The 229,835-nt window shown below is 46.4% G+C and overlaps 3 protein-coding genes across 9 annotated transcripts; 2 read left to right on the top strand and 1 right to left on the bottom strand.

The window, feature by feature from the left end:
- The first annotated feature begins 1,012 nt into the window (after positions 1 to 1,012).
- On the top strand, positions 1,013 to 51,728 carry LOC144719508 (uncharacterized). 4 transcript variants are annotated; one of them, XM_078595500.1, is made up of 18 exons: positions 17,243 to 18,035; positions 29,563 to 30,658; positions 32,169 to 32,476; positions 32,594 to 32,691; positions 33,636 to 33,725; positions 34,039 to 34,184; positions 34,901 to 35,057; positions 38,008 to 38,146; positions 39,739 to 39,797; positions 40,136 to 40,282; positions 41,046 to 41,138; positions 42,813 to 42,892; positions 43,451 to 43,481; positions 44,227 to 44,316; positions 44,954 to 45,079; positions 47,170 to 47,328; positions 49,156 to 49,314; positions 49,918 to 51,728. In XM_078595500.1, the coding sequence occupies exons 1-18, from the start codon at positions 17,684 to 17,686 to the stop codon at positions 50,437 to 50,439; spliced, it is 3,852 nt and encodes a 1,283-aa protein (XP_078451626.1). In that variant the 5' UTR covers positions 17,243 to 17,683; the 3' UTR covers positions 50,440 to 51,728. The 4 variants fall into 4 exon arrangements, with proteins under 4 accessions (XP_078451627.1, XP_078451626.1, XP_078451624.1 ...); XM_078595501.1 differs by lacking the exon at positions 17,243 to 18,035 and adding an exon at positions 1,013 to 2,706 and having other exon boundaries at positions 32,169 to 32,691; XM_078595498.1 differs by having other exon boundaries at positions 32,169 to 32,691.
- A 546-nt stretch (positions 51,729 to 52,274) lies between these two features.
- LOC144719507 (RIMS-binding protein 2-like) lies at positions 52,275 to 200,848 on the bottom strand. 4 transcript variants are annotated; one of them, XM_078595495.1, is made up of 29 exons: positions 200,783 to 200,848; positions 193,279 to 193,329; positions 191,646 to 191,759; positions 178,533 to 178,649; positions 171,120 to 171,248; positions 168,124 to 168,303; positions 167,238 to 167,369; positions 120,170 to 120,307; positions 112,612 to 112,695; positions 93,713 to 93,802; positions 91,059 to 91,163; positions 89,979 to 90,029; positions 86,665 to 87,010; positions 81,650 to 81,777; positions 81,312 to 81,421; positions 78,022 to 78,131; positions 75,449 to 76,555; positions 73,475 to 73,626; positions 71,766 to 72,105; positions 70,968 to 71,206; positions 70,041 to 70,184; positions 69,469 to 69,618; positions 63,576 to 63,684; positions 62,588 to 62,751; positions 61,531 to 61,699; positions 60,381 to 60,658; positions 58,586 to 58,657; positions 57,827 to 57,943; positions 52,275 to 57,625 (listed from the first exon to the last, which is right to left on the bottom strand). In XM_078595495.1, exons 3-29 carry the CDS (start codon positions 191,697 to 191,699, stop codon positions 57,239 to 57,241), a joined length of 5,202 nt encoding a protein of 1,733 aa, XP_078451621.1. In that variant the 5' UTR covers positions 191,700 to 191,759; positions 193,279 to 193,329; positions 200,783 to 200,848; the 3' UTR covers positions 52,275 to 57,238. The 4 variants fall into 4 exon arrangements, with proteins under 4 accessions (XP_078451621.1, XP_078451623.1, XP_078451622.1 ...); XM_078595497.1 differs by lacking the exons at positions 191,646 to 191,759; positions 193,279 to 193,329; positions 200,783 to 200,848 and adding exons at positions 66,204 to 67,283; positions 181,869 to 182,185 and having other exon boundaries at positions 60,381 to 60,484; positions 60,620 to 60,658; XM_078595496.1 differs by lacking the exons at positions 191,646 to 191,759; positions 193,279 to 193,329; positions 200,783 to 200,848 and adding an exon at positions 181,869 to 182,185 and having other exon boundaries at positions 60,381 to 60,484; positions 60,620 to 60,658.
- A 21,341-nt stretch (positions 200,849 to 222,189) lies between these two features.
- LOC144719505 (uncharacterized) lies at positions 222,190 to 226,352 on the top strand. Its single transcript, XM_078595492.1, has 3 exons — positions 222,190 to 222,344; positions 223,752 to 223,879; positions 225,052 to 226,352. The coding sequence occupies exons 1-3, from the start codon at positions 222,302 to 222,304 to the stop codon at positions 225,568 to 225,570; spliced, it is 690 nt and encodes a 229-aa protein (XP_078451618.1). The 5' UTR covers positions 222,190 to 222,301; the 3' UTR covers positions 225,571 to 226,352.
- Positions 226,353 to 229,835: the final 3,483 nt, after the last annotated feature.

The following is a 229,835-nucleotide window of genomic DNA, read 5'->3' as shown; positions in this document are numbered from 1 at the left end:
AAACGGCGTTGTGAACTTTGTCGAAAATAATATTCGTATTTATGGAATTGAATTTGTTATGGCTGCAACCTGCCAGTGGCGCATGAAGCTGCGTTTGTTGTGAAGTTTCTGTTCAAGACCGTTAGACTCCTCTTGATTGTGGAAATGAAAAGTGGAGCAACGTTAATGAACTGTATGGATTTAGACCCGTATAATTGCACAAGGTTATTTACTAAATTGAGGCAGTGCTCATCTCCTGTTTACAGCCCTTGAGCCAGTCGTGGAAATTCCACCTTTCTATGGTGGGGCAGAGTTTATCCATAGGACAAACCACCTGCACACTGGGGCAAACTATCCGTGCTAAGAAATATAACATGCGTTCCATTGTGATTTTGCGTAGAAGTAATGGTTAGTTGTTTGCCATTGCGTTACGAACCCGGTGACCTAAGTTCAATTTACCATCCAACTATCACATCAGTTGCGAGTTATATGCGAACCAGTCCTGGGTCCCCCCTTCACACCATTCGCCACTGGCTATCGTGGTGAAGTATTTTGAAACAGCCCCTATGGCCGATACAGCATCAGGAGGCATTCAGCTATTGGTGGATATGCAAAGGGCTGTACGTGATTCAGGTGATCTGGAGTAAACGTGCATATTGTATAGATACAAAGCTTCAACCCTTCTTGAAATAAACTCAAAACATGTTTTCTACATTGATATGTGAAACATACCACACAGGGAATGTATAGATTTTCCATGTAATTAATGCTTATCACCAGTATAGTACACTCACTGGCGGAGCCAGTGGGGGGTGGCACGTGCCCCCCTAATGATCCGATCGAAATCCCTCATTTCGATCGGATCATTGGGGTTTATCTCCATATATATAAAAGGCAAAGTTGTGAATATGTGTCTGTTCACAATATTTAGCGTACTTCCCGACATGCAACAAACTGGAAATTTTGCATGTGGGTACTTTCCAAACTGGACACCATGCAAACATAAAAATACACTTTTTGGGGGGGGGGGGGGGGCTCGATAATGCATTCATTTTTTGCACGGCAAGTGAGTTGTGACGTCACACCTGTCACGTGACCCGCGCACGTGGAAGCGTAACGCATTGTAGTGTAGCGGGTAGCGCGCCGCGCTACGAACCCACGACCCAAGTTAGATTCCCGCTCACGGCCACCACCGGTGACGATTATTTGAACCGGTCCTGGGCCTCCCCTAGGTCGACTCGGCCTCAAACGAGTAACTGGTGTGGTGTGTGAACATCGCCACTGGGGAGACAAAGGTACATCCAAGTCCCGGGTAGTAAAGCTAGTTAGTAATAAATCGGCATTTTGCGACCCCCACTGCCACTGTGTAGCATGAGATGATATGACAATAGTCTGAGTCCATAATTGGCCATAAGTAACGGCAAACCAGTTATAAGTGACTCAGAATTGTGCCCAGTTGCGTATACAGGACACGACTTCCCTGAAGGCATTCACCTTCAGTGAGCGCGATGCCGATCACACAACGCGTTTCGAATTCGACCCTCGATCGATGGCTGCGCCATCTCCGCACACGCGTCGAATAAAAAGCAAGGGACGCGTCCTTACTAACAACTCCTCTATCATGTTTCATTGCTGGAGGGGTTGCCCCCCCCCCCACCTGAAAATCCTGGCTCTGCCTTTGAGGACACTTAATGACATGAATAACTTTGCATGTCACCGTGAAAGATCCCACCAAGAGACACTGGCAGAGCACCCCCACTCATAAGTGGAAGGTCGTGCTTTCAACTCCTCATCGGACATCGACTCACCCCATCATCTCTCGATCCGACTAAATGAGAACCCCCTTTGTAGGAAAGCAGCAGTGGCTATCACGTGACACGGCAACTTGTCGCCGTACGAATTGCCATCGATTAGCATTGCCAAGTGCTTGTCCAAGTACTGTACGTGGACATTTCTTTTGTTGACTTTATCCACACACACACACTGGTAACCAGTAGCTGGCTTCACCCGCTATATCTATTGACATTAGCATTGCACTGCACGGGAGAAATATTAATTTGTTTACTGATGATGGGGATCCCTTGCCTCCGATTAGTACGGTGCGAAAGAAGTTCAACATGCATAAATACACATCATGTAGTTGAATGTGTGTTTTTCACAAGACTTCAAACAAAGAAAACACTTTAGGCTGACCCTGCCCTATGAGTAAAACCAATCGGTCCCTTTGGTCTTACTTTGGGGATCTCAAATTAGACATTTTCGATTTTTGGATATTTCTTGTTCAAAAAGTAGTCGACTCGACTGGACTTTTGCCGAATTTTAGCTCTCTGTCGCCTACAGTCCTTCTAGAAAATCGTTACAATTTAAATCACTCGATCAGCATCGTGCGTATGTAGTTCTATGCAGAAACGTAAGAATACTTGTAGTGTTTGAATGGCATGTATGCCATGCATGCTTAAGCTCAGCAAGTGACACCAAAACACAGGCGGGGGGCCCACGTGCCGCGGGGTTGGTGAAGGCAGTGGTTGGGTTTCAGGGGAAGAGGGAGGCAGGGAATGGAGCGTTCGTGCAGCTAAGGGCAACTTGCGGGGGCGGTGGGAGTGAGAGCGGGGTCTGAACACTGCACAAAAGCGCGGTTCTAATCGAGGCGGGAGCACATGACCTGCCGTGGTCGCTTGGGTGAGCGAGAGATTTTCTGCCATCACTCCACACTCAAAAAACACCCACGTGAGTTCTGAACGTGTGCCTGCAGTTCCAGTTCGTAATGACAACATAATATGTAAAAGAAAAAATCGATGTCTAAGTTAAACCATTTTGAGTCATTGTTATTGCTTCGCTGTTAATGTTTTGCTGTGAGCAGATATGATTTTTGCAGCTTTGTGGATGGCTTGCACTCTGTCTGGACGTGTTGCTTAGCGGCACATCGTGTTTGTAAGTTGTACAAATTATTTTTAGCAGTGCATGTAATGTCACTATACTAGCGTGAAATTGGAATTTAGTTGGGTTTTTTTATTATGTGCCTTACGAACAGCTTTTTAAAACCAACAGCTTTACGGGCACAACGCAACTAATTAAAACTGCGTTATTTGATATATGTGCCAATATGTTTGGGGGGGGGAGTCTGAAGCGTAAGTGAACTTGAGAAAGGTATTCAAGAGTAGCCTGTGGAATAGCGCTTCTTTGTTGAGTTAGAAGAGTTGTCTGCTGGTGGCATCGCTCGGCCAGCTTCAACAACTGTCTCCTATAAACTCCTGTCTCCTTGCTGCTGCTGTCTGCCACTAAGACATAAGTCCTTGGTAACAATGTGGACCTTATTCTTGGTTCTTTCGGTAAAGTCACGTAGAAGGGAAATAATAAAATAATAAAAGCACACCTGATTATGCTTGCTTGTGTTGCATTCGAAACGTCGTGAGAATGTTATTGTTTTATTTTTATTATTTTATTATTTCCCTTCTACGTGACTTTACCGAAAGAACCACGAATATGAATCCCTGCAGTCACGAAAGTTTTAAGTCGAAATGTGTACCTTGTCTCCACATGACGAATCGGACATGTCTGCGTAACTGCTCTGCCTACAGCGGAATATTCATAATAAAGGTTTTTGGGTTAGATCGCCTAAGTATAAATGTGTCGATAACCACCTATTCGAGGTCGTAACTATTTGGCATTTTGTTTACGCCACAACTCCTTTACTGATTGGGCGTGTCGGGAGGTGGAGGGTTTCGACACATTTATACTTATGCGATCTAAACCAAAAACCTTTATTATGAATAATGTCATGGTGTGCAACTGCAGGATGTTAAGCATTGTAGAGAAAGCCATTCTTCACTTAGCATGTTAACAATGCAGGACTGTCCGATCTGCTTTTCCACATTTAAATGTTCCAAAAGGCATTAATTCCATGTATTGGTTGGTTTGCCTGTTGTTGTTTTTTTAAGTCAAAAGCAAGGAATTGTGGTTATGTATATGTAACCACATGTATGCAGGTTTTCTCGCTTTGTGCGATACATGCTTTCCAACAAAACTGCGTACAAAGCGAAACCGCACGACACACAATGTTGTTCCGCCTCCGATCGCAAAGATGCATACGAGTGCATTTTAACCGCATTTCGCAAATTTTGGGTAGTAATAGATTAGCTGCATATACGCAGAATCGCACAAACGAACCAGCATAAAACGAGGTAAACATGTGTCCATAATAGAAGCCTTTCCATGAGTTATGATAGGGAATGGTTTTTGTATGTTTGAAAGTTTCTTATTTTTAAAAAGTCCATGGCAGGAACACCTAACGATGTCTGTGATAAATGCGCAGCTGTGCTGTTAACACCAGCATCGCTGTGAAGTTGACCGTGACCCTTTCCAGCTGTGGTTGCATGTGACAGCACAGCATAGCACACATCGACATTGCACGGAAAAGAATGAATGATACGTTTGTTGGCCAACAGGTTTCCATCTCTCCCCGAGCAGTTGTTGTGTTGGTCCTTTGATAATGAATCACGTGTTGCTCTGGCATAACATTCTTAATGCTGGCCTATACTATACATGAAAATAAGAGGTGGTTTTATCTGGATGTGTTCGAATGGGGTTGTTACATTCTGTCAAAGGTGCCTACAGACTAAATGAAGATATTCAGGAAAATAAATATTTAATATCCACAGGAATGTACACACGTGGGTATTGGGTGAAGCCAGACGTTTGTTTTTGAGTTTCGTGTTGACCGCACATGTGTGCCCAAAGCAACCATCGCACGCATGGCTTAATGGATACCGTGTGTTGCCGTGTGCTGTGGGGATGGTGTGCGAGCTATTGGTGAGCAAGACAGGTCTGGAATGATTATTAATTCCACACGTACTTTGTTGTTGTTGTTGTGGGTGGTGGTGCGCTGTTGTAGCTTTGTGTTATCTCTGTGGTTCTGAGCGAGCTTACTTGAGCATCTTTTGCTGTCACTCACCACCCGGTCACGCGGTACGAAATGTTCACACGGACTGACATTTGCACAGGTGTATGCGTGTATATAATCCCTTTGGTGAATGGGATGTTGATTTTATTTTGTTATCACGTTTCGAACGCCTCCTCTTAGCCTTGCGGCTTCATTCAAAGGGCAACCTGCCATATAAATAGTAATGAGACGTAGCATTTACCTTTTACTTTCACTTCAACACAAAGTATAGTTCGCATGGGGTGGAGCAGTGGTTAGCCCACTACATTGTGAACCCGATGACCTGAGTTTGATTTCCAGCCACGGCTGATGAAGGCAAAGCCAAGGGATAAAGATTCCCTTTTACCGGCACCATACAGCATGGGTTGAGTCAGGAAAGTTTCTTCAAAGTAAAGTGTCAATGGGCTTAGTGTAAGCAGGATTGTTTCTACACAAGAAAAGTTTTAGCCAAAAATTACATTAAAAAATATTTCCAAGAAAAATCAAATACTGTAGCTTGTTTATTCAAATTTACTTTACAAATCTCAAAACATCAAGGGGGGGGGGGGGGCGGTTGGTTGATGAGAATAATACAATGTCAGAACATTGTGATCCAGAGTTTAAAGTTTGGAAGCCACTTGTGTTAAGCGGGGTTTTTCAAGTGGAGCTCGTTGATGACTTCAGTCTGATCACTAATAACTGCTCGACACATCAAATAAGATGGATTTTTCCTCTTAATTTGGTTAAATTTAATCCCATAGGAATAAACATTTTCAGTTTGACATGAGATGGATGCTCTTTGCAGGGTCTTTGAGAAGTGTACCCACTGTGGATAAAGTGGTCAATTGAAGTGACTCTCAGGTGATGTCCTCCCCCAGGGTGATGCACTGCTAGCTGCTAGAATTGTTTTCAGATAATGACGTGACACCATATTCACAATTGTAATATTATTTGAACATTTACATAAATATATGTTCATATCAATAGATGCCATACATCGTGTTGATATCAAATCTATTCAAACATGTTTTGGAATGTCTTGCTTTAAGAGCAACTTGTTTTTCGGTTTAACTCAACCTTTTTTCTTTTAACAACAAATATTTTGACACATTTCACTTAACATTTTTTTTCCCAACATTTCGCCAAAAAATATAACTCTATCTTTGCTGTTTGATATTTGAATACATATATACTGATTGGAAAATGTGCTCAAGGCACATGGCATATTGCTTTTCAGTATAAAATCCTATTTTCTAAAAGCACTCCAACCGTCTTGTGCTGACTTCTTTATATCGTAGTTTAAACCCTGGCCCACATTCAGTCGGTGTGCTCGGTATTCCGTGCTTACCAGTTTAATCCCTCCAACAATGTTTTTTTAAAAATAAAATCTATTTTTTGGGTAATTCATCTTGTGCCATTGATTGTGATTCTCTGCCTGACTCTTCTGACTTGTATCTTGTTACTTTATGTAATCTTAATGGAAATGTTCCGTCGATTTAAATGGTTTTGATAAATTGTATACATTTTACTCGTGTCATGTTTTTGTGAGACCTTAGATGACTTGTCAGTTGCCACTTTCATTATGTGATACTATAATATCACATCCATTTTTAGTCTGAACAACACATGCATTATTATCATTATTATTGTTTGTCTTATTCTCAGGTTTTTTCGGTAAAGTCACGTAGGTAAAACATTAAAAGTAATGAAAGTAAAATAAAAACAAAACAAAAATAAAAATAAAATTCACGACGTTTCGGAGGCAACACAAGTCTCCGTCATCAGGTGGGACCGTCACAGCCAGATTAGCTGCATCAAGTGAAGCAATGATTCAAAATGTAATCCCTTATAACTTGCTTGTGTTGCCTCCGAAACGTCGTGAATTTTATTTTTATTTTTGTTTTGTTTTTATTTTACTTTCATTACTTTTAATGTTTTACCTACGTGACTTTACCGAAAAAACCTGAGAATATGAATCATTGCAGTCACGAAAGCTTCAAATCTAGAATTGTTTGTCTTCTTCTAATAAAAGAGACTGTGTGTGTAAGAATGTCAGCCACTGGAAAGTGTTTGTGAAGAGACTGCATTTGTAACGTTGGAAATAGTTTCCAAGGGGAAACAAATAAAAGGCCAAGTAGGAAATGAAATTCCGAGAAGGTCAAACCTCAGATTTATTTTAAAGTTCATACACAGCGATGTGAGTTAGAAACATGCATTTAGCGTATTTGAATGTGATACATTTCCACATGATTAAGCCACTTCGTCGAGCCATCATTTGTGGCCAGTCGTTTCTGTAAAATATCTGTATAGCTCAGTGGGCCTTATCTAGTAAAACATTTTTAAACTAAACTGTTGTTGCAACCCTACTTACCTTTCTATTCCAACTGAACCCTCTGCCTTTGTGAACGCAACTGCACTGACCGATGATAATTGGGCAAATGTGTAACTAGTTTAAACATCGCACTTTAATGCTAACCAAGGGGCACGTAACGATCCCACTGCCCAGTGTTGCGTTGATTTGCATTGGATTGCATTGGATTAATTCGTGATTCATTTGAGGAACTTAACTTTCTCATGCTGTTGCAGGGGCGGTTTCTTCATTAGGGCGATTGGGCGACGCACCACCAATGTCATTCAACCACAGAGTTTCGCGAGCCGTTACTGTGCCTCTGGATATAGTCAAATCAGCGTCATGCTACGTTCTGTGGAGTACCGCCTCTTTTTGGGCGATTTCACTCCGGCTGAGAATCGCCCAGAGTGTTCCCATAGACTTACATTCAAAGATGTTTTTTTTCGAACGGCGGGCGCTGCAATGCATTCTCTATGGCTTCCGGGAGGGCTCGCACTAACGTGCTTACGTCATCATACGTAAGCACGTTTCATCCAACAATATTTGTCGCCACCTAGTGGAATCTTTAATAAAAGAAACTGAGTGGATTGTAATAATAGTGAGTATAGAAACAAACAAGATGTATTGTAAGAGTCACTTTATTTTTCATTAATATTAAAGAAGTGAAGTTGCCTTTACATGCTTAAGCTGTTAATTTATCCATTGCATGGGTGGACCTTATCCTTATCAATCATCCAGACATTTGCCCCCCCTGAGAGATTTTGCAGGAGCCGCCACTGTGCTGTTGTATTGCTTCTCGTAGTTTTCTACCACGTTCGCATTGTTTAATAGTTCCATTAGCCTAAATTCAGTGGCACGTCGTTTGAAAAAGACACGGCTTATAAAACGTGATACAAATAGAACCTCCAGCCAGCGTTTCCCCTATGCAAAGGCGTCTTGCAGTGATATTTTTATCAGCATATTATTTGCATAATTCCAAAATTATCATTTCTAACAAATGAATGATTCGATCTATGTATCATGAATGTAAACGTCTTATTTTAATCAATGAATTGATGCATCGCTCTCCGCCTGCTAGGCAAGAGATAGCTGCCGGCAATGGTTGGATGGGACGTAATCTTTGCAGAAGTACCAGATTCTATAGGAAACATATAAAAGCTTGGTAATCTGCTTAAGATGTGTAGTTTGAAAATGCAATCCCACTGGCGTTTACAGTCCACTCATTGAGATGGTACGTACCGTGAAAAGTACAACAAAAACAAGTTATCTTGTTCATCCACGTTATGTTCTTACACACGGATGGCTTTTTTGACCACTTTCTCACCAAGTAAAAAAAATAGAAACTGCATGAGGACCCTGTGAAGTTTTGATCTCCAGTGTGTAGGAAGTGCATTCTTATAATGCAGGGCAGAAACAACAAGCCTCTTGTGATGGCACAGTGAATCAGAGAAAAACACGACAAAGACTTTTTCTTGTAGCCACACACTGAATGCCATCCTTTTTATGACATAATTATGTTCACAATTTACAGCATTGACTTTAAAGCCGAGCTCATGCGTGGCGGTTTGCAACTCAAACACAGAGTAGGAGGGTGGCCATTGCTAAATGACGCATTCACTTGCGAATAGATTGATAGAATTAAACTCAGTCATTATTTTTTTTTATTAACGGAGTCGTCTGCCAATCTTGGAAATCTGCAGAATATTCTGGCAAGGTTAGCAGATGTATGGGGTAGAGTCAGCGTATTATGAAGTGGAGTAAGCAATAAAACAACATATATAAACATTCAAAATGGGGACCTCAAAATAAAGGAACAATAACTGAGTATTCTGCAGAAAAAAAAATGTCTGCAAAGCTCAAGGAAACCACAAAAGCCAATAACTTGTGAAACCTTTAACTCCCTGAAATAGTTAATATATAATGACTACCTATTTATATATTTTACGTGCAATGGTTTATATGCGTAGTTATTTTGCGACCAGCAACGTACCCGTTGCATGTACAGCCCTTTTGTCAATCCACGACTGGACGAGGACCTCCCCATGCCATGTTGGTCATGGGGGTGATTTGACCATACTTCCCCACATTGGTAAGTTGTGGGCTGGGGAAGGCGATGCATAAGGCTCAAGATACACCCATCAAATCACGTGCTACGTTTGGCGTTTTTCACTTCATGCAAACCATTTGCAAAACAAATGTTGACATTACGCTTAGTCTAATGAAGCGTATTGACCTGTACAAACGAGACGGTGATAGTGAGGCAAAAGAGAATACATTATTGACGCAAGTCCCCGTGGAGGTGAACCGTTACACCCCTAACAGAAGAGACTGCACAAGAGGGCGCTCTGGAGAGCCCCTCTAGATGGTATTTGGCCTACTCTTCCAGAATGTCCATGCGTTTTGTATAGAGGTGGGAGTACCCACACTTTACCCCTCCACACGCAACCTGCCGATCGACCAACTATGATGTACCAATTTCTACTGCTGGGTGGACAATGGCTGGTGGATTTAAGAAAGTTTGTACACTCTTCGCAATACTTTAATCAATGAAAGGTGATGGCATCACGGGACAATGTTGAATAGTGATCGACATAGGAAGGCCTTCATCCAGCAGTGGACTGACCTTGGTAAATGATGATGTGGAGGATGATACGTTCATGAGTCACGGTGTTTTTGCATCTTCCAGGCAAAGCAGGGATATTTTGCCAACGGGAGTCAGGGAGGTTGCACTGTATGTCTTGCTGGTGGCTGCATGGGGCGCAAGTGGTTTGAGATGTTTAGCTGTGGCACAAGCAAAAATTGAGTTTTTTTTCTTTACTGCCCGTTAAATTCCTGTGCTCTGACGCACTGAAACGCCACCGTGAATTTCAGGATTGACTCTGTCGGAAAGCATTTATAAGTTGCATAATGCGATAAGTGTTCGCTGGGAGTGTATGGTGGGAGGCGGAACCTAATCAGTGTCTCAGAAGTGTGGGTGGGGGAATTCAGCGTGCGGACAGATTGGAACTCTCTGCTAACCATTAACGCAAGGTCAATATAATCTTCATGAGAATTTGTGCCAAATCGTTTTCTTGGTTTTCTTACACACACGGTTACCTACCTATACGGGAGCTCCATGTATTCCACAATGTTATTGCCACCACCCCCACCCCTTCCTGCCCTACTGACAATTGACAGTAAGGCAACAAAGGCAACTTCGAGTGCTTAACGTGGATTTTTGTTTTCATCGTCAGTCATGATCAATCCACTTTCTGGGTGAAGGGCTCCCCACCCCATTGCAATCACTCATGATCTCGTGCAGCATCTAGCTCCTGCAGAAGAACTGCTTTCATCTTCTTGGTTCTTTCGGTAAAGTCACGTAGAAGGGAAATAATAAAAAATAAAACATAATAAAATAATTCTCACGACGTTTCGGCCACAACGCAAGCAGTCGTCATCAGGTGAAGAACAGGTCTGTCGGAAAGACAGACCTGTTCGGAAAGACAGACCTGTTCTTCACCTGAGGACGGCTGCTTGTGTTGTGGCCGAAACGTCGTGAGAATTGTATTTTATTATGTTTGATTTTTATTATTTTATTAGTTCCCTTCTACGTGACTTTACCGAAAGAACCAAGAAGTTGAATCCCTGCAGTCACGAAAGCTTTAAATCGAAAAAAGAACTGCTTTCATTACTCCATCTCCATTGCAGAAGTCCTACTGGGGATGTTCCCTCTTTTGGCTGCCACTGGCTGCCACTCCATTGTAAGTTTCGACCACGAACTACCTTCCTGTCTAGCGATGTGTCTTTGTCTCTGTTTCATCCAAACAAGAACCTCTCCATGCCTCTGTAAGCTTTTCAGTTTTTGTTCCATTTCCTTTGTCAATGTCCGTGTGCATAAATCATTAAAAGAAAGGTGTTTTTTTATCAGTGTGTACGACCTGCTATGGTCATTAACAAAAAAAATAGATATAGAACTAAAACTGAAAAATGTGCAAAGAAGCATGGGGGAACACATGGATGAGAGAACATACGGAGGTAAATCACATCATCCAACCTGATGATGATTGCTTGTGTTGCAGTCGAAACGTCGTGAGAATTGTATTGTTTTATATTTGTATTATTTCATTATTTCCCTTCTACGTGACTTTACCGAAAGAACCAAGAATATAATACCATCCAACCTGTTAATAAAAGTGGGTTTATAAGGACACGTTGCAAGAAGGGATGAAAGACAATGGTCAAGAATAATAATGGAGTGGCAGCCAACGAATGGAATGCGTTCGAGAGGAGACGGAGCGATTGAATAAACTCACGTGCAGGTGCTGGACTTGTGGCATAGCAAGACCGTGAGAAGTGGCGACAGATTGGGGAGGCCTTCATCCAGCCTCGGATGGATCATGGCTGATGATGATCTCATAGTAGGTAATATACTTCGCTTCAAAACTGTCCCCTTGAGATCCATTGATTTGTTGCCTTTTAATATCAAGTTCATTTTTCCAAAAAGCATTACAACTTGTTTTTATCTGTTTTTAATTCAAAAATATGGACATCATGCACACATGTTTAAGGCCTACAAGCCTTTCTTATGAAGATGTGGATGTTTTCTAGCACATTTTGGCACCCAGTAGAGTTTCACTGTGTGACCACATTGTGGTGCTCATTGGTATCCATGCCGTTAGTTTTAAATTCACAGACTGAGGTGGCCGGATGATGACTCAGAGATCAGAAGACTGAGCTGGCACCGCTAAGAACTTGGGTTTGAAATCAGGCAGCTGCTTGTGCTTAAACAGTGTTTTAAAGTGTAGTGAGTTGATAATCTCAGCCCAGTCTCCAACGACTGCACGCAAAATTATCACATTAAATTACGTTTCAGCTCTGAGAATTAAAATCTAGGTTTTATTGTCACGCAACGAAAATAACTTTGATATATAGTGGGTTGGACAGTGCTGCCATTTACTGTCGACCAGAGGTCACTTTTAAGGATCTCAGAGGTAGTTCTGTGGTATCCTGTTCTGTGGGCTGTTATGTCATACGAAGTGTTGTGCTCCTCCGTGAGCTATCAGAATCAGGATAAAATTCGAGAAAATGTAAAGATAAATTTCACATTGTTAAGCCAGATTTTCAGGCTGTCAGAGAAACATGGTGACTTTATGGATAGAACATGATGGTTGAGAAACATTGCAGTCGATATAAATGTGATGCTATGTATATCACTGGTTTAATTCAAATGTTTTAACCCTACGTTTTGGTGACGCCTAGTGGGAAATAATCCACATACAAAATACACTGCAGTCATTTGAGTTTAGTGGTTTTGTGCAAGCATCGTTAGGTTAATGGAACTCCAAAGCAATGCCACCATATACTATGTTGAATTAAAATACTATATATACACTGCACTAAGCATGCAAGAGATGCAGTATTGAACCTCAGCCAAAGTGTGCTTAGCATTAGTGATGCTAGGACATTCCTCTACACTTACGCAACGTTTTTGAATAACTGTATTAAAGCAAAAAGGTATAAAGTGTAATGATTCACACCCCCCCCCCCCCTACGGTGACTCAATAAATTGTCATGATTCATGGTCAAGATTTGATTCAAGAAATCTAGATTTTATTTCGATTTAAAGATTTCGTGACTGCAGGGATTCATTTGCTTGGTTCTTTCGGTAAAGTCACGTAGAAGGGAAGTAATAAAATAATAAAAAAAAAACATAATAAAATAATTCTCACGACGTTTCGGCCACAACGCAAGCAGCCGTCCTCAGGTGAAAACCAGGTCTGTCGAGGCGACAGCGTCTGAATGAAACAGCACCATGCTTGGAGCATATATTTAAGCTGGGTTGGAAGGGGGGGAAAGGGCGCCTTGACAAAATAATTTGCATATCAAGAGGAATTTAGCATATTTATGGGAAATGCAGGTATGTGATTAGTACTACTTATGCCCGTGCATTATGCAGGATTAGCAGCATCAAAGGGAGGGGATATGTGACTTTACCGAAAGAACCAAGAAGATAAATCTAGATTTTGTTTAATATATGTGAATGTAGTGGCCACTGGTGGATATGCAAGGGTAACATGAACCCGTACCATATAATACATATCAATTTAAAACGTGTTTTTTACTCACATTAGTCAACGCATGCATCATGAGATTAGTAATTGATATGAGGAGATTAATAAAATAATGCAGTATTATAACTATCAAATACAACGTAAAAGAAACCGAGTAATTATTTACAAAAAAGTGACAATACTTGCGTCGTCTGACTTAGCAGATGACACTTTCAGGCAAGGCCCTCCAGACTATAGGCCACATTTACTCCCAATCCCAGTCTCTTCTACCTAGGCATTTATTGTCAAACGGTAATAGTTATAAAATATGTAATACAAATTTAATAATTTACAAATATAATGCAGCTGGTTTTTCTGTGCTCCACGATGTTGTCATTAAGTAATTTGTTTTAACTCAAAAGCAAATCATTGAATCTACGATAGATTTGATGAACAGAGTCTTAAACACTTGCTGCTGGATAATTTTGCCCTGGAGAGCCAATCGACAAAAACATTTGTATTCATCTTTGGAGACAAAGTACAGAGTTCTGCGTGTACTATATATTTTTACCCATAATGCTCTACAACAACACATCATGCAGCATATTGCTTGTTTCGCTTTAAACGGGGATTCATAGTTTAGATGGAGTGCTCTTGCCAATAACATATGGTAACCCACCAGCATTTGTATAAGCCTGACTGCTCATGTGACCCAGAAGGTCGAAACGAGCGTTTGCTTGCTTATAAAGCAAATCCTGCAGGATAATATATTCTGAAAAACAAGTGGGCAGATTGAATTAAACATACTTTTATTTGCATATGTATGTGCAGGCGCAAAATAGAGTTCTGCTTATATACTTTTTACACATTTGGTATTTTATTTTTATTTTACTTTTATTAATTTAAAAAAAAATTACCTACGTGACTTTACCGAAAAAACCTAAGAATATGATATTAAAAACTTTCCCCATCTCGTGTCATAAACGTATGTTTTTTAAAAATGACGTTTGCGTAGCGACCACTGCCCCCTTGTGTTAGTGTCTAGTTTATGAGTTTCCCCAGCGCACTACTGTGATTGCTACCGAGTAAATTCAGTCAGACTACCCCCGCATTGATCAGGATGACTTAACCGCACATTGCCACTGAGGCACAAAGGCAGCAATGGGCAATCATGGCTCTACTCTACTGATCATTCATACACCTATGTATGCGGAACTTCTTTCGCATCGTACGGAGCTCACTGTGCTAACCGGAGGTACGGGGAAGGGCAACTAAACACAAGAAGCAGTTCGAGAGAAATGGATTTCCAAAACTCGTATTAAACTGGAATACTGTCGTCTCCTTGTCCTACTGATGAATAAAATAATACGGCCACAATTACGACTATATTGAGATGGTGTTCTGCAATAAAGCGATGTGCCTATACACGTGGTACGGTGATGTGAAGTGACATACAAGGCACGATGGGAGCACTGATCCCGTGGTTACAATCGCACCTGTTTGCTTTCTGATATATCACCCTGCGTGTGTATTCTACAGCCCTTTGTCATCAATCTAATGATGGGTGCAAATCAAGCCACTATGGCACGCTCCTGGCCATTGGGCGTTGTAGTCAGGTGGCATATGTGGGGAGGGTTCGTCAGGGCCGCAATTTGAGAAGCACGGCATTATCCTCAACCAATGTTAGCCATACTCTTTGGTTTTTTCGGTAAAGTCACGTAGGTAAAAAATAAAAGAAATGAAAATAACTAAATTTAGATTTTAGTTGTTTTCATTTATTTAATTTAACTTTTTACCTACGTGACTTTACCGAAAAAAAGCAAAGAGTATGAATCAATTGCAGTCACGAAAGCTTCAAATCTAGAATCAATGTTAACCAATTAATTCGCCCCAAGCAATCCTCGCATTGTATCTCATTAGCCGTGCACTGTGTGCCGTGTGGCCATGATTCATGCCCCGACCTGCTGCAGTTGCTCTTCCCACAGGGCTCGTAATAAACACATAGCATGCGACTGAGCCAGCGTGAGCAGTGGTGATGGAACAGGTGCAGTGACCAAAGTGATCAAGGTGTTGTCGCATCACGTGGGGTGGTGGCTATGGTGCTAACCCAAAGCAGTGTCCAATGTTTCTAAGGGTCACAGTGGTGTTGTATGACACAATAACAATAATGCCCCTACTCAGTGTCTAGGTTGTTATTTTTATTACACGCTTTTATTTAACTCACTCTGTCTGTTGTTGTCTTTGTCGTATCCTCAAATCTTGTAACTCAATTTTAACCCACTTCCCAATGTGGTATCGACTGCAAACTTGGTATACTTATGTCATACCGATGACAATACTATATTCTATCAAACAAAAATATTTTTAAACCATCTTTTTTCATATGTTATGTTTCGCCTTGGGTCTAACTAACGTTGGCTGTAGATCACCACGTTATGGCAAGCTTCGGGGCCACTTCCTGGAGTCGTGGAGTGCTACCATTTCTTGTACGGTACGTTTCATTAAATCGTGTTTTTAAAAAAGCATTTTTAAATATTACTTATTTTCAGGAGTCATGTACCGCACTGGGATGTATGGCCAATTCCGTTGATGGGTGTTTGGGATGAAGGTGGAATCGGGTGTGCTCAGAGAAAACCCACGCTTATAACGGGTTATCACTCAAAGTTCTTCACAGATAGGTTCAAGATTGTATTGCGGTATGATAATCGAGCTAGCTCGCAGCCCAAACCTACAATTCTTGATTCTCCCAGGTAGTCTCCCATAAATGTACTTACCAGGCTCAACCCCATTTTAGGTTCTGAAATATGACATCGAGGCTGTACAAAGTTATTTGTGTCGCAATTTTTTTTTCTGGGAAGCAAATGGTTTATTGAGCTACTGTATTTTCAATCATAGGAACATCTACCTAACCCCGAGCTGCACCTCTATGGTTTCGTGAAAGAAAATTAGTTCAGCTCTTAGTGACACTTTATATCTTGGCGAGAGGGCATGACTGGCAGAGAATGATACATCTTGGGTTACGACAGGAGTGCATCGCTTCTCTAATGACACTGGGCTGAGTTCACTTCTCTACAAATTGCTCATCCCAACTCCAGATGGCGTAGACGGCCACTGGAATCCATCCGCCTTGATTAAAACGGAGGTTGATGTCGTCGGCAGGTTGACTTCATGCGGGAGGTGGCCGGGTTGTTCAGCAGAGGCGGGAGCACTGCGCTGACACTGATTAGAACCTCGGTTTACCTGCAGCCGTCTGTGATTAAACCGGGTTTTCCAGTGCAGTGAGTTGATGGTTTCAGTTCAGTCACCCATGACTACAACTCCAAAAAAAAAAATCTGCACGTTAACATTTATTTACTACTTAATTGGGCTAAATTCCAGCTCTGGTAATCCAAATGATCGTTTTGACCGCAATGTGAAGAGCTTTTCCTGTCCCTAGCAGCGTGGGTGGTAGAGTGCTGATCCATGCTCCTTACTGCGTGGACCCGAAAGCACTTTGAATTATTTCAGAAGTACTGTACTGTAGCTCTGTAATATCTGCTTCCGTGAGCCGTTCTCTGACACGTTGGCTCTTTTGCACTGCCGTGTGAGAAGTGGATCCTTAATCGCAAATAAGAACGTTGGAGTGAACCGTGTTCGTAACAGCGCACGTAGCGAACAAAAAAAAAAACCCCGCGCTAAATAACCACGCAATGCAAGAAACGGGAGCAAAACCAAATTAGAAATCAACCCAACAATGGCGTGAGTGAGTGGCCTCGAGGTGATTCAGGGCCACGGTCGTGTTAACAAGACAGCCGTGACCTCACCTGGTTTGACGGTCAAGGTGACAGAGAGGGCCCTTTGATGTTGCTGCTGTTGTTGTACACGTACCTGTCCCCTTGCGTTAGGTGGGGTGGGAGGTAGCCACGGTCGACTGCACCTCCCTACCCTCCCACTCTACCCACGCCTCCCGTACCACCTCCCCCCCTCCACTCCACTCCAACATCCACACACCGCAGTCGCCACGGTAACTTGGGGGACATTTGCGAGTGCGTCGCACGGGGGAGACGGCGGTGGGTACAAAGGTTACAATTCCTGAAAACGTTGGCGCGATCGACAGCCCTCGATTGAGTGATGGATTCGAGTGGCGTGGGGGGGGGTGGTTGCGGGTGGGTGGTATCAGTGATGGCGAGCTGACGTGGAAAGCCATCTGACGGCGAGATAACGAAACGGACATCGAGTTTTCACGGCTCCAAATCAGCTGTTGCTGCTGCTGTTCCTGGCCGTACGCGCTCGTCCGTGGGTGGCTGGCAGGGGAAGACCTCGGCAGAGGCGGGGAGCCCACGGGGTGGTCGCGTTGGCCACGAGGAATTGAGAAAGAGAGGGCCCTCTACCCCCCCCCCCCGTGGGGTGACCGCCTCCGGTCGCGAAATGTTCGCGGTCAAGGCGGTGGTGTCGCAAAGCCACGGCTCTCTGGGAGGAGAGGGGCAGCAGCAGCAGCAGGCGGTCGTGCGGGTGTACGTGAACTCTGAATGTCGGGGTGTTGGCAACGGGGATGGACACGTCAAAGAGCAGCGGGGACCAGAGATGTGGTTCTGTTTGGTCGGCACGGGATCATCGCCTGCGGGGTCTGCGTCGGAATCGTGGTCACCCACCACCACCACCCCTACGGCAGAGAGGTGGAGCAGGCAGCAGGGAGAGGGGAAGGTGGATTCTGTTGTTAAGCTGCTTGTGCTGAGCGTACCACCATCATCACCATCACCACCACCATCATCATCATCAGGTCAGTGAGTGAGCGCGGACGCCTGTTACTGAAAGTGAAGCGAATAGCTGAGTGGGCATGAGCTGGTAAGATTAATAAAAAGGTAGTTTATCTTCTTGGTTCTTTCGGTAAAGTCAAGTAGAAGGGAAGCAATAAAATAATAAAAATAAAACATAATAAAATAATTCTCACGACGTTTCGGCCACAACGCAAGCAGCCGTCCTCAGGTGAAGAGACAGGTCTGTCGAGAAGACAGCTGTTTTATTATTTCCCTTCTACGTGACTTTACCGAAAGAACCAAGAAGATTAATCCCTGCAGTCACGAAAGCTTTAAATCGAAAGGTAGTTTATTTTGTATATTTTAAGTGGTTTATTTACCTGCCCTATACATTGCACTCCCGTTGTGTTTTTGTATTGTTTGTTGTAACGTACTGACCTGTCCCGACTGGACATGTGTGCAAAAGAGCTTTACATATAATCGGATTCCTCCAGTATAAGTAAATATTCTCATTGTGTTTCTGGTTCAGTGGATTGCGACGTTTAGTCACCCACACCACTTTCACGTTCGGCGAAGTTTTGCTGTAAAAATGCACGAAAAAATGCCCCCCCCTCCTCTTGAAAATTGTATTCACTCCATAATAAGCCACGGAAAGTAATGATACACGTCAATACGCGCGGCTTGTTTACCATACGTGGGAGTGTTGTTGTTGTGTATTGTTGTTGTTGTGTTGTTGGTGATGTTGCCTTGCGCAGCTGCCTGAATTCGCATCCGTCCGGTTGGACTTTAACTTCTGTTCGAGATGCGTGGGGAATGGTTGATGTGTGAGAGTTGGTTGTTTGAAAAATTGCTTGTGGTGTATTTTTTGGTTTCATGACATTCGGGTAGAGTTTTTTTTAATATTGCGATGCTTTGCGAACTTTTGTTGTCCTGGAAATACATCGAACACATTATTGTTATTATGACGGTGACGATGTGATATTATTGTATCAGTGCTTAATAACAGTACATGTGGCATATCTCGGTGGGTGTGTTATCAACAGGATGTCTGTCAACGTGACCCTCGTGCACGGAGGTTATAACCTTCGTGTGATTCGTATGTTTACAAGCTGGTACAGACCACACCAAGCCCAGAGATGTTTCTGCGTGATAACAGCCGAGTCGCAATGGGAAAATAACAAAGATACTTATTTTTAGAGCCTTTTATTTCCTTTACATTTCTCAAAAATGCATTATTATTTTTAGACCCCACGCAAAAAAAAACATTTTTTGTTAGTGCTCTCACAGAAGAGTGTCTGTGACAATATAATTTCTCGTTAGTATGTACTTTATGCTAAACTTCTTTCGCACCGTACGTAGCCAATCGTGCTAATCGGAGCTGCGGGGGGGGGGCAGCAAACTCAACACAAAAAGCATGAATTCTGTTTCAGGTCACACCGCATGATGTCCGAAATAGTACCGCAGTAACAGCACCCATATCTATCTGCGTAACGTGAGATGACGGTGGTGACCACTGGCAGGCCACGATACATTTGATTAAATTAAAGAAAGTCCACTTAAGTACGGATCATCATGTTTCCATGTAAAGCCCCAGGGGTGTACAGTTGTGTACACGATAGCAGCGAGACGGGATTAATGTGAAGCACAGTGGTTTTGGACCACCAGCATTAGGATTGAATGTCACAGTTGTGAGCACAAGACCAGAACTGACATGGGCAAAACGTGGACCTCATGGCGGGACAACGGGGTCCCAGGTAAACGGAAGTCAAAATCGTAATTTTGTTTCTGTTGTCATGTCATCCAAGCACAGCAGCGAGGACGAATGCGCAGAAGAAACAAAACTTTGATCAGCGCATCGTGTAGAGCTCGTCGAGAGGAATAGATTGCCGCATCGTTCGCCTTCAAAGACATACAATGACGTCGCAAAGCAGTTTGTACGAGAGCCGGGGGCTGATGGGGACCCCGGGTCCCGCCACAAGGTTTACATTATAAATTGTCCTCAAGCTGGCCTCAAAGTCACCGCTTGACATTGTTGATCAATTAAAATCAGTCTCGTTAGCAGCAGTCATGGCTAATAGAGAGCTGGATCCTGCGATGTCGTAAGCCTCCTCGACCTGCGCTAGAAGATTCCATCGATCCATCTGCCCAGTGGCCCTGCACTTGGGTGGATTCTCTCTCCTGGTTGTCCCTCTGCTAGTATTTAAGTTTTTACGCAAATATGTGTCTCTGCATTCATATACAAAGCTCATAATGTAGTTATTTGAACATGTTGCGTGTGTTGTCAGAAACAATTGAATAGACACATTCTTGTTAAGGTATGAATGTTTTGTTTGACTGCAGCTGTTTTATCCACATTTACATTTTTATTTTCGCAAATTATATTATTTGTATCGTACTTGCTTCTTCCGTATCTCACGTAACATTTGTGTGCAAATATATAAAGGTGCTGGATGTATGTGACGAAGCGATCCGTTTGTACAGCCTCTGATCACCGTACAAGTATCGTGGCTGTGAAACCTCCTGGAGACAGCACTACCATAGCCTGAACGGACCCGTGCAATGTACAGACCGCAAATGTTGTTGTGGCTAGGTGAGCGAACATACATCGAGACTCCCAAGTTTTATTTCGAAACAGGTACATAGGCATGATACCAGCTTCAAAAAACAGAAATGCCAAGCCCACGTACCGTGAAAGCTGCAAGAAGATGAGAATTACAAATGAGCATCTCAGATGTCTAGGCGATATCCATGGAAACGATAGCACTCTAATAAAAGAATAATAAGAGGCTCAGTGAGGTCTAGATTAGAGTCGACACAGCAATGTGATCATGCATTGGCAGTGGTGTATAATCACACACAACAAAAACTCAACAAATGAATGAGTAAACAGTACCCTCCAGAGGAAAAACAATATATTATGGATGGCTTTTAGGACCACTGCCCAAAATAAAATACAATTCTATAATAGGTGATGTTTTGCGCATAGATATTTTTTTCCTCTTTAAGGACAGTGCCTCTTGATGAACGTGTTGAGTTTTTGTAGATTAGATTCAGCCTGAAATGAGAACAAACATTTTTGTTCGAAGTCACCCCCGTTGGTGAGATAAGCGTTTTGTTTTACAAACAATAGTCAGCGTGCTGACCCCAGCTCCAGTGTTGTGTTGTGCCCTTTACAGGATCACATGATCGAGTCAGCAAGTGCACGGCTAACGTTTGCGCATTACAAGCAGGGCTAAATGTTAACTTTACAGAATGTTGTTGCTTTTGTGATACTGTAAGGGTAATAGTGATAATTACCGTACTCTGAACACACACTATTTCAACAATAACAGCTCGTACATTTCCAAACAGCAATAATGACAATTACTGCAGCAATTAATGTTTTTTTTAAAAAGTCAATAACATTATTTTATTACGGTATTATGTAAATACGATATGTCACATTTATCGTTATTTTGAATACATATTTCCATAATAGCACATTCTGAAATACAGACCAATGTAAATAATTGACTCTTGCGAGTATGTCCACGACCGAGATTGAGGGATGAAATCAGCTGGTGTTCAGGTGCTAGATGGATTGTTACATGCAAGACTGAGCGGTGGTGGTGGTGGTGGTTTAATGAGGCTTTCATTCAGCAGTGGATAGATCGTAGCTCTACCAACTAATCCTGACGTGGCCATAACCAGTGATATACTTCCGTGATAGATTAAACAGTAGTGACAGGAATTTCGATTTAAAGCTTTCGTGACTGCAGGGATTCATCTTCTTGGTTCTTTCGGTAAAGTCACGTAGAAGGGAAATAATAAAATGCTAAAAATAAAACAATACAATAATATTATAATAAAATAACAAAATAATGTTATAATATATTTAAATGATATAATACTATAATATAATATTATTTTATTTTGATTTAAAGCTTTCGTGACTGCAGGGATTCATCTTCTTGGTTCTTTCGGTAAAGTCACGTAGAAGGGAAATAATAAAATAATAAAAAATACAACAATACAATAATAAAATAAAATGATAAAATAACAAAATAATGTTATAATATATTTAAATGATATAATACTATAATATAATAATATAATATTATTTTATTTCGATTTAAAGCTTTCGTGACTGCAGGGATTCATCTTCTTGGTTCTTTCGGTAAAGTCTTTACCGAAAGAACAGGAATTAGAGTGTGGAGCCAAGCGGGACATTTCATGCGCACGTATTCATTTCACCGACTTAGCCAATGAGGTTATACAGTATCTATTGGGGAATGCCTTCCACAAATCGCCTACAGCCAAATGATCTTGCATATGCTCGATCTCGTCAGATCTGGAGCCAGGCGGGGTTAATCCTGGAAAGCACTTGGATCGGCTACCACCATGACTTGCCAGGTGTTGCAGGAGATGATAGCGTTGAGTGTCACCAGATCGTATACGTGTGGTGGGTTTCTTTCGCTTAATTCTAGATTTGAAGCTTTCGTGACTGCAAGGATTCATACTCTTAGGTTGTTCTCTTTTAGCCCCGTTCCCGAGGACCATCATCCTGGCTGCCACATTCAGACAAGCCCCTCCCCCCCTCAACTCGAGGATCACCTCCACCTTCTTGGCTCCACCCACACCACCACCCCCATCCTACACCTCGTCCTCCCTCCACCATCCGTTGCACCCGTCTTGGATCACCTTCACCCACCTGGCTTCACCCACACCCCAATACCTTCCCACCCTGCACCCGTCCTCCTTGGCTCCCTCCCCCCTCCTCTTACCCTATATAATAATGTCCCGTCACAAATACCTCTCACTACAGACATTTTGCTGTGCCTTTTTACACCTGACGAAGGAAGCTTGTGTTGCCTCCGAAACGTCGTGATTTATTATTTTAGTTCTATTATTATTTATTTTATTGTATTTTTATTTCGCTTCTTCAGTTTCTTCCCACATGCCACTCATTAAAGGTATTGGCCAACGCGTGCACGTATGTATGTTGAACTTCTTTCGCACCGTACGTAGCCAACCGTGCTAATGCCAATGCTGGGCCCTAGTGAGGTTTTCCTAGGTAAATACTTGGCATTACGGTATTATTAAATTCTCCAGTGCCCAAAACAGGTCCCATAGCTTGCTGTGGTGTAAACACAAGGCTGTTATGTGTTTCAAACTTTAACGATTTGCATGTGTTTGGCACGGGTGTGGGAGGGGGGGAAAAGGAGGCATAATTTAACACATAAGTGTATTTTAAAACGATAACAAATATGAAAGAATGTGGTTTTCGGTGGTTTCCCAAATACAGTAATACTGTGCTGTACTGCACTTTCAATTCTTACAACTGTGTTGTGACGTTTGGCTTATAAAGAAATGCTTTATGTTTTGCTGTGCCCGAGAGAAGTCAACTTAAATAATGGCACACGGGGACTTGTGCTGATATGCGTGTGGGACATGACGATGTCAACTTGAGCATGTGGGTTAGGAGTTATTGGATGTGCAGTGACATGTGTCTGGGATGTGTGATACCACATGATTTAGTCAAGCAGCAATATACGATACTATACATTCTGTGAGCATTGATATATAATTAAGGGTGACATTGGCACGTAACATTTTAAATTGATTGAGAACGTAAATACAACTTCATCAGTGGGATGCGCATCACGGGGACATGTTAGTTGAGAGTATGTGTACATATATAATGCGAAATGTATTTACTCTTTACGACAAGAGACAGGTCTAATGGGAGCAGAGCGAGTGTATGTCGCCTGGACTTGAACAGGGGTAGGGGAGTCGAGATCGCGGATGGCTCGGAAGAGGGAGTTCCAAACTACGAGGGAATTGAGGAGGAAGAGTGACCTCCCATAGAGTGAAGGTCGATTGGACGTTTCAAAAGAAAGCATTGCTTGCTTTTGTGGATAGCAACTGAAGGGATGTAGAGCAATATGTAGCCAACCGTGCTAATATGAGGTGCGGGAGAATGACAACAAACTAAACACAAGCAGCAGTTCTAAAGAAATTAGGTTTCATATTCTTGGTTCTTTCGGTAAAGTCACGTAGAAGGGAAATAATAAAATAATATAAATATAAAACAATACAAATTCTCACGACGTTTCGACTGCAACACAAGCAATCATCATCAGGTGTGAAATCCACAGCAAGAAAATATTTTTTTCTTGTTTTACATTTTTCTTATTTTATTATTTCCCTTCTACGTGACTTTACTGAAAGAACCAAGAATATGAATCCCTGCAGTCACGAAAGCTTTAAATCAAAATTAGGTTTCAGTCTAGTTTTAAAGTGCATCTCTCCAGTGGTTTCCTAAAATCGGAAGGAAGAGCGTTCCAGACGGCCACAGAAGCACATCTGAGCATGCCCGATGCTTGTAAAGGCAAGCCCATGGAGGATCCTTAAGATGGTGAGGGCAGTTAAATTGTGAGTGAGTTTTGCTATGGTCTCATTTATGAGTAGTCTAGCCCAAGTATTTTGGACCATCTGAAGTTTGGAGCTGAGTGATGTGGGTAGACCATAGAGGTGAGAGTTGCAGTTGTCAAGTATAAATAGGATGAGCGTATCAGCAGCAGCTGGGGCAAGGAAGTGCTAGATGCAGAAGGTGTATTGTCGATGAGGGAAGAAGGTCATGCATAGTTGAGAGATGTGGGTATTGAACGAGAGCTTGGCAGCATTTGACAATCCAAGGTTCTACACATTCTCAGCCAGTGTAATCTCCCGAGTTTAGGAGGTGCACAATCAAAGTTGAGTCTTTACTGAAGTGGACTTTTTGTTGATAGCAAAGACTTCAATTTATGCAATGTTTAGGGACAGAAATTTAGGATTCATCCAGGGTGAGAGTGCATTGAGGGCTTTATCCATGGCTGAGCTCCGAAAAATGTAGTTCCAGGGGAGGGAAGGAGCGGAGGTAGGGGGGGGGGGCACGTTGAGTGGGGGTATGGTGGTTTCGGGGTTAAGGGGGGCCCAGGAAATTTTCCATGATACATTTAGCGATGGTGACCGAATAAGTGGTGTCAAGGGTGGATTTTGCAGCAGTCCGACACCAAAATGCCATAGGTAGGCTTTCGCAACCAATATGATTAATAATTAGTTTATTTTGGGTTAAATCGTATATTATTGCATGATACCTACATGATCTAATCTTTGTATATGATCTCACCACAAAGAAACGTATCATGAAGCACCAAAATCATTATTTCATAGACCTTTTCACAATATGCTGAGTTTGATGCTCAATGTGTGGTTCAATGTTTTGTTATTTTGTCTACTTGTGAAGAGTAGCTGTGCTTTAGGTTAGCGTGATCACTTATCACATGCTATTCAAAGCATGGAAAAATACCTTCTTGGAACAACTTCAAGAGACGAGGGAGACCCAAGCAATACAATAATTCAGGCAACATGTTTTTATGGTGACAATTGAATACTGTAAAAAACACCGGTGGTTTGGTGCAAGCCAAGGGAGGGTAAAAACATATGACTAGGCAGTGATCGTGCTAGGGATAGGGAAACCAAGCAAAAGATTTGGTTCCCAACCAGCTCAGGAGGCCTCTGATGAATGAAAACTATCGGCGTGCATCACATATCAGCTACTTTTGGGACTGGAGTTGTCAGCAAGGTGCAATTGGTGAGGTCCTGGTTGTTGTTGTTGGGAATAAAACGTGTAAACTCCCTTGCAGTTTGTGCGATGTCTCTGCGAACATTTGGTGGCAGAATGTTCATCGGGAATACGGAGACAGGGAATCGGTGGTCAGTTTCAGAGTTTTGATGCGCATTGTCTGATTTCATTGCACATCTAGCAGTTGTGTGTATGCGTTCGCGGACCAGGCTTGGATCACAGTACTCTGCCACTGAGTAGATCGGTGATAGTGCAGCAGTTCGCAGAACAATTTCTAAATAAGGGAAATTCTTGTTTCGCTAATTTCACAGATCTTTTAGATTTGAAACTTTCGTGACTGCAGTAATCTGAAGGTAAAGCTTCTGTCCAAGATAACCCCTTAGATTTATTGGAGTAGCGTTATAGGACACTCGGCTCCCACACAATGTCACAGAGATGGTGTGTAAATGTAACCACTTGCAATGCAGTGTTTTTTATTTAAACTTTCAAATGTGGTTTGGGCAATCCAATGTTCGTGTGTGCGTTCAATAAACGGGTTTTTCCAGCTTGCCGTGTTCTATCGAGTGGAGGGAAATCATCCCGTCACTTGGAGGCCCAAAACAGATTAGCTCGTTTGTCATACTCACTGGCAAGTTTCGGTTTGGAATCTCTTAGCAAATGATACATATAAATGTTTTGATTAAATAGCTGGAAACTGGAAGTTGTTATGAACAGATCAAGTTGGTTTTGTAAAAATAAAATAGGTGAGATCGTTGGAATGTAGCTTATCTTTATAACCCAAACTGTTGGCCCGCAAGAAAATGAGCACAGCCAACACACTTACTTCCTGCACACAGTGTGCACCAGGAAGCAAACTGCATTGTTCAGAAATCCACGTTTATTTTGTGCACTTGTTTTCACGATTGTTTCGCAGTGCCACATCACTTGTGATTTTGAGTACACCCAGCAATGGGTTGACAAAGGGCTGTAAGAAAAGACATTCAGCGTTGTTAATTAAATAGGAATACTCAATTATGACCACATTTATTTCACCAGATTGGCACCCACGGAGACAACACGTGGCGTTACAGTGCATTACATAGCTACAGAGAGGGAGACGGACAAAAATACACGCGTGTCAAGAAACACATGAAAATTTTAGACATTGTGTAGGATGTGCAGATAAGTAACTGTGCTTGGGCAGGACCTATTGCGATAAGGGAAGATAGCAGATGGTCTAGACCAGGGGTCGGCAACCTGCGGCTCCGGAGCCGCATGCGGCTCTTTTGAACCTTGACCGCGGCTCCGGGGCGGATGCTAGCGAGGGGAGGAGGCGCACTGTGACACCTGCTCTGGCGTTGCCGCTGCTGACAGGTCGCCGCTCCGCTCCACACTGCCCGCCCGGTGACAGGCAATAACGTTGCCGTTGCTTTGTCACATGTTTGGAAGAAGTAAAAACCTTCCTGGGCAGCAAAGAGCTCACCTTTGCTGAGCTGGAACAGCCAGAGTGGCTGGAAAAATTACATTTTATGGTAGACATGACAGCACATCTAAACACGCTAAATACAACCCTTCAGGGGAAAGGAGGCACAGCCCTGCACATGCTGGAGGAGGTTTTGGCATTCGAGCGCAAGTTGACAGTGTTTGTCAAAGATTTACAGAGGTACACTGTCTCACTTTCCCTCTTTGAGAGAGTTCAAACAAAGTCATGATACGATAAATTTGGAATATTTCAAGTCTGCAATCACCACAATGCAAAGTTCGTTTGGGAAACGATTCTGTGAGTTCAGAGAGGAAAAAACGACATTATCCTTCCCTGTCACTTCCCTGGCGATCGATCCATCCCTATTGAATATGACTGCATTTGCAGGTGTAAGTCAACCTGATCTTGAGATGGAACTGGCCGATATAGCCGACAAAGATATATGGGTGTCCAAGTTCAAATGCTTGACCGCTACTCTTGAGGATGTTGCCCGTCAGAAGGCCATTCTGGCTCAGAATCATAAATGGAGTGATATTGAAAACCTTCCCAAACAGGACAAACTTGTATTCGAAACATGGAATGCCATCCCCAACACTTATATAAACATGAAAAAGTATGCATTTGGAGTCCTGTCGATCTTCGGCTCCACATATGTATGTGAGCAGGTCTTCTCCAACATGAACTATATTAAAAACAAACATCGATCACGCCTCACAGATGACAGCTTGCAAGCCTGTGTGAAAATGAAGGTGACGTCTTACAGCCCTGATGTGCAGACACTGTGCACTGAGGTTCAGGAGCAAAAATCCCATTAACCAGGTAATTTAGCTATTAATTTGCAAAAATATATTTTACATTGTTAAGTGAAAAAGTCCTTTTTTTATTCAGATTGACAGCTGACTGCACGATCCTGTATATAGCAATAAGGTAAGAAACAATATATGCAGTGTTATATTTGTTTTAATAGTTGCAATGGTTTTGCGGCTCCCAGTTTATTTTTTCCTTCGGAAACGGGTCCAAGTGGCTCTTTATGTCTTAAAGGTTGCAGACCCCTGGTCTAGACTGTATGCATGTATGTTGAACTTCTTTTGCACCGTACGTAGTCAACCGTGCTAATTGGAGACTGACGACGGAATGTCAGCCAAAAGAGGGAACGCCGGCACCCAAGAGAATGAGCACCACGGGAAGAGACCAGTTCATATTTATGAGCGAGGTGAATTGGGGGGGAACGGCATTGGCATGGGGAGGCGTTCATCCAGCAGTAGATAGGCAATGTTGATAACAATGATGGTTTATGGTGATGAGAAGACGTTAAATGAGTAATTTTAAAGTAAAATCTTGATTGGTTTCATATTTTCCCATGTCTATGCTTTTTTATTTACAAGAATACTCATGAAATCACCTGGTCGCTATGTTTTTTGAGTTAGCGTTATCACTTAAGTTATCACTTATCACATTTATTGTTAAGCCCTTACAGTGCTATGTTTACATCTCTCACTGTGCTGCCCCTGGTAACGATAATTTGCATGTATCACCATGTCCTTGCTCTCTCATGCCACATTTACCATCTGTTCTGGTCTTCCCAGGATCATCCTGTGTTTTTTCGTAGTTGTCCTGGGAAATGTGTTGGTCTTGCTGGGATATAAAGTTCCAGTTTTTGTCAATTTTGCTATAATACACCACAAAAGATAATGCATTCAAACATAGTCCTCACCTTTTCTGGCATTGTGAGATATTATTCTGGCCACCTGACCTTCCACCACCAAGACAGGTGGTAACCATGCCATCTACGGTATATCAACCCACACTGACCAGCGTGGTGAAGTACGGTTAAATAACCCCTTTTGACCTGCATTGCTTATGGAGACTGTCAGTTAGCAGTTGATTGACAAAAGTCTTGTCCAACTACAATGTGTAATTTGTAAACTAACATGAATCGTTCGCACATGGGTGAGTACAGATCTTTCAGCATTGCAATAAAACTGCTGAGTAGCACATGGAGGTTACGTGTGAGTTTAAGTACACTTGTGTGTGTGTTTCCAAGTTGTGTTTAACTTCTGCCCATGCTATTCTGTATTTTCATGTGTGTACACACATGCACACACGTGTGTTTCCATTTTATTAATGTCTGCGTTGCGTTTGGGCGTATGATAGAGGGATCGGTAGTTTTTCCCGCATTGCTGTATGAGCCCAGCCACCTGAGTTCAATTTCTGGCCATGGCTCACATCACTGGCACTTTCTGAAATTTTCCTGGGCCTCCCTGAGGTCGATTCAGTCTTAAATAGCGACCTGATACACTGTGCAACCATCAGCAAGGGTGAAACAACTGCAACTGGCCAAATCCACCACCTCATACGCTGTGCTAGCCGTAATAGATGTTCACTAACAGCACTTGCCCCAAAAGTCTGTTGTCTCTGTTGTTGTTATATGTGTTTTACCTACTGCCTTGCCTGTCTGTTCTGCTGTTCCTTCCATCCCCAGACCATCACCAGCAGCACAGCCCCGTTCGGCTGGAGGCCAGGTCCGGCAAAAGCTTCACTGCAGTGGACACCCACTCACCGGCGTTCACAAGAGAGCACAGCACCCCTGCAAAAATCTCGCAGTTGTCCCCCGGACTTAGTTCTGACAAGAAAATCGATGACAGTCTTGAGACCATCACCCCTGGAGACATGCGGCTTAGCTCCGAGGCCCCTCTCACACACAAAGGGCCAACGTCGTCTGCTCGCCCGCTCAGGTCCAGCTATGCCACGACCGCTCCGTCAGCTACTGCCAATGACACCTCCACGTGGAAGCATCCCGACGACAGGACAGCTCACACGGGGCGCGACTTCGTGACGATAGGAGGTGCCACTCCGGTGGGCAGTCGCGCTTTAAACGGCTATGGAGCACCGCCGGGGCGAGGATCAAGTGTGAACACATCGGCTGTGACTAAGGGCCACAGGGAAAGTTTGGCCACGAGCGCCGTGGACAAGGGACACAAATGGAATCGACAAGCTCATTCGCCGAGATCGGAATCTCCAATGGCCGGTGTCACGGCACTTACTGGGCAAAGCAAATCCAACGGCGCTATCCCAAACATCGCCGGACCACAGCAAACACAACCGAGGTCTGTGAAATTGAAATATGCCGACGACAAGCACGTGGATATGCTTCATGCAGAGCCTCCTAGCTTGGTTGGCTGCAACTCTGGCCTGAAGTCGGGCAAATGCTTAGTGACATCGAAAAGCTTGGATGACCGCAGTTGCAGCACAGCGGGTTTAGCTCGAAGTCTCAACAAAATGGGCAGCGCCAATGCTGGTGATGCCTGCACAGTGGACAGCATTCATAGGCTAGCTCCTGAGGGCACTAAAGGATTAAGGAGTAAACCACCAGCTGCAATTGGATCATCATCCTCATCGGCGTCAGCAGCAGCAGCAACAGCAGCTTCAAAAGGGCCGGAGAGCACAACAGTGGTGAAGGGACGTGGGTCGGTGATTTATGCAGGGCGCCTATCGCAGCAAAGCCTCACGAAGAGGGTCAATGTGAGGGCACTCGTGGGCAAGATCGAAGAGGACCTCAAGCGCCACTCTACTTCTGAGTGAGTGCGGCGTGGCACAGTTTTCTCTCTGTTAGGCCCGGGCAGCCTCTCAATGGGTCTGACAACTCCCCCCGGTTACAGTCACTGAGGAGCTGCACTGAAAATGTTTTTTAAAAAACCTCGCATGCTGAGAACAATCACTGCATTATAGTAGTTGGAACACCATGTTGTGAACCCAACCACTAAGAATTTCCACCTGTGCTGGTTTTTCCAGTATTGTCCTCTCTTTAATGTAGATGTCCTGGGAAATGTGTACGTTTTCCCAGGATATTAAAAGTCCCAGTTATTGTCATTGGCGTAATGCAACACTCAAAGCAATGCGTTTACACGTAGCGCTCCCCTCTTCCGGTATTGTGAGATGTTCTTCTTTCCATTGTATCTCCCAATTTTTTGAGCCACAGAGCTGGAAACCTCACCAGTGACTGATTTTAATTCCAGGCCATGTCTAGCGCCGGTGGCGAGTGATATCTAAACCAGTCCCTGGCACCCACCACCTTCACCAACCAGCACTGACCAGAGTGGTGAAGTACGGTCAGACAACCTCCCGTGACTGGCATAAAATGCGGAAGCCATCGTCCCACAGTGAATTGACAAAAGGTTGTAAAATGAAAACATAACATAGAACATACGCAACATATACAAATGCACAGAGAATCATAACGGGTTAAATTTTTTTGCCTGTTTTGAGAGTTTGTGTCTGTTGCTGATGAGCAACTAAACATCTCCTGTTGATACCTGATAGCTCTGTATGTCCGAACTGCACTGTAGCTGTGGTGATACGTTGACCCGGGTCACCCCTTGCAATACAGACGACAAGCCTTATTAGTTTATCGTCTGATGAAATCAAAGGGAATTAACTAATTAATAAATACTGTGTGCAGAGTGATAGGACAACCTTCAAAAGGCCACCTGTGTATGGATGAAATACAGCCGTAATCACTCAACTCTGCCAAAGCAGGGGCTTACTGTTCCTTGGTCTTAGGCAACATGTTATATAAGCATGAAATGTAATTACCAACTATTTTTTTAAGCATGAAACTTAACAAAGAACCGTTTAAAACTTAATCCCAACCACCACTTACTGTACCGTGAGTAGAATGTGTGCCAAACACGAATCGGTGAACACAAATACTGTATCGCAGACAAAGCACCACTAAAGGGGAACGCAACAATTTAAAATTTGGGAATTGTAAACCATGGAAGGAAATAACAACCATGTATGAATGCGACCCAAGGTTGATTCCAGACCATGGCTATCATCAGCAGTGAGTGATATCTGAATTGATCCTGAGGCCCTCACTACAGCGTTCAGTGGTGCATTGAGGCCTCTTCATCCAACAGTGGATTGACAAATGGCTGTAAATTATTGTCCTTTCAATTTTACTGCCTTCAATCAATCCAAACTTTGGGTGCTTCTGAAAGTATGGCTGCTATTTAGGTGCTTTAACGCATGCACGAAACAATGCACCTGTGGAAAAAAACTTGCTTGTGTTTGGTCCGTGTCTTTCAGGGTCGTTGAAATTCACTCTCTCGACCAGCGCAAGGATCAGCGTAGGCTCTTAGGCCAAGAAAGCACCCACGTGGCAGGATGCGGCACTTCAGTGCCGCACAAAGACAATAGGGCCTGTTTACCGGCATCAGGTGCCAGAGGCTTGGAAAACAAACGGCAAGCCAAGGGCTTTGCGAAGACTTTGCATGACTTTGAGCCAGCAACACAGCACGGGGAACCTCCTGTGGAGGAGTCTGCGGCAGTTGTCCAGAACTATCAAGAGCTGAACAGCGAGCCATTGGACTGGCCTATCTCACCTATGAGTTCAGGTGAGGACCTGGTGGACAGTCCTCTGCTAAGGCCTGTGTATCCAGAGGAAAATGTGGTGGTCAACGATGCAACCGCAGTTGGCAACCTGGGGAGCTCTCAGCTGATGTCACCCTCAGATCAGGAAGAGAGGGAGGATGGAGAGGACTGCTTGGGGTCAGAGGGAGAGAGAAACAGCGCCACTGCACATGACCACGAAACCAAAGATACAGAAAAGGTGACCGGTTACACAAACAAACACTCCATTATTATTTCTACACTGGCACTTACTGCTGGCTACAAACACACACAATAATAATTTACAATCTATGTTCATTCCATTGTTAAATAAGAGCTCATACCTTTTCATCATGCTCATACGTCACCACACTGGTCATTGCAGGTTGGTGAAGGGGGGCAGCTTAGGACCATTAATTCTAGATTTGAAGCTTTCGTGACTGCCACCACACTGGTCATTGCAGGTTGGTGAAGGGGGGCAGCTTAGGACCATTAATTCTAGATTTGAAGCTTTCGTGACTGCAAGGATTCATACTCTTAGTTCTTTCGGTAAAGTCACGTAGGTAAAAAATGAAATTAAAATGAATAAAAATAAAACAATAAAAATTACGACGTTTCGGAGGCAACACAAGCTTCCGTGACTTTACCGAAAGAACTAAGAGTATGAAGCTTAGGACCAGTTCAAATATCACTCGCCACTGACATTCACTCTGGCCAGCAATTTAACTCGGTTCGCCAGGCTCATAGTGCAGCATGATAATCGCTGTACCACCCCTCCAACCCAGACACAGTGTACCTATTTACATCCAATTCTTGACTATTCTCATATTGACTTCTAGAAACCATCTTCATATTTTTGATTTAATGAAGAAGTTTTTTTTAGTTCCAGCCAACAATTTTCAAGTTTCATTTATTAGGTATAGCCCTGTGAGCCATTCGGCTCTTGAATCGGGTGCAACCGCAACAAACAAAAAAACAAAAACATGAACAAGAAAACATCTTAAAGTGACTATGTGCAAACAGAAAATCCAAGAAATGACAGCAAAATATTGCAGAAAAAGCACCGTATACCAACACTGTGTTGCTCCCAAAACAAGGAAGTGCTTCTTTCTACAGTGTTAGTACCGTGTTCTCTCCCTTGTATTCCTGCCGCTGTCATTCCAGACGAGCTCGGAGCAGAAGCTTTTCTTCATCGCCACTGAGCTCCTGAACACCGAGCGAAACTACGTGCAACGCCTGCAGCTTCTGGACAAGGTGCAGCATGTGTGAGATCAGTACGGTCGCCACCCATCCTTGGTTGTATAAGGATTGTCCTCTTTTGCGGGCAACTTGCGCGTCCTGGCTTATCGTGTGTGGCGTAACAATGCGCCACATAAGACAATGCATTTAAGTGGTAGTTCTCACCTCTTGTGAGATGTTTTTTTCCCATGGTATGTCCTACTTTTTTGTACCTTAGATGTGATGCCTTTACACTCCACCATTTGTCTTTATTGGATATCTTAGCAGAAGACCCGGGAAAATCATTTGTAGTGGCTTTTGTTTTCTCTGGGTGTGATCATCCGAATAGGCGTTCTACGTTCGCCTGTTGGAGGAGGCCAACCGAGGCTCGTTTCCGGTCGAGACCATCAACCACATCTTCTCGAACATCTCCTCCATCCACCTGTTTCATGAGCAGTTCTTGCTGCCGCAGCTTGAAAGCCGCATGGAGGCATGGTGAGCGCAAAGTGTGCGTGCCGCACCCTCGAGGGCTTGCCCCCTTCTTGGTGGGCACTGGGCGGTGGGACACCCCGCGCGGCGATTCGTCTGTGGCGAGTTTGTTTCAGTCGGTAAAGAGCAAAGGACTCTGGACTTGCATCAAATTCAAAATAAATAAAAAAGAATTTGAGTCGAATCGCGTTAGTAAAATGTGTGTTGTGAACCCTCCTGCACCCGATACGGCCAGTTAATAAAGTTGCCACGGAGTCAAACGTAGCAATGTATCGCTGCTTCAGCACTCCGGTGTGTTTTTGGAGAGCGATCTCGCAACGTTTAGCGATTGAGTTACCGACGTTTCGCTTATAGTTACAACCAGCATCGTCGTGCAGTTGCCACGATTGTGGTAACTTTATTCATTGGCTATATCGTGTGGAGGAGGATTTTGCAATGTATTGGTGCATTGCTCATCATTGTACTATTCCTACTTGTCATCCTATTAACAATATGATGGCTCTGGCTATATTGGTGAAATAGTGACATGTGGTTACATTATTTCAGTGGCTAAGAATGGTTGGCATGAGCCCTGGTGCAAGGAGTAAAAGTGGGGCTCCTCCGTCCATAGCCCAGCCTGTAGATTCCAATTCAGTCGCACCGCCTCTGCGCTCAACACCCACAGAGCCGCATTACCATAAAGTGCACGGTCTGATTTGTTGTTTGGCCACGTGGCATCGCAGGGAAGAGACGCCCAGGATAGGAGACATCCTGCAGAAGTTGGCGCCTTTCCTCATGATGTACGGCGAGTACGTCAGGTGCTTCGACCGCGCCATGGAGCTCGTAGACACCTGGTCGCAGCGCTCGCCGCAATTCAAGAAAATCATCGCCGAAGTGCAGGTGGGCGCACCGCGGGCACCACGTTCCCATCGCACGATGCTCACGAGCTGCTCGATGGAGGCCGGTTTGCGCTTGGGGACGGTAGCCGATGAATGTGAGCCACGCTCGGAAGGCCAAACGCAGTCTTGCTTGTTTGTGTTGCATTGCCGAGTTTAGTTGCAATCGCGGTAGATCATTTGTAAACCACTGATGGTTAAAAAGTAACGCATTCGTCAATAACACTGCCTTAAAAAAGAAAACATACCTTTATTAGGTGACTTTTTGGGCAATGGTCCTTCTTCACGTGCTATGAAGAAGGGCCAATGCCTGAGACTTTGCCTATTATATATTTACTACTATAATGAGCCAAGAATGTCTGTTTGTCCCGCGCGTTATGTCACTCCACGTCGGCCAGTCCCCCTCATTAATAATCATGAACAGGTGATGTCCTCCACATGTTGCACCCCCCCCTCATTAATAATCATGAGCAGGTGACGTCACTCCACATCAAACAGCCCCCCTCATTAATAATCATGAAGAGGTGACGTCTTCCAAATGGACCGCCGCCATTAATAATAATTAGTGGGTGACGTCACTCCACATGGGGGGAGGCCCGAGGCGCCTCCTCCCCCCTCCTCGGCGTCAACTCACAACCCTCACTACAAAGGCAGAACCCTCACGTCACGCGATCTCCGTAACGCTGTTGAGACATCAAAGTAAAAAGGACGTCATGATGAACAAGGGATTATAACCTTTAAATGAAATAGGTCTGTGTCACCGCGCCCTTACAAATTGCACACGAATTGATGCAATGAATATCACGTCGTGGTCTGCTTTTCGCTTGCAAGTTTCAGATTTACTGAAATACACCCGTCCTTGGACGGGCAAAAGGCCAGTTTATATATATTTACCCCTTTTAAGGCAGTGTAATGAACAAATATGTTGTTTTTTGTCGTTGATTGTGCTTGTGCATCACTGACAATCCAGCTGCATCACCAAAATAATGTGTAAATCAATAAGGGGCTATTGTGTAAATCTTGACTTAAAGCTTTCGTGACTGCAGGAATTAATATTCTTTGGGTCTTTCGGTAAAGTCACGTAGATAGGTTCAAAGAAAATAACAAAAAACGACGACGTTTCGATCGCAAAACACAAGCGGTCGTCATCAGGCAAAGCAGTTAGCCTCTGAAGGCAACATGTTTGTAAAGGTAATGGAATTGGCGTGGCCCAAGTTGTATCAGTGTGGCGTTGTCATTGTTGCTGCATTGGCAGTGGTGCACTGCCTATGACCCTGGTTGCCGCTGATACAACTTGGGCCACGCCCATCCCAAAACCTTTACAAACATGTTGCCTTCAGAGGCTAACTCCTTTGCCTGATGACGACCGCTTGTGTTTTGCGATCGAAACGTCGTGGCTTTTGGTTATTTTCTTTGAACCTATCTACGTGATTTTACCGAAAGCCTCATAGAATGTGGGATATTGTTGTGTGTTATAAATGATGGCGATAAAATTACTTTGACGATATGGGACAGATTGAAACGGTCGGGCTTTGCTCCCTCTTTCAATTATCCTGCATCCACTTCAAAATAAATTGCTGTAATCGTATTGAAACACGAGTGGCCAAACAAGAAGAGTTGGTCAGGATCTAAACACGTCGGCAACATCACAAAAAGGTTTCCCTGCGATGCATTATTCTTAGACATGTACAAATGTTACCTCCTCCAGCTATTGTCATCATTTGGGAATTGTCATCATTTGGGAATGCAATTATATTCAACGATCAATTCGTGTTCATCTCATTTGTTACTGTTTTCTTGGTATTGCTTCTAAGTTTGTTCTTCTCATGTGTGCAAGTTTGCTCCACTCCATTTGCCTAAATGAAACGTTACCATATGATTAGCACCTCCAATTAGCACAGTTGACTACGGGACGGTGCGAAAGAAGTTCAACAGATATACTGACATTTCCCTTTTGAAGCCATTAGCCATTGCACTGCTGAATGAAGGCCTGCTCACGTCATATCGGCCATGGGGACTCTCTGACCATATTTCACCACGCTGCTTAGTATTTATTTTTGAAGGGAGGGACCCACGAGTGGTTCAGTTATCGCGCACGACTGATGTTGGCCATAGCTGGGAATTATAATCAGGTATCTTAGGCCATAGTGCAGTGCCTTAACAACTGCGTCACGGCTCCACCCAGTGCACATATTGTTGACATAAGTCATGAGTATTGGATTGACAGACAATTCAATGCCTAATTATGAGCGTTATGACCGATGAATCGACATGTCTTCTTGGTTCTTTCGGTAAAGTCAAGTAAAAGAGAAATAATAAAAATAAAACATAATAAAATACAATTCTCACGACGTTTCGGCCACAACGCAAGCAGCCGTCCTCTTCACCTGAGGACGGCTGCTTGCGTTGTGGCCGAAACGTCGTGAGAATTGTATTTTATTATGTTTAATTTTTATTATTTTATTATTTCTCTTCTACTTGACTTTACCGAAAGAACCAAGAAGATGAATCCCTGCAGTCACGAAAGATTTAAATCGGAATCGACATGTGGTTACATGTGCTCATCCCGCTGTACACACGCGTGCATGCCTGTGTGGGGAGCTGGGGGCGCAGCGGTTCGCGCACTACGCTATTAAGCCGGCGACCCGAGTTCAAATCCCGCTCACAGCCAACATTGTTGATGATTATTTGAACCGGTCCAGGGCCTCCCCTAGATCGACTCAGCCTTAAATAAGTACCTGGTGCAGTGTGTAAACATCAGCACTGGGGAGATAAATGCCTCCGCACGTGGTGTCGGCCACCCCTACCCAAGTATCCCTTGCCGCCCTTCATAGGTGCTCGCAAACAACACTTACCCCAACAATCTGCTAAAGGCTGCACGGGGGATCTTTGTCTGTGTGTGCCGTGTGCTGCTGCTGCTGCTTCTTTTGTACCCCACCTGCATGCGCGTTTAGATGCAGAAAGAGAGTGGCTGCCTGAGTCTGCAGCACCACATGCTGGAGCCCGTGCAGAGGATCCCACGATACGAGCTGCTACTCAAGGACTACCTGCGCAGGCTGCCACTCGACTCGCCCGACCGCGGGGATGCCCAGAGTACGAGCCCCCCCCCCCTCTCCTCACTCGACTTAGCCCCCATCAGCGGGCGGTAGAGTGGCGGCACAGTGGTGACACTTGTGCCTCCACAGCAAGCAGTGCCTGGGTTGGATTCCCGACCCGGTTGCCTTTCTGTGTCTATGTTCTCCCCTTGTTCTGCATGGGGTTCCTCCGGGCGCTCTGGTTTCTTCCCTTAGTTACGTTTTTATTTAACTGGTATTGTCCAGAAATTCCAACGTGAAAAATTACCTGCAAATGACTCAATTGGGATTACACGCAGCAACATTGTCCCCGACTGTAAAACACACTTGGTAGGACCCTCCTGCAAAATAGTCTTGAGACTGAGTGAGGTTTTCCTGAGTAAACAAGTGGAATAGGGTCACGTTCATGAAGCGCTCTAAGCATGATGAGCGCCATGGGTTCGTGAAAAAACAGTATAGTTAACTCTCGGTTACATGTGCATGAATTGACCATGCACTTGAAAAAACTAATATTTTTCTGATTGTGCTGGTTTAATAATTAGCTGCTCCTTACTCAGTCACTCAGCATGCATCTCACCACCGACGTGGATAAGTATATTCATTACTTTAAGAGGCAATAAAAACCGACCCAATTTACTTCTTCACCCTACATAGGTAAATGGTAATTGTGTGGCAATTGGAATTTAATGTAGGTGTATACAGAAGAAAAGAATGCACGTTGCACAAATACATATCTAAAAATAAATGTACCTTGTATTCACCTATAAAAGCCTCACTAAATATCAAGACTCTTTTTCACGAGGGTCTTGCTTGGGGATGTTTGCATAATAGAATATGGCACGTGGTAGCAAACCAGAGTAGTTAGGATATAAACCCACACATAAAAGAGAGTAACACTCAAATCTCTGCACAATTACACTGAGGGCATGATTGTTGTACTACCATCTGGCCATCTTGCAGCCCAAGCCTACAACACCTGGAATTCCCATGCAGAAACCAACCCAAATATTGAACAGGCTCAAAAAAGTAATGTTTAGTGGTTGTGGAATACGCGACTGTAATTGGGATAGAGGCCTTCTGGAGGGATTTGCGAATTGCCAGATCTAATGATGCAGCTCATGCTTAATATTCTACATCTGCAGATTATAATTTCAGACTATGTTCATGCGGTGGCTGTACCTGTGATGTCCAGTGCATACCATTCTACACTAACCTGCTGGTTTACCTGCTGAACACTATGAGCACCTTGTGATGGCGCCGCGATGGTGAATGAACTCACCTGGTACCCAGCAAGTCGTGGGTTCGATCCCGACCCTGACACCTTTATATTTGCAGTTTGCACGTTCTCCCCGTGGTCGCGTGTATTTTTCTCCAGGTCCTCCGGTTTTCCCCGCCACATTTAGAAACGTGCCTTTAGAGTATTTGGTTGCTCTAAATCTGCACATGATAAGCCACTTCGAGCTGTATCATGTGTGGCCAGGTCACTTGTGAAAAAGAGCTATGTAGCTTAGTGGGCCTTACCTGGAAAAATAAAAATAGCAGCTATAGATGCTATTTTTGCATGTAGACATTGTGTAAATACAAATTGTAATTTGTGCTTTGTCTTCCCAGAGTCCCTCGACATCATCTCGACTGCAGCCAATCACTCAAACGCTGCCATCCGCAAGATGGTAGGTGGTGTGCAGCTCACATTCTTAAGCCATAAAAGTAATTCTCTGACAGAAGGTTTGCTCTGATACAGAAGTGATGCTCTGATAGTCTATTAAGAATTTCACTGTGGGGTGACCAGGGGGTTTATGGGTCAGAGTGATGAGCCAGCATCACGAAAATCTTGCGTTCGAATCGGAATTTTTCAGCCACTTGTGATTACACTCGGTTCTCGAGTGTAGCGAGTTTTATGGTAACCAAGCCTGGTCACCAATGAATCGATAAAAAAAACATCATGAAATTTGGTTTTGTACTTAATTTTGGCTAAATTCCCACCATGACAAAGACCGTTTTGTTCCAGGAAAAAGTGAAGATACTGCTGGACATCTACGAGAAGCTGGATGGAGAGGTGGACATCGTTAACCCCAGCAATGAGCTGCTTAAAGAGGGCCCCATTCTCAAGCTGTCTGCCCGCAACGGAGCCCAGCAAGAGAGATATCTGTTCTTGGTAAGGTGCCCCTGCTAAGTAACAGCATCATCATTGAATGAAAAAAAATCACGCATCACTCGTCATTACATCTCCAATTGTAAATGGTTAGGAAGCTTTCTTAGCATATCTGTCTATATTGAGGTATTTTCAACGAAAAAACAAACCTTAATCTTAAGCCGATGCTTCAAAGTCACTTGTGAAATCGTTGCTCAGCGTGCATGTAATGGACCAAAACTAATGTGATGCCTACAACCCTAAACCTCGTAAATAATCGTGCGTGGCTGTGATATGGGTTAAATCCCAGGATATCAGCAGTGCCACTATCAGAGAATGTGTGTGCGTTTCCCCAGCACTCAATATTCGGGGAACGATTAATATTCATTTACACCCGTTCACTGCTCCAATCCCCGAGTGACCCAGCCAGCTCTTAAGTATGTCAGCTCGTATGTTAATTCACATGTCTAATAATATGCGTTTGAGTTGTATATGTGGTATGTAATGGGTTCACGGGACCTCTGCAGCTGCTAATGGTCCCTATATTGACTGCAGTGGAATAAATAAAGGTTAATTGATTTGGGACCCTGAATTGCAACAATTCATTTAATTGCAAGGGGGGAGAGGGGTGAATTGTTACACAACATAGCAGGAAATTGCATCGTCTGTAAATGTATGTCTCGTGATCGATCTGATGTTACGTTACTGAGATTCCCAATACACGGCTCAATCCGTCTGCACCCTGCTGATGCTGCAGCTCATCCTGATGGTGCTGTCTGTTTTGCAGTTCAATAGCATGCTGCTGTACTGCGCGCCCAAGATCAGGCTGATGGGACAGAAATTCAGCGTCCGCTCCAGGATTGATGTCATGGGCATGAAGGTAGGTGTTCAGTTTAATCCTTTGCTCCTTGGCACACAAACATACACCCAACCACACGAACCAAACCCAGGCCTTCCATTTGAAGACCAGATGTGCTGTCACTACACAATGGTGGCACTTACTGGCTCAAGCCTCCAAGGTTCCAATGATCATAGAAATGGGTTTGGCGGCCCAGGAACAATCGACTTGTGTTCCAGGATTAACAGCACGGTGTGGGTCGATGTCCCAACACTTCATCACACTAACTCTTCCTGCCCCATTGCACTCTGGCCCCGCCACATTCCTCTCCCTACCCTCCAGCAAGAGGACAGTGATTTTTTTAAATGCTTGGTTTGGGATAATTGAAGCCAAAATGTGTTATTTTTTAGTAGTTTTCATGAGGCTTTTTAAAATAAAAAAAACCTGACCCTGAAGTTGAACTATGTGAAGGTGTTGACCCTGTGATGTCATCACTGGTTTAGAAAGCAGCCCAGCCCAGGTAATAGCATGCGGCTACACCATTAAAGAAACCTGCCGGGCCCCCTTGGTGTGGGGTCAGCCCAGCAAGGTTGCCATGCGAACTGGGGCTCTGCCTGCGAGCTCGATTTGCAAATCGCTATGATCTTGGAAACACAGCATTGGTCACAAGTGAAACACTATGAGGCTAAGTTGATTGGACACTATTTGTCATACCGTTCGCATGGATCACAGCGACCTGGAAGAAACTGACGAGTGACAAATTAACCCCTGCACAAGATCGTATGTATGTATGTTAAACTTCTTTCGCACCGTACATAGCCGACCGTGCTAATTGGGGGTGCGGGGGAAGGACAACAAACTAAACATAAAACGAATTTCTTTAGAACCGCGTTTTATATCTCGGTTTAAAAGCGCATGACTCCAGCGGATTCCTAATATCAAAAGGAAGAGCACTCCAGACGGCCGCAGAAAGTTCGCAATGCAGTGACCATCTTTGTTTGATGGCCAGCCAAAAGCCGTTGCGAGGATGACCGCAGCTCCGCTTGATGTTTTATCTTTCTTGATGAGATCAGGAAGGTATTGTGGTTCATTTATGGCAAGCACTATATGTTTAATGAGTGGGATCGTACATGCGTGGTGCATTCATACACTCAGTCTGCACTCCACGTAATAAATAGAACACGTCATGGGACCTCCTTTACCAGTACCAAAATATACTAATAGGGTTTTTCCCCTTTTTTCTGGCAACAAAACTGACACCTTTTGCAAGGAATCATGCTTACATTAACCACAATACTTGCAGTCAAATGCAAACAAAAAACAATACTCTGATAATTTATGCATTGTCTTTGAAACTGATTGGTCCACACCAGAGACAGCTTTCTTTGGAGCCTAGTCTCAGATGACGCCTTTTGGCATCATCTGGTCGAACACCATATGAGACTAGGCTCCAAAGAAAGCTGTCTCTGGTGTGGACCAATCAGTTTCAAAGACAATGCATAAATTATCAGAGTATTGTTTTTTGTTTGCATTTGATTGCAAGTATTGTGGTTAATGTAAGCATGATTCCTTGCAAAAGGTGTCAGTTTTGTTGCCAGAAAAAAGGGGAAAACCCCTATTAGTAAATAGAACATGGTTGAATGCAGCTACCGGCACCTCCACCCTCCCCGAGCCCTCATCATGCATTCAAGGACGGTGTCGACGTGTCGCCCGCAGGTCACCGACATAAAACGGCATGAGGCGGTCCCCGTATTCCAAGTGTGCGGCACGCAGAGGGCCCTGGAGCTGCGAGCGAGGTGTGTTCAGTGTGGTCCATTCTCGGTGCATTGCACGTGCACGCCTCTTGAGATATTGGCAGGGACTGTCGATCTCGATGGAGACTAAAGACACGCACGGCACTTTTGTCAATCCACGCCGTGCGGGTCTTGGGGGTTATTTGACCATACTTCAATACGCTGGTCGGTTGTGGGGTTTGGTGAAGGTGGGCAACAGACTTTGAAGCAGAGTGCAGTGCAACAATTGATTTTCACTGTCCTCTGCTGAGAACGCGGTCCGTCAGCCTGTAACGCTTGCTATGTGCATCGTGGTTGCTCATGCAAGGGCTATGCTATGCAGGCTGGATCTTACATAGTTTCAGAGATCTGAAGATATCGGGTACATTCCAGGTACATTGGTCACAACAATGTGTGTGTAAAGAGATGGATAATGATTAAGAGATATACACCCTCTGTGCTATTGTAGATGAACTTTTGTTTGGCCATACCACCATGACATCATGCCACTGATAGTCAGCATGCAATGTTTGGAATGCAGGCTGGAATGTGAAATCATTACTTCATGTTTTTGCTTCACAGGAGCGAGAAAGAAAAACATGAATGGATTGAGGTATCTAAAAATATTTTAACTATTGAACCCTCGTTGATTTTCATTTGTCGGTCGACTGCTGGAAAAATGCTTATCGAAGCCTTTGTCAGTCATGGAGTTGTTTAACCATACTTCACCATGCTGGTGAGTGCGGGTCGGTAAAATGAGGGCCCAGGACTGGTTGCGATTTAAGCCGCAACCGATGTTAGCCGCAGAATCGAACTAAGGTCTCCGGGTTGCTAGCACAGTGTGCTCACCACTATGCCACTGCCCCGCCTCCTCAATTACTGATTATGTTCAGTAGCTCTTTAATCATGCGGTATATTTGCAAAAATCATGTCACTGATATGTGTCTCAAAATAGCCCTCGTCTCTTGGTCAAAGACGGATAAGGGTCATATCGAGGCTTTGTGCATTTACTTCTGCAGTATTTTAATATGATGAAATCGAATTCTTCATATATTTTGAAACATGTATTTTTCAATCTTCATTACACGAATGGGATTGTTTTACATGAACGATGAGATCAATTTCTTGGTTCTTTCGGTAAAGTCAAGTAGAAGGGAAACAATGAAATAATAAAATATTAAACAATAACATTCTCACGACGTTTCGACTGCAACACAAGCAATCATCATCAGGTGTGAAATCCACACCTGATGATGATGTTTAAGAATGCAGAGCAGGAGATTGCACTCGGATGGATATTGCGGGCCTGCACGACCTGTTGATCACTGACACCTGTTGTCGCTCTTGTGCACTGCCAGGCCATCGAGAAAGCCATCGTGACTTACAATGAAAAGCTGGAAACATTCAATTGCTTCAGGAAGGACAGCACACACGAGGATGACCTACCGGTTTGTCATTCAAGTAGTCATTTTAAAATGTTACTGTCGTTGCTCTCTGCTCTGAAGGCTGACCATTGGCTGAAACATCAGCCTCCTCTGCTTTTCCACTATTGTGTTAATGTCAAATATTGTGTTTGTTTTACTTGTAATTTATCATTAAGAATGCGGTATGAGAAGTGGAAGAAAAGTGCTCAGCATAAAATGCCGTTGTGCTATTTTTTGTACTCGACTTGTGAATATCGCATTGCACCGGTAGTGAGGGTTACTATTTTGAACAATAAATAAGCATGGTTATTTCGTTCTAGATTTGAAGCTTTCGTGACTGCAATGACTCATATTCTCAGGTTTTTTTCGGTAAAGTCACGTAGGTAAAAACATTAAAATTAATGCAAGTAAAATAAAACAAAACAAAATTCACGACGTGTTGCCTCCGAAACGTCGTGAATTTTATTTTGTTTTGTTTTATTTTACTTTCATTAATTTTAATGTTTTTACCTACGTGACTTTACCGAAAAAACCTGAGAATATGGTTATTTCGGTTTTCCTTGCTGTGCTGGGCTGAATATGAGCTCACTCCTAGCACACGCTCCAGCATTCTGCGTGGGGTATGCGAAGGAGCTTTTCCATTGTGCATCTTTGTCTGCAGGTCGGCCAGCTGGGTAAGCGGGCTCCCGTGTGGATTCGCGACGCCAACGTGACCATGTGCATGCGCTGTGGGGAACTCTTCCACCCCATCACGCGCCGTCGTCACCACTGCCGCGCCTGTGGCTACGTGAGTTCTCCCCCCCCCTCCCCCCGTTGTGCCACTGTCATGTGCTCTGGGTTCACCACCACTGTTAAGCGTGCTGCCTCAGTTCTCAAACTGGACGTGGACCCAGAGACTGTGTTCCCATGGCAACTCTATAAACTATGAACAATTTTTATTTTACCAGGTAAGGTCCACTGAGCTACATAGCTCTTTTTTCAGAAGAGACCTGGCCACAAATGATAGCTCAACGAAGTGGCTTATCATGTGGAAATTTATAGCAGCCAAATACTCTAAATGCACGTTTCTAAATGTGGAGGGAAAAACCGAGCCATCCCAAATCAAACTTGAGTTTGGTACCCCGATCCCCAATCTCCTCTTCCACTTTTGATTCCAAATCGCGTGCTTTTACCTGGGCTGCGTGGAAGTGACAGGCGCAAGCGGTGATGTGACTCGCTTTGTTTAAATTCAGCACCATGTTAATATAAAAAAAGTGGAAAATTACAAAAATTACAGATGTAACTTAAAATACAGAAAAAGGTGGATAAAACGACCCGTAAACAAGCAAAGTTCTTATATAAGCAATGCATCATTACGTTACACTGGTAAGGCTAAGGGCATGTTCTGATACTGACAAACTACTTCAGATAACAGGTCCCTGCGGGGTGGGCTGGTAGGAACGAACAAATACGATACGAAGGGAGAGTTTGAGGCCTAGTTCTAGGCTTTAGGCCTAGCTGTAGGCTTTAGGCCGCTGTGAGTTAATTTTTTTAATTTAAATGTTTTAATTAAAAACTATCTCAGGGAATGAGTTAATTTTTTATTTAAATGTTTTAATTAAAAACTATCTCAGGGAATTATAAGGGAATGTTACACTTGGTTAGCCAGGAAAGCCTCACTGAGTCTAAAGGTTTTTGTAGGGTCCTGCCAAGTGTTTGCAGTAGGGGGCGATGTTGCTACACCTAATCGGACATCGGACGGATGGACGATATAATCTATTGTAGGCTGGTTCACTTCGTTCGTACCAGTATAAGCAGACTCGCTCCAAAGGGGTGTGCTGATATACAACTTCTGCTCTATTCTCAACTAATCCATGCCTGCGTTAAAATGACAATAAAACCACTTTATTTTTCAATGTCCCTTCCATACCCACAGCCCCAATGGCCACAGAGAAGGGGGGAGGGGATAGGGGGGCCAGCACTGGGACACAGACCCAAGGGCTGACGCTGGGCCGGTACCTGACTGGTACTGATCCGGTAAAGTTCAGTTCCGCCTGATCACTGTGACGCCGCATCGCTCTGCCACGTGCTCTGCTCGTATTTTATTACTCGCTGAGTTTGTGCGTCTGCGCCGAGCCAGGAAGCGGCTTCATTGATTACAGAATGCAGCAGCGTCCTCTTGCACTATTGTCACTGCGTACTCTTTGCCGGCGCTGACCTTACTCTTTGGTTCTTTCGGTAAAGTCATGTATAAAGAGAAAATAATAAATTAAATACTAACATACGACGTTTCGATTGCAACACAAGCAATCATCATCAGGTATAAATTAAATAGAAACACAAATCTAGTATACTTATAAATGTAATGTAATACAATAGAGAGTCGGATAACATAACAGTCAACACTCTACCTGGTTGATTACGTTCTTCCTGAGAATGCTAAATTTGAGAGATAAAACACAGAACCAGAGACATATAGACAGACATATAAGTGGAGACAGAGATACATAGAGAGAGAGACATAGGCACACAGAGAAACCACGCCTCTGTGTCGAGGCCTTAAACAGAGAGAGGGGGCGGGGGCGGAGAGAGAGAAATTAGCATGTCAATGAGTGGCACGCTGAAAAAAGGTTGTAAAAATGAGGAGACAGGGAGAGAGGCACATTGAATTAAATAACCAAGCAAAATTTGCGCTGACCTTGTTACTCTCTCGCCAAGTCTGGCTCGGAGAGGCTTTTCTTGTTGACTCTATGGGCTGTTTGAACTCAACAGCTGGTTACAGGTTTGAGGTGGTCGAGTCTTGTCAGCTGTAGCCACCCGCTGCCTATGGTGGCGATGCACACCGAGATGCCGATGATAGTGATGAGCCCTCATCACCCACGCTGGCTGCTCCTGCAGGTGGTGTGCTGGAAATGCTCCGACTTCAAGATCGAGCTGGAGTACGAGCCCGGGAAATTCAACCGCGTGTGCATCGAGTGTAACCAAATCCTGTCCGCACGGGGGAACCGGTGCGAGGTGGACACCACCCCCAAGGAGAAGAGCAAGAATGTCCTGCAGGTGAGGCAGCTCTCTCCTCTCCTGGGCCACATTGACAACGTGAAGTGCCAGGCAACGAGGAAACGCCGAACTCCACATTGCTGCATCGCCCTCGGTCATGGTGACCGGGTGGTTCAGGGGTTTAGGCCACTGAGCAGGCAGCACTGAGATCCAGGGTTTGAATCTCCGATTAGCACGGTTGGCTGTGTACGGTGCGAAAGAGGTTCAACAGACATACGTACATATTAGCCGCTTGTGATTGAACTGGGTTCTCAAGTGTGGCGATTCATATTCTTGGTTATTTCGGTAAAGTCACGTAGAAGGGAATTAATAAAGTCATAAAAATAAAACAATAAACTTCTCACGACGTTTCGATTGCATCACAAGTAATCATCTTCAGGTGTGAAAACCACAGCAAGAACATTTTCACACATGATTATTGCTTGTGTTGCAATTCGAAACGTCGTGAGAATTTTATTGTTTTATTTTTATTATTTCATTATTTCCCTTCTACTTGACTTTACCGAAAGAACCAAGAATATGAATCCCTGCAGTCACGAAAGCTTTAAATCGAAAAGTGTGGAGATGTTTATGGTCTTGGCAAGCTCATCCAGCACTGCGCAAACATCGTCGTAAAATTTGGATTTTTTAATTAATTTGACGAAATTCCAACTCTGATGATGAAAGGAATCAGTTGTACTGCTAATTGGTGAATGCTTCTCTGTGCAGGGAAAGTTCACCCATCAGTGTACAGGATTAATTACTTGGGAGGGAACTCAGAATTTGTCGTGATATCTCCTTCCAAAGCCAGCTCTATCATACAGTACATGGAGATGCACTCTTCTGCAAAAGTTTTGAATTGACATTTTGTCTCTTAACATGATGCAGATAACAGTTGGAATAAATTGGGGGGGAAAAATATGTAAATATGTCATGTAATTGGTCCAATATGCCAATACATAACCCTCTTGTAAATTAATCTTGACACTCGTTCAAGCTTTTTATATCTAAACTAAATGGCTGTTAAATTTTGATTTAAAGCTTTCGTGACTGCAGAGATTCATTTTCTTGGTTCTGTCGGTAAAGTCATGTGACTTTACCGAAAGAACCAAGAATATAAACGGCTGTTGTAAGCACCATAACCACTGGTCTTCATTAATGTACGCATATGTCCAAAAAACATAACCTGCAGCCTTCCTATTGCCTATATTTCACCTCTGCTGAGGTAAAATGTAGACTTTAAAATAAGTATAAATAATGTGTTTAATATTTTGAGTTGTAAGGAAAAAAACAATAAGATTCTACTTTTCACAAAATATATGTAGGAATTGGAAAATCCAAACATTTACTTTCCCATAATTGGCATTATCAGCAACTGTCTCCCTGTCCGAGGGTGTAGCAGTTGCTCATGAGTTCAGAAATTGCACTATGAACCTAGCAGCATGAGATCAATTCTCCCAGCCACGGCTAAAATAAGTGGCGAGTGGTATTTGCACCGGATCTGTGCAACCTCTTCACCAACCCCTCACTGACCAGCATAGTGAAGTGCGGTCAGACAACCCCCATGACTTGACATGGCATGGGGAGACCTTCGTCCAGTAGATGATTGACAAGGGCAGTCTAAAGAAAATCTTCCTTCCCAGAAAGTGATAACATTTCTGGCAGAATCATAATTCTAATTATGTACCTCTTGGTGGTGGCTCAACAAGCAACGTGCGATGATTCCAAAGTCTGGTCATCTTCTCGTCTGCACTGAGCCAAGGCTCCATGGGTCGCTTCACTGCAAAGAATTCCCTGTTTCGTCCGTGTGGCAACTACGTGCTGAATAGTGCCCGCACTCACGCGCAGCGCCTCGCTTTTCAGCGCCAAGGAGCCGAGATGTCAGACAACAGCATCATGCGCAGCTTCCTGAACTACACAGAGAGCAGCGGACGTGGATGGAAGAAAGCCTGGTTCGTCATCCCCATGAGCGAACCCCTCGTCCTCTACCTGTACAAAGCCCCGCAGGTGAGCGCAACGGACACGTGACAATTCACCTCCCCCGGACGTTCGATGCATTGTTATGGATCGGTTTAGCAACCAATTGTTTTTTTTACCCGTTTGTGCCGTCGCATTTGTATTGTCCGTCTTTGAACGTTCAGTCCCCTATTTACTCTCATTCCTTCCATAAATGGAATCTTCACAATTCGATTCAAGTTGAAAAACGTTATTTTGGTACAAACAGTTTTGATGAACCCAGATCCCTTGGGACTTACAATGGAGCAGTGAAACATTGAAATACATATGAACAATGTGAAATATTATTTCAGTTTACATAAACTGTTGGCCCAAGGGTGGCACAGTGATTAGCACGCTGCACTGTGAACGCAGTTACCCGAGTTTGATTCCCAGCCGTGGCTAACATCAGTGTCAAGTGACATCCAACTGGTCATGGGTTCCCCTGCAGCACCAACCATCACTGAGCGGCGTGGGGAACTACCGTCAAGCACCCCCCAATACCACCGTTGCATAGCGTGTCCTTCATCTAAATGTGGATTGTGAAAGGTCTATCAAAACTGTGCAGTGGCTCAGAGCTGGCGCTAACCTCCTCTACCATCACCACCACCACAGGATGTGAAGGCGCAAGCCACATTCCCGCTGCCGGGGTACGAGGTGTGCCCCGTTGATCCGGCGGACAACATCGAGGCGCAGCATGCGTTTAAGATGGTGCAGTCGCGCCGCACCCTCTACTTTGCCGCCGAGAGCCAGAAGTTGATGCGGCATTGGCTGCAGGTGCTCATCCCGGCTGCACTCGGCAAGGAAACGCTGCTGAGCCCCACACGCTGCCTGTCCCCGATCGGTGACGGCAACTCGCAAGCGCTGGACACCGTAGACGCCACCGATTGCCTCTCACCGGGGCCTTTTTCGCCAGGGTTCCTTTCTCCGTGCCCTCTTTCTCTGGAGCCCCTTTCTCCGTGGCCCCTTTCTCCGGGGCCTCTTTCGCCTTCCTGGGACTCTCCTGGCCTGCAGCACCCTCCTCCCTTCGTTTCTGGGGACTCTGTCGACACGGTGGACTCCAGCTTGCCCGATGACGCACTTTTGGCCGATGCACAGGACGATTACGACTCGCCCGCTACCGTCTTGTGCGTGTAGATTTTGGCGGAAATGTTTCACACTCCGCATTTACGGCGTGGGATAGTCACCTCCACTGCAAACAGGTGTGATTACTACTGCTGCTGCAATGGATTTTCTGTCTGTGCTGTACGGCTATCGAATGTGCTTTCGAGTTGTGCCGTGTTGTTGTTCGGCACGATGTCTGACATTTCGCTGCATGTGCTGGGAGCTTGAATTAATTTCCCGAAAAAGCTACCGGCACCGGGAAGCAACATGGCAGACATCTCTCCGAACAACACACGGCACACCCAGAAAACACGTGCGAGAGTTGCATGCTTTGTTTTCATTTTACTCCGAGAATGTTTTTTTATGCTTCTGGGTTCGCTTGTGAAGAGGAAGGAGGCGTCACAGATTGTGGTGCCAGAATGAATGGTGATAGATTGTTGTTGTGCGTCAATGCTGACGCATGTATGTATGTATGCATGCAAATGAGTGTCAATGTATGCGTCTATGTATGTATGTTGAACTTCTTTCGCACCGTACGTATCCAACCGTGCTAATCGGATGTGCGACCGGCTTATAATCGTACTATACATCCGGCTTATAATCGTACTGTACATCGGGTGCAAGTGCTGTTAGCAAGCACCTAGTAAGGCCGGCACAGTAGAGCCTTGCTGTGTGCATGCAGGTATATGCACATGTACACACATTCGGCACACCAAAAAATATATTATTGTTATAGTAACTAGGCTTGGCACTTTGCATTGACAGCATCATAATTGTGCTTAATTATCAGTATGACCTTAAGTGATCTATAATTCCTTTCCTCATAAGTGAAATGCAATGGTCATTATCGACAGCCAAATGGCTTCTGCTTTATGTCACCCACAGCACATTTAGCAGTCAATGATCCATGTAAATACATTGAATTATGTTCACAAATACACGTGGCTTAAAAGGTACCGCAGCTGGTTCTAGGGATCCTCGTTTTATTTCAGTCTTTGAATACTGATACTGTTAATGCTGTAAAGCACAATTATTTAAACGTTTTACTGAGAGTAATAGAGTATTTTTTTGTAAAAGCCTTATTTTAAATATTGTAAACCATTTTATATCCCTGTACTGTTCTATCGTTAGCTGGAGTGCAGCTAGGGTAAGGGTGTCAAGTATTGGGCATGGGTGTCTTGTAATCTTAGCAGCAAAGGTAATGTACATAGAGCATCTCCAAACAACGTTGCTTAATGCCTCCTGTAATTTAGCTGTGGACGCAAATCTGCGCTTCGTGTAATTTATGTGCTTTGAGGGCAACAATAAAATCTTATTCTCAATTGCGCGTGCAGAATATCATCTCTTTCCATCGTCAAGAGAACCGCAAAGCCATGTATGGGGCTGCACTGATAAGAAGTTTGTTGCATGAGCAAAATCGGAAACGCACTTTACCAGCCTCACAATAACGAGGTGGGTTGGGAAGCCGGGTTACCTGTGTTCGATTCCCAGCCATGCTTCACCGTGACCCGGCGCGTGTGATCATCGTGATAAAGTAGGGTATGTATTTGTATGTATGTTGAACTTCTTTCACACTGTATGTAGCTAACCGTGCTCATCAGAGGTGGTCAAGCAACTTCCCCCCCCAATCAATTGTGGGGAGCCCTTCACCTGTAAGTGCATTGGCAAAGGGCTGTACATTATTATTTTCAGGTAACCTTAATGACAATGGTTAAGAGATTAGTAGCCCGTGTGAGAAACTGTTGTGGCAGAGTGGACTCTTAAAACTGTTATCACATAAGCGGTGATTTGGCAAAAAAAAATGCAGAAACCAGAAGCTGTGCCTCACAATACGAACAACATAACATGACAACAAATGAAAACGAACGTTTGAAAAATAAATGTAAAACTTTATTTTGGCTCAAAGCAGTCAAATGGGTGCAGTGTATGTACATGGAGACTACTGCAACTTCCAGCTGTGCGACCCATTGTCAGTTACACTGAGAACTCACAAAGGGCACACAGCAATAAAACACGCTGCCTGAACACGAAAATTTACACAAACACGTTACAAATTACTCACGCACGCACACGCCATGTAAAAAAAAACACTTACAACAATTGTACTCGATCTGAAAATATTGTGGAAAAAAACGCAACTCTCAAAACGTAACTTTTTTTTGAAAATAATCTCTCGACATAATGGCACTTGAATGGCTCATTAATTTCAATAGGTCGCTAATTGAATGTACTTATTAATTTCATTTTTCAGACTTGTACGGTTATCGATTTTTAGGTGTGTGGTCTATGATGTCTATCGGTCAATGTGGCTTCATTCCAAACCACCGGTGCTAATCCCAGACTTAAGTCACTGCAGCTCTGAGAGCTTAATTGCCGCTACACCCCACGTACGGTAGATACACTGTGAACAGAGTTTGCAAAATAAAATTCAGCATTAACTTCAGCCAAATGGCAACAATTGTTTATAAAATAGGTCCACAAAAACATCACTGCCAAAAACTACAAACTCCCCAACCAAGCGAGAGCACTTCTCCGTTTGGAAAAAAGCCACAACAATACTTTCTTCTCTTCACCTGGAACGTATGTATGGCAATATCTCATGGCAAGAAATACAAAACTGAGGATCCTCTGATACAAACAATCCTACCAAGAGAAAGCCCCCACGTCCCAAAAGCCGGCTGGGGCCCTTAGGGATTTTGGCACTTTTGGGAGCCGGACACGACTCGCCGTTTGGGGGGGCAAGCGCTTGGCACTAAGCAACCCTCACTGAACTGTGGCCTGCCCTCCCCACGGTCCTTCAACATTCGACGCAAGCTTTTCCTTCAACACCGGCTATTTCCTTCGACATCCCCTGGGAATGCCTCCAAGGCAAAGACAGCTAACCTCACCCCGCACTAAGGCAATGCCGTTGTCATGCACAAAATGTGCGCTTACTGCCACAACCAAAGCGAGAGCACGCCGCCACGGTTGCCAGCAGATGCGAACCCTGTTAATAAGTGTGCTCACCCGTGCGTACGGAGAAGCGCTGGGGGACCTTTACACAAGAGCCCCGCTACCCAGCCTCTACATCGCTACAAGCACACAAAGTATTCAGCCATAGATAGACATCAATGCTGTGCTCTTGGGAGTCACCCCCCCCATCTACCTCTGCCGCAGGAACCAAGTAAACTGCAGTACCCGCCGGGATAACAACGCAGTTATAGTCATGACCTTGTACGGAGATGGGAACCACCACAGATTGTCCGCTGACATGCAGCAGGGGATGATTCCCATCTCTGTGCCATCACTGTGCTGTGATAATATCTGCGCAGCAGAGACAAAGACAACTACAAGCGGGAACAGTTTGGTACATATTAATAACGCAGTTAGTCATGACTGGTACAGGGATTGGAACCGCCATCGATGCGTGTAAGTGCAGCGGCGGTGGCAGTTATGACTCAATGACCGAGTGCCTTTGCAAGGCAGGAGGAGAGCCCCGAGTTCAAATCCTTCCACATCCCAGGTCCAGCGTGCGGGAAACAAACACAAGCGCCCCTCTCTATAAAGAAGAAGCGATCGATGATGCATCGGTGCACTGCAAACTATGAGCACAAGCCGTGCAGCACTGCATCTCTTCAAGGGCTGAGTAGGGTAGAGGAGTTACGTTTGCGTGAATCAATCTACACTGTGCGGTCTTCATTTCTGACCAACCGACCCATTTCCCCCATTGTCTTATCCACCACCGAATAGACATGTAACCATTTTATTTTAAGAAATGAATTAAGCGCATCTAGTGGCTGTAGGGTGTCACGCGAACACATTACAAAATCATTGAGAATTTTTGTTTTTATTAATCAAATATTTTAGATTATATGCACGAGTGCATCGTGAGCGCACGGATCAATGTAGTTATCACGAGCCCCTAATTATTACACTTTGGTCAGTCGCGGGTTTGCGGGACACCCTTCTGAGCGAGAAGAAGACTGCATGGACATGTAATTAAAAAAAAACCTTCACCAGTAGTGTGTAGTGTGATTGACATGGGCCACTGGTGTAAGGAATAAAATGGAGCCCCCCTTTTAGAATTTGCCTCCTCTCTGCCTCGGCTCTCCTCAAGCCCGTGGGCCCTGGTGCAGTTGCACTGCCTGCACACTCAATAGCTCCGCCACCACTCTTCACAAGAGCAAGCAGAATGGTGGCCATCGTGCTGAAGGTCTGGTACATCTCCACGGATGAAGAAAACAATGCGTGTTTGTGTCAGACACCCGTCATCGCACAGATATTCCCATCACAGGCGGTAGGGTATGTTACGATTCGCTCCCTGAGTGAGTTGACGAATTGTCACGATTCAGGGTCGCGATTCGATTAGAAATCAATTAACCTCTGCATATTTCTACCTCCATGTTCATCCTCTTTGCTGGGTTTTTTTTTCTGTCGCGTACAGTTTTTGTTTGTCCACCCATGAACATAACTGAACCATTAGCAGGTACTTTAAAATACATTGTCAATTGTTTATTCTTACGTTAATCAAGTTGGAATCAACTTTAATTAAGGAATGGATGCAGCCTTCCACGCCTGATTGGCATACGAGGGGAATATCATGGGGCACCCCCATTATGGATGTGTAAGGGCCTATCCTTGAGCAAGTTGTCCCATAGCAAATGACAGAGTTGCTTGCTCCTTTCAGTAAATTACATGTCGGAGGTCTATACAGTATGTCTAAATCATCCGCAATGTGCCCAGACCTTCTATACAGTATTTCTAAATCATCCGCAATGTGCCCAGACCTTCGCAAGCTAAGCAGGGTATTTTAATCTGGATAATGTTTGCATGGGTAGCAATTATGGTCGACGTGGGGGAGCAACAGAGGGCGATGCAGTAGATATCCAGAGCCCTTTGAACATGGGCCGGAGGTTCTCATCCAGCAGTGGTTTGACAATGCGCTGCACATGGATACACATCTGAGGCATCTTCCGGCATTGACAATCTGTCCTGCTCTTCACAACTCTCAGCAATCATAGATCTGGGTTGTGACCACTTCCCTGCAGACCAGCTCTGACAAAGTCCTTGAATTAAATAAATAATACATGTTAAAACTTCTACGGCTACCAAAAACGCAACGCTTTTCCTCCTGGTTTTTTCCCTTCTGGGTACTTTAGTCGCATTTCGCAACCCCGACTCTATATACAGCTTATGATATAATGCGGTGTTATTTAAATTATAAACATAATGAAAAGGAATGCTCCGTAGTGCAGTGTGGTGCCAATGTAGAGAGCACCATTGTGAGTATATTTATCGCAGAACCATTGCGAGTGATGACAACGTGAGCGCGTGTATTCCACTCCCAATCTCATCCACTTCGGTGCGGTGACAGCGACAAGTGGCAAAAAAGCACGGCGTGCTGATACGTATCACATCCGATGATTCGGCACTGTTTGATACACCCTTTTAAAACTCCAGGCCTTCAACAAAGCGTGAGGACCGTGACGGTGGCTGTCTGCCGATGGCCCATCAGCCACCACATTAGAATGCACAAAACAAACACCAACGCGTTTTGTCGGCGAGGTCCACGACCGTCTTCTGTGCCATTGGGCGACGGCGAAAGTCCATTTCAGACGGTGTCCAGCCTTGAACAAATGCTCCTCTGGCTGGAGTCCACCTGCACTTAGAGACAACGGTCCACGAAGGACCACGACTTAAAACAGTGGTGGCTGGAGGAGGCGTTGGGGAAAGAATAGAATTCCCACCGGGAATTAAGTCAGACATCGTCATCGCCATCGTCATCAGTGCAGCTCAGCAGAGTCCTGGTGAAGTGGCTGAGCAGCCAAGACGTTTACCTTGCCGTGTTTGTTTTTGCCCCGAGTGAATTTCAACAAGATTCTCACGTTATTTTTGTTTTACTCTTGTAAACTGTTAAGAGCCCTGCTATCTTGGCGAGGAATGATCATTGTTGGGAGGCCACTTGGTAGTGGCCGGAGGGGGCATCTGTTTGGTGAAAGTTCTAACAGTTTGATTTTTCAGCAATCACTTCAGGTGCCGATTCATTTTACTGTCTTGTCATTTTTGCGATACTGCCATGCAAAGGGAATTGCCGACAGTTTGTTCCAAGTTGCAATGGCACCATCTCGCCATTAACACTGCGGGTGGAGTGCGTGTGTCAGGGTGAAAATAAAATCACCAACTTCAGTGAGAAAATCCATGAGTTTTGGAAGAAAACCCATCACACTAGCAGTCGTGTCCACTTGTTGTGTCACCATCAAGACGACTACTCCAACTGTTGAACCAGGAGTTTTCTTGCTCTTCTAAGCGTGGCTGGACTCAATGTCGTGTTTGGCGAGGATCGAACCATTAAAAAAAAAAGATTTGCTTTCTTTCTTTTGGCCAGAGTAAAATAACACACGAATTGGCTCGTCTTTGTTTTTCTTTCATAACACAATTTAGATCTTTGCCGCGTTACAAGATAATAATCGCATGAAAGTTTGATTCATTAAAACATCTCTTTATATTTCAATTTGATTTACTGCAGCTGAAGGGCTACATGTTGGGCAGCAAGGAACATTGCAGTAAAATACATTGTTGGACTGTTATTCTATGCTCCAACCACCTATACCCCCAGCCTTTACCAACCTCCTCTGACCCAGGTGGCAGAGCATCATAAAATAACCCCCACGACCCGCACGACCATGGGACGCCGTCATCCAGCCAATGGATTGACAGAGGAAAGTGCACGCACTGGTCGACAAGGTCCCATCGTAGGGCACCGCGCGGCGTCGAATACAAACCCGGAGCAGCATGGAGAAGCCGTGCCACCGTTCACCAACTGGGCCCTCGGTGGCATCTGCAAGCCGCGTGCTCACTGCTTCTTGCTGGGTCCCAGCTTCTTCAGGAGGTACTTGCCCTTGGAGAAGAAGCCCTTCTTCTTGCGCGGCGAGCCCTCCAGGCTGCTGGCGGGGCTGGAGGAGGAGCCGTGCGTTTTAGGGGACCCGCCGCCGGACGTGGCCGGTGATGACAGCAGGGCGGACGCTTTTTCCGCGCTCGCCTCCTCGTCACTGCGACCCCCACCCCCCTCTGCTGCCGCCGCCGCTCCCTCAGCCGGTGGTCCCTCGGCCTTCGCCGGCTGCGGCGCCGCCGGAGGCCGGGCGGCCTCGGCCGCGCACGCCGCCTTGCCGTTGAGCGGCGCGTCCTCGTGATCGCCCGCTCGGCTCTCGTCTTGCATTGCCTCTTCTGCCGCTTTCTCCGCCTATGGATGGTTGAGAATGAGCACGTGTCAAATGCAGCGGCAAGCATCCGACTGCCTCCGCCGCACGCGTGCTTGCCCGTGCATCCGATAACATAATTGTTCTTTGTTTAATGATTGGTTTGCGTTGGGTTTTTTATACGTATACATATTTTACGAGATTAATTATCCATTCGGATCTGTCACAGAGCAACCACCACTTGCCTGCTGTTCGTTGTCAGCCTCTCTCTCATCAGGAACGGACAGTGCTACCTCCAAGTCTCCCGGCACCTCCTCCAGGAAGTTGGAGGGTACGAGACCAGTCTGGCTGTTCAGTTCTCCCTGTGCAACAGGGCGCACACACACACAGTCAGTAATCCCATCATTAGCCAAAGTGATTCACAACTCCAATATAAATCATAGACTACCATGCTGTGCTCATGGCTCATAATCTCTGTCCTGGAGGATTATTTATGAAATGTCAACAATAGTCACTGACTGAGTAGTATTGACTTCACCTTGGCACTTCTGCCACGTCAGATTCACGTTGAGGCCATGTGAAGTGGTGCAGGAGGTCACGGCACACATACAGATAGATGATATAGGTTAATTTACTAACTCATTGATAAACCGAAGCCTTTGTGATGATGTATGTGCGACGATGTAGGCATAATGATGATGTATGTATGTTGTATGTATATTGAACTCTTTTTGCACCGTTCGTAACCAACCGTACTAATCGAAGGTGCGGGAGAAGGACAACAAACTAAACACAAAAAGCAGTTCTATAGAAATGAGTTTTCAATCTAGATCTAAAAGTACATAGCTACAGTGGCTTCCTGATATCGGATGGAAAAGCGTTCCAGACGGCCGTAGAAGCGCATCTCAAAGCGCGCGATGCGGTGCCCGTCTTGGTTCGATGGTTAGCATGACCGCAGTGTGCATGATGGTTTATGCTCCTCGTTGATGTCAGTGGCTTCTCACAAAGTAGAATCCATCTTCATCCATGTCTCCATAGATGGCGATGATGTCCCCGGCGGTGAAGCTCAGCTCGGCCTTGCAACGCACGGCGGGTGACAGGAAAGGGCACGGAAGATCTCGTACCGTTAGCATGGCCAATCAATCCCTGTCTTCAGTGCTAACACTCTGCTGCATTGATTATAACAAACCCTATCAGCATTTCCATTGGATAACCCATGATGAAAATTATTCCAATTGGCAACAAAAAATATTATGAGCAGAAGGTAGGACCAATTGTTTTCTAATTAATGAGTTAGTTCATCCTGTTTGCCTGTATTATCGGTGGCTGGAGTTTTATTATTTTATACTCGAAGCAACCTGTGGGACCAGGCAGTCGAAACAGAACAATTCATCGATCAAAGTCGTCTCCTGCGCCCGTGAAACGCAACTCGATTCGTCAGTGTAAAATCGATTCTTTTGATTTGCCTCTGTTAAATGTCATCGGTTCTCATTGACCTTGCGGCCTCTGTCAGGGCTGCATTTTCCCCAATGACACACATAGTCCCTTCTTGGATGAGATGGTGACCTCCTCAAATCCGAGCATTCGTCTCATTGTAAACAGAAGCCAAAGCACCATTGGAACTTCATTTGCCAGTAAAAATATGATAATTGGTTTTTTACCCTTCTATCTAGCAACAAAACTGACACCTTTTTTTTACAAGGAGTCATGTTTACATAGACCACAATAGCTGCAGTCATAATGCAAACAAAAAACATAACTCTGATAATGTGCACTGTCCTTGAAGTTGATTGGTCCACACCCGAGACAGCTTTCCTTAGAGCCTAGTCTCACATGGGTTGGACCAGATGACGCCAAAAGGCGCACAACTCAAAGACAATGCACAATCAGAGTATGAGAGCTCGGGGTAAGCATTTACACCATTGGAACCTCATTTGCCAGGTGTCAGTTTTGTTGCAAGATAGAAGGGTAACAAACCAATTATCATATTTTTACTGGCAAATGAGGTTCCAATGGTGTAAATGCTTACCCCGAGCTCTCATAATCTGATGGTGCATTGTCTTTGAGTTGTGCGCCTTTTGGCGTCATCTGGTCCGACCCATGTGAGACTAGGCTCTAAGGAAAGCTGTCTCGGGTGTGGACCAATCAACTTCAAGGACAGTGCACATTATCAGAGTTATGTTTTTTGTTTGCATTATGACTGCAGGTATTGTGGTCTATGTAAACATGACTCCTTGTAAAAAAGGTGTCAGTTTTGTTGCCAGATAGAAGGGTAAAAAAACAATTATCAGAAGCCAAAGCATTTCTTGCCTAAAAAGGACACCGCACTGTGGAGTAAGAAAATAACTCGACGGAATGACCATCACTCTTGCAATGTTTATTTCGTCAATAAGTTGCAGCTTTGAATCATCCACTGTTATTTTCATGTTTATAAATTCAGGCAGACATCTGAATGCTTTATTGGCATGTATTTAAGGAACGAAACAGGAGGATTTCTCCACACTGAGCTATTTCGCTCAATTTCAGAAGTAATCTGGCCACAGATGATAGCTCAACGAAGTGGCTTATCACGTGGACATTTATAGCGGTAGCCAAATACTCTAAACGCATGGCTATAAATGTGGAGGGAAAAACCGAAGGACCCGGAGAAAAATCCACACGACCACAGGGAGATAGAGAGACACGCAAACTCCAAATATACATGCGTCAGGGTCGGGGATCGAACCCACAAACTCCTGCATACCAGGCGAGGTAGTTAACATCTCGCCACCCTGGATGCCCTCACCGTCGACATCTTACCTCGATGTCGACGTTAGGCGAGCTCTCCCGGGGGTCGTAGTCGAACAGGGCGATCATGCGGCGAGCGGTGACCCCCGCCTGCCAGCAGCCTCGCCCGTCCAGCCCTGCGGCAGCAGAGAACACGGCACCGTCACCACCACCACCACCACTCCACCGTCGCCGTCGCCGCAGTGAAACGCAGACAATTGAGTGGGGGCGAATGAATGAATTAATCATCAATCCGCCGAACAGGTACAAACCTTCTCGATCTTTTTCCTCCCAAGTTGACTCTAACGCAACTGAAAAAAAAAACAGGGAAAATAGAAATGGGAAACGGTGATCACGCAAAAGGCCCATGGGAAGCGGATGGGAAACACAGAAAGCGGCCATGTTTCAAGCGAGGCTCTTTCAAAATTTCAGAACCAGACTGAATGAACGTCATCTCATCTGAGGGATTATTTGAAATGTCGAGTGTACATGCCAAAGCTCGAATCATAGGTGGATGCGAGACAAGGTGGTTCATGCATTGTGTAAATTCGATGACACACAGGTCAGTTGTAAAAGTGAATGCTCAAGTATTAATGGTCCTATACTTCTGGAACCACTGGGCCCTGGCACATCGCTAGAAGGAATGATGGGCAGTGGTCATCACTAACAATGGTGTGGCAGCCAGAGGAGGGAACACACTTGAGAGAGCATCGACCATGCAGATGAAGAAATTAAATCAGCTGTGTGAAGGCAGTAGATGGAGCTTCAACTCATGAGCACGAGAGATGGCGAACAGCATAGGGAGGCCTCTGTCCAGCAGCGGATAGATCAAAGCTGATGATGCAATGAAAGCAACGGCATTGACGAACATGGTGAGATGTTTTTCTCCACTCGGGACGCAGCCTGTGCCTTATGACCATATCACTCAAGTGCCAAACAATCCATTGCCGTACCGTCCCTTGGACCCTCACATCTACGCTCCCCACCTTCACCAGCCAGCACTGACCAGCGTGGCGCAGAATTGTGAAACTTATCTCCCCAAGACTGACAACGGCTTGCCGAGGCCCTCATCCGGCAGCGGACTGACAAAAGCGCTGTAACATTTAAACGATACGGCTGGTATAGATGCACAGCAGGAATCATGTCCGTCCGGCCCACCACCCGCACCCCACCCACCGCGCACCTATCTGGTCGAGCGGCGCATCGGGCGGCAGGAACCCGCGCCTCAGGATCTCCTGCAGCACGGCCTGCTCCTCCACCTGCAGCTCGGACACCATGTTGCAGGGCACGAAGCCACGCTGGCCGCCTGCCTCCCCCAGGTAGAAGCCGTCACCGTCCTTGTCCCCGTATACCTGCGTCATCGTGGAGGAGGAGGGAGAATAATCTCACGGGATTCCAGCGAGCAGGGACGAGCGTCGATAAAAGCTGATGGTAAATGGCTTCGAGCGACCTCGTCGCAGTTTAGAAGAGAAGCGGTGGCCAAACGAGGCTCGTACTTGAACGGGAGGCTGTCTGGGAATACCAGGTGATGTAGGCTTGGGTGGAGAGGTAGACAGAAGATGGTAGGGCAGCAAGTTTTTTTTTTACGATTTTTGCAGAGGTTTGAGTGTTTTCTCCTGGTACATCTATTTCCTGCAACGTACCAGACACTCATGTAATTGTCATCTTGACTAGGCCCCTCCCTCACACCTTGATGACCCTGGCCCACCTCTCACCTTGATGACCTGCCCCCCTCTCACCTTGATGACCTCCCCCCCTCTCACCTTGATGACCTGGCCCCCCCTCTCACCTTGATGACCTGGCCCCCCCTCTCACCTTGATAACTTGGCCCCCCCTCTCACCTTGATGACCTGGCCCTCCCTCTCACCTTGATGACCTGGCCCTCCCTCTCACCTCGATGACCTGGCCCCCCTCTCACCTGGATGACCTGGCCCCCCCCCCTCTCACCTTGATTACCTGGTCCTCCCTCTCACCTCGATGACCTGGCCCCCCCTCTCACCTTGATGACCTGGCCCCCCTCTCACCTTGATGACCTGGCCCCCCCCTCTCACCTTGATGACCTGGCCCCCCTCTCACCTTGATGACCTGGCCCCCCCCCTCTCACCTTGATGACCTGGCCCACCCCCCTCTCAACTTGATGACCTGGCCCTCCCCCTCACCTCGATGACCTGGCCCCCCCTCTCACCTTGATGACCTGGCCCCCCCCCTCTCACCTTGATGACCTGCCCCCCCCCTCTCACCTTGATGACCTGGCCCTCCCGGAAGGGCAGCTCCTCGTCGGCCGCATCCGGGTTGGGCGACATGGACATGGGATCGTAGTCGAAGAGCGCGACGAAGATTCTCACGGGCACGACACCCTCCTGGGGGCCTCTCTCCGCGGCGCCGGGGTTTGTCCAGAGGACCCCTGTGCACGGCGACGCGAAGCACCGTCACAACGCTGTCCGCGCCACGCGGAGCGACACCGGCCGCTTGGACCACGACTACAATCCGGTTTTAATTCCCCATCTGAAAACGCCGTTGCAATTTTTCACAAAATTATAAATGCGGTTGAAGGGTCCGGTCCATTCTAAATCTGTGGAGGAAGCAATGGGTGTTTGTTTGTCAGACTACCTGTGACAGCACAGATATGCCCATCGCAGGGTATTAGGCGCGTTCACTCCCCCCCCGGCGATGCGATGAATTGTCATGATTCAGGGTCGCAATGAAATCCAAATATCGAATTGTTTTGGCATCTGTTTACCAGCTAGTTTGTCTTCTTTGATGTTATTTACCATCTCATTTTGGACAGTTTTCTTCCATCCATTAACCTAGAGGCAACATTTACATAGAATCGCAATAGTGATTCTTGCAAGAGCAGTTTGGTACTTGCATCGCGAGCTTTCATGATTGCGGGTTAATCGACTAAAAGAAGGTTCGTTACACCCCTACTAGAGCAGCCGTTAGCAACCCATGGCCTTTCGGGGAACATCAGCGTCGCATTGCGGTGACAAACACATCGACACACAACATGAAACTAAATGCATGCCTAACACCGAATTAGCAAGAGGCATGGATATGTGACCTATCAATTAGGGGAGCAGGGGGCTGGAGGGTGAAGCGTGGGGGGGATGGGGGACCAGTGGTCTTATTGGGGGGGGGGGGGGTAGGAGCCGCAACACAAAACAGTTGGGCACCACTGCCCTAGACTAGAATACCGTGACAGAACGAGAGCAAGGCGCGTGGCTTCACCTGCATCGGCAGAAGGGCAGGCCTTGCCGGGTTTGGCTGCATCTCCACCGGGCACCGATTGGGCGACGCTCGGCGCATCGCCGCTGGGAGCCGTGTCTCCGTGCTTTGGCTGTGGGGCACGGCACACGCATGGTCACACACGGCCGTTCGCGTCTGCCAGCGCCGGTAGCGGCGTCAGCGTCTTTCATCTAAACAGCACGACGAGGATATGAAGATCCGGCCCTCCTCGCAGGATTTTACAGATTTTGTAATTCAATTGTTACTTTATCAATATATCGTTATCGTACCAAGGAGAAACAAGGGGAGATGTAGGTATAGTTCAATTGACTGTGTTGAGAATATATGATTTTTATTTGTTCATATTCTACATAAACTCTTTGAGAGTCCTTCGTAAATCCCCTGCTAGACGAGGGCCTCCCTGCGCCATGTGAATCATGGGGGTTATTTGGCCATACTTCACCACGTTGGTCAGTGTGCACTGGCGAAAGTGGGACGTATAGACACGAGAGCAGTGTAACAATGGGGTTTTGCCGGACTGGCCCTCTGCTGCCCACCATGTAGCCCCAGAGTCTACAGGAGGACCCTGGAGGTCACCCATCCAAGCACTATCTGGGCAACAGCCTCAATATGTTCAGAGATCGAATGAGATCAGGTGCATTTTGGGTGATTTGCACGGAAAATCATACGCATTTTGCACGTACAATTGTAACGTACCTGTCGCAACCATGGCAAAGGGCTCATACTTGTCAGATAATACAGAATATTGTATTACAATTGCATGGCTCACTAGGATAACTTTTTAACTCGTGCAGATAAAACAACAAAGTGAGCAATCACTGACTAATACCGTTTTTGCAATTTGTTCGTCTTTTGTCTTGAGTGAAACGATTTTACAACCTCAAATTATGAAAATAAATGGCTACATAACTGCTGTGGGTTTTAGAACAAGTGAGACAATACGTAAAAAAATTATAAAGGGTACAAATTGCTTTTAGTTGTTCTTGTTGTCGTCGTATAATCAAACATGGAGATAATTATCGTTCTTTGTAGAATACGCAAATTAAGTTAATTGTGCAAGCTTTGTGCACTTCAAGGTCAAGATGTCTATTTTCACCAAATGCCTGGAAAATCATCGGGGGAAAAAAAGTCAACCGGATAAAATGACACGTGCACTTTCTCCCTCCAAGATTTGAACAAAAGAACAACCGACTTTGTGCACAGACCAAATTCTACAGCGAGTTGAAAGTGGTCCTACTGAGCCAAACTATCACATTTACCACGGATGTTTATGAAAATGGCGGTCTTCATGGCATTGCACAATTGTCCACAAAACACCTAAATTGTCCACGGGCTGACGGGAAGGCGTTCTTCTGCAATGAAGGTCCCGCTTGCCCAGAAATTTACGAGAGAAGAGACGAGACATGGGGCCAGCCACTGGGCCACGGATTTACAGGGGCCAAACGCAAATCCTTCAGCAGCAAGTACTCTAAACGGGATCATTGCAGAGGAACGTCCCTGCGGGGGGGGGGGGACGGGGGGGCGCATGCAGATGGACAGAGGGCGGAGACGACGGCGGGCACGAGGACAGTCACAGGGACCGCAAACTAAAAGCAAATGAGATAAAAAAAAAACATGACACAGACACGGCACGTGGGACACAAGACAGACGCTGACACAGCACGTGGGTTACAGGGCGTAGAATGGGAGCCGTGTTTTCGTAGCGTCGTCGCCGGCGATTATTTAGAAAACACGAACCGTGACCGGGCGGGTGCCGGCGGTGGTGGTGGTAATGGCAGGAGGTCAGCTACGACAAGGGAAGGTTTTACCTGTTAAGTCCTTACCGCCTTTCGAAATTAAGACTTTGTATGTTAAAACCCATTGTTATTATTCGTAAGTATTTGTCCAAAGCAAAGTTTGCATTCATATTGGTAAGTGTAAAAGTAGAACATCGTACCGAGGTCACGTTGAGAACTTAACAGGCAAGTGGTGCTGGATGGGCCAGGAGGCAAAGTCTCCCCAGTCAGTTGACTCGCGTAAACTTCACCGACAAAGCTGCATATAAAATCTAACACTCGCGTTTTGCACGCCGTCAATTTCGTTCTCTCCAATTTTTATCTCTTTGTGTAATCTCTGAGGTCAAAATAACTGATATTTTTCATCTGTTTGTGGGGTTCTTTTTCCTTTAGAACCATGTCAGAAGTTGAATTTGAGCAAAATAAAGTGGCAAAAGGCTTCGACGAGTCAACTTTACGGGCCCCATCGAGGGCAGCTGATAACCTCCCAGTCCGTCCTCTCACCGAGACACAGAGACTAACTCTCATCTACCAGAAATGAGGGGGCTACTTGCACAGATAACACAGCTGCCCAGCCTGCTCCCCACCCCATTCATTTGTCCTCTTTGTCATTGTCAAAAAAATCCATTCCGTATATTCTAGAGGTAGCATCGACAATCACTATTGACACTCATTACGACTTAACGCAGGCCAATGGCTCTCACATTTGGGTATGTCAGAAGGGGTGATGGGACAGGGCATGGGGGCATGGACCAGGCAGATCGGACAGCAGTGTTCCTCCCTCCCCACCTCACCCGCCCTGCAACATTAACTCCGTCTGTCACTTTATTTACACCTGCTCCTGCCGAAAGGCAACGACGGCCCGAGTCCTTGCGGCACTACTGCGCTCCCGCTCACGAGGGTCCGCCCGGCTCGCCGGTAGCGCGGTTGCACTCGCGTCTCCCGTGCTGCTGCTGCTGCCGCCGCCACGGCCGCCACCGCCACTACTGCTGTCCCCTCCGGCCATCTCGGATCCGCGCTCCGTGTCCGAGAAGTCCTCTTCCACCGTGCTCTGCCGAGTGAGCCCTCGCTTTCTACTGCGCCAGGCAGCGGCCGCAGCCACCGGCCTCCCGTGCGCCTCCTCGACGTGCCGGCGGCCCACGGGCCGCTCCTTCTCCTCGTCAGACGTCCCCTCGTTGGTGGGGTGGCGGCATTCCGTTGCTCGAGGTCTGGCCTTGGGGCTGCGCTGATTGTGCTCGCGTGACCGCTTGCCCCCGTCGCTCGGAGTGCGGCACAGGCCGGCCTGCGTCGCCGCTGCCCCTTCTCGGCCTTGGCAGTGAAGCGCTGGAACGTTGTCGAGGGGAACGTCCTCCGTGAAGGCGTCCGCGTGGCCCCGTTCCGCCACCGCGGCCTCGGCCTGCTTCTGTGCAAAGCGGCTGCGTCTTAGGAACCTGTCTCTCTGCACCGTGCAGCCCATCTTCTCCAGCCCTGGCCACACCTCCCGGCTCTCGTGGGCGACGCTGAAGGAATTCTTTGGGCTTTCCCGGGCGACTATGCCAAGCAGCTCAGGGCTCGCTTTTCTGACTCTGCTGGAATGCTTGGGGCTTTCTCTGGGGACTTGGCCTGAACACCCAGGACTCCCACATTTGACTCTCCCGGGACGGTCGTATTTCTGCCAGAGTTTCCGACCAGGAGTAAGGGGGACATGAGGAGCAGCTAACTCCTCAAATGCATCCCTCAGGCCCCTCTCAGATTCCTCGTCCTCCTCCTTCTCATCGTCATCCTCCTCCTCGTCATCATCGTCATCCTCCTCCTCCTCCTCCTCCGTGAGCTCCGGGATGCTGAAAAGCTTTTTGCTGCATTGCTTCTGCAGTGGCAGTTCCAGCACGGCCTCCAGGCTCTCCTCGTCGCTGTCCGTGTCGCAGCCCTCTCCCACCTCCTCGCGCCCACGCCACGGCGTGCACATCGACAGCATAAGCGGCGCCCCCCCCCTCCGCAGTGATCGCAAACCCCACAACAAGCGCCCAACACACGCGAAAGACTCACAGCGGGCAGGGTGCACCGTGCGTACTGGTGGAACAACGCACCGACTTGTTAATTTGCGATTGGTGACTGCTACTCGCAATATGTGCGTCGAATTTAGCGCGCAAGAATTGACGTTCTTCTACGTGCGTGCGCCATGCGTACATGTTACCCGTGCCGCCACTAGAGGCGCTACCGTCCACAATCGTGTTAAAATAGAATCGATTTCTCGAACCGAATTACAAGCCTTAAAAGTGTCAATTCATCAAATTGCTGGCTGAAAAGAAATCGTTCCACCCCTTGGTGAGCGGCAAGCTCCCCCACACGTCGAGTGAGACGGAAGCGGAAGGTAGAGCCTCCGCTCGCTACTCACCACGTGCGCAAGTGGCTCCATCAGAATGCTCGCAAGTGGCTCGATCAGAATGCTCGCGCACGCGGGCGACGGTGCCGCTCGCAGATGGCGACCACACCACTCTCAACGCTCAAAAAGCGAATTATTCGATGGGCATGCCGGAAAGAGCCAGTGATGTGGGGGAAAAAAAATGTTGACTGCAAACAGGATCCGAACTGACCTTGTAGTGCCGCACACACAGACAGAAAGACACAAAACGACAAACAACGGCGCACACACGGCTAGGAGAACGCGAAAAAAAACACAGAGGCGTGCGCAACGTTCCGTGCGGTGCACCGTGGTCGAACGAACGGCAGAAAACTCAGACTGTAGAGACGGAAAGGGGACAGGGAACACAGAGAGAGAGGCACCCCGAAGACATCGCTGTGGACAGGGAACAAGAGCACCAACGACCGGGGTGACAACACAACGGAAGGATGAGTGCAAAATAAGTTAATAAGACATCGGTTAGTTTGTCATCACACGACGTAGCATAACGCACGGGTATATTAAAATGAGTAAGGCTACGTGAGCTGCAGAATGGTGAGGCTGGTCGCCATCGGCTCCGCCCTCACCCCGGCATTCACCGTCAAGCCACACACACGGCAGTGGGCACCGTCGAGTTCACCGTGAAGCAGCACCCACCGCAGTGGGCACCGTCGAGTTCACCGTGAAGCAGCACCCACCGCAGTGGGCACCATCGATACAGCTTTGAACTTTGTTGAGTGCACTACAATGCGCTGCGCACTATTGCATTTGTTTATTCAAGTAGTTGTTTTTTTACTTAGTCCGCCGCATTTCCTGGATATGGATGTTTTTATGTTCAATCTTTTCTCCGGTTTCGATACGTCTCTCAACCGTTTTATCGATGTATACTCTTTCACAAAACCCTTCCGTTTGTTTCCACTGGCATTCACTTATAATTAGGCATATTTTTGCCGAAAGGTCAGCTAGTATTATACACTTAAATGTATTTGATTTATTAACGTATAATTCTGGTATAGGCCAGTGTAATTAACGAATGTGCTAAGTTTACTTCAAGCTACAGTTTGAGTCTAATTGCCCGCTTACCACACTGATTGGCTGCCTCATCCACCAAGTGGTGCCGTGAGTCTGGGTGGTGCTGTGAGTCTGGGTGGTGCCGTGAGTCTGGGTGGTGCTGTGAGTCTGGGTGGTGCTGTGAGTCTGGGTGGTGCCGTGAGTCTGGGTGGTGCTGTGAGTCTGGGTGGTGGCGTGAGTCTGGGTGGTGCCGTGAGTCTGGGTGGTGCCGTGAGTCTGGGTGGTGCCGTGAGTCTGGGTGGTGCTGTGAGTCTGGATGGTGCTGTGAGTGTGGGTGGTGCTGTGAGTCTGGGTGGTGCTGTGAGTCTGGGTGGTGCCGTGAGTCTGGGTGGTGCTGTGAGTCTGGGTGGTGCTGTGAGTGTGGGTGGTGCTGTGAGTCTGGGTGGTGCTGTGAGTCTGGGTGGTGCCGTGAGTCTGGGTGGTGCTGTGAGTCTGGGTGGTGGCGTGAGTCTGGGTGGTGCCGTGAGTCTGGGTGGTGCTGTGAGTCTGGGTGGTGCTGTGAGTCTGGATGGTGTTGTGAGTGTGGGTGGTGCTGTGAGTCTGGGTGGTGCTGTGAGTCTGGGTGGTGCCGTGAGTCTGGGTGGTGCTGTGAGTCTGGGTGGTGGCGTGAGTCGTGGTGATGGTGACAGTGAGTGTGGTTGCTCCTCACCCTGAGCGGGTGGTTGAGACGTCGGCGCTGAGCCTCGCTGCGCTTCACCGACTCGGACATCAGGTCCTCCTCGTCTTCCTCCAAGATGTCGGAGAGCTCCGAGCCACGGCTGCTCTCCGTCTGGTAGCCCTCCAACCGAGGTGGCGGTACCTACGTGGGGGTTGAGTGTGGGGAGATGGGTGGGTGAATTGGTGGGTAAGTAGATAACCACGTGATTGAGTGGCTGAGTGATAGGATGAGTGAGTGGGTGGGTGAATGAATTGCTTGGTAGATGAGTGAGAATACATGGGTAAGCGAGTTAACAGGTGAATGAGTGGGTTAACGAGTGAGTGAGTGAGTGAGTTAACGGGTAAGCGAATGGACAAGTGAGCGAGCGGGTGGTTGGGCTTGTGGGTTAATGAGTGGATAAGTGAGTGAGTTGATGGGTTAACAGGTGAGTGGGAGGGATGGTAGGTTAGTGAGTGGATAGGTGGGTAGGTGAGTGAGTGGACAGGTGGGTAAATGTGTCAGTGAGCGAGTGAATCAGAATCTTTATTTATCCTGGAGGAATAAGTGGGGATGCTAGGTCTGACCAGTCGGTCCTGCTCCATCTCCCGAAGGAACTCCTCCATGGAGCTGCACAAGGGCTGCGTGGAGCCGTGCTCCTCCTCCGACTTGGCCTGCGACGTCTCGGCGCAATCGCTCTCTCCGTCTGCCGGTGGCACGAACCCCACCACCTGCGCAGGAGACAAACCCCGGTGGTGACGGCAGAACTTCCGAGACACGCACAGTGGTGGGCATCGCGATTGGCAAATGTACAAAACTGTACACTGCAGTGACCGAGCACAGGTCCAAAGGCCAAAAATGCCTAGCGACCAGCAAGACACAACACCGTTGAAGATGTGCGAAAAGAGATTTAATGTGTTAATTCAATTAAGCAAGGTTATTTTAAGAACTTGGAAAAGAGGGACGATGGGAGGCAATTACAAAATCAAGCAGTGCTAGAAAACAATCAGAAAGGTAAGTGATTTGACCTTCAGTACAGTGGTTTAACACTGCATGGATGAGTATGGGTGAGTATGGGTGAGTATGGATGAGCATGGGTGAGTATTGGTGAGTATGGGTGAGCAAGGATGAGTATGGGTGAGTAAGGGTGAGTATGGGTGAGTATGGATGAGCATGGGTGAGTATGGGTGAGTATGGGTGAGCAAGGATGAGTATGAGTGAGTATGGGTGAGTATGGGTGAATAAGGGTGAGTATGGGTATGGGTGAGTATGGGTGAGTATGGATGAGCATGGGTGAGTATGGATGAGTATGGATGAGTACAGATGAGCATGGATGAGTAAGGATGAGACGAAACAATCTGGTGGACTAATTCCTCAACATGGGTGGAGGAAATAATGAGTTGCATTCATGGCAACAGCAACCACGGTGGTAGTAGCGATAGAAGAGTGATACGGAGGAGACAAATTGTCCGGGCCCGGGGTTAGGGCAGCCACAAGCAGGGCTCGTCGCTTACCTCCGAGTTGAGCAGCCGGGGCGGCTCCGCAGGCCGGACGGCTGGCACTATGGGCGAGGGAGTGGCGTCGGCCCTCGCCGGCGATCCGGCAGCACACAGCTGCACCGTGGCGAGAGTGTCTGGGACGTCTCCCATCGACCCTGTGTCGCAGGGGATTTCCGTGGCTCTCAAGCGAGCCTCGTCCGTCGAGGTCTGGCCCGAGGAGCCAGTTGCAGGGTGGTACCACGCCTCCCCTACTGCTGTTCGCAATAAGAGGCAACATTTTTAATTGCTGGTATTTTTTGTCACGAAAACTTAACCCCCCTCCCGCCCGCCACACATTTTACGAGCTCTCGGCGCCATGTCACGCGAGCAATGGAACTCTTTGTGTTACAGGATTGCCCATTAAAGTGTATATCGAACAGAGCTACTTTTGAAATCTATTCAAGTGACTTCTAATCCACACAGTAGTGGGCGCTACTTTCCCACCCACTCTGCAACTGAGAATAATGTTCGTTACCCGACGGCCAAACCAACATTTTTTTTAACTCTCCGTGCTGGAATGCCGAAAAAAATTGAATGCGATTGGGTTTTTGTGTGTGTGTGTGTGCAGTCATTAGTGACTGGGCCGAGACCAGCGACTCTCCACACTCCCGAATCTGGGGTAAGTCACAGTCGGCTGCCTGGATTTAAACCCAGGATCTCAGGGGATGCCAGCTCAGCGCTGCTACCTGCGTGCCACCCGGCAACAATATTGCTACTTAAAGGACTTTAAAACGCCACGTTTGATCAATGTCGCGGCTTGTCACCGGCACTGACCGGCCATCGGCTCCGCGTGGGACGGGCTGCTCCACCCGGCCGCGTGGTTGCACATCTTGAGCTTGCTGACCGAGCGCGCCCGTCTCGTGGGCGTGCCGCTGCCATCCGCGCCGTCGTGGGCCCCGGCGACGGGCGACAGCGGCGGAGGCGGCGAGGGTCCCTCGGGGCTCCCCGTCGGGTCCGGCGGCGGTGGGAGGAGGAGGAGGAGGAGGCGGGCGGCGAGCGAGTGCGGGGAGCTGCCGCGCGGAGACAGCGTGCGCACCGTGAGCGAGGAGCTGCCCTCGCAGAGCGTCGAGTCGAGCACGGCGCTGCCCGCCGTCGGGCACGCCACCTCCAGCACCTGCGCCATGCGAACAGCACGGGATTCATTATTCACTCCGGTCAGAATGAGAATCTTTATTTATAGTGGAGGAATATGATGAGCTGTGAACCCCTTTTTCACAGATGTCCAGTATGGGGTTGGACAGAAATTTACAACAACAATGTGAAAACAATTCTAGATTTGAAGCTTTCGTGACTGCAAGGATTCATATTCTTAGGTTTTTTTTTTCCGGTAAAGTCACGTAGGTAAAAAATTTAAATTAATAAAAGTAAAATAAAAAATAAAAATCACGACGTTTCGGAGGCAACACAAGCTTCCGTCTTCAGGTGGAACCGTCACAGCCACGACAGCTGTATCAAGTAAATGAGAGATTACAAGAGATACCACTCCGTATATATAATGGTTGAGGGGGGGGGAAGGGCCAGGAACAAAATGTGAAAACACAATAGGAGTGAAAAAATATTGAAAATATAAGCAAATCACACAAAAAAATACACGTTTACTTTACCAGGTAAAACCCACTGAGCTATTAGCTTCATTTTCAGAAGAGACCTGGCCACAAATGATAGCTCAACAAAGTGGCTTATCACTTACCCCACCTTAGGAATGTGAAATATTCACTAATTCCCAGGACTGGTTGGAGAGTGACAAATCACCCCTCTCGCGATGAAACAAATTGTTCCAATTCAACGTCGCATTCGAATTTAATCGATAACTCTTTGGCATCATTGTGAAAGCAGTGACCTCTCGTGGCTGGAAGGGTCACATGAACTCATTAAATCCAAAGCACACGAATCAAAACGTTTCACCAGGGACCGAGAGTCACATGACTATCCAAGGTCTTAACAATTGATATTAATTGATGAATCAACATGCCGTTATACACCCAACGTGGAGAGTTTCACCGGATTGCTGACGCATGACCATTCTAAGCAAAGGCATTTTACTGGTAGGAACCTCCTGGTTACACCAGCCCACAGGGGATTATTGTGTCCGTCCGTCGGGCAGGGAGGGGCTGGGTGGGGAGGGGAGGGGCTGGGTGGGGCTGGGTGGGGAGGGGAGGGTGGGGCTGGGTGGGGAGGGGAGGGTGGGGAGGGGCTGGGTGGGGAGGGTGGGGCTGGGTGGGGGGTGGGAGGGGTGGGGCTGGGTGGGGAGGAGCTGGTCACCCCGTGGTGCCTTTATAAAACTCAACGTTAAACGTACTCACGCCGGTTTGTGCCCACCCTCACAGTCGGGCATATTTGCGGAATACACCACGCCGCCGTTGAATCTGGCCATTGAGCAACCCAACGTTCCTACCAGCTCCCTCCGCAGGAATGTTTTTCAGAGTATACTTATCGGCTTCTGTCGGGTGTGTGTGCGACGCGTGGCAAGGCCAAGCCCTCACCTTGGCTCCATCGGCAAAGATGGCGTAACCGGTGACGCAGGAGCCGTTGGAGGAGCCCATGGCGTCGATGGTGACGGGAAGCCACGAGACGAGCAGCGTCCCCGTGCTCTGTCCGGCCTCCACCTGCACGTGAAGTGGCGCATCTGGCAAACCTGGGCGAGGGGGACAGTAGAGGTGGCGAGATGATAACTACCTCGCCTGGTATGCAGGAGGTCGTAGGTGCCGTTTCGACCACGACGCCTGCTGTATATGTTGAGTTTGCACGTGCTCCACGTGGCCGCGTAGATTTTTCTCCGGGTCCTCCGGTTTTTCCCTCCACATTTAGAGTCAACGTGCGTTTAGAGTATTTGGCTGCTATACATTGCCAAGTGAAAAGCCACTTCGTTGAGCTATCATTTGAGATAGCCAGGTCGCTTCTGAAAAAAAGGCTATATAGCTCAGTGGGCCTTACCTGGTAAAATAAAAAATAGTTCACGTCAGTATTTTGCTTTAAAATAACATATAAGCACCATTTCACGAGTCAAAGTAAATGACCGGTTTGAACTATTGCGGAATGGTTACCTCTCGAAAATATGGCTCGTAGAATATGTCAATGTCCCGACACACACACGAAACTAAATGCACCTTCACCATGCCAGTGTGGATGAGAAGGTAATTTTGTCAGCGTACCGTCTGACATGTGGTAATTTTCACGAGCTTTTGTCTAACTTCTCAGGAAAAGGTGTTCAGATCATTTCTATTTGAATTATAGTCCCCATTGGCTGGCACACTATGCCCTCTGTATCATTTTATACCGACGATTACCCACGTCTTTAAAGTGTCCGAGATGTACACGTGGAATTATGCAACGAGCACTTTCATTACAGGTCCCTACAGAAAATCCATATTCTTATTTATATATTGAATTTCAAAAAGCTCACCGCTTCTCTTGCCCTGTATATAATCTGGGAAAATAATACAAGAATAAATATGCATAACTTCTTTACCAACAATGCACACAAGTGTGAAGCACAAAGTGTTAATGTGGATGAATAACAAAAAAACACACGCATAATAAAAGGAGAAACGTTACTCCAATTAAAGATTAATTTCTTGACACGTAATGAAATGTAGGCAGCCACTTTATTAATATTGAGTTCACAGTCGTTGTTATACGGCATGAACCCCACTCCTTAGACCGCCCTTACTGGCTGCTCCATTGACAGCTGTGCCAGCCGCTGATTCTCGGTAATAAAACCATGAGATTAAATAAAGTCAACCTCCTCACAGCAGATAAATAAAGAGACAGAGCATATCTCAAAAATGTATCTTCAGTTGGAGTGACATTTCTTCTTAATGGAGAATACAGCACATGAGCAGATAGGGAAATCGATAGATGGGCAATAGATATAAAGGCAGGCGAGGCAGGCAGGGCCACATCGTCTGGAATTTCCTTCTGCCACCAGCCATATGTGCTGTCGCCTCCCTGCCCATTTTCAAGACAAGGCCCAAGACTTTCCTTTTTTCACTCTGTCTCTGTCCGACTAGTTCCATAAAAGGTAATATAAATAAACACACTCTTTCATTAAAAAGCATCTTAAGACGTGGTCCCATGTAGAGGCTATGTGGATACCAACTCCAAATTGTAAAATAACGGGTGCAGGAATTCACACACAGGCAAAGGATCACACAATGGTGAATGATTACACACTTACCAAACTTTCCTCTAAGCCAATTGCGAAAATTAGAGGATGCAAGAAAAAAATGATACATATGGTATTCCAAATGCACACTCACACGAGCCCTGATGAGCATCAGGATTGACTCAGGTACATCAAAACACACTCGTCTTCTCAACAACATCCTTTTATTTTTAAATATCGCACCTCCGATTAGCACGGTCGGCTACATACGGCGCGAAAGAAATCGCTACGACCCCCTCCAGTCACCGACCACCTACTCCAGCCCAGCAGCGACACGGACGATGGGGCGCACCTGCGGGTGGCGTCCTGAACGCGATGCTCGCCTCCCTGCGCCGCCTCTCCTCGGGGCTCGGCTCCCAATGCGACCGCTGCGGCCGCGCCTCCACCACGACGCGGTAGTGCCGGTCGGGTTCCAGGCCGAGCAGCGTGAACGCGCGCACGCCCGCCGCCACCTCGCCGCGCTCCTCCCCGTTAGCGCGCACCATGTGCGCGTGGCTGCTGCTGCTGGGCAGCCACGCGAGCACGGCCGACGAGGGCGTCATGTCGCGGACCGCCAGCTGGCGCGGGGCCGGCGTGGCGCCTGCGCCCACTAGGAGGCTGCAGAGTGCCGGGTCCGAGAGGCCCCGGGCCGTCACGCACTGCACGGACACGCGATACGAGCGCGCCGAAAGCTCCAGCTTCTCCACCAGTGCCTTGGGCTTGGCGCTGGCGCGTACGTTCATCCGCAGCTCGTCGTCCACCAGCACGTTGTAGCTCGTGGGTGCCGCGGCGGAGAAGGAGGCAGAGGAGGACGAGGAAGTGGAGAGGGACGGCGACGACGACGCGGAAGTGCGAGCCGGCGGCGGTAGCAGCGGCGGCGGCTCCCAGCTGATGATCACGCTCTTGGCCAGCTGCTTGATGAGGGCGATGCCCCGCGGGTGACGGACGCGCGGGTCGTCCTGCAGTGGTGGTGCCTCTTCCGCGTCGATGTCCTCCGTGCAGTTGGGAGTACCGAGCCGCGGCAGTGATTGACCGACGTTGCAGCCGTACGGCGCGCCACAGCAGCGGTGTGGAGTCTCGCTCGAGCGGCCGCACTTACAACCAACGCCGTCGGTGCCGCACGGTGGCGCCGGGCACGCGCACGGTGGCGCTGGCACCTCGGCCCGGCACTTGTTCTGGCAGGGGTTGGGGCACTGGCCGGGACAGCCCTGTCCTTCCCAGCAGACGCTGCAGGCTGAGGCGGGACGGGTTCGGTCGCGGTCGGGGCACGAGTGGTGATGGTGGTGGACATGGTGGAGGTGTTGCCGCTGCGACAATGAATGCTCGCCCTCCATCTGGTGGAACGCCACCAAGTCCTCGTCGGAGATTCGCTCGATGAAGTTTGAGGGGACGAGGCCTCTCCTGCCGTCCATCAGCTCTCCTGCACAAACGCAGTCGCAGCCTGAGTTTGGGCCTCCCAAAAATGAACGCCAATTGGGTGATAATAACAGAACAGGAGAAAGCCTCATTGATGGTGCTCTATCGTTCAGCAACTAATGAAAGCTAATCGCAGGCACAATATGGTTTCCTGCCAGTAAATGAATGAGGAAATGTAATAGAATTACTTTGGTAATCAAATTTAAATTAACGTTATTGAAAATGTATTAAATTTTACACGTTATTCTAATTAACTCGAAATTCTACTTATATTGTCTTTATAAAATTAGTATTGGATTTTTGCCCATTTGCCTTCATTTCATGTGATTTGTTCAAATTGAATATGCCATTAGTGTGGTGATTTATGTATTTACACATAGTGACCCAGAGTCATTTTTCTTCACCTGCTTACATTTTACTTTGCAAGTAATTTGATTAAAATGTTGCTGTACAATGTGCTTATTTTGACCGTTTTATCCTCGATGGGGGCTCTTTTCACATTTTAAGCAAAGACCACCCACAGATCTACAACACAAGTGGATAGCAATGTGGAGACGATGACGAGCAATGGTTAGACTGTCCTTTCCTCGCGACAGCTCCGGTCAGACATGGAACTCAGGAGAGTGGTAATGGGCCACTAGGACAGAGGTGCAGAGGCTGGTTAGGGGTTGGCGGGCGATCGGCCCCCTAGCACCAGGGAGGCTGTAGGGGGGGCTGGAGGGGCCCAGCCCCACACCCCTGGTGAAGGATAACCGCCCCCAACCGCCCCCCAGGATAACCCCCCCTTACCCCCAGTAAAAAAATGTTGCTACAAAAATCAGCACAATTAAGCAATTGGCATCGCAGCTTTTTCTCATCTACATATCGGGGGTGAGAGATGGAGCAGAATGTATTTTAGACAAAAAGCAGACCGTTACTGATTCTGTTAAGTGTAACAAAAAATGTTGGGTAGTTTGTGTCATGTCCCCACCCAGAGTTGTTGTATGTACACTCCCCTGGCTTCACCTCACTGGCTTTCCATCCACAAATGTGTGGACGACAAGATCCTTGTCGTCAAATTCATCTCCATCCACGGCCTTACTCCTCCTGCCCCATACCTCTGCCACCTTCTCCACCCCCATGTCGCAGCCAGTCCCTCTGCTCAACAGACTCTGGCCTCCTCCTTGCTCCCATGATCTGCCGCTCCACCATTGGTGGCCACTCTGAGCCATTATGCCCTCTCTCCCACTCTGGAACTCCCTCCCCGGGTATCCCCCTCCTCCTCTCTCTCTGGTGCCTTCCGACCTCCTCATTTTCTTCCTTTTTCTCTTCCCTTTTCTTGTTCACTCCCACCCACTGCTGCTCTTCCTGTGAACGTCTGCGCCCCGAGACGTGTGTTACATTATGGGTGTATTGAAAATGCAAGCGGCTTCTGTTGTTGTTGTTGTTAAACAAGGTGGCGCCAGGCAGTTGGGGTGAGTGCGCAGTCACCCTCGTAGAAGCCATCCTCGTCCATGTCGCCGTACACGTACACATATTCTCCGGCCGCCAGCGGCAGCTCAGCCTCCGGGTTCTCATTGGGGCCCTCGAAGGGGTTATAGCTGTGGAACAACGGCTCTCAGTGTTAGTTCGCCTTTTACATAGACAAAGATTCCCCGTGTAGCCTTAACAGACTGCTGGGACAAGTGTTGGCACGGCACACGAGGGACTGGGTGGCCAGAACCACGCCCGCCCGACTTATTCTCCTGAGTGGTGATGATTTGAGGCCGAGTTAAAGTCAGGGAAGCCCAGGACTGGTTCAAATAATAATAATCACTGGTGTTGGCCGTGAGAGGGAATAGAACTCGGGTCGCCGGGTTCGCAGTGCAGCGTGCTAACGCTACACTACTGCTCCCCACATTGTTATACACACACGCGCACACACACATGTACAGTATGTACATGAACTGTACCGTTTGTCAATCCACTGCCAGAGGAGGATCTCACCACGCCGTGTGTGCGGTCGCCAGTGCCGGATTATCCTCGTAGCAAAAGTAGCATATGCTACGGGCCCCGCACTTTCAAGGGCCCCGCGCTAAATGCTTTCAAGCTATCAATTCCGGTTCAGTCATTCTGCATTTGCTCTATTACTATAGTACTATACTGCCTTCAACTGTTAAGAACGACTGGGTGCTTAAGGTTAGTGATTTATCGTATTATCTGGCTGTATTGCAAGTGAAACAATTCAATTACTTTACTATGCAAGTAAAACATTTGTGTTTTTTTTTATTTAGGGCCCCTTTATAGAATATGCTACAGGCCCCACAATAGCTTAATCCGGCACTGGCCGTCGCTTGCTATCAGTGAGGGTTAGTGAAGGCAGGGAGCACAGAAGTCCTGTACAATACTGTAATGTGTTTTACTGTACTGTCCTCTGCTGCCCACAATGTAGTGCCACAGCCTATAACAACCTGTTTGTGCAAGGTGGTCACCCATCCAAGTACAATCCAGGATTAAGCCCACATAGCTTGCGAGATCTGACGTGAATGGGCACAATCCACGTGACCTGGACAAAGGCCTCAGATATAAAAAGGACTAAAAGGAGGAAGGAACTCATGTGCTACAAGATTGTCCAGCTCAAGAATAGGTCCCTGTTAATCTCTAGAACTGACGAGACCAGGTAAGTTTTGGGAGATTTGGTCATAGATACACTCTCACAAGGTATCCATAAAGCTATCGTCAATTATTCAATATCTATACACTGTTGGATGAAGGCCTCTCTATTATCATTGCCGTTGACATCCCTCCTTGTCTTGCATTGAATCCATCCATGTAGTTCCTGCACATTACTTTATTTCATCCCCCCTCCATCTCCACGGTGTTTTTGGTCTTGGGTATGTCCCATCAATTGGTCTGCATTTCCATCACCAGTCTCGTCCCATCGGCCACCATTCCCTTCTTGTGATGTGTTCTGTCCAAGCCCACTTACTCTTCTTAACAGCCAAATGTGATTTGTGTTTGTTCTCTGATTGATGTGTCCCTTATTCTGACTCTCGGTGTAATTCGCAGCCAAATAATGTTCCAGAAATGTTCTCTAAGGGGACAAAACAAACTCATTAAAAAGCAAGGCTGATTGATGAGCTAGCTTTAACTCTTTGACATTATTGTGGCATTTTATTTTATTTGCTTTAGTTTTTGGAGGCACTGTTTTTCATCAGCTACATTCACAGACACTGGGGCGGTAGCATGCGTATAGCTTTTCTCTCTCCTAACGTTAACAGTAATGGGCTCGCGTTTCACAACACGATAGGAACATTCCACTTTCACTTTGGTATTCAATCTTGCGTTGCTTTGGTACTTTGATAGGTACATCTCTGTGTATACGCGCACCGTATATCACGTGGAGTAGAGCGGTGGTAGAGTGGCTCGTGCATTGTGTTCTAAACCCGGTGGGGCCTCAGTTAGATTCCCGGCCACGGCTAACATCAGTGGCGGGTGATAACTGAACCGGTCATGGGCACTCTCTTCATCAAACCACACTGCCCAGCGTGGTGAAATATGGTCAAACAACCTCTGCCATTGACGTGGTGTGGGGAAGCATTCATCCGACAGTGGCGTGACAATGAGCTGCAAATCATTATTATGTAGACATCAATTTCAACTGGGTCAATAAAACTGCACACATGCACGTGCGTGCACACGCACACACACTCGCTAGGATGATGACGTTGCCGTACGAGTCTCACCACTATCAGGCTTCGCGTGTCTGCCGTAGTGTTGGCGACACAGGTCACAGAGATTTGGGAGAGCCCCGGGTGTTTGGCAGCAATGCGGGCACAATGCTTTTGAATGTTTCTGTCGTGTGAAGATCACTCGAGCTTTTGAATATTTTGGCAAACATACATTACCTTTCATATAACCCCCACTATTCAAACCCAGTGCTCAAACTGCTATCGAGTCGTAATTCATTCCAAGTTATCCATTCCTTTAACCAACAACTCGATGTCCTCTGAAGCCATCAGCAGGATTTACAACCTAGACATTGATGTATAGTTGCTACTCAATTCATATCCATACGAAAGAAGGGAGATTAATCATGGACGGCACCTTCATGGACAGCCTGTACACTCAAAACACTTTATAGCAAATGGTCCCTTTCCCATGGAATTTAAGCCACGGGTGAAGGGTTTGCTCTGTGAGAATGGCTTCACAGCAAAGCACTGTGGGATTTGTTAAGATGCTCGTGCGGTGACGCAGCCTAGCGGTAGTGCATTCGCCACTTGTTGCAGAGGCTCAGGGTTTGAATCCACTGCCGTCCTGATTATTACCGTGGGTGTATTAACCATAATACGGCCGCCGTCTGCTTCACAGTGGACGTCAACGATTTCCTGACGTCATTGACAAGAGTTGGCGATTATGTGCCGGTGTCAGGCTCCAAAATGTCCAAATTCAAATGTTACCTGCAAATTACTCAACTCGGATTATAAGCAGACTAATGCCCCAAGGTCACTCTTTCAAATTAGACTCATCCTGGTCTCTTGATTTCTCACCTTGGTGAAACAACGGCAACTCGGAGGACATTTATTTGGGTAAGCCCAAGGAGGAAGGGCGAAGCAACAAGTTTTTAATCGCAGAGGACCCGTACCTTCCTTAGTCTCAGCAAAAAATTCACAACTGCTGTGGTGGATGTGGTTGTAGCACCGTGAATCCTAGATGTTTGTCGATATCGTTTAACCACAGCGTGTGCGGCACACCACGGTATCTTAGTGTATGGGAACAGGGACAGCGCCGCACTCACTCACCTGTACCGCGCTATGAACACCTGCAGTTTGCTCTTTCCCCGCGCGGCCAGGCTACTGATGGGCGAGACGTGGTCCGTGTCCAAGTCGTCCACCTCACTTGCCGTGTCCACCTGGCGAGGTGCCTTTGTCAACTCAACGCAGCTTATCAACTCGCAATCATACAGACAATTGGTTTCTACGGCCACTAGAGTGCCAGATTATCCGTGGCCCTGAAGAGCCTAGAAGCAGCCCAATATTATTATTTGAGCTCATTTATCTGAAGGCACCACTGTTGGATGCGTGTGCCCGCGTGTGTATGTGCGTGCATGCGCGCGTGCGGAGTACGACTGGACCATCACCTCCATGGAGAAGGAACGAGAGAGGCTGCCATGCTGGAGCCGACCTCTCAGTCTGGGTGGCTGCTCAGCGACGATGTGGGTGGGCTGATCCTGTGGACACGACGCGCCACCGCTGGCTGCCTCTCCACCTAGGGGTGTGACCACAGTAGGGCAAAAGCGTTATTATAATTATCATCTTTCGATTTAAAGCTTTCGTGACTGCAGGGATTCATCTTTTTGGTTCTTTCGGTAAAGTCACGTAGAAGGGAAATAATAAAATAATAAAAATAGCGTCTGAATGAAAAAAGAAAGATTCAGACGCTGTCTCCCCGACAGACCTGGTCTTCACCTGAGGACGGCTGCTTGCGTTGTGGCCGAAATGTCGTGAGAATTATTTTATTATGTTTTATTTTTATTATTTTATTACTTCCCTTCTACGTGACTTTACCGAAAGAACCAAGAAGATAATTATCATCATCATCATTCCGCTTGTTAACCCAGGAAAGCCTCACGGAGTCTCATGACTCTTTTTCTCGAGGGTCCTGCCAAGTTTTCGCAGTCGGGCCAATGATTACAATGTAGATTCCAATTAGGTAGCATCAATCGGTGGGCTCAAGGCTCATTAAAGGACGCTACGGCCGGGAGCTGTGGTGCACGCCTGAGATCCGGAACTTTGGAGGCAAGGGTTGCTGAACTCCTGAACCCAGAGGTGGCCAAGATATGGAAGTACAACAAATGGCAGTACAGAAAGTGGATTACGGAATACATCTGTGATGAGCTTTGAGTGATAATTTATTGAATGTGTGGTGGGCTATCTCCCAAGTGCTCAGATATCCTCCCACATTTAAAACACTGATGCATGGAATTGCCTAAACATTCCAGTACAGGACACTCATAAAGAAAAATATCTTGAGATTGAGTGAAGCCTTCATTGATAATTAACAATATTATTTTGAATTTACCATGCTTTTATTAATTTCTATAATTTATAATTGCTATGTTTCTACTTGTTAAATCCAGGTGTCACTTCGAAAAGAGACTAACGGTCTCAATGGTTTCTCAATCATTCGTAGATTTGGCCTCACATCCCGATGCAGCGCCCTTCCAAAAAAATGTGTCTTGAGACTCACTGAAGCTTTTCTGGATAGACTACGTTGTTATTGCTATTACCGCATTAGTTGTCACAAGCAGGTATAGCACACATCGGCTATAATTGCTGAGCTTTGAATTTCATTATTTGTGACTTTCGGCTTGGGATTCATCAGGGATTGTGGTATTTTCCATGTTTTAGATGGTGATACCATTTGCATGGATTATGGTTAAATATTATGTCACTAGAGCATAACTGGGTGTACAGAAACGTGCTATACTGTACCTGCATTGTGGCTAACCTTTGCAATTAAGTGCCACCAGGTCTTTGCCGAATGCATAAGCCCCATAACACCAACTTGATATTCAGAATGAGAATTAAGACTTGGCACAGAAGACTGTGGTCAATAACACAAATTAAATAAAAAAACCTTACTAGACATCCCCATTATTGGGATGGCAATCATATGATGGGGTTAGTTAGCCGTGAAGTTGGTAAATGCCATACTAAAGTATAACAAACTTGAATTGAAGTCTGGTTACATTACATTGACAGTGGGTGGTGCGTGACATCGTGTTTTGTGCACTGCATTAAGAACCCAGTGACTTGAGTTCGATGCCCTACCACACCATTTGCATTGCGGCACGAGCAAGGCATTGCAGGGCCGCGCCTTTAACTTAAATAAAATGACACTGACTGGGTTAATTTGTTGCATACCGACTATGCCATCTGTTTGTCCACTGCACAAAGTAATCTATAGATATTGGGCCTCTGTAGCACATGAAATATGACTAGCCTAAAAGCTGGCCTCTTTACACCCACTTAGTAAAGTAACTATTTATGAATTCCGTTTACAATTATTTTATCCATGACGCACAACAGTGATGACTATTGATGTATACATGACGCAAAACAAGAGGCCAATAACCAAATCACCCAGAATCCACGGGATCTCGTCATAGCCTGGAAAATAAACAGGGTTGAGGCCTGGAAAATAAACAGGGTTGAGGCCTGGAGAGTGCTCGGATAGGGACCCATGTGCATAACGTGTTCGAGGTTATACATTGTCAATCTTGATTTGAAGCTTTCGTGACTGCAGGAATCCATACTCTTTGGTTCTTTTGGTAAAATCACGTAGGTATAACATTTAAATAAATCACGACGTTTCGGGCGACAACACAAGCGTCCGTCATCAGGTGGGAAAGCTTTGCTTCATTTTATACCTACATGACTTTACCGAAAGAACCAAAGAGTAGACATTGTCAGTTTTGAAAGCTGACCTCAGAGGGCAATCAAGCAAAATGCATCATTAAACTCTACTTCTATGTTCCATGTCAATGCTCCCCGACTCCACCATTGTGGTGAAATGTGATCAAGTAAGACCAGAGGCCCTCATCCAGCTGTGGACTGGACATCTGTGAAAAAGAGCTTCATAGCTCATGGGATTCCTCCAGAATAAATATAGATTCTGATTCTAGACTGACCAAAGGGCTGTACACGGTCATGCCAAAGGAAGTTGAGTCGATCACAAACAGGGACGATGATTGTATTTGTACGCACGTTATAGGATGGAATGAGTCGGTGGCTGGTTTAGAAGAGGCAGCTCCCTATTGGGGTCATCGCGACACGGCGATACTACGATTCTGCGAAAGAGCCTTGTGTTACTCGCGCGATCTGACCTAAACATAAATTATGAATCATGATACTGGTCGCAAAAGTTCGCTTGTTAAATGTAATGGTGTCCCGTTAATTTTTTTTTTATATTTTATTTCCAGAGAAAAAAAGATTTCTGAAAAAACGATGATTAAAGGTCACAACCAAAATTAAAGTAAAAAAATAGATTATCCGTTAATGCTTAGTAAAAAAAATTGGGAGTAATTGACGACATGGCGATCGTATGACGGCAACATTTACTGACGGTGTACGTGCATTATAAGCATATAGACTGTAAAGGTATCATGATTAGACTATATATGGCAAGCTTAAGTTTAGCGAACGGCATAGTTGAGGAGCTTTTCAGTAATCTTATATTTCACAAGAGGTGCAGCAAAGTGCAACATCAATACAATACATATGTGAAGTACATTTACAACATCATGGGAAACTGATATCTCAAATAATCGTCATTGGGTGAAATTTAATATCCTATTGTATTGTGAAAATTTATATCAAGGCACTGTGACCCTCTGCTATAACTCATGCCTGCCCCCACTCGTGACAACATGTCCTGAATGCAGAATGTGCCACGAGAACACAAAACAGGCTGCACCATAATTATTATTCAAGGCACTTTTCATGAATATGGGCAACCATATCAAACAATGTTAGCCGGGATAAATTATACACTTACAGCACGGTGCAGGTCAGGATATTACGAGCATATCATTACAAGTTTAGACAAGCAGCCCGCTACCTGAGCCATCAATCAAAGCACCGATTTCAGATCCACTCCACCCCCCGCCCCCACTGAAGATAAAAACTGTAATTATGATTTGCTGTTTTGCCCGTGCAATTATGGTTGTGTAATTGAATGCAATTTGTCAGATGTTGTACAACCATTTTGGTATTTAAAATGTATAAGCTTCATGTTTGTGTTTTTTTATTGGAAATCATGGTTGCTGAGCGCAGGGCCCAAAGGAGCAAAATGCCAAGCGGGCAGCAACGAACAGCACAGCTGAAGGTGTAATAGGATAAGAGTTAATATGTTTCTTGAATTGAATTGAACAAGGTTATTATGAGAGATTGAGAAAGTGATGACGGGGGGGGGGGGGGGAAATTCCCAAGTCGAGTGGTCCAAGGAGAAAAGCAAAAATAAAAGCGTTGTGTGTGACCAGCAGTGTGGTGAGTGTTCTTGTGATCTGTAGTGTGGTGAGTGTGTATGTGACCTGCAGTGTGGTGGTTGAAGACAATGTGGATGAGATGAGACAGTCAGTCTGATAGAGCGATTCCTCAACTCAGATGGAGGATTCAACGAGTGAAGTTCACAGGAACGGTAACCAAGGTAGAACTGCTTTTTGCGTATAGTTTGTTGTCCTTCCCCCCACACCTCCAATTAGCATGTTTGGCTACGTACGGTGCGAAAGAAGTTCCACATGATAATTGGTTCTTTACCCTTCTATCTGGCAACAAAACTGACACCTTTTTTTGATAAAAGAAGGGTAAAGAACCAATTATCATATTTTTACTGGCAAATGAGGTTCCCATAGTGAAGTTCCACATGCATACAAAGCATTGACCACCGGTGAGTGAGTGAGTGACCGGAGTGCACCAGCGAGTACTGAGATATGAAAAGCTGGCCAGTGTGCTTATGTCCTTTAAATTATCTCAATGTGCAGATTTCCCAATTTGTACAGCGTTTAGAGATGTGGCTACACCAAAGCATATTGTGGTTATAGTCTGTTTATTATGATTCTTTATTTTTCCTGTGTTCCAATTTATTCCAAATGTGCTATTCAGTATCGTGCAATGATATGCAGCATATCTCACAGAAGCAGTGCACCAGCGTATGTCAGGAGACAGCTCCAGAAGGATGTGTCACAGGACTGTCTGAAAAACCTTTCAAGTGGTCTTGACAAAGTCTGAGTTGCATTGTTTTTTTTTATGAAAAGCAAAATTAAGTCCTAACCTAAAGTCAATAATTTTTTTGTACATTCCTTGGTGACCATACACAGACCATCAACACACTGATCTTGAGAAACCCCTGAGTAACCATGAGTGGCTGATGCCAGGGTTTGAATCCATGATCTCAGCAGTGTTATTAGCTCTCTGCTCCGACTTGTAAACCACCACCAGGTTACAGGGTTCAGAGCACAGTGCGCTCACCACCGCTCCACTCCGCAGGAAAGAAGAACAAAGTGCCCGCGAGCAGCCCCACCGCACCCGGCAATTTATGCACAATCACAAATCTGCAACGAAGCGCACTTGGGCGGGCAGCCGGGAACGTTACCGGCAGGCAGTGGGGCCGCGTGAGCCACGCAGGCCGTCCCGTCCATCCTCTCCGGGGGACCCGGCGAGGACCAGGCAGCGGCCACAGCAGCAGCTCCCGTGAGCTCATGACGCCCGGCGCCGGCCTCCGCGGTCATAGATGGTTCCGCCGGCGGCCCGGTTGCCTCGGGGCCCCCGCGAGTCGCCGCATGCAGCTGCGGCTGCGTCTCGGGGGGCCTGGAGGCTCCGCCGTTCACCGCGTCGCCGTGGGCCTTGTGCAGGCCGAATCGCTCCAGCTCGTGGGTGAGCTGCCCGAACTGGTGGTGCACGTGCGTGCGGCACCACTCCTCCAGGTCGTGCACCTTCGCCTGCCATGGTGCGAGCACGCGCCACCGGGAACGGCGGTCGGCATCAGTCACCAGCATGGCAAAGTCGAGGTGTCATCACGTTCAAAGCCGTTGATGCTGCTGTACCTCTGCTGCTGGACGGAGGACTGCTACACGCAGCGTCGATCGTGGGATCACGCCGTCCGGCGGCGTTTCAGACATCACTCACCATTGGTGTTATCAATGATCGAGAATCAAACTCAAGTTGCCAGTTTCATAGCACAGTGCCTTCACTCTACCCAAATCAAAAACGAGTGCAGGTAAATAGCCTAACTCATGTACTACCACGTACCAGCTCATTGCTGTCTCTTTTGATGGGTGTCACACACACATTGTGATCTCTGCTTGTTCAACAAACCCTTCCTCTAAGGCACCAGGCTAAAGTTGTCTCTCACGAACCTGTGACTGCAGCAAGGAGTATCGTGATTGGTGAGACGCTCGACCGGGTGAGCTGGGAGCTCTGCGCTCTTGAGCCATTATCGTTAACCACATGTCGAGCACAACGGTGAGAAAGCTGAGACCCTGGAGAAACACCTCGCCTGTCCGTGACCTCCAATTCCATCCCTATTATGATCACAATCAGGGGCAATTTGGGAATGTAGCAATTGTAAGCATTTCTATAACACATGGCCAAGACCCCAGCAAGATAATTGCCTCTTGGCAGCATGGTGCCAGATGGTCTACATTTTTTTCTCTATGTTAATTCATCGTTAACTAACTGTATTCCAATGGCCGCCCTGCACTGAATTTGGCCAAGGGTACAGCTCTCCAATTCACCACAGTTTGGCATGCAAACAAAGCCTAATGATTGCGAGACATTTCCAGCATTAATACTTGTTCTCTGGAGAAGATAACAAATACACATTAAAATTCAGAAGTTAATTGTCGAGAAAGAGGCAGGCACTGTCTGTAGTGCAACACTGACAGCCAGAGTGGAGGTGGGAGACGGTGTGGTGCGGGATGCTAAGGAGGGAGGGAAGCTGAAAAATTCTGTAAAGAGAGTTCACGTGGGGAGTGTAGGGAGATTGAAAGCCACTGCTGTAATGACACAGTGGGGCACAGCGGACGTGCAATGCACATTACCCTGACAAACTCGACGGTGAGGAAAATAACACGTTCTGCGATCGCACAAAAGTGCCAGAATATCGCCGCAGATGGCCAAGTGCCTCCAAGCAATCACTCAGCGTTGAACCAAAACAAAGCTTGACAGTAAAATTAGGTTTCACGTGTACGCAGCAATAGCAAATATGTACAAGATTCAATATTTTCTTGAAACGTGTAAGTGCCAAAAAGACATTGCATTCGAGGGCAATTTGGAAAATACTAACACCAATGCACGGCAAGTAACAAACAATACACAATTCTCTATGTTCCTGGAAAAAAACACATGTGCAAAGGTTTCCTAATGCCTCGATTGATCTATTAATGTGAATTCCTACAAAACATGTGCGTGTGAATCAATCTTTTCTATTCCTATGATGTCTGTAATAGGTTCCCATGACACCTGCAGCCACTCGTGGCCACTACATTCACCACAGAATTAACAAAAACAATATTTTGTTTCAGTGAACGATGACCCTGAATCACGATGATTCATCGTGTCCGGCTGGACGGTGAATTGTCACACCTCCATAGAACATCCTCTGATAAACTTCACAGCAGTGGACTACCGGGTGCTGTTATAACAGCTGCAAGTGTCCGCAATATGACCTATCAGCGCCACGGCGATCAGGTAGGCAGCACACAGCCCCTTGTTGCAATTGAGACAAACGTACAGCTCATGTGCGAATCATTTTGTGAAAGAAATCAAGAGTGAAAACCATGCCCTGGCCCGACCCTCATCCATTACATTGCATTGAAGCACTGTTATGTTCTGTGTAATGTCCTCCGCACCTGCCGGTGTAAACAGTCCGACTGCCCAGCATTCACAGGGCAGACAGGAACATTTGCAATGGAATAGCATTTGTGTTTATAGAGTGTCTAAAGATGTAGCTGCAACTCAAGTCGCTGTACAGAATAGTGAGTGCACATTTCGATTTAAAGCTTTCGTGACTGCAGGGATTCATCTTCTTGGTTCTTTCGGTAAAGTCACGTAGAATGGAAATAATAAAATAATAAAAATAAAACATAATAAAATTATATTTTAAAATAATAAAAATAAAACATAATAAAATAATATTTTACAATGTTTTATTTTTATTATTTTATTATTTCCATTCTACGTGACTTTACCGAAAGAACCAAGAAAAGTGAGTGCACACTGTGATGAATCTCAATGGAATGTTTGTTTTGGAGAGCTGACATACACTCGCCTGTCACATAATTGTAGGTCATTACAAAGAACCACCACAACCAAATAGATAGATATAGTTATGATAGAGTCAAGAGGCAGAAGATAAGAGGATGGGGCAGGGAGTTGATGGCATCGATTGCCAGGGGGAAAAGAGTTCCAGATTGCAGGGGGGGGGGGGGGGGGGGCAGCAGATATAGAGCGAACTCCCATGCAGCACATAGAGAAGAGCTTGGCGACTGGAGAGAAAGGCACGTGCAGAAGAGTAGAGTGCTACGGAGCGCTGGGACAATTAGTCCATTAAGTCGATGAATTAACTGAACATTATCATCAACTACTATTTGTGGTCGATTAGTCGGGCCCCTTTGGCAATGGTGGCCATCCCAACATCCTGCCTCCTTAAGGTGGGAAACCACTCCCCCCCCCCACCCCACTACGATCCACGGCCAGCGTGGCGCGGAGATTATACCGTACCGATGAAGTCACCAAGCCCCGCCAAACATCTCTGGTCTAGCGACACACGTGGGAAAAGAGGTGAGCCTTTTTTAATTGTCCCCAAAATATTTTCATGATATTGGCAGAGTGATGGAACCAAAAAAAATCGGTTGAGTGCCACGGGTCATAGGGACCTGTGGCCGTGGGTCAGGCAAATCCACTCACCTCCAGGACCTGCACAACGTCATCGTGGTCTTTGTTCGTTTCAGCTTGTGCCTGCACAAGGATGGGGACAACATTACCATACTCATACAATGTTCACCACACCAAGAAGTGGTTGGGGATATTTTTTTACCATATTTCACCACGCTGGTCAGTGTGGGTTGGTGACGGTGATGGGCAAAGACGTCGTTACGTATGAACTTATTTTGTAGCGTACATAGACAACTGTGCTAATCGAAGGTGCGTGTGCCAATCGACAGCCTGGAACACCCTCGCAAATGAGATGTTCCACCTCGAGTGATTTCCAAGGTGGAATTGTTTTTTTAACCAATTCATAAATACACGTGGCAGCAAAGTGCAGTACAAATATGGATTGTGGCACACTGCCCTGTACTGCCCACCACGAATTCCCTCAGCAGCCTGCGTCAACCTGGTGTAGAGATTCTGAGATCAAATGAAATTTGGTGCATTGCAGGGGAATTAGTAGGTTACAGCAGAAATATAAGCAAAAAACAAGGGAACCCTATTTGAATGGTTTCAACTGCACCCACAATCCACATTGGACATCGGTGAGATAAAATTGTAGTTTGTTACTTGCAATGTGCAAAGAACATTTCCCTTATTTCAAATAGAGAGATATATTGCCGTTTAAAGTATGCATTTAGATTTAACTATGAAACGTTACAGAAATGTCATACTATTAGGCGGCTGTAATAATGAGTAACCTACAGACCTTTGTCGATCCACTGCTGGATGAAGGTCTCCCCATGCTGTGTTCGTCAATAGCGGTTGTTTAGAGTAGACTTCATCACGCTGGTCAGTGCGGGTTGGTGAACGAGAGGGACGCGGGGGTGGTGGGTAGGTCTAGAACGAGTGCAGGTTTCACTCGCGTACTGAGGTTAGCCGTAGCCGGGAACCCATTTGGGGTGGCCGAGTTCATTGCACGATGCATTAACGACCGGGCCATCGGTGTTCATTGCGGTCATTTAAAAACATCTTGGTCAGATGGGCACACAGTTGAGTGAACCTCCCACAGGGAGCAGGGCACGGTGACGACACGGGGGTGCTGTGGGTACACACTACCTTTTCAAACCTGTCCAGTTTGGCACGCAACTGGTGGTTTTCCTCTGCCAGGGAGCCCTTCTCTGCCTCTGCAGCCTTCACTCGCTCCTGCCACTCGGTCTTTTCCTGGGAAAACACGGGGCGAGGCGGGCTCTTCGTCATTATAATGATTACTATGACGTAATTACCACGTCAAATTATTATATATCACGCATTATGCCTTGGGCTTTATTGTCAGTAGACGGCCGTCATGTTAATCTGGAATAAAACACAAGGTCTGTAATGCAGTGTGAGAACCAATTAGCCACTGCTCCACCCGCGTCTTTAAATATAACTCTTAATTAAAACATTTTCAACATTTTTGGGGAGAGAATTGTCATGTCATGACGGAAGATGATGCCACGTAACTACCAATAAATTAATTACAATGCACTTATATTCTTGGTTCTTTCGGTAAAGTCACATATTCTTTCCCTTCTACGTGACTTTATCGAAAGAACCAAGAATATGAATCCCTGCAGTCACAAAAGCTTTCAATCAAAATACAATACACTTCTTCATTCATACAAGAAGCACACCTTTGAGGGCCCAGCAAAGATTGATTGTCACATGCTACTTAACGAAAGGATTAAATCTGAGAGCTGGAACATGTGAGATAAAGTAACAAAAAAACAAGTTTAATATGATTTTCTGTGCAGTCATTGGTAACTGAGCTGAGACCATGAACTCCCTATACATGACATCCAAGTGTAATCACGGGATGCTTAATCCTGGATTTGAGCCCAGGATATCTCTGCAATGCAGAGCAGGCATCCTGCATCCAGTACAGCTCTCCGGTGTGCACTTGGTAATACCGCGTCAACACGCCAGCAAACGGTGACAAACCATTCACCTTCCATCACTAACCTATGACAGCCGGTCACCTCTGACGTTCGAGAATGATTCACTCCCGACGCTTAGATCAATAATTAAATGCTAAATTTAATTAATTACATTCACTATCATTCATCCCCCACATTAAGTACTCCGTTAGCTCTGCGGCAGCTTTGTAGGCATAACGTAGTGTGGAACATTTGTATTAATTCTGGGTATAGGCTGGTAAAATCACGTTTACAGAAAGTGTCGCCCTTTGCCGGAGGCATTCCTCTACATTAAGGGTCACGATGGGGATATCGCTAAAAAAAACAGATGCTCCGGATACCGTCTTGACATTGATGTTTAGTTCAATCCAATAAAACTTACATTCATACCAGATGGGTAGCAATGCAATAAATTGTTACGAGTCATGATCACAAATCAATTCAAGAAGCAACCTTTTGGTCAACACACACAGTTCAAAAGACAACGATGATTACACACACACACCATTCAATACAACTGCTGCGAGCTTAAACGACATTAACGGAATAATCAGTGCATCTTCCTTACCTTAGAAATGGTAAGATCTACTTTTTTTAAGGTGCAATCATAAAACACACATGTCACATTCACAATAGCATTTTATAAGTCACGTTTTTTGCTTTTGTGTGAAAATCGTGCTGTCGGTGCCACGTCGTGCTACTAAACGTCGATTCGGATTTAGGGCAGTGCAGTGGATCAAGCTGTGTGAGAGAATGGCCCACGGAAGGGGGCTCACTTCTCGTGAGCCCCTTTCAAATGACCTCTTTACTTCTCTACTCAGACTGGAGGGCGCTGCGCTTGCCACATGCTTGCTACCAGGACGAATTCATTGCATAGCAGCCAAACTTCTCACAACTGAAAAATAGCAAAATTAGGTGGACATTTTGTTTTTAATGCGGAGCTTTTTTGTTGTTGCAGTCATCGGTGACCGGGTTGAGGCCACGAAATGGCTATACTTAAAAATCAGAGGCAGGCGAAAGGCAAATTAGAACCCAGGGTCTCAGCGGTGATCCCTGAGCTGCCCGCCTGCATCTTAGATTGTGCATTTTTAACCATCGCAATTCATCAAGCAACAGTGGAAAGAGGACAAAATGGAAACAGTGAGACCGCATTACTTACAGGAACTGAATAAATAATATATCTGAGAGTATTAATGCTGATGAAATCGCACGATTGGTTAGCCAATTACCAAAGCACCTGGATTGGACCCGCTATCATCAGATCTCGGAAGCCAAAAAGAGTTGGGCCTGGATAGCGTCCGGATGGGCGACCACCACCACACATAAATCAGGTGCTGTAGGCTGCAGCTATTCTAGCCGGTCAGGGGCAGTTCAGCAACATCCATTGTTGGACTCTACTATGCTCTACTGTATATTCTCCATGCCTTCACCAACCAGCATGGAGAAGCAGTGGATCGACAAAAATGGGCCAACCGTGCACATTTACAATGTAGTGCCGGTGGCGACAGCCCGTGTGGTCTGGTCTCAGCGAGCTGGCCTCCACGGGAGACGCAGGTGCCGTTTTGATAACGTGTTGCGTGCAGTATTGTCGGGCAGGAGGAGAGATTGCGTATACAAACGGATGCACATGTGCGGCGCATACATGTAGAACATATACACGTGGTATATGATTGCAAATTCGAAACCATGTGATTATTGAGTGCATTTAATATTTGCGCCATTCTCATAGCGCGGGGCTATCACGAAGGAGCTGTGATTCACAGACACGCAGTTTGCAGAGTGATGTGGTGCGGTGCGGTGCGGTGCTGGCCTCACCCTCTCATGCTGCTGGGTGCGGTGCTGGAGCCGGGCTGTTTCCTTGCCGAGCCGCACGTTCTCCTGATGCCGCTCCTTCAGCTCGCACTCCTGCAAAAGAACGGCGATGGGCATGCGCGCAACAAAGATAACGATCCCCCTTATAGCCTTAACAGACTTTTGGGGCAAGTGCTGTTAGCGAGTAACACCTATGAAAGCCGGCACGGCACACGACGGGGCGGGTGACCAGCACCACGGCCGACTGCGTTTGTCTCCCCAACGGTGATGTTTACACACAACACCAGGTACTCGTTTAAGGCTGAGTCGACCTAAGGGAAGACCCAGGACGGGTTCAGATAATCCGTCACTGGTGTTGGACGCCATGAGCGGGTACAGAACTAGGGTCGCTGAGTTCACAGCTGCTACTCTATCGCTCCCCGCTCGCATACAGCACACTCGGTGTGAGCAATGCAAAGGCTGCGGCACGACACTAGCGCACGTATTCCGCGTACAAACACGGCACACAGGGACAGGACACGCCAGAGACACGGGACACCACACACTGTTGAACGGCATGCTCCAACACATGCGCATGTTCAACACGCATTACTGTTCGAAGACTGGCTGGGGCAATCCCCTCGTACTGAGCCAAGAGGTAATCTATGAGACAAAATTGCCTTAAGGTAGACGATAATGACAAGTCGATGGTTACTGTGCTGTACGTAAAAATGGAGTGAATCCCCGTTTGAGGATTATACTCTTACCATGAACTTCAAGGAAGAGTGATCATGAACTATTTATATTATGCTTTATGACAGCTAATTAAGTGCTATAAATAAAAGCCATTACCCGATATGTCACCTATCACGTTTTTCTTTTTAAGGCCACGGTGTTATTGACTGCACGTGTTAAGTTGTTGTTATTTGTGCTTGTGCACCATTTCCAATGCGCATCATCAGATAACATGTTTCATTTTGTAAATGGCAGTGGGGCTAAGAGCGTGTACAAAGATTTTTGTTTTTTACTTGAAGAGACAGATGTATGAAAGAGACGCTGATTAATGCTCTGTGTTGCATATTCTAATCGTCTCATTGTGAAATGCCAGTGTGGTGAAAAGCATCTACTCTGCGCAGAAATACAGTCAATTACTTTCTATATATGGGCACATCCACTCATTGATGAAACGCCCCCACTATAAGATGCACATATGGCACAAAAGACCTGAATATCAACGTAATAATATGAATGCATATAAACGGCACACTGCTCACAAACATTTGTAGAGAAAAACTGCCCATCAATACATTTGAATGCAACTTTTTGTGTGAATATGACATACTGTAAATATTACTGTTTGTGTTGTGATGGAAGACCACGGGTAAATAAAGAAGCACTCAAAAAACCCCATCGATCCACGTAAAATAAAATATATTTTCACTCCTTCAAAAGCGGCAGCGCTTGCCAGTACCATTTGTTCAAGGGGACAAAACGATGGACCAGATTTGACATGGTGGGTCTCATCAGCAGATATCAAGTCCGTTAAACAAATGATGTTGTGTTGCCAGATGGCTATTTGCAAGAGTCATCTTTCTCGACTATCGAGGGGATATAGAGCAACACACACATAAATAAATAAGCAAGCAAAAGCCTGTCTCTCCACATAGAAACAACAAAACATATCTCTAACATATGAATGCATACACACACACCTTAGAAATGTACAACACAGTGTACAGCACACTGCAGGTGAATATTAATATTTTTGTACGACATTTTGAATATGAAAAAAAATGCACATTAATGTTCCACTCTGCTCCATGGATTCCCACCAACAATGCCATGTCCCACTATTTTCAGCATACAATTACCAAGAACATAATCACCTCCCTTTTCAAAGAATCAGACTGCTTCTACGTCATTCATAATTTAAAAAAAAGACTCCCGTGTTACTCATGCCAATTCAATCCAGCACAAAGTCAAACACTTTGTAAACAGGATGCTTACATGTACAAAAACAAAGATCCCCCAAAAATATAGCCTTAACAGACTGTAGGGGCAAGTGCTGTTAGCGAGCACCTATGAAGGCCGGAACGGTACACGAACGAGGGGGTGGGTGGCCAGCACCACGCCCGACCGCCTTTGTCTCCCCAGTGGTGATGTTTACACACCGCACCAGGTACTCATTTAAGGCTGAGTCGACCTAGAGGAGGCCCAGGACCGGTTCAGATAATCGTCACTGGTGTTAGCCGTGAGCGGGAATCGAACTCGGGTCGCCAGGTTCATAGCGCAGCGCGCTAACCGCTACACTACCGCTCATCACCACTGTCACACACATTCAGGTCTCCCATAAGGGCTATTTTGAGAGTGGAGGGCCCAAATGTCGTACTGAAAGCTGGAGCTATAATAAATCATGTACGGCCCGTTATCAATCCATTGCTGGACAAAGACCCTCTCCACGCCACACCTCACCGCGCTGGTCAGCGTGGGTTTGGTGAAGAGGGTGCGCCCACGACCAGTTCGTGTATCACCCACCACCGATGTGAGCACAGTGCACGAGCCACTATTCCACTGCTCTACTCCACGTGACATACGGTGCTCGAAAACACGCAGGGATGTACCGAGCAAAGGACCAAAGCAATGAAAAAATTAATACCCACGGGAACGTGGAATGCTCTTATCTCAAAATATCACTCGCCGACATTACGAGCAAATCTATTCTCTGAGCTCCCCCCCCCCGCCCCAGTGTCTGTGAATGCAGCTGATGAAACAGAATGCCTCCAAAAACTAAGGCAAATCAAATAAAACAGTGGGATGTTAAAAAGTAAAGTCAGCTCTACTCTTGAATCAGCCTGAAGCACATTAGGTGACCATTCATCAGGGTATAGCGCAGCCTTGTCGCCCATGCTACACAAATGTTTGCCATTAACCCCTCTGTACCCGTTATCCTGGCCTTGTGCTGCCAGGTCCTTTCTTCTACTTAAACAATTGCCAGACTAAGAGGCATGCGTCAACATCACAAAGCCACTCCTCCTCGGTGGCCTTGAGCGGCTAATGGGTAACGGCTGTGAGAGAGGAGTCAAGTGACCCACGGCAACATTTCAACTTCAGAATGCACATGCTGCCCACTGTTAGGCTTGCCACATCTATCAACGTTGACCAATTAAAACATTAGGAATATAACACTTTTGCGCACCAAACGAATGCCACGATTAAGCTACTACTACTATTTTTTATTTTACCAGGTAAGGCCCACTGAGCTATGTAGCTCCATTTCAGAAGCAACCTGGCCACAAGTGATAGTGGCTTATTACGTGGGAATTTATAGCAGCCAAATACTCCAAACACATGTTGTTTCTAAATGTGGAGGGAATAACTGGAGGACTTGGAGAAACATCCACGTAACCACGAGGAGAACATGCAAACTACAAATATACAAGTATTAGGATCGGGAATGAACCCGCGACTTTTTTCATACCAGGCGAGGGAGTTAACATCTCGCCACCGTGGTGCCTCGTTCTAATTCAATTAAAGAATCCATTATTCTTGTATTTTTTTCCGATTATTTTGTTCCTCGTTTTTTGTCTCACTCATACTTTTTTGTTGAAACCATTAGCCTGAATTAAAGTCTCGACAATTGTTTTCATGTAGTGTGTATATTTTGTATACAGTTTTTAATAAATCACAAACAATAGATTTTAACATGCACAGTTCAATGTGTGTGCCGTGACCATGAGAAAACATTTAATCGATTCATCGATTTGCGCCACGTGTTAACACACCATGCATTGTAAATATCCGAGCCAATTGTCAATCCACTGCTGGATAAAGGTCTCCCTATGCCACGTTGGCCAGTGTGGATAGATAAAGTGAGAGTCCCCGGGATCGGTTCAGATATCTCTCGCCACCGATGTTAGCCATGGCCCGGGAACCAGACTCGGGTCACCAGGTTTTGAAGCATAGTATGCTAACCACTATTTCTCTTATCTTAGGGCCAGGCAACATGTAGTGTGCATTGCTCTTGTATGTTAATCGGCAAGCACAACAGAGCAACTAAGAGGTTTATGAGGTCACATCCCCACAGCCTAAGTGGGCTCAGAATCTCTGACCCAGTTTCAGTCTGTGTTGAATCCAAAGCAATAACCGATTGTTAAATGTCACATCATCAATTTACGTGTCACATGTTCTCTTGGAAGCAATGGTCCAGTTTACTAATTTGAGGATGCAAATGGCCTAAGGTGTCAGGAACAGTACTGTCAATCCTCGCCGACGGTTTTGGGTAGCAATCTCGTACAACAGAACTTCACAAGTAGATAGAGATTGTATGTTTGTTGAAATGAAATGTATCTAAACAGAGCTAATAAAAAAAACAATCCCGTTAATAAAAAAAATAAACGAATGGCCATGTCATCAATACTTACGAAGCCTGAATGGGTTTCCGGTGTAGGAAATCGATAGAAGACGAAATTAACAAAATTGGCAATTAGTTACGTGTCGGGTCCTATCCACGGCGAACGTCCAAGTGGAATGTGAAGGTCTCACGGATGGGTCGCTCGCAAAGTCTTCAATGCAGGTCTGGCCCTGACTGGCTTGTGAATTTCAATTTGTACACTCTTCTTACAAAAATCAGGAAAAATAGAGTTCAGAGAAAAGGTGCCTGTTATACAAAAATAACTTTTGCAAACTCGAAGATTTTGCTTTCAGTGCTGTATTAAACAGCTGGCTACAATAATTAAATATAAATGGCATGATTGTTATGGTTTTCTCCCATGAAATGACAATTTCTGTGTTAATTAACACCTTTATTTACAATTCCGTCAGAGAGATACAATTTGTAAAAATGTAGGCTTATGTTTGTTTTTTCTTGCATGCGTAACCTCTAAGTAAAATGTAAAGGTGCAGCCCCTGCAATTGCTTGCTCATGCCACTGCTGGCTGAAGGGCTAGCACTAGGGGAAGCTCCAGAGAGTCCCTCTGGAGAGTATGTTGGTCTACTCTTCTCCACTGGCCAGATGCCTTGAAAGTGGTGAGGGTACCCACACTTTACCCCACCACCCACGACCCGCCGATCGATTAACTGTGGGAGTACCCATTTATGCTGGACGAAAAGGTGCGGAGGTTTAATAAACTTGCCCAATGTTTCAACTGCAACGTCAGGAGGTTGAATCAAACCCATGACCTCTGGATTGCAGGCGTAGTTTAAAAAACATTACACCAACTGTTCATAAAAGCTTATTTCATTTCAACGGAAGAATTGCACTTCAGTTTGTATTTTAATTCACTTATTTTTAAAATGTCCAAACTGACTGTGATATTTCTTTCTCCCCATTTGTAGATGGTACTGAAGGCAATAACACAGACGACACACTTTACAGAGTTCAAATTACCCGGGAGGGCAATGAGAGTTGCGAAAAAGCCAAACACAAACAGGATGATTAAGAAAGTTATCGCATGCTTTTAATGAAGGGGGCGATGGAAGGCGTATATTTTTCACTACATCCCACCTCCAAACTCACATCACATTCCAGGTCCTTTTAACACCATTTTTCAAAATATGGATTTTAAGTCGAATATGGATCCAAGTGAGGTCAGCCACTCGCTCGTGCAAACGAGTGGTGTAATGGACTTAAAATCAACCTTGCCAAAATCAAAGTCTTCGGACCATTTGTAGAGAAGTGGGGACACTAAAACCAAAATGACATTTACATTAAGAAAATGGAAAGCTTCTCACTCGATATTTTCCAAAATTATTCATCGGCTGGCTTGGAGTAAAGATTATTGGCATAAGGCCCTACCACTAGAGTATAATAATCATATATTACCATTTCCTATATTTCTATAATCCTATGAACAGCTATATACAAAATAAGGTGCACATCAAAGCACATTCCACTGCAGTATCATGAGGACAAAATTAGGCAAGATGGATGTCTCGATGCCAATATAATTCCCAGCACAACATTCTCCATTGTTCTGGCAGAAATAAGCACTGCGTTTATATACATAAAGTGTAAATTAATGATATCAATCCACAGCCTCCCTATACGTGGACACCATGTCTCATGGTTCTCCCAGACTGTGATCCATCACACTGCTACTTGTACACCAGAGTTGATTACTTCTTATTTTGTGCCATACCCTCCTGCATAATCTATTTCTCTCAACGTCTTAAAACCCAACATAAAGAAGCACGAACAATGTAACATATTTTATATGGACCTGTCTAGTTTGTTTACGGTTTGGCAGACACACACACACATATTACACCCATGCAAACATCTCCAATAATCAATATGAACAAAGCCGGAACATTTTTCAGAACGAGCAGTTTTTATCCTGCCTGCTGCTGTCTCGGGCAACTAGCCCCAGGGAGTGTGCGTGCCCTGCTTTAATGTACGAGAGGTGGACACAAGCAGCATTGAGCACTGAGACGGACGAGCAATTAGCATGCAGCCTCTCCTGGAAAAAGCATGCGGGTACTAAGGATCAATTGCAGTGACACATCTTGGTAAAATGATCATCGGGAAAACGTGTGATCAAGCGCCGTTTTCACGACAAACGTTGCCGCAGTAATCTGCATGATGAATGCATAGGAGCATGCTGAAGTGCCCTGAATTTACCACCCAGCTGGCAAGTTGAGACTTTTTTTTTTATTACAGATTAATAGTTCACTTTCTGAATGTGGTCAAAATCAGGAAACACGTGTCACTATGAGGTGAACAGGTGTGGAAGATCAGAACGCTGAGTCGACACCACTGAGAGGCTGAATTCTAATTTGGGTTTCAGCCACTGCCTGTGATTAGACCGGTTTCTCAAGTGTAGACATTTGATGGGCTCAGTATAGTCCCCAATGGCTGTTCAAACAACCATCTTGTTAATTTGGATAAATTCCAGCGCTGATAATTTTTAATATCAGTTTTACAACACGTGACAAACATCGATCTCACAGCAGAGTGTGTGCGGGGGAAGACCCCCCCCCCGCTCCCCTACTGAAGGGTTTTTCGGAAGAGGTTCTGTGAAAATCTCATGCCGGCCACACTTCTCAAGAGAGATTTTGAATAGGATTTTTTTTTAAATATATGTCAAGACATGATGCCCATACAATTGCACCGTGAATAAAATTGTAAAAAAGAACGGTAAATAAAATTACTAACAAAAGTCTGGATGGTATGAGCCACAGACTTAAAGTGGGTTCGTTTCACATTGTCATTCCAATAATGAGAAAATGTTGAGAAAGTAATAGACGGCAATGCAATGGAAATAAGATTAGATATTGTCTCATCTCCTGAATCCCAGTGTCTTTGAATCAGTAACACCCTAATATTGTAAGACACTACTAGTTGTGTAACAAATTAACACGGAAACAAGTTAGATAAACAATAAAACAATTAAATGTGTTAGCACAGAGCGAGGGCACAACTCCACGATTGCCAGATTATAACGTACCTTTATATATATACCATTACACTCTTCCACATATTTATATATGAACACACTGCTAAATATAAGAGCACCGCATTCTGAAATGACTAAGGGCCAATCATTTTTTTTTCGATTTAAAGCTTTCGTGACTGCAGGGATTCATTTTCTTGGTTCTTTCGGTAAAGTCACGTAGAAGGGAAGTAATAAAATAATAAAAATAAAACATAATAAAATAATTCTCACGACGTTTCGGCCACAACGCAAGCAGCCGTCCTCAGGTGAAGACCAGGTCTGTCGGGGAGACAGCGTCTGAATTCACCTGAGGACGGCTGCTTGCGTTGTGGCCGAAACGTCGTGAGAATTATTTTATTATGTTTTATTTTTATTATTGTATTACTTCCCTTCTACGTGACTTTACCGAAAGAACCAAGAAGGCCAATCATTTGCTGCCTGATTGAGACGACAGCACCGTACACAAATAATGTGCGTACTTGTAGGAGCTCAACGGCATGCGTTTGTAATATCACAAGGCGTCTTACGGGCATGTTTAATTAACTTGCACCTTCTTACACGCTCACAAATAATTATTGCATGCGAGTAGCAAACACTACTTCATGAGCCTGACATTCTAATGAATATGTTTTTAATCATATGGACAGGTGAGCCAGCAAGAAGTACTAATTACGCACAAAGCCGGTCTTGCCTTCAAGTTCCCACACCACCCCACCACACTCCCCCTCGCCCACCACCGTACCTCTTCCCCCCCGCCACACCCTTTCAACTTTGCTCCAAGTTACACGGAGTGAACTTAACACGTAGGTTTTCGCGACCAATATTATCCGTAAGAGGTTTTTTTGGGGGGTTAGATCGTGTAAATAAATACTCCACCGAGTGAATTTGATCCACTGTGCTTCCCTGTGATGAAATCATAGAACTCAACATGTTTTTTCTCACATTACCAAACCTCGCTCGAGACTCCAACATTGGAGAGCATAACCCCCACTTTTGATTGACACTTATCTTATAGAAAAGGCAAAAACGCACCAAGGAGCCAGTAACAAAATAGGCAATGGAAGGTCATTTTAAAGTTGAGCAGCAAGAGGAAAGAAGCAGAGAGAATTGCTGTGACCTACAATGTGTGGTGGTTGAGTGGAGTGGGTGTGTGTTGTTTTGACCTAGAATGTAGCGGTTGAACACAGTGTAGATGAGATTAAATGGTAAAACTGGTAGACCGAGAATGGTTCATGAAGATGGTCATGACTGACGACGATGATGACGATGATGATGATAACAACTGCCGTGTCAGACTGGGCACCAATGATTGCACAAGCGGTTCACTGTGTATATAAACAAAAAACTTTATTCCAAAAAGGGGGGGGGGGAATCTGTGTTATTGCCATGTGATGAACTCTCCTTTAAAGGGTTATGAAAAATGTTGCAGGAGTGTGGAGAATTAAGTCCAATGGAGATACTTTAGAAATAGTTCTGTGATGCACACCGCACTCACTGCAGAAGTTTCAAATAGACATTTCTCTGTCTCATGACATGACCCCTATATAATAATTGCACATTGGTAATTACAAACAGTTCTCCAAAACTCTAAAACATCCCTCTACTCAATGCTTATCCACTCCACTAAGCGTCCAATGACAAAGCATTTAATTGGGCGGCTGACGGAGAGTGCTCATTTACGAAATCAGTGACAAAAATATTCGTCTACGAAGCGGTTTTAATATTCGTCAACGACAACTGAGGGAATGAACATGGCCAACATTTCACAACTTAGAGCGCGCACTCAATGTTCGACTGCTTTCCTCCACGAGACAAAGACAATTGCAACATTCGCAGACCGAGCCTTGACAAGAAATTACGTCGACGAGATTAAAACTACATTATTATATATATTTTAAAGGCCAACTAAATGAACACCGCTGACGAGTATGGGGCAAATTCTTCAGCTGCTCACAACACCAGGGTGCCCTAGGGGTCAGGGGTCACCCAAGGGCACGACGGCAGCGCGTGCCGGTTCACGCCGACGATGCCACGTGGGGTCGCTTCAACACGGGAGTCACGCAGAGTGGCATTAAAATTTGGCACGTTATTTATTTATTTAACCTTCCCATCTTATTACCGCCCTCATTAAAATCTATTCCCTCCAACTCCGCCTGCAAGGCCCCGCATGATTCCGTCCGCGCAGTGAATCATTCCTCGTAGAGATTATCTTCGCATTTGCGCAAACAATCGTCCCGGATAGATTTATTCCCCAGAGCTAGAGTCAATCATCTCCCTCCATCTCCATATCTCATCTCGCAGTCTAGGCTTGAATATAGATTCACATTGTTTCACATTATTCCATTATATTGCATACAGGGGCAAAAATTGAAATAGCCATCGCTCACGTGTTTGAGGTCCTGTATTAATATTTTACGACATCATTGCCGATTTATTTTATAACCTTTTTTATTGGTTATTCGAAGTGTGAATACATTTTATTTGCACAAGCGAAGTGTTTGGAGGCAGCTACCTTGGCATGTGCCAGACCTCCTTTGAACCCACAAGCACAAAATAATGAATCTCTTAGACAATAATAAACACAAAAATAAATATCCCTGTATAGCCATACAGATGGCTGTGGCAAGTGCTCATAGTGCACATCTATAAAGGCTGACATGGTGCTCAGAGGGGTGGTGTGCCTGGTACCATGCCCGGCTATTGTGTATTCCCAGTACTGCTGTTCAGCACTCACTGCACATGAGATACTCATTTAAGAATGAATTGACATGAGGGAAACCCAGGACAGCTTCAGATATCGCGTGCCACCGATGTTAGTCCATAGCAGGAGGTGCAAACCACTGCAATATCGCTCCCCAACAACAACCGCCATTCACCACAGCGCCTGTGCCTTGCTTGGTGCAATTTGAGGCCGCGTTAAGTATCGAAGGCCCGCTGGCAGGAGGTCACGGAACAGACCCAGGTGTCATGGGTTGACTGACTGAAATGACCGGAACATGCACCAACATCGCTCCTCAGTCACATAGAAACACACACCCACGTTTATGTATATGTAGTGACATCGCGGATGTCACCGTGTGGTGCCAGCCCGAGCGGGCCACGGCGTGCGATGTACTCGCATTGCGGACTTCACGTATGTAGCAACATCGTGAATGTCACCGTGTAATGCCGGCTCTAGCGAGGCACGGCGTGCGATGCATTGTCATCGCGGACACCCCATAGGTGGGTGTAGTACCAGCCCTAGAAGGGGCTTGGTGAGCGCTGGAATAGCGCAGTGGCACCACGCGTGGCATGCAGTGCTGACTCCTACAGGAGGGAGTGTGAGTGTCAGCCATGGGATGAGGTTGCCCTAGGCCATGGCACTCTGGTTGAACCTAGAAGGCACGTGACCAGTAAGATCTACACAGGGGCTCCAGGTGGGGGCTTGGGGGTGGTCACGTGTCGGGGTGAGATCCTACAGGAAGGGTCGAGAAACGACAAAGAGGTTTCTCGAAGGTGGTCGTGGCCAAGGGCGGGGCCAGCCACGACCCAGCAGGATATAAACCGGGTCCCCACCAGGGACCGGGGTTCAGCGTTGCTGCCGTCACCTGAAGATCTACGTTCTACGTCCAAGAAGAAGTCACCAACACGTGGACGAGGACCAAAGCCAGGGTCCTGTCCGTTGTAGCTACTCTCAGTAAGTAGCGTAGTTAGCCTGGTGGTCCACCACCATAGCTAATCTGTTAAAGGGGCAGTAACCCCTTTGTGTTATCTGTTGGTGTCAATAAGTATGCCTCCAAGAAGTACGTATGCGACTCAGTTGAACCCACTACATATATACACACACCCAACAATCAAGAAAAAGATCCTCGAATAGCCTTTAACAGACTTTTTCGGCAAGGGGTGTTGCCAGCACTTATTATGCAAACATAAGACAAGTGCACCAACCCACACATGCACGTGGACAGATACCCACACACAAACAAGCCTACATATAGCCATACACACACACCCACAGATGCGCACGTACACAACATACCCACATAGATGAGCACACACACACCCGCACACAGAAGGGGTCGTGCACACATACCCACACACGATCGTACCCACACACTAAAATTTACGCAAAGGTGACCTCTCCAAACAGATGCACAGAAGAAACAAGCACATGACAAGGCCACACACAACAGCGTTGTGAGAACACGCCATGCCGCACATAGAAAAAAAAAGATAAACACGAAGGTTACGTCATAACCAGCCATGAGACCCGATGGATCCACCTTCCCCCATTTTCTACATTGGGAGCATTTATTTGCAACGACAAGTCGAGTCACAGACGACGGTGCATTTAGCATAATCATCCAAACTTGTCTGAGCAGAAGGCCTCACTGCAAGTGCTTCCATTGCCTTGTAACGACTCGCACACCCTCACAACACAAATAATTATCACGATTTGTCATTGCGATTCTATTTTTTTCCCACAAATTGGTGCACTGTCGCCCTTCCAGTGGCTGGCAGGAGTCAAGTGAACTAAGGACAATGTATCAACGGCAGCCAGGAAGTATCGATGCAGGATTGTGGCCTATCCAAGCCGTCGCCATCTCTCACAGTCTCGCGACACAACAATCCATCGAACTCTCCTACACACGAGCTGATCCCATCGCTCCGTCTCCGGGGAGGATGGTGGGATGTCCTCTGGGGGCGTGTTACCTACTCTGGGTGTCACTGACGACACAGTTAATCTTTACCACGAGCCAGCATCCCTTATAGTGACAAATCCCGTCCAGTCCAGTCCTCTTACTTTTAAAAATCTCTATATATAAAAGGCAAAGTTGTGATTGTGTGTCTGTTCAAAATGTTTAGCGTACTTCCCGACAATAATGCATATATGTTTTGCACGGCAAGTGAACTGTGACGGCAAATCTGTCACGTGACCCGCGCATGTGGAAGCGTAACGCATTGTATTGTAGCGGTTAGCACGCTGCGCTACGAACCCGGCGACCAGAGTTCGATTCCCGCTCACGGCCACCACCGGTGACGATTATTTTAACCGGTCCTGGGCCTCCCTTAGGTCGACTCAGCTTCAAATGAGTAACTGGTGTGGTGTGTGAACATCGCCACTGGGGAGACAAAGGCGGCTGGGCGTCGTTAATCCAAGTCCCGGGCGAAGCCGGGTAGTAAAGCTAGTGTTCTATATGACGCAGAACCTGCCGAACAATAAATAAAATATTCAAGAACGTGACTGGGAACAGAATAGCCAAAAATGTAGAGGCCAAACAGCCTCATGAGCAGCTACCAGGAACATTATCGATCAGATTCTGAAGATCCTCGTGAGTTTACCCATACCATTGTGCCTACCCTTTGTAAATAATAACAAGTAAACCCGTTTTTCACTATAAATCCTTTATATGCGTGGCATCGGGGCGGCTAGAGTCCTCTCGTCCTCTGGCTTGAGATGGCTGCCACCTATGGGTCAGATGATTGTCTGGCAGCATTAAACAATTGGTAATTAAATATATATTTTTTTTCCCTAAACAGTGTCAAATTTTGGATTTTTTTTCACGAAAATGCATTGTCACGCACAACGAGTCTGGGGGCAAAATGTCAGCTCGATTGGATCACGGGAAGTGGGTTAAAAAACGACCGAAAGATTTGCACGGTCCTAAGCAAGCAAGCGAACTTAATATAAAAGATTTAAAAAGGCATTTTGCTCAGTGGAAATGTATGCAGACATTCAAATTCACAAACCAAGTCCTAAATGGAAAAATAGTAGTAGTAGTAATGATAAAAATTGTAGTAGTAGTAAAAAAGACACACCGAGACATTAAACAGACTCAGACATGAATATGCACTATTGCCAAAGTTATTCAGAGCGGCATCAGAAGATTATTTTTTCCCCCCAAAAATGTGATTGCTGAAGGGCTGAAAAATGTAAAGTATTAAATCATTTCTCTAAGACGATGGTACTTTGCAAGCCGACTGGCTATCAACAAAGATTCGTTCACGAAGCCATCCATATATACAGACACAGACACAATTTCAACCGAGACGACGGTTTTAAACTCAGCAATCATTGGAAAGATGTCACCAACCACTTTGGGTCATGACTTGATTTGTGTTTTATTGTCAACCTCTACCGTCAGCAGTGTGGAGGTGTGTAGCGAGGTGCAATGCCCCCCCCCCATCTCTACCCCCCCTCTCTACCCCTATCTCTACCCCCCCCCCTCTCTCTACCCCCCCTCTCTCCCCCCTATCTCTACCCTCTTCCTCCCCCCATTGTCGAACACACTTGGACTGCGCCCTCGCCTTCAGCTCCACCTCTATCTCTACCCCCCTCTCTCTCCCCCTGTCTCTACCTCCCTCTCTCTCCCCCTATCTCTACCCCCCTCTCTCTCCCCCTATCTCTACCCCCCTCTCTCCCCCTCTCTCTACCCCCCTCTCTCTCCCCCTGTCTCTACCCCCCTCTCTCTCCCCCTATCTCTACCCCCCTCTCTCTCCCCCTGTCTCTACCCCCCTCTCTCTCCCCCTGTCTCTACCCCCCTCTCTCTCCCCCTGTCTCTACCCCCCCTCTCTCTCCCCCTCTCTCTACCCCCCTCTCTCTCCCCCTGTCTCTACCCCCCTCTCTCTCCCCCTGTCTCTACCCCCTTCCTCCCCCCCATTGTCTGACTGGCTGCCCCGCCCATGCTGTTCACGCTGCACAAGCTCTCCTCCTCCAACTCTCGTCCCCCGCCCACTCACTTTGGAAACCCTGATAAGCAGTTGCATTCGGAGGCTTGCCCTCTTTTCTCTCCGCCTGATGAAGACGGCTTGAGTTTGCGATCGAAACGTCGTGGGTTTTTTGCTTTTATTTTTTTTTCATTATTTTTTATTTTTTATTTACATGACTTTACCGAAAGAACCAAGAATATTAAATCATCTCAGAATTGCTGATGACATTGTGATTATAATAGTCAATGGAAAGTAACTACAGAATATGATTGAAGAACATAACGAAGGCAGAAAAGCTGGTCTCAAGATAAATATGCACAACACAAAAGTCACATCCAACAAGTTTGCCAAACGATCAAATGTGTCTAAACTAAACCATGTTTTATTTTACCAGGTAAGGCCCACTGAGCTGTAAAGCTGTGGTTTATGGTGTGGATAATTATAGCAGCCAAATACTCGAAAAATATGTTTATAAATGTGAAAGGGAAAACCAGAGGTTCCAGAGAAAACTCCACATGACCACAGGGAGGACATTCAAACTCCAAATATACAGGCATCAGGGTCTGGATCGAACCCACAACCTCCTGTATACCAAACGTGGTAGTTAACATCTCGCACCGCGTCTGCTGTAGCGACAGAGTGTTTACACCTCGGGCAGCTATTGAAGGCAGGCTGAGATTAAACAGAATTAAATTAAAGCAGATGAGAGCAGGTTAGAGTGCTCTTGGATAACTGAACTCGATAATGAAAAGCAAAATACTTGTAGATTAACGTTTATAGTCGGCGGTATATCACCTGCGATGACGTACGGATCAAAAAGATGGACATTGACAAATATAATGGAACAATAACTGAAAAAATCCCAAAGCGTGCGGAGGCGCGCGCTTGAAATGACACTGAGACAGAAAGATGAGCACAGGGATCAACGACAAACCCATACGAGTCATAAAACATCGATTCTTAACACCCGCCGATTGGACACATGTATTAAGAGCGTAAAAGATTGATTTTCATCAATGAATCGATAGCTTGTTGTGCCTGTCGTTTTTTTTAAGCAGCCTGTGGCAAGACGACACCAATTTTGAGTTTTAATGACCTCCAACACGTTGCCCTTGCTTAGGGAGACGCCCCACAAGGCGACTTCAAGACAATGCTAATGTTCTCAAATTTCTATACGTTAAGATATCTTTCCATTCCTGTAACATTTATCTTTCATTCCAGTTTACCGACTGACGTGACCTTTAAGAAGAACACTACTTGCCATTCCGGGCGATGCAATCGCTCCATGTCTAAAAAAATTCCAAGAAAAACAACACAAGCAATATCATTCAGGGTAATGAATGTCAATAAATACACATAGACAGCATCGGCCTCCAAATAAATGCAGCCGTGCTTTGTTTGTCCGCACAAATAAAAATACGAAATTAAGATATCACAATTGCACGTAATAGTGTAATAAAATTTCAAAATGGCATGGCGAATAGGATAGGATTGGGAAATATTTTCCGGCATCTTAATAGAAGCAGTCACTACAAAAATGGATCACATTCTGCCAGTCGCGAGCAAAGCCTCTGGCTGGACCAAAAGCTCTCGGTAAAATGCTAGGCGTAGACAGAAAACTCGAGTATCTTTCAGGGACCACAGAGGACCATGCACTTTTCACAACAAATACGTGTGGAAGGTACTTTTACTGAACGGCACATCCGCTTCACGCAGCCAACAGGAGCAAAATAAACCGGGAAAAAGAACAATGCAATTTAAAATAATTTATATCGAGAAATGCAAGCTGTCACGGAGAGAGTGAGAAGTTTTAAAGAAGAAATAAACACCACTGTAGGGAAAGGCAGCTCATGGCGTGGCTGGCTAGCTCACCATCACGCGACGCACACCAATGGACTTTTAATGAACTCATAGGCTCCTTGACGTTGATGAAGTAGGACTAAATATGCCCACTGTGACCTGTTAGAGAATCATTTCACACCAGGTGCCACAGCAGTAACAGCAGCGGCGGCGGCGGCCTCAACGAAAATAAAAACATAACCTATCAGCGGTCATTTCAGTGCAAATTTATTTCGTCAAAATCTGCCACAGAAATATAAAACGCTGCGCAACCTCTCCTCTGGGCTGCATCGCTAAGATGCTAGAAATGTTGTCATAGTTTTTTTTTTGCAGTCTGAGCCAACATCACCATCAGCAATGATCAATCCATCGCTAGATGAGGGCCTCGAAAAGCCATCATCACCTCCCAGGTTACCAATCCATCCAGCACCTGCACACACGCTCACATCAGTGATCCATCTCCGAGGACGTGCATCGCCAATTTCCCACCACTGCAAATCGAACTCATCCATGGCGTCAACTCCTCCTCCAAGAGCGTCACACTGTGTAAGCTAAATATTCGTCCAACATCACCACCAGCAATGATCAATCCATCGCTAGATGAGGGCCTCGAAAAGCCATCATCACCTCCCAGGTTACCAATCCATCCAGCACCTGCACACACGCTCACATCAGTGATCCATCTCCGAGGACGTGCATCGCCAATTTCCCACCACTGCAAATCGAACTCATCCATGGCGTCAACTCCTCCTCCAAGAGCGTCACACTGTGTAAGCTAAATATTCTTCCAACATCACCACCAGCAATGATCAATCCATCGCTAGATGAGGGCCTCGAAAAGCCATCATCACCTCCCAGGTTACCAATCCATCCAGCACCTGCACACACGCTCACATCAGTGATCCATCTCCGAGGACGTGCATCGCCAATTTCCCACCGCTGCAAATCGAACTCATCCATGGCGTCAACTCCTCCTCCAAGAGCGTCACACTGTGTAAGCTAAATATTCTTCCAACATCACCACCAGCAATGATCAATCCATCGCTAGATGAGGGCCTCGAAAAGCCATCATCACCTCCCAGGTTACCAATCCATCCAGCACCTGCACACACGCTCACATCAGTGATCCATCTCCGAGGACGTGCATCGCCAATTTCCCACCACTGCAAATCGAACTCATCCATGGCGTCAACTCCTCCTCCAAGAGCGTCACACTGTGTAAGCTAAATATTCTTCCAACATCACCACCAGCAATGATCAATCCATCGCTAGATGAGGGCCTCGAAAAGCCATCATCACCTCCCAGGTTACCAATCCATCCAGCACCTGCACACACGCTCACATCAGTGATCCATCTCCGAGGACGTGCATCGCCAATTTCCCACCACTGCAAATCGAACTCATCCATGGCGTCAACTCCTCCTCCAAGAGCGTCACACTGTGTAAGCTAAATATTCGTCATGTGTTCGTAACGCCATGGCGCCGCCGATCTCGGGTTTTTGCTCGCACAGTTTCTGTTCCCCACCTCCCCCCCCGTGCTCTGTACTGGGCTCGTGTTGAGTCGCAATAAAAACAATTAAATATCCGTCATGTAACATTTGTTGTTCAGTTTGTGTACATGTTTATATGCAACAATCGGAAGAGTGGTTATAATTATTAAGGAGTCCATATAGAATAGTGTTACCGATCATAACAATTTAATGTTATCACAAATACTCTGGGTCCAACAAACACACTTATTTAACTGATTTCCTAAATATTGGTGAGGCCAACCAAGAAGTTGAGTTTACCGTGCTTCATTTTGCATATCAATTACACTTGCACAAATTCAAATGTGCTGCTCATAAACTCAATTATATTTGTTCCAAATCACTGCTTTTAAGTCCCTCTCGAACATTATTAGAATTCCGATTTAAAGCTTTCGTGACTGCAGGGATTCATCTTCTTGGTTCTTTTGGTAAAGTCACGTAGAAGAGAAATAATAAAATAATAAAAATAAAACATAATAAAATAATTCTCACGACGTTTCGGCCACAACGCAAGCAGTCGTCCTCAGGTGAAGAACAGGTCTGTCGGACGCTGTCTTTCCGATTCTCACGACGTTTCGGCCACAACGCAAGCAGCCATCCTCAGGTGAAGAACAGGTCTGTTGGACGCTGTCTTTCCGAAAGACCTGTTCTTCACCTGAGGACGGCTGCTTGCATTGTGGCCGAAACGCCGTGAGAATTATTTTATTATGTTTTATTTTTATTATTTTATTATTTCCCTTCTTCGTGACTTTACCGAAAGAACCAAGAAGATTATTAGAATTCACATCAGTCGCTCCGGCACGATCGTCTAGATGTCTTAGACAGCTTATATTGAGGAAAGTAACTTTTCAAATTTCTTAGCCAAAGTCAATTTAGAAGAAAAAAAATCATCAATCTCACCGACATTCATTTGCTCAGCAAGTACACAGACATTCAAATACACACACGCACGCATGAGTAGATAAATGCACGTACACACACGTTACCAGTCTACTCCAAATCGGTCACCAGGGACCAAACCACAGTGAAAGTGCCGACGTGTGTTCATGCATTCTCTCGGTAAGCTGACCAAACTCAGCCGACGGGTTAATTCACACTCACCTGAACTTCCTCACACTCACCTAAACTCACTCGCCCTCTCCTGACAGGCTAACTCTCCCTCTCATAACAGATTAACTCACTGACCCTGTCCTGACAGGCTAACTCACTCACTCTCTGCGGACAGGCAAACTCACTCACCCTGTCCTGAAAGGCTAACTCACTCAGCCTCTTCTGACAGGCTAACTCACTCAGCCTCTCCTGTCTGACAGATTAACTCACGAACCATCTCCTCAAAGGTAAAATGGCATGTGAAATATTGTCAAGTAGCGTTCCTGTGCCGCTGTTATGAACGGGCAGCAGGAAAGCAGCACCTCCTTCACGCGCTACTCACCAGGTCTTGGCATCGGCGCTTCCGCTTCTTGACGTCCTGTTCCAAAACTTCGGCCTCCTTCCTCTTTTTGCTCAGCTCACCCTCCTGGCAGAAGGTCAGGTGGTGGAGGGGTGGGAGAACCGTGGACTGATTACGTATAGTATCCAGCCTTCTCCGCATGTGTTCATGCAGAGGCCTTTGTCAAACCACTGCTGAATTGAGGGCTTCTCAACACCTGCAGGGGTTATGGGGGTTATCTGATTACACTCCGCCACGCTGGTCAGCATGCGTTGATGATGGTCGTGAGCAACAGAGGTGGATGCAGAGCAATGCTATACAACAATGGAATCTGTTGCACAGTGCTGACAACAACATGGTGTTCCCAGCAGCTTGCCATTCAAGTACTTGCCAGGTACAAATCCCACTTAGCTTGACGAGATCTGCCCCATTAAGAGTGGTTTGGTCGTAGGTTACTGTATGCGACGGCTTTCCGAGCGTCATCCTTTCACAAGAGTGGGGTTTGCGCAGGTATTGAACCTCTTCTAAATGTCTCATTCAGGTTCCTGGTCAAATGGGGTTTGCGAATTTTACCCCACCACAAGAATACAATGCAGTGTGGATGTACACAGCGTGTGAGCGCAACTGCATTCATAGAAGGCTTTATTTATTTAAAGCAAGAAATCGACAGTTCGTCAAAGGCAGAGTTAAAGAGGACGGGTTTGACCCCAGGATTTGGCCAAGGGGCAGAAGCTCAGCAGCACAAATGGCTGAGGGGAAAGATATTCCAGACAGTGGGGGCGGCAGAGGTGAAAGCGTGACCCTCCCACCAAGTGAAGCTTGACTGGGAGCTTCGAGAGAGGCCTCGGTTACTGTCAATTCACTCCCTCCATGGGGACCTATGATGTCGGTGGAGAGACGGAAAGAGGTTTTAAACCCGTCAGCTTGAGATTGCATGTATGCATGTTGAACTTCTTTCGCACCGTACGTAGCCGACCATGCTAATCGGAGGTGCGGAGGAAGGACAACAAACTAAACACAAAAGGCAGAACTAAGGAAATGAGTTTTCGATCTAGATTGCAAGTCGGGCACAAACGAATCTATATCCCAGGTGATACTGCGTTTTTATTTAAACATATTTGCGGATAAAATGCGGTTTCAGCATGCAGACATGCTTTTTGGATTTAAGCGGAACGAAAAAGATGAGGATGGAGGTCGATTAAGAATAATGTTTTCTCTCTCTCCTGCTTTGTTAATCTGTAGTCATTGGTTCTTTCGGTAAAGTCACGTATGTAGAAATAAAATTAAATTTAAATAAATCACAAATAAAATACAATTTAAATAAGCGCTCATCATCAGGTGAAAATGGGGCAAAACACATAGCGAGGGAACACACAGAGGGACATCACACACAGAGCACACAGAGAACGGCTAACTGCACGGAGGCAAATACAGCAAGAAGATGGGAGACGCTAACTCCCTCTGTGTGTTCCCTCGCTATGTGTTTTGCCCCATTTTCACCTAATGATGAGTGCTTGTGTTGCGTTCGAAAGGTTGTGATTTATTTAAATTGTATTTTATTTGTGATTTATTAAAATTTAATTTCATATCTACCTACGTGACTTTACCGAAAGAACCAGTATAGTAATTCCTGCAATCACGAAAGCTTCATTTCTAGATTTGTTAATCTGCTTTGGTATCTGCCATTTAAGACAGGATGGAAATATGGTGAGCTAAAATGATTTTTTTTATAAACAGCGAGTGTGTTCATGCTAGACCTTTATTTTATTGAAAAAAAAATTAACCCGTAAAAACAAAGTTTTTCACTATAAATCCTTTATATGCGTGACGGCTAGAGTCCTCTCATCCTCTGGCTTGAGATGGCTGCCACCTATGGGTCAGATGATTGCCTGCCACCATTAAGCAATTGGTAATTAAATTTAAAAAAAAATTCCTAAAAAGTGTAAAGTGATGGAAAAAAAATTTCACGAAAATAAATTGTCACGCACAACGAGTCTGTGTGCAAAATGTCAGCTCGATTGGATCACGGGAAGTGGGTTAAAAAACGACTGAAAGATTTGCACGGTCGTAAGCGCGCAAGCAAGCAAGCAAGTGAACTTAATATAAAGGATTTAATAAAAGATGCGTAAGTGGAGAACAAAAATTTACCTAACAGACGCGTGAGGGTGCACATACGACTGACGAGAGACTAAAAGGGGGAGCAAAGCATCACCGCACAAAGCTCACACCAAGTCGGAAGCACAGATGCATAGACAACAAACCCCACGTAGACATCAAAGCGTCCGCCAATATAAATAGAGCAATAAAGCCGCACAGGAGCGCTGGAACAAAGACTCGGGAAAGATCACAGACACGTGCAAGCAATTCAACGGCACAGACATGTGAAGTACACAACACTCAGAGACGAGAGGAAATTCGTGCCAAAACAGAGCGACAGTGATATTCATTCCGTTAGTTCCGCAAATTATCAATCATATTTCAAGGCTCGCACCTAAGCGTTGTAGCCGTGATCCGTGTGCTGCTATGTATAGGCACATTGGAAGTTACATAACGAAGCACATCCACTCCATTAATCTCACAGCATCACATATCGTATACATAGCTGCAGTACAAGCAGACAACATCTTTATTTGGCTCATTTGCAGCCCCTTGTCAACCCACTGCTGGATGAAGACCTCCCCAGGCCGAACTTCACCACCTCTGACTGGTGACGGTCAGTGAAGTGGTGGGGCGGACAGGGCCGGTTCAGATATTGCTCGCCGCTGATGCTAGCTGTGGATGGGAATCTAACTCAGGTCATCTAGTTCACCGAACAGTGAACTAGATGTGTCTCTTGTGCGTCGTCGCTTTAAGATGTTCTCTGTTCATATATTGTTTGTTGCGGTTGCACCCGACTCAAGAGCCGCATGGCTCACAGGGCTATACCAAATAAATTAAACTTAAAATCTATATATAGCAACACCGGATGTTATGCAAGGATAAAGAGGCCATTCTGTACATGAAAGCACTCATCTCACACACACACACAACATAGACTTTTGCAATGGTGATTGAAGTGGTGTGTGTCCTGCATTTACTGCTCAACTCACTCACTTTCAAAAGGTCATTTTACTTTTCGATATTGATCAAAAGGGTATGGTGGTGGCGGTGGCAGGGATGATGACTATGATGAAAGGTTACCTACCCACACTTTACGACACCGCCACAAATGACTCAACAATACGACTGCTCTACCGGCCGATCGCTTTATGTCTATGTGGATGTACACCGCAGATAAGCGATTAGAGGTCAAATGCCCACGGTCGTAGCTGCCTTGACCGAGAATAAAACGTGGCACATTTCCAATGGCAGTCGGCGTTGGATGGGACCTCACAATGCGCAGCCAGCACTTGAGCTCGCCCTAACTACTGCCTATGAACAAATCACCCGGAATGTATGCTGTCTCACCAGATCTCGGAAGCTGGGTAGGGAGCTGAGCGAGGATAGAGCGCTTTGATGGGTTACCACACACACAATAGGTTGTCATAGGGCTTAGGCGGGACTCTACATGGTGAGCAGCAGAAGGCAGCGAGGCTAAATCCATCACTGCGCTGAATTCTTCCCACCTTTACCAATCAGTATTTGGCCAGCGTGACCAAGCAAGGTAAAATAAACCTCATGATTGCAAACAGCTGTGGGGGAGATCCTCATCCAGCAGTGGGCTGACAAGGCGGGTGTACGTGTAGGCATGCGTCTAACCAGCCGATTTGGCACAGTGGCAGAGCGAGGGGCACGCAATCGGACGGGTGAGAGTCTCCAAATCCTGGTCGGAAGTCTACTCAGACCCCCCTTGTCGCTCTGGGGTGATTAAAATGAACACGACTCTCGACGCAAGTTCAAAAATGTGATAATTGGTTTTTTACCCTTTTATCTGGCAACAAAACTGACACCTTTTTTACAAGGAGTCATGTTTGCATTGACCACAATACCTGCGGTCGGAATGTAAACAACAAACACAACTCTGATAATGTATGCACTGTCCTTGAAATTGATTGGTCCACACCCGAGACAGCATTTCTTAGAGCCTGGTCTCACATGGTGTTGGACCAGATAATGCCAAAAGGCGCACTAAAAGGGTAAAAAACCAATTATCATATTTTGCTACTGGCAAAGGAGGTTCCAATGGTTCAAAGATGTTGTCCCATAGAAAGTCTCACCAAACTCTATGGAAATGTGGCATTTTTACAACTGGCTCATGGCTGTGCACTGGACATGAGCACTTCCCCGTGCTCGAGACAAAAGGGCTGCCTAAAAAATATATTATATACTTTTTTAAATATTTAAATTGCCTGGATTCCACGATCAATGCTAACTGAACAACAAAGATGACTTGGAGTGGTCCTCCCATGAAAGAGGCCAGAGCTTTATTTGTACGACTGAACACTACAAGTCGGCAATGTAGAGAACATTGTAATAAAGGAGCTCATTAAAGGAGCCGGGCTAAAAACATTGCCACCTGCAGCACCAAAGTGACCACAGTGCCTTCATTAATTTAGCGGATCCCACGTGGATGTTCGTGGCATCCATGCTGTGCACCCTCCACTCTCTCCGCTCTGGTGCCATTCTTTCCACTGTGAGATTCATTCCCATGTTTCCTTTATCGCTGTCTACCCGTCATGTTGGCAGCCTTGTCCTATTGCCTCCTTTCTCTGTCGATGACTCTGTCTCTCTCTCCGTACGAAAGAAATATGCCGACTGTTTCCGTGCGGCGTCGCGAGATGCAGACGACAGTGTGCCGAGATGCTTTATGAGCCCAACATGTCTTGTATTGTGTTTCCATCCTCGTGTGATTATCTTGTCAAGGCCACTGCCGCCTGTTCTCAATAAATGCCCAGAGTAGCTTAGCTCTTTATGCTGTGTGTCCTCCAATAATTATTATCATTACTTCTGCGAGCACAAACTCATCTGTTCTGCTCGGCACAAAGCTGAATCAGAATATTTATTTATACTGGAGGAATCTGAGGAGCAATAAAGCTCTTTTTTTACAGATGTGCAGTAGGGGCGGGTCAGAACATTACTTCAACAAACAATACAAAAAGACGATAGGAGTGCAAAGCATAGGAAAGGTAAACATGCCAACTCCAAATATACAGTTGTCAGGGTCAGGATCGAACCCCCGACCTCCTGCATACCAGATGAGGAATATAACATTAAACCACCCTGATGCCCCTTTAATAAATAAGGCATATAAGTTCAAATTGCATCATCAATTACCCAAGCTTGGGAAAGGTAGTAAAACAACAGCAAAAACAGTCTCAGACCACACTAAGACAACACACAGTACCTCAATAAAATTGTACCTTAAACTATCAATACATTAAGAATCAAATAAAAACACATTGCCAAATGTGGCTGTATCCAGCACTAATCTGCTTCAGAATATTTCTTGAAGCGAATGAGGAGTAAGCGCTTGACGCTTTGGCCAGGATTTACATTCGCACAGTACGAGTGTTCGGATGTAAATGTCCGAATAGGGCTTACTGTATATGCCTGGGTCTCTCTCTCAGTAAACCCTCTTTGACAAGAAGCAATTGCATCAAGAGAGCAATGCCAATAACCTTCATCGAAACATCACGAGATGATCTATACTATCAGAAGTCATGCAGAGCATCATCCTGTAGGTTGGAGAATGGCCCGCGGAAACAGATCATGCAGAAGTATTTCTGACATCCCTTCAAGTTACCTCTCTTATCTATTTGCTTTTTGGAGAAGACATGTTTGTTGCACCGACAGTCAAAGTGATAGCTTTAATTCTCAGGGGCGGAAGTTACTATGATTGAGTTTTTGTGCGCAACCACTGGTGAGATCAAACAAGGACCAATCAGGCATGAATCACATTGGTCATTAAACAACGCCACATGAACTCACTGAACCACAAATATATACATAAGCATAGCGTTGAAGAGAAGGCACAGCAGACGTACAGCCCTTTTTGTCGATCCACAGTTGGACGAGGGCCTTTATGGGGGTCTCAGTAAATGGTAAAAGGTGGCGACGGCAACAGCTGAAAAAGTGGAACCAAACAGTGCAGAAGGATACAGCATCTACAGGCGCTTTGTGTGTGTAGGTAGAGCCCTGAGATGGCACAAGACCGTGACAGGGGGAGAGACAGCGAGTTGCCCGACGCATTGTTGACACGCAATAGACTAAGCAAGTCATTGGCGACCAGGTTGAGACCACGGACTCACTTCGTTTGAGAATACGTCTTAATTACAGGTGGATCAAACCCAGCTTCGAACCCTGGATGTCAGCCCAGAGCTGTGATCCCTGGGCCACCTGACCACCTCCCCCTCCATCGGTGATTTAGACACGGGCCAAAAAGGGTTGCCTGCAGCGATAGCAGTGCTGCTGCTGTGCAGTTGTGTAATCACTGCTCAGGACAGATGGAGCTGTGACCCATGGGAAAGCGTTCCGAGGGTGTGGGAGAATAATGCAGTTGTGTTTTTTTTTGTCCGTGAACAAATAAAAGAACCGGGACCCATAATCAATGCCCACACTTGTACACGGCACGATAACTCTAATGAGGTCATGCACCGTAGGATTCGTTCGAAAATGCTCGCTATTCATCGGCATATACGCAGTGAACATGCACACGCTGTATACACGAAGAATGAGGTGAATATACATGACTAAACTCATCTATATTGTACAAGTACTTATTGTTACACATAGAAATTCTCTCATCCTTCCCCGCAATTCAGTGCCACTCACGTATTGCTACTGTCCAGTGTCATGGACGTGGTTGCTTTTAAATGCTTTATGAATATAAAGGAAGTTGTACACACTAGGCACTGTACGTATGTTTGTATATCTACTTATAAAAGCGATAAATATATATTGAGGAATGACACAACTAAAATTCAGGGTAATGTTAGTCTTGTTTAGAACCACAAATTTTCATGTAGTCAGAAAAAATTTAAAAGATGACACTATTTACATTATAAAGCTATTACTCAATGTTTATAAATACAGCTGTGTGATTATTATGAGCACTGTTTTAAGAATGAGCACTGTTTTAATAATAAGCCCTGTTCTGATATTTAATCATCATCAGCAGCCGTGTTCTATGCACTGCTAAGAGACGCCCCCCCCCCGGCGCCAACATTATCCCTCATGATTCTGCGACGCCACATTCCATCTCACTCCTGTGAAATAGACTTTTGGTGAAGGGCTCCTCAAAGGTACCGTGGGGACTCGTTGCGCAGGCTGCCCCTGCTGTCCCTCGGGCTCGTTGTTGTTATTGTTGTCGTGGTTTTTGGTGCCGAGTCCCGGTGGCTTCATCTCACGCTAGGCCGCGGTGTCGCTCTCTCTCTACTCTCTCCCATGTTTCCCTGCCCACCGCCCCCCCTCCTCAACATCCCTGATGCCTCCTTCTATCCAAACGTAATGTGTTTTCAGATACTGTATATATTGAAACTGTTATTGTTTCTGTTGTATACTTGACGGGTGATGAATGCCGTGAGGGGGGGGGGGTTGGGGCAGGCGGGTGATGGTGCGAGCTGTTGCTGCTGCCAGGACTGACCAGGCGCTTGGAGCGCTGCACCTCCTGCTTGAGCTTCTTGACCTCGGCCTTGAGCGAGCGGTTGGACTCCTCGACAGCTCGCAGGCGCTCCGGGGGGGCTCTCAGGGCTGGCTGGCTGGTGCCGGAAATTTGCCGCCCCTGGTGATGGATACCACACGCGCACGCACACGTACGCACGCACACCTGGCCCGTCAAGCGCTGTGTGGCACACTTAAAATCACCAATAATTGCAAAGAGTTGCTCTGTTTGTAGTTACTGCCACAGGGACAAAGTTACACACTGTATGTGTTAGGTCACGTCACATGTATGTCGCTTTCTTCCAGTGTACACGTATAAAAACGATGAGGTTTCGATGAAATGAAACTTCTGATCTCTCGTTGTGAAATAAAGACATTCACAAGCGTCAGCACAGAACGTACAAAAAAACACGTTTTCAAAATTCTCTATTTGCGCAACAGCAAATTATACGAAAATCTACGATGTCTTCAATAGTGGCGAGTGAGACATCAAACAGCAGGTGAATAGTTTTACTTCGACTGATAACAGTTTAATAACTCAAAGGAGGGAAACACTTTCACAACCAGTGCATTTAAGACCTGTGGAACACTGCAAGTGTATTTAGGGTTCTTAGAATTCAGTGTCAATATCAAAGATTGCAACAGTCAAACTAAAGCAACGTATTGAAGATTCTACGAGTAATGGGAGAAGCGTCCCAAGCCACCCAGCGTGGTTGCCTTGTTAGAATATTACACTGCAATAAAGATCGAAGTTGTACTGATTCACCCCACCTACCCCCCCCCCCCATGGTATTTCCATAATCGTCTCAATGCACAATCGTGATTCGATTCAGAAATCGATAACCTTCTTTACAGTGTGGTGGATATAGCAGCCACTCGCAGCTGCAGAGGTCAAGTTCACCCATTAAACACAACATATACAAATGGATAAACATCAATTCATATGCGTAAAATAATAGATGTCTCGTGAGCTTTCAGAATGACTATCAATTGATGACTCGTTCCACCTCTAATATGTAGGGCCTAGTTGGAGTAGGAGGTCTATTTTCAAGAGAGACTTGGGATTAAATAAGTACAGCAATCATAATATTTAATGATAGATGAGCCTGAGTTATAATTACCAGGCAAGAACCCATTCGGAGTAATAGCTATATATATCAAGGGGAAACTTGGTGCAAATTAGTACAGCAAAACGACATTCTTATACGTTACCAAAACTACAAACCAGAACATTCCTTGCCTATAACATCAGGCAGTTCACCAGCACTTATTCAAACAGGCCTGACTGCCTGTGAGACATCGTAAGTGGAAACAGGTCCAGAGTTTGCTTGGACTGAATCTATGCTGCTGAAAGTAACACAATCCCAGAAGGCCGTGGGCCGGATGGGTTGTGTGGAAAATGCTATATATTTTTATATGGAAAGACAGATATGGAGGAGATGTATTGTCCATATTCTTAGGTTTTTTCGGTAAAGTCACGTAGGTAAAACATTAAAAAAGTAAAATAAAATAAAAATCACGACGTTTCGGAGGCAACACAAGCTTCCGTCTTCAGGTGGAACCGTCACAGCCACGACAGCTGTATCAAGTAAATGAGAGATTGCAGGAGCTACCACTCCGTTTATATAATGGTTGGAGAAGGTGGTGGGGCAAGGGCCGCATACTTTTTATTAATATGGTAAGGTGAGGGTTAAGAGGGTGAGCCTTTGTTATGGAGAGGTACGGTTTGTGAATCAACCTGTGACAGGGAGACAACCACTAAACATGGTAAAACTGTAATAGTTGTCTGTCAAATAAGATTGACAAAGCATAGAGCATCATCTGAAAAATATATGATGCAATATAATTGATAATAATAAAACTCGAAAGTATATACTTGTTCACGTTCTGTGCTGTTAAAGGGAACCTAGAGGTAAGCACAACAAGGGAATATTTTTCTCCTTCTTGGTTTTTTCGGTAAAGTCACGGAGAAGGGAAGTAATAAAATAATAAAAATAAAACATAATAAAACAATTCTGATGACGTTTCGGCCACAACGCAAGCAGCCGTCTTCCCTTCTACGTGACTTTACCGAAAAAACCAAGAAGATGAATTCCTGCAGTCACGAAAGCTTTAAATCGAAATTTAAGGGAATATTTTGCTATAATTCCAGATTCGTGGATATAAAGATGCACGAGCATCCGATGTCCTGCTAGACATCTGTGACACCTGATGGACATTTGTGAAAAATAACTTTACGGCTCATCAGATTCCTCAAGTGTATATATAAAGATTCTTATTAATTTGAATGCTCATCTTGTTTAGGTTATCATCTCCTCCGTCGTGTTTGCTCCTATGACCTGACAAACGAATATAAACATACTAACGCGTTTTTGCCTTAATGGTGTTTCATGATTTCCCACGATTAATATGCCCTACTTCTGTACACAATCTTTAGCTGCAGCTCCACCTTAGACACTATGTCAATTCAAACAATTTTCACCAAACGTACCACGTGGTCACACGCCACTGGAGAAGGGAGTTCTGTATTGGTGAAAGATGATGGATCTGACTGCCTATTCCAGCAGGAGGTGATTAATTCTCGGAATTTGAAGCAGGCAATCTCATCGCTGGCTCCCAATCCAGTCCCGGGTCAATTTCTAAATCGAACTTAACATCTTAAAAATTCTCCATGGACGAGCCCAGGGGTCGGCAAACCTCCGGCTCCGGAGCAGCTTTTTCGGCTCTTTAAGGGCTCCTTAGTGACGTTATTTATGAAAGACGACCGTCTCGTATTCACATGCACTGCGGCTCTTGAAATATTGAGTTATTACTGAATTCGAAAAAAATGCCTCTTCTTGTTACAGTATTTTGGTTGCCGACGCCTGGACTAGCCCCTGCCTAGATCTCCCCTCTCATCTCACTCTACTCCCCTCACTCCATGCACTCTTTGCTCCAGCAAACAAACCTTTCTGCCAAAGCCAACAGTTAACTTTTACTCAATGGGATGTCACTCATTCTCCTCTACTGCCCCCAAAGATCTGGAATTCCCTTTTCCCAGCCATCACTGATGTTCAAGTTTAGGATCAAGACCTTCCCTTTACTCCTCTCACGATTACCTCGCTACAAAATACATGTCCCCTATTTCTGAAAAGCGTCTTGAGATGAAGTGGAATTTAGATGCTATATAAATCCAAAATGTATCGTGTCTAACATTCATTATTTTATTGACTAAAACCTACTCTTACACTCGTGATATAAACAATGAACTGAATGCCAAAGATTCAACTACATATACAAATCATACAAAATACATGCAAATATGCCTTTACGACAGCAAAAGTGAATGCGACAAAACAATCAAGACACAATATATACGGCATAAACAATAAAAATTGAGCATTTTTTAAAATTTTAAATGAATCTTTGTCGAATCGAATTCAGTTTTCAGTCTCAGTTTATTTGGTATAGCCCTGTGAGCCATTCGGCTCTTGAATTAAGATCCTGGAATAGCGATGAGCCGTCGAATCACCCCGGGGTTGGGGGTGAGCCATTACGCGCACAGCTGGGAGACACGGACGCCGTCTCGGTGAAGGGCATCGGCTGTCTGGTGCTCGGCACTTGGCTTATTGCTCAGAGCAGGAACTTACAAAAAAATACAAAGGTCATTTTGCCCTTCAGATTATCGATCGTAAAAAGGTAGGCACACAATGGCGCTGTTAAACATATGGCGGGGGAACACTGACAAACAGAAAATGAAGTTTACACGTGCGCAAAACTGTTTACTTTTCCTCGTAACACGTTTAATGGTGGTATAGAGCAGTTCTAGCTAAAGTGAGTAAATTAAGCGATTCCAAAACGACAGGCTAAGCCAGCAGCGTTAACAGCACTGTACACATCACAAAGGCGTTTATAGAGGCACTGGCTCACAAATGAATACGCGATTGACACGGAGCTCGAGCCACAGGCCAGTGTGAACGCTTTGAAGTAGATTTCCTCAGTGTGCCTCGGTCTTTTCGGGTAGTAATAATAAATAAAACCACAACCCAAATGCATTTCATTACATTTTTTTCACATTTCAGCAGTAAGACCAAAATCTCCAGCTGTGTTAGTAAATGTGACGGGACTTAACCGCACTGCAATGCATTGTTGAAAAGATTCACAATAGAGCCCTGTTCCCAGAGATTTTATTATTGGTGATGATTTAGGGTCGGTATTGGATTAATCATTTATTTTTTCCGTCTAACTGTCACCATTGCCTTACCATTGTTTATTATTTGATTTGTACAATCCCATTCCCTTCATTACCCTAAACGTCACATGCATATCGTTAATAATAATTGGTTCTCACATGCATACTCGGGTAAAATTAAATCATAAATTCGTACGCACGCGCACAAATCGATGCACGTCTCGTGAGTGTCGGGGCCGATTTGAATCTTTGCATCACTATGTACCTAGAAACGACACTATCTGTGCCATACACACACACACCACTTGATTGGCCACACGCATGACCCAATGCAAGCAGCCAAGGAAACCATTCTCACATCCAAAGCCCTGTGTGTCTGTCTGGAAGGATTATTGACTGTGTAATGAAGACAGGCCTTTGGTCAAATCATCCGGAATGCGCCCGGTCTTATCAGACCTCGGAAGCCAAAAGCCTGGATTGTACTTTCAAAAAAACTCAAACATTCGTCAATACGACTGCCTTAACGAAAATATACACATCACAGGCGACATTATGGGCAATGGGTCTTCTCCATAGCACATAACTGAAGAAAGGCCGACACCCACGGGAAGGAAGCTTTACAATATCTGAGTGATCCACCAATCCTCCCCTCCAGTGCTGGATTACAGGCATGTGCCACCACTGCTCTATCTATGGCCTTTCCATAAATCAATGGTTTTTTTCCCCACCCACAGCTCAACTGTGAATGTTATAAAAAAAACTTACGTCGGCCAGAAATTGCCTGAAGAGGAATAACACTTTTTTAATATATAGGAAACGTTTCTGGCAATGACCCTTCTGCTTGTGCCATGAAAAAGGATGCCATGAACGAGGGTCAGTGCCAAAACATGAGATCTTTTTCCTTTAAAGACCACAATGTTGTTGACAAATATGTTGATCTTATTTTTTTGTAAACTGTGCTCGTACACCACTGCCAATGCAACAACACCAAATAAATGTATTGGAGTGTACTTGGCTGGAGTGACCACATGGATAGGACAGGTTGTTACAGGCTACTACGGGGCTACAATGTGGGCAGGAGCGAGCAATGCTGCAAATACCATTGTTGTACTGTACTATGCACCTATCCTCCCCAAGCCATCGCCAAACGGCACTGGGCAGTGTGGAGAAGTATAGTCCAACCCCCCCCTCCCCCCCATTAACCCACACAGAGAAAACAGACAAGCATCTATATAATTACATACAAATATGTTTTTTAGTCTTATCAGCCTATTATTCGCTTTCCAGACCAATACGCTGTTTGATAGCATCTTGAGATGGTGTGGATGACTCAGTGATGTCCCATTAATGGTCACGATAAGTAGGGGAAAAGTGGACAAAAGTGGAAGAAAACACCGATGGTCAGCGAAGGTAAAAGGATTATATGCGCGTTGAGCAACGGGTCATGATTTTGTTTTGCTATTCGTAGTATTTGATTCATATGTGAAGAATTACATAATTGTCAAAATCAAATTACCAGACTTTGAATTTATACAACAGACGAATTGTAAATTATGCAGAAATAATAGTACAAGATTAAAAAATCGGGGGAGCAGTTCTTAGCAGTGTCCAGCATTACACAATGAACCATCGGACCCGAGTTTGATTCCAACCACGGCTAATAGCTTAACCAGTCATGGGCCAGCACTAACCAGCACTGGCCAACCTGGTCATGTACTGTATGCTCAAATAACCCCCCCCCCCCCATGACCTCTACACATCAGGAGGCCTTAGATTAATAAAAAAAACTATTATGACGTCATTCTTAGGTGATTTTGCGTTGGCTGTGATGCTCAGCTAAATTAACACATGAAATAGAACCTCAAAACATTCATCAATAACATTGTGGCCATAATAGGAAAGATATATATAATATAGGAGACGTTTCTGATAATGCTATGACATCAGGGCCATTACCCAAAATGTCACCTATTATATATTTCTATCCTTTTAAAGCCACAGTGTTGATGATGAATGCGAGATGTTTTTGTTGTCGCGTGTGCTTAGGAAAAAGGGCCATTCAACGAAACATCACCTTTTTTCCCTTTTAAGGCACACACAGTGTTATTGACGATTGTGTGTCCAGTCCTTTATATTATTACATCATAATCATTTTTAAGAACTGCGCCATACCGTTCACCGTCATTTCTCCCACTATTATATTCACAGGTGTGAATCTTGTCATAGACCAATGACAAAGATTTGACATCGATAAGCAGTTTGGGACGTTATTGTTTGCGAGCGGAATGGACACAGCGGAAGGCACATCACCGCTAAGCAGCACCGCGTGCGTCGCTCCTTGCAACCAACGGAGATGCCACCCCAATTCTTATCGCTCAGAGCTCTTTTAAAATGTCATTAACATTTACTGCCGACTGCCTGCATCTGTTGACACCATCAGTTTATATACGTATAAAGTAAAGGCGCAGCTCTATAATTGCTTGCTCATGCCACCGCTGGGGGAAGAGTCTCCACTTGAAACCCCCGCAAGAAGGTATTTTGGCCTCCGCACCTTCTTCCACTTTACTCCACGGCATGCCACCTGCCGATCGGCTGTGGTGAATCCATTTGTACTGTTGGGTGGACAGCGGGGCCCACTGTCGCGCCAGGAGATCGAGTCGAACCGGAGACCTGGATTGAACGTCTGGTTTACGAACTAAACCCGTGTAGCACACCAAGGCAGCGGGCATCCCTATTTTGGCTGCTACATGTATTTGCATTAATTAATGCGACTGCCACGCGTTGCGAGAGGGAGCGCGGCGACGTGAGCAATAACTCAACATCTGTCACTAAACGGTTTGAAACCCAGGGGTAATCGCGCAGCTGCGCAAAGCCCGAGGAGGTCTCCTGCAGTGCCACCATTACTTGAGCATCGTGGCTTCAGATCGATTGATCGGTCGCGGAATCGATCCCTTAATTTAGGAGTGGCGGAGAGACCACTGAGATGTCACATTCCTCCTTTTTTTTTTAAGAGACACGGGTGTGAGTTTATTATTTATATAAAGGATGATAATGTAGTGTTCATAAATGCGTTCATTCATTACGTTTGTGCCGAAAGTGTTATTTTTTCCCCTCAACATTGTGGAGTGCAAATGCAGTATAGAAACAGCACTGTAACAAAAATCGGTCTATAACAAAATCACATTGAAGGTGCCCAATCTTCAATCAGATTTCCGAAGCTGAAGCAGACTTGAGCCTGGAAAATGCCTGGATGGGCAACCACCATTCACGTGTTATAGGTTGCAGGGCTACATTCTGGGCAGCAGAGGGCAGTGCAGCAAAATCACGGTTGTACTATTGTACTGTGCTCCCATGTCTGCAGTAATGTATTCGCATTCACCAATCCACATTGATCAGCATGGTGAAGTATATTCAATTAACCCCCACGGCCCGTACATGGTGGGGAGGCCTTCCTCCAGCAGCGGGATGATGAAGGGGAATGCGTGTACAATGGACACCGATGCTCAATCATTCTTCTACGCCCAGTTCTTGCGGATTTTGGAACAATGCAAAGATAGTTTGATACAAAAAATATCCAACGGCATTGAACCGTACGATCCCGGTGATAATGGCAACTTCACGAGAGAACATGAAAGAGTACATAACTGAGAATTACTGCGAGAAATTTCAACGGCAGGGCCTCAGAATATATGGGATGTTGTGACCACATGGCTTCATGAGAGCCTTGCAAAAGCTGCAAATGGAACATGTTTATCCTGGTATGAGGGGTAAATGCGCAGCCCTGCTATTTATTTGCTCATTCCACTGCTGGAAGAAGGGCCTCCACGAACTAGAGGGAGCTTTATAGAACCTCTCTATAGGAGATGTTTTGCCTACACTTTCACACCGACCAGATGTCTTGGAAGAGGTGGAAATACCCATACTTTATCCCACCACATACGACTTGCCAATAAACTGAATGTCTTGTACCCATTCATATTGCTGGGTGGACAGAGCCAGGGAGAACTAAGAAACTTGTGTCATTGTTTCAACTGCCACACCAGGCGAACTGGTGACCTCTGGATTGTAAGTAAGGTGTGCTAACAATTAATCCACTGGTAAATCTACAAGAAGTAATGTAAACGATCTGAACAAGCAGCTGATTTTTCATATTTAATTTTGTGAATAAACACTTACGTATCATATATAATTTATTTCTCTGAAAATATCTTGACTGCTGAAAGTGTAACTGACCTTTACCGCCACTGATGAGCTGATTCAAATCAATATTTTCATAACAAGCTGAAATTCAATACAATTTTCATGAGCTCAGCACTTATACTCACGTCAACTTTAACCCTCTGTAGTACAGTTTATGAGTGGGCTTCATACTAACTACACCCATAATAGTTTTTACAAATTAACAATTATAACGAGGTTTAACAAATGCTTCAGTCCGCTTACGCCACCCCAAACAATAACATATTACCAGTATAAATGTTAGCCGTTCTTTTTTAGAGGAACATGGCCCCGAAATCTCCCAAAGTGAAAGATGCCACTCACCACATGCTGACTCTCCGACCGTCTTTACTCTTTCCCACGGCAAAACAGCTTAACGCAAGTAGCTGTCCAAGCAAAGCGAGCTAATCCTGTTTTCCACTCGTGCAGCCCAGATGCACTGGGGCCATGCCGAGCCGGCCTAACACTGCTCAAGTGGCAACAGGTTGGACCAGATGACGCCAAAAGGCGCACAACTCAAAGACAATGCATTGTCTTTTAGTTGTGCGCCTTTTGGCGTCATCTGGTCCAACCCATGTGAGACTAGGCTCTAAGGAAAGCTGTCTCGGGTGTGGACCAATCAATTTCAAGGACAGTGCACATTATCAGAGTTGTGTTTTTTGTTAGCATTATGACTGCAGGTATTGTGGTCTATGCAAACATGACTCCTTGTAAAAAGGTGTCAGTTTTGTTGCCAGATAGAAGGGAAAAAAAACTATTATCATATTTTTACTGACAAATGAGGTTCCAATGGTGGCAACAGGTTGTTTTTGCACTGCAAAAGTCGAGTTATGCCGCAGATGTCACAAGTAAATGAACGAGTGGAGATGCATGTAGATGGCGAGTGACGACGCTGTCCTCAAAGTGTACCGGGTGGCGTCACTCGCAATGAAGATGTCATTAGTAAGACCCTGGACCTGCTTGGCACCGAGCCAGATTCAGATGCCTAATGAGACCGAGCCGATCACAGTTTGGTTCTACACTTGCCCAGCTGTTCTCAAACTCAGCCAGCCGGCTCTTGCATGGCTGTGAGAACGCGGCATGAGATGCCCGAGGCTGCCAAGTAAGGATGTGGTTACGCGGTCACGTGTGTGTATGTGTGTGTACCCCGGCAGGTTATCTGTTTGTGCCCATGGTCAGAGTGCTCGCTACTCCTTGCGTTTACATTAAATCACAGCGAGTGAAATTGGAATTGCGCTCCCACTGGAAACGTTGGCGAATATTAAATTGTCCTACAACCCCACCGCTCTGCCTCTTGCCAAGTGTAATTTTCAACAAGTAAATAAATAACGCCCGAGTTTGTGCTGTGGATAAGAAGCGGGGACCAGCTACAGCATGAAGCACCAACAAGCAAAGGGCATGTGAGAAAAATGTTGGCCAAACAGGTGTCCTAAACCAATCAGACTTGCTAGAAGAGAAAACCGTGAAGTGACGGATTATAATCAATGCCAACACGGTGACTCTTTACTCGGATAATAAGTATTACACATGAGCAAAGAGCCGACTAATGTTTTCCCTTCAACCACATATATCAACTGTAATTCAAACGAAAATCAATAACAAATTATCCTACATGTTAAACCTTAGCAGCTATCGACGCTTTCTTTGAAAAATTATTACAACAGCTGCAGGAAATATGCTTGGAAAATGGAGTGTTTCAAGTACGTACACATTCACACTTTACATTCTAGACTGCACTAGCAGTAATCATCTGCACTGGCCTATGACTGCCCACGCTAAACTGGGGCTAAAACACAAGCCAACATGTTATTGTCTGGATGTGTTCAGTGGACGGTATAACAATGCAGCGATGCATCGACGAAGATCGAGTCCGTCTCTAGGGATGTATAGATCAAAATGTTACCGTGAGAAACCGATTATTTTCACTTCGTATATCTGCTGGGACGTATCCAGCTCGCGCCACTCGAGACGTTACCATTGAACACAATGTAAACAAGGAAGATCCATTCTTTCCTTGAATTGTGACACGAAATGGTGATAATTAATCAAATCGTATGGGGAAGTCGGGGAGGTGGGGGGATGAATCATTATTGACCTGAAGCCCATTATAGAACAGTGCTGTATAGAGCCATATAATACAGTCTACACAAACTAGACCGTGGCGCCCAAAAGCTAGACCACAGTAAATACAATCACAGTCACTGCGCTGAGCCCACAACCACCAACCAGTCCAACAACACAAACCAGATACACCTTAGTCGAGATAAGGAATTGCAAGCCCCCAAGGGGGACTTACCAGAGGGCAGACGGGAGCCCTCGAGTCACAGAGGGAGGAATGAAAACGCTTGCATTTTGCCACATCACTGGAAGGTCCGTGTCGACAGCCATCAACCGAGTGGAGCACGACCGGTCATGGCAACGACGATGGCCACATTTGCACTTGCACCAGGGAGGCAATGAGGAAGGGGCAAGCCACTTGTTCTCGAGCACGAAGATTTAGCGCAGAGGCAGCGTTTTGTTGGAGCGATTCGCGAGCGGGGAGCGAAGTTGGTGGTGGTTTTTTCGTCTTATTTCATCTTCAAAATTGAATGATAACCTGCACACTATTAAGCCCCCTTCACCGCCACAGGACAAATGGTTGTCACGGCATGAAAAATGTGTTGGTAATGACTACGCATCGTTAAGTGGCTCTCTCGTTGCTGTGTTTTTCAGAGATTACGATTGTCTAATCATTTAAATGGTCATCACAATTGCGGTGATTTATGGGATTTATTTATTACGACAGATATTTCAAGAATCAAGGGGCAACTTGACCACATTTATTTTTTATAAAATAAACTGCAATGGTTTAAAAAGAGACACACGAGTAAGAATTTCAATGTCACTGCCAGTGCATCCTATAATTGAAAAAAGCAGGAACAAAATAAATCAGAAACGAGATGAAAGTGCTGCGAGTAGTAGAAGTCTTCCCAATGCTGCACAATTTCCACACAGCAGCACTGGGAATAATTAAATAAATAACCCCATTAAAACATCACGGTTCAGTTTACAACTGAAACGATCGTAAAAATACGACAAAAAAACACAATAACAAACAATAATCAACCTCGCTCCCCCCCCAAAAAAAACCACCCAACCCAGAATAAATACACAACACAGCGGCTGAACACACCAACACAACACAAGCCTCACCGTTCACTCTTCATCAGAACACCTTCTACCCCCCCCCCACCCCGAACCACCCTCACAGCGGTGACAGCGATACCACCACGACCACGACGACCACCACGACGGGGGGCGGGCGGTAACAGCCGCCACGTCCGTATGCTCACCGCCTCTCCCCAACTCCGCGGTCCCTTTCGCCAAAAAACGCGACCTCCTCCTCCTCCGCTCCTTCGCCGCGTGCCACGCACGCCGAGGGAGAGGAGAGGGAGACGAGAGGGAGGAAGGGATGGAGGCGGGCTGGCTGGGGGGAGAGGCAGAGCGCGACACCCACTCGAGTAGCGGTGGCAGCGAGAGGGGGGGGGGGGCTCAAGGCGAGCCCCCCCCGCGCCGCCTCAGAGAATAATAAAATCACTCGAGGGCCCTCCTCCGGTCCCTCTCGGGGGAGTGGGTGGGGTCACCCGTGGGTGGGGTCACCCGTCGCCACGGCAACCCGGAGGCACCCCCCCCCCCCCCAGAGTGGACACCTGGCGCGCAAGGGGGCGGGGCGGGGGCTTTGTCGGCTGAGCTGGACGAGGGGGGGGCATCCATTGAGTGCGTTCGCATGGAGGGGGGAGGGGGGGGTTAGCCCAAGGGGGGAGGGGTTAACCCAAGGGGGGGGGTTTAACCCAAGGGGGGGGGGTTAACCCAAGGGGGGGGGTTTAACCCAATGGGGGGGGGTTTAACCCAAGGGGGGGTTTAACCCAAGGGGGGGGGGGGTTAACCCATGGGGGGCATCCATTGAGTGCGTTCGGGGGGTTTAACCCAAGGGGGGGAGGTTAATCCAAGGGGGGGGGGGGTTTAACCCAAGGGGGGGTTTAACCCAAGGGGGGGAGGTTAATCCAAGGGGGGGGGGGGTTTAACCCAAGGGGGGGGTTAACCCAAGGGGGGGGGTTAACCCATGGGGGGCCATCCATTGAGCGCGTTCGCATGGAGGGGGGAGGGGGGGTTAGCCCAAGGGGGGAGGGGTCTACTGACAATGTACGAATAGGAAACGGGGGGGGAGGGTGATGAAGCCTCGATGATAATAATTTGTCTCCATTGGCTTTCAAATGAGTTCGATAGTCCGGCGGCTGACTACCTGTTGGCTTAAACACGTTAATACGATTAATCCTTGATCGTTTCTGCGTGGATTAAATATCGGCGCCGTTCTATACGAATCGGGGGTGGGGGGTGTGTGTCAAGCTGTACGTACACAGGTGGGGGGGGGGGGTTGGAGAGGGGTCAAGTTTTGACAGATTTTGCGTGCGTACCCGACTCAATGAATGGGCCCTCATGGTGTGTGTGCGTGGGTTATCATGGTGTGTGTGCGTGAGTTCTCATGGTGTGTGTGTGTGGGTTCTCATGGTGTGTGTGCGTGGGTTCTCATGGTTCTCATGGTGTGTGTGCGTGGGTTCGGGATGGGGGGGGGCAGTGCACGGCTTGGGTGAAGGGAGTGGGGGTGCTCGCTCTGGCTGCGGACCGGGCAGCCGGCAAAACTGGGTTAATCTGCCTTCGCGATGGGGATTTCAAGGGAGCTGACAGAACAGGCAATGCTATCCTGTTGCACTCGGGAAAAAGGCACGCGTCTGTACATTAAAATCCACCACGGTATTTGGCCGTTAGGGTATCGATAACTAAAACTCGGCATGCAAAATGATGAAAATTTAAAATAATTCAGCCTTGATGTTCGTGCTGGTATGAAACGCACAACTCTTGATTGCATGGCTTAATTTCCATTAGAAAGACTTGCACAAGAGGTCACGCACGAAGCCAACGCGAAGCCAGTGAAACGGCCCGCTTTCTCTATTTGCATTTCACATTCGAGAGACGGCAAACGGTGGCGAGACATTCAAAGCAAATTTCACTGAAATCACAAGCTTACAGCCCAATCCCAACTTGTCCGCGTGCAGTGCAGCCACATTTCGAAGGACAACGGAGCACACGTCTAATAACAGTTCCAGAAATAATGAATTACAAGCAACTGTTTTGAAATGTGACGGTGGGGGGGGGCGGGCACCTCAGGTAAATGTGTGATTTTATCACTTCTGCACTGCAATGAAAATGACATGCACGGGGAACACCATTTTTTCACAGTCCTCTCCGCGCCCCAGGCGAATCAACAAAACTAAAATAACATCGCTCTTTAAAATCGGTACGCTCCTTGGCATCTGCAACAAGTATGCACGCAAAACTCCAGCAATGCTGAGGACTGGCATAGCCTGCACGATTTGCCTATGAGCAAATCACCTGGAACACATCGCATCTAACGGTGGTCATTCACGGATGAATGAATAACAGGCATCACAGGCTGCAAAGTGTACAACAGATGGCAATGCACCCGACCGGCATCTAGCAACATGGTGACCTGTGGTGGTCAAATCATCCCCATGGCCCGCACAGCGTGGGGAGGCCCTCATTGATCAGCGGATTGACATTAACAAAGGATTTATTGTCTGTCATTCTGAATATCGTATAAGGCAATAACCAAAAGTAGCACATGAATGAGCGAGACACCGACAAACAGGCAAAAATAAAATGTGTCCAAACTGCTCGTTCATGTTTTTTGAGTGGGCATGACCTGACCTGGAAAGCGGGAAATAACATTTTAATTGAACGAGTTGGCATTGAGTCCTCTCTAGCGACATGCATTTATGGATAGCTGTAGTTTTCTAATCATCATTCTACCGGTAACTTATTACAACGGGATTGCTTTCATCGTTTTACTACGATTGACGCAACGAAAGATGACTGACCGCCATTCTGCTTTTCACCTGAGAACCATACGCATGTTGAACTTCTTTCGCACCGTACCTAGCCAACCGTGCTAATCGGAGGTGCAAGTGCAACCATGGTCACCCCCCCCCCTCCCCATAACGGTAGGCCCCTCTGAAGATCCTCCCCTGCGGTCCACCAGGTGAGGCTCCCGAACTACCGCAGCTCGGTTAACAATGAACTAAGCGACAGGCGGTGGACGGCGGCATGGACGCAGAGAAACGTAGTGCAAGCGCGGTCAACCCGGTCGTGTCAACCTAGTTTGTGTTGCTTAGGGGGCGCGACGCAGTCAGCGTTGCTCTTTTTTTAATGTAAAGCACTAAACAAAATGGCTAACGATTCAATATCCACTAAACAAAATGGCTAACGATTCAATCTCCTTTTGCCCCACAACGCAACCTGCTCTCGCCCAATGTGTGCTTGGCCAAAAGTCTGAGACCCCCATGGCTTGATTTCAATGCCCTTTTTCATTGTACCACCATTTTTTTAATTGAGTACGTTTTTTGAAAGAAGTGGGGGGAAAGGGGGGGGGGCGTGCTAAGCCCCTTCATAGTCCCTCTTTTTATGAATGTGTGTCCCACTAATTTCGTGAGGAAAGGTTAGGAGGGTCTGGATAAGGCCGCTTAAAACCTGCTTAAGCGAGCGTTCTTGCGATCGTTTGCTTAAAGCTCCAAGCATTGTTTGCCCTGGACTTCTACTAAATCGAGGGTAAACCCGGGCTTTCTGAGGGGTACGTTTTCTTTTCCAGATTAGAAGGATTGGGGTTCACAGTACTGCATTATTGTGGTTTACGGAATCGGCACATGGTGGAGAGTCGCCATGCTATTGTGCTCATGGTGAAACAAATGTCATGTCAGCACATTTTGAGGCTGTGACTGTCACTCCCTCAATGACAAAGATACAGTCACGGTGTAATGGTTAGCACACTCGAATTTAAATCCAGAGGTCATGGGGTTTGATCTTCCAGCGCAGGAGATGAAACAATGGCGCAAGTTTCTTAAATACCCACCTCTCCCTACCTCTCCTCACCTCTGGCCACCCAGCAGGAGAGATGGGAACAACCACAGGCAGTCGGTTGGCAGGTTTCATATGGTGGGGTAAAGTGTGGGTACTCCAAGTATACAGACATGTCCGCCACTGTTTTACCACCAGAATCCCACATTTTGTACGAAAGGATTGTCGTGTGACGGTCTGCTTTACTGCTGTGTTAGTTTTCGCAGTTTTGCTCTGATGCATTTTCAGGTTGTACCACGTGGTGTCCAACATTTCGCTCCATGGCCTGGGAGCAAACAGTCGGACATGATGCCGGACGACAAGCTGGACGACAATTGTTTTTTTACCCTTCTATCTGGCAACAAAACTGACACCTTTTTACAAGGAGTCATGTTTGCATAGACCACAATACCTGCAGCCATAAATGCAAACAAAAAACATAACTCTGATAATGTGCATTGTCCTTGAAGTTGATTGGTCCACACCCGAGACAGCTTTCCTTAGAGCCTAGTCTCACATGGGTTGGACCAGATGACGCCAAAAGGCGCACAACTCAAAGACAATGCACCATCAGAATATGAGAGCTCGGGGCAAGCATCTACACTATGGGAACCTCATTTGCCAGTAAAAATATGATAATTGGTTCTTTACCCTTCTATCTGGCAACAAAACTGACACCTTTTTACAAGGAGTCATGTTTGCATAGACCGCAATACTTGCAGTCATAATACAAACAAAAGAACATAACTCTGATAATGTGCACTGTCCTTAAAGTTGATTGATCCACACCCGAGACAGCTTTCCTTAGAGCCTAGTCTCATATGGGTTGGACCAGATGACGCCAAAAGGCGCACAACTCAAAGACAATGCACCATCAGAGTATGAGAGCTCGGGGCAAGCATCTACACTATGGGAACCTCATTTGCCAGTAAAAATATGATAATTGGTTTTTTACCCTTCTATCTGGCAACAAAACTGAGTTGTGCGCCTTTTGGCGTCATCTGGTCCAACCCATGTGAGACTAGGCTCTAAGGAAAGCTGTCTCGGGTGTGGACCAATCAACTTCAAGGACAGTGCACATTATCAGAGTTATGTTTTTTGTTTGCATTTATGACTGCAGGTATTGTGGTCTATGCAAACATGACTCCTTGTAAAAAGGTGTCAGTTTTGTTGCCAGATAGAAGGGTAAAAAACCAATTATCATATTTTTACTGGCAAATGAGGTTCCCATAGTGTAGATGCTTGCCCCGAGCTCTCATACTCTGATGGTGCATTGTATTTGAGTTGTGCGCCTTTTGGCGTCATCTGGTCCAACCCATGTGAGACTAGGCTCTAAGGAAAGCTGTCTCGGGTGTGGACCAATCAACTTCAAGGACAGTGCACATTATCAGAGTTATGTTTTTTGTTTGCATTTATGACTGCAGGTATTGTGGTCTATGCAAACATGACTCCTTGTAAAAAGGTGTCAGTTTTGTTGCCAGATAGAAGGGTAAAAAACCAATTATCATATTTTTACTGGCAAATGAGGTTCCCATAAAGCTGGACGACCCGAAGACACATGGGAGTTTGCACGTCAGCCCCAGCGATCGCAATCTCATTTCGTGATCTGACCAGGACAGCAGGGCAAAACACCTGCTGACAGGTCCATCTTGGCTCTGTGAGGGCAGGATTAAACCACCTCCCAATGCCCATTGGGTTGGCTTCAATCCGGATTATCCGCTCCATGTTGACAGATATGAGTTGAAGCAATGCGCAAGTCCGCCTGCAACAACCTGGGGTGAATAATTTTAAGGCGATATTCATTGGTACAATACTTTTATGAGCTTTGTTGGCAATGTATGTTTTTCAGTTCAGAATCAGAATCGTGATTCAGACCGGAGGAATCCGATGAGCTGTGAACTTTTTTTCACAGATGTACAGTATGGGCGGGGCCGGCAAGTTACAACAATAAACAATAGAAAAAAAACACAATAGGAGTGCAAAATAAAAAAAAGTAAGTCACTAAATAGAAATACATGGAATTAATTTAATTATACAAGTCCGATTTATCAAGTTTGAGCAAGGTTGCAATAACAACAACAAAACAGACCACACCAAGATAACAAATAAAATGCCACATTAACATTCAACCGTCAATACACGGGTAAGGATCAACGTTACAAATCACATTGGCCAATGTGACTGTATCCAGCACTAATCTGCTTCAGGATATTTTTAAGAAGGAAGATTTACTATGAAAGGTCAAGGTGCAACCCTGCAATTGCTCATGCCACTGCGGGCAGAAGGGGCTTCCACACAACGTTGCACATTCACTGGGCAAGTTGCAGCGCTTGTTGGCAACTTGAGTTGATGGTGATGAAAAACAACAAAAAACTGCCCTTCAAGGGGAAAGTTTTAAATCATTTTCACATCACAAGCTATTACATACGGAGCATAAACACTGACATTGACAAATGAACCTTATGGCGAAATAAACGGAAGTCAAAATCGTAATTAATAAAAAAAAAATTGGCGACTCCGTCCCACCGCGCACATAAACGCCGCGACCCACCTGGCACGGATCATTCTGTTGTCATGTCGTCAAAGCACAGCAGCGAGGACAAATGCGCAGAAGAGCTGAACAAGTGAATGCACTCCATGCTCGGGTATGGGCAGAATCATAAGTCTTATCCAAAGCTGCTCAAACTGCCTACACGACTTAAGTCCTTTATTTGTCATAACGGTATGCATAATACAGTGAAACTGCTCTCTTATCCTCATTATTATTTGTGACCTACCAATGTCTGCAGCCAGGATCAATCGATGACAATCCTATTAGCTGCAGATATTTAACAGATGAGATGCGTTGCACCGTTAATTCCTCCTGTTTGATAATACTCCTCTTGTCCGTATGCATTTGTGCAGATAGGTTTTTTTGCGGTTAAGCCATAGTCCCCACATACCACTCGTATCAATGCGGATAAAAGGAGCGACGACCCACTACTCTGTAGAGTAACATTGGTATAAACGCTTGTTACAATATGAACAGCGCATTGAAAACGCGTACTATTTTATGTTCTGTTTACAAAGTATGTTCACAAATCCACACTGAGAAACACGATGATTGACAGAGGGGTGTACATAATTTTTTCGATAGTGGATTTAACTAGAGGTGCTGCAGGAAAATAGTTTTCAGTTTTAAACGCATAGTTTAACAAGACAACATTTTTTTTCGATTTAAAGCTTTCGTGACTGCAGGGATGCATCTTCTTGGTTCTTTCAGTAAAGTCACGTAGAAGGGAAATAATAAAATAATAAAAATAAAACATAATAAAATAATTCTCCCTTCTACGTGACTTTACCGAAAGAACCAAGAAGACAACATTTGCCACCATCCTTCAAACCCATTGGTGAATAAGAGCAAGATTTTTGTTTACATTATAATATCATGTTTACGCGAGAGCCGGGGGCAATTGGGACCCCGGGGTCCCGCCATAAGGTTCAAATGTAGGTGAACAAAAAGTGAAAAGTGCAGAAAGAAGTGTGGCAAGATGCATGCTGAAGGGCACATGGAACAGAGAACATGACAGAAACGCCGGGAAAGTAAGTGTGCATGGAGAGGATAAATAGCTGGAAGGGGATATTGGCCGATGCACGAGACCAGTGCGAAACGGCAGCCATAGGATAGAAGATGCGAAAGAGGATGGCGCAGCAAGACGCAAGCGGATCGGAGGACAAACGCAAATGACCGTTAAGAAACACAAGTGGTCTTGAGCAGGGCACATAACCAAAAAGTCAAGTATTTAAACTAAAACTCAACTATTCAACTATTTTTATTTTACCAGATAAGGCCCACTGATCTATTTTACTCTCTTTCAGAAGCAACCTGGCCACAAATGATAGCTCAACAAAGTGGCTTATCACGTGGTAATTTATGTCAGTCAAATAAAATAAACGCATGTTTCTAAATGTGTAGGGAAAAAATTGGAGAAAAACGATCGTGTCCATGGGGAGAACACACAAATTCCAAGTATACAGGCATCAGGGTTGGGATCAAACCCACGACATCCTCTAGACCATTCGAGGTAGTTAACATCTCGCCAAACTGGCACCCCCATCTTGTAGGGATGATGGCTGATGAACGAGACTGGCGAGGAATAACAGCCAAAGGAGAGAAACATACCCGAGAGGATGTCCACCGCAGAGATGGAGCAAAGAAATCAGGTCATGTGCAGGAGAGAGATTTGCATGAATGATGGTGATGGTGGCGGCGCCAGCATGGAGAAGCCGAGAGCGTTCGGGTTCTATCTTCTATTCATTTGGGTTGTTTTGTTTTTGTCCTACCAGCATCATCTACTGACCGTCACCTGAATACTGAGATCATTGCCGAGACCAAAGGACTGTTACAACTGCCACAGTCACAGCCCAAGTGACGTACGCGCTCACTTCACAAGCGATCACGAGTTTCGTCTTCATCAACCAACTCACTGGGCAGCAGTGACCAGAGCTCCAAGCCGTCGCATGATTATGTCAAAGTAAAGAACCACTGAGTTATCACCACTAGGAGCGGGCACCCATTAAACCCAGTGAGCTTATTGCTTGCAGAGCGCAGCACTGTGTCTGCTAAGATACGTTATTAAAACTACCTTTTATTTGTATTTACAGTCCCTGTTTTATTTAACTCCAGACAAAAAACAACAACAAAGTAAGTCCTCTCTATCAAACACAATTTATTCAACCTCGGAAATCAACTCGGCGAGGTGACAGAGAAGAAGGCATGCCACCTTTAATGGAAGCGACCACCCGACCCCCCCTCCCATGTCTCCCCAGCAGCTTCCCCGAACGTTTGTGCATTCGTAACGCTCTTCAGCCATGCAACTAAGCTAAACATCCGTGCGATAGACAATTATATAGAGTGCACACACACACACGCTAACACACGCCGGCCACCCACGACAGCTAAACCCAGTCGGAGGTATCCGCCAAAGCCTCGACACACACAGCAGCAGCGACAGCGGCGGCGTTAGCGACACGGTCCATGCAAGGGAGGTCAATTTAATTAGACGCACTCTGACCTTGATCTAATTGGATGCTGCTGTACAGCATGCTCAGTTCGGAACTTATTGCACAGTAAACCTGAAGAACAATTAAAATACGGTATGAACAGCGAGTGAAAAAACACGCTGGGAATTACATTCAGAGACAAAGAGAGGAGCACGTGTGTTCGAGAACAAAGATGGGTTTAATTCAAACCGTTAAGAATAGTAAGTGGGGATGATGACTGATGGTGTAGAAAAATGACCGACGGCAACCAAGATATGGAACGCATCCAATAGGGTGCGGATACCGAGGAGATGGAGCGATGAAATAAGCTCATGTGCAGGTGCTAGATGAATCATTGCATTGCAGAATAGTGAGGGAAGGCGACAGCTTCCTCCAGCAGTGAACTGATCATAGCTGAAGATAACATATTGAAACGTGTTTAAAATTGTATACATTGATATTAAATAAAGATAAGTTACAGCCTTTATTTGTCATTCCACTGCTGTACGAGGGGCTTTCCATGTCACGCAGGGCACGAGGGTTATTTGACCATACTTCACCACGCTGGTCAGTGCGGGTTGGTAAAGGGCTGAGTCAGACAGCGCTTGCCACTGATTTTAGCCATTGCCAGGAATCAACCTCGACTCAGAAATTTGGGCTGATAGCGGTGTGCAAACCACTTACATAACGCTCTTAGCATAATAACCATAGAAAAGGAAAACCTAACCCCCAATTGCTAATGCCTGGGTTTAATTGAATTCCAGGTATTTTACGAGAAAAAGACCCAGCAGAGCATGACACCGGCCAGGTTCATATAAATTTCCACTGAAATTAATGTATAAACATTTTTTAAGTATGTTTTAGATTTTTCTGGAACATACCATTCCAGATAGCTATCTTTAATAAGGAGACGCAACAGAATGACACATTCGACCTATTTCTCTTTTGTTTGCCGTTGCTTGCAGTGTGATGAGCACGGGCAGAGTTCTAAACTTACATATTAATCGCGGACAGGAGACACAGGCTGTTTCACAAATAGCAATTCCAAGTTCGGACCCAATAATACACGGGTGCCGCGCGTCGCTCCCTACCGTGTGTTCACCCGTTTCCATGTGCCTATTTCATTTTTACATTTTTTTACATTTATTTAAACAACCACGCGCGAAATGAAAAATGTCTCGCCGGCTGCAAACATTGAGAAAAATTTAACGACGTCCAATTGCGTGCAAGTCCCCGTTTAATAAAAGTTAGGAAAAGAAAAAAATGTATACCCGGCAGAAATTGCAAATGGAAATAAAGGCGGTGTCTCTATCGCATGTAAAACTGCGATGCCCTCACAGGATAGGGGTGGGTGTAGAGGTGCTCAGCCGATAGATAACGACCGTTTCTGATAACACTGGAAGTCGCTAAACACATCAGGAGCATTTCAACATAAAACGGATATAAACGCGACATATACCAAAGCAGGGGCAGATGAAACGCATCAATTATCCCTACAGAGCATCGGCTGCGCTGCACATTGCGATCCGTTATTAAAGGGAAACAAGCCTGTCGCGTGCTCGCAGAGGAAATTAAAGTCACGATGATTGTCTTTGCGAGTAAACTTACACTGGGAACCGGATAACATCCTCGACAATTAAATCAACGCCAAATGGCTTTGCAGCCTACAATGCATCATCACTCGGCACAGCACAGATACGACATTAACACTACAGCCGGCACCACCATACTTAGTGCCTTTTATGTAAAAAACAACAAGCCATTCATTATAAATGAACGCGCATGTGGAAATGCAGCCTTTGAACGCTGCAAAATTATAGCATCAGCACAAATAAATTACGTTGCGAAATCGCCTAATAAATTGGAAAACAGACATTGTGAGAAAATAATTGTTGGAGGGACACAACTGGGAAAATAGCAGAGGATGCATACCCGGGCGAATCGGGATCAAATGTATTAATTATAGAGGCAATACAGAGTAGGATTGAAGTGCTTTTGGAAAATTTCATTTGATAATGAAAAACAAAAAATAAATGTTTTCGCCGAAAGAAATTGCGGAATCGATGCATTTTACATCCTATATCAGAAATATGGATACTAAAAAACAAGACGGAACGTAAGATGAAAAGCATGAAAATACGCATGGAAAGGTGCGTGCTTGGCATTGCACTGAGACACACATATATCAGTTCAAATGGATCAAAGAACTTGCACAAATTAAAAACAACATATTGATAGGAAATGTTGCGAGGATGATGGAGTGGCAGCCGCAGTAGAGAACACTCGAAAGTTGTCAACTGCAGAGATGAAACATATACATTGCATAAATCTCGCATTAGGGCTATCTGTGCAAGCGATTGACAACGTTAAGTTAGGCAAATATTCCAGCCTGAGCAATAAGCCCATATCCGCACTCAATGTTTACTGCCTTAATACGATCCAGACACCCGAGCCCATTCATTGTTCAGAACACACATACACCTGCTCATGCCGCCTGCACATCTACCACCCACCCTCCATTCTACTACCCACCCGCCATTCTACTGCCCACCCACCCATCTACCACCCACCCTCCATTCTACTACCCACCCACCCATCTACCACCCTCCCTCCATTCTACTACCCACCCTCCATTCTACTACCCACCCTCCATTCTACTACCCACCCACCCATCTACCACCCACCCGCCATTCTACTACCCACCCTCCATTCTACTACCCACCCTCCATTCTACTACCCACCCACCCATCTACCACCCACCCGCCATTCTACTACCCACCCTCCATTCCACTACCCACCCGCCATTCCACTACCCACCCACCCATCTACCACCCACCCACCCATCTACCACCCACCCCCCCATTCTATTACCCACCCTCCATTCTACTGCCCACCCACCCATCTACTACCCACCCTCCATTCCATAACCCACCTGCCATTCTACTACCCACCCACCCATCTACTACCCACCCACCCATCTACCACCCACCCTCCATTCTACTACCCACCCGCCATTCTACTACCCAGCCACCCATCTACCACCCACCCGCCATTCTACTACCCACCCAACCATCTACCACCCACCCTCCATTCCACTACCCACCCGCCATTCTACTACCCACCCACCCATCTACCACCCACCCTCCATTCTACTACCCACCCACCCATCTACCACCCACCCTCCATTCCACTACCCACCCTCCATTCTACTACCCACCCGCCATTCTACTACCCACCCACCCATCTACCACTCACTCAACTGTCTACCACTTACCCGCCTGCCAGTCTACGACCCACCCACCCATCTACCACTCACCCAACTGTCTACCACTTACCCGCCTGCCAGTCTACGATCCACCCACCCATCTACCACTCACTCAACCGTCTACCACTTACCCGCCTGCCAGTCTACGACCCACCTGTCCGTCCATCTATCACACCCCCACCTGCACATCTACCACCCACTCATCTAACACCCGGTCAACCTTCCGCCCCTCTGCCACGTACTACTTGCCCACCCATCTACTTGCTGCCCATCCACCGCCCACTTGTGTCCGGTAACTGAATGTGCGAGCCCGATAACCTGGACAGTGCGGGAATTGGCATCCGTTCTAGATTTGAAGCTTTCGTGACTGCAAGGATTCATACTCTTAGTTTTTTCGGTAAAGTCACGTAGGTAAAAAAATGAAATTAAAATTAATAAAAATAAAATAATAATAAAATTATAAAAATTACGACGTTTCGGAGGCAACACAAGTCTCCGTCATCAGGTGGGACCGTCAGAGTATTGGTATCCGTGTCTGGGTGACGCAAATTTATTTCTACCTGTCCTGGTCTTCCCAGTACCGTATCGTCCTCTCTTTGGGAGGCAGCTGGGCTGCTAAATATTTAAGTCTTTCTAGGCCAGTAAAAAAGTACTGGTATTTGTCAGTTTTATAGTATGTACTAGCAGAAGTACCCGGCGTTGCCCGGGTGAAAAATATATTTCTTAATAACCTTACATATATACACAGATACTAAGGTATTGTCAAAGCCCGGTGGGCTTTGACAATACCTTTCACCACTCACCACTCACAACTCACCACTCACCACTCACTCTCACCACTCACCCTTCCTACTCACCACTCAACCTCACCAATGACCACTCACCACTCACCCTTACCCTCACCACTCACTCACCCTTACTATTCACCACACACCCTCACCACTGACCCTCAACATCAACACTCACCCTCACCACTCACCATCATCACAAATCCTAACCACTCACCCTCACCACTCACTCTCACCACACCCTCAGCACTCACCCTCCTCACTCACCCTCACCACTTAACCTCACCACTCAACCTCACCACTCACCCTCACCACTCACCCTCACCACTCATCCTCACCATTCACCCTCAACACTCACCCTCACCCTTCTCCCTCACCACTCTCCCTCACCACTCACCGTCACCACTCACCACTCACCCTCACCACTCACCACTCACCACTCACCCCTCACCATCACCACTCACCCTCACCACTAACCCTGACCCCTCACCACTGACCACTCACCACTCACCCTCACCACTAACCCTCACCATCACCACTCACCCTTACTACTCACCACTCAACCTCACCACTCTTCGTCATCACTCACCCTCACCACTCACCCATCACCACTCACCCCTCACCCTCAGCACTCACCCTCACCACTCACCCTCACCACTCACCCCTCACCATCACCACTCACCCTCACCACTCTCCCTCACCACTCACCACTCACTCTCACCATTCACCCTAACCATTCAGCCTCACCACTGACCCTCACCACTCACCCTCTCCACTCAACCTCACCACTCAACCTCACCACTCAACCTCACCCTCACTACTCACCATTCATCCTGACCAATCACCACTGACCAATCACCACTCACCACTCTCCACTAACCCTCACCACTCAACCTCACCACTCACCCTCAAAACTAACGACTCTCTCACCACTCACCCTCACCACTCAGCACTCACCCTCACCACTCACCCTCACCACTCACGCTCACCACTCACCACTCACCCATCACCACTCACAACTGCCACTCACCGTCACAACCACTCACCCTCACCGCTCACCACTCACCCTCACCACCACTACTCACCCTCACCACTCTCCATCACCACTCTCTCACCACTCACCCTCACCACTCACCCTTCTCCCTCAACACTCACGCTCTCCCTCACCAATCATCCTCACCACTCACTCTCACCACACCCTCAGCACTCACCCTCCCCACTCCCCCTCACCACCTAACGTCACCACTCAACCTCACCACTCACCCTCACCACTCACCCTCACCATTCACCCTCAACACTCACCCCACTCCCTCACCACTCTCCCTCACCACTCACCCTCACCACTCACTCACCCTCACTACTCACCCTCACCACCACTACTCACCCTCACCACTCTCCCTCACCACTCTCTCACCACTCACCCTCACCACTCACCATCATCACAAAGGGTGAGTGAGGGAGAGTGGTGAGGGAGAGTGGTGAGGGTGTATATATTTGTGTCTATGATGACAGCAGTACATGCTGACGTTTTGTATGTTAAATGTAAAAACAAAATGTGTGAATGTGTGTGTCTGCGACACACAGTTTGTTAAAAAGGGAATAGGGCGATTTTAAAGTAATCTACAACCCTTGATTCCTTCGCAACGATAGCAAAGAATCGCTTCTTTTCGCGCTTGGGCTACATGTTTAATTACAGAGTTTTATTTCCATTGGTATGTTATGTTTGAAAGTTTTCAGAAGATTTTAAATGTATTTCCCCCCCGGGCAACGCTGGGTATATCGAGTTTATAGTACAAAAAGTCTTCTCCTGACACGTGTGGGGTGTGGAGGCCTAGTACCGTGCAGAACCTCCGGCCTCGCCTAGATGGCCCACCCGGCTGAGGCTAGGGGCTGGGCCGCTACCACCCCCCCCCCCCCCCCCGCGCTACAAAAATACTGTATAATCGCAATAATTTTATTATCTACCGACCCTATAATAGTAAGTGCACACATTGGAGTGGGGGGGGAAGTGAAACTTTGATGTATTTACCTCAGCGTCGCGTGTTAATGCGTGTGCATATTTTTAACGGGAATTAAAAATGGCGTCCACCCCGCAGCGAAGGCGTCGCTACCCGTTGCCAGGGGCAACCGCCGTGGTCAGCGCCGGTCGGCAATAGTAATATTAAATAAATAAAGATTAAATAACTAAATAAAGAGAAATCACACGAAATCGATAATCGGACCGATGTAAAGGCGACGGACGAAAAATCTGAAATGCCTACGGTCACCGCGGGGCCGGGGGCGTGCCCACCTGCAAAAAATTTTCTTCCTAAACCCCACGGCCCGAGCGCCAAATCCCTCCAAAGCGAGGGTACGCAGACGGACGGACAGACAGACAGACGGACAGACAGACAGACGGACAGACAGACAAAAAGTGACGTTTATAGGTAAGATTTATCTATAGATCGACCATTTTCTAATAGTGAGACATTCTAATTCCCATGGTATGTCCTACATTGTGTACTTCATAGGTGGCAACCCTGATGTAATCAAGATTCGATAAGCATAGTTTTGCGGATTGCGCTCACACATAGGCTGCATGTACAGTACAGTACATGCCAAAAGCATTATTTAGAAAGGGTGCTTAGTGATGCCATGTAGTTATGAAAGATCAAACTCTTAAATCACTTAATAAATTATTTAAATATAAATAAATATTTGGCAGCAAGCTCTTTTAAAATGGTGGACACCAAGCATCTGGCATCCAAAATGAAGGAAACTCGCAATTAACAATAGCTCGTTGATAGTTTCCACTCGAATGCCGTGAAATAAACCAATGATTCTATATATATAATTGCAAACTGCTTTTCACCATAACAACAGACCCACGCGATTACATTTCAAACTGTAACCGTCCCACTCACACAATATTTACACACACAGGAAGAGAGATTAATGCACAGATGTGAATTGCAGCGTCTCCAGGAGTCTCGTGCACACAAACACACATCCACTGCACTGTGGCACAGAAAAAAAACACAGCTCACGCGTTTCCAGGATGAACCGGTGTCGTTCCCTAACAAAAGTGGCACCAAGATGTGGTTTGAACGGGGTCATTGCCAAGGCTACCAGATTAGCACGGAGGTCTCAGATGGTCACAGAAATCGTGAAAATGAATATGAGACATGACATCGCTGAAGAATCACATTAAATAAAGCACTTGATTTTTTTTCTTTTTAGAGTGCTGTACGTCGGTGTTTGTGGAGCTCGGAGGGTTGTAATGCGCCACACATTATTCACTCGCTTTCGAACAGAAATGTTGATAAAGTAAAAACCACTCAGAGGGGCAAGGAACCACAGACAAGTGGGTAAGACGTCCATGCAGGGAGACCTAATGCCAACAATTAACTTAATCTCTGATATCCACTGTATATTAAGATATTTTTACAGCAAATTAATGAGTGTTTATACGTACGACAGGAAACCGAAATACTCCGGGAAAATCCCACGCGTGGCGAGGGGGGGGCAATACATTATCCCTGTGGAATGACAGTAGAGTCAACTTGCGGCAGAGGTCGCAATCGGGTACCCGATACCCGTACCCTACCCGATACCCGGCTACCCGTACCCGGCTGGGTACGGGTACCCGTTTGCGACCCTGGTGCGGCCGGGTACGGGTAAGGAATCAAAACCCGTTTGCAACCTCTGACCTGCGGTGTGAGTGGACTAGTGGCCACGGGAGGTAATGACAGTAGAGTCAACCTGCGGTGTGAGTGGACTAGTGGCGACGGGAGGTAATGACAGGGGAGTCAGCCTATGGTGGGAGTGGACTAGTGGCCACAGGAGGTAATGGCAGGGGAGTCAACCTACGCTGGGAGTGGACTAGTGGCCACGGGAGGTAATGACAGGGGAGTCAGCCTGAAATGCAAATGGACTAGTGGCCATGGGAGGTAATGACAAGGGAGTCAGCCTACGGTGTGAGTGGACTAGTGGCCACGGGAGGTAATGACAGTAGAGTCAACCTGTGGTGTGAGTGGACTAGTGGCTGCGGGAGGTAATGACAGGGGAGTCAGCTTGCAGTACGAGTGGACTGGTAGCCGCGGGAATGATCGAGAATAGGAGCGTGGCCAGGTGTCTTTACACCGGTATGGAGGAAAACGGATGGAATTGACCCATTTTCTGTATTGACATCTTCCGGCAAGCCAGGAGAAGTCAACCTTTAACGTCCACGGGGGGGGGGGGGGGGGGGGGGGGGGATTTCACAATATTTGCGTGATCCACCATGTATGTATGTATGTATAAATTCGTTTGCACCGTACATAGCCAACTGTGCTAATCTCCAGTGGGGGTTACAGGTATGTGTCACCACTGCTCTATGATCTTTCCATAAATCATTGGGGTTTTTTTCCCACAGCTCAGCTGTGAATGTAATATATGTTTTGGGAAACGACGCTTCTTCATGTGCCATGAAAAGAATCATTGCCCGAAACGTTTTGAGGCCACATTGTTGTTGAGTTTTCTTTAAGTTGTATTTGTGCACCACTGCCAATGCCACAGCAGCATCACCAAATAACTTGCAAATTTGTAGCCTAAGTCTCTAGTTACTGTCTATCTTCCTTCATCTGTATTTCTCCCCTCTTGTCTTCCTATATATATCACTGGTCAATCTCTCTAAAAAATAATAAACTAAAATTTAAGGTAGCACCTCCACTCTAACTCAGTGTAGAAACCTGAATGCTGAAATTGAAAAGGTTTCAAATATTGTAAACCAAAAAGTGTGAAAGCAAAGAAATATTAGAACATGTTATCAAGTTGGAACTATGGCCAACATTCTACAGCTCCAAATATGAGAAACTGTGAAATCTTAAAAAGCAACTCTGCAAAACCCACCTGACGCTGAACATGGTACAACATGAAACGTTCATCATGCGGCTGACATATTAATTTTCGTGACTTAAGTTCGAGAGATACACAATTTTGGTGGCATCAGCTGTAAATAAAATAGTAATTTGTTCCAAGGAAACAACGCTCATACATTTAATTCCATTTAACATTTTCAAAGAACTGCTAATTTTTTTTTACCGTTGTGTCAAAATTATTACAATATATTATAAATTAACTGGCCCAGTGACCCGTGGTGCTAAACACGAGGACAAAAGCAAGGCTTTGTATAAAATGGTCCGGAAACCTCTCCTCTACACGAGCAGTTCTCAAATTAGTCCTCCAGGTTGCCCGCCGGGGCTGAGATGCAATGTGCAGTTTGATCCGGAAATAATCTTTCGGACATTGGAGAGCTAGCAAAAAAACACCTTGTGAAAGACCCAACGCAGAAGATCTCTGGGTTTGAATTTCTCTGAAGCTCATGGGCCACCATAAACCGCATCTGCACAAACCATGGCAGATGCGGATACCTGATGCACAAATGGAAAATGTAAAACTCTCCAGGGTGCGAATGTGGTCATCCAGAAGAGACTGTACAACATATAACTATGCAATGCCCGATCCACAAATACGAAGGAGACATCACAGCGATACACTCTGCTGCTCCTGATGGGGTTATCTGGCTTGACCACCTGAATGTGAAATTATAGTTGTTGCTCTGCATCATGGTCCGTGGATTGCGTGGGCCGAGTTATCCGTGGGCCAAAAAGGTTTGAGAAACACTGCTCGACACCAAAACATAGAACCAAAGCATAACTCGTCCACGTTTTACAACTTAATTTAAGTACATCAACGATCACACATGCACAGTTCCGATTTAAAGCTTTCGTGACTGCAGGGATTCATCTTCTTGGTTCTTTTGGTAAAGTCACGTAGAAGGAAAATAATAAAAATAAAACATAATAAAATAATTCTCACGACGTTTCGGCCACAACGCAAGCAGCCGTTGGTGGCCGAAACGTCGTGAGAATTATTTTATTATGTTTTATTTTTATTATTTTATTATTTTCCTTCTACGTGACTTTACCGAAAGAACCAAGAAGACATGCACAGTTGTTTATAAATCCATTGTGTGGACATGGGCTTCCTCACATGCTGTGCGAGTCCCAGGCGTAATTTGGCCATACTTCACCACGCTGGCCATTGAAGGTTGTTGAAGGCAAAGAACACAGACATGGGGGCATAATACAGCACAACAGTGGATGTTGTTGCGCCAGTTGCCCACCATGTAACCCCCACAAGCCAGATGACGACCTGGTTTTGTGCACAGTGGTGGTCACCCATCCCAGCACTATCCAGGTTGAAAACCCTGCTCAGCTCCTGCGATCTGACGAGATCAGCGACATTAGAGGCGACATTGGTCATAGCGACCGCAAAACCTAGAAGAAAACAAAAAAAATCTACATCATGGGACCTCCTTTGACAGTACCAAAATATAAGAATCGGTTTTTCCCCTTTTTTCTGGCAACAAAACTGAAACCTTTTTACGAGGAATAATGTCTGCATTAACCACAATACTTGTGGTGTTAGACCAGAGGGCGCCTTTTGGCATCCTCTGGTCTAATACCGTTTGAGACGAGGCTCAAAAGAAAGCTGTCTCTGGTGTGGACCAATCAGTTTCAAGGACAATGCATATATTATCAGAGTATGTTTTTTGTTTGCATTCTGACCACAAGTATTGTGGTTAATGCAGACATGATTCCTTGTAAAAAGGTATCAGTTTTGTTGCCAGAAAAAAGGGGAAAAACCTATTCTTAAAAAAAAACACTCCTTTTTTTTCGCCATTACAAGTACTAAACCAGGGTCACTACATTCATAAATAAAAGGCCAACGAAAATACGATTATAAATTTCCAATTCACCGTGTTTCGTGTATTTTACGTACTAATTACAAATGTCATGGAAATGACAGTATTTAAAGTACATGCGTGTCCGTCTACATTTTTCTGCACGGATGCGCGTCGTTTACCACCCTCCAACGGGGAATTCACAAGCTGCCAGCGGAATCTGTTCTCGTTCTCGTCGCCAGCAGCACAAAGGCAGGCTTCCCAGACGGCCGGCGCGGCGCGTCGAGGGGCGTCTCTCACATGGCTGAGCGAGCGTCGACAGCAGAGAGCGAGTGACGTCCCCTCCGAGGACGAGGCACGGGCCGGTAAACGCTTCCGGCAACGCGGCGTTGGCAGCGGCGCTTGAGACGGGTGGCATGAGAACCGCACAGCCTCACGTGCGTCTTCGCGAAGGCCCGCTACTCGGCACGAGAGCAGCCGGGGCCACCGCCGGCACAATTATGTTCACCGGCGGTGCTCACCCCGTGGGCCTCTGGGAATTCTACCCTCCGAGAGGGGGCCATGAAAGCCTCGCAAGGGGTGCCGCAGGCTGCGGCATGGATTCCACGCAGGGAGACATTTGGAGCGCGCGCGGGGGAATGTCGGCGCCACATTGCCATGAGAAAACAAGCTAATGCACACACCGTGAAACACATGACTTGTTAACAGCAAAAATATACTAATACGCAAGATGAAATACGTGGCTTACGAGGGTTGGTGGGTTGCACAAATGTTATGAAATTCCCCTTCCGTAGCCTGGCTCGCCAGGAGAAGGCAGTACAGCAAATGTCCTAATCGCCATCTGTTTCCGTCTGTACGGGAATAGAGTGTTGAACCCTCACATGCATGGGTTTTCTCCGAGTGCTCCGGTTTCCTCCCTCTTGTATAAAACAACCAAAAAAAAATCACCAATTCAGGACGCTCCTGAAAAAAAAAGTCCTACAACTCAGGGTGGCTTCCTATTAAATAAGTAATAATTTCCATATTAACACCGCATTGACTAGAGGCATGGACATTGGATCTCTCTCTGTGTATTGTAGCCTTAGTCGGAGAGGGGAGGAGGGAAAGTATCGCGGGAACCAGAATCAAACCTGCTTAGCTTCCAAGATTTGACAAGATGGGGTGCAATCACGGTGAATTGGTCATTCGCTATCTCGTAAAAGTAAAACATGAAGTGAGGTTTCACAGAACGTGCAAAAGTATCACCCTGTGATGATCCCCTGTACCGGCAATGCTGGTGGCAGGCTCTGTCTGCAAGACCACTTTTTTGCTGAAGTGCAGAACGACCCGACTAGGCCGGCGCTTTACCCAGCCATTCCAGCCGTCACCCTGAGCGCCGTTGACAAACCTCGCAGGCACGCGTGCAGTAAGCCGCGAGCAAAAACCGCCTCTCCTGTCAGCTTTACTCCACTCCCGTCACACTCGCTGCGCACGCGCGTCAACGGGAGCGACGCGCGCTGCTCGTCGCTCGCTGCGGTGCACACCGCTCGTGTGCGCGTACACGTGCAGTTCTTTTTGCCAGTTAATAAAAAACAAATATTTACCAGGTATGGCCCACTGAGCTATGTAGCTCTTTTTTAGAAGCGACCTGGTCACAAATGATAGCTCAACGAAGTGGCTTTCATCACGTGGAAATGTATCGCAGCCAAAAACTATGAACGCATGTTGATTCTAAATGTGGGAGGAAAAACCAGAGGACCTGAAAAATACTCCATGCAACCACGGGGAGAGGATGCAAACTCTAAATATACAAGCATCAGGGTGGGGATCGAATCCACGACCTCCTGTATATCAAGCGAGGCAATTAACATCTCGCCACATTGATGCTCCAGTTCACTACTGCAGCAGGGCCTCACACTGCACCGTGTGGCCTGTTTGGGTAATTTGACCACACAAGATCGCGACGCTAATCAGTGTGGACTAGCGGAGGAGCTCATAGCCAAAGGAGCAAAGAATCCAAGTACAATAAGGGTTGTAGCAGCACTGTCCTCTACCGACAAAATAGCCCTGCAACAGCCTACAACACCTGTTTTGTGTATGATGGTCACCCACTCAAGCACTATCTAGGCTCAAACCTGCTTAGTTTCTGAGATCTCACGAGATCGGAGGAATTCTGGGTGCGATTTAGTCATCGGCACACTGCTCATGTCTGATATAAAGGACACATACACCAAGGTGCTCTGCTCTCTTTTTTTAGCTGCACAGCTGTTTCACGGCCGTCCACTGTGGCCTCATCAGGCCTGCAGCAGGAGAAAGGCCTTCGTCAACGCACAATTAAAACATTCAGATCCGGCGCCCACTGGGTAGTTGGGTGTTCAGTGGGGAGGCCTCATCGCCAGTGCCTTCTGTGCTCTCTGATGATGTTCGGCCATGGACGTTCAAGCGTTAACCCATTTCGACCGCAGTGCACCAGGTGCTCCATCAAACGCCGTGCTCCGTGACAGAGCGTGGAATTGCTCGACTTTTTTTAAGAGCTTGAGTGTGTTGTGCAGCTGTCTCGTAATATATTTGTTTTGTGTGAGAATGCCAGTTTGTGATGTTGTTCTACGTGATTTTTTATTTTCAAAGCAGACTTTGCCCTAATTTTTCCCGAGCTACAGGCGTGTCTAATAATTATAAATCGTTCGAATTCTACAAACACGTTTGATTAGTGATAAGCATCGGACGATGCAGTGAGTCATCGATTAATATCGATATGTTTCAATACGTACATTGAATGTAATTCATGCAAACTAAATCCGAGTGTTTTGTTTCAGCTAATGGAGCAAACAAAACGTAGAAACGAAATGGAAGAAATGGTAAACAATACAAATGGGATGGCACAAATTAGACAATAAAAACAATCATCCTTGAATCTAATAGTAACCCTCAAATCGTGACAATTCATGGAGTCTTTTGGCCAGGAGAATCATTCCTCGACGATGTGAGAGCAGAAAGACCAAGGGTGTTTCGCCCACTTTGCTACACGGAAGTTTACCCCGTGAATTTTATTGAGTTAAAATAATGCAATTTAAATCATTTCAGCATTTAAACAAAAATCACATGACATATCCCAGCATACACGTAAACATCACCCAAACTGAACCTGTCTGCATCGCTATCTTATCTCGGGATCGCATCGAGGTGTGCCTGCAGATAGCCATGGAACACGGGAACTCTGGACACGTAGCCCCCCCGGGCGATTTCAAACATGTGCACAGACACAAGCACCTCTGCTTCTGGAGAATAAAGTTCAAATCTAACCCATAAAAAAATCAAAATATTCTATTGCTGTGTTTCGTATTCCCTTTTCTTCAACTGGTACATTTGTCCAAAAGCAAACCCCCTTTTAGACGCAAAAGGAGTTTTTTTGGAGAATTGTCGGCTCTCGTTAAAGAGATGGCTTCCTACCTACAGTCAGGGTTGTGAGCGGTCACGATGCTAAGCGCTGTTATTAACCATTGCAGTACAGTATATCATTATTTACCGATGCAAAGGGGCCTTCATAACCTCACAGCGTCAACATTAAAGTCCCACAATCTGCTGCGGCATCAAACACAAGCTGTCAGAGTGCCCTCATTGAATCCCACAGCACGGTTGAGAGAAACCTGGGACAAAGCCAATGTCCCTAACAAGGGCCTAATCGTGGCCCCACAGGAGGAACCTTCCAGGGTCAACGCGCCCGGCAAGCAGCGTCTTCTGTTAAGCCGTATCAGACACGGCTGTCTGCTACATAGACGCAAAGTCCTTAAAAAAAAACCTCTATTGAGGAAGGTCCTTTCCCTCCAGAGGTGTATCAACTGGAGAGTTTACATTCCGTTTTTGAAGTCCGCAGAAAGAGATAGCGAATGGATTCACGATTCTCTGTTATCGCTCATGCAATTACTGTTTACGTAACCATAATTCACAGCCATTTGTAAATTCAGTGCTACCTGAATGCCTCCCTGTCGCTGTGTCATGCGTTTTTTTTGGACAATTAAGACTCGACCACAATGTAACTGCAGTCAAATTTCAAACCACGAAACGGTTAATACACTACTGCCCACTTTGCTCATTTTCCGGCAGCATTTCAGATATTTACCGGGTTACTACTCCTGGAACCATCCCCACTGGCTCACTCAATCACCAGCCTCAACATGAACATATAAGCATTGCTAATCAAGTCCCCTCCACAACAACTAAAAGGAAGATGGAGATTGTTTGACTATACTCTTTGGTTCTTTCGGTAAATTCACGTAGAAATAAAATAAAATGAATAATAGAATACACGACGTTTCGATTGCAACACAAGCAACCGTCATCAGGTGTGAAAGAATGCAAGCTCGGAGAGAGACACACATGCAGAGAGAGACAAACACACAGAGACACACAATCGAAACGTCGTGCATTCTATTATTTATTTTATTTTATTTCTACGTGATTTTACCGAAAGAACCGAAGAGTAATTCCTGCAGTCACGAAAGCTTCAAATTATGGTTGACTATACTTCGCTACGCTGGTCAGTCCGGGTTTGTAAAGTGATGGGGGGGGGGTCCCAGGACTCTTAGGTCACTGGTTTCTATACAACTGCTCTTTGACCGATTCAAAATAGTTTGGGAAAAATGTATGCAATGGAAAAAAAATATTATAAGCCCTTCCAAAAATATTTATTATCCTTTTTTTTGCAAATAAATGGATTTTGGACTCGGAGAATGGCAATGAAGAATAAATAAGCTAAAGGTGATGAATTCAATATAATCTCGGGCGCTCTAATCCGGGACACTACTGTGAAAACAATGCATAGGAAATTGCAGGACAATTTTGACTTTAACAAGTAAGAGTTATTTTTACTCCCCTGGAATCCCAGTGCGTGTCACCGTAAAATTAGCCCGGTTCCAAGGTGACTCGGTGGTGCAGACGTCAGATCGCTAAGCTGGCACTGCTAATATTGTGGGTTCAGATTGAGGAAACCACGTATGATTACACCAGATTCTCACGTGCAGTCGCATCACCAATGACTGCAGCAACAAAACCGTCACATTAACTTTGGTGCTGCCCTTAAGTTTGGCAAAATTTCGACATTGAACACTCAAAATATTGGTTTGACTGACTGTCACACGACAATCATTCCTGTCAGCGGTAGTTGATGGAAACGGCGACACCCCCTACTGCGCAGATCAGAGCTTGCTTGAACGCATCTCAGCAACGGTTCTGTGATGTTCTATTCCTCTGGTCACTCTCAGAAAGCTGGGTCCACACCTCGGCGATCAGTTAAGCAACCAAATCGCACTCTAAAATGCGCTACTCAATCGGTTGCAACTGCTTTGTCTGCAACGGAGCAAGTAGTTCCGCGTCAAGGAAATTAAATAACGTACTCCGGCTCATGACAACCATAGCTCGCAAATGTGTCACGTGGGGAAAATCGTGACGATAAACCGCCGAGCAGATCGATGGTTTGGAGCAGAGTGTCTCGACTGTAAAGCAACTGGTTGTGGAACCACTCGGAACCGGTTGCAGAGACTTCGAAGTAATAAACAATTAATATGCATGCAATCGCTCAGGTGTAGGCCCAGCTTAACACTTTGCAAGGCTTTCAAATCGGTTCTATGGACCACGATATGACTCTGATTGCACCACGGGGCTAAAAGTGGGGTAAAGCGACAATTTTTCGATTTAAAGCTTTCGTGACTTCAGGGATTCATCTTCTTGGTTCTTTCGGTAAAGTCACACAGAAGGGAAATAATAAAATAATAAAAATAAAACATAATAAAATTATTCTCACGACGTTTCGGCCACAACGCAAGCAGCCGTCCTCAGGTGAAGACCACGTCTGTCGGGGAGACATTCATTCAGACGCTGTCTCCCCGACAGACCTGGTCTTCACCTGAGGACGGCTGCTTGCGTTGTGGCCGAAACGTCGTGAGAATAATTTTATTATGTTTTATTTTTATTATTTTATTATTTCCCTTCTACGTGACTTTACCGAAAGAACCAAGAAGATAAAGCGACAATGTTTAACTAAACAAGTTTACGATAATTACCGTGCCCCCACAGTCACTCCCATCACTATGTGGCCTTCCCAAAGTCGGAGGAATTCTGGGTGCTGCCGAGGGAGTGAGCTCTGTCAATGAACTCTCCTCCACTCGTTGTGCTCTCAGTGTCCAGGAGGGACGGATGTTTGTTTGTTTTTTTATTTCATTTTGTTACGGTCGTCAGCGACCCAAGGTGAGACCATCAAACTTGCACCTCGTGAGAATCCATTTACTCGGAGGAGGCCGTGCTCATTTTTTCCCCTTTCTCCTGCTCTCACTTGTCAACCAATTCAAGGCTTGAGTCCAGGATCTCAAAGTGTTGTTTCATTACCGTACCGGGGGGGCTTAATCTTCCAAAGCCCCACAGGAATGAGGAGCGCGGGCTCGAAACCCGAACGGAATATTAAACGACCCGCGTTACTCACGAATTACTTTCCGAATGAAACGATTTGACGGTGAATATTCGTAATCGCTAGCACTCAGGTGATTTCTCTTTTTTTTCGCTACCCTCCTTGGTTGCTCGTTGAACATTTGGGGAATATATATATTTTTTATTGGCTTTCAGCCAGCCCCGTAATAATTCATTTAAACCCGGCAAGTGATGTGTGAACCCACAGATCTGGCTTTTCATCTTTAAGTTGACGGGGGTGGGGCGGAGGGGGAGGGGCGTCTCAAGAAGGTCACTCTGACCATCTGCAATTTAAAGTCAAAGCAGATTCAACAAATGGCTCCTTAAGGCCAGCCTCGTCAGCACTGGCACCGCATGTTAAATCAATCTCCGGCAAAGAGAGAAAAAAACAGGAGATATTAAAATGCAACATGACAGTGTGCACAGGGGAACGCTGCCGTGACCGTAATTATTAGCGCGCTGCATGATTTGATCTGTCCGCTCGGCAGTAAAAAATGGGTGCTCCACAGCAGAGGTCGCAACCGGGTACCCGATACCCGTACCCTACCCGATGCCCGGCTACCCGTACCCGGCCGGGTACGGGTTCGGGTACCCGTTTGCGACCCTGGTGCGGCCGGGTACGGGTAGGCCGTGAGTCACTGGTGAGTAACCGTTTGTCACTCTTTTCGGGTAGGGTACGGGTAGCGTACGGGTACCCATACCCGGCCGGGTACGGGTTCGGGTACCCGTTTGCGACCCTGGTGTGGCCGGGTACGGGTACGGGTAAGGAATCAAAACCCATTTGCGACCTCTGCTCCACAGTTAGTCGATTGGCAAGCCTAGCGCGCATTGGGGGTAAAGTGTGGGTAATTGTATCTCTTCCGAAACGTTTGGTGTGAAGCAAGAAATTGCAGGGCTTCTCCTTTGAACCTCCACCTTTATTTTTAGATTACATTTGTTTCCTTTGCCATTGTTTTCCTTTGCTCCAGGTACGTGTTTATTTTGTTCCCACACTTCTGCATGAGGCAGGTGTATCGTGAAGGGTACTTTTAAAATTTGCTAATTCTGTTACGAAAAGTGCCTCGTTCCAGCGATATTTTAATTTTATTTTTAAATGCTGATACTTTGAATAGAGCTGCAGCGGTGCATCAATTCATGGATTAATATCAAATGTTAAACTTGTAACGACGCATCGACCCGCGCGTGTAAGATCCAACGCGTTTCGATCGGTACGTGTGCCATGTAACGCGACATTTGCAGGCAGCTCTTGAGAGCCCCTAGAGAGGACCACGTGACCTTCTCTTGCACGCCGGCCACATATATTGGAAGAGCACCCACACCTTGCCCCACAAGACACGACCTGCCGATCAATCTACTGTGGTGCGCCTGGATGTACAGAGGCTGGACGGACAGAGGCTGGAGCGGGTGGCTGGGGCGTGGGGGGTTAAGAAACCTGCACCGTTGTTTCGTCTGCCACGGATCGAATCGAATTGGTGACCTCACGATGCGGTTTGCGAAGCATAACGCCACGGCAGCATCTCCCTTCATCACTTGTGCTTCACCGGAAGTACGTGTTGTTGTGAACTATCACGATTAAGGGTCACAATTCCAATTAGGAATTAAAATAATTTTTACAATGCGGTGCACTGCAACTTATTCGCACAATGACGATTTCATATCTGGAAAATCGTACGCACAGGAATCAATATTGGTCAATGAATCACTGTATCGCTACACCGCTACTGTTAATGATCTCTCGGTCTTTACTGAATTGGCACAATGCAAGATGCAGCACTCGCGTACTGCTGAAGAACGTACTCGTCAGTACGTATTTACAGGTCAGGTGTGGGTTTTCATCAGGTGTAGTGACCAGGTATTCTGTATGAATAGAAGCACTATTACACATACACTACAGTGTTAAACATCACAGTGAAAATACCCCAATAGTCACAGTATTTCGATTTAAAGCTTTCGTGACTGCAGGGATTCATCTTCTTGGTTCTTTCGGTAAAGTCACGTAGAAGGGAAGTAATAAAATAAAATAATAAAAATAAAACATAAAATAATTCTCACGACGTTTCGGCCACAACGCAACAGACAGACCTGTTCTTCACCTGAGGACGGCTGCTTGCGTTGTGGCCAAAACGTCGTGAGAATTATTTTATTTTATTATTTCCCTTCTACGTGACTTTACCGAAAGAACCAAGAAGAAGTCACAGTATTGGTACGGTGTGGTGTCACACCGCACACGTTATTTACAAATGGCCGAGAATGCAACACCGAACGAGCACGGAGAATTGAAGTTGCGCTTAAAGAGATTGATTTAATTCGCCCCTTGACCAAACAAAATCGACCCAAAACGTGGACCCGAACTGCCGCCAGATTCTGCCACCGCCGCCGACACGCTCGCTCCGCGGCCGGAACTTGCCGAGCTCACCTGGCCCTCGCCCTTCGCAGGGACACAGAGCGGGGCAGCCCAGCGCCCCTTGGCCACTGCCGCGCTCTTGCCGTGCTCCCGATGGCTATTTTTGTTGATGTATTTTGACGGACGCAAGAGCCGACGGTGCTCGCAAGAGCCGATGTCGAACGTCGTGCCCCGGTGTTGATTGTCAATGCGCGGAGCGGGAGATGCACAGCTCGGTGGCGATCGCAGCCGCTTCCAGAGCGCGGCCACTCCCAGGCTTGTCGGCCTCTCAGAGTTAAATCAGCGGCAGAGAAGATCCCAACACCCCCCTGTGGTGCCCCCCAACAACACCCACCCCCCACCCGCCACCGCCCCCGCCCAGCCACCTTTCTTTCAAAACATGCACATGAATTCTCCAACAGAGAGCCTTCCACTGGCTCATTAGCACCATCATCATTATCCACACGAAGACAGAATTAATGCGTTACTTTCCGCACAAGTTTCGTGTCACGCCGATTTTAATGAGTAAGGGTTTGGGCTGGAAGGCATGAATAATAATTCCAATCTGTGAAAGACGAGAAAATCCATTAAAAGGGGAGCGATTAATGCAGGTTGGGAACAAATAAGAGTAATCCCGTAAGTGCATGTGTAGCGACATCGCGGGATGTCACTGTGTAGTGCCGGCCCTGGAGAGGCACGGCATGCGGTGTAGCGACATCGCGGATACCACACTATGGTGTGGGTGTAGTATCGGCCCTAGAGGGGCTCTGGATGGCACCACGCTTGGCGTGCAGTGCCAGCCCTACAGGATAGAGTGTGGGAGTGCCAGCCGTAGGAATGAGGTTACTAAAGGCCATTGACCCAAGAGGACACGTGACCAGTTAAGTCTACAAAGGGGCCTCGAGTGAGGGCTAGGGGTGGTCACGTGGTCGGGGTCCAGATCCTATTCGAGGATTCTGGAAGGTGGTCATGGCCAAGGGCGGAGCCAGCCACGCCGCAGAGAATAAAAGCCGGGTCCCCCAGAGGGGTCGGCGTTGTTGTTCACCCTGAAGAAACCTTCGTCTACGTTCTACGTCCTACCGAGTCTCCAACACGTGGACCTAGACCCAAGCTGTGGTCCCGGTCCGTAGTAGCTAGTTATGTTGTAATTAGTGTAGTTAGCCTGGTGGTCACCACCATAGGTTGTTATTCTGTTAAGGGGCAGTTACCCCGTGTGTTGGTGTCAAATAAATGTGTTGCCTCCAAGAGTACGTCTGCGACTCAGTTGAACTCACTACACATGCAAAGAACACCTTTACATTAAAATATGCCCGTGTCACACAAAGCAGATGCTTTCATAGTGGCAGCTGACACGGCGATTAGTTACCATTTTCTAGTGTTCACAAGAATAACTGCACAGGATGTACGTGTCCATTGATAACAAAACAAAAAAATGAAGCCAATTCATATTTCCATTGAAATCAATGCCTTAAAAGAAGAAAAAATGTAAATATACTCTCTTAAAGCAGCGAAAATTAACTGTGCTTGTGCATCACTGCCAACACAGTCATCGCCAAATAATTTGTTTAATTACTATTTTCGAACGCTTTTATTTTTGTATTAAATATTTAACATTGCGCCCCAAAGACGGTTAAACTTCCCATTTGAATGTCAAACGTCTCCACCCGCTTGGCACCCAGCCCATTCCCACGCAGCCCACGCTGCTAGCGCCATGCCAGCGTGTTACCTTGGAAGTGACTAGTTATTTGTATGTATGCATGTACGTTGAACGTCTTTCGCACCGCATATAGCCAACCGTGCTAATCGGAGGTGCGGGGGGAGTGACAACAAACTAATCACATGAAAGCAGTTCTAAAGAAATTCGTTTTCCAGTCTAGACTTAAAAAGTGCATAATTTATGGCCAAGTCAGTCGCACATGAAGTCCCTACTACTGTGAAGCTGCCAAGCGAACGGCCATGAACGGTCGCACGAACGCCCAGTGTAACTTGATTTTAATTTTTTACCTACGTGACTTTACCGAAAAAAACCTAAGAATAACTTGCACTGTTGCACGCTCCTGCACGCGAGGTTTTGATTGCGGATACGAGAGCTTCCTTTGCACGGTGTGATTCTATAACCCGATCATTTGGTGGCTCTCACACGATGGCCTTCCCCTCGTCGTATCAATATTCCCTTGTTGCTCACGCAGATTTCAAAAGCACTTGTAAAGTACCCAGCAGCGCGTCACAGGATTGTTGAAGTGCACAATGCTTCATCTGGGTTTCAAATTGACCGCCGAGTTAAGTGTTTTGCCGAATTGATCATCGCGAGAGGACGCTGCTTCTAATTTTTCTTAAAATTGACCGCCGACTCAAGGGTGCACGCATGCATTGTTTTGAAAGGCGTCCGTTAATTAAGGACAGTGCTCTCTTTAGTGGTCGCACTGCAATTAAGTGTCGGTGCGTGCGTGCGTGCTCGTGTAAGGACATTGTCAGCGAACAGCCAACACGGCTGAGATGCTGGGTCAGAATCCGTGTTTGACCACCTGTGATAAAGCCAAGGTCTTGATTGTAGTCTCAGTCCGCTTGCCAATGACTGGCCATCATAAAAAACCATTTCACATTAAAATGTACGTTTTCACTTAATATGGCCAAACATCAGCTCTGTGAATGTAAATGATCCGTTTTTTTGCCTTTCAACACAGTTTGTTCTCACCCCCGAGCTTGTGAGAAAGTCGTGCCCCTCAGCGTGTTGTTGCAAGATAATTTTAAGATGTTCAAGAAGTTATTTTAAAATATATACTTTTATGTGCCAGTCTCTATCACACAAGGTTGCACTGCTTTGCGAGAGTTCCAAGCGGTGCTTTCGTCTGGTGTCGCCGAAAACAGAATTAACATAACATTTAGGGAAGACGGATAAAAAAAATAATAAGCACTTCAAATGGACATTCAATGATTTCAACTGGTACAGAGAATATAATCAGCCACCTCACTCCCATCAATCTTCTCTCCAGAAAGTGATGGCAAACACAAATAACGGACACTCGCATCTGCAGGGACATGCAATTTAAATGTAAAGAAGCGCCATCACCGCCTCGAAATTCCAACGTGTCATCACGCGGCTGTAAGCAGAGTGGCGTGCACAGAGGGCATGCCTGACGGACGTGAGGCTCCAGCTACCCTTGCCTCTACGAGGGGTCCAGGCTGTGGTTGGCATGGACCCAGTGCAAGCAATGAAATGGAGCCCCTGTCACATTTCCCACCCTTCTCCCGTAACCCCTGCCACCGCCCCCCCCACCCCAGCTCCAGGCTGTGGGCCCCCGTTGCAGTTGAACCACCTGCACACTTGACAGGTGCAACTCGAGGTTTGAGGTTTGATGGGGGTGGAACCCAGGAATATCGGTGGACTCAATAAAGCGATGGGTAGCATTGCTAATACTCGCAGAACAGCAAGTCTGCTGGGCGCTGCGAGTACCGGCTCTCAGCTGCTATAAGTATACACGAGGCACGCGACGATTCAGTCCACCGGCGGTTTGATCAATTGTCACAATTTGAGGTCACTATTTGATTTAAATCGATTTTTTTTGTGTCTCAACTGTTATTGCCTCTTGCATGTTTTGTCTTCACCCGTCCAGTGGTGTAAGGTAACATTAACATATCGTTTGCATAAAATTCGTAATAAAAACAATAGTGAAATTATATTCTAAGATGCACAATTCGACGTGCGTGTTGTGCGCGTGAGAATTCCGTCTTAATCCACTAATCTATCCCTTTGCTTCGTGTGCGGTGCAAAAGCCACAGGAGGGTCCTTAGCACGAGCACAGAGGGAGGAGAAGCGAAATGCTGCCGTCGTAAATGCTGCCATGACGCCACCACAGACAATTAGAAACGTAGTGTTCAACGTACCACATTGTGGTGATTAGTCATTCCAAACGAAGACACAATTATAGAATTACAGAAGTAGGAGGGGGGAAAATTGTTAAACGCTCTCTCTTGCTGTAACACAATCGATAAATCGCTCCTCCACGGAGGCCATGAATGACATTAGGTGCTGACGTTACAGATTGTGCGCGCGCGGGCGCCGAGTCTTCGCGCTGCTGCTGCTGCCACTCATTTTACTGTTCACTAAGCCATGGCATTGCGGCGCGGCCAGGTGCAATGTGGGGGGGGGGGTTATATGCAATGAAGGAGTGGGCAGGAGGGGGGTGCGCGGATGCGGGGAAGAGGGAAAGCGTGGGATGGAGCCGGAGGACAGGGAAATGGCTGACAAGCTCATCAAAGCCCGCGTGCCACTCACGACTAAATGCCGAAAGTTATTTTCAAAGTCCACGACGCACGCTTAAGCTGTGACGCCGGCTTTCATCCGAGCCAGTCTATGCGATGCTCGTCGTTCTTTTGCCAAGCCTATTGCCGTGCCCCGATAAAGGATCCCGGTTTTATAGGGGGGATTGTGAAACAGACAGGCAGGCAGAGACACGTACGCACGGCTACGAATGAAATGCCTGGAGCATGCCACGTGGGCTCTTTTTTTTTTATAAAATATTTTTTTGCAGTAGATTCATCTATTTAATTATAACATGCAGCTATATATTTATTTATTTTATATCGCTGCGGTGCTCACATGTGTGGCAGAGCCGTGACTCTCTGTGCCATTTCACCCACCGCTCAGCGACCCTCTAAGGCCTGTAATTCCATAACCATTAACCTCATAATCTCAACTTCTTAGGCCCTTCACTTCTGGTGTCAGCTTTGATTAAAACTCGCATTATAAGCTTCATCCATTGACAATTGCACTTAAAGCGTTCAGATTAGCAGCCAATTCTCCCTACGAATCAGAAATATGTTAGTTCTGCTAAATATTATCATGATAAATACGGCAGTGTCATACGTAACTTGATCATTTTAAATGTATAGCCCTTTGTCAATCCACTGCTGGATAAAGACTTCCCCATGCCGTATCGGTGTTTTGGGGTTGTTTGCGCATACTTCCCCAGTACTGGTTGGTGCACCGGGGAGACATATCCGGGATTAGATATCACTTGCCACTGATGTTATTTTTGGCCGGGAATCTAACTGGGGTGGCGAGGTTCATTGCGCCGTGGGGCCATCCACCCGGGCCCCCCTGCTTAAACCGATAGGCAACTATCGGGTTAAATTCAACAGCAACAAAGTGTCAATATTTCCCTTGATAACCGCATTGTAGCTGCCAAGCAATTGTACACATTGTAACCGTGTTGATAGATACTCTTTTGAGCAATTAATAATTCACACTCGCCCCAGGGTCGAGATTCCATTCCAGAATTCATTATTTAGTTTTGCCTCGTTTATACCGTCTAATTTGTATTTGTCGCTCTCCTTTTAGTCTCATTATTATAGTTTTGCTCAATCAATTACCGCCTAAATACAGCGGCATATCAAAACATAATGAAAAGCAAGACTTCAGTTTTGTCTCTTCACGTAAATATTCAAGAGCTTTTCATGAAATCAGTCAACTGGCCCTTTTATTCCTTTATCATCCAGGAGAGTTGGTGTAAGCAAGCTCTATACCCGTTCCACTTCTACTTGGTCTCATCAGCAGCATGAGACTTGCTCAAAAAATTCCGCAAGCTCGCCACGTTATACCACAGCAAGAGCCACTCAATTTTACACAACGAGGCTCTGCTCAGTGCAAAATAGCAACATTCACCACGCTGGGCAGAGAGGGTTAGTACCTAGCACATTGTGTAAACGTCGCCACTAGGGAGACAAAGGCGGCCAGGCGTGGTGCTGGCCACCCACCCTCTCGTGTGCCACAGTGCTGGTCTTCATAGGTGCTACTCACTAACAACAGACACTTGCTCCTACAGCCTGCAAAGGCTATACGGGGATCTTTAGCTTTGTAACTTGCAGCCCTCTTTCAAGCCATTGCTGGATAAAGGTCTCCCAATGCAGTGTCGGTCACGGCAATTATTTGACCATACTTCACTGTACTTGGTCAGTGCGGGTTGGTGAAAGCGAATATCACTTGCCAGTGATGTTAGCGGAAATCCAACTCAGGTCCCTGGTCTCATAGCGAGTGCGCCGACGACTGCACCACCGCTGCACCTCCCCGTCCCCTCCCCTCCGGCACCCAGTAAATTATACCACTGTACTGGCAGATAACCATCGCGAAGATTTTAAGAAGAAATGGGGGGGGGGGGGGGGGGGCGGGGAAATAAATGCCCGTGCTGAGCCGTTTGCGAAGGAGCCTTATTGAGGAGTGCTCCGTCTGCCTCTGCTGAAAATTAGTGACCACCGGCCCAGCAGTGACTTTGTAGAGGAGGCATCCATTACCCCGATAACCGCGTCCGAGCCAAGGAAGCACCGAGGAGAAGGAGCCAAAAGGTTCCTATGCTCTAACCTCTCGTGATTAAATGTCAACCGGGGGAAGTCGTGGGGGACGGGGGAGGGGGGGGGGGGCGAGATTGCGGTGGCGGCTGGCCGCCGGGGTAGCAGCTCAGGCGATGATTCAGGGGACAAAAAGTTTCATTTGCTGTGTGCGGAGACTCATTGTTCCTACTGAAAGCGGGGCTTCATTTCTCACCGCATCCTTTTGGGGTCCACGGCAGACTGGGGAGGTGGCACAACCAAAGCGACAGGGATACTGGATGCGGTGTGCCGGTTGCGATAATATTTTTCGGGCCGCAGGTAGACTCGGGGATTCCCGTGACTAGCAGCCACAGCTCGAGTGGGAGGCATACTGGATGTGGTGTGCTGGGCATGAACATTTATTCCAGGTCCTTGACAACAGCTGAAATTAAGCCCTGTTTGCTCGATCGTATACGAGACCGACTGCTCCCACCGACAGTAGACGAGACCCATTGTCTCGATTGACAGTAAATCGGCCTTAGCACATACAAAGGTACACTCTACGTGTACATTAATTCACACCCCCGCTACTCCAGTTTGAGCTTTGAGCGCGCAAAGGAATGCTCCATGCTCTGAATTAGCACCGAACGCGAGCGTGCAGAAGTTCTCTCCACACTCCCTTCAATTCCCACTGGGTTGCACAAAATAAACTTGGTCACAGCGCCGGTACCTCGGCACAACAAAAAAGTCAAGGGCTGGAACCCATTCAGTAGCCCCCCCCTGCTCGGAGTGGCTCCTCGACTCACCTTGTCCGGCGAGGGCAGCGATGGCGGCCGCTTGCCTGTCGCCACGGAGAGCTGGCGCTGCAGACGTAGCACCTCCTTCTGCGAGGCCACGAGCAGCCGCTCCGTGTCGCTCTCCGGCTCCACAAGCCCCTCCTGGACACGACAGCGCGGGGAGGCATGCACACACATGGTCAAATTAGGCACGTATGGAGCAACAGGCGCGTAACTAGAGCAGGGACGACTCGTCGGACCAAGTTTACTGATCGACGTGCAAAATTGTCATCGACGGAGTTGATTACTCGGGCCACAATAATCATGGCAGCCGCAACGCAGATCCCACCCATCACCTGCTATCCACAGTGGCACAGGAGGGGAAACATTTGCTTGTTTATCCTGTATGCAGTAAGTTCTGGTGTGGGTTTCGTGCAAATGTTGGTTTTGCTCTTATTAGTTTGCACATTCCCACGCTGCAATGTCCTATATCTGCTGCCACTGCCAACGGTCTTAGGCAGGCTCATGTTGACTGAACTGAAGTTGATGTTTTTTTAATAAATCTGATATTCCGGCTGGAAGTTTATAAAAGCACAAAGACAATTCCATAACAATGCAAAATACAACCACGAAGTGGTGGGAAACTGACACTGTGCGTGATATTATGAAATTACGTGGCACATTATCGCTTTGTGAAAAATGATATCGCGACAATTGACATACTACGGAAGGTAACTCATACCGTGGTATATTACATCGCGATGACCGTCATGCCGTGGAAAACCATATCAGACAGCGAACAATGATTTCGCGATAACGGTCGCATCCGCACGTAACGCCATCGCGTGACGGACACCGATGGCGCGGCGCCACTATCGCGGTCGTGTGGGTGCGAACGGGACACGCGTGGCCGTACGGGAGCAAGCAGGTGCAGCAGGTGTCGCAGGCGGTACACCTCCCTCTGCAAGGCGTCCACCTGCTTGTCCTTGGAGAGCAGCGCCGCCGCCTGGCTGCCCAGGTCCCGCGCTCGCTGCCGTGCGAACGCCTTGCGGTACTGCTCCACCGCCTGCAGCTTGAGTGGCGCCGGCGTCGTGGCCTGTTGCACGGAGTGCACCGAACGCCACGTTGCTGCGACTCCATGAATGACGCACGGCCGACACGAATCGTGTCGGGTGGGGCGGGGGGGGGCCCGCCACGGCTCGTTTCTTGAGGCTCTGTAGACTCAACCTCTTCATGCCCCCCTACTCCCTGACCCCCCCAATACTGCCTCCATTAGCCCACTCACCCTCCTCCTCCCCTTTCCTATGCAGATCGAGGGAGGTGACTGCAACATTTTATTAAAGTTAGTTTTAACAATACTTAATTTGGAGCTTTCGTGACTGCAGGAATTACTCTTTGGTTCTTTCGGTAAAGTCACGTAGTTAGTTGGGTTAGGTTATGCCCAGGAAATACCTACTTTAGTCATATATTTCCATCATGTAAACATATATCTTTTTTTTACAAAAAACCCAACACTGAGTTTCAGTGGAGTAAGAGCCCCCACTGAGTCCGTGTTTCCGTCTCGCGTTGATGGGCCCTCTCGAGCAGCGAGCCGTGGGTCCGGGTCACAAATCCGGGCCGAGCTCCCACTTGGTAGGTTCACAAATCAGGCCGCATTTCTCCGTGGTGGCCGTGAAAACATGGAAACGTAGCATCAGTGTCATAACACAAGCGGGCACTCACTCGATTGTGCCTTTGTCAGAGAGGCGAGCAAAAAGGTGTTAAGAAATAATCATGAATTTTGAACTCTCGGATTTCGATTTAAATTCACCGAGTCTGAATATGGAAAAATCCAGAAACGTATGTACGTATGCGGCATAATTTTAATTTTAAATGATTTTAATATGTATTATATTTTATTTAATATTTATTCTTAATGGCAATTAATGAGAGTTGGGGGGGGGGCATACGCAGCCGAGAGGCACAGCGGTAGCACATTCAGCGCAGTGGGAAGCCCTTCATCCCTCTGGGGATAAAAAAAACTAAGTACCACTTTGTGGTGAAGTAAAACTACTGAAACTAAACAATGTTTTTATTTTACCAGGTATGGCCCCCCACTGAGCTACACAGTTCAATGTTAGGAGCGACCTGGCCATAAATGATAGCTCAGCGAAGCGACTTATCACGTGGAAATTTATAGCAGCCAAATACTCTCAGCACATATTGATTCTAAATGTGGAGGGAAACACCGGAGGACTCTGGGAAAAACCCACGCGACCACGGGGAGAACACGCAAACTTCAAATATACAGCAGGCGTCAGGGTCGGGATCGAACCCACAACTTCATGGACACCAGGCGAGGTAGTTAACGTCTCACAACCGTTGCGCCCACAGTGGATGTGCTAGAGAAAGAACTACCGCTGCCACAACTGTGTGGAATTGACGCCGCTGGCTCAAGGCTCTGAAGTTAAGCAACACCCTTTGGGCCCAACTGTGCTGGAAAAAAACACGGATTTGGTTTGTATAATAGCGGACCTCAAAGGTCAGAGCTGTCGAATTTACGGCAGCGGGAGAGTACTCTCAAGTTAAATTGTTCACTCGCATTCATTTTTCGAACATGAAGCCCTCCGCATACCGTGTGGGTTGGGGGGATTATTTTGACCACACTTCACCATTCCCAATCAGTGTGGTGTGGGCGAGGAGCGTGAACGTGGTATACAGGAGGTCGTGAGTTCGATCCCGACCATGACTCATGTAAATCTGTAGTTTGCACGTTCTTCCAGTGGTGGCATGGATTTTTCTCCGGGTCCTCCGGTTTTTCCCTCCACATATAGAAACATGCATTTACAGTATTTGGGTGCGATGCATTTCCACGTGATAACCCACTTCATTGAGATCTCATTAGTGGCCAGATCGCTTCAGAGAAAGAGCTATGTAGCTCTGTGGGCCTTACCTGGTAAAATACAAAGTTTAGATTTAGTTTAGCGTGGACGTGGATGTTGCTGTGCTGCCCTCTGCTGCCCACGTTGTAGCCTCCCTCCGCGACAGCCCATGACAATCTGTTTTGTGCACGGCGATGCGCAGGGTGATCCACCCATCCCAAGCGCTTATCCAGGCTCAACCCTGCTTAGGGTCCGATGATATCAGGTGGATTCCCATTCGTTTCGTCATAGACGCAAATCACTCTTTAGCTGACGAAACAAGTGCTCCGTGCAATACCAGGTACACGCACACGCGGAGATGCATTACATCTCCGTTAGGGATTCATTTAGCCCACTCTGTATGCACGGGCGAAATTAATGCAAATACAAGTAGATGTTTGGTTACACTTTGTGCAAGCGAGCAGGTACTTTCCGGTTTATGCACGATTAACTATTCATCGAAATTATTAACCTGGCTCGCATGTTAATTTTCAGACATCGTCGGATGGCCCAGCATTCCCAGTAAATTCGATACACTCCCGCAAGGCGCCCATGCCGTTCTGGGACGATCACTGAACAACTCCACCGTCCTTCCCCGCTGGTAGAGAATGGACGGCGTCTTGAGACGCAGTCGCACTTCAAGGGATTTTATAACCCAAATCGCACAGCGTTCTACTTTAAGGCGCCACTTTAAAAAATAAACTCCGACATTCACTTCTACCAGAAACTTAACCCGATTTATCCTGTTGAACAAAGTTTCCGCATACGCGAATTGTGCATTCGCGAGCGTTTTAACGAACGCAACCCTCGCAAATGGAGAGGGGTTTACTGTATTATTTTTGGTCTCGCTTGACCTCCCGACACGTTTGCCGAATTCACCGATCGCGTGAAAGAAACGCACCTCCGATTAGCACGACTGGCTACATACGGTGCGAAAGAAGTTCAACATACATACATACATACGCCAGGAGGATAGATGTTGACAAACTCCAGGATGGGGTGCGTCTCTCACCACCCTCATGTTGGCCTCCTGCAGCTTCTTGGCCCTCTCCTCGAGCCGCTTGGCAATGGCCACCAGCTCCGCGTTCTTCCTCTTGAGCCGCCGGACCTTGTCCTCGGTGTCCACGCTGCTGCTCTTGCGCTGCCCGCACAAAACGACGGACCACAGGGCGCAACGCGCTCGCTCACTCGCTCGCTCGCTCGAGGCCCCGCGCCGCCAAACTGCCCGCGGATGCGCGTACGCGGGCGGGCAGCCGTCCGCAGATGCAGGCGCACCCGGGCGTGTGCCATCGCGCAACCGCGCTTTATAAATAGACGAAAGTCGCATGCGGACGCACACTCGCACATGTCGACCCGAAAATAACCACGCTCAGCCGATAAACGCGCACACACTGCTCGGGTCTTAGAGCACAGCTGCTGCTGCTCCTACGGCTGCTGCTACAAGACAAAGATCCCCCATATAGTTGAAATAGACTTTTGGGACAAGTGTTGTGAGCGAACACCTACGAAGGCCGGCAAAGCACACGAGGAGGTGGGTGGCCAACACCACGCCCGTTCACCTTTGTCTCCCTCGTGGCGATGTTTACACATCGTACCTAGTGGAGGCTCAGGAGTGGTACAGATAATCATCACTGGTGTTGGCCATGAGCACGAATGGAACTCGGGTCACCGGCTTTGTAGCACACACACACACGCACGAGCACACACACATGCGCCCCCCTGCTCTTGCGTGGCTCGCGAGAACAGCTGCAGACATGTAAGCCACGTGCGCGCGTTTTCAAATATGCAACTGTAAACATTCTCAATTCAAAACGGGAAAGTAACGCACAAGTATAGTAAATGTGCTGCCACAAGACGCTGTTCTAATGCGTGCATGAGCAAGTTAGTGTTTGGCTTTCCATGATAAAGAGTAGCCTGATGGCATTAGACAGTTTAATATCAGTCGACATTTTCAGTTCGCGCACAATTCGTCATTTTCTGCTGGGAAAATTGAAAATATTTCCACGGACAAAGGAAAATGTATTGAAAAGGCCCGTTTGATGAAATGTTGCTCGCTACACACAAGCACTCAACAGGATTCATCTGTTGCCTTTGTGAGATGTTTTCTCTTCCCTTGATACTCGAATCTTGCTGCATGCAAAGCACCGCAAGGAATGGCGGATGACTTGGGGAGGCCTTGATCCAGCAGTGGATCGATCATGGCTGCTGACGGTAATACTGAATTCACACTTTTCCAATGCGACCAGGGGGGTATGTATCAATTCATTCCACAGTCAATTTGATGATTGGTCACAATGCTGGGGTCCTTACTCAATAAACAAAACAAAAATTGGTCTCATTTGACCTTCCCATTTGTATTATTTTCTCATTTATTCCGTCTCACTTTTCCTATCACGTTCACTTAATTCGTATAAATGTGACATTGTTATCTTTTCATCGCACACAATTTGCATACATTAAAATGAATATTTTCTCACACGCAGGATTCTATGCGTGCATCGTGAGCGTTAGGAATCGATGTCAATCGTTGCTTCGCCATAAGCCTCATGACCGGCACATCTCCTGCCGCCTTGGCACAAAGCACATGGCTGCAAAGATAAACAATTCATCGTCACACCTGTCACTGCACGGATGGACGCCGTTTCATTCGAGTGAATATGTGCAGGTGTAGATCGCTGAGAGTTCTAGGCACCACCCCCCCCAGCACCCTAGACATTCGGTTTGACGATTTCACTGGGCCAGGGAAAAGGGGCGGCCACGGGGGAAATCAAACCTCCAACCCACATGGGAGGCGTACGGGGATGTCCTTTGGAAGACGGCCGCCATAATCAGGGAAGTCTACACAAAACTGGACCACGTGGTCGCGCATGGAGCCTCATGCCGCGGTCCCATGACCAAGCAAAAATGTGAGCCCGTCCGGGTCTTGAAACTGGGCGAATCGGCTCAGCGCCGACTGCCCGGCTCGACTCGCGCGGTGCTGCCCGCCATGCTCGCTTTCACTCGCGTGGCGGTGGGCCAGGAAACCCGAGCTGCCCTGGGGAGTTGACCCCGAGAGGTCGTGGGATCAGCTCAGAAGAGCGACACACGTTTCCCGACGTCCCCCCCCCGCCTGAGTCAACTTCAGAGCCGGGTTTTTGTTTTTAAAACGAGAGGACAATAAGTAAACAAAGAAATAGCTTGGGGCAGGGTAGGCTAGCCCAGGCAGATGAGACCGTGATGGAATGGATTGGGGTGGGTATGGGTACGGAGGTGGGTATGGGTACAGGGGTGGGTATGGGTACGGAGGTGGGTATGGGCACGGAGGTGGGGTGGAAGACAGTGAGAGGAGCCAAGCTCGCAGAGCTACGCGGCTCTTGAAGCGACGAGCCTGTTGCAGAAACGTAGCAACGTTCCGAGACAAATGAACTCGGGGCAGAGGTGGCAGGAGACCCTCATTAAGCTCCGTCTGCTGGGAACACCAAAAACACTCAGACCACCACTCCTGGTTGTATCTGCCAACATCCACACATTAACCCAAAGGAATCCTTTGTTTGTTTGTTTCACGAGGGATTGAAGCCCTCCACACGTGCAGGGTGTAGCCAAGGGAGAGATATCCTGGCACGTGTCCCTGCTGCGGCAGTCTTAAGCCCCCCTTGGACCCACTCAGAGAGGCAAAAATTAGAATTGGTAAACAGTCTCTCCCAAGTGAGGCTTTGTTGGGATAAGGGTGTGCCACTTTCGTGTGAAACCCAAACACTGCATCGGATACACGGAGGCGATGACATGAACATGTGACCTGGTGGTCAGACTCTAAATCCTGGTTGTGTCCTTAATTTTTTGGGCCGTTACGCTCCTGTATATCATTCATTGCGCTGAATCGTCAGAAATGAGGATCGCAATTTAATTCAAGAATCAATTGTTTTTTAAACTGTTGTGAATGCAGTGACATCTAGTGGTTGGATGGGCTCATGTGAATCCATGACATTCAACGTGTATTCATTATCATTAGCCATGTTCAATTCACTGCTGGATGAAGGCCTCCCACAGACGTCACCATCTCTCACAGTCTTGCAACGTAACGACAACACCAACAATACATATGCAAAGCTAAACACGTCGATTGCTACACAAGTGATTCAAGGCACGTATCGTGAACGTTGGAACCCAGCGAACACCAAGAACATTTCCACTGGTGTTACATTCCAAGATACAGTACACTTATCTCTACACAACAAAGCGTGCAACTGCAAACATTATTTATCATCACCCCTGTCACTGTGCGACTGCACAGACGGGCGGCGTTTCATTGGCATGAACCAACGCGCGTGGAGACGCAGGCAAGGAGCGATGCAAACTCCTCCGCATTTATTCGGAGTATTTCCACCGTGGGTGGGTGCGTGGGTAACGCCGTTTCAGGAACCAAACTCCATTCTGCACGACCCAGACGTGCCTACATCGCTCAGCTGCCAAGAGACGTCATCCCATGAGCGCTGACCTCCAGAAGTGGAAAAGCGTAACCAGGGAAGAGCCGATTGCACCCCGATTTGTTTTCGGGTCGCACCGCGTGTTGTTCGGCACAAAGTCCGACGTTTCACTCCACGTGCTGGGACCTTCTTCAGTTTCTGAACTCGGCTCCTGATGCAGCTCCCAGCACGCGGAGCAAAGCGCCCGACTTCGTGCCGATCAACATGCAGTACGACCCGAAAACATGTGGGAAAGCCATAGAGTGTAGCAGCGAAAGCAACGCAGTAGTACGGAAGAGCAGACTCATTGATGATCAAACATGGGGGATTGTTTGACCATACTTCACCACGCTGGTCAATGAGGGTTGGAGAAGGGGGAGGCCCAGGTCCACGTCATATAGCACTCATCACTGATATTAGTCGTGGCTGGGAATTTAACTGAAGGTAAAAGGGTTAAGGAGGCAGGGTTAAGGCCGCAGGGTTAAGGCAGCAGGCTGTGTTAACCACTGCGTCACCGCTCTTGAAAACTAAAAAAGGCAGTCAAAAAATGCAAAACTCGTGATAGAACATCGATCGCTCATTCCGTTTCAATAAAACTTTTCTTTGATAATGGGCAACTGTTCATCCAGAAACATTCTTCACATGCTGCTTCTATCAATGTCCCCAAGGTGTAAAGTAATTCATTATTCACTCGATCTCCCTGGCTTCTCTATCTCTCTGCTATGACAAATGGACCATTGCCCGAAAGGCCGCCTTTATATACATATATATGTTATTGACAAATGTGTTCAGTTTTTTTTGTCATTTGTCTTTTGCACCACCGCCAATGCAGCGTCGCAACAACAAAAAAAGCCCCAATACCTTTAAAAGGAGGACAACACGTCCATTAGTACGTGATCAGCACCATCTGCTGGCAGTTATTCAAACTTCTCTCGTCGATTGCTGGATCCTTTACAGCAGGGGTCTCTAACCCCCGGGTCCACGGACCGGTATCGGTCCGTGGCCTGTTAGGAACCGGGCCGCACCGCAGCAGCAGCAGGAGGTGAGAGCGGTGAGTCCGCGCGTGGAACCCGCCCCCATTGTTTTATTGACCACTTCCATCCGCGCCTCTTTTCCGCACTGCGCACTTGTCTCAGCCACAGTTTTGGTAAGTCCACAAGCTGCTAACCCCTAGTAGCCAAAATGAGTAAAAAACAAACGTCGCTGGAGAGCTTCTTTGAAAAGGGCAACAACTAGAAGCTTTTTGTAATTACTGGCAAAACGTCGTACTCAGATTGTAAATGTTGTGGCTTGGCTCTCCAACACACCGGTGTGCTGTAACAGTATACTACACTATACACTACTATACACTACACACTAGTGCTGTACTAGTGACGAATTGCCACGTTATGTTTACGTGACAACCCTTACCCGTTGGCTGTGTCGGGTGGTGGCGGGTTTAACGGCACATTTATCTATTTACGCGATCTAACCCAAAAAAAACCTCTTATCAATGTTTACTTGCTATGCACAAAATCCCGTTCAGCCAGCTACCCAGCTAGTTTCGGTGGCAATGGTGCGCAGGCCACGAACGACGACGGAGCAATTGTTCGGGTGGAGAGGAGCCCAGCCAGCAGCCAGTCGGGAAACTCGAGGCATCGGTTATTTTTAATGGTAGCATGACATCCAATAAGTGAGAAGCAGTCCCACCCCCTTGCATTATACCAGCAACTAAGGGCCATGTACGCTGGCTGTTATCTGGCGGTCACTTTTAGACTTCAAGCAGTAGACAACGTCCGAGCGTGAGCCTACGGACACCTGCACGTTCTCCGCAGCGGTGATTTGCACACGTAGCAACTCGTCCGATTGTTTCTACCCTTGTTCGATGCGAGAGTGGGCCGCGAGATGGACTCTCCTACACCACGGGGCTCTCCATCTTTTGGCAATTCCTGCGAGAAATTGTCCCGCACTGATCACCTGTCCAAGCAACATCGTCGTCCATCCGAGTTGCGTTTAAGCGTGTATGTTGAACTGCTTTTGCACCGCACGTAGCTAACCGTGCTAATCAGGGGTGCGGGTTCTTCAGGGGTAGGCATTGACCCACAGCATAGGAGCTGCGTTTTAGTGCGGGAGCGACTGCATCACTCGCGAGCTTTTGGGACCTGTGGAAGTTCGAGGAGCAGCACCGTGTGGAATGTTGCGGGGGGCATACTTTGCTCCGGGCTAAGCTTCTGTAAACAAAACTTGTTAATTCTAGATTTGAAGCTACAGTTATTTTGTTGTGCCTTTTTACACCTGATGAAGGAAGCTTGTGTTGCCTCCGAAACGTCGTGATTTATTATTTTATTTCTATTATTATTTATATTATTTACTTTTGTTATTCATTCATTTTTACCTACGTGACTTTACCGAAAAAACCTAAGAGTATGAAAACTTGTTAAGCTCTGTCAGGGTGGATTGTGGGTAATAATTGAGTAAATAAACAGATGAGCAGCTGCTTTACCTTGTGGTCTTGTTTACGGTGTCTGCAGGACACAGTCTAGATCATCTCGGCTTTGGAGGTGAGCGATTTATTGAGGCTATTGTACGAGTAGTCTACATTTGGAGCGTTTAGACTTTAAGAGTTTGATTCTCAGTCAGTCCCCGTGGCTAACACCACTGGAAAACGCTCATCCAGAAGGCCCACAGGCTGGTGCACTGAAATGTTACTTTATATCCATGAGGAGTGATCAGACTCTTGTTTATTGATTAGTTGGAGTTTCTGAATTGCAACGTTTTTTGTCCAACTCTCCGGATTGGCAGCCCAAGGAGGGAACACCCAAGAGGATGACCACCGTGGAGATGGAGCAATGGGATCGGCTCGCTCACAGGAGCGAGGTGCAGCGTGGCATCACAGGATGGCGATGACGTGCAGATGCCTTCATCTCGCTGTGGATTGATAATCTACGACGACTGAAGATAATACTTACACGGGAATCTCCCTCCCAGTTTCAATTAGCAGAGGATGGCATTCAGCATTTGTATCACTTTTAGCCTGACACCAAACATTAGGAACATAATAATTGGTGAATTTATTTATTTAAATAATTTCTTAGGATCACAATACCCAGGCGTGCAAGGCTCTATTATTTACAACTCAAATACGTTAATAATTTGACAAATGCTGTGTTTTTATACCACTATGTATTGCATGTAAATTGAATTGTGACCTGGAATTGTTATAGGTCATCAAATTGTACCCAAGTACACTCCACCTGATCCACAAGGTAAATAGATTTCATTTCATTTAGTTACCAATGGCCATAATTGATCACTTACAACCTTTCCTCAATCCACGACTAGTTGAAGGCCTCCTCACACCATGTAAGTAATGGGGGTGTGCGACCATACGCCACCACGCTGATCAGTGCGGATTCATGAGGAAGGGCCCAGGAACAGTTCAGGCACCACTCCCCACTGACGCGGCCGGGAATCGAGCGGAGCGCTAACCGCAGTGCTGCAAATTCTACCCCTCGCAGGCAGTCACCGCCATCATCGGCCATGGCCAATCCACTGCTGGATGAATGCATCCGCAAGCCGTCGCCCTCTCTCACGACCCTGCAATGTAATAGTCCACGGGGCACCCACACACGGGCGGAATCCATCGCTCAGCCTCCTCAGGAGACGCCCTCTCGGACGAGTCCCGTTCCTTGGCTGCCACTCCGTCAATATTCCTGACCGTTTTAAAGCTTTCGTGACTGCAGGGATTCATCTTCTCCGAGTCGTCTCGACAGACCTGTTCTTCACCTGAGGACGGCTGCTTGCGTTGTGGCCGAAACGTCGTGAGAATTATTTGATTATGTTTTATTATTTTATTATTTCCATTCTACGTGACTTTACCGAAAGAACCAAGAAAATTCCTGACTGTCTTTGGCAAACTCGCCTTCACACATGCGACACGAAAGTGCCACGTTGCTTTGCCGGGGAAGGTTTGGGTGGGTGGGTGGGGGGGTCGTGGCGCTCACCAGCAAGGCGTTCTCCTCGCGGAGGGCGCTGCAGGTCTGCTCCAGCTCGTGCAGCTGCCCCCGCAGGCCCTCGTTCTGCCTCGCCAGGGATTCCACATCCCACGCGGCGCCTCCGTTCTGCACGGCGCAAACACCGCGCACGGGCACACACGCACACACACACTTCACATCACGTATTCATGGATGTGCGTTGAATTTCTTTCCGCACCGTACGGAGCCAACCGCGATAATCGTAGGTGCGGGGGAAGGACAACAAAGGAACTCGCGCGAAAAAATATACATTAAGAAATAAGGTTATAGATGAAATGTCAATCTTGATTTGAAGCTTTCGTGACTGCAGGATTCCATACTCTTTGGTTCTTTCGGTAAAGTCACGTGGGTATAAAATAAAATAAATCGCGACGTTTCGATCGCAACACAAGCGGTCGTCCTCAGGCGGAAAAGATATAATCCAGCAGTTCCACTTTTTGAGCGAGTTGCAAAAGATTATGGGAATACATCTTCTTGGTTCTTTCGGTAAAGTCACGTAGAAGGAAAATAATAAAATAATACAAATAAAACATAATAAAATAATTCTCACGACGTTTCGGCCACAACGCAAGCAGCCGTCTTCAGGCCGAAACGTCGTGAGAATTATTGTATTATGTTTTATTTGTATTATTTTATTATTTCCATTCTACGTGACTTTACCGAAAGAACCAAGAAGACGAATCCCTGCAGTCACGAAAGCTTTAAATCGAAATAATGGGAATACGTTAATATGTAGATATACATAAAAAAAAACTTTCCGTCTCAAACGTATAGGGAGCAACATCTCACCCCCGGCTGACCCCCCCTTCGTCTTCCCAATGCGATGCCCCAACACTTTCCCACACCCCCAACTTTCAGTTGCCTTCCAGTTACGACCAGGCCAACCACGACCCCTCCTTAACACTCACGCCTGTTCTGTTGCCACCAAAATCACACCACCACTTTTAGAAACACCATTCTTCATCTCCAACCGCGATCACCTTACGTGCAATTTTTACAACTGCTGTAATGGCGCCTTGGAAAAAGTGCTATGTAAATTTCGATAACATTAGAAAAAAACAAGATAAGGTCTAGTTCTGATGCTGTCGTGGCTGTATAACAGTCAGCGCACTGGGCATGCAATCCACACGTTGGATTTCAGCTCCTGGCGCGGCAGTTGAAACAACGGAGCAACGTTCTTAAATCTCTACCCACCGCCCCCTTCACCGCCTCTGTCCACCCAGAGGTGTTCACGAGTTCACCACAGTCAGTCGATCGGCAGGTCGCGCGTGGCGGGATGAAGTGTGGGTAGTCACGAGACATGTGGCCAGCGTGGAAGAGTAGGCCAAATACCCCCAGGAAGGGCTCTATAAAGTTCCCTCTAGTGTGGAGGGCCTGAAAATGTCTCGCTTTGAGCAGGAGCGAGAAATTGCATGGCTGCACCTTTATCTTAGCGAGTCTTCAAAGGGATGAGTCCGTACATATCAACCGTATTTTGATTTCTGGTGATCAAGTAAATGTTGGCACACTAGAGGGCAGATGAGCCGATGTGGTGCGGGAGAATTTGAAGCCAAGTGAACTTGCCGACTTACTGCTACCAGCGGCGTCAAAGGTTGGTCTCTGTGGAGGAAGCTCGTCAATGAAGCGAATTCATTCGGAGGCAGTCGCTCTCCAGCAAACGAGCGGAGCAAAAGTTGGCACCGTGGAAACCACAGGTGGTGCATCTGCCAGTCATCTCAGGCAGTTAACCCCACACCACCTGGTGACACCCCGTGACACACTCTGCCGTGAGCCACAAAACGCACCTGGGCCTGGCACGAGTGGCGTGGTGACGTCATCGCCACTTCGTGGAAATTGACGGCTGTTGTCTCGTGAGGTCGAGGGCCCTGAATCAAATGAAAGGGTTGTCCTCTGCATCAAGCAGGATGTGATTGGCAATCATGAGGCATGTCCAGTGTGTTTTTATCGATGAACAATTTGAAGTCACAGTGCTCATCTCCTGTTTACAGCCCTGAGCCGGTGGTGAAAATTCCACATTCATATGACGGGAATGATTCTCTTCATAGGACAACAACTGTACATATGTATGTTGAACTTTTTCGCACCGTACGTAGCCAAACGTGCCAATCGGAGGTGCGGGGAAGGACAGCAAACTAAACACAAAAAGCAGTTCTAAAGATGAGTTTCAACTGCTAACTCCACCACAATGATACTCATTTTATTGACCCCATAAGGACGATGTGTCAATCCCCAAACAGGATTTGTCACAGAGGAAATGCTTGCGACGTAATTTATATGAATGAAATGCAGAACATCGTCAGCCATTAACAATCCACTGCTGGATGAAGGCCTCCCCAAGCCTGTCAGTCACCGCCTCTCACGATCCTGCGTATTTACTTGTATTCATTCCGGGAGAGCAAACTTGGCTCCAAAAAAAAGGATTTGTCGGTTTCCCATTACAGGTGCGCTCGATTACAATTAACACCCGAGCCACTGGCGCCCAGCCAGAGCTCGATAAGCCTCTCCCCCAAGCGAGCGAACGGCGGTGCTGGGCGCGGTGTGACGAGACGCACGTCACACCGCCAGACCGCCGGTTTTATCGCTCAATGTCAGCGAGCCTCCAGCGCGCAATCGCGGCGCGCGTGCTGCCGTCACACTGAGCCTCACCGGAGGAGCTGTCATTTTAATTCACGAGCAATTCACACGGCCACTGATTAGCAGCGCTTTCCCCGATTCAGCTCTCACGCCAGACTTCAGGGTGGTGGAGATCCCAAAATTGATCGTTTCTGAGAAATCAATGAAGCCCGTCGCCGGCAGACATAAGGTGCTTATCAACACCGTGTTTAATTGTACGATTACAATCCACGATTGTGTTTAGGTAATTATTATATAATTAAAACGGCATGTTCCTGTCACCCTCTGAGCGAGCCAGATTTGTTTTTCACCCTGAGGCTTGCGAGGCTGAGGCTTGAGCAGCAGTTACTGTAGAAACAGGTGGATTGGAAAGACAGCATACACAAGTGAACGGCATCGTTCGAAATGTTAAGAAAAGTAGCTGGGCCTGGGCAGGCCACGTCGCTCGAAGGAGTGACGGCCGATGGATGGGACTGTTGACAGAATCGCAAGCGAAGGAACACCCGACTGACAGAATACCACCGTGGAGATGGAGTGATGAGATCAGAAGTGAGATGGATTGAGGTATCGTAGGACCGTCGGAAATGATGACAGCGTTGGGAGACCTTCATCCAGCTGAGGACAGAGCTAAACCGATGCCGAGGACGACGGTGATGAAGAGACTGATGATGATGATGATGATACCAGCCTTACTCGCAGGAAGCCAGGCTGAATGAGGATAGGACTGCCATGCTTCCCGGCAGCGCCGTCCACACTCCACCGAACATCCACCGTGCTGAACGTTGCGCTGAAGCTGTGAAGCTTCTGGTTCTGTAACATCGCGGCAGGGCCCGGCTCTCCGCACGGCGGCCGCCACACGGTTCTCCGCACGGCCAAATGAAACGCAACGCGGCCCACAGCTTCAGCTGCCGCCAAACTTTTGATTGCGGTGGCAGAAACCAGCGCGCGTTCTACAGATCCGCGCGTTCTCCAGATCCGAGCGTCCTCTCAGCTTTGTCCGCTCGTAAACGAGCACCAAGGTGCCGCTGTTGATGCCAAACAAACACGCACGCTGCCCCCACCCACCGTCTCCCTTCGCCACCCCCACCTCCTACCGAGCTCAGGCACACTGCCCGCCTAACGCTCCCCTCCTACTATGTAAGCACGCTCACCCTCCTACTATGTAAGCACGCTCACCCACCCACCCACCACGCTCACCCACCCACCCACCCACCACGCTCACCCACCCACCACGCTCACCCACCCACCACGCGCACCCACCCACCCACTACGCTCACCCACCCACCCAGCACGCTCATCCACCCACCCACCACGCTCACTCACCCACCCACCACGCACACCCACCCACCCACCACGCGCAGTCACCCAACCACCCACCACGCTCACCCACCCACCCACCACGCGCACACACTCAAGCAGACAGGGAGGGGAAGTTACCGCTGTGACCGGGCTTCCAGTCAAAAGCACCTCGGGCTCAACCCCTACAATCCATCAACATCATCGCCACAACCACCATCAACCACCACCAACCACACTGACTCTCAGTCCTTTGGTCAACGATGCACACGCTCATCTCATCACGAGCGGAATCAGCCGTAAGATACGAAATGCCAGCGGTGACAGAAGGGCACAGCGGCACGACGCGTGCCACCGTACGGGGCGACAAATTGAATCGGGGAGCACCGCACGGCACCAATGCTTCCTCCGTCACAGAGCTCGGTCCTATTCCGAACGGCGCCGAGCAACGAGTCTCAGCCCCACGCCACTTTGTGCCCAGGCGGCACAAAGAGTGCGGAATGCCAGAGCGTGTTGGAGCACGCCCAGCAGTGCATCAAGACCACCACTGTTTGCTCCGTCTCCACGGGAAACGCCCCGGGTCGTTGTTTTGACTCTGGGCATTGGGCATTTCGTGTTTTGTAGAGGGGATCAGGTCGGATTTCTGAGTGGGCGCGCGTGTGGTGGACGTTTGCGTGAAAGTGTTAAAAAGGGGCTGACAACAAAAACAGGTGCGATTAGTAAGGCAACACCACCACTGTTGGCATTCTTAGAGTAATGGACTCGCTCAGAGGCCGGCAAAAGTGCCATGCCAGGTGGACTGTTTTTTCATCAGAAAAAAAAGACCAAACTTACTTTGCAGATATTGGGTGGATAATGTCGATAACGTGCAACCCACTTCGCTGGAATATTTTTCAATGAGTTGCACCGATTGTATGTATTCCAAACGTCATTAAAGTTTGCAGTAGGAAGATGGCCGTACGCTTATGAAGGGATTGCAAACTTCAGCACGTGCTAAGCTTGGAGTGAATGCAGAGACGCAAATTCTTTGTTTCCATGACCACTGGGAACTGGACTCTGCTGGCCCAGGAATGGTCCAATTCCTGCACAGGAACAGCACTCGGGCAGTGGTCCGAATCAGAGGTAGACCTAGAATCGAGACCTAGAAACTTCCCGGAGGGGAGAGGTGTGGTTCCAGAATTTCAAGCTTTTTAAACAAGGCCATATGTTCATCTATTTTAAACGATTAAACAAATTTTTTCACAAGGTAACCGCCCACTGAGCTGTACAGCTCTTTTTCAGAAGCGACCTGGCCACAAATGATAGTTAATCGAAGTGGCTTATCATGTAGAAAGTTAAAAAGCAGCCAAATACTCTAAACGCATGTTTCTAAATGTGGAGGGATAAACCGGAGGACCCGGAGAAAAATCCATTCGACCACGGGGAGAGGCATGCAAACTCCAAATATACAGCAGGCGTCAGTGTCGGCATCGAACCGACGACCTCCTGCATACCAGGCGAGATAGTTAATATCTCGCCACCGTGGCGATTTTTTTTCTCTGGTGAATGTTTATAAAATTCATATTTTATATTTTCTGCAAGGAGGGGGGGGGTTCAGAAGAAAATCACTCCAATCGCCCCCCCCCCCCCCACTCAGATTCACCACTGGTCCAGACAGCACTAGGGCATTGTGAACGATCGGCGAACAGTGAAGAGAGTTGGGAGGTGGCGTAGGGACCTGGAAAAGTCTGGAATAGCTGCTGAAAAGCTGCTCACCCCGAGCTATAAATCCTCTGATACGTGTGGCATTGTCTTTGTACTGTTCGCCTTGTGGAGTTCCCTCCTCTGACACTGGTGACACGAGGCCACAAAGATGCCTGTCTCTGGTGTGGGCCAATCAGTTTCAAAGACAATAGATATATTAATTATTATCAGAGCATGTTTTGCTTGCATGTTCACCACAAGTACGTGTGGTTAATGCAGACTTGATTGCATGCAAAAGGTTTCTATTTGTTGCTGGAACATCTTAACACCTTTTTATTGCCAGAAAGGGTAAAAGCCATTCTTCTTTTTCATACTTGATTTGAAGCTTTCGTGACTGCAGGAATCCATACTCTTTGGTTGTTTTATAGGTATAAAATAAAATAAATCACGACGTTTCAGGCGCAACACACGCTGATACTGGCAAAAAGGTCCCGTGATGTAGCTGGAGACAGCCAAGCTGCAGGTGGACCGAGGACGCTGGTGGCTGCGAGAAATGGTGAAGTGTAATTGGGAGGGACGGAGGAGCGCGGCGGAGTGTAAGACGAGCATCAGAAACCTGCGAGAGTCTTGAAAAGGCCAAGAGAGGCCAGGCGCGGTACCAGTCCCTCTCCACTTGGCGTGCGCTGCCACGGAACCGTGCTCCTGTGCGTTCGAGCGAAGCCACTTTAGGATCGTCGCTATGTGCTGGAGGTGGCCGGGTGGCTTAGGGGTCAAAGCGTTGCACCGGCACCGCTCAAATCATGGGTTTGAATCCAGGCGGTTAGGCTGTGATTAAACCGAGATATTCAAGTACGGCGAGTTGATGGTCACAGATATCTGTGAAAAAAAAAAGTTTAATAAAATGTGTTTTTACACTTCATTCAGCTAAATTCGATTCGAATTAAATATATTGGATTGTCCACCAAGCAATGAATATTACTGTCATTAGCAGGGTGAGTGGAAAAGTGCTGCCCCCTAGTGTGTGAACGAGATGTCACTTGAAAGAATCTCAGAAGTGAGTGGTTCAGATTTCCGATTCAGCCGATGTCCCCAACACGGGGGTTGGGGTTGCAGTTTCTCTCGGCTTAATCGTCTCAAGACATTTGCACCGTGATATAAATCGCGCATAAAGATGACTCGATGCTCGGTATGGAACTTATCACCAGCACGATTCGAGATCACGATTCAATCCACGGTTCGATCATTTTTATCTCATTTATAACGACTCGTCCGCATAATTTCCACATGTTTTAAGTCTTGTTTGTAAAGCTGTGTTCACTCCATACCATGAACGTGGCATTAGCGTATTATTTCTCTATTTATATACATTTTAAATAAATAATACTCACAGACGTGATTAATTTCACCACCCGTGCTACCGCTGAGCCATGTCACCGCCCATGCTACCACCGGGCCATGTATCGTGCACAGGAGCGGACTTTATGGCTCCATCTCCACAGTGGACGTCCTCTCGGGCACGGGCTCTACTTTGGCTGCCACTCCATTGTCTTTGTCGACCACCATCCATTGCCCTCTCTTGCGACAATTTCCCACCCAAGTCCCCTTACCACGCTTAACAGTCGGTATGACGTCTATAGTTTGCATATGTTCTCTAATCCGAGTGTTCCTCTTTCTATCTTTGTGTAATACGGCACTATTAAGTACATAATTCTATGATAATCCATGGGGGGGGCAGGGGGGGGGGGGAGTAAAACAGCCCTTCGATTGATAGGGATGCTGCAGTATTGCTAGAAGCATCGCAGCCCTATTATATGTGTTGTGTCAGTGATTCTGAGACGAGGTTCGTAGGAGGCACCTTCTTTCTTAACAACGTTCACGGTCTCGTCCACACACTCTCCACAGTCGCTTAGCCTGGCGTGTACACAGCACGAGCCGTCTAACACTGACGGCGCTGACTGAGACAGTCAACAACATGCTGCAGCGCAATATCTAGCGGAGACGGCAGCAATGACGGCGACGAGACGACAGCGACGACGAGACGAGTCCACTCCTAGAACCGGCAGCCACGAGCTCCCGCTCTCGGCTCCTTTAAATCCTACCAGCACGGCCTGGCCCCACCCTGACCGCGCCTCCCTTCTCGAACCTACTAGCAGGTTCCAGGGACCTCCAGATGGGGTCGTCCTTGACCCTTGCCCTAGTTCCTCCGCTCTGCTAACACACCCGTGCACACGTTCACCGGCGTGTGTACTGTCTGTCCACCACAGTTGCCGCTGCTGTCCACCAGCCGGCGCTATTACACTACATAACTATGCATTTGTGATTCATTTCTTTCGCACTATACGCAGCCAACCGTGCTCATCCAGAGGTCACTGATTCGATGAATTAACCCAGTGTAGCATTTGAGCTTTTAAATTCCACTCCCCTGCCATCCCCGCCTGCCCGCCCGCCCCGTCTTGGTCCACCCAGTAGTATAAATGGTGACACCACAGTCGACAATAGATCGCATTTGGTGGGGTAAAATCTGGGTATTACCACATCTTCCAAAGATGTCTGGCAAGCATGAAAGAGCACTCCAAAGTATCCTAGGAGAAGGGCTTTCTGGAGCTCCCTCTGATGGAGTCCACACCGACAAAAGTTGAAGGGCCTCCAATTGGACTGCTGCTCCGTTACGCGGTGGCTTTCACCACAATGCTCAAAAGAAAACACCCGATTCTTGAATCGAATCGCTACGATCCATCGAACCGCCAAGGAGGGTGAATCGTTACACCTTTGACAGACAGACAAAAGCAAGCAAGACAAAATGTAAACGAGGGGGATGCAGGGATCGGCCAAAAGCACCAAGAATAAAAGGACGGACGAAGGCAGCGCGGGAGATCAGTCGAATAGTTCGACAGATGCACAGAGCAGACCCCCTCGTACAACACGCTGCTGCGGTGGCACATCTATGTTGGCATGCACACATACGGGCTCTGCCAAACGCAAAGGCGATGCTCACAAGATTAGAGCGGAGTGCACAATTAAACAGAGCGCGCGATGGAGGGGGAGGGAGCAGCCGGAGATGGGGTGGGGGGTTGGCCTTCTACGTGCTTCCATTATACAAATTATTAATAATTATAATGCACCACAACGGGACAAACAATAGCAACCGCACGAGGCTTCGTGAAGTACAACTCCGCCATCATTGTATTATCGTCTAAATTCGATAAAACGCAGAAAAAAAACGCAGCAGCAGTAACGGCGGCGGCTCGCAAACACAAAGGGGCCGTCGGGCTTTTCAGCCGACGGCGGCGCTGGCGGCGCTGACGGCGCTGACGGCAGTGAGCTGAATCCGAACGAGGGTGGGGAACGGCCTGGTGGATTGCCTGCGAGAGCCGCTGGCAGTGATGGAGTGGTGGTGGTGGGGGGGGGTGATGTGGGACGGCCTTCGGCTACCACGGCCCCCACTGTATGAATAACAATAGTAATTAATTCTCAGTCCTAGCTGTATGTATGTTGAACTTCTTTTGCACCGTACGTAGCCAACCGTGCCAATAGGAGGTGCGGGGGAACGACAATAAACTAAACACAAACAGCAGCTCTAAAGAAATGAGTAAGTTTTCAATCTCGATTTAAAATCTTGACTTAAAGCTTACGTGACTGCAGGAATTCATATTCTTCGGGTCTTTAAAAGTCGATAGTTCCAGTGGCTTCCTAATATCGGAAGGAAGAGCGTTCCAGACGGCCGCAAAAGAGTATTTGAAAGTGTGTGATGCAGTGACCGTCTTTGTTCGATGGCTAGACAAGAAGCCGCTGCGAGGATGAAGGCATCTTCACGCCCAGTCGGTCATGGGGGGGGGGGGTGGGGGGGGGTGTGTTGACCAAACTTCTCCACGCTTTTCACGGCGGGTTGATGAAGGTGTGATGCGAGGAATCCCATGACCGGTTTCAGATACCGCTCGCTGCTGATGTTAGCCATCGCCAGGTATTGGACCTGGACTTGTCGGGTTCATATAGCCCAGTGCCCTAACCACTGCATTCTCGATTTAATTTCTCACCGAATATTTTCGCCGTCGTTCCTTGGCTGCAGTACGTGTGCAGGCGAGTGATATCCAAAGCCATAGAGAGAGGCATACTGAATGGATTGTGGGCCGTGTGCACAAATATATTCTGGGTCACCGCCCTAACTCAGATTAAGCCCTGCCCGCCTACGTGGCAAAGAAACTGCGTTTGTTTAAAACTTCGCTGTAGATTCACCTGCGTAAAGCAAAGAGTGGAGGCAGCCAAGCGATCGGCCCCCGAGAGCTCTCACCGCTCCGTGGCAGCTTGTGTGCATGCGCACATGTGGTGGAGGTGGTGGTGTTGGTGGCGGTGTTGGTGGTGGCGGTGTTGGTGGTGTTAGTGGTGTTGGTGGTCGTGGTGGCACAGAGCGGTGGTGCGGCGATTAGCACACTGCGCTACGAACCTGCTGACCAGAGTTCGATTCCGGCTCACGACCAACACCAGTGAAGATTATTATCTGAACTGGTCCTGCGCCTCCCCTAAATCGACTCAGCCTCAAATGACTAACTGGTTGGTGTGATTTCGATTTAAAGCTTTCGTGACTGCAGGGATTCATCTTCTTGGTTATTTCGTGACTTTACCGAAAGAACCAAGAAGATGGTTAGTGTGGTGTGTAAACATCAGCACAAGGGAGACAAAGGCGGCCGGGCGTGTTGCTGGCCACCCACCCCCTCGTGTGCCGTGCCGGACTTCATAGGTGCTTGCTAACATCACTTGCTCCAGAAGATCTTTGTGTTTTTGTGGCACACAGAGCATTGTTAATCTGGAGTTGGCCAAGTTAAATTCTGGGCACCTCACGCCAGCTGTAGATGTGGCCTCGTCTTCTAGGTAATAATAGTCACACCTTGCCCAGTGATTCGATGAATTGTCAAGATTCAGGGTCTCGATTTGATGAAGGAATCAATTCCTTATTTGCGTAATTTGTTTCTCATATATCGCGGCTCATTTGTAGAGTTTTGCTCACTACATTATCCGAAATGTAACATGAGCAAACTTTTAAGAAGTCACAGGTAATGGATTCTCACACGTACGATTGGATGCGTGGATCTTGCATATTAAACATAATTGTTTAACCCATCAATCAAGAGAGCATAACAAGAGTGCCCGTTACCTCTCTAACCAACGCTGTCCACTATTTCCGCCACCTCTCAACGATGCCACATCCATCCCGATGGTCACTCCCCTTCCCGCTTCCGCCGGTGTGTGCCCCTCCCCCTCGTTGCACGATACTGAGCAATGTTGGTGCATTAGCACATCATTTACACATCACTGCGCACTCACCATTACCATACATATTTAGCGGACACATTTTCCACTGTAGACAAAACCCATGCACATTTCCCAGTGAGCCGAGTTCTCTCAAAACTCTGCAGTGAACTGCAATAAAGTTCTAGATTTGAAGCTTTCGTGACTGCAAGGATTCATACTCTTAGGCTTTTTCGGTAAAGTCACGTAGGTAAAAAATTAAATTAATAAAAGTAAAATAAAAAAATCACGACGTTTCGGAGGCAACACAAGCTTCCGTCTTCAGGTGGAACCGTCACAGCACGATTGCTGTATCAATTAATTTTAATTAATTTTTTTACCTACGTGACTTTACCGACAAAGCCTAAGAGTATGCAATAAAGTTCAACACAGCAATGCCCGGGACCAGATCTCGGAAGAAATCAATCCCAACTGCCCGAACACAGACGCCAATTCCCAGACTGTCCACGACAAACCCAGACCGGTGGAAACTCTACCGAGCGGTACAACTACTCAAATTACCCAAATGTGTGTTTTGTTCTATTTTGTGCTGCCAATTTCTCTTCGTGCTCCCCTGTTTATGTTAACGTGAATCTCTCCGCACAGCATCTTGAGATGTGTCGGTATGGAGATGCTCTATAAATAAAATGTTTTAATGATGCTCTTGTTGTTGTGTCACAACCAGTGTTTGGGAGAGAACAACGGCCATGGCTAACAACGGTGGCTGTGGATTGTCGCGGGTTACCTGGGCCAGCTGACGTTTTAAAAATGGGCCCAATTAATCAAGTACAGGAGTCGATTATACATTCTGCAAATTAACTGGCTAATATCAACAAATATCCACTAAATAGTTATAATCTGGCAAAATTCATCCTCTTAGTCACGTTTATATGCACTTTAGTGGGAAGATACAAGAAGTAAATTGCACGGATAATAAATAGCACACCCCCCCCCCCCCGCGTCACTGTGCAGCGATTGTGCTGTGGTTTTGAGCCCTGCCTAACCAAGTGTTCCACATTTCAATAGCAGCTACACTCGTACTGACTGAGCAAAATAATCCAAACGTTCATAGAGAGGAATGAGATGGCATTGATTCTAAGGACATTCGTTGCCTTTTAACCCATTCTGATTACGTACAATGTACGTCACCGGAACAAGCATCCATCCCGAATGGAATTGCAAGCAAAAGGCCATGCGGGAGGGCAAGTGGCACAGTTTGGCGCCAGCTATCGTAGGGTGCGGTTGTGTCGCTACAGTTCTCTGAGGTGAGTACAGCACAATGTCTTTAAAAACAGCAGCGGCTACACCTCTCTGAATAAAATTCACGCTAACCGCTTGCGCGTTCCGAGATTCAGCGGTGAACGGGCCACACCCTGAAACTCGCAGACATCTCGGAACGCGAAGAAGTTAATAAGGACATCAATTTTTCGATTTAAAGCTTTCGTGACTGCAGGGATTCATATTCTTGGTTCTTTCGGTAAAGTCACGTAGAAGTGAAATAATTATTATCACGTAGAAGGGTAATAATTATTTTAGTATTTCCCTTCTACGTGACTTTACCGAAAGAACCAAGAATAGGACATCAATCCTCATTAAAAGAGAGAGCCCTTTGGCAGTTTCCAACCCTAGCTGGCAACGAACCAGCTCCCAGTGGATGGGGCTGTCTAAGAGTTCGGAGTTTTAGGGCCCAGTCTCCATACACCAATAGTTTGGCATTTATACAAATTAGGGAATCTCAGTGAGAATAATCGTCAATTAGTATGTACTCCACGCCTGCCATGCAGTGCATCTCAAGGCAGCCTTTGAGCAGGGGACTCCTCTGAGTGGCAGCTGTCCCTGTGAGGCACAAGATGAGTGCAGAACTGGCCTGCAAGTACGGACGTATGTTGAACTTCTTTCGCACAGTACGTATCCAATCGTGCAAGTGGCCATTACTCTGCAAGTAAAGGGAAAATGTAGCTACCTGGCTTCCCAATTCGGCAATTGTATGACATTTGGAGAGTTTGGTCAATAACGCCAGCGCATGCACACACACATGGGCACCTGATGGAAATTTTAAGATCCATTGCGAAGCAGACGGATTGTCTCTCGCGGTTAACACGGCTGCGGTGTGGACCGCAGAGCGAACCACGAATCTTCGTAAGCGGCAAAACAAGCGACTGCCGGGCCATGCCACCACTCATATCAAAGTATCGCAAGCATCCTCACCAGGGCAGGAGGTTCTTCTTTGGCAGAATCCGTCTCGTGGTCGCTCTTCTCCATGTCCCCTGTCACGTGTCACCACAGCGAGCGGTGCACGTCCACATGCTCCCGGCACTGCCCCTGCACCGTGCAGCCACGTGGCACAGATCACGACGGCCAGGAGTTGGTCAGGACGCTTCGGTAGCGATGGCGCTGAGAAAAGCTATGATTTTTTTTAACTCGCTTGAGGTCCAGAGAAGTGCCAAAGCGATTCATTACGTACATGGATTAATGAATTAATTTAAATAAAACCAACAGTCAATCGTGTTTTTAAAATTGATAAATCAGCAACTTTTTTAATTGGTGGATGCTGGGCAGCCGGCCTCCGAAATGCGGGAGACTCGCAGCAGAGATCAGGTCCAGAGTGCCGCTGTAACGACGAGTGATAGCGACGATAGCGCCATCGATTTACTTAAATACTGCGCTTATGCATTTTATACGGAAGCTATTTTTTTTACTGGATATGATTCATGCAAGATATAATCAATAAATCAATAGTTTCAATGGTCAAGAGTCAACGGCTAAAGTCCGCGGACTTTTGCGTATGGTGAGATTTTGTTTAAAATCTCTACCTGGCCACCAACGACTGCAAACAAACACTCGCTGTGAACATCTTGGAATTGCCCCCCTTGCAGTCTAGCCCAACCAACACCAAGGGCTTCAGCAGGGAAAGAAAAAGCCGTGCAAAGTGTCCAATTACTGTTTTGAAAGAGCACGTTGTGCAGCACTGCCAGGCCACGGTTTCCACGATAAATGGCAAGGTTTATGAGGGTGAACTTAAATACTTGAAGATGAAAATAAACTTTCCCTCGGTGTGAGGGTTGTTAGAGTTCTGACATGCTAGTGTTTGCCATGCTTCGAATAGGTAACAAAACTGTAATATACAGGATAATAATAGTATCAATATCTATTTAAAGCTTTCGTGACTGCAGGGATTCATCTTCTTGGTTCTTTCGGTAAAGTCACGTAGAAGGGAAATAATAAAATAATAAAAATAAAACATAATAAAATACAATTCTCACGACGCTGTCTTTCCAACAGACCTGTTCTTCACCTGAGGACGGCTGCTTGCGTTGTGGCCGAAACGTCGTGAGAATTGTATTTTATTATGTAAAATTTTTATTATTTTATTATTTCCCTTCTACGTGACTTTACCGAAAGAACCGAGAATAAGTATCAATATCATCGCGCGATTAAATATATTACATTTTAATACGTTACGTCTGTCCATCCTTCCATTATTTTCAAGACAATTATAACAGCTCTAGGTAAATAACTCTAAAACTTACCACGGAACTTACAATGCCCAGCACTGTACAGCCCATTCAGGGAGCCTCTAAATACGTGACCGAAGAAAAAAAATCATCATCAGCATCAGAATTATCTATCCGCTGCTGGATGAAGGCCTTCCCAAGCCGCCCCCATCTCAGACGGTCTCGCGACGCAACTGTCCGTCCACGTGCAAGCGTCAAAGGACCGAGTTGCTGCTCGATGAAAGTCGATCCAGCATTCAGATGCTTGCGAGTCACACGCACGCACACGCACACGCGCGCTCCGTGAGCGTGCACTTGTTCACTCAGCAGAGGGAACTTTGTTTTACCTTCAGACGAGTTGAGACGTTCTAAAACTTCTGCTCGTAAATCCTCCGCAACTGTGAACAAAAACAACAAAAAACACAAAAAGTCTATAATCGTTTAACAGGTCAATTATTGGAGCTGATGAAAATGCCTCTTGTACGAGCCCAAACTAAATAGCAACAGATGTAAAATGTTCTTTTACAATTACGTATGTGTGTACATCATGTACAGCCCTTTTGTGTATCCACTCCTGAAAGAGGACCTCGCCAAGTCATGCAGGCTTTTGGAATTTCACCATACTTCACCACGCTGATCATTGCAGGTTGGTAAAAGGAAGGACTCACGGATTCGAGAGCATAGAAGTTCAGTACAACAATGGATCTTGCAGCATGGTCCTTTGCAGCCCAAAACCCATAGCACAGCCTCCGTAGACGCCCATGATGACCTGGCATGCATGGTGATCACCCATCCAAGGGCTACTATACCAGGTGCAATCTGACTAGTCTTCCGAGTTGTGATGGGATTGGATGCATTCCGGGTGACTGAAGTGATGATACATGCTAAGCAATTAATGCGTCAGCGTATCGGTGAATTTAGAGTTTCGGGGTCACAATTGGATTGAATAATTGATTCTCTTTGGCCGATGTGCCTGTAGGAGCTCCCTCACTTGGCTCCAGGGTTCATTCCACCGATCACATACAATATACAATAATAATTACTATTATTGTTACTTACAGCCCTTGGTCAATCCACTGCTTGGATGACAGCCTCTTCACAGCATGGCAGTCACAGGGGTTGCTAGACCATACTTCACCATGCTGGTCAGTGCGGGTTGGTGAAGGACCCAGGACTGGTTCGGATATCATTCGTCACTGATGTTAGCCGTGGCCAGGAATGGAACCCAGGTTACTGCGTTCATAATGCAGTGCGCTAACCAGTGTGCCACCGCTCCACCCCAGATCCTCTCAATAAGGTTGCATATAGTTCATTTGTAATTATTAAGTACTCTGACAAGTACTCTGACTGACGCCACAGGCACATTATTGACCAGGAGGCACTAATTCAACTGAATTTTTTTTTATGCAGTGACTTTAGTCAGACAAAGTTCAATGAGTCACTCCTTGAAAGTTACATTTTTAGGGGAATGTTCTTTTCAGCAGGTTGCTGTCCAGGGTTAACTCATTTGACCGAGTCAAATTAAATACAAACGAGGCAATTAGATTTAAGTACATTCTCAGTAGAGAACATGCACAGGCTAGAGGAAAGACTCTGCCTGTAAATAAAAGTAAGCGGGCTTGGGCAAGATATGTCCCTTCAGAGGATGACGGTCAGTGGCCGAGACTAATGATGGCAGCCAAAGGGTGGAACGCTCCCAAGACGGAGTTACGAAGTCAGCTCGTGTGTAGGTGCTGGGTGGCCCATGAGAGATGGCCGACGGCTTGCGGAGACCTCCATCCAGCAGTGAATCGATCATGGCTCATGATGATGACATACATACCGCAGTGAAGCCTAAATGACCCAGGCCCTTACAGAAAGTAAAAACGGGGCGACGTGAATTTCCAGCAGACGCTATAAAAGATGCAGGCCTCCCCCCCCCCGCACAGCCGTTACTCGGCACGCATGAGCTTTTTCTATTTCGGTCGCATGTCAAGAACAGAGAACAGCATTCTTGTTTTGATTATTACTACATATAATGCTACACATCACTTAACGCAGGCATGCGAGTCGACACACTGAAGGGGGCCGCAGCCAATAACGCGCAAACATTCTAAATCACATGGGCCTTTCCAAGCAAGTCAAGTGTAATGACGTGAAACCATTAGCAGTTACATAGTCACGATGTTTTGAGCATGTACGAGTCATCTAAAAGCCATGCAAGCTGTGGAGCAAAGGTCACTTGAAGGGATCTCAGAGGTAGTTCTGTAACATGCGCTTCCCCAGGCCGTCCTCTGCCACAAAGGATTCCACTGCCCTGCTGGTTATTTACCTCATGACGTAATGCCGACTGCAGAATCAGAACAAAAATGACGTTAAAAAAAATAAAAACACCACCACACAAGCTCGCCGACGAAGGGAGTGTTATTGGAAAGTGTGTCTCGTCCCAATGATGGTGGGCAGAAACTCTCGCCAGAAGGACCGCTTGGGGGCCACAAAGGCACCTAGCTCTGGCTCTCTTTCACAATATGCCTCCAGCGTTACAATATTATTACAGTATATGCAATATAATGTGGACATTTTTAGCTTATAAATGTGACTACATGTCCAGACGCCGTACAGAAATAATTCACTGGTCAACAAAAAAAAACCTTTTTTTTCTGGCCTGGACTTTTGCAGCTGTTTTAGACTAATTTCAGGGTGCTGATTCCAAATCTGATCTCAGATTTGCTCTATCACATTTCATTTTATGCTATTGGCATACCCCATTTTCATTGATTTTACCCGAAATTAACTGTCACTTATGATTGCAAGTTGTTGCGAGTCAGTGACTGCTTTAGTGTTAAAATATGGTGCTGTATTTTTAGGATTAGTGTGTTAATAATATCATTTTATGTAGATATCCACATCTATTTAGTATTTTTCTTCTGCAGTTTTTATTGAAAATGCAATATTTGATATCTCAAAAACCTGATGCCAAATTTGGAATCAGCACCCCAAAATAACCATAAACCTGTTGGAATACCTTATGCCAGAAAAAGTGTGTTGACCAGTGTATAATTGGCGTATTTATTTTTGCATACTATGCCGCAGTCACGTATAGCCAGAGGGGGAGGAAAAAAAAACGTGTTTAATAGGCTGATCTTGAACAGAGGCAGGGAGTCGACGAACGTGTGACAAGTTTGGACTTGGAAAAGGCACTCAAGTTGTTTGCTGTTCCTCTTCTTAATTGAATATGGACACTTTCGCAAGAAAAAGTGATGCAACCAACTAAAATTTTAACTCATTTATTTTACCAGGTGGGACCCACTGAGCTATACTATGGCTCTTTTTCAGAAGCGACCTGGCCACAAATGACTGCTCAACGAAGTGGCTCATCAAGTGGAAATTGACAGAAGTCAAATACTCGAAACACGCGTTTTCTAAATGTGGAGGGTAAAAACCGGAGGACCCGGGGAAAAATGCACGTGCACATGGGGAGAACACGCAAACTAACTCCAAATATACAGGCGTCAGTCAGGGTCGGGATCGAACCCACGACCTCCTGTGCACCAGGCAATGGAGTTAACATCTCGACGCCCTACACCTTGCTCACACCCCAAAAGTGTCTGGGAGCACGACTTCGCGTACGCTGGGCTTAAGGCTTGAAACCTACTTCCCGGCAAACTGCGCGCTTAGACGAAATCGAATATCTTTCGGAAACTTCTGAAAGTGGATTTTTTTCAACCTGGCTTTAAATTTTTTTTTACTCCAAATAAGTGCTGCTGATCAATATTGGAGGCAGTGCAATACTTTCGTATTTCGGAAGTATGTTTGCTAATTCAAGGTTAACTCCATAGAGGCACTCTCAAGAGACATGGCCTACTCTTCCACGTTCATGTTTTCATAACTGCACGTAGCTCTCTCACGGTTGGCTACGTACGGAATGAAAGAAGTTCAACATACATAGTACATTGCAGTAGAGTGCACAGTGATTTCTTTCCCTCTCTGCAGCTGCTCTGCCGATGCACACGGCAGAGTGCTGAGGGCCCTACACATTTCAACTGAAGCTTCTGCACGTTATTAATATTAATGTGGCAGCACTTACGTGCACATCTAACTGCTCTCAATGACAGAATTGGGTTATGTGTGTCTTATATTCCTTGGCGCAAAGCGGTGGCAGTGGTTGGAGCACCGTCTTATGAACCCGACTAATATCCGTGATCATGGTTCCCCCTTAACCAACCCACACTGACGAGATTGGTGAAGTAGGGTCAAACATCCCCCATGACTAACAGGGCATTAGGCCGCCTTCACCCAGCAGTGGATATACAAACGGCTGTGAAATGTTTTTTTAGGGGTGTAACGATGCATCGATGGATGGATTCATATTTCTTTCTTTATTAAGCATCGTATTGTAAATATAATGATCACCACTTTGTGAAGGAGTCAACAGTGGTTGTCCTATGGAACGACTCGTCCCCGCCATCGGAGTGTGGAATGAGCATAACTGGTTTAACGCTGTTATCATGGAGGAGCACCGCTTCAATGCTCACTTGAGCAGGAAATCATTTTGGCTTTTGACTATATATTCTATGCAATGAGTTCATGGGACTCCTCCAGCCACTAGAGGCCCATACAATCACCACAGTGTAGTTTTTCCCATCAAATCACAATCCTGAAACATGAAAATGTATTTAATCGCAAGGGAGAAAATTGTTACACCCCTAACGTATGACAGCCAGTGGTCGAGACTCACGACAGAGGAAGCCAAAGGAGGCAACGCGCCTAAGAGGACTGCACCACGGAGGTAAGAGCGATTAAATCAGCCCATGCGCAGTAGGTGCCACACGGATCGATGCATGGCAAGTCCACGGGAGATGGTCAACGGCTTGGGGGGGCTTTCATTATTCAGCAGTGGATAGATCATGGCTGATGATGAATTTGGCGAAGCGCAAGCACAGACTAATACTCAACATCTCCCCGATTCATGTGGCTTTATAACTGAAAGATATACTTGACAAATTACTACATTTTGAATTTACAGTATCTTTGTTTCCACAAAACAATTACAAAGTGCAAGGGCCACCACATAGTTGAAACCATTGGGGTTTGACAGCATTATCAGGGGCCGCATGTCAGGAGCCGCACGAAAGGCCACTAAGGGCCGCCAGAGTGGCCCGCTGAGGCTTGCAATGAAGAAGAACACTGCTGTAGGCATCACGTCTACGTGTTTAACTATAATCCTCCACCACCAGACAGGGCCAAGCCAATCCAGTTGTCACGTGGCCAAATATCCAGCGAATTGGTTTGGTGCATCAGCAAAAACTGGAATGTTGAAGAGCAAGCAAATGTTTTACAATTTTATCTTTGAGACCAATTTCACGTTGGTGGGTAGAAATTATTTGTAAGAATAGGTTTTACCCTATTCTTATATATTTTGATACTGGCAAGGGAGGTCCCAGTAAATTATTTCATGATTTTTTTCGACATAAAGGCCGCTCAAATCACCACTATTTTTTTGACCATTTGACTATCCATTTGACTATTATTTTGTTCACCATTTAAAATGTAAAAACTTGTGTTCAACCAACACCAATGGTCTCCAGTTCGCCCGATGGGAAGCAGATGTGCACTAGTAATCTGTGAACCGAAACACGTCTGCTCCCTTATTTTGGCGCCCTGAAAAATGTATTAGCGAATTAAACATTGAAGTTGAATAACATTAAAACATTTTTACCTACAACATGCCTCGCTTGACAAGTGACACAAATCAGACTGATCCATCAATTTTCAGGCACTGCCATAACACATTGTGTAACAGTTTGAATAAATAAACGTCATTATTTTGAAGATTCTGAAAACTCTTTATCAAGACCGACCACCACAATCGTTTTAAGGGAGCTCCACTAAAGGGTATTTAGCATAACTCTTACCACTCTGGCCAGACATCTTCACTCACCACCCATGCATGACCTGCTGATTTACTGAGGTGTACCCATTGACACTGTGAAATAAAAAAAAACACCTAATTGATTCAACTGCTGAGCTTGGGAGATGAAAACTCACCGGTAGTCTTTAGATTGCAAGCTAGTGTGCTAACTATTACACCAAAGCCATATAAGCCAAGTCTGCGACAATTCATCTTTTCACGAGGGAATGCCGTACTGTGCCGTACTGTACCGTACTGTACCGAATGTAAACATGCCGGGAAAACTTTGAAGGAAAGCCACAAAATGCTGGAAACAATAGCGGGCCCCCAAGAATATAGAGGAAATGTTATGCTGTTGGGAAACAATCATTATCTACAGTTGTAGACATGGCACATCAGCTGCCAGACGATCTAAATTTACATGTTACAAACTGCTCTACTAAAGAGCACCTCTCACTTGAAATTACGTGCAATTATGCATCACTCCGACGACGGCAGTGACAGAATAAGGCGAGTTATCCCACAATATGCTACATGTGGAACCGTGCAAAGGCCGCGTAGGTGACCAATGTAATATTGTGAGTCCGGGATAAAAAGTTTCATAAACACAAGATCAGCACTATACTAATAGGGGTTTTCCCCTTTTTTCTAGCAACAAAACTGACACCTTTTGCAAAGAATCATGCTCACATTGACCACAATACTTGATGCAAACAAAAAACAATACAATAGATCAGCAGTCAAGCCTTTATCAGACTGTTGGAGCAAGTGCTGTTTGCGAGCACCTATTAAGGCTGGTACGACGGACGATGCCGTGGTGTGTGTGGCCAGAAAACAACCCCGACCGCTTTTGTCTTCCCAGCGTTTATCTACATAGATAATACTGTATACTATTGTAACCGTGACACTGCATATACACATCAATAGCTAATACAGTATGTTTACAAGGCCAGTAAGTAAGTACACGTTTAGGTCACGGAAAACGTCTTTACAACAACGGAGATAAAGCAGGGGAGTGCGTATGGGCTGAATGAAGTGTGCTGCGTTTTTGGCTAATTAATGTGGTGGTTTTGGGCCATCCAAATCTACCACATTGGGGGAAGTGGCAAATGACGAAGAGCCAGACAGGGCGAACCCAAAGCAAACCCACAGAGACAAAGAGACGCTTGCATCAAGACTCACACGACGGTGAATGCCACAACACCGACGTTTGAGACGCATTCACGACTGTACATTACACAATATGGATTTAACGTTGCATTTGCAATAATGATGGTGGTGGTGGTTGAGCGGTGGCAGAGTGATTAGCGCACTGCGAGCCATGAACCCGGTGACCCGAGTTGGATTTCCGGCACCGGCGAACAACATCGGCGGGCAAATTGTTATCCGAGCAGATCCTTGGCCACCTAATTCACCGGCTGAGGTCTGGTTAAACAATCTCCACGATCGACACGTAGGGGGGGGGGGAGACATTCATCCAGCAGTGGATTGGGGGGTGGCTGTGAATGATTAAAACATTGCGGTGATTTGACTTCCTCTCTTCGCCTCGTTCACCCCACAGCCACTAGGGAACGACAAAGGCAGCCCATGGTGAGTGAATGAATGAACGAACGCGTTGGTGAACCTCCCCAACCAATTCTCGATGTTTCCACGAGTACCGTGCGATGGTTCTCCAGTAGCCAGCTGCATTGGCAATTAACGAACGAGTTGCACGATGCATTGTCGAATTGTCGAATGGATGACGGTGTCCTCCTTCCCCAATGTCTCAATTCTGTACTGCTGCTGGGGGTCTCTCCACTTGCCCATCTCAGCCGCCCATCACGAAATGAATGAACGAATGAATGAATGTGTGCGGGTACCCCTCTCCTCGTCTCCTAATTCTCCACTGCCAAAGGGCCCTTCGGGTCCATCCCGTCTCAATTCTCTCTCTCCACCCCCCCACCTTCCCCAACTCTGCTCACCTTGCTTGCTCGCGAGGGGTATTCTCTCTCTCCCAGGGGGTGGGTCGGTGGATGATGAGGGGGGGGTGAGACGAGGGGACGCCTCCTGTGTAGCTGCAGCAGCAACAACAGCAGCAACAAGAAGGGTGAACCAGCAGTAGCAGCAGGACAAGGTGAATCAGTAGCTGCAGCAGTAGTAGCAGCAGCAGGACAAGGTGAATCAGAAGCAGCAGCAGGACAAGGTGAATCAGAAGCTGCAGCAGCAACAAGAAGGGTGAACCAGCAGCAGTAGCAACAGGACAAGGTGAATCAGTAGCTGCAGCAGTAGTAGCAACACAAGGTGAATCAGTAGCAGCAGTAGCAGCAGCAGTACAAGGTGAATCAGCAGCAGTAGTAGCAGCAGGACAAGGTGAATCAGTAGCAGCAGCAGTAGTAGCAGCAGCAGGACAAGGTGAATTAGAAGCTGCAGCAGCAGCACAAGGTGAATCAGAAGCAGCAGCAGCAGTAGTAGCAGGACAAGGTGAATCTGAAGCAGCAGCAGCAGCAGGACAAGGTGAATCAGTAGCAGCAGCAGTAGTAGCAGCAGGACAAGGTGAATCAGTAGCAGCAGCAGTAGTAGCAGCAGCAGGACAAGGTGAATTAGAAGCTGCAGCAGCAGCACAAGGTGAATCAGAAGCAGCAGCAGCAGTAGTAGCAGGACAAGGTGAATCTGAAGCAGCAGCAGCAGCAGGACAAGGTGAATCAGAAGCTGCAGCAGCAGTAGCAGCAGGACAAGGTGAATCAGAAGCAGCAGCAGCAGCAGGACAAGGTGAATCAGAAGCTGCAGCAGCAGTAGCAGCAGGAAGATCAGCAGCCTCGCCTCTGTGGAAGCGCCGTGTCTCGTTGCCCGGCCTCGCTCGCTCCCTCGCTCGCTCGCTGGCTCTTTAATTCTGAGATTCACGAACTGCTCCGCGCTGTGCCGCAGCGGTGGTGATGATGGTGGTGGTGGTGGTTGTTGTAGTCCCCTCCCCGTGTGCCAGGCAGCTGCGGTTTCTTCTCACTCAGTCGCTCCAGGGGAAGGCGGCGGTGGCGGGCGGGTTCTGATATTAGCTCCATCTACTCTTCCTCCTCCTCCTGCTGCTGTTGCAGCAATAGTAGCAGCAGACGCGTCTGCTCCTAGCACCGCGTGTCCATTGTGAGCGCGGCTCTAAGCGCGGGCCTGGCGGTCCGGCAGAATCCACACTCCCTCCTCCTCCATCAACAACATCATCATCATCCTCCCACACCGTTACCCCCAGCCGCGATTGCGTCTAGCGCTGTCTGTGTGTGTGTAGATGAAGACTCGTTGTGTGTGTGGATACAGGCCGTGTAAGGATGGAGGCTCTGTGTGTTGTGGTGGTGGTGGGGGGATGGAGACTGTGTGTGTGTGCGTGGTTTGGCGGTGCGATACAAAGACAAAGACCCCCCCTCTCTCTCTCTCTCCCTGTGTAGCCTTAGCAGACTGTTGGGGCAAGTGCTGGTAGGGAGTAGCTCATGTGGAGGGCGGCACGGCACACGTGTGGGTGGGTGGGTGGCCAGCACCACGCAGTGCGCTACCGCTAACCACGTGTGCCATACAGTAACACACACACACGCGCACGCACTTGCAGTCTGATCTCCCGCTCCTGTCACCAACCCTGTCACCAACCCCGTGTGTGTGTTCGTGTGTTGGGTAACCCCTCTGCTGTGCTCTCCGGCTAGGACCGGACCGTTATAGCGAGATTGACGATGGTGATGATGGGTGGTGGTGGGTGGCGGTGGTGATGGGTGGTGGTGATCGTGGGTGGTGATGATGGGTGGTGGTGATGGGTGGTGGTGGTGGGTGGTGGTGGGTGGTGGTGGTGGGTGGCGGTGGTGATGGGTGGTGGTGGTGGGTGGTGGTGATGGGTGGTGATGGTGGGTGGTGATGATGGGTGCTTGTGATGATAGGTGGTGGTGATGGGTGGTGATAATGGGTGGTGGTGGGTGGTGGTGGTGATGGGTGGTGATGATGGTAGGAGCTGTGATGAGTTGGAGGAAGTGGTTGGGAAGAGAAAGAGGGGAGGATGAAGAGGACCAGGGGCTGGAGTAATTGTGCACTTGAACGAAGGTTGCTGTCGCAGGAGACGCACTTGGAGCTGGGATGAACGTGTGCGAGCATTGCGATTGGCGGAAGACGACGCTGCACCGGATCTCGGATCAGTGTAAAGAGGAAATGCACCGAGACACGGGGCTTGGTGTAAGAGGAGTATCTACTCGAACTGGCTCTGGTGTAAAGGTGCACAAGGAAGGGGTTCTCGTCATTGATCACTTAAACCAGGGGTGTCCAAACAATTTGCAAAAAGAACGGGCCACATTTGATAAAGTGAAGATGCCCGGGGGCCAATAGTTCCTTCTGAGATTGTTTTAACCACAAAAGTCACGTGGAAATACACACTGTTGTAAAACAATTTTCATTGTCACAATTACCTTTATTTTTCAAATGACAATGTAACCAAATATAAGCCACTCAGGCAGACGGGAACAACTCTAAAAACGCAATTCTGCCTTTCATTATGTCAGATAACATTGAACAAACTGTATAGAATACCTTAAATTTCCATGAGTTTTATGATGCACTTATTCTGACAGAGCTGGCAAGCCATAACTAACACATTATAAGACCGAAGCTGCGGCCCGCGGGCCAATCACGGCCCGCGGGCCGGACTTTGGACATGCCTGACTTAAACTAAGGTTGGTGAAGGAAGCGATGCATTGGAAGTGGGGTTGGTGTAACTGTTCGTTTGGCTCGGGGTTGGTGTAATTTATAACTGGAATTGCAGTTGATATAATAGGTGATGCACTGCAATAGGTGATGCACTAGCACGGGAGTTGGTGCACGAATTCAACAGACTTTAGGTTGGTGCAATTGTGCACCAGAATTTTTGTCGGTATGTAACTGCTTCAGGACTCATAGCTATCAACCCATACCGTTTACTCGTATTCTTGTACAGGGAAATTTAGTTTTCAGGTCTATACGGTGTACAGACATTTCAATGCGGGCAAAAACACATTTTTGTGTTTCTCCCTTGTGATGGGACTTTGTAGAATGAACGTTGAGATTTATAAGGGCACGGCGTGACCAATAAGGTCTGAATTGGTCTAGAATATGGTAGGCACTGATAAAGGGTTGACTTGTGTGAGAACTGGAGTTCATGTAATTGGAAATTGGGTGTAGAAAAATAGGTGCTGTAATATTACCATGGATGTTAATGTGCATTACAATTTATAAATGCGCTAAAGTTTAATATTGGCCGCGTAAGTCCCAATGAGAATGTAACGCCAACGTGAATTGGAAAGTGACAGGACTTGAATTTGGATAGCCGTTTGACCAGTGGCCGAGTATCACTCAACGCCCGAGAGGACATCCTTCAGCGGAGATGGAGCGATTAAATCAGCTGGCTTGCAGGAGCTAGACGGATTTGTTGCATCGCGAGACCGCGTGAAATTGGCTTTGGGAGGCTTTCATCCAGCAGTGGATGGATCAAGGCTGATTGTGAGCTCGATACTTTATTTGCAATGCAAGAACGGACGATAGCGCCCTCGTCTGAGCCAAAAATTAGCTACACAATGCACATTGACGGCAGCCCGGTCCCGTGTAAACATCATAGTCCACAGTCCTCTCGATTCGTTTACAATTCTTTTCCGCACAAACATATAGCACTTTTTTTTTAAACACGCTATTTCAAATTGCTATTACGTGTTTGATTCCGTCACAGTTCCTATGATTTCTTTTTCATTGCTTTCATGGCTTTATTTTGGTGATTTCGAAAAGTGTATTGGTTTAGCCATGTTTGTTTGTTGTAGTACAGAGTTAGACTGATGGACTTAATCTAAGTTATCTTGTGGTTGTTGTTGTTGTTGTTTGACTTGCATCCCACTGGGATTTTTGCACACAGCGTTGGTGTACGGTGTTTTTTCTGCAATATTTTGCTGTCTTTTCTTGGATTTTCTGTTTGCACTTAGTCACATACAGTATTCACTTTAAGATGTTTTTTGTTCATGTTTTTGTTTTTTGTTTGTTGCGGTTGCACCCGATTCAAGAGCCGTATGGCTCACAGGGCTATACCTAATAAATGAACTTGAACTTGAATGAGCATTCAGTGAAAGCGGAATAGTGGCGCAGTGGTGTATCGGACTGCGCTACGAACCCAGCAACACGCGTTCGATTTCCGTCCCCTAACATCAGTTTTGTGACACCTGAAACGGGCCTGGGTCTCCCCTGACGAATGATACGTGAGCCAGTTCTGGGCCCTTCACCAACCTGCACTGACCAGCATGGTGAAGTATGGTCAAATACACATTCACGACCCGCAGAGCGTTTTAGAGGGATTCTGTCCAGAAATGTGTTGGCAAGCCCCGTAATTTATTACTCGCATTTGATGTGTGTGACAATTACTCCTCGATATTGGATGGATTGTCACGATTTAAGAATCGACCCTTCTTTGCCATCGTTGTGAATGTAGTGAGTGCCTCCAGTGGCTGCAGGTTTACGTGGCCCGCTTAAAATCGGTGTTGTCATAGGGATTGACAAAAAAACTATTACGTAGACGATGTGATGCGAGCAATACATCTATTTTAAAATATTAATCGGCAAATTACAGCGCATGATTGCGAGAGATTTCCACGGCTTGGGGAGGCATTTGTCCAAAAGCGGATTAACGATGGCTGATGATGTTGAAATAGACCAGAGGTCAACGACCTTCGCCGCTGGAACCGCATGCGGCCCCTTTTTGGCTGCCCCCTTTGTGGGCAGCCGTTTAAAAAAAGAAAAGGGAATTTATCTTAATCTTGGTTTCATACTCTTAGGTTTTTTCGGTAAAGTCATGTAGGTAAAAAATAAAATAAAAAATAATAATAGAAATAAAATAATAATAAATGAAACTAAATCAATTAAATCACGACGTTTCGGAGGCAACACAAGTCTCCGTGTCTTCAGGTGGGACCGTCACAGCTAAATTTACTGTACTTGATACAAATTGATACAAATTTAACTGTGATGGTCCCACCTGAATACGGAGACTTGTGTTGCCTCCGAAACGTCGTGATTTAATTTATTTATTTTCATTTATTATTATTTTATTTCTATTATTATTTTTATATTTTATTTATTTCTACCTACGTGACTTTACCGAAAAAACCTAAGAGTATGAATCCTTGCAGTCACAAAAGCTTCAAATCTAGAATTATTATTGGTTCTTTCGGTAAAGTCGCGTAGAAGGGAAAAACAATAAAATAATAAAAATAAAACAATAAATTGCAACACAAGCAATCATCATCAGGTGTGTGGTTGATGATGATTGCTTGTGTTGCAATCGAAACGTCGTAAGAATTGTATTGTTTTATGTTTATTATTTTGTTTTTCCCTTCTACGTGACTTCACTGAAACAACCAAGAATAGCAATCCCTGCAGTCACGAAAGCTTTAAATCGAAATGGAATTTACCTTATTCGGTTCTTCACACTCTAAAGCAGGGCTCGGCAAACCTGCGGCTCTTTAATGACCGCTTCGTGAAATTATTTATTAAGGAGACCAGAGGGTCTCGTAGTCACACGCTTTGCGGCTCTTTGAATATTGACGGGGTTTTTTTGACCGAATTCGAAAAAAATCGCTCGTTATTTTGGTTGACGACCCCTGGCCGTTAGAGCTGCATGCCTGCCGCGTATACGGTAGGTGGCGTCTCTGTTACAAATAACCAGAGGTCGCAAACGGGTTCTGATTCCTTACCCGTACCCGGCCGCACCAGGGTCGCAAACGGGTACCCGTACCCGGCCGTACCCGTACCCTACCCGTACCCGACCGGGTACGGGTAGGGTACGGGTATCGGGTACCTGATTGCGACCTCTGGGATGAAGCCATGTTGCAGGCACGGGTGGAACTTGAATTGTGTGAAGAGACAAGACGTTGGGAAATGAGTGACAAACAGTTACTCACCAGTGACTCACGGTCTACCCGTACCCGGCCGCACCAGGGTCGCAAACGGGTACCCGTACGGGTAGCCGGGTATCGGGTAGGGTACGGGTATCGGGTATCCGGTTGCGACCTCTGCAAATAACATAAATCTTTAGCAAATCTCTCGGGATAGTCGGGTGGTGTTTTGTAGTTCTCGTAAAAAAAACACACGGGAAGTTTCCTCGGATGGCCGATCAGCCGAACATATTATTTCCTGGGCTTCCTCAAAAAAAGTGATGTGAAAACAAACACAGTGTTTCGAGTGATTGGGATGGGAGCGGTGGTGTAAAGTTCACGCACTGCCCTACGAACCCGGCGAATTGAGATCGACTCCGGCTTTCGGCAATTCATCCAGCAGTAGATAGGCAACGACTGCTGATAATGGTGATGACATTTAGTTTTGTTTATTTCTAGTGATTTTTTATTACGAATGCAATATGTATTCTCCGTAATGGAGGTTTTTGGGTGAGATCGCGTAAATATGTGTCGTTGAACCCGCCACCACCCGACATAGCCAATTAGTAGGGGTTGTTACGTAAACAAAACATACAAATTCGTTACTAGTTCAGCACACAGGTGTGTGGGAGAGTAAACCCGTGAAAGCCTACGTGTTGAAATGTATTCTCCGTTACTTTTATAATGTCAAACGTGCCCCATTGTTGTTGGGCATTGTTAGCGCGGCTGTAATGGCCAATAATGCCACCCTATAAATAACCCAGTCGACTGGGGAAATACGTAGCCCCATAAGTCAAATCGCTGTGTGACCAGATCGTGTGTTAAACTTGTGCGATATTTCAATTGGGGATTTGTGCAAAGCAGGCCATTATTTTAAATCGTCCGTCACGGAACTAAAACCGGGATTTTTTTTTTGCGTAAATCAAAAATCTCGAGTTATGACGGTAATAACAACGGCGACGTGGTGCGGTTGCCAAACATTCTGTGTGCGTAGTCATACGAAGGACAATAATATATTTTTATTCGTGCCTGGAAATGGTACAATGTTTTAGGTCGTGGCTTTTTTTGTCAATCCACTGCTGGATGGATGAGGGCTTTCCCACGCCACGCGGGTCGTGGCGATTTTGTTTTTGATCGGACTGCACTTGAACACGCTGGTAGTCAATTGCGGTTTTGTGAGCAAAGACCTTGAAATATAGCAGAGTACAACGATGGATGTTGCTACACAGTCCTGCACTGCTCTCTTCGGCACCATCGTGTAGCCCCGGAGCAGAGCTACAACATTGTTGTTGTTTTAATACAACCATCCAAACACGATCCAGTTTCAGTTCTGCTTGGCTTCTGAGATATGGAAAGAATTAAAATCTGTAATTGACGAGGCAACCCATCAAAACAGGATAACAGTGCAGGCCATAAAACCACGACGAGCCCTCATGTTGACTTATCACCGCATATCACTGCTGGTGCCAATTTGGCCAGATTTATAAAATTGTATTTTGATGGAGATCGAAGGCATAAAGACCACAATGCAGTTCTTCAGGAAATGCGCATTATTTGTTTGCATATGCACACATGGTTCTGTGCTTCTTACACATTCTGTGTGGGTTGATTTGACGAGATGGGACTCATTCCGGGTGAATTGGTTATTAGAGGCGCGTGCAGATGACTTCCTCATTACAACTGAGACTGATATCGAATGTGAGTAGTATGCCAAAGGGAAGCAGGCCAAACGTTAGGTCTCTTTCATCACTCCTATATCATCATCATCATCATGATCGACATGATCATTTTCAGCCATTGTATAACAACCGCTAGAACCAAACTGAAGTTGCAGCCGAAGTATAGAGGAGCGACGATTTTAGATTGAGCGAAGATATGAACTTGTGCGCTAGAGCGAGACGGATTGTGGCATCAATCCGTTAGGGATGAAGACGTGGTGGGAGGCCGTTATCCAGCAGTGGATAGACAATGCCTGATGATGACGTGGATCTCTTCCTGTCCCTTGGTGTAATTCAAAGAAGCGCACATTTCTCCATACTTATTTGCGCACTTTTGAGCTTGTAATTCATTTATTATTTGTATCGTTGCTTCGGTGAAAGACCACTTCAACAATGCTGGGTGGATTTGCTGCATCGCTATGGTGAACGTAAAAATGTCCCACTGTAGGGTTAGGGTGCATTTCTTTATCATCGTACGTCATGATCACTCGTACCCTCTGAAAAATGACGCGAGTTTCGGAGGAATACCCTGCTTTGAATTATATACGAAACTACGCCACACGCTGCTGTGGGAAATTTTGTGTAATATAAGTAAATCTAACCACATTATTTTACCTCCACAAGCAAATAAAATTTTACTCTGTCGGCCTGTTGACCTTCAACCAACAGCGTTAGTTTAAGGAAAATACTGCTCTTGGTTTCCGGTCTCAACAGCAGGGTCTCACCAGCAGTTATGCCTGTTAAACAAATACTGCTGTGCCTGCCAAGTGATATCAGCAATAGTTGCAACGGTGGAGTGCCGCTGCAAAAGTACTATTTAAAAAATGTGAGAAAATACTCCATTATTCTCCGAATAACAGAGCGGCAGGAAAATATGGTATTTTATCTCCCAAAATATTACACAGCAGCGGATATGTTTAGAAACACGATTGTGGTTTTTTTTGCGCTGGCAGTATTACATCGTTCAGAGACTGTGCTCTAACCCATAACATGTTCAGTCAGACTGACCCTGCTAATTAGTTTAAGGGTCCCCAGGTCGACAGGATTAGGTGGCACTTGGGTAGCAGCCACAACAACCAGCAGTGGCACGACCAGGCAAAAGTAATCGAAGCAAAAGCTTAGAGCCCCTCTAAGCTCAAAAGGCCCCAGAATCATTAAAACAAATACGTGCATCAAATATGAGCTCAAATTCAAATGATAATTAACCTAACATGGCAATTAACATAAAGAATATGAACGTACAAAACTTATCTCAATCTCCCTTCGCCTGTCTGGCTCACTACATCTCGATGTTGGCCACATGTATCTCATCTCACTGCATATTTCTCTTATAGTACTGCTTATTGTGTGAGAACTGCTTCTAGTGTGAGAACTGCTGTTTGTGTGAGAACTGCTTCTTGTGTGAGAACTGCTGTTTGTGTGAGAACTGCTGTTTGTGTTAACTTTATTGTCCTTCCCCCGCAAACCTCCGATTAGTGCAGTTGGCTACGTATGGTGCGAAAGAAGTTCAACATACATTTAATATTTCTTCTGTAATCTCATTCGGAGCTATTGAAGGACGGCACCCCAAAAAACAAAGTCTGATTATGGAACCCCATTGCCTAGGCACCACTACTGTCCACAACCATAGGGCGAGGTATACTGAATGTGGTGTGCTGGGTGCCAAAACATTTTCCAGGTCGCTGGTCCATGAAGCTCCAGCTGAAAATGAAACAATCTCAACCTTGCATGGATTTCGATTTAAAGCTTTCGTGATTGCAGGGATTCATCTTCTTGGTTCTTTCGGTCAAGTCACGTAGAATGGAAATAATAAAATAATAAAAATAAAACATTATAAAACATAAAATAAAAAACCTTGCATAGCTTCCAAAATCACAGTGGATCTGGCGCTCTCTATCTATATCATTTGGTCAGAGGCACATCCAGTTTTATAACTTCACATTTGTTTTACGTGTCAAACAAGACACAAACTTGTGTACACAGCACACGGTCGTTTGTACGTATGCGAAAAAACAATCCGCATTTCCTGAATAAGTGCATTGTTGGGCCGTGTTGTCTTAGATAAGTCAACATTAATTTTAGCAAATGCAAATCTGACCAACTGACCCCAACAGTGACTCAGTGGTGAACAATGGTGAACAGGTTTCGTTATAATTAGGAATCGTCAGCGCAATATAGTCACTCGTACTCACTGCTGCAAAGTCTGCTTCAGGGAACCATGCTTGTGGAATCCCTCATATCCACACTGTTGGGATCCCCCCCATTAATTTGACTTCTGCCAACCGAGATCGAATCTGTGATTGACGAGATATGTAAACATTTGGTTATCACCGAGGAATAACCCACATCCGCGCACAGACCCATCACGACCCTCAACTCATCCACGTGAACATCAAACACATCGAAAGGGGTTGGGCGCGCAGCTTACAGAAGGAAACTGTGGTGGTCGTTAAAAACAAAATCCCCGGTGCTTTAAGAAACGAGTTATACGGTCTTTATGTAGATGGACATTACTGGCATAAAGCACACACACAACAATAAACAACTTAGTGTGCAAGTTTTTGTTTTGCATTCATGCAGTCAACACGCCAAAAAAAACACACGTGAAGTCGATTTGCAGAAAATTTAGAGATACAATTTTTTTTAAATGCAGGTAGATTGTTATTTTAAGCGGGTGAGAGAGTCAATTGAGAGTCAATTCCGCATTTCCGTAATCACCAAAATGCAATGCCGGCGTGGGATCGCGGAACGGGAAGGGCAGGCGACGGATAACGAAAAAGGACGGACGATGATGTTAGCGACTTAAGTGTGGGTTGAGGCGACGGATAGGGGAAAGGACGATGGGAACGGATACGAGAAAGGATGGGGACGATGCTGTCAGCGACGTAAGTGTGGGTTGAGGCGATGCAAATCATGTCGTGGTCATCGTAATACATTGACAATGTATTTGAGTAAATCCGAGTATTGCCGTACGTAGCCAACGGCGCTAATCGGAGGTGATATTACTTGTACGTCATGAGAAAATGTTACAATTAAGGCTAAGGGGGTTTATGCAAATTTTTACGGCAAAATTGTCCAGTGATATTATTTAACAGATTAGTTGGAGGAAGTGTAGCAGATTATAATTCACGAATTGCTGTACAGTGCAGTGAATGGTGCACACATGGCTTGTAAATACGTGCAAACGCATCTCAAAAGATGCACGTAACCCGTGAGATTTTAAAACACATTCCTCCTGCGGAGGGAGCTGGTAGGAACGTTGGGTTGCTCGGTCAATGGCCAGGGTCAACGGCGGCGTGGTGTATTCCGCAAATATGCCCGACTGTGAGGGCGGGCACAAGCCGGCGTGAGTAGGTTACACGTTGAGTTTTATAAGGGCACCACGGGGTGACCAGCCCCTCCCCACCCAGTCCCACCCTCCCCACCCTCCCCTCTCCACCCAGCCCCACCCCTCCCACCCCCCACCCAGCCCCTCCCCACCCACCCAGCCCCACCCACCCAGCCCCTCCCCACCCACCCAGCCCCACCCACCCAGCCCCTCCCCACCCAGCCCCACCCTCCCCACCCAGCCCCTCCCCACCCTCTCCACCCAGCCCCACCTCTCCCATTTTTGGATGCACGACGGACGGACACAATAATCCCCTGTGGGCTGGTGTAACCAGGAGGTTCCTACCAGTAAAATAAATCAATCTCTGCTGTCATTCTGCCCTATTGGTATTTATGACAGGGAAATCTCCGATGCAAATGACACGGCTGAGAGAACTTGCGTGGGGTTTTTTTTGCATTGCGTGCCAGCGGAAGTTGTCACAATTGGTGACAGCTGATGTATGTGCTTCCAAGTTGCACGCTTTCCTTACAAAGCAGACTTTGTGTATCGATCACAGTCGTCACGAGACGGACCGTGCACACGAGACGCAAACCGATCGTGTATTCATTCTTACACGGTTCTAACGGGCGTTTTTATTGGCCATATAATGGGACGGAATCGGGGGAAGGCTCTCCCCAACAGCGCGTGAATCGGGGGCCCCGTGTTCGGACGCGAATGGCTCGCGGTTTTGGAGTGCGTGAGTCCCGAATCGGATTGTGCGCGTGCGTTGGTGACTGTGGGGAGCGGTGGTGCAGCGGTTAGCGCTACGAACCCGGCGGCCCGAGTTCGATTCACCCGCTCAAGGCCAACACCGGTGGCGATTATCTGAACCGGTCATGGGCCTTCCCTAGGTCGACTCGGCCTCAAATGAGTACCTGGTGCGGTGTGTAGAAACCATCGCCACTGGGGAGACAAAGGCGGTCGGGCGTGGTGCTGGCCACCCACCTCCTCGTGTGCCGTGCCGGCCTTCATAGGCGCTACTCGCTTACAGCACTTGCCCCACAGTCTGTTAAGGCTACAAGGGGGATATTTGTCTTTGTCACTTGTTTGTTTTTTGTTGTTGCGGGGAGCGGTAGTGTCGTGGTTAGCGCACTGCGCTACGAAACCGGCGACCAGAGTTCGATTACCGCTCACAGCCAACATCGGTGACGAATACCTGAACCTGTTATGGGCCTCTTTTAGGTCGACTCAGCCTCAAAAGGAGCACTTGGCGCGTTGTGAAAACATCAGATCCGGGGAGACAAACGCGGCCGGACGTGGTTCTGATCACTCACCCCTTAGTGCGGCATGCCAGCCTTAATAGGTGCTCTCTGACAGCATAGTATGTTGAAGGCTCTAATAGGGGATCTTGGTCTCTGTGCTGTCACACACCCAAATGTGGCGCAATCGTGGGCGCACTGCACTTGTGAACCCGGCTGAGTTTGATTCCCAGCCACGGCTAACGTCAGCGACGAGTGATATCGAAACCAATGTAGTAGAGGTTAACCGAGGTCGATCGGCTCAGGGTGCCGTCGCTTCGTGCGCCGTTACTGCCTTAATAGGTGCTCGCAAACAACAGCTTGCCCCAAAGAGTATTTGAGGTGACAGGGCGTTTCTTTAGCTTCGCACTTTGTACGTTGCCGTAAACCCGTGGCAGCTGTTTTGCGCACGTGACAATGGATACGACACCAAGAGGACAGTCGTGAGTCGTACTCAGATTTGTTAACGGTGTGGCTTTGCCCTCCAACACGCCGGTGTGCTGTGCCAGTAACGAATTGGCACGTTCTGATTCTAGATTTGAAGCTTTCGTGACTGCAAGGATTCATATTCTTAGGTTTTTTCGGTAAAGTCACGTAGGTAAAACATCAAAATTAAAAAAAAAATAATAAAAATTGTTTTATTTTATTTTTTATTAATTTTGATGTTTTACCTACGTGACTTTACCGCAAAAACCTAAGAATATGGCACGTTCTGTTTACGTGATAAACCTTACTAATTGGCTGTGTCGGGTGGTGGCGGGTTTAACGACACGTTCTTATATTTATACGCGATCTAACTCCCCCCCCCCCCCCCCAAAAAAACCCTGTATTATTATGACTTCCCAGTTGTGGTAAATACCGCCCCACGTCTATCACGGATTTACTGAACTGAAAGTAGCGGCGGTGTGTGGCTGCAGGTTTAGGGAGGGAACACATTTTGCCTCCTCTTGGTTCTTTCGGTAAAGTCACGTAGAAGGGAAATAATACAATAATAAAAATAAAACATAATAAAATAATTCTCACGACGTTTCGGCCACAACGCAAGCAGACGTCCTCAGGTGAAGAACAGGTCTGTCGGGGAGACAGCGTCTGAATGGCTGATGTTTTTTTTTGGATATTCCTGACATGCCTGTTCTTCACCTGAGGACGGCTGCTTGCGTTATGGCCAAAACGTCGTGAGAATTATTTTATTATGTTTAATTATTATTTTATTATTTCCCTTCTACGTGACTTTACCGAAAGAACCAAGAAGATTAATCCCTGCAGTCACGAAAGCTTTAAGTCGAAACATTTTGCCTCGTCCAGGGCCAAGTCACAACGCGTGCTGATGGATTCACGGAGACACTGGAATGTGCCGCCAGGGGCATCAGCTGCCAGTCGGTCACATTTGCTCAAAACATATTTGATGGTGACCTAAGACAACAGGATCACTTTGTACTGCCTCGGCAACTCCTGATGGGTTTTTTTGGATAATGCACATCGGCTGTGTCTCTACGCGTTCTTGCGTGTCGTTTTCTTCCATATATAAAACATCGTTTCTCACATATAGAGACCATACATTTCGATTTAAAGCTTTCGTGACTGCAGGGATTCCTCAAAAAATTATTTAAATTTATTATGTTTTCTTTTTATTATTTTATTACTTCCCTTCTACGTGACTTTACCGAAAGAACCAAGAAGAAGAGACCATACACTTACAAAGAGACCATACACTTACAAAGAGAGTCGCACCGAGACCCATCCATGTACTTTTGCACATTTATCTATGTTTATCAATTTGCTTACCTTCTCTCTCTTGCTGTTGTTTCGTTGCTTGTATTGATTATGTAACTTGCTGACCCGCCCCTACTGGACATGAGAAAAAGAGCTTCATGGCTCATCGGATTTCTTCAGTGTAAATATTCTGCTTCAGATAGAGACTTTTCGACCCATATAGAGATCGACTAATACACAGTAACCCTCAGACTCACGTCTAGACCCAATGATTCACATCGTAGGCCTTGGGAGTCGCACGTAAAAAACCGCACTGAGAAACTGAAATGCGCAGACAGTGACTACTTCCTTTGGCTGCGCCATCTCCAACTTATGCGGGAACACACAGCCCACGCAGCTTCCCATGAGAACCGTTCTAGTGGGAATCCGGGATTGGCACAGCAGCAGCATCATCATCATGGGTATACGGTGATTTTTCTGGAAGTTTTTGCTGTTTTTTCCTGGATTTTTCTGTTTGCGCGTAGTCACTTTAAGATGTTTTCTTGTTCATGTTTTTTTGTTTGTTGCGGTTGCACCCGATTCAAGAGCCGAATGGCTCACAGGGCTATACCAAATAAATTAAACTGAAAAAAAAAATGATCACCACACGTTGCCTGTTATGTTTTAAATGTCGAGTAGTCCGCCTGCATGTATCGGTTTCGAACTGGAACAACAACAACAACAACAAAAACTCGAGAAAGACTCTGCAGCCTCACCAACCCGGAGCCACGCAACCGGCCTCTGAAATTTAAACTTTCCATCAGCAAACTTGAAACTGAAGACAATTCTCGGGCCAGGGGTGAGTGCATCTCGCATGGGCGGTCGTGGCGCGTGATCGGATGGCAGAGAGACAGAGAGAGATAGCGCGCGGTGTAAAGGTGTCCACGAGCTCTCGTACAATGTGCCCCCTTTTCTCTTTCTTCTCGAGACCTTACACAAACAAGTCCGAGCACATCACGCGGGGCTTTGGGGGCGATTTCCTCCCCCCCCCACCCCCTTTGCGGGGCGCAGTTTTGTGGTTGCTTCAGCCCCGCCAATGCAGCTTCTAAATGTGGGACGCAGCCAAATGTGGGCAGCTTCATCTTCGGGGTGTCTTAAGACACAGGGTTTCCAAAACCACAGTCCGCGCGATTTCCCACCACGCTACGTCTTCCCGCGTTTGCCAATTCACTCGTCGCATTAAACAGAAATACAAATTAACTCATTGCGCGCTGCACGCGCCAGCTGATTGTTAAACACGTCTCACGCGATCTTGATTTGAAGGTTTCGTGACTGCAGGAATCCATACTCTTTGGTTCTTTCGGTAGAATCACGAATGCCCACTTCAGCAGTTTTCTTGCCGTGGTTGTTCCACCTGATGAAGATTGCTTGTGTTGCGATCGAAACGTCGTGATTTGTTTTATTTATTTTATTTCTACCTACGTGACTTTACTGAAAAAAGCAAAGAGTACGTCTCACGCGCTCGGCATTTCACTCTGTCTACGTTAATAGAGCCGAGTCACATTAAGGTGTAGATCTCTGTGTGTGTGTGCGTGTGCGTGTGTTCCGCGTGATACAGATAGCGCCAATTGCTTAGTGAGTGACACGGGACTTGTTTAACAATCGTCCGGCGCTTGCAGCGCAGAACGAGTTCATTTAAATGGAGCGAGTAAATTGGAAAACGCTGAAAGACCGAGCGTGGTGGCGGGTCGCGTCTGAGAAACCATCTGTTATAAAAGCCCGACGTTTGCCCGTCCAACTAAATTATAAGAGCCTCTCAGAGGGCCTGAATCAAAGAGTTATAGAAAGTGGACCCCCACGTGCCAAAATGTGGGTGTAAAAAGTTGATCCAACAGGTTTATAAAAAAATGTTTTCACCCTCCTTCCAATTTTTGTTGTATTTTGTAGGCCACCACACCCTACATACAATGTTTCTTTTGTAGGCAGGAACTAGAATAAGGCGGCCGAAATTCGAGTTTTGGAAATAGTTCAGCGGGGACTTAGCCAACGAGCAGAACTCATCAGCTGGCGCCTGTACGCCGCCAAACGCATGCATTCATTTCCCAAATAAACTCGACAAACTACTCATAGCACGTGCGCTATGAAGAAGGGTGGGTGGGGGAGGGGGGCATTGCCCGAAACGTCCTCTTTTATAGTCGTTTGTTAAGGCCACAATGTTATTGACGAATGTTGCGAGTTGCTTCCGTTTATTAATCGTTGCTTGGGCAGCACTGGCACCGGATAGCTCGTTCATTGTTCTTGTCGCCAGTACCAACGTGACCAACCTACACGTGTGCATGCTACATGCACACGCCAACCCACCCTCCGCTTCACTTTTGCTGCATGTTAATCATTGTTTTAGCATTGGCCAAACTGATCCTTATGGCGGTTACCCCGGGGTACCAAATAATACAAAATGTCCGGGGCAATTAGATATTTTATTTCTGGGACACTATTTGTTCCCCAGGGGTGTACTTAACTCCGCGACTGGGGTACCAATCAATCCGAAATCGGTGCCACACTCCGCGATGTCGAAACGCAGCGAGGACGATTGCACTGAAACCCTGAACGCTCGCGGTACGCACCGTAGTGGTGGTGCATCGTGTACAGCTCGTCGAGATGAGTCGATTTCCGTATCGCCGACCATCAACAGACTACAAATGACTGCATCACAGACATGCGAGAGCTGGGGTACCGCCATAAGGTTCAATTTAATTAGTGAGTGTTTGACTTCACGTGGGAGTCAAACCGGAGCGTACCCGCAGAAGGCCCCACCATACCCAATGAAGTGGTCGACATTCACCACTCCACCATCTCGTCGCCCCACACCTCCAAGCGACAGCCAGGCTCACTCACGGTTTAGCTTCCGAGATCTGACGTGATCGATTGGGTACATTTGTGGTTATGTGGTTATTGCCTCATCTTGGTCATACGCGTCATCGTGATCATATGCCTCATCGTGGTCATATGCCTCATCCTGGTCATATGCCTCATGTTGGCTTCGTGCTTTAACCTGGTTACATGCCTCAGCCTGGCAAGTCAGCCCTGCCCAAGACACACCCCCCCCTACCTCCTCCCTACCCTTCCCCGCAATTCTATGATGTACATTCTCGGAAGCACCAGCGCATTAGCATAAGTTTCACTATGACTGGCAAGGTGGATGGGCGGGCGTGCGTGTGCACGTTCTTCTTCCTCCTAATTTGCCTGATGGGGAGCGGTGGCGCAGCGGTGAGCTCGATGCGCTACGAAACTCGATTTCCGCGCACAGCCCAACAAATTTGGCGATCGTATGAACCGGTCGTGGGCCTCCCCTAGGTCGGCTCGGCCTCAAATGAGTACCTGGTGCGGTGTGTAAACATCGCCACGAGGGAGACAAAGGCGGCCGGGCGTGGTGTTGGCAACCCACGCCCTCGTGTGCCGTTCCGGTCTTCATAGGTGTAACTCGCTAACAGCACTTGCCCCAACAGCCTATGAAAGGCTATCTTTGTCTTTGTTCATGTTTTTTTCTTCCTTATCATTTGCCTGCAGGCAGTAGAAGGGACATGTCAGCTCGTTGCGGCGTTTTTTGTGAATGCACTACTGACGTTGGCATCGGCATTTCTACGCATTAATAGGCGCACAATTGTTTTAAAATAATCAGCACGGCACACGGTCTGTTGAACTAGAACACAAATTAATGTACAGTATATGCAAAAAGTGGGTCGACGCATGGTATCGTGAGTATATATATAATAATCAACTTAAATCGACGAATGAGTTCCCCTCCCTGTCACCGTAGTCCCAAGCGTTCATCTCTCCACGCTGCGTTGCGCACTTTTTTGTTCCATAATGTTCCAATCGGGGCCGTGGGTCTGAGTTCCCCTGGGTAGTGGTATGCCCGGCGTGTGCACAGTGCCCGATTGGCACACCAGCTGACTCGATGCCATGCACCGTGGTCGCAAAAAATATCTCGCAATCGACGCGTCGTTTCACCTCTCATTGACACCCTGTGCAGATGAAACAAAAAAAAGCACGACTTCCACCTGTGTCATCTTGTGATCTACTCGTTTCTGCTCTTTTTCTTTTTTAAACGGTATATATAGTTTCCAATACAAGTACCCTGTTATTAGGACAGGTCATCTGCTGGCGTACCAGGCCACACTTCTTTCCAACTTCAAAGATGAAAAGGTGCAGCAGCAATGTCCCTGCAAGGCGAACCTGGCAGAGGCAGTGTTTGCCAGAAGAACTATGCCGGTGTTTTTCGCTAACTTTCAGAGGAGGGAGCGGGGACGGCAGTTTCGCCGATGAGGCATCGTCACTGTGTAAGAGCCGCCGCACACTTGAAACCATTGGTTCTAGATTTGAAGCTTTTGTGACTGCAATGATTCATACTCTTTGGTTTTATCGGTAAAGTCGCGTAGGTCAAAAATAAAATAAATGAAAACTAAATTAAATCACGACGTTTCGGGCGCAACACAAGCGTCCATCATCAGGTGGGAAAGTAGGCCATGCTGTTTTAAAACAGTCTGCATCAGCAGTAGGCCATGCTGTTTTAAAACAGTCTGCATCAGCAGTAGACCATGCTGTTTTAAAACAGTCTGCATCAGCAGTAGGCCAAGCTTTCCCACCTGATGACGGACGCTTGTGTTGCGCCCGAAACGTCGTGATTTAATTTTAGTTGTTTTCATTTATTTTATTTTATTTTTTACCTACGTGACTTTACCTAAAAAAACAAAGAGTATGAAAGCATTGGGTTTGACAGCAGGATGATGGGGGGGGGGGTATTTTCACATTTGTGTATTGTCGGGGGCTGCACGTAAGAGGCCGCACTAAAGGCAACTAAGCACCACTAGTGGCCCGCGGGCCTTGCAATGAAGAACACTGATGCACTATACGGTATCTTCTTGGTTCTTTCGGTAAAATCACGTAGAATAAAAATAATAAAATAATAAAAATAAAACATAATAAAATAATTCTCACGACGTTTCGGCCACAACGCAAGCAGCCGTCTTCAGGTGGAGAACAGGTCTGTCGAGAGACAGTCTCCACCTGAAGACGGCTGCTTGCGTTGTGGCCGAAACGTCGTGAGAATTATTTTATTATGTTTAATTTGTATTATTTTATTATTTTTCTTCTACGTGATGACTTTACCGAAAGAACCAAGAAGATGCATCCCTGCAGTCACGAAAGCTTTAAATCGAAATTTAACCTCTACTATACGGTACCGTGGTGTCCCGATCAAAAGACGCTCCGCAAAGTAAGACGAACCCCAAACTGTTGCCCAGTCTCAAGAAGGTCAGACAAATCTGGTCACACACACCACACGGATCAAAATTAACCCGTAAAAACAAAGTTTTTCACTATAAACCCTTTATATGCGTGGCGGCTAGAGTCCTCTCGTCCTCTGGCTTGAGATGGCTGCCACCTATGGGTCAGATGATTGCTTGCCACCATTAAGCAATTGGTAATTAAATATTTTTAAAAAAATCCTAAAAAGTGTAAAATTTTGGAATTTTTTTTCACGAAGATAAATTGTCACGCACAACGAGTCTGTGTGCAAAATGTCAGCTCGATTGGATCACGGGAAGTGGGTTAAAAAACGACCGAAAGATTTGCACGGTCGTAAGCGCGCGCGCAAGCAAGCAAGTGAACTTAATATAAAGGATTTAAAAAGACTGACCTCCCCCCCCTCCCAACTTTTGCTTCAAAATACACGGAGGCAGTAGCGTCACTAGGGGGGTACGGGAAGTGCGGAACGCACCGGGTGACACCATCAGAGGGGGTCACACCAAAATTACTGTTTATAACGTTTTTGTGCAGTGTTTCAGCAGAAGTTTATGATTTTTTAATTTAAAAAATATCCCTGTAGTTATAACGAATTTTTTTTTCGTAAGCCCGGCTTACATGTACTGTATCAATATACCTACAAGGCTAAAACTCTATGCTAATTTACTTTTTGAACCTTCTAATGCGCTCCGGTCAGAGCAGTCATTGTTACCCAACTAACTGAAGTGACGCTTCGAATCACGTGATCTCGTCTGCACGCGCTATATTCATATAATCTAAGAAATATTACATTTAAGCAATTTACAATTATATCACATTATTCTATGATTAAAATTGATACTAAACTTACATGAAGAACAATTATTGATTATATAACTTTTTGATAACTAGAGAAATTGACAATTTAAAACATGAAGTGGGGGAAAATGTTATGTTTCTTGATACATGTTTAGAAATATAACTTAAATATAAAATTAAAAAAAATTCATTTGTCTTTTTTTTTACTTGAAAAACATCACTGTCTTGCAAATATATATCTGATTTAATGTAGTTTTTAAATGTTTAGACTTTTTTTTACTTCTATTGTTTTCTTACCGAATTTTCACTTTAACCACATGAAACTATGTAACAGTACACTTAGGCTGTACGTATGATATTGTAATTTAAAAGGTGTCATTTAAATTTTGCTAGTTGTTTACGTCACTACTATTGCCATTACATCCAGTGATATGCGGGAATTACGATTTACGAGTAACATTAGTACAAAACACATTACTAAGGATCCTGTACTGTCTGGTACGGGAGGAGGTCCATGGGGGGCTGAGTGACACCACGAGTCACCGCACTGGGTGACACCAACCCAATGGCGCCACTGCAAAGAGACGATCTTGGTTGTGCAGGTCATCCGTGCTCGAGCCGAGACCATAAACTCGCTCCACTGGACATCACCTGGTTCCATCACACGCGGCTGCTCCACTGGACATCACCTGGTTGCATCTCACGCGGCTGCCTGGACTCGAACCCAGCCCCCGTCAGCGGTGGCAGGTCACGGCCCTGACCTCTGAGCCAAACCGGCCAACCTCCACGCGAGAAATGTTTTCATTGCACCACAGCACCGACAAAATGAGGATGTATACTACTGTACGTAGAGTACGTATTTATACGTTGACGGTTTTGTGTGTTTAAACCGAGCGCTCTCATCACAAACATCACACAATCCAGCGGTATTCGTTTAACGCGTCGACAACTGCTGATGAAACCTCCCCACCCTCCACTCCCGATGGTCAGAACCGGTAAATAATTTGCTCGTGTAAGCACATGCTGATGACCGATAATGTTGAACTGGAAAGCCAAACAGACTAAAACGAATACAGTACAGTATTAAATGTTCAAGTGAAGAGGCTAAAACATGTCTGGGGGAGGGGGTGGTTGTATTACTTTTTAATTCACGTGACGACCACGTCAACGCAATGTGCACGGTGCAACCAACCCCCCGCGCACACGAATTCCGCCACGTGAACAAATGTGGAAGTTGAGCGTATGACTTACACGGGGCGACTGTGGTGTCCCCCACGCCACGGGATTTACACAATACTCCCCCCTCCCCTGCCCCACCTCCCCCCGCTCTGCCCCGTGTGTGTGCGCGCGGTATATAGAGGCGGGAGGTGCTTTGAGCCGACATCAGTCTCTTCCTCCGAGGTCGACGCCACAAGCCGCCTCGACACCGCACCTCCGACTGGCACGGTTCAACGTGCACTCTTAAACATCCACGCCAGCCATGAATCGGACATTTTCATCGCGGATGATGACTTCTTCTAGAAGTAAGGTTGAAACATACACCGCGGTTGTATTACTGTAATATTCATATTCTTAGGTTTTTATCGGTAAAGTCACGTAGGTAAAAAAATTAAAATTAATAAAAGTAAAATAAAAATAAAATAAAAATCACGACGTCTCGGAGGCAACACAAGCTTCCGTCTTCAGGTGGAACCGTCACAGCACGATAGCTGTATCAAGTATATAGCTGTATCAAGTGACGGTTCCACCTGAAGACGGAAGCTTGTGTTGCCTCCGAGACGTCGTGATTTTTATTTTATTTTTATTTTACTTTTATTAATTTTAATTTTTTACCTACGTGACTTTACCGAAAAAAACCTAAGAATATGAATCCTTGCAGTCACGAAAGCTTCAAATCTAGAATGTATTACTGTTATTGTTGTACTTTTACGATGATGGCTGCGATGATGATAATAATCGGTCATGTACATGATTACGTTTGTTAGGTTAGGTCGTGTAAATATAAAGATGTCGTACACCCACCTCTACAAGACACAGCCAATGAGTAAGGATTATCACGTGAATACAACTTTCAATTTGTTACTGAATTTACTCAATTGTTAATGTTGTGGGTTTATTTTATTTTATTATTATTTTCACCTACGTGACTTTACCGAAAGAATCTAGAATTAGTAACAAATTGGCACGTTCTGTTCACGTAGCAAACTTTACCAATTGTCAGTTCACTGCTGGATGAAGTGTGGTGGCGTAGTGATTATCACAATGAATTGCGGACCTGATTTCCTGAGTTCGATTCCCAATCACGGCCAACTTCAGTGACCAATATTTGAACCGGTTCTAGCGCTGACCAGCATGGTGAAATATGGTCAAACAATCCCCATTCATCCGGCACGGGGGTTGGCAACCCGTGGCTCCGGAGGCGAATGCCGCTCTTTAAGGACTGCACAGCGGCTCTTGAAATTCTAGATTTGAGGACGGAAGCTTGTGTTGCCTCCGAAACGTCGTGATTTTTATTTTATTTTTATTTTACTTTTATTAATTTTAAAATTTTACCTACGTGACTTTACCGAAAACAACCTAAGAACATGGCTCTTGAAAGATTGAGTTTTTAACCGGATTCTAAAAAAAAAATCTTCTTGTTATTTTTAGTTGCTGACCCTTGACCTTGGGACTCTAGTTTACCATGGGCAAGGGCCAGCAACCTGTGGCTCTGGGGTCGCCCTACGGCCCTTTAAGGACCGCTTCGTGACATCGTTTATCAAGGACCAACATCTCGTATTCACCGCGTGCATTTCGGCTCTTGAAACATTAAGACTTTTTTTTACCGAATTCGAAAAAAATGTCTCATTATTACGTTGGTTGCTGACCCCTGATCTAGCGGCATACATGTATCTTAAGTGCGCGCGTGTGTGTGTGCGTGCCGCCCGCAGCGCAGCACTGGCTGCCGGGAGAGAAAGGAGGAGTCCCCGAGAGCGACTCGTGGCACTCCTCCCTGCAGCTCACCCTTCAGCTCGCCAAGCAGCTGCAAGCGATGGGGACACAACTCATCCCGGCGTTCGTAAGTGGCTCCTCCTGCGCTCAGCGCCTACGGAATCACACGCGGCTCACGAGGCCCCACTCCACGGTCCACATGGCTGGGGAGACGATCAGAATCAGCGGCTCCAACACATCGCCTTTTCAAAGTTCGTCGTAATATATGAAACGTTTCTTGTAGGCTAATCGGCCAAAACGGTTGAAGGTTATTTTTGTCCCATAACGATAACATCCCAATATCACGATGATACTGGTAGGAACGAAGTGAACCAGCCTACAAAAGATTATATCGTCCGTCCGTCCGTGTAGCAACATCGCCCCCTACTGCAAACACTTGGCAGGACCCTACAAAAACCTTTAGACTCAGTGACGCTTTCCTGGCTAAACAAGTGTAACATTCCCTTATAATTCCCTGAGATAGCTTTTAATTAAAACATTTAAATTAAAAATTAACTCACAGCGGCCTAAAGCCTACAGCTAGGCCTAAAGCCTAGAACTAGGCCTCAAACTCTCCCTTCGTATCGTACCCCCGCGTGTGTGAAAGGGAGTTAATGTTGAACAATGTTACATTCCCTGATGTTTTAAAATAGAAACATTTACATTTAAAGCTTTTACATAAATAATTAAAACATTTAAATTATACATTAATAATTAAAACATTTAAATTAAAAATTAACTCACAGCGGCCTAAAGCCTACAGCTAGGCCTAAAGCCTAGAACTAGGCCTCAAACTCTCCCTTCGTATCGTACCCCCGCGTGTGTGAAAGGGAGTTAATGTTTAACAATGTTACATTCCCTGATGTTTTCAAATAGAAACGTTTACATTTAAAGCTTTTACATTAATAATTAAAACATTAAAATTATACATTAATAATTAAAACATTTAAATTAAGAATTAACTCACAGTGGCCTAAAGCCTACAGCTAGGCCTAAAGCCTAGGCCTCAAACTCTCCCTTCGTATCGTCCGATTAGGTGTAGCAACATCGCCCCCTACTGCAAACACTTGGCAGGACCCTACTAAAACCTTTACACTCAGTGAGGCTTTCCTGGCTAAACAAGTGTAATAATACATTATGTTTATATTCTTTGGTTATTCGTTCCTACCAGCCCACCCCGCAGGGGCCTGTTAATGATACACCCTTGCTCTATTGAATACATGCTTACACCCGCTTGTTGTGATCGCTCACCGCCCGCAGGGCTCCAGCGAGGAGGTGGAGGCCGGCGACTGGGCGCATGACATGCGCGCCGCCGGCGTGCCCCTGCTCTCCCGCAGGAGGTCCTTCTTCCCGTGGGCCCAGAGCCATCAGAAGCGGCTGCTCCGTGACGCCGGGGCGCTCGCCTTCTTCCTCGACTACCTGCGCCGCCTGCTCACCGAGCGAGTTCAGCGGCAGCCGGAGCAGCGGTCGACGCTCGCCTCCCTGCGCGGCACCGCGCGCTCACTCGAGGCTCTGCTCGAGCACCTCTGCAGCGCCCTGCGCCCCGCCGGGCAGACTCCCCGCCAGATCCAGCTGCAGCTGCTGCACCCGCCCAGTTGCGACGAGCAGGGGAAAGATGCTGCTGATGAAGTGGAGGATGAAGAGGAGGAGGAGGAAAAGCAGCTAAAGTGCGCACTTAAGATCCCCGCCGTGGTGATGCTCCATGAGTTCCAGGCGTGGGTGGAGCGCACGGTGCGAGACCTCAACACGGCCTGCAAGAACCACCACGAGATGGTGTAGGAGATCTGGCTGTGTGTCGCTGATGGTGGAAGGGATCTGGCTGCTTCATCATTACCACCACCACCACCATCACCCGTTTGCTTTGCACTTCAGTCAACCTCCTGCACGCGTTATTATTGTCGTTTACCTCCACTGCAAACATGATCAGCTGTCAGAGCCACTTTAAAGGTGGCTGATGAGGCTGATATTGGTTGATTGGTTCATAAGAATCGCGAACGTTTAACGTAATTATTACTACTGCGGTATTCAATTCGACGTATATTTATTAATTCCGTGTTTAGGATTTACATTGTATCGTTTAATGCGGGTGTGTGTAAATGCAGGGGCAGATGCATTGACTGATGTGGCGGCATTTCACCTTTGCCCTTAATTTATTTTTTGTATTTTTAACTTTAAAGGCACGTGCACATTTATTCACACTAACTTTCCATCAATAGATGTAAACTGTCATGTGTCGTTGCCTACTGCGGATTACAACCGTTACGATGTAAATTGAAAACTAAGTTTAAAAGTGCACTTGTCTAAATGCACACTGGCACGTTTCAGTAAACTTTGAGGGTCCATTTCTTATGATAAGAACTTACTGCGAATGAGAACGTTTTGCACTCGAATATTGGATATTCGTTTAAGCTATACTGTGTTGTTGGTTAAAAACATGTACTTTCTTGAGCCGAGTTTTTATTGAAAATAATTATTGGTTCAAATATAAATATTTCAGCAATATTTTGCACATATTTGCTGACGTTTTCATTATTAAAAACATGTCCGATTTAAAAAAGAAAGACGTGTAAATGTGGTTTATCATTACACTTGGAGTGTGTGCTACTCTTAATGCTTTCCAAAAAAGGTTGAAAGCGATCATGCGTTAGCTCTATGTGTCTGTCCGTCCAACTGTCTGTCCATCTCGCCTGGCACGGTAAAGATGTCTAATATGAACGGAAGTTGGTCACGTTATTTTGCTATAAGGGACTTACACCATACACAACCGGGCACATGTATCAAAGGGTTGCCCAAAAACATAGTCATGTAAACTATCGTAAAGCCAGAAGTAGGCCTATTTGTTTAGCAAGCCTGACAGTGGAGTTGCTATCGATGCCAACCACCCTCCACTCACCTGCAAGGCTCATTCGCTCATCTATTAATGGCTGATCTGTGCAGATAGATCATTGGATGATCTGTGCAGATAGAAAACTATATGTACAGGAGAACCCCTCTTAACGACGGCAATTGGTTCCAAGAATCCGGTCGCTAAGTGATTTGGTCGTTAAGCGAGTATGGGAATTACAAGTTAAAGGCTTCATTCGTTCCGATAGCATCGAAAGTTACCCTTTTTTACCCAAAAAAAATCTCTTTTTCAATATTTAAACAATGGATATGAATACACAAAGATACTAACAACATTATAAACACGTGACGTTAAAAGAAACAGTTAACCAATGCATTAATATTTACTGTACCTGCAACAGCCCGTCATTAACAGGGGAATGGTCGGTAAGCGAACACATTGGGCTCTATGGAGGCACTGCACTCCTGTCGTGACATCGCGGATGTCACTGTGTAATGCCGGCCCTAGAGGCACGGCGTGCCATGTAGCGACATCGCGGGCACCACGAGGATGTGGGTGCAGTACCGGCCCTAGAGGGGCTTGGTGAGTGCTGACTGACAGCGCTGGATGGCACCACGCTCTGCGTGCAGCGCCATCCAGACGCAGAGAGGAGCACGTGGCTTAAGAGGATGTACACACAAGTGAAGTGGGCTTGGGCAGGACGCGTCATGAGGGAGTGATGATGGCCGGTGGTCAAAAACCAACGACAGAATTGGCAGCTAATGAAGGACACGTGCCGGAGAGGACATTCAATGCGGGGAGATGGAGCGGTGAAATCAGCTAGCGTGTAGATGCATTTTTGCATCGCGGGCCAACGAGGAATGACAGAGGCTTGGGGGGAATCCTTCGTCCAACAGTCTCTTGGTCATCGATGGCTGATTGCGATTTTTCTCATTGGTCGTCCAACAATTATCTACTCGGGCAAGAATTAGGGTTCAGTTGTAGGTTTGTGTTGAACAAGGTTATGAGATTACGCATTTAAAATCTAACGGTCGTAGGTCACTCTATGCACGGTCAATCATCGGCGAGGTGAAACACTAACGTTTTGACGGCCCGCTCCAGACAGACAGAGTATACACACCGTAAAATCGTCCATATACAAGCCTCTGTTACTACTTCCTTATGAATCAAGCTACCGCCGCGTGTGTGGGAGGCTCAACCTGGGTTCATGAGCACCCCACCCACACGCAGTCTAAGCTCTCTCCCACCTCTTCAACCTCTCGACTCAGTATCACAAAGTTGTTCAACTCGCTGTCGACACAAGTATTTGAAGCAACCCGTGGGGTTTTTTGTTGTTGTTGTTTTACGCATGTGGTAAATTGCACAATAAACAAAATTACAGCGAATGGGACAGGGTCTGACAACCGCAAGATTTTTACCAATGCATCATTGAGGGAGGGAAGGCGGTGGGGTTATATTTGTGACATGGTATTGGTAAATAGTTTAAACCATTTACACAAACAGGCACGCAACGGTTCTATGAAGAAACAGGCGTCTGACAAAGGTGGCCTCGCTTGTGACAAGGTTATTCACTGGGACTTAGGAAGCTATTTTACGAAAATTGTATTGGAAAAGCAAAAGCGTCGTAAATATTAACTGAGAAAACGTTAACCATCCCTGATGTGCTGGCGACATAGTACAGCACAACAAGTCCGCTAAACAATTGGAGATATCTGTAAGGGAAACACAACTCTAAAAGACAGCAGAATGGGTACCCATAGGACGTCTACCGATAGCTTACCGTGATCACAATGAAAACAAGGTGGATGCGAGCAAGTTGGAGTGCTTTTGGAAAACTGAACTTGATGATAAAATAAATGTTTTTCTTTTACTTTTTTTAAAACACGCTTTAATGAAACGTACTGTACTAGTAATCAGAGGTCGCAAACGTGTTTTGATTCCTTACCCGTACCCATACCCGGCCGCACCAGGGTTGCAAACGGGTACCCGTACCCGTATCCGGCCGGGTACGGGTAGCCGGGTATCGGGTAGGGTACGGGTATCGGGTACCCGGTTGCGACCTCTGCTAGTAATGGAAGGACTCCACGACTCCAGGAAGTGGCCCCGAAGCTTGCCATAACGTAAGGGACCGTGGTGATTGACAGCCAGCGTCAGTTGAGCGTGGACAATTAGACCCAAGCCGAAACATAGCATATAAAAAATTATGTTTAAAAACACGTTTTATTTTTAATGATAGAATATAGTATTGTCATCAGTATGACATAAGTATACCAAGTTTGCAGTCGATACCACATTGGGAAGTGGGTAAAAATTGAGTTACAAGATTTGAGGATACAACAACAGACAGAGTTAGTTAATAAAAAGCGTGTAAAAAAGCAAACTGGCAATGTGGCTGGAAAAAAAATCCACTACTGGATGAAGACCTCCACAAGCCAAAGCCTCCTCTCATGATTCTGCGATGCAATGATCCACGGAGCGCCTGCACATGAACTGAGTTCATCACTCCATCTCCTCGGCAGAATTCCTCTTGGACGTGTTCCATTGCTTGGCTTCCACTCTGCTATTATTATTGACCATTATCCATAATTCCATCGAGCTACATGTCCTGCCCAAGCTCGATTTCTTTCCTTAACTTGTCCATTAACCTGGGTGTCATCTTCTTGGTTCTTTCGGTAAAGTCACGTAGAAGGGAAGTAATAAAATAATAAAAATAAAACATAATAAAATTATTCTCACGACGTTTCCCTTCTACGTGACTTTACCGAAAGAACCAAGAAGATGAATCCCTGCAGTCACGAAAGCTTTAAATCAAAATTTAACCTTGGGTGTGTTCTCTAATCCGCATGTTCCTCTCTCTCTCTCTCTATGCATGTACGTTGTGTAACTTAGTTCGCACCTTACGTAGCCAACCGTGCAAACCGGAGGTGCGGGCCGAGTACAACAAAAAAAAAGACAAAAACAAGTTGTAAAGAAATTCGTTTTCAATTTGGAATGATTTACAAATTTTGAGTTTTCAATGCAATTCTAAGCATGCATCCCCTCCATGCCTATTTTCACACTTTTCAGTTTTTGTTCCGTACGTTTCATTCAGGACCGTGTTTCTGAGCCGTAGCAGGGAGTGCACGCGACTTACACCACCATTCAAACACGACCGACCGATCGACACACAAACTGATTCGTTGCGCGCATCGTTGACCAC

This window comes from Lampetra planeri, chromosome 6 (genome assembly GCF_965212315.1).
Source record: "Lampetra planeri chromosome 6, kcLamPlan1.2.h2, whole genome shotgun sequence".
In the NCBI taxonomy this organism is placed as follows: Eukaryota; Metazoa; Chordata; class Hyperoartia; order Petromyzontiformes; family Petromyzontidae; genus Lampetra; species Lampetra planeri.
This window is presented reverse-complemented; position numbering and strand designations above follow the sequence as displayed.

Coding starts and splice junctions, on each gene's coding strand:
- LOC144719508 (XM_078595498.1), top strand. CDS start 17,684: ATGTTCGCGGTCAAGGCGGTGGTGTCGCAAAGCCACGGCTCTCTGGGA. Junction 35,058..38,007: donor AAATCATCGCCGAAGTGCAG/GTGGGCGCACCG, acceptor ATGCGCGTTTAG/ATGCAGAAAGAGAGTGGCTG. Junction 47,329..49,155: donor AGAGCAAGAATGTCCTGCAG/GTGAGGCAGCTC, acceptor ACTCACGCGCAG/CGCCTCGCTTTTCAGCGCCA.
- LOC144719507 (XM_078595497.1), bottom strand. CDS start 181,994: ATGTTACAGAACCAGAAGCTTCACAGCTTCAGCGCAACGTTCAGCACG. Junction 81,778..86,664: donor CGCGGCCCCACTGCCTGCCG/GTAACGTTCCCG, acceptor TCACACCCCTAG/GTGGAGAGGCAGCCAGCGGT. Junction 69,619..70,040: donor AGATGGAGCAGGACCGACTG/GTCAGACCTAGC, acceptor ACCCCCACGTAG/GTACCGCCACCTCGGTTGGA.
- LOC144719505 (XM_078595492.1), top strand. CDS start 222,302: ATGAATCGGACATTTTCATCGCGGATGATGACTTCTTCTAGAA. Junction 222,345..223,751: donor GATGATGACTTCTTCTAGAA/GTAAGGTTGAAA, acceptor TGCCGCCCGCAG/CGCAGCACTGGCTGCCGGGA. Junction 223,880..225,051: donor CACAACTCATCCCGGCGTTC/GTAAGTGGCTCC, acceptor CACCGCCCGCAG/GGCTCCAGCGAGGAGGTGGA.